We start from the raw sequence: 288,358 nt of genomic DNA, 5'->3' as shown, positions 1-288,358 counted from the left end.
GTGCTTAGTTTTGTTCTGAAGCCATATTGATTTTGAGACAGAATTTTGTTTTGTTCTAGGTAATTCATTATTCTATTTTTGATACATTTTTCAAATATTTTTGAGAGGTTTGAGACCAAGGAAATAGGTCTGTGGTTGTCTAATATGTACGTTTCTCCAGATTTGTGAATTGGTATTATGATAGAGGTTTTTAATTGTTCGGGAAAATGTCCCTCTTTTAAGGATATATTAAAAATATGTAGCAATGGAGTTAAAATGTAATGTTTTATTTTTTTTAGTGTGTTACCTGATAAACCATCAATTCCTGTAGAATTTGTTGATTTTAGACCGTCATGTGTTTATCAATTTCATCTGTTGTGATGGGTGAAAAATATTCTAAGCAGTTAATTGAATCGTTAGTTGAGTCTAAGTGTAAAGATAAGTCTACGGGTATTGTATTATCAATTTTACTAGAAGATTCAAGTACTTGATTTACTACATTTGTAAAAAAGTTGTTAAAGTTTTCTGCAATAGCCGATTTGTCAGTTATAATATTTTCATTTATTATAATCTCATTGACATCGGTTGATATTTTTTTTTTGTTCTTCATTTCGTTAATAATATTCCACGTTTTTTTGGTATCATTTTTTGCACTATCAATTTTTCATATTTCATTGCACGGTCATTTGTCAAGTGAATACAAATTTCACCACGTTTTTTAGCAAAACCTTTAATGTTTTAATGTGAAGTTGACATATAGATAGATGAAGGTATATCCAATCGATCATTTGTGGGTATGTTTATAGATTTACCATATTATTTTATTTATGTCATTCCTCAAAATATTAATATGGAAACATATAAAACTGCTTACTGCGGTTTAAAGCCAATGAATCCACCTAGATTTCACCGTGTATACCAAATTTTTAGATTTGAAAAATTTGACACACTATGACATGCAATCGCTCAAAATGATTTTGAAAACTTGCCATAGTATGCAAAAAATCGCTCGAGTGGATCATAAAAGAGAAACTAGAATAACACGTTAACTAAAGTATTAGGTAGATAATAACCGAAGTCCCTGCCATCCCCCGGGCTACGTAGTTTTTGTAAATCAGATGTACACATATTATTTTAAAATTTTGAATGTAAATAAGTAAAAGTGTGCTAAATTTCATCATGAATTATATACTTCTGCTTTAAGAGGAAGCTACAAGCTAAAATGTGTATATTCTTGGTGTTCCTTATTTTGAAGGTAATAGGCATTAAAATCGCTTGACAAACGGAGTCTAGAAACTTTCGATTTCAAGCACAAAACTGGTTTTTATTTATTTTGTAAATAATTTTATAAGAAAGCAAAAAATTTAATAAACTGAAACTATCACAGATAATCTTAGCTATCATGCTGTATTTTTTATAAGTTGTTTCATTTACGCGTTCACACATTCCTTTTGAAAAAAATATTATTTTAGTATTTTACATTTTTATTTTTTATTTAGTAATTTATTTTTTATTTGTATTCTTTTAAAGCGAAACGATAGGAAATACTTGAAATTATGTAAAGCTATTTTTTTGGTATTCATAATGTACACCCATTCGTTATAATAAGATTAATCAAAATAGTGATTTAGCATTAAGGGGTGCGAAAAGCGCAGGGGGGGTGTTTTTTATAAATCTCATGTATAGAATGACGTTTCCGCACGATTTGAGATTTTCATTGACCTTCCTATTGTTTTAAAGACCAAGTGAACTAAATTTCATAAATCTAGGAAGAAAACCGTAGATTTGTAAAAAAAACATCAAACTCTCTCCGGCCACAAACTCTTTTTTTTACATAAAAGGAATATATTATATTTCGTATCATGGATTCATACTGCAGATCAACACTCTAACAATAATTTTCACGTAAAAGTTCATTTTTCCTCATTCATCGCAAGTTAATGGCAGGGTGGAGGATTCTTTCGCTTTTTAGCAGTCGCTATCATTAATCAACCATTCTTTTTTAAGGCTGCGCGGGTACGGAAGCCTGTGAGCCTAGATTCAGATTACATAAGATTGGAGCCCGCTTTTCTCATTCGGTGAAATGTGAAAATGTTACCCCGGTGAATAGATTACACAATACAAATATTTTTTTAACTAGTTTTACCCCGCCATGCATTGCTGTGGCTCAGTCTGTCTATGCAGATAGAATAACAATAGCGCGTGTTGCTTTTACGTCCTACAGATGGCGCTGTTTATAAAAACATGTTTTTGCTTGTTATAGGTGACATATATAAAATATAGGTATATAAAAACACAAACATGTTTGAATGCGATGTTGTGTCAAAATTTCAAAGCAATCGGTGACGAAATTTAGGAGATTTAAGATTTTGACATATAACATATATTAACATTTTTATTTATATAAACATTTTAAGACCTCAATATACGATGGGGTTAATCATAATTGTTCTTCAAAAACCACACTTATTAAAAAAATATATTATTTTGAAATACCAGCCTTGAAAGAAAGGATGGTCAGTAAGTTTATTTAGCGGGAAATTAGACGGAAGACTTTACTCTGACATCCTGAGTGGTAACGTAGTTATGATTCATGGATTATATCGACTTTATCAATAGTTCATGGGTTCACATCTCGACATGTGCAAATAATATATATTAAAAATAAAACATAATAAAGATATATATGCCGCAAATTCTCAATATCGAGATATTCTCACTATCGCCCTAGCGATAGACCACTATTCAGAAACGAATCGTTGAAATAGCTTAAACTTTGTTGGGTGAAAATATCTGAATAGCCAGGCACTTCACACCTTCATCTTCCCTGTCTTCTTTCTTACAACTTCCTGCAGCCTCACAATATATCCCAAATGATAATTTTATGGTCTCACTGACTAGCAGGATAGCAGTTGGGTAGACACAGTCCAGTGCTGCTGGAACGGGGCAGTGAATATGACTTGGTAATTGGACTTTGCATTTGTTGCAAACATCGGACCAGTGTCCCTAATTAGCAAGCAATAGGAATGTCATCTCTCAATCCCTGCATTATCGACAGCTATATTTTTACCAGTGGCATCTATGAATAACCTCTTAAAATAATATTTAGCATTTTTAATTCCAACTGCTCCCAACCATCTGGCGCTAGTAAGACTATGGCATCCTCAATTTAGGTATGTTGTGAGGCTGAAAGTAGTGGCAAGGGGAAGGAGATGGAAAAGCGGACGGTGGAAAAGTACCTGGCTATTCAGATCTTGTCACCAAACACGGCCAAAGCCATTTCAAGCAACGTGTTAATTCTGAATGAAGTCCTTACACCAGGGCGATACTGATGAGGGCTACTTGAGAGCCTCTTCCCTCGACCATGAAGGCTGTCAAAATACAGGATACATTTATCATGTAACTTATGAATAAACTGAAATCGAAAAATAAAACAATATGAGGAGGGGGATATGAGAGAATAAATATCTGATCAAAAACTTTTTGACTGCTCCTTGCCGACTTTACTCCACGATTGAGCATGAGATTCTTTATCTCAGGGTCGTGGGTTTGAGACCCACGTTGAGCGCCACTAGCTTTATTTAAGTGAGCGTTGAGGCATCAAAGGCATCGGCTTGACGACGTGGTCAAATGAGATTTAAATAAGGTTACATTTATGGAATTAATTATTTCGTAACAATTTTTACCCAATAATTTTTCCATGTAATTATTTTTACTCTCGTTTTGACTAACTATTATGTTTATCCTATGCCATCTTTTAGGACGCTGTGTTGAGGGTTTCAAGAATATGAAGTAGTATAACTTCCGGAAAGGAAATGGCATGAGTGTGGGTAGGAGCCTTTTCAGGATTGACGGACTTATAAATCCATCCATCCCGCTGACGTAGAAGGCGATGTCACCAACGTGCTTATATCAAAAGTCTCATCTAGTGTATTTTAAATCGTTGTATTTAAGGACGTGTTGGGGAGGAGGGAGTTGTTAGGGGGAAGACGAAGAATCCTAAGTGCGCATTGAGAGTTATGACGGAAATACGTGAAAAAGCCTCCACCCCAGATGTAAGGTGGATTCACTGGGTTTCACAGTTCAGAGAATTAAATAAACTTACCGGTCGCGGGATATGAAAAAATATGAAAGGTGAAAATTTTTACGTAAATTTTTACATAAATTACATTTTGCGCATAACAAAGATTTTACCCAAATTATCATAATGTCAGTTCAGTTCATCAGACAAACCCAAAATTATTCTTAATGTGCTCTTTCAAATTCATATCTACATTCATATTTACACGACTAAAAGAAACATTTAGAACAGGGAATATTTTATTACTATATCGGACGTAGTGAGTCATATGTGTTATTGTGTCATTAAGATAATAAGTGCTCACGTTTTTATGATGACACATCTTTGATAAAATCACATGTGTATATATGACACTGTCATATACTCGTATATTCATATCACACCCAGCTGAGACCAATGCAATTAATTCGAATGATTTTTTTGGATTTTTTATGAAATAATGTCCTTTGTTTCACTCAGCAATCTTATGCATCCTGTGAGGACGTAAGGATGATCACCCGTATTACAATATTTACCCCTACAGAACACATGTGGGAAATGTACAATTTTGTCCCATATATAGAGAAGTGACATGTACATTGTACACGCAAGCATTCTTCATCCGACAGAAGTCGGGAAAAACAAAAAAAATTTATTGACTATTTTCCTACTGGTCCAACAAAGCTCAAGCTGCTTGTACACACTGGTCTCTAACTGAACAACTCTGGGATTAAGGTGAATTAAATGTGCCGGTTTCCTGTTGAATTTACATTATTTGTACGGGCTCCGCTTTTCCCATACAACAACATTTCACATTTAGCTCTTTTAAATTATGTGAATAATGATTACTGCTAAGACAGTCGGATTATTGCATCCCAAGTTGCGTTATGTTGTAAGACTGAAGGGATTCGGGAGATGGAGGAGATCGTATTTGCAAATGCTGTGGAAGGAGTGATCATGGATCTTGAATAATAGACCCATGTGGTAGGAATGAGGAAACACATAGGTCGGCAAATTGTTTTACAGCCGAGCTGTTGAACCCAACTTGTAGAAATGAACCGTTCTCTAGTGATAAATTTCAACCGTGTACACATGTTGGGTGTGCATGTTTCCCGACTATGCACTGGGGAGACGAAGATTGAAAAGTACCAGCTGGCTTTCAGATCTGATCACCAAACACGGCTCGTACCATTTCAAAGCAAAATTTGATTCTTAATGTTGATAATAAATCATCGTTTCTTTTTACCATTTTCTTCTACGCTCAAAAATTTCTCTGCGATGCTCTACCTGCATTACAAGCTGAAGTTTTCCAGTTTCCATTTTTCTTTCCTTGTTTTTATGTTTCTATTCTTCCGTGCAGCTTCTTGATTTTTAAAATATGGTTGTGTACTTGAACTCAGAGTTTCTTTTCCTGTCTTTTATCTCGTCTTAAATTGCTAAACTTACATTCGTGAAGTAGGAATTCTTAAATTTGCTCAAAATATTATTTTAAAAAGAGTGCTCGGCAAACAGGTGGCTTGAATTTTCGACTGGAATTTAGATAGACTGAGTTTGATTCCTTCAGCGAGTACCGATATTTTCTTTAATTAATTTAATTTTTGGGAAAGTTGACAGCTAATATTAAAATTAACGTATATTATTATATTAAAACAGTTCTAATATCGATAGTAAATTCTCAAAGTGTATCAATGAAGTGATTTATTTTAGTTACAAGATATGCTGTTTTGGAGAAGGGGCAGAGATAATATTAGGATAAGGGGACGATGGACGAAGTGGGAGCCCCCATGTCATATACTGACCCCCAGATTTCCATCTACCCCTCATAACTTTTTCCTTTCCACAACTGACTCATCTTCCTTTCTTTAAGAACCCTCCACACATCATCCTCGAATGTGACAAGAGGATTTTTTTTAATTCAGAAACTAACCGGTATTACCATTATGCGTTCATCTTTTTTAATGTGAAACCGCACAAGAGTCCCAACTGCTCCCAACCGTCTGGAGCCAGTGAGACTATGGCATCTTAAATTGGGATATGTTGTGAGGCTGAAGGTAGTTGGAAGGGAAGGAGATGGCAAGAGAAATGTGGGGAAGTATATGGCTATTCAGATCTAGTCACCGAACACTGCCAAAGCTATTTAAAGCAACGTTTCAATTCTGAATGGTTGTCTTACACCATGGCGATACTGAGAGTATCTTAAAACGTGACGCAAAAATACTATATATATTGTTTAAATGAGTAAATTGCAAAATCACACAAATTAAACAAATAAAATTTTCTTGGGAATCCGCGACCTCCGGTTTTCTAGTCAAGATATTTTATTTCATTAGCTTACCGCAGTTTGGTCTCCAAAAAGCGGCTTAAGTATTCTTTGAAATGTTAATTTATTTTCAAATACTTAAAGAGGTTTTTATCGGCAACTAACTTAAGCCTGAATACTTTATTCCACAAAAAGCTCGTTTTGTGTAAAATCGTACTTATAAAGGTCACCTAGTGTTTACAGCTTTCGATTGAATGTCAAGTTCACAAAAAAGACTTTATTGAAGCATTTTTTTGATCGTGTGAATATAAAAATAAGTTATCAATAGTGTTTTTAAAATAAATAGTAATATAAAATAAAGCAATATCGGATTCCAGCCATGTTATATTTTGATATGGTTCGCGATTGAGTGAACTGAAAAATCCTTTGAAATCTCAGAACTTTTTTCACGATCCTACGCAAATTCCATTTGTTTTTAAAATCAAATTCTTCTCACAAACCACAAATCTTTCTTGGAATTTTGATTTCAACTTTTATTATTTTATATTATAGAAACAAACAGTACATGCTTTACAGAGATGAAACAATATACAGGAATAAGATATTTCATGTTAAGCACTATGATATGTTTCCTTGTAATGTCTGCTAAGTGGTATGTTTATTCCTTAATTACCAGGTGACGTGTATCGTATATGGGTGTGTGTGTGTGTGTAACGTATGTGTGAGTATTTGTGTGTGTCTGTATTGAACAGTTTAAATTATTGACATGATGCTACGTTTGAATTTGGTCAGTGAATCCTAACAAATGTAAATGTTAGAGTTTTGACAAATATTATTTAGAGTATGAAGAGCTTGGTTAATTTTCTAATTAGATGCTGAATTTGTTTTATAATTAAGCGTGTGGAATAGCACTGTATGTCGTGTACGTCTCAAAGGTATGTTAAAATTAATAAGGTACAGTCGATGGTATTGTTTAAAATTCTGTGAATAAATATTGAGTCAGTTACTACTCGTCTTTGCTGCAAAGTTTCAAATGTATATTCAAATTTATTGTTGAATTTGGAGGTAACATTTTATAAATTCCGGAAAATTCAACAATACTATCTCTTAAGTACAGCGGCCTGGTCCCCTAAGTGTTGTGTAAATGGCAAACCAATTACACTTAGTACTCGTGTGCTGTATCACATGATGTCTACTATTATAGTAGAAATTTAAAAAGCAAATAAAAAAACTGTCCATCTAAAATTAGCACTAGCAAAAATAATGATCGTCCCAAGACATAAAAATATGTTTGTACTTGGTAACCGATCGAGGAATCCTTACATGTTAATTTACGGAAGCGTAATGGGTGCCATCCTACTTATTTTATTTCTAGCCTACAGGGTGTTAGATAATTTATTTTATTATTTAGTAATATTCTCCGTAAAACGATTATACACCAATATATTTTATTTATTTATTTTACGCCTATTAAGGCTTTTACCTACATATATAACAATATTTAAAAAATTATACTTGTAAATAGTGCAGGAAATGACTGTTTAAAACACATAAATAAAAATATTGTTGAATTTTATCCACACAGTATGTAGGTACAAAATATTTTTTTTGTTTCAGCAGACAAAATACTGTTAACGTGCAAAATACTGTAATACCATCAATTTAAATAGCTTTATCAAAATATTCCCCTACTTGATGAAAAAAACTTCAATAAGGTATGCTTATATAAAGAAATGATGATGTACTAATAGCACGGGCAAGCCACCCAATGAGGCCTACATTACTGGAAAACATAAATTGTAAAAAATAATGTACCAAATAAAATTTAAAAAAATATCAACAGCATCGGAGTATTTGTTTCCTAGCTGTTGAATCCGTCGCATAGGAGTGTGATATTGGGACGTTGATATAGAATTGCTACAATAATATGGTAGGTACTGTCTTGTATCCGACCTGCTTGGAGTATGAAAAGAGATAAATAAATCAGGGGTATCAAACATTGAATTAATGATTTTATACAAACAGGTTTAATCGGAAATGATTCTACGATCAGATAATTTTATTTAATTTAATGAACCAAGTACGTTGTCGTAATTTAAGTTTTCTCTAGGAATGCCCATTTTAAAATTTACATATGTTAAAAATTTATTTTTGATTCTTTCAATCGCAAGTAAATGAACCTCATAGTTTGGGGACCAAACCGTGTAATTGTATTCTACATGACTCCTTACTAGTGAAATGAATAATGTTTTAATGACGGAGAAGATCAAAAAAATGAGGTAAATGTAAGTATAAAAAGGTCAAAAGGAGTTTTAATATTTTGTGAGATGCGTCAAAAAATAGATGGTAAACTGTCTCGAGTGAAAATGTCGATAGTCAATGCATTATCGTTAAGCAAATGAGTCGCTCTGTTGATTAGCGTGGTCTGAGAGGTAGGAGTCCTCGCTAACGGAGCATAAAAAAGTTCACGAGATCTCCCACGAGTATTATAATTTAATCAGTTAACCTCTTTCAAAATTAGTGGATTAAGTATTGTTACAGAGATTAACTTTGAAAAAATGTTTAACTAAAATTATTTACCGATGGGTTTTGGGCGGGACTGGAGGTGTTTAAATAGTTATATTCGCAATCGAAATCAAAATTTGTTAAATGAATTTGGGCAAAGAAATGAGAGTATGCGGAATATATGACGCGAATGTGAACGGTAGAATAGGTCAGGGAAGCACGAGGAAGACACGATATAGTGAACCAAATTCTCGAGTCGGACCATTTCAAGAGTCAGAAGAACAGGTATATAAGCTAATGAAGCAAGTAGTGTGCGCCAAAACCAATTTTTTTGGCGGTCCTTCCTCTCTGTCTCTGTCTGATGATTAATTAGTTAGATAATATTCGATGATTATACTTGCCAAGTAAAATCAACAAAATATAAAGCACAATTGATAAACGAGGATCATCAAGAAAGTTACAAGAACTCCTTAGGCCGGGGGATTTTTTTGTTGTTAAGTTGTTGCACTTGGCGTATAAGAGGATCATAAAGGTCAGTTAATTTGATACCACGTGTTTGTCAACCATTTTGTTCAGTCACAGTAAATTCTTCCGACGGAGGGATCGTCGCGCGCTTCCGGCTCCTCCCGTTCGTGCAGATCCACGAGGTACATTCAAAACCATAGAAGAGGAATGCAGACCCGGTGAGTCAGCCTCCTGCATGACAATGCCAGGTCTCACACCGCGTGAGTTTCACAGGAGGTGCTGACATAGTTTGTGTGAGATATTGTCACCCACCCCCTTTTAACTAAACCAAATAATTTTTTGCTTGGGAAACGTTTTTCCAATGATTAAGAGGTCGAGGAGTTTATGAAACTAGCATACGAAAAACTCGTGCCCCGACACAGAAATGTCTAGATCTCTATAGTGCGTGATTTTGTTGAAAAATATTTTAATATATATTTGTAAAGTATCCTGTGAATTTCAATTAAATAAAGCATTTTCGATCCTACATAAATATTGTAACCTTACTATCAGGATGACCGTATATTTGCAGCCAATGATATACTAATTGTAATACTCTGTTGATACTCCAGGTTCGAAAGAACCAACAAATAGTGTCGCAAAACTGTGACTCCACTGTATAGGCTACTTGGATAAGCCATTTGTAACACACTCAAAGAACCAGTCCCAAAACTATGTCAACTGAAACTATGTAATATGGGAGTTATTTTTCTATGCATTCGCTAAACTTGATGGACAGTATTTCTCAATATTTTAAATCTGGGCTTCTGGAACATAAGATAAACCTAGACTGGAGTATGTGAGAAAAAGGACATAAACTTTGCCAGCTCAAAAATTATTCACTAGTAAAATGAATATTAAATTCACATAATGTTTCCCAAGTAAAATGAGGTTTAAATTCACAAAATGGTTCAATAGTAATATGAATGTTAAATTCAAAAAATAATCTATTAATAATATGAATGTTAAATTCATAAAATGATTCACTAGTGAGATGAATGTTAAATTCACAAAATGATGAACTAGTAATATGAATGTTAAATTCAAAAAATGACTCGCTAGTCATATGAATGATAAATTCACAAAATGATTCACTAGTGAGATGAATGTTAAATTCACAAAATGATTCACTAGAATATAAATAAATTTTAAATTTATGTAAAATTCAAATAATTCTTCGTCAATCCTTCCTGCCTGAGGTATTAACATCTTCTTTTTCTTACAACAATAATTCGGTCATGGTGACATTTAAGAATGGGTATATTGGGTAGGTAGGACCATTGCTGGATATAATACTGAGGTTTTCTTTTAATCACACCTACAGATTCCCATATGTACTGGGTGAACTCTAATAAAGCTTCAGAATATTTCTCCCACAAACAAGATGTTTAGAGTTGTAAAAATTTGAATATTGTTAACTTGAATATTGTTAAATTTATTATATGTAAATCAGTTGAAATTTGCCTACTGAATCACTATGGAATAAGAATATACTGACTGATAAAGGAAGTCAATAGTGTCAAACAGTGTTGTTAGTATAGTTCACATACACGGAGAAAACTTCCTGATAAAAATATTGCTAATTTATGAAAAATCTCTTAAAATTATTCGTATTCCTGTTATAAACGGGATTGTAGGCCATATAACCCGATAAACTTTAAGTAAACCACTAACGTCCGAACACGTTTTGTAACGATTTGAAACTACTCGCCCCGGTGTCAAGCGCTTGCAAGAACTGATTAACTTAAGAAGCGTGCAATTGTGAACACAGCGACGGCCAAGTACATAATCGTAGAGATCATAGATTTCGGGCAGTTCTAGGGAGATTGGACAGCGGTCAGGACGTGCATCACGGAACGGATTCCCGAGAGGTTTTGCGCCATTAAACACGTGAGCGATTGTCATCATGCTAATTTAGATTTCACAATATGGTTTACTTTAATAATAAATTTGTTCTTCATAAGATAATTGGGAAGAACTGGCGCCCTATGTAATCAAAGCAAGATTAATATTTGAGATGTGAAACTATAACCTTTTAATTTTTTAGTACCCACAGATTAGCATATTAGAATTGTAAATTCGCATCACTAGTCAGCTTTAGTTTAACGATCTGAACATGCCCTGATATTATTAGTATGTAGAGTCTCTTGCTATTTAACTTGATAATAATGTAATTTAATAGATGATAAAGTATTTTGATAAATAACCTCAATAAATTTTTTTCTTACCATTCACACAATCTGTATCATACGTATCCAGACCTCCAGAATATTTCAAGAGAATTCATATTTACGCCAAAAAACACAAAAGCACTTCAACCCCGAAACCGCTTGATACCGTGTCGCCGACACATTTGGAAATCTTTACATCAAAATAACTCAATCAAATGATGTATTATATGTGATTAATCAAGATAATTACATAGCAATATAATAACAGAACCTGAAACACATCTGAGAATAATCATCCACCACCTTCCTCGGACACACCAACCCACGAAGTGACCACCGCTAGGAAAGCTACTCAGTATTTACGTAGGACCCCCTCCACTACTCCCCGGATGGAATTCCATGATGGCCGCCGTTTCCAACCAATCACAGCCCAGCATATCACCTTGAATCCCTTATCAAAAACTGATAACAGATTCAGATGTGATTAATTGTGATATCATCAGACTGGATTTACGGGAAAAGGATGCAAGATATAACTACGAAATAAATACCAACCTCAAGAAATGATTATATACTAATACAATAACATGAATAATTATATCTAACTATATTTGTTACTCTTTGGGAAATGTTCAAACCAAAGATATTTAACCTCAAACCCAATATGAAAATTTGTATAATTATTTATAAAATAAATAAACGGGACTGCGGGAGATGGTTTTGGTAGACTGAACTGACTTGGTGGAAGGTATCATATTAAAATATAACTTTCCTCTCAACAAGATAATTGCAGAGAGGAAAAATACCTAACCACTTTACTCCTCACGAAAGAGGATAGAACGCCTCCGAGAGGGTTCGATTTGAAAACGTTCTATAAATAGAGAACCGAATTCCATACAAAGTCAGTTCAACAACTACCTCTGAAAGAGAATCCTCTCTCCTGAAGAAACCATCTCCAAGTCTCCAAAAGTCTCAAGAAATATTTTCAAGTGTTTTATTCAGTAGTAAATTCAGTTTTTGCCAGTATTAAATTCCTTTCGTCAGTTCAGATCTGGAATAAATTCTTCTCTGATCGTGGCATTAAACTCCACCACAAAGGCTCTACAAACATCTACCAAGACTGAAAACGCCTAAAAAGTGTACCCAGCTACCTTCGTATCTACAGTAATTGTACGGACAGTATATTGTTTCGTACATTTGGTCCTTCGAGCCGGATCTACACACGTCTTCAGTCTCATCCAAAGTAGAGATGCCGTCACTCCGCAGCGGCCGCAAAGCCTCAACATCATCTGAGACCAGCCGAAACCGAAACCAGCCTATCAACACTGGTCAAGAAGAACCTACTACTGAGAACCCCCAAGAGCCCGATACACCTTCTGAATCAACTGAAGACTCCCTCCAAATGCTACGCCGAGAAATGCGCATTCGGGAGGAACAACATTCTAAACAAATCGCAGAACTACAATCGGCCCTGAACGCAGCAACACGTCAAACTACTACCCAACCGATGCACAACTTAACCGCACCTGAAGCAACTTCAAATGTACCCCCGAGCCCTGCAGCTAACATCACCATATCAGGACAAGGATACCTAACTCACCACACAATGGAGTATCAGCCACAGCCATTCCTGACGAACCTGGACTCTCCGCTCTTCCCACCACCTCCTACAAATGATGAGAGGGCACGACATACTCAAGAATGGTTACGACAAGGCGCCGACCCACTGACTCAAATAGCGTCAATAATGGCAGACGCCATCCGCTCCACCAGATCCCAGGACACCCCTCGAACACTGGAAGATGACTCAAGGATGGCAGCACTCATCGCCAGACAGTCTTCGGCAAAGGATTTGCCCATATTTTCCGGGGACCCGCTCGAGTGGCGTACCTGGAAGGCGCAATATATGCAGTCTACTACCACCTGCCAAATGACCGCCAGCGAGAACCTCATCCGACTGCAACGCGCCCTCAAAGGCAAGGCTCGAGAGACCGTATCGCCCCTGCTGATGGATCCCTTTCAACTACCCGAAATCCTCTGCGTACTTGAGCAACGGTACGGCAATTCTGGAGCAATAGCCAAATTTATGCTCGAAAAAGTGAAAAAGCTGCCCTACCTTACACCTGACGTATCTCTGGAAGACCTGGCTGACTTCTCCGGGACCGTACAAAATTTGGTGGCCTCCCTCCGGATCCTGAAGACCGAGGGTTACCTCACCAACCCAACATTGCTGAGCGACATTACCGACAAGCTGCCAAACACTCTGCGTCTAGCCTGGCTGATGGAAGTTCGCGGACAGCGCACCCCTGCAACCATCACCCAACTCGCTGCCTTTATGAAGGAAATAACCAACGCAATACCAAACAGCGGGATGGTAGACCGTCCGAGGCCTCGCCCACGCCGAGACCAAGTCCATGCAGGATACCAAGGGCAAAACAACAACGCAGGAAAGACGCCATACACCCTCAAACGTAAGGCGATCACACCACCCAGCTATCCCGGGATGAACCAGAAACACCAAGTAACCACGAGCAGTTGTGTCCAGTGCAGCGGTGACCACCACATCAGAGAGTGCCGAGAGTTTGCAGCCAAAACCGTTCCCCTACGGTGGGAGACAGTTCGTGCAGCCAACTTGTGCAGGAAATGTTTGGAAAAACATCATTCTCGATTCTGCGAGGAAACAAAAGGGTGCAGCATAGAGGGTTGCTATTACCCACATCACACCCTGTTACACGGAGGCCCACAATCACCTCAAAATACCGTGAACCTGTGACGCCAGAACACAAACCAGACCGTCCTTCTGAAGATCATACCAGTCATACTCAGTGGACCAAGTCAAGACACATGTTCAACATTTGCGCTTCTCGACGAAGGATCGACCGTGACACTAGTCGACACCGATACAGCAGCACAAATCAGAGCATACGGCCCAGTTCACGGTCTACGAATCCACGGTGCTAAAGGGATGTGCACCTCTGACAAGCTATCCCAACGAGTGCGACTGACGATAAGAGGGGCTGGCCAAGGCGACACATATCAAATCACCGCCAACACGATAAGCAACCTCAACCTCCCTCAACAACAAATCAACGGAAGGCCCGTCATCCCGAAGATATTAATAGGACAAGATAACGCCCACCTGATTGTGTCACGAGAAGTGCAAGAAGACAATGATTCTACACGAATAATATCACGTACCGCACTAGGATGGATCGCCCATGGTGGCTCAAACCCAGGATACGAGCACCCAGCCACCACATTGGCACTTCAACGTGAGACGGCCTCAGACATACGATTGGAAGAACTGCTGAAAACAAATTTTACCGTCGACTCACTTGGCGTAACCGCAGCAACCCGAGTCAACACAAACATACAACGAGCAATGGCGCTCATGACTGCGACAACACGACCCCTGCCTACTGGAAGATGGGAAACTGGTTTAATATGGCGCAACCCAGAAGCCACCTTACCTGACAACCGACAGTGCGCGCTGAGACGACTAATTTCCCTGGAGAAGAAATTATCCATAGATGAAACCCTGAAAACAGCCTACACCGACAAGATTGATCAGCTGATATCCAAAGGCTATGCGAAAAAACTGTCAGATAGAGAAGCATCCACGCGTACACCCCGACAATGGTATCTGCCACACTTTGCAGTGACCAACCCCAATAAACCAGGGAAAATCAGAATGGTGTTCGACGCAGCCAGCCGATGCCGCGGGACTTCACTCAATGACCAGTTGCTCACAGGACCCGACCTGCTGTCATCTCTCCTGGGAAACATCATGCGCTTCCGGGAAGGAAACGTCGCCATTGCTGCTGACATCAGAGAGATGTTTCTACAAATAAAAATAAAACCAGAAGACCAACAGTCACAGCGATTCTTGTGGCGAACATCAACCAAGGACGAACCCGAAACTTATCAAATGACTTCAATGATGTTTGGCGCCACCTGTTCCCCAAGCAGCGCCCAGTTTGTCTTGAACAAGGTCGCTGAAAGATACCAGCACGAATACCCATCCGCCGCAGCAGCTGTTCGCACCAAGTTCTACATGGACGACTACTTGGATGCAGTAGACACTCACCAGGAAGCTGCTCAACTCACCCAAGATGTGAGTGCCCTCCTCGCGAAAGGAGGGTTCCATTTGACCAACTGGGCATCCAACAAACCAGCAGCTATCGCCAACTTTCCTGACGAAGATCGCACCAATACCACCATAGCCATCAGCAACGGGAGTCCAGAAACAGAACGAGTACTCGGACTAATCTGGGACCCATCCACTGATCACTTCCTATACTCATTTCACGAGGTGACTCCATCCGAAGCTACTACATTACCAACAAAACGACAATTGCTGTCAACAGTAATGAAGATTTTCGACCCCGTGGGCTTCATCGGCTGCCTGACCATCAGAACAAAAGTACTTTTGCAAGAAGTATGGCGATCAAACGTCGGCTGGGACGAGTCTATCACACCCGAACACGCGCAGAAGTGGACAAGCTGGTTGAACTTACTGCACACAAACAGCATATCAATCCCGAGACGTTGCCTCTACAACAAACAAAGCAACGTAACCCTACATCTCTTCTGTGACGCATCAGAACAAGCCTGCTGCGCCGTAGCCTACTTCACCGAAGACATAGAAGGGAAGATACAGACGACATTCCTTGCAAGTTTTTTTTTTTTTTTTTTTTTTTTTTTTTTTTTTTTTTATTGGTTTTCAAGTTACAATCCCGTTAAACTTCAATAAAGCAGTTTGTCAACAGGATGTTAATGATCAATTACATACATACACACATAATATTATTACTATAACCATACAATTAACACAACTAAATTAATATAAACTATCTCTATTTAGTAACCATTGTTTCAGCATATATCTCAATCTATTTGTGGAATCGCAATTTTTTATATTAATGGGTAACATGTTAAGCATTTTTGGCACGTTAAATTCTAGGGTTCGCCGTCCGTATTTATTATTATATTTTGGAACAAGCATTCCGTCATTCTTTGTAAACCTTGTATTATATTCATGTTGCACTTTCCTTTTATAATCAGACTCAGATATATGTTGGATCAATATTTTGTACCATAATAAGGCCTGCACCGGTAATATTGTTAAATTTCGATACAACAATGAAATGTTTCGTCTCTGTGAAAAAATATGTTTTTGAGCTAATAACTTCACCATAGAATTTTGTACTGATTGCAGGTGGTTTAAATTAGTTTTACAAGAGTGACCCCAAGTAGTTAAACCATACCGTAAAGTTGATTCTGCGAGTGATAGGTAAATAATTTTTAAAATATTCACCGGAACGAAACATTTTAGTTTGTATATCCTACCCACTATCGCTCTCAGCCGTTTGCAAGTTTTGTTTATTTGTGAATCCCACTTGAAATGACAATCAACAGTCACCCCCAAATAAACGTATTCATTTACCAGTTCAATACTTTCACACATACATGGCTGTAGAATGTTTTGATGAATACATATAAAGTTATGTGAAATTATTTTAGGCATGATCTGAAATGAAGCATGTGGAGACCGTATGTGCATCAATTTAGTTTTCTTGGTATTAATGATTAGACCTGCGTCATGTGACCATTTTATCAGGGACGTAAAGTCATGTTGCATATATTTAATCGCAATGGATAATTGTTCATCAGATATGACAAGAGCAGTGTCGTCAGCATATACAAAGTGTCTTACATATTTAAATAATTTTTTCATTATTGATACAAATATAATATAAAGGGTTGGACCCAAAATCGACCCCTGCGGGACTCCAGCACAGATTTTTTTTCTCCCACTCATTTTTTCTAATATTTTTACACATATATGTCTATTAGATAAATAATTTTTAAACAAATTAAGTAGGTTACCTCTAATTCCAATTGCTTCTAAGATTTTTAATAATTTTTGTGGGTCAATTGTATCAAACGCTTTGGAGTTATCTATGAATAGTACTAAAACATGTCTTTTATGGTTTAATTCATTATTAATATAATTTGAAAAATCCTGTAATAAATGCTCTGTGCTTTTTTTCTTTTGAAAGCCATATTGTTTTTGGTCTATAATGTCAAATTTTTCTAGGTATTTATTTAATTTTAAGGAAATATATTTTTCAAAAATTTTTTCAAGTGCAGGCATTATACTGATAGGTCGATAGTTTCCTATTTCTGAGTGCTTTCCTCCTTTGTATATAGGTCTAATAATAGCACATTTAAGATCATTTGGCAATTCAGCTTCTATAATAAGTCTATTAACTAAGTGCGTTATAATAGGTCCTAAAATATCTATATGTCTTTTTATGTCGTACATTCTTATGTTGTCCATTCCCAAGGATTTTGAATTTTTCATTTTCTTAACAATATTTTTTATCTCAGTGAGAGTTGCCTTTGGTAAATACATACTGTGAGGTAATTCTATTTGATTAACATTGGATGCCTTAAAATCACATCTGTGTAACATTTGGCTTATACTATCTGAGAAATAATTTACATATTGGTTTGTTACATTTTCCACCGTCTGTTCCTTTAACACATATCGTGAGATGACTTCATCACAATTACTTTTAGTTTTTCTTCCCAACAATTTATTTATTTCATCCCATGTTTGCTTAGTATTATTGAAACTACGTTTGAATTTATCTTTAAAATAACAATTTTTTCTTTTAGTAATTAATTTGTTGACATTATTTCGCATGTACCTGTATTCATTTTCATAAGTTTTATTACAAGGAGAATTTTTCCATCTTCGAAACAATAAATCCCTTTTTTTTATTAACTCTAAAATATCTGTAGTTATCCATTTTTTGATCGCATGTGGTCTTTTGGTTGGTTTTTCAAAAAATGACACAGTGCTTTTTTCATATAAATTAATGAAATTATTTTTAATTTGATGATACAAAAAGGTACTTTCTTGTTCATTGAGTAAAGAATTCCAATATATTTCTCGGATGTGATTATCAATATGTTTTTGGGACAAAATTGTTATCTTTTTCATGTTTTTTAATGGTTCTTTTTGCACATCATATTTAATATTAACGGCTGTCATATAGTGATCTGCTATGGAAATCTCGCATACACACGCTGATAGCGAGTCCATTTGTTTAAGCCCGTTACTGTACCTAACGTATATATGATCTATGCATGATTGTGTTATGCGCCCGCTAACAATTGCTTCACGCGTCACACCGTCTATGCATTTGATCAAATAATTGCTTGCAAGAATATTTTCATATGAGTTTACTACAGGATCATTAAAATTCATTAAGTTTATATTAGTGTCCCCAAAGAACAAAACATTGTCTCGAAGGCCTATGAAATCCGTCAGAATAGATTCAATTTCCCTGATAAAAGATAGTTTGTTAAGATTCGGTGGTCGATATATCGCTAATATACTCAAACTTTGTTTATTTGGAAGAGTAATTACACCAAAAACATTTTCAAAATAATTTGATTCTAGTGGTGATTGTTTAAATACCATACTGTTTCTTATATATAGCGATATGCCCCCACCTGATTTATTATTACGACAATAGTTGTAATTTGAATAGCCCGGAATCTCATACATATTAATTTGGTCAGCTTGTATATTTGTTTCGCTAATCATTAAAATATCTATACGCTCCCAACAATTTCTTAAATAAACATGCAAAACATCCCAATTCTTACATAATGATCTGATATTTACATGAATACAAATTAATTCCCCTACATCACTTTTTTTAATATTTATCCACTGTTGTAGATCGTTAGTTCTTAAAAAATCTACTTCATTATCTTCTTCTAGATAATTACTTAAAGCAATGTTTTATAAAATAATTAGTTCAAATTCTGTGCTATTAATATGATAATTTATTACAACCTCTCTGGTTACTGTACCTAAGTATTTATTTGAGTAATGATTGAAAGGTAGGTTTACATATGTAATTTTTATATTTATTTCAATTTGAATGCAGTTTGTAAGACATATTGGGTAATCTAAAATATTAACAATAATGAATTTCTTCAGAATGAGTACTGCAACACCTCTATTATTATTTTTGTTTATTGTCGTCTGAATATATTTAAAATAAGAGTGCTGCCGCTGATAAGCAATCGGCAGTGACTCATGATTTGTAAATGGCTTGTTTAACACTATGCCGTCAGGCTGAATATTTAAATTATTGATTTTAATTAAAATAGTTAATTTATTCTGCATTGTAATCAATTTTTTGTTTGGCAACTTTTAACATATAATTTCTAAACTTACATGCTATACTATTTGGTAGGTGATCCGTAGGGAAATTTTTTTGTTTCTTTTGATTAGAATCCCAGCAGTTGGCACATTTGGGGGGGCAGTCCAGAGATTTGCATTCCCGGTATTGGTGAGCTCCGGCGCAGTGCATACATCTTGGATCCTTTATTTTATCTAGGCATTTATGTGCAGTATGGCCAAATCTTAGACAATGGTAGCATTGCGTTAAAGGGTAGCAGTCTTCAACATATATCCTCAAGAATCCTAAGTTGACACGTTTTTTTCTTATAAGGTAATCTCTCATGTTTCCATTTGTTTCGACAATTATATTGTGGGACTTATTTCTTTTGTTGTCGGTGATAGCTTTCACCTGAAATATTTCAGGATTTTGATCTGTCATTATTTTAATGTCATCATTTTGGAGACTTAAGTCTGTTAAAAATTCTTCTTTTGTGTAATTTGTTTGTATTCCTTTGAATATTACACACGGTTTTTTTCTTTGTATTTCTTCTGCCGTAATGTCTTTTTTTGATATTTTGTTTATTTCATTTTTCAGTTTTCATTTTTAAGTAAATGCAAAGTCGCACCACTGAAACCTCTCTCCATTCCCCGCCTCGAATTGCAAGCTGGCCTCATTGCAGCAAGACTCGCCCAAACCATCCAGAAAGAGAGCACAGCCAATATCCGCCGCACATGTTTTTGGACAGACTCCACAACAGTACTATGCTGGTTACGCACTGACCCACGAGCCTACTCAACATTTGTGGCCAACCGACTAGGAGAGATTGACGAGCTGACCAGAATACCCGACTGGAGATGGGTACCTACGAAGCTCAATCCCGCTGACATCGGCACACGGGACCTCGAAGTATCCGACCTGACACCAGAAGGAAGATGGTTCACCGGTCCAACCTTCCTCACCCACTCAGAAGACAAATGGCCCAAAGAACGCGCACCCGCCCATAAACCTGATGACCTAACTCTGGAAGTCAAACCTGTCTACATCGGACTTATCACCGAACGAGGCGAAGCTCTACCAGCAGTTGAACGGTTCTCATCGTGGCACCGACTGATCCGCTCGACTGCCTGGGTTCTCCGTTTTATCAGACGATGCCGGATGGGCCCCAACAGAACCCCGGAGGGACCACTAATAGCTGAGAAAATAAAAGCAGCAGAACACAGATGGATCAGGAGGTCACAAGAAGACACGTTCAGTTCGGACCTACACACCATTCAAGAAAAGAAAGAGTTACCCGCCAGCAGCCGCCTCAACGCCCTGAACCCTTTCTTCGGACCTGACGGTATTCTCCGAATGGGCACACGTCTGCAGACCTTAGAGAAGGCTAAGAGAGTAGCCCGGACTCCTATCATCCTGGATGGCGACAACGCATACACCCGTCTCCTGATCAATCACTACCATAAGAAGGCAGACCACCCCAGCACGGAAAAAACAGTAGCAGAAATACGCAGCCATTTTTTTGTGCTCAGACTACGTACGACAAGCCGAAAGATTGCGCACGCCTGCCCCATGTGTTACATACGACGCAGTAAACCCAAACCACCCCAGATGGGCGTACTACCACCACCACGTCTGATACATCACATCCGCCCATTCACACATTGCGGGCTGGATTATTTCGGTCCTATGACCATAACAGTCGGCAGACACAGAGAAAAACGTTACGGAGCCATCTTCACCTGCCTCTCAACACGCGCCATCCACCTGGAATTAACCACTTCACTGTCAGCTGACTCCGCAATCATGGCCCTGCAAAGAATGACCGCACGGAGAGGACAACCAACTGCCATATACTCTGACAACGGCACAAACTTTCATGGAGCCGACGCTGAAATGAGAGACGCCCTGATGTCACTGAGCCAGGATACCAAGATGATCGACGCAGTAGCCACCCAAGGCATAGAGTGGCACTTCATACCACCAATGAGTCCCCACATGGGGGGAGCGTGGGAGAGATTAGTGAGGTCAGTTAAAAAGGCCTTAAACGCAACGCTTAAGGAAAGGACGCCTAAAGAAGAAACTCTACACACAGCCCTTGCGGAGGCCGAATTCATTGTGAACAACCGCCCACTAACCCATATATCGGTCGACCCACGAGACGAAGAACCCCTGACCCCCAACCACTTCTTACTGGGGTCAGCCGGGAAACGCCCTCAATTATCTTTCTACAAAAAAACAGAAGAAGAAGTATGCCTCCGCCGTCAGTGGCGTATTGGACAACAACTCGCAGACGCCTTTTGGAGAAGATGGCTGCGCGAGTACCTTCCCACTATGGCTGCCCGTCAAAAATGGCACCATCCGACTACACCAATTAGAAAAGACGACCTAGTAATCATCATGGATCCAGCACTACCCCGGAACAGCTGGCCACGAGGCCGTGTCATCGAAGCAATACCTGCAACCGATGGTCAAGTCCGAACTGTTCGGATCCAAACAAGCACTGGAATCTACATAAGACCGGCAGTAAAAGTCGCCGTCATCCTCCCTGCTCCCACAACACCGGACATTCCCTGCAATACCAACAAGTAGGAATCTACACAAGTGGCAGAACTCGTCTACATCAACATCCCAACTTCCTACTCCTGCAGGGGGCGTCAGACAACAACGCCGGCACTGAGCGAACCCTCACTGACACGGCAGTCTGGCCCGCACCCCCACGATGGCGCTGGCGCTGAGCTGGTGAAATCGACTCCAACTTCCTTCTCCTGCAGGGGGCGTCAGACAACAACGCCGGCACTGAGCGAACCCTCACTGACACGGCAGTCTGGCCCGCACCCCCACGATGGCGCTGGCGCTGAGCTGGCAAAATCGACTCCAACTTCCTACTCCCGCAGGGGGCGTCAGACAACAACGCCGGCACTGAGCGAACCCTCACTGACACGGCAGTCTGGCCCGCACCCCCACGATGGCGCTGGCGCTGAGCTGGCAAAATCGACTCCAACTTCCTACTCCCGCAGGGGGCGTCAGACAACAACGCCGGCACTGAGCGAACCCTCACTGACACGGCAGTCTGGCCCGCACCCCCACGATGGCGCTGGCGCTGAGCTGGCAAAATCGACTCCAACTTCCTACTCCTGCAGGGGGCGTCAGACAACAACGCCGGCACTGAGCGAACCCTCACTGACACGGCAGTCTGGCCCGCACCCCCACGATGGCGCTGGCGCTGAGCTGGCAAAATCGACTCCAACTTCCTACTCCCGCAGGGGGCGTCAGACAACAACGCCGGCACTGAGCGAACCCTCACTGACACGGCAGTCTGGCCCGCACCCCCACGATGGCGCTGGCGCTGAGCTGGCAAAATCGACTCCAACTTCCTACTCCCGCAGGGGGCGTCAGACAACAACGCCGGCACTGAGCGAACCCTCACTGACACGGCAGTCTGGCCCGCACCCCCACGATGGCGCTGGCGCTGAGCTGGCAAAATCGACTCCAACTTCCTACTCCCGCAGGGGGCGTCAGACAACAACGCCGGCACTGAGCGAACCCTCACTGACACGGCAGTCTGGCCCGCACCCCCACGATGGCGCTGGCGCTGAGCTGGCAAAATCGACTCCAACTTCCTACTCCCGCAGGGGGCGTCAGACAACAACGCCGGCACTGAGCGAACCCTCACTGACACGGCAGTCTGGCCCGCACCCCCACGATGGCGCTGGCGCTGAGCTGGCAAAATCGACTCCAACTTCCTACTCCTGCAGGGGGCGTCAGACAACAACGCCGGCACTGAGCGAACCCTCACTGACACGGCAGTCTGGCCCGCACCCCCACGATGGCGCTGGCGCTGAGCTGGCAAAATCGACTCCAACTTCCTACTCCCGCAGGGGGTGTCAGACAACAACGCCGGCACTGAGCGAACCCTCACTGACACGGCAGTCTGGCCCGCACCCCCACGATGGCGCTGGCGCTGAGCTGGCAAAATCGACTCCAACTTCCTACTCCTGCAGGGGGCGTCAGACAACAACGCCGGCACTGAGCGAACCCTCACTGACACGGCAGTCTGGCCCGCACCCCCACGATGGCGCTGGCGCTGAGCTGGCAAAATCGACTCCAACTTCCTACTCCCGCAGGGGGCGTCAGACAACAACGCCGGCACTGAGCGAACCCTCACTGACACGGCAGTCTGGCCCGCACCCCCACGATGGCGCTGGCGCTGAGCTGGCAAAATCGACTCCAACTTCCTACTCCTGCAGGGGGCGTCAGACAACAACGCCGGCACTGAGCGAACCCTCTCTGACACGGCAGTCTGGCCCGCACCCCCACGATGGCGCTGGCGCTGAGCTGGCAAAATCGACTCCAACTTCCTACTCCTGCTGGGGGCGCCAGACAACGCCTGCTCTGAGCGAACCCTCACTGACACGGCAGTCTGGACAGCACCCCCTCGATGGCGCCGGCACTGAGCGGTTATCCCTCACTGGCATGGCAAAATCGAATCCCACTCCCGCTGGAGGACTCCTGACGACACCGGCACTGAGCGGCTATCCCTCACTGACATGGCGAAGTCAGGACAACACCCCTTCCTGCTGACCCCGGATGGCGCTGACATGACTCCACACTGGCAAAATCTGGACAGCACCCCTTCCTTCATCCCTCGACCTCCAACCTGAGAAAACATCAAAAGAAGATACGTCTGATCAAATAGCTGAGTACAGGCGAGACTGTACGGGGGGAGTGTATCATACGTATCCAGACCTCCAGAATATTTCAAGAGAATTCATATTTACGCCAAAAAACACAAAAGCACTTCAACCCCGAAACCGCTTGATACCGTGTCGCCGACACATTTGGAAATCTTTACATCAAAATAACTCAATCAAATGATGTATTATATGTGATTAATCAAGATAATTACATAGCAATATAATAACAGAACCTGAAACACATCTGAGAATAATCATCCACCACCTCCCTCGGACACACCAACCCACGAAGTGACCACCGCTAGGAAAGCTACTCAGTATTTACGTAGGACCCCCTCCACTACTCCCCGGATGGAATTCCATGATGGCCGCCGTTTCCAACCAATCACAGCCCAGCATATCACCTTGACTCCCTTATCAAAAACTGATAACAGATTCAGATGTGATTAATTGTGATATCATCAGACTGGATTTACGGGAAAAGGATGCAAGATATAACTACGAAATAAATACCAACCTCAAGAAATGATTATATACTAATACAATAACATGAATAATTATATCTAACTATATTTGTTACTCTTTGGGAAATGTTCAAACCAAAGATATTTAACCTCAAACCCAATATGAAAATTTGTATAATTATTTATAAAATAAATAAACGGGACTGCGGGAGATGGTTTTGGTAGACTGAACTGACTTGGTGGAAGGTATCATATTAAAATATAACTTTCCTCTCAACAAGATAATTGCAGAGAGGAAAAATACCTAACCACTTTACTCCTCACGAAAGAGGATAGAACGCCTCCGAGAGGGTTCGATTTGAAAACGTTCTATAAATAGAGAACCGAATTCCATACAAAGTCAGTTCAACAACTACCTCTGAAAGAGAATCCTCTCTCCTGAAGAAACCATCTCCAAGTCTCCAAAAGTCTCAAGAAATATTTTCAAGTGTTTTATTCAGTAGTAAATTCAGTTTTTGCCAGTATTAAATTCCTTTCGTCAGTTCAGATCTGGAATAAATTCCTCTCTGATCGTGGCATTAAACTCCACCACAAAGGCTCTACAAACATCTACCAAGACTGAAAACGCCTAAAAAGTGTACCCAGCTACCTTCGTATCTACAGTAATTGTACGGACAGTATATTGTTTCGTACACAATCCTTTAATTTCAGATTCCCTTATTTAATATTGTGCAACACTTGAGATATATGCTTACACACTTTTCAGAAATTTCATACCAATAAATCTCGGTACAGTTTTCATAAAAGTTTCGTCATGATATATTATTCAGACCATCGCAAATTATAACGAATTTTAAACACTTTATTCAGTTCCAATTTTAACAGGATTACTAATAATTTGAAAAAATTTCCAAAATATCAGTAAGTTTTACTCATTTCCCCCATGTAAAAAACATTACAAAATTAAACGCCAATCAGTTTATTTTGAGTATTTATTATCATAAATTAACATATTATTATCAAACACTATTTTGAATATCTTAGTAAATCGCATTTTTAAGTTGATAAAGCTTATAAAGTTAAAAATATTACGTTAATGCGGTAAAATACAACATTTATTCACTTTAATCATTTGCAAGGTCGGTAAATATAAATTATTTATGCCTGAAACAAGGATTTATTTGAATCAATAATTTTAACGAAATTAATATGGCTGAATTGATTTACTAGTCTCCAAGGTTTATGTATCTGTTTGACACATAATGGCACATTTATAAAAGTAATTAATGTATTTGGTACATATGTATCTTTTGTGCCAAAAAATGTATATTTGATATATTATATTTGACTCCCTTCAACTCAAACCCTTTGGAATTTCTAAAACGTTTCATTTTTTTGTTATTAATTCCACTTGAAATCATTTAAATAATATATTTTGATCATCCTGTATGTTTGGGTAAAATGCCACACGAACACGTGTCAATCTTCTTGGGCCGATTTTATGTGCTTAAAATTCAACGTATTTGTCCTACAGGGTGGTCTTAAAATAATAAAGCAGAAGAAATGAAACGTGTTGTCCTTGATGTTGTTTCATGTTAAGTTTTTCAAAATCATGTACAAGGTGTCTGGGGATTAACTGCGGAAATTTTGTAGGTTCGTCGGTACCCGGCAGCTAATTGCCACTGATTGATACCGGATTACTTTACGTAATTTTTTTTAATAATAACTTTTTCTTTAATAAATAAATATTTCATTGATGTGTAAGTAAAATCTTCAAAAATTATTCTAATAAATTATTTATAAATATTTTTAGTTAAATTTTCATACGGCTAATTAAATACAAAACGTATTTCTAAATATATGGTTACTTTACATGTTTTATCATAAACACTGAGTAGTTATAAATAGAAATTGTCTTCATTTATTTAATTATTCAAAATATGCTTCTGAGATCACCACAATATTAATCCCTTAAGTTCTTAATGCTATTACTTCTCAAAATGATGCCTTATTCAGGTATCTTTTTTCATCCTTTGTAAATTATTAAGCACCCACCCTTGAAAAAATTGCAAGGGGCTGTCAGCAGAAAGATTGACGAATTATTAATGTACTTTGATGTATAAATCAAAGCTAACAAAATATTAAACGAGAATCTTTAACAGTGAAGTGTTTAATCGATAGACGATGATAATTGAAAAATCAGCAGGTGCATTGCTTGCATATTACATTTTTTTCAATCAACTTCCATAAAATAGTTCAGATAAATGATAAGGTACCTACCTATAAAATCAATTAAAATTATGACTTTGACCCTCAGGGAAATGGGGGGGATGAATTCAAACGTCCGTCACTTATCCCCAAATTCCTACAACCCCTCATACCTTTTTTCTTCCCATATCTTCTTCACCTTCCTTTCCTTTAAAAAAAACCCTCCACACAGCATCCCGAAAGATGTCATAGGCCTTAAGGGAAATTTTAAAGCTAATGTAAAAAAAAAAAATTATATGATAATTACACTTTTTGTAGTTGTTTTTTATGTGAATACAGCTCAAGAGTCCCAATTGCTCCCATCCTCCTGGAGCCAGTGAGACTATGGCATTCCCAATTGGGGTATATTGTGAGGGTGAAGGTAGTAGAGGGGAGGTGATCGGAAAGAGGAATGTGTAGGAGTACATGCGTTCAGATCTGGTCACCAAACACGGCTAAAGCCAGTTCAAGCAACGTTTCAATTCTGAATGGCGGTCTTACACCAGATTGATACTGAAAGTATCTTCCGCACTGGAACGTGACGCAAGTATACGATATATTATATTTAATGAAATAATTGTGAAATAACACAAATTCATTAAATAAAACACGGAGGCCAACAGGCAGAAAAACTTTATGAAAGTTTTATTAAAAATATCTAGTTTAAAAATATCTTCCTTTAGTTCCTTAGAGCAGGTAATCCGCATAACTTATATCGACCTGACAAGACATAATAACACTTTTAAATTAAAATTAAACAAAGCGCAGCGTTCAAGATATTGAAAAGTAATAATGATTCATATGTAACACAGAATATAGCCTCCCAGTCAACGAGGCTGGACTACACTGAAGCTAAAAAAATATTGAATGATTCATGTATTTCAACAAAACAATATTCAGAAATAATAATATAACCGATGTAAGTTATGGTGCAATTTGTCCTTGATTTATTCAGGTGTAGCTAATTTGTAGCTAGGTACCTAATTCTATATTTGAAATGTGTTTCTTAATTAAATTTCTTAGGATTGAACTTGAAAAGTCAGATATGTGATCAGACAGAATATGCAATTATTTTTGTGAATATTCAAAAAATTTGAAATATAAACGTGTTTCAACAACAGATTTCGAACATTTTTTGCCAGAATCATACCGGTATTTTCACACACACACTTCTTGATCAACGTGCAAAGGTTTTACATTTTTTACACCGGAGGTCCTGAGACCCCTGACACAGGATCTAAATACCTTTAGGGCCTATGTCATCTATGGGGATGGTGTGGAGGGTCTCTTTAGGATAAGAAAGAAGTTGAAGATCTGGGAAATAAAAAGGTATAATAATAATAACATAGCATTTATTTAGCGCAGTTTAGTGTCATTTCACTTCAAGTGCGCTTAACTATAACAAACTTAAAACGGTAATTTAGTATTAGTGGTCATGTTCTTAAAATTATTCCCACAGTGCACCTTACCAAATACAGATTTATTAGTATAACACTAAATATACAGTTTATACAAAGTGATGACAAAACTTAGAATAACAATAATGGCAGGAAAGGACAAAACAAGAATATTGAAATTAAAAACATAACATAAAACAGGAAGCAGTTTGTGCTCAGAAATGAGAATCTTTGGAGAAGACATTTTAAAAGGTATAAGGAGGCAACCGGAACCAAACAATCACTGGAAGTTTTAGAATATGGCTTATTATAGAATATCGAAAAAAAGTTAAGATTTATGAATGGTAATATTTTTTAAATAATTTTCTTTTTAAAGCCCGTTTAAATTCAGTAAATTCTGGAGATTAGAAAGAGCTGAGGGAAGTCTATTGAGGGGTGGGTAAGAATCTGGGAGTTAATGTATACAGGAGTGACGTATGAGTCCATCTCTCCCACTGCGGGGCTAGTCGATGGGTCGAGAGAGAGAGTCCGGCTGGAGGGGTCAAAAGGTCTCCCTCAACCAGTCTCTCCCGATCCAACCACCACGCAGAAGGTGGGCAAACGCATTCGCCGCACAGACCTAGACAAACCTCACCTCACGAACCCGGGCACTCCTGCTAAGTCACCAAAAGTAGCGAACCACTTTGGGTGACTAGACTATTGCTAGTTTCTGAAATCTTTATATCCAAAAAGAGTGTCTGTGACGTGCGGCTGGAATTTGATTTTTCGGGAATTAATAGTTTTATTCCGAGATCACGTTTCAAAGTAAAGGGAAAATAGCACCTGATTTTGAAAAACTCTGCTGAAAGACCAAGAAGCGATGAGGCTAGTTTTAGAGCTAGTATCTATTTTTATATATATAAAAACATGGTAATCAGGCAGGATCCACTAAATGAAAACACCTTTTTATTTTCCTTGCTTATTTAAAAGTGATCTTATAAGATAACTTTTCTTTACATTAACTCCTTGCAGGTGACCTAGGGGATAACAGTTTCCGTTCGGGCTTATATCATTTTTTATAATACTGTTTAGAGGGTTTTTTTCAAGGTTAGGGCTGAGAGGTAGCTCAAGGAAGGAACATTATGAAATGTGGTTAGAAATCTGGGGGTCAGAGTGTCCTGGAGTTAGGGACGTATGATTCCATCCCTCCTACTGCAGGGTAAGGCTATAGGTCATAAGAGTCCAACTGGAGAGATCGCAAGGATTCTCTCAACCATCATCTACCGATCTGGCACGCTACGCTGTTGGCAGGAAGACGCATCCAACGCCAATACCAAGAAAAACCCCGCACTATGAACCAGGGCACCGATTCACCGAATATGACGAACCTCTTGGAGTGACCTATGGCGGAGGTATTAATTGTCCAAAAAATGGTTCCGGGGAGGCGGTATCCATACCCGCATCCCAAATTGAAAGAATCTTAAAATTATGATTTTGTTATCCCTACGCTCACTTTCTATCTCTATCTATATAACTAAAAATGTAAATATTCATTTGTTCAAAATCTTTCATCTCAGAAAGTTCTTCACCAATTATTGCTTTGAAATTTTGACACAACATTGCATTCGAATACTTGTGTGTTATACGTGTTTATATACCGTTAGTATTTATATAGCATCTGTGATAGGTAAAAGCATGATTTTTTAAAACAGCGCCATCTGTTGGACATAAAAGCAACACGTGCAATTATTTCTATATTTGCACAGACAGACTGAGCCACAGCAAAGCGTGGCGCAGTACAGCTAGTGTTCGATAAAATTATAATATAATATTATCGTTGTAGTATTCCTAGAAAGAAACGTGTTGTGCCAACTTTAAAAGAAAACTCCACATCAATACAAAACCATTAGTCACTCATAGTTCGTACGGCTTCATACGCGAATTAAGGTTAAACAACAGCTACCTCCAATATTCCTCGTAGTTCTAGAAACTAGCTAGACAGAAACGACTTTGTTCAAGCCTTTATGTTCTGAGAATGTAATTAATCAACATGCGCGTATCGCACACGCGTTAAATAAGTTGGAAAACGATTTTCTACGTGTTTTTATGTTGACGTGGTGAAATAATACGTTACGCTTACCTTATATCAAAATACGACGAAAACATAAGTCAAGCCAAAAGAGACAAATTTTGTCTTGATAAAAGAGCTATGATAAAATTTATATTTTGTACAGATACAAATTACAAGCACCTACCCAAATCTACAGTTTTATTCGGAGGTTGATGAAATTTTGAACACTCTTTTCTTATGTATAATATACACTCATATACACACCTTAATAATGATAGCTACCGTTTATTTGTTTACTAAATTAATTTATTTTTTGGTCATTTAAATATTACAATAATATTATTTTCTATATCATGTGAAATATTACATTTAAAAGCCCACCTAAGCGCAAGCAAAATTCTAAGTTTGGTGATATCGCTTTCGGAGAATCTGGGAGAATGACTTGGAATAAACTCCCTCCCGAACTAATATCCAAAAACAATCTTAAAGAGTTCAGGTCTAAGCTAAAAAATTGCCTTTTTAAGTTGTCATACCCTTAAATTAAATATAATACCATTCCTGAGAGAAAGTACAATTATATCCAATTTTCCAATTATATCCGCTATATACATGGTCTGTTCAGCAGAATTCTTGCCTGAACAGACTATGCAATAATTACAATAGCGTATTATCGAAGGTTGATATTTTCAGTTGCGAACTTACAAAATACAAGAGGTTCATAAAAGAATATTTCTCTGATGGTTTGTGAATAATGTTTATGTCTCTATTGTTTATTTCTCTATTATGATTTGATTTGTATCTACAACCTCTCTCCGTGGCTTTAAATGTATTGTTTTGTAAATTTTTCTTTTTATATAATCTTTTGTTTTGTATAATTTTTTTAATTCATATTCCTTTCTCACAAATTTAATTTACTTATTCCATATTATGCTGTCTCAGCAGAGGTAAAGTCACAAGGAGGAAATCCATAATTGGTTTATTTTGCTATATAATACTTATGTACAAACTGATTAAATGTAAACTGTCGATTTCCCGAAAATGAATAAATAAAATTCGCTAATAAACAATTAGTTAGTGTTAATTAAGTGTTAACCTTAATTGACCTACCAGGTAAGTATGGAACTGTATATTATCTCTATATATAGCTAATAATAACAAAGATCATTGTAGACATGTAATATATATTTTTTTAGTACCCTTGAGGTGATTTTGCACAGAACGGCGCTATACAAATCATCCAAATATTATTATTATTAAAAAATTAAACACGTGAAATCTGCATACATTAAATTTTTAAAATCCTCTACATAAAGCCCGGGCAATGCCGGGACTTCAGCTAGTTCACAACAGGTAAAATAATATATGTCGTGAAGCGATTGTTTGAAGGAGTCGGGGATGCCCGAGGAAGACGTGTTACGAGTAACATTAAGTCGGGTCATGTCAATTAAAACCAAAAATTATAATGAATGAGACGATGTATGAATGTGAATGTAGCAAATAGTGTGTACCGGACAATGTTTTGTGGCGGTCCATCCTTCTTATCTATCCCTGTTGGGAACCGGCGTCTTGGTCAATTTGTTATATATTATATGATTACGGCAATAAGTCCGCCTTTGTATAAAACTCAAATCATCGTCGACCGTAAATACGCAAAACACTTCGTAAATTAATGTAAAAAAATCAATACTATTATTGAAGATTCAAACTCAACCCCTCCAAATTAAAACAATTTTTAACTGAAAGGGTTCAGAATTCTATGCAATATACATAAAATGGTATGTTTGAACGGTTAAATTCCTGCCAAATCCATCAATCCGGAATTTAATAATAAAATATTTTCATCAAATTGCCATAGAGATTAGAACTCCATTTTTCATCAGTAAAATAACAATTTTAAACGCTTCCATTTTTCTTTTCGAAAAAAAAATCATTGAAGTATTGGTTTGAGGTAATTTTTCAACTAAAGCTGAATTTCATGAATGATTTGGATATTAGTACATCTATTTTAAAATTTTAATTTTGTTTTCGTGCATGAAAAAATTCAAATTATGGAATCGGAAATTGACCCACATTCCGACATCTGAATCTTGGCAGATAAACTTGTTTTCGATGACAATGCATTCCGTTAATTTTTAGTAACAACCACGCTCGTACACGCGGACATATAAGTTCTAAATCAGATGACATTACGGCAGTTAGTATACTAAATATATTTCAGTTCTATCCGATCGGCAATTGGCGAGGTTGTTAGCACGGTTGAATCTAGTTCTTGGGAAGGAAGGTACAATCCTTATTCAAACCAAAAAAAAATTCATATATTTCCAAAAAAAAAAAAAAAATTTCCGATTTATTTTTTGAATAAGAGGTATGATGCCAAAGTAAATAATTCTTAAACAGTGTTCAATTTTGTGAATTTTATGTTTTACTGGGTTCCGTGATAACTCAACACAGTGACAATTCAACACACTTTTAAAAAGTGATATGAAGTCCTTAGAAACGACGAAATTTTTTTTTTTACCTAACCTAACCTACTTAACCCAGTTAATAAAGTTTTTGTTTTATCACTTTCCATGACTTTATATAACTTTTTAAAGATGTGATGAATTATCATTGTGATGATTTATCCGGTCACCGTATTATTATGTACATGATGTACTGTATTAAGTAAAAGTCATCAAGGTGTTTAATAAACCAAATAAATAAATGATGGTTAGTTTTTTTTTTTTTAATTTACCTCCACACAGGAGGACCTTAGAAAAATAATTTCTCTCGCCTGTATCATCTTTGGTGATGCTGTGTGGAGGGTATTTTTAAGGAAAGGAAGGAAGGGACATTCTAGGAAGAAAAAGAGTACGATACATGGGTAGGAATATGGGGTCAATGTGTACAGGAGTGACGAACGTACCTCACCCCATGAGCTCGGGCATCCCTGATAAGTCACCAAATGTAGCAAACCACTAGGAGTGACCTATAATTCAGGAGTTATTTATCCAATTAATGGTTCCCGGGGCGGCGGTACCTATACCGACCGCCCGAATTCAAACCCTGCACGTGCGCTCATAATGCTTTATTTATTGAAAAAAAAACAATAATTGTGTTAATTTCAACCACTTTTGTAAGTACTGATATAAATGATCTGTTGACTGTACCTTTTATTACATTCCGCTTGTATTTTACAATCACACTTAATTAAATTACGCTTACCTTTAAAACAATGCCATTGTTAAGTAGATTTTCAGATTGGAAATAATTAAAAATCCTGCTTTGATTCACTTAAAAACAATCTAATCAATCATCGAAATACTGCCCATACAATCAGGCCTAGACTACTACTTGTGTTACACAGTCAATATTGACTTAGCTGTGATATGATGTCAGTAATAATCGGGTTTCGAATTACAAAGAGTGTAATGTTATTAGGGTGAGTTACAAAAATACAATTTTTGTAATATGATGTTTTTTCTGATAACAATATCAATTTACAAATTTACAAACAGAAAGATGTTATTTTATTTAATTTATATTCGAACAATTTTTTTTATGATGGTTATAACCATCAATGTATATATCATTGAAGAATAGTATATTAATAATAAATGTAAACGAAACATGAAACAGAAAAATAAACAACTTTACCTAGTTTTGACCGCTAATTTTTTTTATCATTGAAGGAGAAGATAATACTAATAAATTTAAACTAAACGTGAAACAGAATAGGACACTGAAAGATAAAAATATAATGGTCACAACTAGGAATCGAACCCAGGATATCTTGTCTTAACGGGACAGGCGTCTTAACCAACTTGACTTGAAGATTTATTAGCATTATCTTCTCCTGAAATAATACATTAAATTTGTTCTTGTTACCTTTTTATTTTGTCTTGTTCCGTTTCATGTTTCGTTTAGATTTGTAAGTATTATCTTCTCCTTAAACGATTTTACAATAGATTACGTGGGGTGGTGTGCGCAAAAGATACAGCGTATGTGTCAGTTACGACCACTAGAGTTGATGTATAAGATGAAGCCCATAGCTAAGCTAAGCTTGTATGTATGGGGTGGTTTTATTTTATTGTTGTTATGTATTTATTAATATTTTGTCTTTATCAGTTTATATACATGAATTATAAAATCTTTTTTTTTCTTTTTCACATAAACTTCCTCTCCACACTATTTATAGTCTAGAAAGATTCAATGAATCGGTAAGGCCACATTTTTAATGCGTTAAACACATAATGTGTTTGTAATTAGATGATTAATTACCATTGACATAAATACAAAAACGCGTTATGTTCATACTAATTGATAAAAAATATGGCACGTTCCTATTTTTAAAATTAAATCGAATACCGAAACGCACGAGAAAATAATATCCACAACGAATTTGCGTGAATGAATGAAATGGATACAAATAACATCATACGTAGTAAAATGAATGGAACGTATTAGAAAGAGATAGCCATTCGAAGAATATGTGTGCGGGTGAAACGGCTACATTACTATATGCGCCCCACTTTCTCTCACCTCCTCGTGACACCAGTAGCTAGCTGCAGTGGCGAGCGTGTCTACGAGCAATTTGTATCGAAATCATGCTCAGACTGCTCGCCGCAAAAATGCTCGCCCGTCAGTGAGCCACTTTTACCCTTATTCTTGACTAACTAACGAGCGAGAAGATTAATAGAATACGGCGTACTGTCACTAAGTTTTCCTTCATACTCGTATGTGTTTCTGCGTTTGCTGTCTCACTTTATGTTATATGAAAATCAGTATGAATAATTTGTGTTTATTGAAATAATAGAATGAAGAATTGAATGGAAAGAAACTCCATCAGATTTGGTTTTTGCACATCTCAAAAGCACAGAAAGGAGCAAGAGAGCAACGTGTTTGTGGCAGCCGATGATAGCTTTTTTGACCGACTTATGTGCGATAATAAACGCAGTAAATCACCGGTTTGTCCACTTGACTTGACCCTGTTCATTGCAACCACGCGCGATGTCTCAGTAACCCATATTTTCTTTTAATTCATCTTAGTTAATTACAAACGTTAAAAAATTAAATTACAGCCAACAACTAGTGCATGGTCGGCAACCATCGAATAATTCAACACGATTGTCACATCACTTCCGCCATCATTATTCCTAAGAGGGTCGAGAACACGGCTCCTGTAGGCACTTTAAAGAATATCTGTGGTAACCCAGACAGGGTCTATAATGGGACACTTCAGACAGTGAAATGCGTAGCAAGCACGTCGTTTGCTCTTGGGTTGACGTGATAACGTTAATTTTGCCAAAGAAACGTTGGATTTAAGACGGGAGTTACCTGCAATCCCTACAGAAAGAAGAACACGTCCCAGCACCTTGATTTATTCAAAAGAATTGCTAAAAATATGATTCGAGAATTGAGGTCACATTTCTTTTTTTTTCTTGGAAGATATTTAACTAAATTTGTCTCAGCACTACATATTATATAAAACGTATGGCTCCTTATTCCTCTGTCCATAGGAATTAGCGCAGAAATGGTTTTGAAAACCATAAAAAGAAATTCATAAAATACATTATCTGGAATATTTTAATACTTAATTATTGGAGGATTAAGCTAAAAGATTATATAAGCGATTTTTAAACGAAAATTTCAAATAGAAAAATCAGAAAAAGATATTCAGGACCTTCGCCTTGTTGGGGCGCTCTTCTACCAACTGCGCTTATGGGAGCCTATTTCCTTCGATCATATTTAAATGTATTATACTTCGAATAAGAAATACCAACATTATATTTATTTTTCACAGCACATTTTTATTGGCTGCTAACTTTATGTATGATGGCAAGATTCAACTCGAACTAAATGTTATTTATTTAGTGCATTGTACAAATTTATCCCATTAGAGACAGATCAGAGCCCTTGCAAGGTGACGGTCCTGGTTTCAAATCCCAGATCAATTACATGCGACCGTATCTTTTTATGATTTTTCTTTTTCAAATTTCGTTTAAAAATTTCTAATATTATCTTCAATAATTGAATATTACAATTTGAGGTTTTAATCATTAATTTATTCCAAAAATAAAAATATGGAATTTATAGCTTAATCTTATTTTTTTTAATTCATAGGAATGAAAAATGACAACTAATCTCTCACCTTGTAAACAATTATTGCTAAACAAAACTGGAAAATAATTAAAAACATACACAACAAGCAACAAAAAACACAAACTTTGGACAAAAAAGCTTCCTGTACTATGTTACTAAACTCTGCAACAAAATCCCACTTCCATTAAAAACTTACAACAATAATCTAACGATTTAATCTCAAATGAATAGTTGGATACACAACATAGGGAGATCAGATAATATACCGACACCAAATACAGACTGAAACCGATACCACTCAACTGCACAAAAAAAACACCTTGTAATATATTATCCATACAACTAAATTTTAATCATATATAAATGAAATCTTCAGCATGGGAGATCGCAGTGAGGATATCATTATAGGCATTTGTTACAAAAACTTTTTATTATTATAATCATTATAACACTTCTCTGTTCACATTAATTAAACAAAATCATCATTATTCTTTAAAAATCGACATGTTTCGAGAACGATGTTCTCTTCGTGAGGACATACATTGTACTAAAACTGGAAAATAAATTGTAAAATAAATAACATAAACATAATCAATATATCAATGTTAAAAATGTTAACCTAATCGACTCATTTGTTTTTCACACTACAATTTCAGACCACTACACCACAGCTCTCTGTCTTAAAAACAAACCTCCCACTGATGCTAAAATTAAATATGTCCCTCGAACAAATTACAATAACTTGGTCGAAGACTTGCGATCAGAAAACTGGCAAAACGTTCTAGACCAAATTGATACTGACTCAGCAATGAATGAATTTATCACAAAATTACATTCATATATATCTAAACACACTAGTCACATACACATAACAAATAATCAAGTAAAACTCACACCTTGGATCTCCCCTGGCCTTGTCAAATCTATTCACAGAAGGAATCAATTACACGAAAAGGCGAAAAGATGTCCTGAAAATATTTTAGTACAAGCTCATTATAAAAAGTATAGGAATTTATGAAAACATTTAATTAAATCGACCAAAGAAAATTATTATAAAAAAATTATTTACGAAAATAACTGTACGCCAAAACGTCTGTGGGAAGCTTTTCGTAATATATCTAAAACAAAAATTAATAAATCTTCCGAAATTAAATCGTTGTACATTAATAATATAAACTGTTCGGACCCAAAAATTATGGCAAATTTTGCCAATAATTATTTCACATCAGTGGGAGTCACTCTTGCGAAAAAAATTCTTGATAAACTTAATACTACTGAAATTGATCTCGCTAAGTTTACTACCTCTAATTTCGGTCATAAAATAGACAATATAGAAACAACGACAAACGAAGTCATGAAAATAATTGACGATCTTAAGTCATCAAATGCTTGTGGTCCTGATAAAGTCTCATCAAATCTGTTAAAACTTATTAAATCCTCAATCGCAATACCGATCGCGTTCATTTCGAATCTAAGCTTTAAATCAGGAATATTCCCCAATCATTTAAAACATTCAGTAGTTATATTGCTTCACAAAAATGGTGACAAATCGCATGTACATAATTACCGGCCAGTTTCTTTACTAAATTCGGTCTCGAAAATTATTGAAAAAATTGTAAAAAATCGCCTTAGCACATATCTGGAAGATAATAACATTCTTTCTAATAGACAATACGGCTTCCGACCAGGTTTAAGCACAGAAAACGCTATCGCTAACCTGACAAAAATCATCTCTAATAATATCGATGGAGGAATTAAATCCACTGCACTATTCCTGGATCTAGCCAAAGCGTTCGACACAATATCACATAAAATTCTGTTGAAAAAACTACAGTGCGTTGGAATACAGGGTAAACTATTAAAGTGGATGGTTAGTTATTTAGAAAACAGAAGCCAAAGAGTGAACATTAATGATACTCTAAGCGATTCAGCAAATATTAAATTTGGTGTACCTCAGGGAAGTACTCTAGGGCCAATTTTGTTTGATATATATATTAATGAGCTATGTAACAGTTCCCTTGCCGACCACATTATTACCTTTGCAGATGATACGGTCTTGTTATTTGAAGGTAAAAACTGGAATGAAGTTCACAGTAAAGCAGAAGCTGGTATAAACAGTGTTGAACAATGGCTTGATAATAATCTACTCACACTCAACACGGAGAAAACAAAATTCATCCGCTTCAGTGCAACTCAAGCGGGACAACCGAAAGAAACACAAAACATTATTATACACCACTGCAATAACCCAACTACTTGTAATTGTAACACCCTAGAATGCGTAGATAGTATAAAATATCTAGGAATTATGATAGACAAATTTCTGAGATGGGACTTACATATAGACTCAATTTCCACAAAAGTCAGAAAACTTACTCATCTTTTCCTGGGCATTAGAAATATTCTCTGCATAAAAGATCTGAAATGTTTATATTATGCTCTGTGTAACTCATTACTTGAATATGCATCTTTGGGATGGGGCGGATGTACCAAAACAATACTGGATCCCTTAGCAAAAGCACAGAAATCACTATTAAGGGTCATCCTAAAAAAACCATTTAGGTACCCCAGTGATGTATTATTCGAAGATATACGAGTTCTTGATGTAAGGCAACTATACATAAAAAAAATTATATTACACACTCAAAAACAACGTCACCACTACCCTTCCATTGATCATTATCACGACACTAGACATTCAAGGAGGAATCCAGTTGTTCCACCTACTACTATGACATCCTTTGCCCAAAGACAATTCTATTACCTTGGTCCAAAATTATTCAACCTCTTACCCGATTTATGGAAATCGAAAAGCATAAGCATTCTGCGTAAATTAGTTTTTTATTGGCTTCTAGACTTAGGAAGAGTCGAAAGCGAACTTATGATGACCAACAGATAAACAAAAATGTTCTGTACTCACATTTATTCATTGTTATTGGCAGTTAAATAAAAAAATCCTACCATGCATCTGATTTATACAATGCGATTGATAATTTTTGTGATTTATAATGTTTATACAATATGTTTTCATGTACCTTGTTTATATTTTTCTTGATTATGTATATTATATTATATGTACCTTGATTATGTAAATTAATACACAGCACAGTAACAGCGATCAAATTAAGAAACCCACCTAATATTTTTCTTATATTGTAATTATAAATTGAATTAATCCAATATGTTATCATGTACCCTGTATACAGTGTTCCTTAATTGCATATTATTACATGTACCTTGATAAAATTTATTAGGTGTTTTCATAAAAAAAAACTAATATTCGGGTGTACAAATATGTCTGAAAAAGTTTTTATTTTGATTACTTTGATAAATATATATGTATATAGACTATATTACTAGCGTAACTATTAATGTTAAGTATGGAAATATAATTCATAACAGCAGCGTGTACAAATGTTAACTAAACCAGGCAATTTGGCTGTCCTAAAACGGGAAAATCTCCTAGTTGGACAGCCAAAGCTTCCTTAATATGTGTGTAATTATTTGTATCTAATAAATAAATAAATAAATAAATAAATAAAATAAAATAAATTTGTAAAAAAACAATTTATGTCCTGATGAAGAGAACATCGTTCTCGAAACATGTCGATTTTTATAAAATAAAGATTTTCGTGGTAAAAACAAGGTGTTTTGATTTATTTCATTAATACAATGTTGCCACAAAGTAAATTTGAAAAATTTTTGTATTATTTTAATTATCATATTAATTTAAGCTTAGCATAAAGAAAGATTTCGTTCGTTTCAAAGGATTAAAAATTTATTTTTTTAATTGTTTAGCATAAAACATAAAGAAAGATTTCGTTCGTTTCAAAGGATTAACAAATATATTTTTTTAATTGGTTAGCATAAAACTTCAATATTTCAGTAACATCTTTTTTAATTATAAAATAAAATCCTTCATCTTTTGTTTTATATATACAACACAACATACTATTACGTTTTTGTAAATTTTATTTCTCTTATTCCACATTTATCTCAATGACTAATTTATTTTTCGGAAACAAACAGATTTCCAATAAACCTCACAGTCATGCATTTAAACCAGATTATATAAAATACTTTTTGATTTTTCGATACACATCCCCAGAGTCCTACTTACCCCAAAATCCAATGAAATCACTTATATTGCTCCGCTCTATTTATTAAATTTAGTACTCCCTTCCCCTCCCCTTCCTTCCTCCTTCACCACCCGGAATGACCACGTAGGTTTGTTTGGAACGCCATAGAAAACCTCATAAATAACGTTGTTGTTTACTCTGAGATCGTTAAACCGGGATAGTATTATGGAGCTTTCCCACAGTGGAGGTTGCTTTCATATGCACTATAAAGTAGATATCGCAAGAGTCCCAACTGCTCCCAACCGTCTGGAGCCAGTTGAACTATGGCATTCCCAATAGGGTATTTGCACAACCATGAATATCGTTAAAAATGTGTAGAAGATTAAAAGTTTTTTTTTATTCTTGTCGTTTATTAAAAATGTAATATTTTAAATTTTCACGTGAAGAAAACATTTTTTGGGTATACAAAAATATAATAAAATAACTTTATTTTTAACACCACTTTATTGTATATACATTTTCAATATGTAAAACCAACCGGTTTCGGTTCACCCTGGTCCTTCATCAGGGTTATATAAAACATGACAATTTAAAATGTTTTTATATAACCCTGATGAAGGTCCAGGGTGAACCAAAACCGCTTGGTTTTATGTATTATTTTAATATCTTCATTCGTAATTATTGATTTTAAAAACGATATAAATCTGCACATTTGGAAATGGTTCCAATTGGCTACAACTTCAATATGACGTAGAAAACGCACATTGCCTGGTAAGACGGCTATCACCAACGTTGCCAGGCGTGACGTCAACTCTGTAATTTTTACCTATAAAACAACGAAACATGTCGCTTTGGCAGCAAATCGAAAACGGTACATCGTTATGGAAATTTTAATCGTCAACATAAAAAAATAACTAATTAATTTTTCGATAAATAAAAAAACAGTGAAAATACTGTATTGGGGTATATTGTGAGGCTGGAGGTGGTAGGAAATGGAAATAGAATGAATAGATGAAGGTTAAGAAATTCCTGTTTTAACAAATCTGGGCACCAAAAACTGCTAATGCCATTTCAAACAATTTTTAAAATCCATCACCTTGAAACGTTCCAAATATTCCAATATGTTATTTTTAATTGTAATTATAACTCTCCCATTTTTAAATATATCTATTTGAAATTCACTTCTGATTTCGGTAACGAATGCACGAATGAATGCAAACCTTGGAAGCGGTAATTAACCCACTACACATCATCCAATCAAGCTGAAACTCGACAGATAGACTCGATGTCAAATACAACGCATTTTATCAACGTTTAGTGGCATACACGCATAAACACAGTAAATGGGATGAAAGTTGGCGCAACTAAGTCGTGCCGTTCGAAGCGCAGGATCGTGGCGGAACGTCGAAACTCTTTCACCACGCAATGAAATAGATGTATTATAGTTTAGTATAGGTTTTAAACATACGACAACTATTTTTATTGTTTGTTTTTGGGGTGTTATGCCGTGTTGCGCTAACTCCTTCTTTAGCCGACGTTTCGGACAGCGAAGAAGGAATAAAGAAGGAATATATCCTAAAGAAGGAATTAGCGCAACACGGCATAACACCCCAAAAACAAACAATAAAAATGCTTTTGGCCGTGAGAATCTAAAAACTTACCATACGACAACTAGATCTAAAATTTTCGCTAATGCATTTCCTGTTCAAATATTTAAAAAAAAAACTCTCTTACAACACAACTACACCACCAGAACAATAACCAACGGTCACTACAAAGTACCTTCAATAAATACCACGTCAGCTCAAAGACAATTTTTCTTCCTAGCTCTTAAAATCTTTAACCTTATCCCTGAAAACCTAAAAACCGTGAGACAACCCCATTCCTTTAAAAAACAAATTACGAAATGGATCTTTACACGGAATACATAACAACTACAATACCCATTCATTCCACACTCTATCAATTTAATCACCTTTCAGACAAAACATAATAAATCCTTATTCCCTAACTTAGCGGTATAGTATGTACATAATTAATTAGTGTGATCTATTACTGATAATTTCTCAATTTTTTCATCTTACTATAATTCTGTTATTTATCCATCCTCTTCTTGCAACCCAAAATAGCTATACATCATTTTTCTTTTTTATATTATAGTAATGTATAGATTCTATGTCCGCAAACTGTAAAATTCACCCGCCATAACACAGGGTCATCCCTAGCATGGAGGGTGAAATATCACAAAAAACCAAATGTACTCTCTAAATTGTGTATCAATAAAAAATAAAAATAAATAGTTACTTGATTTTTTTGTTATTTAGTAAAGGCATCCACTCTAATTCGAAAATCTGCAGTTGTAACAATAAAAAGACAACCCAATTCCCGGAACTGTTCCCGATGCGAAGGACCGAGGCTCGGATTGTTCGGTTATACTGGAAATTTGGGCGGAAGGCTTCCAATAAGCTTTAATCACATTCAGTATCCTAGCATTTTCAATAAAGTATTGTTAAGTTCCTGCCTACATTACATACCTTTAAGACATTCTTGTAATAAACGAGAGTAGGGACGTACTTGACTTACTTTGACTTGTGATTACTGATATTATTTGGAGTAAAAAATTAAATGAATTTTTTTTTTCACACATCGTCACTGGCCACTTTGTAAAATTCCTATCGATTTATGTTATTTGTGAAAAAAAAAACATTAAAAATTTCACGAAAATTTCATTTAGAATTTTTACTCCAAATAATGTCAGAAATCACTGTTTAAAGTAAGTAAAATACGTCACTTAATACCCTGTATACTATATTGTTTTGTTTTTTTATTGAATCGAATGAAGCATAGAAAGGAAAACAGAACTGAGCGAAATAGTGACTCCACTGTATGAGTTGGTATTAGAAGGTGCTGATTGGATAAGCCTTTGCAACAAACTCGAAGGACCAGTCCCATAATTAAGTCATCTTTGATAGGGGACAATTAATTTCTAAGCATCCGCGAAATTTGATGGACAGTATTCCTCTGTATTTTAAATCTAGGCTTCTTGAACATAAGATAAGTCCAGATTTGAGTATAGGAGAAAAAAGACTCACCCGTCGCGGGGCTACAATATATGCCAGATAATTTACTAGTGATAATAATGTAAAATTAACAATTTTTTTCCTGTTTGAGGTATACTGCGAGTTTAAAAAGTAGGTTTTGACATTTTCTTCTTTTTAAAACTAGTATTTAGGTCATGGTGACATTTTAGGATGGGTACATTGGGTATGTAAGATAAATGCAGGATTTCATACTGAAGTTCCTATCCATCAAGTTTTTATAAGGCGAATGCATTCTTATCTACTCCCATATATACTGCGCAAACAAAAACTATAAGATTTGTATCTCTTATTTCATCTCTTTCATTGTTTTATTTTCATGTATATATTTATATGTCTCTGTATGTAATTATCTTTAGTTAATATAATAAGCCCCGATGAAGCTTGAGATAAGCGAAACCCACTTGGCTGTCATTGATAATTTTGAAATAAAAAGTGGTGTCTTACAAAGTGTGTTTTTTCAATTAACTATAAGATTAATTTATGTTTTTTACACTAAATTGAAATATTTACAGAGCTTAGTTTGTTAAATATCACCGCAAGGTGTTTTAAAACCCAAAAATCATGAATAAAATAATATATATTTTTAATTTTATTTCAAAGAAAATTTACATTGGTACATTTTGAATGTTATTTCGACCGCCATGATAGGGGTGTAGGGATGCCCCTGTGTTATGGCAGGTGAAGTTTACAGATTGAAGAATTTAATAATATTTATAATAGTTTGCTACAATTCCGATTCAGTTAATATTTTATGTGATAAATACTTAATTAAATATTGAGGAATGTAAGAAATGTGTGGAGGGAGATTAGGGGGTTGAAGTGTAGAATGTATGGGTTATGTAGTTGAAATGTATTTCAGATGTTAGGATCCATAGAGTTATTAGTGTTTTGAAAGTGGAGTGGAGTTTCTTTTTTTAGGATATCAGGGAGAAGATTGAAGGTTTTGGGAGCTAGATATGTAGGTGAATTGTTTTTGTGCTGATGTAGTATGTGGTTTAGGTACATTGTAGTGTCGTATGGTTATATTTCTGGTGGTATGGTTTTATTGTATTTGTTCAAAAAATGTTTTAGCATAAATTTTTAAGGGAGTTGACGTATATTTAAGACACTATACTCAATAACAAGTCGGATTTAGCAATATCTTGTCGGTCGCTTATTACTTTTTAATGGAGTTGACGTATATTTAAGACACTATACTCAATAAAAAGTCGGATTTAGCAGTATCTTGTCGGTCGCTTATTACTTTTTAATGGAGTTGACGTATATTTAAGACACTATACTCAATAACAAGTCGGATTTAGCAGTATCTTGTCGGTCGCTTATTACTTTTTAATGGAGTTGACGTACCTATATTTAAGACACTATACTCAATAACAAGTCGGATTTAGCAGTATCTTGTCGGTCGCTTATTACTTTTTAATGGAGTTGACGTATATTTAAGACACTATACTCAATAACAAGTCGGATTTAGCAGTATCTTGTCGGTCGCTTATTACTTTTTAATGGAGTTGACGTATATTTAAGACACTATACTCAATAACAAGTCGGATTTAGCAGTATCTTGTCGGTCGCTTATTACTTTTTAATGGAGTTGACGTATATTTAAGACACTATACTCAATAACAAGTCGGATTTAGCAGTATCTTGTCGGTCGCTTATTACTTTTTAATGGAGTTGACGTATATTTAAGACACTATACTCAATAACAAGTCGGATTTAGCAGTATCTTGTCGGTCGCTTATTACTTTTAAATGGAGTTGACGTATATTTAAGACACTATACTCAATAACAAGTCGGATTTAGCAGTATCTTGTCGGTCGCTTATTACTTTTTAATGGAGTTGACGTATATTTAAGACACTATACTCAATAACAAGTCGGATTTAGCAGTATCTTGTCGGTCGCTTATTACTTTTTAATGGAGTTGACGTATATTTAAGACACTATACTCAATAACAAGTCGGATTTAGCAGTATCTTGTCGGTCGCTTATTACTGTTATAAATACCCCAAATGATTATACCGTATGCTAATATGGATTGGAAGAAAGCATAGTATCCTGATTTAAATGTTGTAGGAGTAAGGATATTTCTGAGAGTTCGAAACACATAAGATAGCTTGCGAATGCTGGGAGTTTGTGCTGACTATGTGCTGATCCCAACGTATATGTTGATCAATCATTACTACCAGATATTTTATATTGGTGACTTGTGCCAAGTGTATTATTCACATTTTTAATGATAAACTAATGTTTATAAGATAGCGTAGGGAGTGTGGCGAACCCATCGCTCAGGGAGTGGAAACACGACCTGCAATAGCCATCCCAAGCTAAGGTGTGAGATACCGTGCTCAGGGCTGAATGACACTGGGGAACAGTGTCACGAACGGTTCCTCCGAGACACAAGGTCGCATCTCGGAGTATACAGACCTTACCCCAGCATTCGGGGCTCTGCTGGGGTGGACCTTTTATTTCCCTAGATACTCGTGGGACCAAATATGGACTGTAAAAACAAAAACCAAAACAACACTGACGAGGGACCTTTAAGGAACCTAGGGGGAGTGGAAGGAGGAGTTGAGGCCGCCTCGGTGGACTCATCCCTCTTGGGGCCTTTGAGGAACCAAGAGGAAGTGGAGAGGAGAGATGGGACCACCCTGGTGGACTCTTCCCTTGAGGGGCCCTCTGGGAACCATAAAGAAGGACCTCCGACGGACGCAACACGGCGGGATCCCCCAGGGGATCCAGACGTGGAAATGCAGGGACCATCAGGGGACCTGGAAAATAACTTCTTTAAGAACCCCCGACTCCAACTGGGGCCCTCGGGGAACCAGCGGAGAGGGGGGGACTTAAAGAAGAGACTCACTCCAACAACCACCGCTGAGGAAGACAAGGTAAAGTCCCTGTCAGACGATGTGAAAAAAATTCACATCAGTAAGAAACTCAGTGGGGCTGCGAGGAGAAAACTCAAAAGAGAGAAGCAGGGGCGGCAGGAAGGAAACCGGGAACAACCAGGGACTGTAAAAGTCCGCTGGGGACAACCAGGGACCTCGAAGGCCGGAACCAGGCAAGGCAAACCAGGGACAGACCGGAAGCTAACGGGGACCGCAGAAGGTAACCGGGAGCAACCTGGAACGCCCGGGGAAAAGAAGGCTGGGAAGAGGAGAAGAACCTCACCAGAACCTAAACCCTTGGGGCTTTCACCGGGAAATTCCAGGAAAAAGCCCCGAGGAATTCTCACCTCTGCTACCTATGCGGAAGCCGCTGGAAATAAAATTCGAGTGGCTGTTGTACATAGGAACAGAGAGGAAGAATTTACAAAAGAGCAGGAGGCCCTCGTGAGTGAGGCGGCCGCGGATCTGATTTTGAGCATCCCAAAGGGGCAGTTCAAACCCAGATTCGACGAATGCTTCACTCAGAGGGGCGTCCTGAAAATGACCTGCTCCGACAAGGAGTCAGAGACATGGCTGAGGGAGATGGTGCCGACCATACGGAAATGGCAGGGCTGCGACCTGGAGGTGGTGGGGTTGCAGGAACTGCCAAAGTACGTAAAGGTTATGGCAGTAATCCCCGAAAATGGAGCAGTAAGCACCGAGAGGTTGCTACAACTGCTGGAGAACCAGACTCCCCGGCTACACACAAAAAAATGGATCGTCCACGACTCGATCAGGGATAAGAACATGTATCGCCTGATCATGAGTGTGGACGAGGAAAGTGTGAAGGTGCTGAGGGAGATGGGGATGACGGCGCATGTCGGGATAAGGAAGGCCACTTTCACGGTGCGCTCTCCTAACACCGAGGAGCGTAAATAGGAGGAATGACTTAAGGATTAGGCAGTAATGGCTAAAAACTTACAGTTCATTCAAATAAACTTGCACCGCAGTCCGGCAGCGACTGCAGTGCTTAGCAGTAGAGTCACTCGGGACAGTGTGGACGTCGCGCTGATCCAAGAACCCTGGACTTATAGGGGGAAGGTCAGAGGACTAAACATGAACCAAGGTCTAATCTATTATAACGAGTCGGGGGACAGACCCAGGGCCTGTATTCTCATCAGAGGGATACCTGGCACACTGCTACCCGAACACTGCAGTAGGGACTTAGTGGCTGTGAAGCTACAGGTCACGCTGGACCAAAGAAGCAGGGAAGTAGTTGTGGCATCAGCATACATGCCCTATGACTCTGTGGAACCACCACCCTCAAGGGAAATAACGAGACTCGTCCAAGACTGCAGGGAGAAGGGTAGGGAACTGATACTCGGAGCAGATGCTAACTCGCACCACACTGTGTGGGGGAGTACGGACATCAACAAACGAGGACAGGACCTCCTGGAATACCTGATGACAGTGAACCTTGAGATTCTTAATAGAGGTAGGGAACCCACCTTCGTTATAAGTAACAGACAGGAGGTGATAGACCTGACCCTAGGAACATTAAGAGTCTCAGGATGGAGAGTATCGGACGAACCATCCCTGTCGGACCACCGACACATAGAATTTAAACTAGAGGGAGAAACAAGCAAAACGGGGACCGATACATATAGGAACCCAAAAGCAACTGACTGGACTAGATACTCGGAGGAACTAAATATAGGAATGACAAGATTCCCAGCTAAATACGGCTGCCCCGAAGAAATTGAGGACGCAGTAGAAGTACTGAGGGACTCAATGATAAGGGCATACGAAAATAGCTGCCCTCTGAAGACAAGTACCAGGGACAAAACACCGTGGTGGAGCAGAAGACTGCAGGAGCTACGGAAAATAGTAAGGCAAGCTTTCAACAAGGCCAAAAAGTCAGGAAACTGGGATGCCCACAAGCAATACCAGAAAGAGTACAAGGTGGCAATCCAGAAAGCCAAAACATGCTCCTGGGAGAAATACTGTGGGGAGGTGGAAACCATCCCACAGACTGCAAGAATCCAAAAAATTCTTGCAAAAGACCCAGGGGCAGCAAAAGGCCCATTCAAAAAAGCTGATGGAGGATATACCAACAGTTGGGAGGAGGAGTTGGAGGTACTGCTGGGGAAACATTTTCCCGGCTACAAAAAGTTAGAAGCAGATGATACCGGTCCACCACCAGCCCGAGTTACACGGGAAGGTAAGGACTGGGACACTGCGGCTAAAATAGTTACTCCCTCCAGAGTTAAATGGGCAATCAGAGGGTTTGACCCTTTTAAAAGCGCAGGAGAGGATGGAATCTTTCCGGCACTTCTACAGAGGGGCCTAGATACAATCCTACTTCCGGTGACGAAGATCCTGAGGGCATGCTGTGCCCTCGGATACATCCCCATACCATGGCGGAAGACAAGGGTAGTGTTCATACCCAAACCGGGGAGAGCTGACTACGACCAACCAGGTGCATTCCGCCCAATTAGCCTCACCTCATTTCTTCTGAAGACAATGGAGAGGCTAATGGACAGGCACATAAGGGACGGGGCACTGAAAGAGAAGCCCCTCCACGAGTTACAGTTTGCTTACCAAGCAGGTAAGTCAGTCGACGCGGCACTGCACAGGTTGGTGTACAAACTGGAGCAGGCACAAGCGACTGGGGAACTGGCGGTAGGGCTATTCCTGGATATAGAGGGAGCATTTAACTGCACCACTATTAAATCCATTGATGAAGCGGCAGAAAGACATGGACTCGACAAAACCACCAGAAGGTGGCTGAGGAACATGCTCTCAGGCCGGATACTTACGGTGACAAGGGGTGAGGTAAGCATCAAAGTGCTGGTGACACGAGGGTGTCCACAGGGAGGGGTCTTATCACCCTTGCTGTGGAGCCTGGTGGTGGACAACCTCATCCGGAAACTCAACAACAGGGGCCTATATACGCAAGGGTATGCGGATGACATTGCAACCATAATAAGGTGTTGGGATGCAGACACAACCCGAGGCCTTATACAGTCAACACTGGCAACAGTGGAAGAATGGTGTGAAGAAACAGGACTGTCAGTCAACCCAGACAAGACAGAACTAGTAATCTTTACGCGTAAAAGGAAACTAGAAGGATGGAGCAATCCAACCTTCTATGGAAAGGAATTAGAACCCTCTGACACGGTTAAGTACCTCGGAGTCATCATAGATGCCAAACTGAGCTGGAAAAACCAGGTGGAAACTGTAGGCAGAAAGGCCTGTGCTCTGATGTGGGCAACTAGGCGAATCTGCGGCAGAACGTGGGGTCTCAAACCTAAAATGATGCAATGGCTTTACACAGCCGTTGTAAAACCAAGGATCATGCACGCAGCCCTGGTCTGGTGGAGGAGAACAACACTGAAAACAGTGATGGTCACACTCAATCACATACAGGGACTTGCATGCAGAAGCATCACAGGAGCCATGAGAACCACTCCAATACTAGCCATGGGAGTGCTGCTGAACCTACCCCCACTAAACATAGAAATAGAGGGGGCGGCGATGGCGGCAGCCTACAGGTTACATTGCAATGGCCAATGGAGAGGAGAGTTGCCCAGAAACAGTCACACGGAGATAGGAATAAGACTGAGGGCAATTAGTCCGACGGCTGGGATGAAGCAGGACGGCAAACAAGCCGAATACTTCTTCGGACAGCTGTTTAAAGTGACGTACCCCACAAGGGAGGAATGGGACACGGTCCCAGGTCCAAACTCCAAACAGGAACTAATCTGGTTCACAGACGGGTCCAAGATGGAGGAAGGAACAGGGGCCGGGGTCTGTCTACAGGGATCTAAGAGGGAACTCAGTATACCTCTAGGAATGCACTGCACTGTGTTTCAAGCTGAGATGAAAGCCATCTTAGTCTGCGCACAGGAGAATATGAGTATCGGGTACAGAAATAAGAACATAAACATATGTTCTGATAGCCAGGCGGCCTTAATGGCACTGGAAAGTAACCGATGCGACTCCAGACTGGTGATGGAATGCAGGACTATCCTAATAGAACTGGCGACCATCAATAAAGTAACCCTGCTCTGGGTACCAGGACATAAAGGTATTGAGGGCAACGAGCGGGCTGATGAACTAGCAAGGAAAGGGGCGAAAGCACCACTTGTGGGATCTGAGCCGGCCGTAGGAGTAGCAGCTTGCCACACCAAACTACATATCAAGAGGTGGGTCAAATCCCAACACTGGAAGGAATGGAAGAAGGCACCCGGAATGAGGCAATCTAAAGTACTCATAAACGGACCGGACCCTAACCGAACCAGGCAACTACTCGATATGGACAGAAACTCACTGAGGGAACTGGTAGAACTATTAACGGGACACTGCCATCTCAGGAGACACATGCAACTGTTGGGAGTGGAAAACACCAACATCTGTAGGAAATGTGAAGAGGAGGAAGAGACTCCAATTCACCTATGGTGCCAATGCCCCGCTCTGCTGGGAATAAGGCTCAGATACCTGGGAAGACACAGTGTGGAACCAGAAGACATCGCCACATATCCAATGACAGCCCTGGTGAACTTCATAAAAGGGACCGGGTTACTGGCAAGGGAATGAGGTAAAAATGGGAGATAGTACAATGGGCCTATGGCCTAAGTGCTCGCGGGGAACGTAAGTAAACCGCCTCCGACTATAAAAAAAAAAAAAAAAAAAATGTTTATAAGAAATTTTTATGCATAGCACAAAGGATTACAAATTATTATAATCAATAATTATTTGCCTGAAATATTAGTAAGTTATTAGTTAGAGCAGCTGACCGGCAATCAGAAGGTTGCGAGTTCAATTTCCGTCGGCGGCATTTATTGTTTCTCAAGAGATTTTTACATTTTGTATTGGTATTTCAGGTGAATTGCATGCAATAATTTGTTTTTAAATTACCAACCAAAGCCGATAACTAAACGCCAAGGTTATCTGTGTTATTCATATTTCGATTTTGAAAAGATCAAAACCGTCGTAACGATCGTAACCAGGGCCGACTAGAATAAACACCTGGGCGCGCAAATGCCAAATTATAATGTCAAAAATATTTAACTTCACGAATAGTAATAATTGCCCCCGTTTACAAATAATCGTTGCGCGATGGCACTGACTTGATCACGTGACTCTTCAAAATCCTTCACGCGCTATGGTCTGTTCTGTATGTAGTTTTTATCATAACGCTTTGACGTCATACTATACCTATCGGAACGCCATTGCAGATTAATGTGAATAAATTAATGAATATTAAAATCGTATGACGCGTTTAGCACCCCAAATTAGGTTTTTTTAAGGAGAAAATCTGAATAATGTGCTTTGAAAACAATACTTGCAAATTAAACGATGACTATTGAAATATCAAACTGAAAAGTTAAATGGTATACCTCAATGTACTCTCTAAAGATACGAGTCTTAAGTTTCGCTTTGAAATCCGTTGAGTCGGTCTTAGGCCAGCGCCACACTTGACGGAAATTCCGTCGCGTAACTTCCGCGGGAGTCAATCCGTTACCATACGTTGCAGCCACACTGAATATTCAGTGGCGGATTATCAGTCGACTCTATTTTGCACTTCGATAATAAATCGTTCAGTGTCGAACATCCTGTGCGTGCGTCGTCACCGCGTGTTATCCGCCGAATGTGGCGCGATGCATACAAATACTTGGAATGCGACATTGCCGATCTTCCGCCGACGGAAGATCGGTGCGCGGAGGACGGAGCAGACCCGAGAGTCGGCGGTCCGCCACGGAGCGAGCGATCGTCCGCGACGGAACGACCGATCTTCCGCGTAGTGTGCCCGATATTTGTAATTTATATGCAATTACATGTATTGGCGTTCCGTCGCGAAAGATCCGTAAAGAATTTCCGTCAAGTGTGGCGCTGGCCTTAGAGTTGTAATTAAGTAAATTAGTTTAGTACATTGAGATACACAATGCCGTACAAAAACTCATTTGCTGTGAGGAAAACGGAAATCGTATAATTTACCCCATTCCAAAGATATTGATGAATATTTAAAAAGCATTTAGAACCAAGGAAATCATTATGCTGAGCATGGGTGCGAACATTCTTGTACCTGTGCAAAGTTTTTTTTAAAAAGGGTTTTCAAACTGGGAGACGGGTGTGGGTACCGCCGCCCCGGAAACCATTTATTAAATAACCAACACTTCTACCGTAAACTAAACTAGGTCGCCCAAAGAGGTTCGCAACGTAAGATTCATGGGGTTTATTGGATGAAGTTTGTTTGGGTTTTGGCGATAGATGCGTCTGACAACCAATTGCATGGCAGGCCGGATCGGCAGAGACTAGTTGAGGGAAGCATTTTAACCTCTCTAGCACCATTCTCTCAGAACATCGCCTTGCAACGCAGTAGGATGGATGGATTCATCCCATCATTCTTTCACTCCTGGACCTATTGACCTTCAGATTCCTACCCACCTCTTACACCCTTTTCTTTTCTTGAACAGACCCTCCGCACAACATCCCCAAAGACGACATAGGCCCTGATGGGTATTATTTTTCTCAGGGCAACCTGTGTGGATCTAATGTAAAAAAATAAAATATTAACAAGAGGTCTTTGGGGAACCTAGGGGGAGTGGAGAGGAGAGTTGAAGTTACATCGGTGGACTCTTATTTTGTGGGGCCTGATCCTTCAGATAATTTATAAGATCCTCGAGAGGTGGGAAAAGAGACATCTTCCCGGGACCTGCAATCAAACTCAAAAGATTGAGGAGGAATTGGAGACAATAGGCCAATGGTCCGAGTGCTTATGGAAACTGTCCGTATATCTTTAATTGCCTACTGTCCACACGCGTTCCATATATATAGTATATGTGTGTGTGTGTGTGTGTGTGTGTGTGTGTGAGGGTGTGTGTGTGTGTGTGTAGGTGTATCTGAGAGTATGTGTATGTGTTTATGGATGAATGTGTTTGTGTGTATGTATATATAAATAAAAATAATTTATATTATAATAATAAAACATCCTGGAATAAAAATTATTATTATTATTATATAAAGGTACATGTGTTTATTTATAAACATACCTTATTTTTAAACATCAATGTACAATAATCATAAAAAAATTAAAAAAAACCCAACTTACATTTATATAAGAACATTAAACAAATACACATAAATACTTGTATCACTTAATCATAACCACGTAAACACCTCAGCACAGGTTCTCCCAGTGAGGTGTTCACGAAACATATAACATTGCCCACAACAGTGTCACCTACTCAAACCTACCAAACATTAATATATTTAATTATATATTATTTACAAAATGTAGACACTGTAATGTATTTATAGAAATAAATAAATCATCTCATCTTTAATAAATGCACAAAAAAAACCACGTTGATTATAAATGGTGGTCTCTAACCGGAGACCACAATATAATATATCACTGTTGTGGTCATTAAGATTATTTTTAAATACATCTGTTTGAATTTAATTTTTGTTTTCGGTAATGAATTAATGGTAATTTTGGAAGCGGAAATTAACCCACTTCCCGATATCCGATCGAGCTGAAACTCAGCAGATAGATTCGTTTTCAATGACAATGAATTCTGTCGACTTGATGGCAATCACGTAAACACGCGGACATCTTTGAAATCGGATGACATTACAGCAGTTAATATACGAAATAAATGTCAGTCCTGGCCGATCGGCATTTGGCAAGATTGGTAGAGTTTTCCACTTCATTTATCGTTTTTGATAACAATGTATTCTATCAACTTTAGGTGGCAATCATGTACACACACGCGAAAGTATACTATTTCTTTGAAATCGGATTATATTAGAGCATATTCGATATATAATAAGCAGAGCATACAGGCTTCTCGGCTTCGTAATCAGAAACTCATATCCGTTTCGTAACACAAAAACACTGACGTTTTTATATAACACACTACTCCTGAGTGTACTGGAATCAAACTCGATCATCTGGGCTCCACATGAATTAACATACACTTTACGCATTGAAAGAGTCCATAATTTTTTTTTAAGGTTTTTATTCTCGCGGCTCTATGGACGTTACCCTTGGCTTTACCCATCGATTTATATATTAGACATGACCAATTACCACTCTCTAGAGACACGTAGAGGTATTGCTTTGCTTAAATATATTTTTCAACTAATAAACGGTCACTTATCTAATAATGAGATACTGGCCCAATTAAATTTTTTTGTACCAGAGTCAAACTCTCGAGGACGTCATCACAATCTTCTATATAGTAGAGGAAGCCACACTAATTTATTTATGAACTCACCTGTGGGGAGAGCTACGTGCTTTTTGAATGCGGTAGATAAAAAAATTGTTTTATTTTTTGTGTCCTATAGCGCATTTGCGAGATTTTTGGCATTGCATACACACTGCATAAATAGTACAATTATAACGTCTTAGGCTATATTACCTGTAATTGTTATAAATAAATGTACAAATTATATAAAAGTAAATATATCTGACTGTTCTACCTGATCGGCATTTGGCTTAGGTGTTAGCGCAGTTGATTTAAGTTCATAGAAACAAAGATACAATTATCAGTCAAACCATTTATTTTTTTCTTAAATTTCAAAAACTATTTAAAAAAGGAAGTTTTATTATATAAATACTTTGTTTTTTAATGGTTGATTTTTAATAAAGTGTATAACAATGATTTGCAGAATATAAAAACATTCGTTGTTGATTGATTCCGCATAAGTGAATTGAACGAATATGCATAATAACGCGAACCGCAATGTCATGTATTTTAGCAGTCGGCTACAACGTCTGCAACAGACAGTGTATTCTGCCTGATATTTGAATAATAATTATGGATGCATATTAATAATATCACCATACGAATAATTATTTGATTCAAGCATTACTTCTTTTTTGTATTTATTTCACATACCATTAATATGACTTTTTCTGATTTTTATATTTCAAATTTTCCTTTTAAAATCGTTAGTTTTATAATTACTATTACAATTTAAGGTTTTACTCGTAAAGTTAATCCATAAAAAAAGGAATATTTTAGCTTATTCTCAGAGTTTACAAAGGAAGGCGTTGTTTCATAGAATTTGAACAATTTATCAAATTCCAGCGTTTACTTGCGATTTCTGTGAATGTCCCATTCATGTTCTGTTATTATATCACTGTAGGCCAGTTACTTGACAAAACAAAAACAATGATAGAATTTGAAAAGAACATTTTACAGAACTTAAAAATTAAATTTGAAATTTGAAGAATTGTTCAAATTCTCTGAAACAAGCGGTCCTTAGTTTTATTTATACTATTGTGCAAAACTGGTATGCATTAATGGAGTGTATAATCTATGGAGTGGAGTGTTTTGTCTACTGATCTCGACATGCCCTACGGCACGGTGCTAATTCTTTGAAATATATTGGTGTAGTATTGAAATAAGGTATTTTTAAAAATTATTTTTAGCTGTGGGATAATCTTGAAGAAGTTATGAGGTTGATTAATGTTCGATGTTTTGTTTGTTATAATTAGTCTTCGGCAATAAGATAATTAATAATTAATAATAATAATTGAGATTTCTCTACATGAGGGAGTATGACTACTACGCGTGGCTCTATCCCACTGACTTTCTTTTGGGTATGCTCGGAATGAACTATCTACGGGTCAGGAGGGATGTGCGCATTGCTACATATTTCTTTAGACTGATTCGTGGATGGTTTGAAAACTCGGTCATCATGGAGAGCATTCATTTCTATGTTCCCGATGGTTATCTACGTCACCGACAACATAGACTATTCTATCTCCCGGCCTGCAGAACTAACTTGCCAATGGTCATGCCTGTGGGGAGAGCAATCTTGCTGTTGAACAGAATCAATTCGGATATCGACTTGTTTTGCATCAATGAAGTTTCCTTTAAAAGGTCAGTTTCAGTTACTGGTATAGTTGATATACACACTGGTAATATTAATCTAAGAATTCTTACTATAAAAAATATTAAAAACGCATTGAAATTAACAATTTTGTAATGTTTTTGAAATTAATAAACAAAATTGAATTGAATAAGTACGTGCAAAGGAGGGATGAAGAGTGAGTTATATAGGTTTTATCGAAATCACCGGGAACCATTTCAAAATAGTAAGTTCACTAACATTGGAGCACGGAGACCATCATCACCAAATCTGGCAGTAGATAGATTTATTTATCTGTAAAGCTAGGTATTTCCAAGATTTTTCTTTTTCCCTGCCTTTATTCCGGCGGTGGTCTTAAAAGTTTATTATGGTTTCCGTTTTATCTTGCGTGGTTTTCGAGATAAACAACTTAAGTAAACTTGTTGGCAAAATGAGTTGCCAAGTTATAAATAAGTCTGTTCTTTCACCTCATTTTCGAAAACATGTTCCTTCCTGTTTTTGTTTTCAAATTTGTTCACATTTTATCTCGATAGAACTCGATTGGATGAACATTAAGCGCTGTTATATTTTGAACTTTAGTCGTAAAAATTCTGCGAATGCATAATCCATTAGTAATAAATTTGTAGATAACTTAGTTGAACATAAAGCTTGCACTGTGAAACTGTTATTTCGAAAGTTTTTTCCAAACGTCCCTCATAAAGCTATCATACTCAAATCGGAGATTGAAATATTTTTTTAATTGCTACATTACAGAAATAAATCTTAATAAAAATGCAACAATGTTTATTCTATTAACAATATTTATTGTAAATATATAATGTAGTATAATGAATAATCAAATTGATCTATCGCTTAGTCCGATTCTAGATATAATTTCAGTTAACTGCTCTGTTCTTCCTGAAAATCCCGTAATCACCCCTTCCAATTTGTCCACCTCTCCCTCATACACCTAATTTTTTTTGTATAAATATGCCAATTTTATATTGTAGATTAGTTTTTAATATTCTGCTGATGAAGGAAGGGTTCTTCCGAAACCGATAGAGTTTATATTAAATTAAAGTGGTGAAAAACGAATTTATTAGTTTTTTATTGTAAATTATGAAGAGCCACAAAGTTGATGTTAGGTTAATTAAGTTAATTAACTTTTTTACGGGGGCTTTCGAACGTAAAAAATTGTTACCAGCTACGTATGAAGTTGTTAACAGCTTCAGATGATACATAAAAATAATTTGTAATTTTCTTTCTTTTCAGGTGCAGTGTTATTGAGAAGTGAAATAAACTAGTGATTAGCTTTAATTCTACATAATACATAATATCAAAATGTAGAAAACTTTATTATTTTAAACAAAAATTAAACCATAAAATTTAATAAAAATCTTACGTAGCTAAAATAATGCTAAATAACAATGACAAAACATTGGATTAAATTCTAAAAAGTCATTACCTAAATTCTTTCAACTGTTTAGTGTATATATTAATGAATAGTGTATATAACATGAATTAGTTATTTAACAACATCTGTAAAATAGAAGCAATTAATTTGCGAAACAAAATAAAAATTTGAAAAAAAATCTTGCAAGTGAAGTGTAATTAAAATTTTCAATAAAAATGGCGTGTCCCTTCCGTCGAGCCTCCTCTCAACAGCAGATGACCAATGGTACCCCCGGTGGTTCCAGGACCTCCATTTCCGGAAGGATCGAAGGCTTGCAGTCCCGGCAGAGCTCTTTTCATTTCGTGGGAGATGAACACGGGGAGGATTTGAACACGCTTAACCTCAAACATTTGAGTGCGGCGTTACAGATTCTAACGTGTCCAAAGGTAGGAGAAATTTAATTTGGGTACTTTCCTGTGTATTACTTAAACAGTAGTATTGATGTTTTCCGAAAGATTGCGCTAGTCGTTTTACGGAGATAGCCGAACAGTACCGAGTGCCTCCGAATGCTAAGCGGGCGGACACAGTTGGCTAATTTATGTAGCTTCGTTTTCGTGAATTATATGAATTACCTCAAGGGCGCTGTCTAACTGCAAACAGACTAGTCGCGCATAGTGCTACAGAAATTTCACACTTGTATCTTTATAAATATTTTGTTTTAATAGAACGGAGACGGCTTACATATAGTTCCCGTGAGCACTTAGGCCATAGGCCCATTGTGCTATCTCCCATTTTACCTCAATCCTTTAACAGTCACCCCGTCCTATTTATAAAGTTCACCAGGGTTGTCATTTGTGGGTTCCCAGGTTTCATCTCTCCTCTCCTTGATTCCTTGAAGGCCCTACAAGTGAAGAGAGCCTCATCTCTCCTCTCCATTCCCCTTTGGTTCCGAATCGTGATATTAAATATATCAGTATTGTACATTGAACTGCGTGTGTAATTGAGATCATTACATAACGTAAACCGTTTTTTTTTCAATGCGACTGGTGCAAAAGAAACAGTAAAAATAAACCAATGAATGAAATAATATATTGCTTTAGTAATGTAATATCGTTTTTTATATACGTTTAAGTGATGTGTCTGAAACAAGGAAGAATTGAAAAATGTACTTAAAAAATAATTTTAACAGTACAACGACATCTCAAAATAATAATTATTGAGTCTGAAAAAAGAAATTATGAATATTTGCACTAGTAAATAAATAGTAAATAAATTAATGACATCCGTCAGTGTGTTGCCTTTCTTCCATATTATCTAATGAAAAAAAATACTAGGGTACTGGGTAACTAATACAATGACCAGAAAACAATAAATCTTTTATAGAATATATAATTATTTTGCCTTTTTCTCAAAAAACGTGCCATTTTTGAAATTTAAAAAAATTTAATTAAGATTAAGGCACAGCAGTTGTCAATCCATGGCTTCCTGGAAGTCTAGCACCGACAATCGACGAAATCCAATGTCAACACAATTTTGACAAAATCCGTCATTTATGGTCAGTTAGCGATATTTATGAGCCACTGAATTATATATAAATAGAGTCTACATTCCTTGAAACATCTGTGTGAAATGTCGTTTCCTTGTGGGAATTAGGAATGAGGATGTGGCGGCTGTCGATGTCACCCGAATCCTTCCGACCGCGTAAGAACTTCATAAACGAGCCAAAGGTAACCGGCGGCCGAGCGCTCCCATGCAAATGCTCCACTAGTTTTTAACATAAATAAGTCAATTTAGACGACTAGCGATTATTGTAAAACCCTACATACAGTATTGCTTTTCCTATATTTTCCAGAACGGCTTGTTCAATATCGGAGGCCTGTGCCCAACGAGCGCTTGATGAGAATTTTTCCGACCGACTGTACATACATTTTAGCGCGGCCTCCATAGTACCACATTGGCATATTTTTGTTTTATTATTAACTGTTTATTATTTATCTGTTTTAATAATTTCGTTCGTTACGCCAAAATACTGGCTTATTAATTGACGGAGTTGAACTAGCAAAGCTCCTAGAACTGAAATAAATCATATACCCAGCGAGTTGCATCCGTTTGGGCCAGTGACGGTGTAGCAGTCATTTCCTGCCCGCTACAGAGCCTTAGCAACATTCAGTGCCCATCTCTAATTTACAGCTGCTAGCTATGGCAACTCTGCAACTATGGCAACTCGGCGACAACGAGGGACGGGCTCGCGGTCAGGACAAGCAGCTCGACAATTCAGTATTCAACTGGCTGCGCTTCTGGAACATCGCTTAGCAGGGAGGACACGAACCCCGCCATGAGCTGACAAAATTTACGAACGGTGATGACGCCGCAGTTTAATAATTTGCCTTTGGTCATCCTTCGTTCTGCATATAAATATAGCTTTGCCTACCGCATCGCTTGGCGCCCATTATTACTTATCACCAGAGTGGAAGATACTACCAGTATCGCCCTGGTGTAAGACCACCATTCAGAATTGAAACGTTGCTCCAAATGGCTTTAGCCGTGTTTAGTGACTAGATCTGAATAGCCAGGTACTTCCCCACCTTCCTCTTTCCCTTCTTCCCCACTTACCTTCAGCCTCACAACATCCCCCAATTGGGGATGCCATAGTCTCACTGGCTCCAGACGGGAGCAGTTGGGACTCTTGTGAGGTATTCACTATAAAAAAAAAAGGTTAGTTTTTACATTAAATGTCACCATCCTTCTTGTCGCTTTCAATGCAATTTTTAAATTACCAATCGTGCATACAACCTTCGGCTGTTGCACACGCCTGAGTTATTGGTCATTAATTAAAAGAGTTCTCATGTTAATTAAAAGATGTAGAAATAAATGTTGTATTATGGGATTCATTTTCTCCTTTCTTTTATTTAATACACTTTTGTTACATCCATTCCTGAGGTTTTCATGCCCTTCACCTTTATAATCACGTTTCAATACCGCCCAACGTGGCAATAACCTTCGTTTCAACGGTACGTTGGTATGGGCTTGCAGAAACAAAATTTGTTCATATAATAAGTTGTTTTAATTAACTCCCTTTTTATTGTCAAAAAGTAAATGCGGACTGTCGATGCATATTAAGGTTAGAATTTCAATTCAACATTGCCAAATTATTAATATTTTTACGCAACTGTATAACGTTTGTGGTTTCGGAATGTCTATTCATAGATAATAACTCTAGTGTTGCTGGCAAATGTCAAATTTTGATTTATTGATTTATGAATATCGGTCTAGGTATCAACAGCGCTACCGTGCTCGCTATAAAATTATAAAGGTAGTCAGTAGAAAGGAATACAAACACAATATTGTAACGGTGATTCAATCCAAAATTGTATTTGTACGACTTGAAAGAATAGAGTTTTTATGACGACAAAACTATCTATTAATATTCAAATTGCGACTGTACGGGCGCAAACAAACAATTCGTCTTGGTATTTTAAAGCATAGCTTTCGAGAAGTGTATTTTCATAAAATAATATGATTAACGCCTTCTTCAACGTAGATTATAACAAAAGGTTATGTTTACCATTAAACATATCGATGTCAGTGCTTAATCTATAAAATGTGTCACAGCTTCCTCTCATAAATACATTTAAAATTTATGCACGAATACATTCAAACGTGTCTTTTTTTTAAAAATATTTAGCCTGTATCTATGTGTGAATTCATTAGTTATCCTTCAAAAACGTATTTTGCTATTAATTAATAATCGTTATCTGTTGTCCTAGTTAGCGATTGTCGTAAAATACGAGTTACGATCAACACAAGTGAATAGGAGCGTTGCTATCACGCCATCATTCCGTAAACATGGTGCCAAGTTATAAAACAGTTATTCTGGAAAGTTTCACGTTAAATCATCGATAATGATGCCGTTAATCTTGAAAATGTCAGTTTACAGGAATTTACATTGAAGTAGGAGTGTAACTTACCATGTAATCTATCTATATTATATATACCAAAGGTCTCCGTGTGCGAGGGATAAAGCTCTCGACTAGAAAGCCAGAGTTTGCGGTTTTAAAAACTGGCGTGCGCATGTAAATTTCATTTAATTAATTTGTGTTATTTCAAGATTTTCTAATTAAAAAAAAATATAGAGTATATTTGCGGCACTCTCAAGAGTTGACACTCATTATCGCCCTGGTGTAAGACCCCTTTCAGCTTTGGCTGTGTTTACCGACCAGATCTGAATAGCCAGATACTTCCCAATCTCCTTCCCCTCCCCACTACCTTCAGCCTCACAACATACCCCAATTGGTAATGCCTTAGTCTCGCTTGCTTCAAATGGTTGTGAGCAGTTGGGACTCTTGTGCAGTTTCATATAAAAAATATATATATTTAAGTGCCCCGGATAGTTTGCTTTTGTTTTTTATATTCAAATCAGTTTTATTCCAAAATTGATTAAACTTTGCACACTTGACGTTGAAAACAAGAAGAATTTCTATTAAAAATAAAGTAGGCTTAGGCACCACTTAAAAGTACATATACCTATTATTTCATTATTATTTTAATACTATACTTATCAAACAACTTATCCAAATGTCCTAAAACGGGAATCCTCCTAGTTGGGCAGTCAAAACATTTCTTAAATAATGTATATAAATGTATAATCTTTTACTAAATAAAAAAAAAATCAAAAAATCGTCTGGTATCTATTTAATACTGTCTTAAATCTATTTAAAATTGTCTAAAACGCAAAGCCAGCAGTCTGCAATGGAGTGTTGATACCTAACCTGATACATAGCAGCGAGGCAAGGAACGGGGAGATTAGACACGAAATGAGAGTCAGGATTGAGAATGTAAAGCGAATGAATGAAGAAAGGAGTGTAACGAGAATATATGAAGCGAATGTGAATTGTAAAAGTCGGGGACGCCCAGTGAAGAGACAAAGAAGACAGAATAACATCAGGGTCATCAGGGAAACAATATACATTTAGATATAAGTAATTTTCAAGGTCATGCGGTATGGTGTCACTTTCTATAATTATTGCACCAATCCTCTCATAGATTACCCGTAGAAAAATTTTGTTCATGACAAAACTAATAATTTTACAGAAATATTTGACTTTTTTACATGTATATCTGTAGTAGCACGCCACAGGGATCACCCATAGCATTGACGGTACTACTGTAGTATCTTGTATCAACCTACTGGACCACGCGCTTCCTGGATGTACAACTTCTGGCTACCAGAAATATCTACGTAACGCGACTACATACTCGTAAATGCAGCGACGAGCGCGTCAATCAGTTAGTATTCTTACGAATTTTAACGCGCTAACCAAGATACCTTTCGCACCGCGAACACTTAAATATATTTACTGTTTTTGTTGTGAATTACTTGTGTGGTTTAAAATTAATCACGGCTGGTTTATCTCGTAAACAAAATAAACCTTTCATAAAAAGATTACATATTTTTATTCTCATCAACGCCGAACACATCCTCAACCTTCACAACGTATTTAATATAACAATTTCGTAAAATTTATCCACAAATTCTAAACAAACATTTGATCCACCAATCTATAAGCAAATTAAAATAATATTAGATTTCTATTCTTACGAAAAAATACGTAGAATCATTTTCCTTGGGATTTCATTGTTACTTGAAATTTAAGCCTCAAAGTAGTTATTTAAATTCTATCAAGGTTAATAAATTGCATTGTGCCTATTCTCTTTGTTCTAAAGTATTGTATTAGCCATATTTTTCAGTTTCTAGTAGGCTCATAAAATAAATTGTTGGAGGAAAATAGAATAGTGAAATGGCTGACTTTCCATTGTGTTTTTTTCCTTCAATTATTTAGAAAACTTGAACCTTACCCTATTTGCCATCAAATAATTTAATAAATGTATCAATATCAATCCAAGTTCTTGTATAGATAAAATACAGCGTCTAGGTTTTTTTTTAAAATTATAGTTCCAAAAAATATATATTTGTTATGCCGAAACGTTAATTATATGAAATTCGCTCCACAGAAAAAAACCCCGCTCTGAAAAAATGGTGCTATTGAATATAATTTGTAAAAGAGTAGAAATATTCTATTAATCTTTATAACCCTTTGACTTTTTTTGTATAGGTACCTATTTTACCAAATGTTCAAAATGTTATGTTCTGTCGTAAAATAATTAAAAAAAAATAATAATAACAGAAACTATGAAATTACAAAAAAAGGTTTGTAAAATATTATTTACTTATACTTATATTTTACTAATACCCAATTTTAACCGATAATTTATAACATGTTTCTCGTTAAATCTTTATGTTTTTAAGTTCCAAAAAAATATATGTTATTTTTGAAGAAAATATCTGTACATTTGTTATGCCGAACCGTAAATTATATGAAATTTCCTCAATAGAAAAAATTCGCAAAGTTATCTCCGAAAATTATATAAAATACGATTTGTTCTATTATTTAATATGTTATAGACATTAAAAAATTGTATTTTTAAATGCAACTAAAGCATTTATCTAAAAAAATTAGCTATATTTCAAAAAAGTAGTGTTTTTTTAAATATTTTCGATATTTACGCTTAGTTATTATCGTTTTTTTTTTTTAATATTAGCGCGCTCCCTCTAACATTCGTATTTACTTAACACTATTTCAAACCATCTTTGAACGCTTACTACGGGGCCCCAGCGTTTAAATCTTGAATCTAATATAATAATAATATACTTTATTACAGACATGATTTTTACACAATATTATTTACTATGTCTGTTTGGAACGTCTAGACCAATGTAAATATTTACACAAATCACACCGTCATTTGTACCACGAGGTACGGAGCTTTGGATCTATTTGCTGCAAAAAATAGAAGAGATTCCAATAGTGTTTGTACAATATATTTCAATTGTAATAATTCCGATAAAAGAATAGTCAACAAATTCTAATATTTTTTTTATTATCTACACATACAAAACGAATGTTTCTTTGTTTGTGTCTTATAGACTCAAAAACTACTGAACTGATTTCGCTGAAAAAAAAAATATTGGTGCCAGGTGTGTTTAGAGAGCGGTTTAAATTGATGAAGAAATCAGGGACACCCGAGGAAGACTAACTAACTTAACCCGCACTGGAATGAGAATGGAGTCGAATTTAGTCGAAATAATGTAATTTTTATCAATGAAAAATTGAATTTTTTTTTAAAAGAAAGACAAACATAACCGGGTTACAAATAACCTGACAATATTTGAAAATCTCCTACTACCACCACAGTAAGCTGAAAATTTTGCTTGTGTTGTGATGGAGGACTTAGCCAGCCGAGGAATTGAACACACTACGCCCGAGTGAGACCCAAGCGCGATGTCAACTCTGCCACCGTCCGGTCAAGATAAGATACTACGTGAAGCGAATGATAGAAACAGTTGGAGGTTGGTTGAAGGTGATAACACCAGAGGACGACATGATACGATCAACTGAAACAAACAAAAAAGTCTTTAAATTCTTTACAACGTTGTTATTTCCACACAGTTTTCAGGTAACCACACTAGAATGTACAAACACAAAACCTTATTCCAAGCCAATGATAATAGAATAATATCTTTGGATCAAACCATTCATAACCACGTCAGCTAGTTTTAAATTAAAAAGTCTATACTTGTACGACAGTATTGTCGATAACCTTACCAACACATGGACAAACTTGGTACTGTGATAGAAAAAAATGGAGTGATTTGATAGAACGATCAATATAGATCAATGTAAATCATGGTTACACTACATGTTTACTCATTATACTGAAACTAGCTGACGTGTACCTGCCGTTGTTCGTCGTTTCTCTGCTTTAAGTAAATATAATATTCATGTATTATACAGGGTTTTCCAATAAGAGGTGTTATTTTGAATACCCGCTATTTAGGTAGATGTTACTTTTAAAGCTGTCATTTTTTTGACATTTGCCAATTAAAAACTATGCCATTAATAAAAATGGAACGATACACGCTTCAACAACGCATTGAAATTATTAAAATTCACTTGAGTGAATCAAATGCAAATCATCTTGAGTGATGAGGCCAATTTCCACCTCGGTGGCTTCGTCAACGAGAAAAATTGTCGCATCTGGGGCTCGGAAAACCCAACAATTACTGTTGAAAAGCCTCTCTATTTTCAACGTGTGACTGTTTGGTGCGGTTAATGGTCATTGGACCTTACTTTTTCGAAAATGAGGCTGGAGCAACAGTTACGGTGAATGGATTGCGCTATCGAGAGATAATTAATGATTTTTTTATGGCCGGAATCGGATGGTATTGATCTGGACAACGTTAACAAGCAACCAAACCATTAATCTTTTACGATTGAATATCAAAATAACACCTCTTATTGGAAAACCGTGTATAGCTAAACCTTCAGGAAGGAATTCTATAAATGACGGTGAAAACCCTATCAAACCTCGTTGCTTAGTTTTGAAGAACAAGCGTACAAACAGACAGAAGCGGAGAGCTACATTAATTTAAATACTATTATTTAACAATATTGTTCTATCAATATATAATCTTTTGTGATATTTTTATTATTTTGTAAAATTATTAACTTCAACACAGGCCTGTCCTAGAGAGGTTAAAAATTCTATCGTAAAAAATATTCAATAAACATATTCAAACATCGACATATTTCAACAAAGTAATAAAAACATTGGTTCCCAGTTTATTCTATTCCAATGCTTATTACTGCATTCAATTTATTGAAGGTTCCACAGTTAGCGATTCTCTGTACATCTTTAGTGTCCATCTGAAAACGGTCGATTCTGTGGAATTTAATAGGATGGGCAGTGGAAAAGAAAAGCAATTTATGATTCTATTGGGCGTTGTTTGGATTTAACCCATCAAACCCTCGCTGGATAAGATTTTAAATCGTTTTTACTGTTTTGCTTTTTATGACCTTTATTCCAGGATAAAACGTGAATTCACAATGCGCCACTCTGCATACATTAAACACACGAACGGTGATTTGAATTACGCATTTATAGCATAATTTATTTCTGTACCATTCTTATCTTTTTTGTGCTAACATGAATTGTACACGAGGTCTGTTTAAAATAAGCTGTTATTTTTTGTACATTTATTTCAATTTAAATTTTCTTTTCTTGATTGAATAATTGTATGAATTAATTTAATGGAATATTGCAGTGGAAATAAACCCACTTTCTGACATCCGATTGAGCTTGAACTAGGCATACAGACTCATTGTCAATGACAATGCATTCTATCAACTTTTGGTAACACTAATGCACACACACGCTTTTTCTGAATTAAGATGACATTATATTTAAAACAATGTCGGTACTATCCAATTAGGATTTGGTTTAGGTGTTAGCGGTGTTGACTTCAGTAAACTTTTAAAAGTTCACAGCACTATAAGAGCCAGTCCCTGGGGAGGAAGGTTCAACCCTCAGCAAACTGTTTTTTCTTTCTTTGAAATTTCCGGCAACAAGATCGAAAATGAATGTAGATGTTTCAAAGTTTTAAAAAACTTTGTTATTTTCATCAAAATATATACGTTTTTTTACATAATAATGAATCAAAAACGGCTGTCGCGAAAACGACATTGATCTTTTGGTCAGCTCCAAAATTTTTTCTGTCGACAAACCAGTCAAGAGATCGGCTAGCATCGGTTGTACTTGTAACCATATGGGTACAGCCGACATGTTGTCTCTGTCATGCGGCGTTACTATATACCTGTGGGAATATATTAAACTACAAAACAATAACTTAGATTTACACTCTCGTCTATTAAAACTACAACCTATTATCAACAATACATGTGTTTATATTTTCTTTGAATGTTACTTAATTACTTCTTGCTCTACATCGGCAAAATTCAGTAATGCGCAAGGAAGGTAGAATTGGGAAGAGAAAAGAAAAAGAGGAAAGAAAAAAGAGATTCACTATTAAGAGTTTAAATTAATAAAAAAAACTTCTGATTTGTAAGGGTCAAGAATCCTGGGGCAGAAGATACAAATCAATGCTATATATATTATTGAGGGTTGTTTATTGGACAGCTGGGCAGCTTTTATTAGGGAAGTTTAACCATTTCATAGCGTGGGCCGTTAATGTTTTATTGTTCAGAGTTCAGGGTGTTTCCTATACGGAACTCGTACTTGAACGGTGATATACTATATAAGCACGGATGAAATTATTTCAAACGTACGTTTTAGTATCGGCTAAAAATGATAAATTGTAACGTTGGAGAACTTTATTGGATAGTGAAAATATCACTTTGGTGATGGCAAAGATACGGCAATATAAAAAATCTATGTTAATAAAGAACTGACGTTTTGGAGCGAATTGAGATTTTGTCACTATGACAACTATGTTAGGCAGTTATTTTTATTTTTTTTATTTTTTATTTATTTATTTATCAAAAGAAAGTACATATTACATATTGGATGCTTTGCCTGTCCAACTAGGAAAGTTTCCCGTTCTAGGACAGACAAATTGACATGTTTAGTTCATATTATTACTGAAATGTACATAATTACATAACAAAAACCAAAAAAAAGTTTAATTTTTCTCTGAAACTAAGTTGTGTAATAAAGAAAATGTATATAATAAATATAAGTACACATACATTGTTTTGTGAGAAGTAGAAAAAATTAATCTGGTTGCATATATTATAATCGGATTTACCGAATTAACCTGGTAACATAAAATATTAAAATTTACAGAGTATGAGGTAAGCGTTGTAACTAGAATGTGTAATAAATTATGTGCATGATTGTTTTCACTGAATTAAAACATGAATTCAGTACAAATTATATTATACGGCAATACGAATATTATACCGCGCTCATTTCTTGAACTACTGCTAAAATGTAAAAACAATAACTATATATATAGATAGAAATATAAACTATGAAACATAAACTATGAATATAAATACATAGTACCTGATTTAGTGCTACTTTGGTGAAATTGGTGCATTACTTCGTACGCCATATTGTGTTATGTATTTATTATAAATCATTACCGTAGTAGGTACCAAGTTTCACACAGAGTTAGTGTGCGACGTACAAATGTGATACGCTTTACAGTAGTGATGTACCTAATGAGCAGACAGGCTTCAGGGGAGCATAACCATAAATCTTAGGTTGAAAAACATCAGAAGTTTGGTGATTTTGTTTAACAGTTGATTTGGTGATTTTGTTTAACATCATTTATAGTTATTTAGATTGTTCATATCATCAATGACATTTTTTTATTTATTTTTTTATTTATCAACTTTCAAAAATACATTTTTTACAATTAAGTCCCGTTAAACTGATTGATATCAGTTTGTCAACGGGTTCTTTTAACAATTACTTCTTAAATACATATACAATTTTGACAAGTACATAAAATATACACATAATTACATTAGTACAAAAAAATTCTTTCACATAACCATTTTTTTAACATACATTTCCTTCTGTGAGTCAATTCACAGCTTTTTATTGAGTTTGGTAACATGTTATAAATTATTGGAACGAGGTATTCTAGAGTTTTTTGACCATATTTATTCAGGTATCTGGGAACTACAAGTCCATCGTTTGCAATTAGTCTTGTATTATGAACATGTGTCACTATTTTATTATGTTCAGATTGAGATGTATGCTGACTCGCAATTTTAAGCCACAATAAAGCACGAACAGATAATACATTTACAGAGTTGTATAGTAATGACTTTGGTACGTCATTTCTTTGTTCGTATTTAGTTCTGTTTAATAATAATTTTACCAAAGTGTTAAGATCTATGCCGGAATCATTTCCGGTATCATAATTTAATTGAATCATAAGTATGTGTTGGTTGTGTGTTGTATAGAAGTTGGTTCCCGAGTAATATATAATTAAATGCGATTCCAAATGTAGTTAAAATGGTAAATGTGCTTAGTATAAATAATATAGTACAAATGTTGTAGTTAGATGTAGTACTATTAATGAGATAGCAAGAAGTAAAAACAAAATGGTAGCAAGAATTGCTTGATATCAAATGAATTAGAAAACGGTAGTAAATTATACAAATATGAGTAATATATAATAATATAGTATAAATAATGTAATTAGATATAGTACTATGAAAGAGATAGCAAGAAGACAAAACAATAATAATAATAAAAATAAGGTAGCAGGAACTGCATAACATACATAACAAATGAATTCCAGAAGGGTAGGAAATGAAACAAATATGGAGAAATATAGAGCGAGACATAAATGCACGGGTCAAGACATACCTCGAAAGAATAGCCATTAATTCAAAATTATCAAAGCGCAGCCAATTTGCTTTCGTCTGAGATAACAATGGCATTAGTTCCCTCGTTTTTACGAAGATAAATTAGCCCCCGTTTAATCCAAAAAAAGCGATATTGTTTCTCCTTCGCCGCTGTTCGTGTCTTGTACCACAGCTGTTTACCGCGAAATGTTAGTTGTTCTGAAATGAAGATCGGCGAGCAGGAACCAGCTATACCGATGTTTGAGGTGTTCAATTTGTCTTCTGGATTCTGTTTGTTTTTGTTGAAAGTTTTTACGTCTGTTAACAGGTTTTCTCTTGCTATGTTCGTTTTGAATTTAACAATGATTTCTCTCGGATGACTCTTGTTGTTTTTTTTTGCTGCGCGATGAATGGCATCAATGTCCTTTGTATCAGTGGAGGACTTTGTTGTTTTGCAGATATTGAAAAAAACATCTTGCAGATTTTCTCCTTTGATTTCTGGGATGCCTCTTATTTCTATGTTGTTCGCTTTGAGTTCCCTTTCCTGCATGTCCACACATTTTTCCAAGACATAAATCCTAGCTTCCAGGGTTGAGTTCTTTTCAGTGAGTTCATCATTTTTTAGTTCGATGTCACGGATTCTAGCCATGAAATCCTCATATTGAGAACTCATAAATTGAATACTTTCAAGTATTTTGTTATTCTGATCTAGAATATCATTTTGTGTTTTTTTCCAGATTGGACGTCTTGTTCATGACTAGATCTTGAATATCTTTAAGATTTGTCGGTGTCTGAGCGGCGAGCGCTGAACTAATATCCGTAACTTTTTTAATCTGCTCCAAAGGCTCAGTATCACTGATTGTCTGCAACGGGCTAGCAGCGCCGGGCTTGGCTGAATTGCAATGCTTGCAAACTTGTTGAGATCGCCGTTCTTGATTAAGTCGACGATATGTGTTCTCAATAATACCTCCGCAAGCCAAATGAAATGCGCCTTTGCATGCGGCACACGTGAATTTTAACTCATCAGTACGTAGAGTTACTGAGCACACTCGGCAATGCATCTTGAATTAATGTTTATTTCGTACTACCCGCGTAAAAGCAAATTGTATTGTTTATAGTTTTGCTGATTTAATTCGGAAGGAACTTTAAATAACTCGGATATTATAAAAAATATTTTAGAACTTTGTAGTACGAACACGTAACACTCCGAGTAACTTTTAATTTGAGCGTTATAGTTTTTAAAATACACTTTACTACGGAGCAAGTTAATATGAACTATTCACAGGTATAGAATATTGTTGATCATGTTGATTATTGCGTGTTTTGCTACCTCCTTCATTAGCCAAGGTTTTGGACAACATTACAGTATCCATCATCAGGGCAGATGTGTAAAGATTGTGGTGAAGCGTGTGCTTATGTATGTAGATATGATACCGTGTTAATAAGTTCAATCCTCTAAGAGCTGGTATTACAGATTACTTTAACATGATTTTCTGCTTTTAATTTTGGTGTAGCCGTCAATTACTGAAAGCCAGTAAAGATTACTAAAGAAGGAGGTAGCGCAACAGATAATAACCCAAAAATAAGTCACTATAATACTTTTGGCCGTGATAATCTCAAAAGATATCTATAGTAGACAGATTTATTTTAAACTCTCAAAGAAAAAATATTAATATTTGTCTCTATTTTATTAGATTCTGATTTTTTTAATCAAATTTTCGTTTAAGAGTCGTTCCTAATATTGTCTTCAATGACTAAACATTCTTTTTGTTAGAATAAAACACAAATAACTTTGTTTACATCACTTTAATACATATAACCTCTGCATGTTTCATGAACAATGTTCACCTCATCAGGAGCAAGTACATATATGAATGAGGTGAACATTGTCCATAAAACATGTAGAGGTTATATATATTAAAGTGATTTAAACAAAGTTATTTGTGTTTTAATCTAATAAATAATGACATCACCAAGTTATAAGCTTTCAGAAGAAATTTTCTTCGAAAAAAATAAAATTCTATTTGTATTTAACTTTGTGAACTTTTATTAGGAGATGCTTATTTCAGTCCTAAAAAGCTGTTCTTTTTCTTTTTTTTCCACCGCAAATTATTTACGTAAATTTTTGAAAAGGATTGGCGAAATAATTCAAAGACTGGTTTTTTGTTGTTTTGACTTTTCAACCCCTGTTTAATATTCAAAAGTTTTTCCCGTCTTTCCGTCACGTTCGAGGCCTTAAAGATACCCGTGGGATTTGTAGCCTTAAATTTTCAATGCAAAGTACCTTTTGATAATAGAAAGGCGTCCGTACCGTGAATACCGTATGTACCATTTACTTGTCATCAGAAATACTGAATTAACTTGGGACCGCGAATTTAAATATTGATTTATTTTTGGTGTGCCGTCAGGAATCCGCAAATCTAAGATTAAATTTATTTCAGAAGAATAAAATAATTATTTACGTTTTAATTTTTTTTTAAATATTTATTTAGTCTTTATATATTTGAATGTTCTATTTTTTGGCAAAAACCAGGAAAACTATTTCTTCATCCTGTTGGGCAGCGTTGTGAGGCTGGTTAAGGTTAGGGCCTGGGAAAGGATTTACTAATGCGGATTTTGAAGAGGCCTGGATTATATGTAGGAGGAAAAAGATATTCCGGTAGCTCCTTTCGCATGCGAGCCGTCGTACAGAAATAAAAGTCGAAGAAACAGCCTGTTTTTATGAAGTCAACATCTACTGTGAAGAGGTGTTGTGTTTGTGTGCGTCGAGTTTTAATGTTGCTAGCTTTTTAGAGCAGGCTCAATTAAATAACTTGTAGAATAGACTCAGCATGACAACATTGCGTCTGTGGGGGCACTATTTCAATTTCAATGCCAGCAACCCGGGCATTTATTTTATTGTACTATTTATTTTACAGTACTATTTATTTTATTGTCCTTTTTATTTTATTGTACTATATATTTTATTATACTATACTAATTATTTCATTGTATTATTTATTTTATGGTACTATTTATTTAATTGTACTTTTTATTTTATTTTAATATTTATTTTGTTGTACTATTTATTTACATATATTCTATATCCGATCAGATTATTGGATCAATAAAATTGACTCTGAGCGGAAAAATCCACGACGTCTCTGGAACTCGGTCAAAACTATCATCGCTGGTAATACTGTTCCAACTGCTACAGAAATTACACCGCAGGCCTTCTCTAAGTTTTTCTGTGAAAAAATAGAAACCATACGCGCCTCCACATCTTCTGCCCCTCCGCCAAGATTTACAGCCAATTCCACAAGGATACTGTCATCTTTTGAACCTACAACGCTGGAAGAAGTAGGAAAGTTGATCCTTAGTTCGCCAAACAAACAATGTACTCTTGACCCTATCCCAACGTGGCTTCTCAAGAAATGTTGCAGCGTGTTATCCCCTTTCCTAGTTCACGTGTTTAATAAGTCCCTAAGCTCAGGTGACTTCCCGGAGCCACTTAAGTCTGCTGTAGTTACTCCAATTATTAAAAAACCACAGCTTGATGCTGACAACCTGGGTAATTATCGACCTGTATCAAATCTGCCTTTCGTAGCTAAACTCCTAGAAAAAATTGTGGCTTCTCAAATAATCTCCCACTTAAATCTGAATAAATTAATCACCAATCATCAATCTGCATATAGGAGGTTCCACTCAACAGAAACCGGATTACTTCGTGTCCTGTCAGATATAACCCTTGCCATAGAGTCAGGTAAGTTAGCACTTATTTCACTTTTGGATATGAGCGCTGCATTTGATACCATTGACCACGACTTTCTCATTAAGAGACTAGAAGTAACGTTTGGTTTACATTCTAACATCAAATATTGGCTAGAATCCTATCTATCCAATCGCTCGCAAGCAGTAAAGGTTGGAAATAAACAGTCCAACTTCACAAAACTCTCTTCAGAGGTACCCCAGGGATCCGTTTTGGGTCCACTTCTCTTCATTCTTTTTACAAATGACGTCGCAAAAATTATCGAGTCATTTGGTCTTTTATCTCACTGTTATGCTGACGATCAGCAAATATACTTTTACTGCTCACCAAATGAGATCGACTGCCTAAAAACTCGCACAGCTGAGTGTCTAGAAGCAATCAATCTCTGGATGTCCTCAAATAAACTTAAGCTAAATCCTTCAAAAACGGAGTTTCTCTGGGCAGCCACACGTAGACGCCAACATTTAATAGAAAACTCACCAATCGCTATTTCCGGCAACGACGTAACTGCTAAAACAACCGTCAAACTTCTGGGAGTTTATCTGGATTCAGACCTTTCTTTAAAAAGTCAGGTAAATAAGACCGTTAGCACGGGGTTCTTCTACCTTAGACAACTTAAGTCAGTTCGTAGGAACCTTTCAACAGAGGCAACTAAATTACTTGTGAACTCATATATAGTATCACGTCTTTACTATTGCAACGGCATTTATGCAAATCTTCCTAAATGCGAAACTGATAAACTACAATCAGTGTTCAACGCCGCAGCAAGGCTTATCACCGGGGTACCCAAGTTTTCGCACATTTCGGAGAACCTCCGAAATCTTCACTGGCTGAAGTGTCCTGAAAGGATCCAGTACAAGCTATGCTGGATGGTGTTTAAAGCTATCAACGAAATGGCGCCACCGTATATTACTGAGCTATGCATTCCGGAAAATACTGGTCTAAGGCAGTCAAGTCTTAGATCAGCGACATCATCTGCAATTGGAAGGTTGAAAGAGCCTAAGCGAAATCCGAATACTAAGTTTGGTGATCGTGCATTCGGAGTATCCGGCCCTAAGGCTTGGAATAAACTTCCTATGGAGTTGAGATGTATAACCAGCCCAACAGAATTTAGATCCAAACTAAAAACTCATTTTTTCAGACACTCATTTCCATAAATCCGTCATTCTATCCAAATATTTCTTTTTTTTTCATTTTTTTTATACTGTAATTGTTACATTACCTAGCGGTTCCGTTTATTCAATTTTTCTATTAACTTGCCTACCAATGGACAATGGACAATATCAGCGGGAACATAACAAGTCAATCGGTTTAATTGTTGGCAGATGAATCATCTAAATGCGTTTAAGATTGACGATTGATTTTATTCATTAATTTCATTCATTCAACATATATATCCAGCTAACAATAAAACACCCTAATATAATGGAACTTCCTTCTTCTTCTGGCGTTAGTAAGATTAGATTGTTAATATTAATTTTAGTTTTAAGTTGCTAAATATGTAAATACTCGTATATATGTCGTTAAGATAGTAGTTATAGGCCTTAGTCGTAAGTCACTAGATATAAGTCTTAGAGATAAGTCAGTAGTTCTAGTATTAACTATTTAAGAAATATATTTGTACAGCGCCCTTGAGGTGATTTCTCACGAAAACGGCGCTATATAAATTAGCCAAATATTATTATTATTATTATATCCGCCTCACCAGACAAAGTCCGTTCCGATGATGAAAATTTATATTTAGTATTATATTTAAGATATTCCTGGGTAGAGCGCATACAGTTATTGGATGAGAGTATGATAAGGAATAAATTAATTCTCCTATGGGCCTTACTAATAAATGAAAAAAAAGTCTTTTCATTAAATTTCTTAGTGTTAATCTTGACAAGTTAAGTCAGATTTCGTGATTTTTCAATGGTCTGCGCTTTTTAGCGAAACGCATTTTTTTTCAATCCTCAATGCTGTCCATTTAAAAAAAATTTAAATAAAAAATTATCTACTAACTTCTACAACTGTATATATATATACAGGGTGTATCGGCACTAACCCGACAAACTTTAACCAGCTATTCCTTAGCACATTTGGAGTAAAAAATGTTATGTACACTTTGCTGTCCGGTAACATTTTTTTTCTTTTAAAAACAAAAAATAAATAAAATTTCCACACTCCGCTACTGCCCACAGTATAGGGGTAAAATAATTGGCAACGCCGCGCTACTGTCATCTCTTTCACACATATTCTGTCTCAAGTCCCGTGTGGTTCCCGCCACCCCGTCTCGTATCAGTGGTCAGTGCTGTTTTGGGAGTTCGCATGTCATCAAGTTTCTAGTTTCGTTTTTGTTTTGTTATCTAAGTTTTTACTGTTGAAATATGCCCCTCAATTATCCACCTGCCGAGCAAGCAGATATTGTTTTTGTTTATGGATTTTGCAATGGAAATTCACGAGCAGCCGTAAGGGAGTATCGCATGAGGTTTCCTGGAAGACGCGTCCCACACCATGCTACCTTTGTCCAGGTTTGTACCCTATCAATTGTTTATTGAAACTATTTACATTCATTGATAATGCCAAAAAGCGCTTTTGAAATTTAAACTGGGAACATTAAAAACATAACAAGGGGCCACCAACTTTAAAAATGTAAATTGTACTTTAGGTGATTTGTGTTCAGTGGTCACTAAACGGCGTTTTAAAAAGTTAATTAATTTTAATCTCTAATAAATGCATCATTCACTGCAATTGAATTCACTCCCTTTCTCACCATGGGATTATTTAAATTACTTGAATTCAATTTCACCCCTGTGAATCCAAGATATCAACCGTACCTAGTTAAGAAAATTATAATTTAAAACACTTTGTTATACATTTTACTATAAAAAAATGAAATAAATGAAGAGAAAACGTAAGTTTTCTGATATGTGCCTAAAATAAGTGTTCTTTAAAAATAAAATGAGTGAAAAAGCCCGCGATTGTTTATTTGACATTATTACTGAGCTGAATAATAAAAGCAGTTGTTATTTGTTGTTTTGTTTCAGATGTATCAACAATTGCGTGACTGTGGCATCGGACGGATTGAAGGCGCCGGCGGAGGACACAACATCGTTCCTGTGGCAGTTGAGGAGAGAATCCTGAACTTAATTACCGAAGACCCCACGCTGTCCGTGCGTCGGGTCGCTCTGATGATAGGACACAGGGAACACATGGCGGTATGGAGAGTTCTGAAGAAGCACGGGCTCAAACCTTTTCACTATAGGCGCTGCCAAGGCCTCATGGAGAATGACCACTTTTCCAGAGTCGTGTACTGCAGAAGAATGCTGCATAATGTCATAAGAGATGCAGACTTCATGAAAAACATATTGTTTACCGACGAAGCACAGTTCACTAAAACAGGAGTGCTAAATGTGCACAACTTGCACCATTGGGCTGAACAAAACCCCAAGCTTGTTCGGGAGTCGTCGAGCCAGGACAGATTTTCCATCAACATGTGGGCAGGAATCCTGGGAAATCAAATACTCGGTCCAATCGAGTTGCCTCCCAGACTAAATGGACCGATGTATTTGGAGTTCTTACAAGTGCAACTGGGCGAGATTCTGGAAGATGTGAACCTCGAATTACTACGGAGAATGTGGTTCCAGCACGATGGAGCCCCACCACACTATTCGATTGCCGTGCGGAACTACTTGGATGTCGAGTTTCCTGGTCGTTGGATAGGCCGTGGAAGTCCGGCCATTGCTTGGCCACCAAGATCACCCGACCTGACCCCCCTGGATTACTACCTGTGGGGGGCTCTCAAGGAAAAAGTGTATGCTAAGCCAATAGCCTCAAGAGAGCAACTGCTCGAACGAGTGATGGAAGCCGCTGCAGAAATTAAAGCAAATCCTGCAAACTTAAATAATCAAAATATAACAAGACTACACGCTTGCATCGAAAATAATGGTAGTCACTTCGAACAAATGCTCCAATAAAAAAATTAACATAAACTACATGTCCGCATTTTCATTTATTATTTATTGGTAAAATTCTCACAATGTCATTCATTTACACATCAATATTACCTACATATCAATATTTAATAAAATCTGTAGAAGAGTATGCCCGTCGGTATTCAACAAGTTTTTCGACAAGTGTGTCGAAAAGCGTCTTCTCTCTTTCCTACACACTAAATATTAATGGTTAAAAATGAGACGACTGATGCTTGTAAGCGCGCCAATACGTAAAAACAACGAAACTCGAATAAGAATTGCCAGGTGGGTTTTTTAATCGCTTTAATCTGACTTTAAACAATAATTAAACACGTAAAAATTATTTAATATAATATTACAGTACAGTACTTTGAACCTTCGCAATAAATTTATTTGATTTTAAGTTTAGTTTGTAGAACTCCATTTCAATTTAGAGATTTTTTTTATTTTAACAGTCTTATTAAAAAATTTATAAAAACAGTGTGTTTATAAACAAGTTCTGCTAGTTGTAATTATTATTACGCGTGACAGCTGTTTCACCTTCTGACGGCATTATCAAACTTTGGTAAAGCCACTTACAGACGACGTAAGTGATAACTTTCTTTTTTTATTATTCTGGCTTTATTGATTTCCGAGTAAATTGTCGTAAATTATTATTTGCTAATCCCAATATTATTTGCTAATGCTAATAATTAAGTGAAATTTTAAACAATGCAATAATAGGATTATTGCATTGTTAATTTCACTTAATGTCGTTGGTATTTCCAACTGATGACTCAGGGGTTTATTTCCCTGAATAATTAAGTATTTTGGGGTCTAATTATTATGCATTTCATTACATCCGATAATTTAAACAATTTTTATGTTGAATTGGGGTAAGTTTTATGGCTAAGGGAAGGAGTGGAAGGTGAGGAAGTACCTGGATATTCAGATCTGGTCACCAAATACGGCTAGTCATTTCAAGCAACGTTTAAATTCTAAACCTGGATATTCAGATCTGGTCACCAAATACGGCTAGTCATTTCAAGCAACGTTTAAATTCTGAACCTGGATATTCAGATCTGGTCACCAAATACGGCTAGTCATTTCAAGTAACGTTTAAATTCTAAACCTGGATATTCAGATCTGGTCACCAAATACGGCTAGTCATTTCAAGCAACGTTTAAATTCTGAACCTGGATATTCAGATCTGGTCACCAAATACGGCTAGTCATTTCAAGCAACGTTTAAATTCTAAACCTGGATATTCAGATCTGGTCACCAAATACGGCTAGTCATTTCAAGCAACGTTTAAATTCTGAACCTGGATATTCAGATCTGGTCACCAAATACGGCTAGTCATTTCAAGCAACGTTTAAATTCTAAACCTGGATATTCAGATCTGGTCACCAAATACGGCTAGTCATTTCAAGCAACGTTTAAATTCTGAACCTGGATATTCAGATCTGGTCACCAAATACGGCTAGTCATTTCAAGCAACGTTTAAATTCTGAATTAATTAATCAATTACGAAAAAGCGTGGGGTTAAGAATATTTTTTTTAAATTATAGTTGTAATTTATTGTCGATTTTTTAAAAAAATTGCGATATTTTAAATAAAATTTAATAATTATTGTTTAAATAAATTAGCAATCTGGCAGCATTCATTTGCAGGTGGTCAATCCAATGCAGTCATGACGTTTGTGTGAGTGCTTTCCTTTGTCTCAGTGTGTTGCGCAGCAGTTTTATATGAACCGTTTTTTGATTCATCGGGATTGTTTTTAAAACTATACATTCTTTGTACCTTCAAATTAGTGGAAATAAACTTAAGTGTGTCAAGCTGCTCGTTATATTCCGGTAATTCTGGAAGGCTTTTAACATAAGCAATAATATTCATAAATCACATTCCGCGAAGTTGTAAATAACTAAATTTATTAAAAAATATACGTTGTAGGATAGCCTAGCAAGTAACATTTTGACAGAGCACTTACGGTGATTTAAAAAACAACGGCGCTGTTCAAATAATCCAATTATTATTATTGATAAGTACCTAAGTGAGGAAAATTGTTTTTAAAAGTGCTCAGAATTATTGGACTTCGATTATAAATTCAGGAAATCTACTAATTAGTTTCTTAGTTTCAAAATTAGACTATTTAATACGTGAAACGCGTAAGAGGTGAAACCAAAGCATTCCAGAGGTGAAACAATTTAGATACAAAAATAAAACTGATGTGTACAATACAAGAAGACAATCAGTGATTCGCATACGAAAAATGTGAATAATCATTATTGTTAAATAAAATATTTCTTTTCTGGTACTGGATTATGTAATACGGGCTTCGTTCGCAGCAACACGCGAGAGTTGCGATGTTGCTTTCAAATTTTGACAAAGGATAAAACAGTGGTGACATGTGGTGAAAATATGTTTAATTAATTTTTTATTAAAAAAAAACGTTACCGGACAGCAAAGTGCACATAACATTTTTTACTCCAAATGTGCTAAGGAATAGCTGGTTAAAGTTTGTCGGGTTAGTGCCGATACACCCTGTATATCATAATTAGTTTTAATAGTTAAAGTAATTATCAATTTTCATAAGTTTTAATTTTCCAATGCCCGCTAAAACCCCCGGCCCGCCACGCAGTAAGCAGGCGCATCCGCCGCTAAGACCTAGACAAACCTCACCCCATGAACCCGGGAACCCCTACTAACTCAACAAAGTTGCAAACCACTTGGGGTGACCTGTGTTTAGAGGTGTTGGTTATTCAATAAATGGTTCCGGGGCGGATATACACATACTCGTTTTCCAAATTGGTATATGCATAGCAGATCGTGGAATCCCCCCTGGCAGTAGTAACTTGTATCATTCTAGGTATGGACTATCTATCATTATTATGCCTAATTTTATGCACTGTTACTGCATGGGTCTGATTTTACTGTTAAAAGAATCATAAGGTCGCGTAAATGGTTTCAACAAAATGAAATACATCTGGTTAATGCCCAAATGGCGGTTAAATGGACTGGAAATGAAAATATAATGTGCATTAGATCGAGGTCAAATTACTCGGAATACGAGGAGAGATGGAAAAACCTTACATTTTGATGCCATTCGTTTCTTTTGATGATGTTCGTTTCTTGAAAAATTTCACCGCATAGATAACTCAAATTTATAGGTGTACACCTCCTTTACTTGCAATTAAGGTTAATTAATGTTTCCACAACTCTGCTAATTATTACCACATGACAGCATTGAATTTGTGGATGCAATTTACACGATTTAAAAGCCTTTTACGAGAATCGCCCATCAAAAGATGCACTGCAAAAGACGACAGTGTTACGAATAAGCAAATGATATGTGTGTTATAATAAAAATCTAATATCACTCGCATAGTTAGGTAGTTTTGTCTTCTTTCTTCCCAGTAAGGGAGAAGAAGGAAGGAAGGAACAAATGAAATGACATTGGAAAATGGAATGGTCACAAAACTGTATCAATATTAAACAGCATCCCTCATCCCTTTGATATACAATTTCTCATGAAAAAAGCTGTTCTTAAAAGTCAAAATTTCCTTTTTGCGTTTTATTTTTTAATGTTATTACTACATCAATGACATTATTATACCATGACTTTCCAAAATATCACGTCGGTATTTTATAGGAAACCTTTTAACCAGCTTCAGAAGATATTAACATTTAGGAACATTTGGTTAAGAAAGGTGCTTTCAAACTTCAGTAAACTTTGTCTAAACGAATTACGTTTGTAAGAGCTTTTATTTCATTGAACGTAAAGAAAGTTTAACATTATTCACAGTGAAGTGCGCATCCCATTCATGGTGTTATTAATTCCAGAAAACTTTGCTCCATTCATAAAATTTATTTTTGAACTTTAAACTTCTAAGTTGAAAGAGGACTGATGTAAAATGAGCGTAAACATTCAAGCAATTATTGTTAGAAGGTTCGTGCAGGTGAAAAATTGTTCAAAGAGATTAAGACGCTTTTAGTGTGTTTTATCAAAACTTTACGTGGAAGAAAACGAACCAAACAAAACATAAATATTATACAGTGTATGTTTCTAATTTACCGATTAAAATTAATAACAATAGTTAGCATTTTGGCAGCGCATCTTAGCCAATAATAAGTTAGGTATCAAACCAATTGTAATTTAACCAAATATCATAAAATATTAATAATATTTCCAACTCCAGTGAAATAGTGGCAATATCAACAAACTCAAAAAATATCAACACTAACTGCTAGCCGCCAGAGGCGCTAGTATAGCGTAATGACTTTGACATTCCTTTTAATGGCGGCAAATTGAATTTATTTAATACTTGGTGGCGGTATTTTTTGCGCTTTCTTATTTGTACTTTGATCAATATTGATAAAAAAAATATCCAAGAAAGTGTGTGCAGTTTACAGATGAAATAATTACATTCAATTAATACACTCAAAATCGTTTTCCGGACGCCGAAAACGTTGACAGGTTAGTTGGTAAAATAGGTAAAAAAGGTGCTCAAAGTAAATTACTGTATTAACTACACGAACGAGAGGTATATACATTTTATTTTTATATGTATCAAGAAGTCAATTCAGTTAATCAAACTCTTAAATTTTATAACACTAATTTATTTATTACCCTTTTAACGTGATCACGAACATAAATTGATTAAGATAACGTAAAAGGGTTTTTTCAAGACAACAATATCCAGTTCATGTCTGTATAACTCTATCAGAATTGTAAATTGAGTGAATAAAACAATACAATCTGATAAAAAGTGCTTTGAATTGTAACATGCGTGTTGACCAGAAAATCTCCACCTGTTGACAGAAAGGCAAAGAACCCAAAAAGCATCACTCTGATTTAGTTCGCATAATCCAACACACAGCTCAGGTTTTCAAATATTCGGCCAAATGGAGAAAAATGTTCCCTGCTCGACTTTGTTATTTTAAGATTTAAGATTTTTTAGATTTAAGCATGTGTGACTTTTTTTGAGTGGTTATTTGAAGGCAAAAGTTGTCAAACATCTCCCCTACAGTTTAGAAGAGCTGAAGAGGAATTATCGCGGAAAAATCTACCATACCCCTCGAAATATGCAGAAAAGCAGCCGAAAACTTTATAATAGGCTACATCAGTCGATTTCTGCTGAAGACTGCCATCTTGCTAAAGTGGTATCCAAAACATAATTAAAATAAATGAAATTATATACAAGTTGAAAGTCTCTATGTTTATTAGTTTTTTTATACCTCCTCAAAACCGGATCATTATTTCTGCCCCACCTTGTACAATGTTTAATAAACATAATATTATTCGAAAAGATATTATCTTGTTAACGCAACATGGGTAGCAAAATATATGAACATATCACATAAAAATATAATCTACCAATGTCCTCCAAATCACCAACAATATTTTTATAAACCAGGTGGAAATAAATAATTATAAGCAATAATTAGTCGCCTGAAATATCAATACAAATTGAAAATATCTCCCGAGTAAAAATAAATACCGCCAACGGGAATGAACCCATGCCTTCTGATATCCGGTCAGGGGCTCTGAAACCACTGAGCTATGGCAGCTTATTTCCAACCCAACAAATGATGGAAATAGTTCACACGTGTATTGACAATATATTGATATTGTTGAGTCGATTCTTTAATTGGTCACCTAGGGAACAAGAATTAAGTGTAATTAATTGTGGATGCAAGGTGCAGTGAGAATCTTCCTTCAAATAATGTTTAGTTTATAAAACCGACATGCAAAGGGGTTTTGCTATAGCTACTAATTTCCTTTATAAGAATAAAGATAAGAGCCATGAAAACTCAATCCGGCCCTTAAAAACTAGGGTGGTTTATGGCCCAAGCACTAAGGTGGGTGTAATGACAGGCATTCATTTAGAGATTTAAAACCAAATAAAAACAGGTAATATTGTAAGAGGATTATTGCCACATTGGGCGGTGTTGAAACAAAATTATAAAAGGTGTAGGGCATGAGTGCCTCAGGAATGTATGTAACAACAGTGTATTAAATAAAAGATAAGGGAAATGAATTCCATGACACAACATTTATTTCTACAACACTTCATTAACCTTTAAATAACATGAGAACTCTTTATTTAGTGACATTTATCTCAGGCGTGTGCTACATCCGAAGGATGAACGCACGATTGCTAATTTTAAATTTTGCATTGAAAGCGACAAGTGGGTGGCATTTATAATAAACTAACCTGAAGAATGTAATAACGGGCGCCAAGCGATGCGGTTATGCATAGCTGTTATTTAAATGAAGAGACAAGGATGACCAAAGGTAAAACCACAAAACGGTGTCGTCATCCTTGTTCGTAATCGTGTTCGCTCATGGAGTGGTTCTTGTCTTCCCCTAGTTTCACGACGTCCCGGAACCGCGGCCAGATAAATACTAAATTGTCGAGGTGCGCGTCTAGCTCGCGAGCCCCTTCCTTATTGTCCAGAGTTGCCATAGATGCGGAGTTGTAAATAGAGATGGGCAGTGAATAATGCTAATGCTCTGTAGCGGGCAGGAAATGACTGCTACAATGCCCCCTCAGCCAAAGGACTTATGGCTATAAGTCTGAGGTTCGCCTGACACCTCCTGACAAGTTTGATGCATCCTCCAGCAGCAGAAATGTATGGTGCGGATTAGGCGGGTAGTAGCGGCTTCGGCATTGCAGAGTTCCGAATCCAAATATTCCCTGAGGTTCGGTAAGGTCTGGAGCGGTTGAAACCCCGCATGGAGATGACGAGAGAAGAGAGCGGTCCGGATGTCTTTGGTTGACGTATTCTGGCGATGACGAGAGAAGAGTGTAGTCCAGATGACTTCAGTTGACGTAGTATAGCGAAGTTCCTTGAAGATTGAAGAAGTTTACACCTAACCAACCCTTGGTCACCGTTGAAATAAATAAAAGAAACATTGAGTAAAATGGCAAGCCCTTCTCGAAGAAATAATGTATATAAAAGAATCATTGTTCTAAACACAAAGATTTAATAGTAATAGCTTAAAACAATCTTAAAAAAGGTTGAGCAAAATTTGCAACAGAGTTGTGAATAGCTTAAATGAACAATGCCTAAATATATGACAAGTCAAAACCACCCAAAGTGTCTACGTGACAGTTAGAAATTATTTTAAAATTCCCTATGAAGTGATTTTATTTGTAATTAAATCTCCACGAAAAATGACAGAACAACATTCCAGTGAAAAATTGATAAAAGCATCCAGAAATTAAACCAAACTGAAGATCAGTAGGTAATAGTTAGCTCATCTCGACATAGATGGCAGTAATGTATTTAATGAACAATAATAAATCTTCTTGGAATTATTATAGAACAGTGTACCGATAGTTTGTAGAAATTATCTCGAAAATTAATATAATAAATAATTTCATTTTCATACACATATTCTTCCGTTACCAAGTGAACCAGTTGGTGGCTGAAGAATACCGATGAACAATTGACAGAACACCTGATTCATTCCATACTTTTCCGAGCTCTAGAAAAGCAGGGAAGGAAACAAATTACGAAGAAAATGAAAGGACATGCACTATGATTAAATATGTAAAACATAAAACCCATAAGAGAACCAACCACCATAAACCTGTGAATGTGATAATGGCTTACCGACTATTGATATTGAAATTTTCATAAAAAAATCAACAAAAATATCTTAATTGTAAGCCTGATGAGGGCTATCATGTGCTAAAGAGCCTAAGCCATTATAACCCCACAACAACTCTCCCAAATAAGTGCTGAAATGACAGCATCTAGATAGAAGGTATATTTCCTTCAACATACTGAAACACAACAGAGGAGCTAGTATTCTAATGTGTGAAAACAAAAGCACGAAGCTCATAAGCTTATGATAAGGTCATTCAACAAGACATGACAACTTAATAAGTAAGGTAGAGCGCAAAATAAGCACATCTTAATCAATGATACTGAGAAAATAGCGGTAAACAATAAACATAACGAAGAGAGCGGATCCTCATAAGAGAAATAGATGTGTATGACAATTTCCAGACAAAACACAATTAACAATAGATACGTAATAATCATTAGAAATGACGACATAGTAACATACAAAGCAGGTTGAAAGGCGGAATGGAATTCTCCAGGGAAAAGAAAACCATTACTCCCAATCAACAAGGTAACAAAAAGGAAATAAGTTTCCTATACCCACGTGATCAGTGTAGTAGGTACCAGAAACCCGTTCACTTTTTCCCTTTGTAAATAATAATAAAAACAATTAATTTTCTGCCCTAATTAAATCTTTAATATGGAATGTTCCAATAGGCTTTCCCTTCATATCTGCCAGTTTGTAAACGACGGCCGAGACCTTATCAATAATTTTGCTTCTTAAAAATTTTGGAGCAAGTTTAGCGGAGAAATGCTTAGAAGCATCGGACAACACGAAAGAGCGTCTCCAAACAATGTCACCAACTTTGAATTCCACATTCCTTCTACGAAGGTCATAGTGAACTTTATTCCGTTCGTAGGATTGACGTAAACACGTCCTAACTTGGCAGAAAATGTCATTAAGCTCAGAAACATCTTGAGCCCATGTGTCACGTTTCGAGAATGTTAAATCTTCCGAAGAAAAGTCAGGTGATTTGTAATCTTTGCCTGAAATAATGGCTTCCCTGCCAAAATTTAAAAAGAAAGGGGTGTAACCCGTTACCTCATGTACAGCAGTGTTAATAGCAAGCTCTATTTCAGGTAAATGATTTGCCCAAGTTCGATGATCCGTTCCCACGTACGAACTTAAGGCTGTAACTAAAACTCTGTTAATTCTCTCTACAGGATTATTCTGTGGATGATATCTACAGTTAAAAAACATGTGACGTACATGATATCTGTCAACTAAATGTTTCAATTCTTTCGAAATGTATTGGGGACCATTGTCTGCGATGATGCAATCCGGAACGCCAAATTTTAGGAAAATTTCATCCTCTATAATAGCAGAGACATTTTTCCCATTCGCACTTCTCAGCGGAAAATTTTTTGTAAATTTAGTGAAGAAATCAGCGACAACTAATAGATATTTATAACCTTTCTTGTAGGAGCTGGGAAGAGGTCCCAATAAATCTGTCGAGATAACCTGCCACGGACGCTGGACCAACTTAGGATCTCCCATAAGACCGGGTGCAGCCTGATTTGAACTTTTCTGTCCTAAACAAGTGTGACATTTAGATACAAATTTCCTTACGTCTGAGGACATTCTAGGCCAGTAAAATTTCAAACAAATCCTATTCAGAGTTTTCATAATCCCAAAATGGGCAGATGTAGGAGGTACGTGATGTAACGCAATCAACTCTTGTCTTTGATCCTTAGGAACAACTTCCTTCCAATCATTAGGCTTATGCAGGGCTTCCATACTCTGCACATGCTTATATAAAACTCCCTCTACAAGTTTCCACTTCGAAAATAACTCAGGTTTAGCTAAAACGTCACGACACATTTTATTGTACCACCGATCAGTACTAATAATGGGAGATTGAACAATAGATGAAATAACTAAAGGATCGCGAGATAAAGCATCTGGCACAACATTTTCCTTCCCTTTCCTGTGTTCAATAATAAAGTTAAATTGCTGCAATCTGACAGCCCACCGAGCTAATCTTCCAGAAGGTGATTTTAAGTTTACTAGCCACTTCAGACTATAATGATCCGTAATTACTTTTACAGGGATGGGTGACCCTTCAATGTAACCCCTGAATTTCTCCAAAGCAAAAATGAACGCATTAAGTTCTTTCTCAGTAGTAGAGTGGTTCCTTTCCTGAGCCGATAACAATCTACTAATGAAGGAGATAGGGTGTTCCCTGTTTTGTTCATCTAATTGAGAGAGTACTGCGCCTAAACCTTCGTTTGATGCATCACAAGAAATAGTAAACGGTTTATTAAAATCTGGGCATGCTAAAACCGGAGCCGCGACAAGAGTTTCCTTTAATTTAGAGAACGCCGCCTGCGCTTGATTATTCCAAGAAAATTTTTTACCAATGAACTCTTTTTTGGTTAAGTTGTGTAACGGAGCAGCAATAATAGAAAAATTTAAAATAAAACGCTTGTACCATGATATAATACCGATGAAACGTCTCAGACTCTTTTGTGAGGTAGGTACCGGAAAATCAACCACAGCCTTTACTTTGTCTGGGTCAGTTCTCAGACCATTACTATCTATGACATAACCGAGATATTTAAGCGATTCTCTACAGAATACTGACTTTTCAATGTTAATCGTGAGACCCGCCTCGAACAGTTTACGTTTTACAAGTTTAAGTAATGCTAAATGCTCTTCAAAAGTACTGGAAATTACAATAATATCGTCTAAATAAAAGAAAACTTTACCATCAAATTCTGGGCCAAAGATTTTACTCATGAGCCGCATCATTCTCGAACTGGCTCCATGAAGACCGAAAGGCATGGAAGTAAATTGAAAAAGACCCCTTTTAGGAATAGTAAAAGCCGTTTTTTCCCTTGAACTACGTTCTAGTGGAATTTGATAAAATGCATCTTTTAGATCAATAGTGGACAGAAAACGAGCTCCCCCCAAGCTGTCTAAAATATTTGAAATGTATGGTAACGGAAAAGCGTCCCTCTTAGAGATCGAATTAATTCGTCTGGAATCCAAGCAAAGGCGGTAAGTGCCATTTTTCTTTGGTACTAGTAAGATGGGACTGTTCCAAGCACTACTGCTCGGTTCAACGACACCCATCTCCAACATTCTATCAAGTTCCTTGTGTACAACCGGGAGCAGGTGAGGTGAAATCGGATAGTAACGCTGTTTTACAGGTATACTATTACCAGTGTCTATGACATGTTCCTCTAAATGTGTACGACCAAGTTTGTCCCCAGAAATTGAAATATAATCTTTAACTACATTATCAAGTAAATTTTGTTGATATTTGGATAAGTGATGTTTGTCCACAATACCTCTGACTTCAGAAGTAACCCGAGGAGCAGATTTTACTACCTTCGTATTCATAAACTTAGAAATATCCGGACAAATGTTAAAAGATTTCCAAAAATCAATACCGAGAATAACATCCGTCTTTATATCTGGCATGACAACAAAAATAAACTCTTTTACAACATTATTACATGTTATAGGAAGCAAGATTTTCAAGTTACAGCAAACGGAATGACCCGTCGCAGAGGTTAAAGAAAATGAATTATTGAGCTTAGCCAACCTGGCACCAAGTTTTAAAAGTTTTAAATGAAAATTATTACCGAGAATAGAAACATGTGAGCCTGAGTCCAACAGGCCAGAAAAAACAGTTCCGAGTGTAGAAAAGGATACGAAAGGACGGCCGTCCCTGTCAGCCTTCCCTCCGTAACCTGATGCTCCTAAATTTCTGTAAAAATTCCTGACTACCGAAAGCCATTCTTGCCACGCCGGATCGAGAGCAGTGATACTGGTGGAGACGTCTTCCGCCAGCGGCACAGCTAACGTCCGGCTCTCGCGTTTTTTGACCTAACGCAAGTGCAGTCAGGAGTCTTAACGCCTGGACATCCACAGCGGAAGCAATGAATCTCCTCCCTGGAATTCACGTTATAACGTTTGAAAGACATATTTTTATGAGAAGAATTCACATGCCTGAAAGAATTAGGTTTAGAAGGAGCATTTGTATTTGGTGGCGCCTTTACGCTGGCAGTTGAAGGGGTTTGAGGGGACTTTGAACCTTTCCTCTGGTCAGAACGACTGTCTGCCAATTCAATTAGTTTGCCCAATCTTTTTAGGGTAGTTATGTCCGGAATGGAGTTTAATGCAAGTTTCTGAATATATCTGGGAAGCATATTGCACTGGAGAATTTCCAAAATTTCTACATCAGGCAATTTCTTGTTTAATCTTTTATTTAGTATGAGAACATTAGTGATGAAGGTGCCAAGTGAATCATTAGGTGCTTGCATAGTTGACCTCAACTGTGCAAGGAGTCTACGGTCATAATCGAGAATTTCATATTCCTCCTTGAGGCCTACCACAAGGTCATCCCAGGATTCGAAAAGGGACAAATTGACCCTCAGCCAATCAAGGGCAATCCCATCAAAAAGTTCAAACGCGCCTAAAAAAAGATTGTGCTTACTTACAGAGCGAGACAGGGCGAGTTCTTCAACACGTTCCAGAAACTTCCTAATGCAAGTAGTGCCATCGTACTTGATATTCCATAAATGCAGTGGAACCAACGGAGATGTGGGAACAATAATGTCTGCAGCCTTGACGGAAGACATGGCGGATTCTTTTATTTGACTCCTTGTATCAGGCATTGTGACTAGATGTACCTCAAGATTAATTGGAAAAAAAAAGAACAACAAGGCAACATTAATCACGTCCGAAGACGGCAATAATAAAAAGTAAAATTCCCAAAAGAGGAAAAATGGGTGTAAAATTATTTGTACCTACACATCTAATGGACAAAAGTTCAGAAATGGACATACACCAATACTATAATTTCAGATGTGGGAATCTGGAACAACATTACAACAATAATAAAATAAAATATACGGGACACCCACCAGTCCCGCAGAGTATTCACGGCCAAAAATTAATTTTAAAATAATTATTGTATAATTATGGTTATATCAAAATATTATAAGAAATGCATAGCAAATATTATAAGAAATGCGGCCGGAACGTCGCGAAACAGAGAGACCCCCATGAGCCGACATAAGAATCACCTTCATCAAGCTAGTTAAAAAAAATGCCACCTGCAAAAATTATTGTCAACTCTCAATGCCAAAGAGACCGAAATAAGTAAAATTAAATGCCAATCGGGTTAAACCACGTGGTGCGCCATTGTAAGAAGGATTATTGCCACATTGGGCGGTGTTGAAACAAAATTATAAAAGGTGTAGGGCATGAGTGCCTCAGGAATGTATGTAACAACAGTGTATTAAATAAAAGATAAGGGAAATGAATTCCATGACACAACATTTATTTCTACAACACTTCATTAACCTTTAAATAACATGAGAACTCTTTATTTAGTGACATTTATCTCAGGCGTGTGCTACATCCGAAGGATGAACGCACGATTGCTAATTTTAAATTTTGCATTGAAAGCGACAAGTGGGTGGCATTTATAATAAACTAACCTGAAGAATGTAATAACGGGCGCCAAGCGATGCGGTTATGCATAGCTGTTATTTAAATGAAGAGACAAGGATGACCAAAGGTAAAACCACAAAACGGTGTCGTCATCCTTGTTCGTAATCGTGTTCGCTCATGGAGTGGTTCTTGTCTTCCCCTAGTTTCACGACGTTCCGGAACCGCGGCCAGATAAATACTAAATTGTCGAGGTGCGCGTCTAGCTCGCGAGCCCCTTCCTTGTTGTCCAGAGTTGCCATAGATGCGGAGTTGTAAATAGAGATGGGCAGTGAATAATGCTAATGCTCTGTAGCGGGCAGGAAATGACTGCTACAATATGACTGGTTGGTGTCGCTTTGGTTTTGGCTATAAAATTAACCGTATGTTCGCTCTATTTTAACTAACTAACCATCAGGCAAATTTCGTTCATTAGGCAGAGAGGACGGACCGCCAAATAACTCAGTCTTTGCACACACTCCTGGCCTCATTCAAATTTATACATCGTCTCATACATACTCTTCTTTTATTCTGACTCTTGACGTGGTCAGAATCAAGTATCTGATTCACTTGATCGTGTCATGTCCTCCTCGGGCGTCCCCAACTTCTGCTACTATTCACATTTGCGTTATATATTCTCCTTAAACGCCTTTTCTTCGCTCAATCGATCTATATGCTCAAATCATTTTAGCGTCCCTTTCTTAATCTTACTCATTACCCTTACATCAGCCTTGAATTGTTTGCGGATCTCCACATTTCTCACACGATCATACATGGTTTTACCACGCATATGACTTAAGGATTTCATTTCTACAGAATTCAGTCTATGAAGACGTCTGTATTTTAACTATGAAGAAGAAAAACTGTTTTCTTAAACATATAAACTGTGAATCTGTCGGTATAACTAAAATGTCAACAAACCAATATTTAGCTCACAATGTCAATACATTCTATCTTTTTGTAATTTATTTATTTATTAAGTCAAAAGAAAGATACATACTTCACTTTCTTAACTACAATATACGCATTTAATTCATTATATACAACATTTCAAATCGAGATACGCACAAAACTCCTTGCTCGGGCGTATCTGCAAATCTTATAATGCCTAAAGCGATATTGACATTTCCCACTGTACCCTTAAATCGTTTAAAATCAAATTAACCTTACTATGTACCTAAGTTAAAAATATTACTTCTGTATTGTTTAGTATTCTCTTTTTAATCATTTTTCACACACACTATGTACTTTATTACTTATAATTAATTTCTAGCTTTTATAAATACTATAAATTGAACTTAACTGGTTTAAATCATGTTCTATATTTTTTGTTCAATTATTTTTTTGTAAATCTGTATGTTTCCTAAATAAACTAAAATAAAAAAATTAACTATTGTTAAGTTATCGTTAAGGAAATTATATGTGTAAATATCCTGAGAGCCTATGTTTCTTTTAACACGTTCAGTCTTTGAATTTGTGTACGGTTTATTATTTTGTCTTCTGTAGTGTTTTATGTACTTGTTGTTATGTGATGTTTTCACAATTTTTATATTTGTGTTTATAAATCCAATTTGGATTTAGTGGATTAATAAGCATATGTCATATTTGTATAGTTTGTTTGATATTGAGCTGCGCATGCTTTGACAAATATGAAAAATGTAAAACGATACTATTTCATTTGAGCCAGCGTTTATAAGAATTAAATCTGCGGCAAAGTTCTGGCTTTGATTTCTGAATCAAAGCAAGTCAATTTCAAACAGGGGGTTCCTATATTCATACCCTTTTGTTAGCGGATCCTGTGATTTGACAACAAGGGATGTTTTGTGTCGCAGATAGAAAGCCTGATTATTAAATCCTTATTTTCCTTTCTCCCTGCATATTCCAGCCACCCTTCATAATGGTCCTTTAGCTTTAGCAAACCAGATCAAATAAATATATAAAATTGGTATATTTATGACAGGGTTAATTTTATAAAATACAATTACTACACAGTTAAACTATATATCATAACGTATAGTTCCTTTATAATTTATTGTCGGTTTGAAATCAATTTATTGACAGTTTATTTTTTTTCTTTAGCTATAGAATACGCTTCTTTTGGCTTCTATAGCTAGAGGCTTAAAGAAGTTCATAAAAAATCTAATTACTTTCTATTATTAACTTTTTACATATAAAAAAGCTTATTAGAATTTTTCTAAGAATTAAGTGTAAAATATTATGCCTTGTGAAACATCTTAAATTTTTTTATCAATTTTATAGAGTTTTTTGCATTATAATTGTTTATTCATTTAACACGATGAGGAAATAAATCATTCAAACCACTAAGTATTATTAAATGTTGCTTTGCACATCTGCCGGTTACGTTTTAAATGGAAATAATTATTTAGAGAATACCTGCGACTTCCTTAAAAGCCTATGCGGAATTATTAATTCGAGGGGGGTTTACGAGATACAGCCTCCCCCTGTGGTATTCGGATGTCATTGTAACGGCGCCTGTTTTTAATGAAAAACAAAGTGAAACCCGTACGCCCGCACCTGCTGAATTAATGCAAAAATCACACCGTTCATAAAATATAACCCCTAAATAATACCATGGGTTGTTTGCGTAAAAGGGTTGTAGGGAATTTGATTCCGTGGTTTATTTTAAAAGCATGTGATTTATAAACATTTTTGGTCAGCTGTTTTTACTGCTGATAGCGTTAACTCACGTTATTACTGGATGTCAGAATCTTTTGGCAAAATTAACCTCAAAGAGAATATGTGTACATCTAAAGTTAACTTAGATTTTTAACAAATATGCAAGATGAAGTGAAGAAAAAAACGCTGATTACTGACTGATTATCAACTATTTAAAGCATCTAATTCTTTAAATAGTTGATAATCAGGCAGTAATAAGCGTTTTTTTAAAATTATCAACTATTTAAAGGAACTTGTTCTTTAAATAGTTGATAGTTAGTCAGTAATCAGCGTTTTTTTTTTTTAATAATCAACTATTTAAAAAAACGCTGATTACTGACTGATAATCAACTATTTAAAGCATCTAATTTAATCTTTGAAGGCTCGACCATAACAACTGAAAATAAAAACCATTGAAGAAGAAGATAAAACTGATAATTCAAAATGAAACATGAAACAGAACAAGACACAAAAATAATTAAAAAAATATAACAGTCACAACTAAGAATCGAGTTTGATTTCTAGTTGTGACTGTTATCTTTTTATTTTTCTGTGTCTTGTTCTGTTTTATGTTTCGCTTAGATTTATTAGTATTATTTTCTTCTTCAATGATATATTACATTGATAGGTTTAACCTTCTTACGATCCAAAGTCTTCGACATAAAACTCTACTATGGAGCCAAAATGAGCATTTTAAAGTGGCATTAAAAATGCTATTTTTTAATGATGTGATTTAAAAAAATATATTGACTTAATTATCTTATCATCGCTCACTTAATGATGTTAACATTTGAAAATATCACTAAAAATATATTGACTTAATTATCTTATCGTGGCTCACTTAATGATGTTAACATTTGGAAGTATCACTAAAAATATATTGACTTAATTTTCTTATCGTGGCTCACTTAATGATGTTAACATTTGGAAGTATCACTAAAAATATATTGACTTAATTATCTTATCGTGGCTCGCTTAGTGATGGTAACATTTGGAAATATCACTAAAAATATATTGACTTAATTATCTTATCATCGCTCACTTAATGATGTTAACATTTGGAAATATCACTAAAAATATATTGACTTAATTATCTTATCGTGGCTCACTTAATGATGTTAACATTTGGAAATATCACTAAAAATATATTGACTTAATTATCTTGTCGTGGCTCACTTAATGATGTTAACATTTGGAAATATCACTAAAAATATATTGACTTAATTATCTTATCGTGGCTCACTTAATGATGTTAGCATTTGGAAATATCACTAAAAATATATTAACTTAATTATCTTATCGTGGCTCACTTAATGATGTTAACATTAGGAAACATCACTAAAAATATTATATATATTTTTTATTTTTATTTTTTTTATTTTTTATTTATTGAAACATATAAACAAGGTTACAATTTTTTTAACAATATAAACACCAATATATCAATCACTCTCCTAATAAAGCAGCTGCTTGTGTTTAGGAGAGGACAACAAAAATATTTTTACATTTGTTTAAATTAAACAAAAAATATTTGTAATAAAACAAAAAATAACACAAAAATAACAATAAAAGTAATAAAAATATAGGTTAGTTAATAAATGATTCAAAGAATTTAAAAGGCAAAAACATATTTCTAAACAATAAGTAAAGTTATGAGGTGGTACAAGAGTATTTTAATTTAATTTTTTTTTATATATTTTTCGTAGTTTTCTTCCGATCGTATATCAAGGGGTAATTTATTAAATAATTTTACACCCTTGAATATATAGTGATGTTGTGCTGTTGTGGTTCGTGCTAGTGGCACGGTTAGTCCTCCAACAGATATTATTCTTTTGCTAATATTCAATTGTGGTAAATTATTTTTACTAAAGAAATCTTGATGTATTTGTAGAAGTGCAATTTTGTCATAAATTTTTGTAAGTGGGGGAACCGGGAAATCTTGAAAAACATTTATAGTTGGGTGGTAATATGGCTTTTTTAAGATGATTTTTATTAGTATTTTTTGAATAGTTTCCAGTGGGAGTAGGGATGATTTATATGCACCCCCCCAAGCCACGATTCCATATTGTAGGACAGAGTGCGCCAATGCATAATAAATATCTTTTAGTATTTTTAATGATACAATATTTCTTAGTCTAAAAAATATATAGATTAGTTTTCTCATTCTGTCTACTGTGGAATTTATTTGACTTTTCCATTGAATGTTATTATCAATAATTATTCCAAGATATTATATTAATTGTGTTAGAAACATTTTACAATTAGTCAAATGATTTTAAATATTAGTCACTTCGGGTATTATCCTGTGTCTGGTGTGCTGCATATTAATAATCTCACTGATGCAAGGAAAACTGCTTGGCTGATAAAAGCAGGTAACTCTATATGTCTAAGACATATACTAAATAAAGGTTTACTCAGAACTATATACTTTGTTTTATGCCAATCACCAATATATTATGGCATTATAGGAGGGAGTGGAACTTATCAAAAACACACAAAACCGCTTTATATAGCACAAAAAATAATATTAAAAACATTTTTTTTAACAATAAACATATTCATCAGAACTTCTGTTTAAAGAATTCAGAAAATTAAATACATTATACTTCTATCATGCCACATTATAAATTAACAAAGATAATATTCAATAAAAATTTAAATTTTAAAAACAATAGACTACTCATATGCAAAACATTTGAGGGAGGAGGTAAGGGGTTAACAGGGATGGTAAACCATGATTTTATTACAATTAAATTGATTTTCCATCTTCAATCTAGTGTTTCGCAACTGAATTTCCAATTATTTGGTTATTACCAGCAGGCGTAATTACGTCGGTTTTATAGATTAATTTACAAATTGTTTGGGGAATACCTTAATTAAATGGTTCTCACCCAATTATTACAGTTGTCTGTGTCTATTGCTATTATTATTATAGTATCGGTAAACTGGGATTTCATTTGTATTTGTTATGTTACACTTTAAAAGGACATATATTTTACATTGGAGTAGGAAATGATATTGTAAATAATAAAATAATTATATTTCTTCATATGAAGCGGTTACTTTGTGATTTGACATTATAATTTAAAATTAAACAATAACTTTGTAAACATCACTTATAGGTAAATACTTAATGCCGACCGGGTTTCGCTACAACTGTAGCTTCATCAGGGCAGTATAATACTAAAAATCTCAAATTTAGATTAACATGTGTAGATATCACGGTAAGTGGACAGTCTGAGCTACATCCCTACCTCTTCCACTGTAGCTCAGACTGTCCACTTACCGTGATATCAACACATGTTAATCTAAATTTTAGATTGTTAGTATTATACTGCCCCGATGAAGCTACGGTTGTAGCGAAACCCGGTCGGCATTAAGTATTTACCTATAAGTGATGTTTACAAAGTTATTGTTTAATTTTTAAAAATAATTATATTTGTACCAGTCTGAAGATGGCTATAATAAGCTGAAACGGTAAATATAAAATAAATGAAATGGAAAAAAAGTTAAAAATTTTTCCAATATATCGTTATAATAGAATTGCACCACGAATTGTCAGTATCGAAAATAGAAATAACAAAATATTTAGTTTGATGTTCACGAAAACGTCATAAAAGCGTGCAGGCACAGAACTGTAGCGGTAGCTACTAGAAGTTTTGGGAACGTACATACATACAACCCGCATCGCCTTAGAACCTAATACTGAAACATCGTATGTATATACCTACTCGTGATTTGCTGATTTGCATTTGCACCCATATAGGGCGGCTACGTCAAGGTTCCTAAGACATTCAATAATTAGCAGCTACAGAGTCTTACAAGTGAGTACCCGGTACAAGCACTCGCCACTAACTGAATTCGGGCGGCCGCTTTGGCGCTCACCGCGTAGCCATGGGCCACGGACCTTCTCCGCCCGGCGTAGCCCGACCTTAAAGGAGAGGCTGCGAATAATCATTGGCTTCGCGTGATTCTGCCGTTTAGAAAAATGATTCTAACATTTAATAACTTGTCCACTAAAGTAGAAATTTTTCATTAAACGTTAAAATTATTTAACTATTGAAAATGTATGTTTTAAATCGATTTAAATAATTTTCTGGATGATTTTAATTGACTTAATCTATTTTAAAAGAGTCCCAACTGCTCCCAGCCATCTGGAGCCAGTGAGACTATGGCATCCCCAATCGGGGTTGTTGTGAGGCTGAAGGTAGTAGTGAGGGGAAGGATATAGGAAAGTGGAGGAGTACCTGGCTATTCAGATCTGGTCACCGGACACGGCCAAAGCCATTTCAAGCAACTTTTAAATTCTAAATGGTTGTCGTATACCATGGTGATACTATGGGTATCTTCCACTCACTTCACTTCCACCGTGCCAAAATTATAATATGTGAAATAACATAAATTCATCACATTAAATTTACTTGCGCACGCCGGGATTCGAACTTTGATTTGCTAGTCGAGAGCTTTACCGCTCGACCATGGAGGCCGTCACTGATATCTGAATAAAATAACGATGTACATTTTCAATAAAATAAATAAATAAGTCACTAAATATAATATATCTAATATTTCAACTTAATTTTCAGCTAGCGTAGGGAATATTTTTACAGGTTTTCTTTTGTGGAATCATTAAACCCTAATAAAATAGTTCAAAACTCGAACCTGCCTACCAGGTTCCAAAGTAAAGATACACATAAAGGAATTCTCAAAAATCTTCAAGGAGCAAGCAATTTGGGATGTGGGTTTGTGTACCGTCGCCCCGGCCTACGATCTCTCTAATTGTTCTCTCGACCCATCGCCTTGCACTGTAGCGGGAGGGATTCATATTTCAGTCACTTTTGGACAAACTGATCCCTAGATTCCTACCCAAGCCTCATACTTTTTCTATAAAATAAATAAATTAGTCTCTAAATATAATATCTAATATTTCAACTTAATTTTCAGCTAGCGTAGGGAATATTTTTACTTTTTTTCCTCGTGGAATCATTAATCCCTCTAATAGAATAGTGCAAAACTTGAACCTGCCTACCAGGTGCCATTTTAAAGATGAACGCAAAGGTCTTCCTAAAAATATTAACCAAGCAAGCAATTTGGGAGGTGGGTTTGTGTACCGTCGCCCCGGCCTACGATCTCTCCAATTATTCTCTCGACCCATCGCCATGCACTGCAGCGGGAGGGATTCATATTTCAGTCACTTTTGGACAAACTGATCCCTAGATTCCTACCCAAGCCTCATACCTTTTACCATTCCAGAACTTTCTCCCTTTCCTTTCCTTTAAAAATATCCTCCACACAGCATCGACAAAGACTACATAGACCCTGAGGGAAAATATTTTTCTCCCTTCGGTGTGAGGTTAATGTAAAAAAAAACATAACAAAAATATTACACTCAATAAGATTGAATTTATAAAAATCATGAAAATAATAATCCAAAAGTATGCTTTTGAAAGGTGTTTTTCGTTGAAATGTTCTTTGTCGTTTCGGAATTTTATTTACGTAATATTGTGTTGTCATGGCCCGCATTATATCCCTATCACGTTTCAACATGCCAAAGTCAAAATTCAAATTGAAGGTTACTAGGGAGTGAGTAAAGGCTTGTGAAGCACGTATACGTTTAGTGTTGACAACGTACGCATGTCATATAGCCTTTTTTATTCCCCAATTTCATAAACTAGCGGTGACTTTGCACATTAAAAAATACCCCTAAAAATAATTAATTAGTGTACGTTAATTAGTTATAATTACAATATTTGATAGCCCTGATATTATAATAATCTTCATTCACTTTCATGTTTTTACCATTAGATCAAAGTTCCCTAGTATTTATTAGTTTGATTGTACACCCTTTGTAACTATTATGCTATGTTAGTTGATGTTTTAATACGCCTCTATTGAAGCATATAGCTATACTAATTAAACATTTTAACAAAGCATTTTTTAATTAGGTTACTGCATTTTTCTTTCTTCTTTCAATTTTGTACTATGGCTGGATTATCATGATGTATGTAAATGCCACTTGTGCCGTTAATTCGAAATAAATAATATACCTACCATAGGTATTATTTTCAATGACATTTTATTAAAGGAAGATACAGATACGTTTTATTTGTATAAGAATTATAACTTAGTAATGACTACTCATGATCATGCTTAGATTATGTTTTGTAATTGTTTTCATGTCACAAGCTTGTTAATTGAGTGTTATCATTGCAAATAACCCGAAAAACTTAATTTTAAACTCATATTAAATTCGTCTACTAAAATGCTTAAACGTGCGTTTTTCAGGCTACAATTGAAAAAAATAGCCTACTCTGTGTTGGATTGCCCTGAATTACTTAAACGAATTCAATTAACAGCTTCTATCAAAAAAACGCATAAAACATACATCAACTCATTCACCGCATTTTACATTTTTAACACTTCATGCAGTGAATTTAACATATTAAACTCAGCACCTCACATCTTCTAACCTAAAATCAGTAAATATCATTCTCGCAATACATATAACTCTACACAGACTAGCTTCATCCCCTTCCCCTGCCTCTCCGATACCATACCTATAGGATATTGTATTTTGGTTTTATTTTATATCAACTAATAATTCAAAAGAAAAACATCGGTGAAAAACAATTATTAATTCAATTATCAATTTAAACTACCCTCAACCAGTACAAAATTCAATGGTAAAATTACTTAATGGGACGAAACATTTCATTGTTGTATCGGAATGTAAATATCTTGCCTGTGCAGACCTTACTATGGGACGCACTATTGATTCAGCGTAATATATCTGCATCTGAATGTAAGAGGAAAGTGCAACATGACCACAAGACTAAGTACACAAATAATGAAGGAATGCTACCAAGTAATATCAAGAATTATGAATTACTAAAGAGATTTTGACATTTTGAAAATATGGATCACTAACCACTGGAGCGATTGCTGTCATATATGTATGTACTTTGACCATATTATTTAAATAGTAAAATTACTCAAAATTTGAATATGAAAACATATAAAACTGTTTACTGCGGTTTAAATTCACCTTCATTTCGCCGTTTATCATACAATTTAAGGTTCTATAAATATGGCACGTTATGACGAGCGATCTCTTGAAAAGGTTTTGCAAAATGGCAAAATATGCCAAAAAATCACTCCAGTGGTTTGTAGAGATGCTTTATACAAGTCATCACTAGAGGATTTAGGATCACAGGGGCCCTTCTACAAAAACATAGTTTTGAGATAAACGCAAATAAAGATTGGAATGCTCATATGCCCAAATGTATGTCCAACTGATATTCCCAAATGTATCTCTTAAACGGCTGTATGTACGAGATAAAGCTTCGTATCACTGATAAATATGATTATGGCATTACCGATACCAAGCTCAAAATACCAGTTTTTGTATTTAGTTCCATGTGATCCTAAACCCCCGCAATATCAAATAATAGTTGTTATTCATTAGCATGTAGATTTAGTTAAAAACTCTGAAGGAAGAAATCTTAAACTTAATAATAGTGGCATATATGAATTAAAATGTGACCACACCGACTGCAACGCTACTTAAATCGTACAGACGGGAAAGGCTTTCTCAACTAGAATCAAAGAACATATATAAGATGTTATAATAAAAGCACTTTTCAAAATTCGCAGAACATCTCTTAGTGAATAATCACATCTCGCTTGACAACAATGAACTTAAACCCTTACATATAGAAAGAAAGGGCCTTAGATTAAATTTACTTGAACAGTTAGAAATCAATAAGAGAACCAATGACCCTAATATAACATTAATTAATAAAGTAAGGAAAATTATTTATTCCCCACTTCTAAGTATGTTCACAAAACCTCAAACTATATAACACATTTAAATAAATAAATAGCAACCACATCATTATTAAACAATTAAGATAACATTAATGTTGGGAAAACAGACATCAAAATACAATTATTTTATCAGTAAATCGGTTTAACCGGTAATAAATCATTTTAAATTGGGAGCGTGTATTAAATAAAAATAGAAATAAGTCGTCTTAACGTGGTGACAACCAAAGTTTTAAAATGGCTTTGAAGGCCAAAACAGCTATAACAATAACAAAAACGCAAACATTTTTGCTGAACTTAATAATAATATTAACAAATTTGATTTACAATGAATTTAAAAAAACAAAAACAAAAAAAGGAGATTCAATGTTACGTTTGATTATGTGTGTCAATAATAATAATCTGTATATTTATTAATAATTAGTAATAATATTATGTATATACGGTTAACGGGATACTTCGAAAAACACTTAATTAAAACTTAATGTAAGTGTAGGAACAATGAATTCTGTGTCGTTAGCGAAGAACGTAGTTTGTTGATCCCAATAAATATGTATATTCAAATATTACTATACAATGATATATAGTTTGCTTATACAATGACATCTTCATAAAAATAAATTTGTTAATGTCTATAAATATATTATTACGTAGATACTCTTGCCCTTTGTGATGTTTGGTTAAATTATTTCGCAGTTCCATTTTATAAATGACCCACCCCTTCTGAGCATGACAGTGCATTAATGTGTTAGATTTTGATTATCATAACTACACTATTTATCATTTTTCCCTAGTCATAAATAGTTAAATTTCGTATTTTCATCTTGTGATTAAAATTTTCAGAATAGGCGAAAAACCGCCCTAATAACTCGCCCTAATAGTTGTCTCCGTGGATAGTTATGTTAGAGGAAATTGTAAAGAGATTCGGTAGAAAATATTTTTATAGAAATGCTTCAAGAATGAATATTATATGGGACAATTTTTTCAGATATGATTAGCAATTAAACGATTTTATTTTATTTATGTTGGTAAATAAACAGTCACTGTTTAAATTGACTTTTGTTTTGCGTGTTCGTAAAATATTTTATGTCGGTAGCTATCGGAAAATGGCATGAAGTAAAAAAATAATAATAAATGTTTTATTCTCTTTTTTTTTGAAAAAAAATAGAAATAATGATTTCCTCCTTGGAATCTCCGATAGTGAGGGTTTCAATTACATATTATAAAAAAAATATTAGTATGGAAAATATGAAGTAATCTTAAATATATTGTTGTAGTGTTTTTACGGAAATAATTTTATTAATAATTATCAAGACATCCACAGCCACAATACTCGAAATAACAATAATATCCGCATTCCTCAAACACACACTAAAAAATATGGAATAAAATCTTTAAACTAAATTGCCTACACACTTTGTAATTCGCTTCCAGAAATGTACAAAACCATTGAGAAAAATAAGAAAACTCACAATGATGGTTTAAAGAAATATTTTTAAAATTGAAAATCAGTAAATCCATATTTTTATATTTTTGATTGTTCCTTTATTTGTTTATTCTTATTTTTTTTTTGTTCTACTTAACCTGTCTTTTAAAAAATTTTATGCAGTGTTGTATCTTTGATATTTTGATTCCAATGTAAAATTGTGTGTACTGACTTCTGCATGTATTCTTCTTTTGTATTCTGTTCCGACTTATGTATTGTAATTTCCTCCCGTCCTAAAATGAGTTTTGTAACTCATCGGGATTGCCCTAGCAAGAGATAAATAAAAAAAAAGTTTTTTGTGAAGTTCGGTTTCATTCTATATTTGATGTCAGTATATTTTCTATTTCTTATCAGAATATGTTTTGTTTCCAGCTTTTTTGATGTTATAATATGGTTGTGAGTTTTAAAAAAGAATGAGATTTTGTTGTGGAGTTAAATAATACCGTAGTACAGAAAGCTTTGTTGCCCAAATATTGTATTTGTGGTTGCTTGTTGGATACGTTATTTACCCTGAGATACAATGATTCTAATATGGGTGTTAGTTGTTATTTCTTGTACTTTCTATTTATGAATATAATGTTTTAGAATGGAGTTGTTTAATTGAAATGATTTTATGTTTGTTTAAGATTTCGTCAGTGATATTTCTCACACGAACGTTCAGAATGAATTGCATTATGGCTTTTTAGGTTTTTATTAGTTATTATAAGATATTGTCATTTCACTGCTTCATCCAATTGCTCCATCAATTGATTGATTATATTGTAATTTAATTTGAATTTACTAACCGCAAGGTGGTTTAATTTATTAATTTTATAAAGACCACCTCTTTATAGGCCTTCTAGCTTCCTTCTTGCACGAAGAAAAATGAATCTTGCTAATGTATAAAATATCTCTTCAAATTATTGATAATGCGGTTAAAAATGGGTTTGCAGGCCCTTAGCGAATGCGTTAATAGGTTTCTTGATAAATTTTTAGTAAAATACATTTTCATAAAAATCAAAATATTTTCGCATTTCGTCACTATATATTATTTATTATCTAGGAAATTGCTAATGCATGAACACGTGTTCCGATATATTAGGAATTTACTAAAAGTTCATCCGGAAACGGTGTGCAATCCCGTTTTTAACCAGATTACCTATAATTTGAAGAGATTCTTAATTCATTAGCAAAACATATTTTTCCTGCATGAAACTGAAGTCAAACTTCAGAAATTGGAAAATTAATAAATATTTAATTTTACAAATAAACTATTATAATTTAGCGACAAAAAGTTCTCATAATTGCGGTAATATAAAACAGAAGGCATTGCATGCTCTTCTCATGAAATATTATGTAAATAAAACAATTTTCGTTATTCGAATTTCTTAAGATATCAAGAAAAAAGAATGCAAACTTGCAAAGAGGAGTTCAAGGTGAAGAAATATGATTTATGAATACTTCCACAAAATTGTTAAAATTCAGGCTTCGCTGCGAAATGGCCCTATTTTCGTGGTTTTACCTAAAAAAATACGAAGCACGTTGTCGAAACACATCATTTTATTTGAATCTACATAGCTAAGCACTGTCAGGCCATAAGCGGCTTAGCGATCATTACACTTTGGGCTCATTTTCGTAGCTCCGTGAATGATAGCTTTAATACATTTTGACGAGAAATATTACTTTTGGACTTATCTTGCTTTTCGACGAAAGATACTTTGAGCTTTTTTGGCCAAATTATTCTTGAAATTTGTCAATCAATCGGAAAAACACCATAACAACCTTAAATAAATCCCTATAAAAGCAATGTACTAGTGTTTTAGGTCTACAAGGGAAATATAATAATTAAAGAACATGATTGAAAAATTAGTCTAGATTCCCATTAAAGTTAAACGTAACGTACAATGGCGTTAATTAAATAATTTTATGAAAATACACTTTTTGCAAGTTATGCTTTAAATATAAAGACAAATTATTTGTTTGCACGAGTAAATACCAATATGAATGTGAAAAAATAGTTAAGTCCGTAAAAAACTGAATTCTTTCAAGAAAGGCGTACAATATTGTATCGGTGATTTAAGTATTTTAACTTAAAATATTTTGCAGTGAAAACTAACAATGGGTTGGTCGTTTTTGTTCAGTGATCGAATGCACATTACTGATTTGGATAGAGAGGAAAGAGAAAGTTGAGAAGCATGTCCCATTTTTAGATATTTTCAATTGTGAATTTTAAAGATTTTTTTTGCAATAAAATAAAATAATTTTGCAATGTTGTCAGAGTTCGTTGATTCTAATTATTTTGAAATCGTCAAGTTAAATATAGAAGAACTGAAAATAATGATTGAAAAAAATCGTGGAAGGCAAAATTATCGTCCCAGACTTTTGTTTAGTTTAATGACATTGAAAACCACCTGAAACGTCATGAAAATCAATGAAAAAAGTATCCTTCTTCTCAAAGGTAAATAACAGTTTTTTCAAGTGCTCACGATTCAATCATTATTATTGGTAATATTTTCGTCCAAATCTCGTCCAAAGACGTAAGACACACATATCCAACTAAGGGTAAAGTAAAGTGTATGAAATCAGTAATGATATTAATAAATATTAATTAACAATATTTTCTGACATTTTCAAAAATGTGCAAATATTTCTTGATACTTGTTTACCCTTCTCTATGTCGCTCGCGCTCCTGAACGAAGTTTTTATTGGTGGTATTAACAATTTTCATTGATCATCTCGTAAACACTAGGGAAACAATATTTTTTAAATCCCATTGATCAATTAAGGAATACACAAAATATTTTGAAGATCAATCATGCGTAAATCGTAAAAAAATTCTCTAGGTGTTGAAAATGTCGCATTGAATACGGAGGATTGAGGTCACAGGAGCCTATCTACAAAAACATAATTTTAAGATACGAATATATGCAAATAAAGATTTGAAATATTGGCATGCTCATATGCCCAACTGTATGCCTAACTTTTATGCTCAACTGTACCTCTTAAATGGCTGTACTAAAAAGTATATTGTCTTTACAATGATAAATATGATCGTGTTACTTGTTTAACCCTTTCAGCCCCAGTGTTAATTAAAATTAACATGAATTTTGTGAATTTTTTTACCGTAACTGTAGCGCTTTAGAAAAGCCATGTTTTCGTTTTCTTATAGTTTGTAGTCTTTTCTGTGGCGCCTATTTTTTCCGCTCGGTTGAAATCCTTATTCCCGCCACAACAACGATAAATATTTTTACATCTGCTGATTGTGAGTTTCATCGAATTTCTGCCGTCATTGATTACTTAATTTAAGGTGAGATATCAATATTTTTTACTCGAATTATAAATATTTTAACGCATTGATGTGTTCTATAATGATAAAATCAGTTCAATTTACTGATCACAGTCATTTCCCAGAACATTGTAAATGAATCTCAATGTTCATTCAAATTAACACTGGTAGTGACGGACATGTTTTCGACTAGTATGGCGAATTTTCAAAGATTTATTATCCTAGATTATTTCTTTATTTATGAATGAATTTTAGTTAAAATGTTATTTGTTTGTACCTTAGTGATTATCACTACATTGTCAATGTGCATTTTTGACATGAAAAAGTTATTTGTATTACTTTTGTGTTATGTTTATTTTACGTTACTATGTAACGCCCCTCTGACGCCCAATGTTAATCCAAATTAACATAGAAAATTTTTAAAAAATAAAAAAAATTAAATGCCAAAAATTTTCCAATAATATTCTGAGGTATTATCAAGCATTACATATTTTATATGTGTGGAAACAATAATGCGGGTGTGAAGGGTTAACAGAATCCTATTCGTCCAAATTAAATATTTCAAATTTAAGTTATTTTATGCCACTAGTGGTATACCACAAGGAAGCCATCACGGTCCCATTCTATTCCTTAAATTATAAGTGGTTTCGACGATGTAGAATTTTGGCTTTTTGCGATGACATCAAATAATACAAAGAAATATCCAATATCAGCGACTGCTTAATTTTACAGTCAAACATCGATAAATCACACAAATGGTGTATCGCTAACAACTTATTCCTCAACGTTGATAAATGTAAGACATTAACATTTGGCCGAATCAAGGCCCCGGTATCATTTAACTATGCTATTGACTACAAAATCTAGGAAAAGTTAACGAAATTAGAGATCTTGGAGGTTAGATACTCAATTAAAATTTGTAAATCACTTACAACACACAGCTAATAATGACATGAACACACCAAATTTATAATCAGAACTACAAAAAACTTCTATTCATTGAAAGTTATAAAAATCGTATAATGTATGCAGTACGCAGCTTATCATAATAGAATTCAATTGTATGGTCGCTGTACTCTCAAATTCATATGAGAATTATTGAACGCGTGCAGCACAAATTTTTATGATTTATTAAGCTCAAACTTTACGTACCTATTCAACACATAAACAAAACATCCTCACTAAATAGGCTTAAAATATATTCCCTAGAAAATAGAAGAAAAATGACTGACTTTTCTGTTTAAAATTATATTTCCAAAATAGATCGTTGTGAACTCCTGCATTTCATCGAGTTTAAAGTACCAAATCGAGAAATCTATTTATTTATACTGGGTTTTTACAGACGATCTCACTTACGTGACAACAATCCAGTTATAAAAACTCAGTTAACATACAAATACACATACAAAGACACATTAATTTTCATATACCTAAATAAAAATTAAAATATTAAACAAATAAAATATAAAAATTCAAAATTAAAAATATATATGAAATGCAAATATTACAGAAAAGTAAGAGACGCAAGTGATACATAATAAAATCAGTGCAACATATTTTTTAACAATAGCAAATTTTTTTTCTGACTCCATATAAATTATCAACAAAAATATCTACTTCAGCACACTCAATCTTATTATACAGTCGACACATTTGGGTTAGAGGCCTAAAGTAGGCGATATTATTTTTGAAAATATTCAGGTGAAAAGAATAGTACTAACAAATTTATTCTACAACAATATTATTGTAACAAATATTATTATACAACAATAATTCCGGGTGTAACTACCACACACATGCACCTATTTTTTCGCCTTCATACAAATTAACCTCAAATATGGACATATTTAATATAAATTATCCAGTATATAAGACGTAACTGCATTATGTTTTATGTAGCATCAATAAAAAAAATGAAATCGATTTGTTTTCACTATAAGTACCTATGTGAAAATAATATAAATATACCGTCTGTAAGTGGCTTCAACACAGTTTTATAATGCCTTCACAGTTTGAAACATCTGTCATAATAATTACTCTACCGAACTTTATTAACCCATATCTTCCTAGTGATCGGTTATATGATCGGTTGATACTTTATTTTTTTATGTGAAATTGTGAACACATTCGTTGTTAATTTTTTTATATTGGTACACCTGAAACTATTAGTTGTCAAGCAGTATTTTTGACGTTTCACAATTCCCGCGTTTATTATTCCAATTTAAACTGTTTGTAAGGCAATTTTTCTTAAAAAATATGTCTTGTCGTAAAACGTAAGTAGTTTTGGTATATTATAATATAATTCTATTTATGTTTATGGTTTTATACTTAGAATAATGTTTTTCACAATATTGTAACATATTGAAATTATTATAAAATTGATTGTGGGTAGAAAAATTGGTATTTTATAAAGTGATCGATTTTTCGATCAGTAGGATGATATACCAGTGTGTTGTTATGCATTCATATGAAGGTTTTATTTAGATATTTTTGTTGTTTTTGTTACAGTTTGTCAGTAAATGAAATTATTTCACATCTGGAAGATGACACGAATATTTTATCGGCTGATATTTATATTACTCCACCAGATAATTATGATAAAAGTGACGAAGATAGTGGTGACGAGGAATCTACCCATATAAATAATTTGTCTAGGCAACTATTAGCAGAAGCTGAACTTAGGGCCACTGTTTCTACAGAAACTTGTATTGACGTGGAAGACAGTTTCTTGGACGATCACACTCTCCAACCTACGCCTAGTACATCATCAGCAAAACCACCTTCGCAGAAAAAAAAAAGTGTTCCAGTATCTAGACGTTGGAGGGCTATAGATATTCCAGATAAGCCTGAACAAGTGACCACAATACCCAGTTTCCTTGAAGATGTTGAAACACCAATAAAATTTTTCGAGTTGTTTTTTGATGAAGAGGTATTTGAGCTGTTGCGTTCAGAAACTGAAAAAAATGCCATTCAGAAAGGGAAACACAATTTTTGAGTTACTGTGACGGTTGCGTCTACGCAGTGTGGTGTACAACCTGTAGGAAAGGTCAAGCGTTTTTGTGACAAACAAAAAAAGGATGTTGATCAACCCAGGTGTTTTATAAATTATAATAAATATATGGGCGGCGTAGATCGCCTAGATCAAAATGTGGGGTGCTACCGAATTTCCATTAGGCTGAAGAGATGGTATTGGCAACTACTTATGTTCCCTCTCAATGCGTGTGTGAACAATGCCTTTCAATTATATAAAATATCCCCGGCATCGAAAAAGGGCAACAGTTGTCATGATCTATTATCATTTACCAGGTATATAGTTACGACATATTTTCTAATGAAAGAAGCCTCTAACACCTCCGTTGGGAAACTTTTGGTGCCTAGGTCATTACTGGTTGTTATAAAACGGGTTCCAGACTCTATAAGGCTAGATGGAAAGGCCCATCACACTGTCAACCAAATTAAATCTACCCGATGTGGATTATGTCATAAAAATACATTTATGAAATGTTCAACGTGCAATGTCGCTTTACATCAGAAATGTTCTGTCATTTTCCATTCAAAATACATTTCATAGATATACACAATTTCTTAATTAATTCCAAACAGTTTTAAAATATATAATTTTTATAAAAAAAAAATAAAGTATGGTATGTACACAGTTTTTTATTTCACAATAAGTAACATTCTTATGAATACAACCCACGTAGGTATATTCCTACTGATCGATTTATCGATCGGTTTCAAAACTCAGCAAATAAATGAAATTATTATTATTTTTTAATTGATTTTTTATGACATACATTATAAGGTGCTAAGACCAAATTTTCATCAAAATCGTACAAGTCTAGATATGCTTGGGATAATATGGGTTAAAAATAAATTGTTTTTTTTGTAAATAAAATAATAATTTTATTGAAATATATTAAAAAGAAAAACGAAAAAATGAATGGATTTCTACAAATTAAACTTAAAAACACTAAACATTTTATTTTTTATTTTTTGGAATAACTTTATTAAGTAAGCCCTCAAATTTTAATGTTTAATTATTGAAGACAATATTAGCGATTCTTAAAATAAAATCTGAAACATTTACGTGGTACGTGCCCGGCAAGGCAAGGGTCCTAGGTTCGAGTCCTAGATGTGACCGTATCCATTTCTGATTTTTCTGTTTCAGATTTTCGTTCAGAAATCGCTAATATTGTCTTCAATAATTTACATTTTATTATTATTTAGGAGCTTTGCATAGGTGCGATAATTTTTTGTTCGGATCATGTTATTGTAAATTACTTGAATCCGTACTATTATTTTACACTATTGCAAAGCCATCTACACTTTTAAAACTGTTTTTTTTCTATTTTTTAACTATGCACATTTAAGTGCAAAAAAATATGTACCATTTGTTATTTTAATTTTTCAAGTTTTTTTATTTTGTCATTGTTGTGATTTAAACATAAAAAACTCCTTCTGTCACTGAATTATGCAGTCAATCTTGTAAAATCTACATCATGTAAAAGCCCGGCAGGGCGTTTATAATTAATCAATATATATTATAAAAGTAAGTGTAATATGTGCATGCCGCTAAAACTCAGAAACGAGTCCCGGTGCGATCAAGAGAGTTATATGGTGTGGTAGCCCTCTACCCCCCATCTATGAAGAAGGTTCTCATTTTTACTTGAAGGGTGTGCTTTTGAAGTAGTAAGAGCTGGAAATTTTGCCTTCTAGAAATTTCTAGAACAGTCTAGAACATTCGAGAGTGTTCGAGAGCATTCCACAATATATTCTATATTTCAGAACATTCCGTGATGTTGTGGAATGTTCGGGAATAGTCTGAAACGTTCCCTGTGCGAAGCCGGGTACCCCAGCTAGTAAATAAATAAAATTACCAAAACCAAGCTTAACTCAAGACACCTATATTAGCTGGGCTCTTGTGATTCTAAGCCCCCGAACATGAGTTGAAATTCTTAAGAAAAAGCTCAACGTTCTAGTGTTTTTACTTCTTCATGTAGATATCTATTGTAGGTACAAATAGTTAAGATAGCGTAGAATTTTCTACCGGGTTATGAAATTTCTAATTTAAAAAAAAATATTTATAGGGTTTTCCAAGAAGAGGTGTTATTTTTCCCGTAAAAGATCAATGATTTCGTTGCCGAAGCCACCGAGGTGGAAATGGGCCTCATCACTCAAGATGATTTTTCGATGGAATTCCGGATCATTTTCACGCATTTCAATGACCCAATCAGCAAAAACACGACGGTGTTGATTCGGCCGCCTTGAGTTCTTGTGTTAACTGAACTTTATAAGCCTTCAGACACAAATTTTTATGCAAAATACGGTGTAATGACGTTTTTGGAATGCCTAATTCCAAAGAACGACGAGGATTGGACAAACCTGGATTTTCTTCAACACTTTCGGCTACAGCAGCAATATTCTCGGCTGTTCTTGAGCGACGTGGACGGGTTTTATTCTTCACATCACTAAGTTGTCCCAACAGCTTGAATTTTTACACCAATTTCTGTATTGCGCTCCGACAAGGTGCTTCACGACGACCCAAAAATGTTCGAGTTTTACGAACCGTCTCAGCCAAATTTTCACCATTTTTATATTGAATTTTAATAATTTCAATGCGTTGTTGAAGCGTGTATCGTTCCATTTTTATTAATAACGTAGTTTCTTCTTGTCAAATTTTAAAAAATGACACTTCCAAAAGTTACATCTACCGAAATAGCGGGCTATTCAAAATAACACCTCTTATTGGAAAACCCTTATATCAAAATGTACCATTAAATTTTGTCAATATCGGAGTATTTATTTAAAAATATTATGAGATATTAAACGAATACAATCGTAATTGAAAAACATACGTATGTTAAAAATAAATATTTGCCTACTAAGAAATCAAACGTATTTCTACATTATAATCTCAAATAGTTGCTTGTCATTCCTAAATAAATAAAATAAAAGTTTCTGTTATTCAATTACCCGAAATAAGAAAAATACATTGAAATTTCCTGAAATATAACAGAAAGGTTCTCTGTAAACTGAAATATTATTTATTTTAACGGGTCTTGTTCAAACTGCTCTGCAAATATAATTCTGAAACATTTAGACAAAGCTCTTCCACTTTCTGTAAATATTTAATATTGAATAATATAACTTTGGTTTCACAACAGACAGACATACAGCCATTGAATTCTTAATGAGTACTGAATACGTCTAGTGATTATCTCCTTAGAAATATGACTTTTTTTAAATTTAAGCCATTTGTACATCCAAGTGTATAAATGTCTAATTTATTATAACTTAAGTACAAGCATTATTATATTTTTTATTATTTATTAACACTACCCCACCACGCGTTGCTGTGGCTCAGTCTGTCTGTGCAGATAGAGAAACAATAGCGTGTGTTGCATTTAAATCCAACAGATGGTACTGTTTTTCTAAAAACGGATGTTCATCCAACAGATTACCCTGTTTTTTTTTTCAAAATAAACATCTATATCATAATAATATAGGGATATAAAAACACACGCAAATTAGAATGCAACGTTATGTAAAAATTACAAAGCAATTCTTGAAGAACTTTTGGATTTCAATTTAAGATTCTGAACAAATGAACATTTGCAGTTATTAATATGGCTCCTACAATCCGGCATGAATCTATCAATTGATGCAGTTATTAATATGGCTCCTACAATCCGGCATGAATCTATCAATTGATGCAGTTATTGATATGGCTCCTACAATCCGGCATGAATCTATCAATTGATGCAGACTTTATAGTTTACCGCAGCGCATAATAATATTGCATTCTTTTGAATAGTAAACTGTTTGTGTATTGGTTTACTTGTTTTTGCGTGTGCGTGTGAATTTCCTTGTTGTATATAAATTTGTTTGAAAAGTATTTTGTTAACAGGTTGTTTATTATTTGATGTATAAATATCATCGCGCTCAAGGTCAGCATCTGTTTCACTGAAACCCAATTTAGTTCTTTTAACATTTTAGTTACTTTTGAAAATCTATTTCGCCTAAGTATAATGTTTCTCACTGTTCTTTTTGACGAATTTACAACTTATTGTATTTTCTGTCATTACATAAGAAAATAATCGTAGATAAGTATTTAAAATATGGAGCAACAATGGAGTTGTATATGGTGATTGTAGTTTTCTGGAATTTTCCAAAAGAATTCTTCCCAAAAAAGACATTTTCTTCTTCTTCAAATTTCTTTTGTGTATACTCAGCATGCTTGTTAATGGTTGGTTTGGAATCTAATATAGGTAACAATTTTCTTTTGTGTATACTCACCATGCATGTTAAAGGTCAGTTTGGTATCTAATACAGCTCTTAACTATTCCATATGGGTAACAAATTTTTTGTGTGTTTACTCAGCATGCTTGTAAAAGGTTAGTTTGGTATCTAATTTATCCCTAAGTAGTTCATATAGGTAACAATTTTCTTTTGTATAACTCAGCATGTTTGTTAAAGGTTAGTTGGAATCTAATATAGCTACTTACTATTTCGTATGGGTAACATTTTAAGCATTTTTACCTTCATTTTTAATTTTGCTTTCGCTGCATATGTTCTTATGTCCAATTATTATACATTTTGTCTTTTTGTATTTTATTAAGCTTTTATTTAGTTTAACCATCGTGATACATTACTTTGTCCATTATTTAAAATATATATTTTTTTTTTTTTTAAAAGAAAGACAAACATTCAATTATATATAATCATTCTTCACCGATATCATTAACCCGATTACACAAATTGAAAAGAATGGTAATATTGCCAGTTTATATAGCATCTTTTCAATTCTGGGAATCGGAGAGGCAAATAAAATCTATCGATATCGATTTTCGCTATCTATAAATAATGTTTCGACAAATTTTACGGAAGATTAAAATTAATTATGTTGAGCACAGAGACACGCCCACAACAAAATTTTAGATCTGTGATTTTTTTTAACATTATCTCATGGCCTATGTCATCTTTGGGGATGCTGTCTGAAGTGTTTTTTTAAGTAAAGGAAGAAGAAGAAGTTCTGGGCAGGGAAAAAGCTACGAGGGGTGTATAGTAATCGGGGGTCAATGCGTCCAGGAGTAACGCATGAACCCATCCCTACAACTGCTGTGTCAAGCGTGGGGTCGAAAGAGTCCGGCTGAAGAGTTCAAAAGGTCTGACTCAACTGGCTACTCTCGATCCGAACCAAGCAGCTGGTTAGACCTGCAAAACTAACCTCACCCTGTGAACGCGGGTCTCTAAGTCACCAAAGTGAAACATTTGGGGTGATCTACTGCAGAGCTGTTGGTAATCCAATAAATGGTTCGCAGGACGGAGATATCCATACCCGCCTCCCAAAATCTATACTAATGTGCAAGAAAACTGTTGTCGCAGGTTACCTTAGCCTCTTGGGCTCCTATGCACCAGAAAGCCCAATGATATTGATAATTCGTTCAAGAAAGAATTTTGGTTTTATTAAAAATGATCGATTTCATCAGAAGAAGGAAAAAATGAACTTAAATGAAAAGCGTACGACGTTACACATCTTATGATTTTGGTAGAAACTTTGGTTTAGATTTAATGATCAGTGTATATAAAACCTTCACAACTTTCTAGATTTACTAAGTCATTGCAATAATGTTTATTATTCGTATTGAAACGACATAGCGAAAAAGATATTTTTGTAACAAAATTTGACAAGACGCTAAATAAATCTTTTTTCAATATTCCAATAAAAAAAGTTGCGAAACCGGATATTAACTGCTAATTACATTAAAAAATACTGTTTATTTAATTGCTTAGTTAAAATTGGACAAAACTTTAAAAAAATCATCATATTTTACAATTGTTTTTACCAAAAACTTTTAAGATCAAATATAACTGGAAACACAAATCCTTTTTTCTAGTCAATCGCTTCAGCGCCCAAAATTTAACCCCCAAATGGGTCTCAATATGTTTTCTTTTCCGAGGAACCAACCCTCGAGGGATGAATGGAGAAATATCTTATATGGGAATTTCTAACAATTCCAATTCCTTTCTGCCATTTCGTTCCATTCATGAAGAATGTCGAGAATCACTCAAAATGTAAAAAAGGCTATTTTTTGTAATGGGGAGAAATCTTAAAAATATTAGGGTGGGTCATTAATGGGTGTTTTTTAGATACAATATAGTAGGGTGGAATGATCTTATTTTTATTTTCAGAATTTCAAAATCCCTATAATAAATAATCGTTGGCTCTATGCTGTACAAGAAAAAAACCCAAAACTTAATTTACCATTGAATTTTTTTTGACATTTGTCACATGAGATCGGCTCGTTTCTACGACTTGTTCTAGAGTTCATCTGCACGGATATGGAACGATTTGCTCGCCTCTGTGTTTCCTCATTTCTACGACATGGGTTTCTTCAAGACTACTTATTTTCTCCCTAAAAAGACCCTCCACATATCAAACCAAAGATGACATAGGACCTGAAGGAAATTACTTTCTTCAGTGCCTCTTGTAAAAAAAAAAAAACGCGGTTTATTCCCTAAAAATCAATCAACGGAAGATTAGGAAGGAAAGATTTTTCTGACCCACCATTGTAGTCCTTGTAGTAATGTTTTATTCACAAGGAAGATGCTGAAATGAATATCTATACGTTCATGGTTCAAGCGGTAAGATTTTTAAACTAATGGAATTTGTCTTTTATCCCAAAGGTCTGAATCGGTTTGTTTCCTGTGACTTATGATATTCAAATAAAATATATTATATTTAATGGTTTGTACAATTTAGTTGCCACTCTTTGTTATTGCTAGGAGGTTTGTGTAGTGAACTCAACTGAATCAAGGATCCGAATGTATTTACATGAAAAGTAATTTTATGTTATTAAAAATAAAAGGAAAAAGTTTAGTATTTTGTAATTATTTCATAATAATAAAAGGTGACAAAACACTGGCCATTGTTTCCTTTTCAGCGCTTCTTGGATGGACGCCGCCCGGGGAACGACGTCCATGCGACAGGTTGAAAAAAGTTGGTTGTTAATACGTGTGATCATGCACAGGATTTGATCACAATTTGGATTCACTTCCTATCACATATCCGTCGATCTGATGATGGTGTTGGTGTTTAAATGAACATTTGGTTTAAATGAACAAAGTTGTTGTTTAAATTAAACATTTCGGGCGGATTGTAAATTTGAAGATTTATTCGCGGAACAGCAAAAGATTTGTTGAATCTGTAAGTTATCGAAAAATATTCCAACGCGCTAGTGTATTTAATGCCCACTGTTCACTTACTAGTTTTAAAAACGCTAGCGAATAATACGGATGCGAAGAAACGGGTAGCGAATTGTTAATGTATGAGATAAAAAAATGTTTCTTTGTTTGTAACCGATTTCGCTGAAAATTTTAATGTTTGTGCCAAAAGAGTTTAGAGAGTGGTTTAAATGAAAGACAAAGTCGAGGACGACCAAGACTTAAATAAGAAAAGACTTAACATATTTTCTCTGTACTGTACCTCAGCATAATTATGCTTGTCCTAATGAGGTTACAAATTCTAAATGTGAAAAAGACACAATGTAAAGATACAATAAACAATGAGGCACGGAGTCGAATAAATGTTGATATAATGTAATTTTTCAACAGTAACGATGTGGATTTCACAATATTTCATGAAATGAATGGTAAAAAACGTCGGGGGTGCTCGAGGGATGCTAGAATGACAAAATGAAGTCAGTTATCACCGCATACTATGGATACGTACACTCAATGATAAAATACGGAATAGTTTTTTGGGGAAACTCAGACTTTTTTAGGTTTGAGTTGCAGGAAATAAGAAAACAGTTCTTTACAATAATCACAGTCAGCGTCTTAATACTTTCTCTCAGGGAGTACAATACCAGAATACCGGTAAAGCCATGGACAGATGGCCTCTTATAGCCCGTCTATAGAAGGAAGTAGGTACAACCATAGCTAGATAGAAATAGAAATTGTAATAAAGAATAATAAATAAATAGATATTGTAATAAAGAAACAACTCGTTGAGTATTTGGAAAAACATCATATATTATGTGACGAACAATCAGGATTCCGTAATAATAACTCTTGTGAAGCTGCAATAAACATTGTGATTAATACATGAAAGAAAGAAACAGATAATAAAAAAATCACCATTGCAACATTCTTAGATTTTAAAAGAGCATTTGAAACGATAGAAAGGAAAAAACTTTTGGAAAAATTAGAAGATATAGGTCTTTCTGAAGTAGCTCTAAATCTTTTCAAAGAATATCTCCATGAAAGAAAACAGGTAACAAAAGTGGAAAGCTCAGAATCAGAACCGATAGAAAACAACCTCGGTGTTCCACAAGGGTCGGTATTAGGTCCAATTCTATTCATTATTTACATTAATGATATAATTAAAACCATAAAACATTGCAAAATTAGATTATTTGCAGACGATACATTAATCTATATTTCATGTGAAGAGTACATAGATGCAATCAATAAATTAAATGAAGACCTAAAAAATATAGCGAAATGGCTGAAATTAAACAAATTAAAACTGAATGTCAACAAAACAAAATATATGGAAATAGGCAACAAAACGCATAACACAGAGTTAAAATTGACAATTAATTGCGAAAAAATTGAAAAAGTAAATGAAGTTAAGTACCTGGGTGTGATACTAGATTCAAAACTAACTTTCGCAGCAAATTTTGAATATGTGCTTAAGAAGGTATCTAAAAAAGTCAATTTTCTTAGAAGATTAAGAAATAAACTAAATGGAAACACTACAGAGCTGATTTATAAAACTATAGTTGCTCCACATTTAGATTATTGCTCTACTATGTTGTATTTGGCCAATGAAGGAAACTTGAACAAGCTAGATGTTATACAGAATAGAGCTATGAGATGTATACTAGGAAAAGGAAAATACGCAAGCATAGATCAAATGAGAGAACAGCTAAATTGGATTTCTATAAAAAAGAGACTATTATTTAATGTGTTAATTTTTGTACATAAAATCATGAACAACCAAATGCCAAAATATTTTAAGGATGAAATTGTTTTTAATAGAGATGTTCATAATTACGAAACCAGAAATGTAAATAGGATAAGATTGCCACATTTGAAAAAAACAAAATCACAGAACTGCCTAGTGTACAAAGGACTAAAAATGTATCATGAAATGCCTGAAAGTCTGAAGAATGAAGGAAGAATGAATGTATTTAAAAAGAAATGTTATATTTATTGTAAAAATATGTAAAATTACAAAATGAAATATGATCTTGTTTATATTAGTTTATATTCAAATGTATAAACTAACTCAATAAATAATAAAAAATAAATAAAAAAAAGATTTGAAATTTATTACATAAAATTGAAATTTCTGATTGTATTATCGTTTTTACTTCCATTTCGTGTATACAAGCGCTTAGTATTACATTATCAAATTACTTAAGCATTTTATTATACGGAGCATAATATTCTAAGCAAGTAAATGGGACGGCCAATTTGTTCCGTTGGGATGGATTCATAATGCGCCTTCTCCCGAGAGAGGGAATTACTAAATGGAGATGTGATCCAAATGATCAAACCATTATAAGTGTAAAAGGCGGAATTAGCAAGGGATCTCATTAAATCTCTCGCTTTAGTATTAGAGCAACTGACCGTTTTCAGCTTATCCCAAATCTTTTACGTTTTGGTTTTTTAGAGTAAAAGAGACAGCCTGTTCAGGATTTTAATATGAAAAGTATATTTCTTATTTATTTAACAAACTTTTGGGGAAGGGAAAACATTCATTGGATAACCTCTGCCATTTAAAAATATTTTGTTAAATTATATTATAATATTTAATCTTTGATGTATGACATAAAACGAAAAAAATAGTTTCGCTTTTTGACCTCTAGGCCAGGGCAATTAGCGCCAAAAAGGGGGTCGCGATCGTAATTATTCCGGTAGTTCCAATTTTTTTGTATGTTTTATAAACCGACCCCGTGATGTAAAATCTGAGTTTCCGACCTTGGCGCACCTGTGCTCGCGCCGCCATTTTGAAAAACCGACCGAAATCGCGTCAAAATCTAGTTTTTCCCAAATATCTCATTTCCTTTGGAAATTTCGGCTAAATTATCTTAACAATTGTAATAGAACATACAATGACCAACAACTTTTGTGAAAACAATTTTCTTCTATCTCTTATAAGTACCGAGATAGAAAGTCTTAAATGTGCGTATATTTTTTAAAAAACAAGTTTGTGCAGTTGCACCTCTAATTTTGGCTCTGTGTATGTAATGCGTAAATGGAAACCACATGGTCGACGCAAACTCTTAATGTCTTCATGCATATGCAAAATATAGTTATTTGATATGACAATGTTTGTGAAGTCTTTTGATTGTTGTAACACCCATACAACAAAATACAGTCCGACTCAGAACAGGAATACCTAGTGAGAAGTATTATGACTAAACTACTTTATTTTGTATTTTTTTAAATAATCATTAATCTATCCATTTTCTATATAAATACTAATGTTTAATACTTTACTATAACAAACTTGAAAACGGTAATTTAGTATTAGTGGTCATGTTCTTAAAATTATTCCTACAGTGCGCCTTACCCCATACATGTCTAATAAATCTGTTCGTTTGTTCAAAGTCTTAAATCTCCGAAAGTTTTTTTGAACGATTGCTTTTGTTTTAACAAAACGTTGCATTCGAATACATGTGTGTTTTTTTACACCTGTGTTTTTTTACACTTGTAACAGGTAAAAACATGCTTTTTTGAATAATTAGCGCCATGTGTTGGACTTAAAAGAGACAGGCACTTTATTCTCTACCTGCACAAACAGACAGAGCCACAGCATTACGTGAGTACAGCTAGTAAAAAATCAAAATAAATAAAAATCAAAATAAATTTCCTAACCTAAATTTTCTTAGTTAAATTGCTTTCGTACTTAGAAAATTTGTTCTTTTATTACACGTGAACTCTATACTTTAGTGCCCAATTGTGTTTTCTGTAGGAATCCAATCGATTTTCTCGACAAACTACCAGATGTCGTTGTGTAAATGCCCCAATAAATACATATTCCCCAATATCCTGGCTTCGTAACCAGCACTGTAGCTTGAAACTATTCTCAAAGACACAACTCAGAGATACACACATCCATTAAATCAACAAGCCAATCGAAACAATTTATGAGATTCAATACATTTTATTTATTTATTATCTTACTAGAATAATCATCCACTTTTATTTATTTTTTCTTTATTAAGTGTTTTTATTGGTTTTTACAGTCTTTAGGTGTGTTGAACTTACAATACAAGATTTCTTAACTAACTAACTAACTAACCATCACGCTGTTTTCCGCAGGGGTAGGCGGAGAGGACGGTCTGCCAAACAACTCGGTCTTGACACACACTCCTTGCTTCATTCACATTCATTCCTCGCTCATACATACTTTTCTATTATTCTGACTATTGACGTGGCCCGACTCAAGCATCTGACCCACTTGATCGTGCCGTATCTTTTTCGGGCGTTCCCGACTACTGCTACCATTCACATTTGCATCGTATATTCTCCGTTCACTCCTTTCTTTTCTCATTCGCTCTACATTCCCAGACCATCCAAGCGTCCATTTCTTAATCTTACCCATTACGCTTATATCAGCCTTCCAGTCTTCGCGGATCTCCACATTTCTCACACGATCACACATGGCTTTTCATACATACGCCTCATGGATCTCATTTCTACAGCAATCAGTCTACTTTCATCCTTTATCTGCCAGTTCCATGCCTCACTGTGTAATGATCTGCCCTTTCTACTTCAACTTTTTCTTCTCTTCTTTCTACGATAAATTTTCTTTAAGTCCCATAGGTAACTTTTCCATAAGGCTTTGGTTATGTATATATCCGGGGTAGGAAGGTCCTCCCTGCCGTCTTTCAATCCCTTGCCTCTCTCTTTATTACACACCCCTTCAAGTGTGTACATCCTAGTTTGTCTACGTGACGTACGACCTTGAACGTACTCATTTCACGTGACGGATCAGTATAAAAAGGCTTCACCGAACGTTGTGTTGGTTTTTTTTGTTTCTCGGTTTAGAAACCTAGTTATCTATGTATGTGTGGTATCCCTTGGTTCTTTTGAGATAGAGTGAGTTGAATTCATTACCGCTGTGTTTTAAAGCCATCTCATAAACCTGATTTTTCTGAGTCGCCCGCTCTTCAAACTAGCTACGTGAGTCTACCTGTCATAGGATTATGTGAGTATAATAAAGTGTTAGATTTTATATATGTGATATACATATGATAAATTTATGGTGTTAGTTGTCGGCGCCATCCATGTATATATTTTGGGAGGGGAAGGAGAGGAAAGGAAATGAATTTTTTTCAAGCTAAGATTGACTCCTCCTCTTACCAAACAAAACTGATGGATGATAATTTGAGCAAGGCGATCGATATCTGCGTGTCTGGATATCACAACCGGCCGGGTCTCCCCTTGTTCCAAATCGGCAACCGTCACGCCAGAATAAAGAAAACCAGGTCTCATCACCAATTTCAGAATTGCCCCAATCTCATACACCTCCAGGATAACCTACTTTACTGAGTGTAGAAGGGGAAAGCCATGACATCCCTTGTCACGAATCTAGTCGCGAAAATGTGACACGTAAGGTCCTAAGTTACGTGCCACCTCTAGAAAACGTTGTAACTCCCACGTCGTCGGGGATTTACATCCCTTTCTAGGTCAATAACATAGATAACACACGACAATCTTGTCGACACTTAGCCTGCTTTTTAGCGATAGGTTGTGTGCCTACCCATTCAGCCAATTATCATGTGAGATATATGTAAGGTCTACTCGAAATGCCAAATTTAGGATGAGGACTGTCTGTATTTTAATATTTGGTTCCAGTATTTATTTTATGAGGTTACTAGCACCCTCGTGTATTAGGTATGGGTAACTTCTACTGGATACCTATCCTCTCAGGTAGGTATAAACGGATAATTGGTTTGATTTTTGCATTTAATTTAAAGAGGCTGCCTACCTCTCGAAAGGTACCTGTTGAGAAAAGTTGTTCGGTTGGTAGTTTTATCTCGGAGATTACCATCTCCCTCTTTCGACTTTAGATTTGTTTTTGTGCATCCCAATTCGTAACTTAGAAAGTCAAACAATAGATGAAAAGTATTAAATTAGAAAGTCAAATAACAGAAGAAAAGTATTCATTCTGTTTTGTCTGGTTGCATCCGATCGCTTTCTATTTGGGCGGTCATACGCTAGCAAAACTTCCCCTTTGACTGACTGTACCTGCGTCTTGTCCTATATATGAAAAGGTCATCGGCCCGTCTCCCTTTTCCAGCTGGTAGATAGTCCGATTGACACATTCCCTTTCGAAACATTATTTGGACGACAGGGGTTGTAAACTTGGATGCTGTATCCGTCCTTTAAAAGGGACTTCTGTTGTTTAATAAATAATATTAAAAAAACTCACCCTGCTAGTCACCTCCAAATCCTAGTGTGAAGCTTACCTGGTTACACACTATATAGCTAAATCAGTTTAATTTTCGGTCTCCTCCCTACCGGCATTCCATTACATTAATCATTTTCTCCTTTTAAGTCCTTGTAATTTGTTCCATTTTGGTCCCCTCCCTACGACTTTAAAAGGGTAATTAAATATTCCTGTAAATAAAATTGTACCTCCCTAATCTGTCAGGATTCGAACCCACAGTTAATGATATATTTGTTTCTCTGGTTTTCGGTCTCCGTGGATAAATGCCATCTCGCCAAATCAATGACCTAGCCCGATTAAACACTTCCCGCCTTTAAGTACGTTCACTCTGTTTTAAAAACGCAATCATTATTTTTATTATTTTCATGTTTTTAAGACAAGCAATCTAGTTCGAACTGTATACGAAATCACGTTTAAATCAACACAACTTTATAACACAATCGCGATTGCACAACACCTGGCGCCCCTGAGGTGGGTTTTTACAAAACGGCGCTCTACAAATTATCCAATTATTATTATTGTCATTATTATTTATTGTTTTCTCACTGAGTCCAACCACTTTCACTTCACACAAAAACCGTTCCAATAATATTTCACTTTAATTCAAAAACCAACAAAGCTTTCTAACGCCATCTGAATTCACTAATTCACTGCAATTTCAAACAACACTTCTCATTTGTATCGATTTCACGGAGCTGTCAACGTACTCAAGTTCAAAACCTCACTGACTGTACCTGCGCCCTGTCCCGTGTGAATGTGTTTACTCCAGGCCTGTCTGTCAATAAATCTTCCGACGTTGTCTAAACAAAAAAAATTTTTGAGCACGTTCGTTTATTATTTATCGTTTATTTCAAACCATCACAACTGCCATACATCAAGGTAGGTACCAGTACTCGATTGTCGACTGTTAGCTTCGCTTCTTTGGACAATTTTTTGTTAGCGCGAACTGCGTTCCGCCCTCCATTAATGGAGTTATCTTTTAGATTTCTTAATTTAACTATATTAACTTTTGGAAAGATGGGTGACTAAAAGAAAGATTTTTTAATAGGATAATTAAACATTTACACTGTTCTAGAAATTTCGTTCAATAATTATTTCTCCATCATGCTATTCTGCGCTGCAAAACAACTGTTCTGCAGTGTGATATCTTCAACAAGTCGCTGTGACTATGGCCGATGTGTAATGGTGATAAAAACGACGTTTCTTATTTCCATAAGGGTACTTTCTTAGAGTTTCAATTAGTGAAAGCGAATAGTTAGTGAGGTCATCTTGCAACAATATTGTTTAATTTTCTCGTTCGTTTGAATCATCTTTTAGTAATCGTCTTCTCAGGACTGTGAGAATTTCCAGGATTCTCCGCTTTAGCATAATATAACTAAGTGATATAGAAGAATCTAGAAGATTCTCAGAATTCTGCAAAGTGCAGCACATCCCCGTGCTGGGTCATTTGCGTTGGTTCCTTTACCTGGTTAATCTATTGTACGGTCTGACGTTGACTTCGCCCTCAGAACGCTTACTCCAGTCATTATCTTTAACAGTCTCTATCGTCCTGTATTTACGAAGCGAATAAATAAGATGTATGTTATGAGGCCACTTCACATCGAAAACTCTTGCAAATAAAAATCCCTTATAAACTCTGAATTTTAACTATGAAGAAGGCAATGTGGCAGAAACTCTGGAACAATGAGCTATTGCATCCAGAAAAAAACTTTTTTCATAGTGAAGATAGAGATCCATAGAGGCTACGGAAATTTTGAAATATACGTATTGAAGCATCAAATATTTTGCGTCATAATTTGCAAAAAATACAAAATCAGTGTCAACTTTACTGTTAAAAATAGTCGCATTACTCTATGCTTGCAGTAAATCAAAACACACATCGGCAGTAAAAACGAGTTTTATTGAAAACCGTCCTTGCTCCATGGCACTTACTTGATCACGTGACACTTCAAAACCCTTCGTGCTTCAAGGCCTGTATTGCGGTCGGCCTTGACTTGCAATCATCAGTTGATTGCAGTTTTTTTCTAGTATTTCTAAGTTCACAAAACTACTTTCAGTTAGCAAAAATACTTTCGTCGTGATCTAAGGAGTTTTGAAATACGCATTTATCTGTCAAAATTAAAAAAAACCCGTAAGTTAATCGTTTTTTTAAATATTTTTTCAATGGTTCTCAAACAATCAAAGAGTGTTTCAAATTAATATATAAATACTGAGATGAAATTAGTTGCTGTCTGCCGTATCTTCCCTTGTATAATGTGCCGGATAATAAAACCATCAATCTTATTAATATATACATTTTTTAGATGAGAAACAAATAATATCTCCATCATAAAATGAGAAATATTTGCGACAGTCCTAATTTATTAAAAATACTGGTTGGAACGTGTCTCGAAATAAGTCCAAGAGTCATTTATCAAATCTTTAATTCAGCCTTCGAGTATTTATCGTGAATTGTATATTTTATTTGTCAGTAAAAGTGGGCGCTAAATAGAACGCCAGCAGGCTGACGAAGTTAATTAACGGATAAGGATTACCATTATTTATGACAATGTATTTAATCCGTAAAATTGATGGCTTTCAGACGACTTGCATTTGTTTTACAGCGATATTCTAAATTCTAGAAGAAGCAGAGTTTTACAAGGGCTTATTAAAAAGCATTTTCGAGGCAAAAATACTATTCAAATGCATTTAAGAGGTAATGTGTTCTTTAATGTGATTATAAGCCACACAGACCATCAGGGAATAAATGATTCCCAATGAAAAAAAATGATGATTTAAAAAATCACTCTGCAGGCAGTGTAAAAAATTATCATCCAGCCACCAAATACATAAAACAGAGAACTCACCGAATATATCACTCGCATTGAGATTGGCAGCAATTCCTTATGCTCAAGGTTAATCTCCAAATTCGGAAGCGGACGGCAATCAGCACAATAAAACTTGCTTTCGCACCATGAAATAATGATCTGTCATGACAAGCTTTCAAGAGAGTAGAATTTAGAATAAAATTTGTATTAACACATTGTAATTCAAAAACTGTCACTTTTCTTGCGAAAAAAATATTTTAATCTTTTGGTCGTAAGTCGACCAAACAGGAATAGTGGTGCCCCCTTTTGTCAAACAACATAATTCAGATGAATCCAGCTGCTTGCACAGATGACTGAATTTCATCGTCACTTACCTGCAGAGCAAAATCTATACAATAACTTTTTTTTTTTTTTATTTAAAGAAAGCAAGACAAAAAAATACATACTACAGTAAATAATAAAAATAAAAATACAGAAAAAAAATAGAAAAGTTCCAATAAACTACTTTTCAGTAGTTTGTCGATGGCAACTTTTCACATAAAAAATATTTTAAAAAGATAAAAACTTATTTTACTTAATGACAACAGTGATAACAATAAAAATAACAATTTGTTTTAAAAATATAAAAACATATACACAACAGTGATAGTATCTACCTATAGTTTGTATTAGACTCTAATACAAACTATTTCTTTCAGCGAGCCAATTTTTCAACATAATATTTGTTTTTACATTTGTACATTTTTTTATTTCAGCAGGTAACATATTTAAGCACCTAGGTATCATGTAGTCCAGTGTTCTTTGTCCATATTTGTTTAAATGCTTAGGTACAATTAGTCCTTCATTTAACGTAAAACGATTATTGTAAGTGTGGTCCAGTCTATTTATGTATATAGGGCTATTCATATGCTGAAATATAATTTTATACCACAGAATTGATCTTACTGACAAAATTTTAAGATTCTGATAAAGGTATGGAACATTATGCCTTTGTTCGTATAAACTTTTATGAGCTAATAATTTAACTAGTGAATTTTGAACTGATTGAACATGGTTTATATTTGTTTTACATGAAAGCCCCCAAGCTGTGATTCCATACCTTATAATAGATTCAGCTAGTGATAAATAAATTATTCTAAGTGTACGTATTGGAACATAGAATTTTAATTTATATAATCTATTAACAATAGATCTCAGATGTTCACATACTTTATTTATTTGTAAGTCCCATTTGAAAAAACAATCAATAATAATACCTAAATATACATACTCTGTGACCAGCTCAATATTTTCACATGTACATATTGCAGGAATACCAACATGTAAGCAATTTGAAGTGTGTGTCTTTATTTCAGGTGTAATAATATTTGCCTTAGCATTGGGTGATCTAATATGTATCAATTTAGTTTTTTTGGGATTTATAATTAAACCAGAGTCGTGAGACCATTTCAAAAGTTCAATGTAATCTTTTTGTAATAGTTCAATACATAATTGCAAATCACTGCGAGAAATCACCAATGCAGTATCGTCCGCATATACAAAGTGTTTTACATGTTTAAAAATGTACTTTATAAAAGATACATAAATAATATATAAAATTGGTCCCAATATGGAACCTTGAGGAACGCCTGCTAATATTTTCCTTTGTTTACTTAAGGTGTTCAAAAGTTTTATTTTCATGCATCGGTTGTTCAAGTAATTTTCAAAGAGTTTTAGAAGTTTCCCTCTTATTCCTATGATTTCTAATATTTTCAATAATTTTTTATGATCAATAGTGTCAAATGCCTTGGAATAATCTATAAATAAGACTAATACATGATTTTTACTATTTAATTCATTATTTATTAGGCTGGCAAACTTCTGAATTAGCATTTCAGTGCCCTTTTTTTTCTGGAAGCCGTATTGATTTGTATCAATAATAGAAAAATCTTCTAAATATTTAATCAATTTCAGCTGAATGTATTTTTCAAGGATTTTTTCGAGTGATGGCAAAATACTAATCGGTCTATAATTACCCAATACAGTGTGATCACCGCCTTTGTAAATGGGTCGGATGATACTACATTTTAAGTCATCTGGAATTTTTGCCTCAAATAAGATTCTATTAACAAAATGGGTTATAATTGGACCTAAGGTAGATATGTGTTTTTTTATATCGCTCATTCTGATATTATCAATTCCAGGAGAAGAGTTTTTAAGTTGTCTGACAATGCTTTCTATATCAGAAATTTTGGCCCTTGGTAGGTACATAGTTTGAGGCATCTCCTCTGGTTCAAACCCAGTTGTCCTGTAATTACATTTATGTAACATATTGCAAACACTATCAGAGAAATAATTAACAAAATCATTATTTACATTTTCTTTGGTCTGATCTTTCATCAAATATTTGGAGGCAACTTGGTCACAATTATTTTTACATTTCTTTCCTAAAATTTGATTACACTCGTCCCATGTTTTTTTTGAATCTTGAAAAAGATTTTTGAATTTATCATTATAGTATGTGGTTTTTAATTTAAGTAACAATTTATTTAAAACATTTCGGTAACACTTATATTCTTTTTCATAGTATTTGTTTGTTGGAGCATTTTTCCAACGTTTATATAAATAATCTCTTTTTTTAATTTTATATAGTGCATCCGTAGATATCCAGTCATTTATGGCATGAGGTCTGCTTTTAGATTTTTTGCTAATTTCAATCGTGCTGTTTTTGTACAAGTCATCAAAATAATTTTTAATTTTTAAATATATAACAGAACATTCGGTTTCTTTTAGAAGCGATTTCCAATCATAATTACAAATATTTTTATCGATCAGTTTTTGCGAAAGAATTTTCACGTTATTAGAATCAGAAGATTTGAAATGATCTATTGAGTTATAGTGTATACTAACAGCCGTTGTATTGTGGTCTGCGATGTTATAGTCACACACGCACGCAGATATTGTACTGGATAATCCAGCTGGTAGCTTTCCACTTAAACGCACATAAAAATGATCGATACATGAGCGGTTTATTTTCTGAAGAACTATTACTTCCCTAGTAGCGACATCTATACATTTTTTTAAATAGTTATTAGTAAGGATATTTTCATAATTTATTATGATAGCATCATTTTTATTTAATAAATTTAAATTTATATCGCCGAAAAATATAACACTTTCATTTGATTTAATATTGTTATCAAACACAGAGGATATTTCTGACAAGAATGCTTGCTAATTTAAATTGACCAGAGATGTCTATTCTGTCCACTATTTTTAATTTTAATTTTCGAATTTTAAGTTAACTAATTTTAAGTCTACTGCTTCTCCAGTGATTGAGGAGAAATTTTGAAGAGAGATAGCAGTTTTAGAAAATAATTGATGAAACACAAAACATTTAAATAAAACGACCGAAATAAATTCGATCTAAAGTTAACATTAAGGCCACGATGAATATAACCATGTTTTGTAGAACACCTCAATGACATCTTTATATTTAATAAAGCGTAATACCACGCTCGTAATGCACTCACGCTGCTTTGCCAATAACGGAAGAAACATGAATGCGCAAGTTATTATTAACCCCGCGCTGAGGCCTACTTCAGCGAATTACTTTTAGTTTAACCCCTCCAGCGTTTGAGGGTCATATATAGCCGGGTGTCCATATTTTATAAAAGTATTTTAAAGTTTTTTTGTACCTATTATATCGGGGATTATTAAAAATAAAAGACTGTTGACTCAGACCTATGACGTTTATTGACACTGCGCACACTCGTTATAATCTCCCACGTGACGCATCAGGACTGCCAACATGGCCATACATAACATCCTTTCCTCCTTTATTTTTTTTTTATTTTCAAACAATTTACAATACCAAATAAAACTTAAACATAATCACTATGACTAAATCTGACAGGAGGTTTCACCAATCTGCCAGCCCTAGTTACTACATCAGTTTTCCCACTAGTGCTGGGTAAAGGCTCACTATCATTTTTATTTTCTTGACTTCCCAAGTCATACCATTTATCGGGATTTTCATAATTTGATTTTAACTTAATGCAACTTTTTTTTTATTTGGTTAACATGGACCTTTTTTACCTCTCCTCCGATTAAAAGAATTAAATACACCCATGAACTTAATTTTAACTTAATAGTTCCCTGAACCCATTTCATAGGACCTTTCAAATGTCTTAAGTATACCAATACATTACCATTTTCCTCATACTCTGTCAATGCATTTTTACTTGATTGCTTACTTTTATTTACATTATTTTCTTCTGTCAAAACATGAAGAGGTGTACGTGGCTCATACGAAAATATTTTAGCCATAGGAGACAAACCCGTGACAGAAGTAGGGGTGGAACGATAAGTATACAAACAATCTATTAGACGTTGAGCTGGTGACAAAAATTTAGAATTTTTTGAAAACATAAATTTAATTAAAATCTTTTTGAATGTTTGAACAGATCGTTCTGCTAATCCATTTGACTCGGGATTATATGGTGGAGAAAATAATAATTTAATAGATTTTTCTTTACAAAAAATAGAAAATTCTTTACATGAAAATGGAGGACCGTTATCACAAACAATAGTTTTCGGAAACGCAAATCTGGAAAAAACTTCACTTAATTTTGATAACAAATCCGAATATTTAGTATTTTTCATATAAAAACATTCTATCCACTTTGAATATGAATCACAAACTAACAAGTATTTGGAACCTTTTAAGTCAAAAAAATCCAAATCGACTCTTTCCCATGGACTTTCAGCAATAGGCCAATTATGACGCACATTTTTGTTAGCTTTTTGTACCGACTGACACATTTCACATCTAGAAATAATATCTTCAATATCTTGATTCATACCTAACCACCAAACATAAGAACGAGCAAGAATTTTTGATCTGACTATACCAGGATGACCATAATGTATTAAATTTAAGACTTTAGACTTAAGAAATTTTGGTATTACAATTCTGTCACCAAATAAAAGACATTTTCCCTTGACCGACAGTAAATTTCTGAACTTGAAATATTTTTTTAATTTCTGGACTTGACAAGTTTTCAATCCAACCGATTGAAACATACTTAATGACTTTAGATAACATTTCATCTTTTTAAGAATGACTTTCAACTTCTGAAAATGGAATTAAGGGTGTTGACATGTATACAAAATTACATTCCTCTACATTAAATTGTTGTTCACTTGGCAAACGTGACATCACATCAGCTTGAGGAATTTTCAGTCCATTTTTAAAAACTAATTTATAATTGTACGCGGACAATATTATAGACCATCTTATGAGACGTGATGCAGCTAAAACGGGGACTTTTTTATCGTTGGCAAATAAAGACAACAATGGAGCATGATCAGTATATATAGTAAAATGACGACCAATTAAATATTTATGAAATTTCTTGATTCCAAAAATAACAGCAAGGGCTTCCTTGTGCAATTGGCTATAATTTCTTTGAGCTGAATTTAACGTTGCAGACTCAAAAGCTATAGGAAATTCTTGATTCTTTACGACATGACTTAAGACACATCCGACACCGTATGCACTGGAGTCGACTGTAAGACACAATGGTTTTGACGGATCAAATAAAACTAACATAGTTTTATCTGACAAGAGAGACTTGCTATTTATAAATGTTTTTTCGCATTCATCAGACCAACACCATTCTACATTCTTTCTTAATAAATTATGGAATGGTTCTAGTACAGTAGGACATATAGGAATAAAATTCCTATAAAAATTCAACATTGACAAATACGATTTTAGTTGAGTAACATTTTCTGGACACCCAGTAGACTTAATTTTCTCAACTTTCGACAAAGACGGACTTTTGCCTTGACCTGACAAAGTGAAACCTAAAAATTCAAAAGAAGATACAAAAAATTCACTTTTTGACACATTAATTTTTATATTAAACTCATTTAACTTTGACAAAACTTTTTCTAAAGTATTACAACACTCCGTTTCATCTTTACCACCTACACAAATATCATCAATGTATGCAGCACAGTTTTTTATGCCTCCCAAGACTGTATCAATGACCATTTGAAATGTGGCAGGAGCCGATGACAACCCAAAAGGTAAACGATTGTAAACATATAAACCATTACATGTATTAATTGTAAGTAATTCTTTACTAGAATCTGACACAGACAACTGTAAATATGCATTTGTTAAGTCTAATTTACAAAATACTTGACAACCTGAAAATTTATTAAAAATATCCTCTGGACGTGGAATAGGATATTGATCAATTCTCAATTGTGGATCGACTGTAGATTTTAAATCTGCACATAAACGTATTTTTCCATTTTGTTTTGGTACACAAACTATTGGAGAAGACCAAGTACTATATTTAACTTTAGAAATTATGCCTTCGCTTTCAAGACGATCTAGCTCTTGGCATACTTCTGCACGCAGTGCATAAGGGACCTCATATGCTTTGTGGAAAACAGGATTTGAATTATTTTTTAAACTTAAATTTACCGAAAACTCTTTAATTGGTATGTCGTTATTCGTTTTAGAAATAGAATTTAAATATTTTTGTGATAATTTTTCGACAATGTTTGATTTATTTTTTCCACTGACAGACACTGAATTTACAGTATTATCATTACCAATATTTGACATAAAAGAATTTATAAATGTATTTTCCCAAGACGGATTCAAAACATTTATCCAATTCCTACCAAGAATAGCTTCAGACGATAGATTTTTAATAACTAATACTGGTAAATCCACGACCAATTTAGAATCATCTTTTACACTTACTTTTGCAATAAAAAATCCAAAACAATATAAATTTTGACTATTTGCTGTAAACAAACTACCATAGAACTGACTTAATTTACAAGTTTTGAAAAATTTTATGTACATTTTGTGACTTATCAAGGTCGATGAACTCCCTGTGTCAATCATGAAGGACATTTTCCTACCGTTTACAAACAAATCAATATTAGCTGTTTCAGACACGGACATATTTAAAACATTTATATTACCCACACATTTTACATGATTAATAACAATTGATTTTACACTAGAACAAAATTTTGACGTATGACCGTATGTATTACACTTGTAACATTTCCAATTCCTTGACGGACATGACTCTGGTTGATGACTGATAAAACACCTCTCGCATCTTTTTCTGGGATTTCCACGTGATGGAGATGAAAGACGACTTGATGATATTGAACTCCTTTGACCTTGTTGCGGACTAGTACTCCTTTGACGTGACGTTTTCGGCTTTACTTCGAAAACTCCCGATGAAAGATCTTCTTTGTGTAATATTTCTGCAGAACAACTTACTGTCTCCATATTCTTCACAATTTTTTTTGCTTTTTCGAAACTCAGCGATTCATCTTCAGACAGTAATCTTATAGTCATGGCTTCATTTTTCACACCGCGCACCAATTTATCCCTCAAGGCTTCATCCAGAAATGCTCCAAAATTACATGATATTGACAGACTTTTTATTTCTGAAATGTAATCATCAATTCCCTCGTTCGACTGTTGCTGACGATTATAAAATTTATATCTTTGGGCGATCGTACATTTTTTTTCTTCATATTTATTTTGAAGTGTTGTTACAATCTCGTTATAAGTTAAGTCTTCAATATTTTTCGGATGAACTGTTTCTTTTAAAATTTTATATTTTTCCGCACCAATAATCATACAAAGATATCCAATTTTCTCTTTGTCCGTAATATTAATTACTTTTAAATAAATTTGAACACGTTCTAAAAACATTCCGAAGGTTTCACAACTCGACTCGTATTGCGGCACTGGCAAAGTACTCGTAGACATGTTAAAATGATTGAAAAAAACAAAGACGAAATCACTGTTTTACACTGGACTTAATATTACTCGTTATTAATTTAACTTTTTCGATTATCCTCGTCGCCAATTATTATATCGGGGATTATTAAAAATAAAAGACTGTTGACTCAGACCTATGACGTTTATTGACACTGCGCACACTCGTTATAATCTCCCACGTGACGCATCAGGACTGCCAACATGGCCATACATAACAGTACCGTGCGGAAAAAATCAATGTTTATTTACGTTAGAAAGAAATATAATAATTATTTCCAATTTGTATTAAATATTAATACTGGAATCCATTAATAAAATCCTAAAAATAGTCAAAATGATTTTTTTCACTAAGATTAAAAAATATATTTTATAAAAATAATAATTATTATTATTTAAATAATTTTATATTTAACATTAAAACGTATTTTTAATTACATGAACGAGACAAAAGTGAAGGTACAATTTTCTTACTAATTCTCCAAAAAACAACGTGTTTTCGAAATATCGAGTTCTCTCAATTTTTTGTAAAAATTTAAGTAAAAATGTGGTGAGCGTTTTTGACAACATTTTTCATGTTTGATATTAAAATTTTATTATTTAGAAATACTTATATTTATTTTAAATGCATACAATTAATAATGCATATACTTTCATAGTTTCTTAAACAGTATTTGTTTTTATGGAATATTAAAAAATTATGTAGCATATTTGAAATACAGAGAAACATTACAAACTGTACAAAGGCCATGAAAGTATTGAAAGGTTAAATTTAACGCCCGCCACAAAAATTTTTAGAATTTTAATAATGAATCTCTTTTTTCAGTTAATAACAATACTATATACATGTATATAAATATATTTTTTTTATTTTTATTAGGTACAATATTTTTTACAATTCAGGTTTTCCAGTAATGTAGGCCTCACTGGGTGGCTTGCCCGTGCTGAGGCCTTCATTTTATAATATGAAATATAAACTACATAATACATTAAATGAGAAAAATTATACATTTAAAATTAAAAATACATAATAATATATTTAAAATTTAAAAAAATAGTACATTGAAAATAATCTTGTGTGTTTGTGAGTGATGTGTGTTTATATTGGTTTTGTGTGTTACGTGAAGGTTTTATTTGTATTTTAGACTATGAAATTTTGGTAATATTGTCTTTTTTGTTCTTTAATCCATTTCGTAATTTTGTTTGTGAATTTATTTTTATTTTCTTCAATTTTAATTTCAAGTTTTAAACTGTTGAAAGCTTTTATTGCATGGTATTGGTAGTGTCTTTGTCCAAAGCTTGAATTTATTGTCGGAGTTTTTATGTTTTCTTTGTACGCTTGTCTAACTGGTCTGTTAGTGTTATTTTGTGTATGTTGAAATTATTTTTTTTGTCAAAAATGTAGTTTAGTAGTGTTTTAACGTATAATTGGCGTATATCTAGTACGTCACAGCTGTTGAATATTTGGTCTGTATCAGTCAGTCTATGTTTTTTTAGTATTACCTTTAAGATCGTTTTCTGTGCGGTTTTTATGTAATTGATAGCCGAGTTTGTTGTTCCTCCCCAAGCAATAATTCCATATTCTATTATTGATTGGCAAAGTGCAAAATATATTGTTTTCAATTGTTTTATTTTATATATGTTTCTTATGTTTAGGAAAATGTGTATTGTTTTGAGAAGTTTATTTGTGATTTGTTTGATGTGAGGTATCCATCTAAGGTAATGGTCAATTACGATTCCTAGATACTTTATTTGTTCTGTTTTTTCTAGAGGAGGGCAATCGCAGATGTTGGTGTTTAAACATTCGTGTATTTTTATGGTGTTTGTGTTGTTTTGTATAAAATGTATTTTTTTAAATTTTTTTATTTTTATTATTATCTATCAATCGAATGCTTAACACAAAGACTTCGGTGGTGGGTAAAAAATGATCCAATCATTGGAAAATTCATTATTATGACGCCATAGATTTCATTGAGGTTAATATTATTTTATTTTCAATTTCATTAAATATTTACAAACAATTTGATGTAAAAATTAAGATGATCGAACAAGGTTCAAGTAATTGTTATTATAGGCTAGTTATATGTATAGATTGGATAGCACTTATATATGAATTATTGTGATAATTATACAATGGTTTCGAGCCATAATTTTGATCTAAATAGATTACACACCATTGGTAATGCATAAGCTAAGTTCGCTGATGTTTTTACGATACCTCTATTGAAGTATAAAGCTGTTTTAATTAAACATTATAGCAGTGCAGATTTCATTTCTTCAATTAACTTAGTACTAGTGTATATTATTTATAACTGACTATATGATCTGCTATGTTTTTTTTTCTCTTTATTCTTTTTATATGGTACTATGATTGTCAACAACTTGGACAATCATCGGAATAATGTGTCGCTCGCTTTAATGCAATCGAAACATTTGTTTGTAAAATTAACAATTCTTTACAGGAAACATTATGAAATATATGAGGAATTCAACAAGATCGTATACAAATTTCGCCAAACGCAACTTAATTTGTTTTAATAGACGGTTATATCTGTACTCATTAAGTTTATTTTTGACACACCGGAGTCAACGTGTTAAGGCGAAGCTTAATGCTAAATCACTATTTTGATTAATCTATATAATGAATTGGTGTACATTACGAAAACCAAAAAATATGCTTAAGATAAATTGAAGGTTTTCCTATCGTTTCGCTCGAGTAGAATACAAATAAAAAATATAAATGTAAACTACTAAAAAATATAATTTTTAAATAGAAATGTATGAACGCATAAAGGAAACAACTTTTAAAAAATACAGTATTATTATAGCTAAGATTATCTGTGACAGTTTCACTTGATTTATTTTTTTTGCTTTCTTATAAAAATTATTTAGAAAATAAACAAAAAAACAGTTTTGTGCTTGAAATCGAACGTTTCTAGACTCCGTTTGTCAAGCGATTTTAATGTCTATTACCTGCAGTATAAGGTAAACAAAGAATATTCAAATTTTTGGCTTGTAGCTTCCTCTTAATCGGTAGGTATGCCATTGCAGTTATTTTTCTTACATAATCCCTTTTTCATCCAATGAAGCAATACCAACCAGTATTACCTTTACATATATAATAACATGGAAAACCAAGAACTTCCTGTGAACTGAGAGACTAGAGACTATAGGGTAGATTTTATTACCAGAACGGCGTTAATGGCGTGATACGAATGGTTTCCGATTTTTTTATGTTCGCTTTTCTTCCGCATCGTTGAATTGCTTCGCATTTACATGGTCCAATTTTTACTTTTCCTCTTCTCCAATTCTGTTCTTCTTGTATTTCTCTAGATATCAGAAAAATATGCAAAATAAAAAAGTACTTTTAACTTGTTGAGTTAGTTGAAACGGTGAAATTTTTGTCGCAGAATATTGTACACGCTTGTGTAGATCACGAATAAAGAGGTGGAAAGAAGAAGGTTTTAGGATTACCTGGCTCCTCCGATCTGTCCACCAAATAAGACTTAATTTATAAATACGTTGCTGAAATCTAAGGTCTGTGAAAGTCCTGTTCAAGTGCTGTAATTTGAAATAATATTATAACTTGAATTTTAACTTTGAAATTTGATGAATTTTTAAAATTTTGCTAAGCAATCCGTCCTAAAATTTTACCACTCAATACTGAATATGTACTTTTTTCTACATTTCTCTATTTTTATTTTTTAAATGTCAATTAATAATATATAACGTAGGTATTTGCTCTACTGTTGTAACTAAAACAAATAGTCAACACAACCGTATTACTTGTACTGATTTCATGTAAAAGTCCACTATGTTGTAAGTTGTATGTATATAAATGTTGTCTTTCATCATTGCTATACTGATAGATACTTCAATGAACACGTGTTCCAACATCGCAATAAAACATTCTTGTTGTACGGAAAGTTGGTAAGGAAACTTATCAATTCATTCGTTTAATCCCGTTCTTAACCTTTAACTATGGACGTGAAAAAAAAATCACACTCCCATGGACGTCGGGTCACACAGACCCCTTCATAAAATTCTTCTAATTTTCAAACCTGGACCAATCTGACTTTAGCAAGGAGTTTATATGTATAAAGTATTTATAAATAAAAGATCGAGTAATAAAAATAATCAACTTTTATTCATATTTTAATAATTATCTCCAAATTTAACAAACCTAGTCAGTTTTCAGTCTTAATTGACTTGAGATCATATTAAGGCTCCTTAATTATAGTAGGTATTACAAAAATCAAAACCAATAATTTTTCATAGCTAATAAAAGAAACAGTAACAAAAAGTCATAAAAAAAACTTCTGAAAGAAATAAAATAAAAATTCTCACAAGGATCAAACTTATGTAAAATTACTGGCACTCAGAACATAGAGGCTTGGAACACTGAAGACAAACTGGCTTCTTGCAGTTAAAACAGGCATGGGTTGTCTTTCTAGAGAGCTTTGATGGGCAAAATCTACATCTTTTAGGATTTTAAGGACCAACTTCTTCAGCCTGTATTGCCGCTGGGGGGCACATCTGCACCTAATATATTTGTATGGAAATTATAGTCAACGGGTCTCTCAGGCCCTGATCAAATTTTAAATTATTATTACTCACGTAATAAGTGTCGGATGACGCGACCTTCTCCCTCCTTGGTCATAACACAACTAAAACTGAAGCTACTGAGACGCGCGGGGATGGCACCCGCGGGGAAGGTGTTTATTCCGAGAAATTGAAGAAGGGGTTGGGCCTCTGAGACCCGACGTCCATAGTTAAAGGTTAACCGAATTATGAATAATTTGTAGAGATTCTTGATAAATTAGTAATATTTTATATTATCAAAATAAATAGGTGCTACTGAGAAACTTAAGTAAACGTAAGCCTGAAAACCGAATTTTCTTGCATTTAAAAAATATATATTTAACTGCATAAGTTGTCTGGGTTCAAATTGCAACATTTTTCACCACCGTAATTAATATTTAAAGGTTAAAAATATACAAATACAAAATTATCAAGAAAAAACTCGAGAAAATTAAAAATATTTACACCACCTGACAAACTTGCTAACAAGTTTTTAAATTAGCTTAATACTTACGCGAACTCAAAACTTGGAAGTTTAAATGCAGTGCAAATAGCACTGCAGTTATGCGGGTTGCACAAATAAATAATCTAAAGCAATATTAGTTGGGAAGTGTTTTGGTGCAATGAAGTTTGTGGAGTTAACTTACGTTAGATTACAAAACTGCAATAATAACTTTTTGATGGAATAAGCTATGGCAATTTTGAGTGGTTGAAACCCTAGGATGAGGAGGGTTTAACTTTGAATAGTTGACGTTTGTCAAAATGACGAGCATCAAATGCAAACCTACCCGTACATTATGAATTCTTCTACCAAGAGTTTCGGGGTAGTTTGCAAACTGATTTTATTTAGCACAGGATACATTTGGAAAATTTGGACAGGAAAAAAATTGATAAATTAACTTACATATTTTGTGCAACTAAAGATTGAAAAAAAAGAAAAAAAAGAGACAGAATAACAAAAAAATAACGTAGATAAAGTTAGTTGATATTTGTTTACATTACCTAATTATAGTAATAAAATAAGAGATAAATATACTTAATAATAAATGATTAAAACATAACGATTGGTTTCATTCCATATTATAGTCACATATCCATATGTTGTAGAGCAAATTAAGAAACAAGAAAACAAATTGTAATCATTTGAAGCATCAAGCATTAACAAACATCATAATTTGAAGTTTTGTATTTTGTTTTTTTTTTTAGTTTTATTTTTGTTTTTGTTATATGGTGCTTCATACGTATTTTGTATGTGAAAGGACAAAAAAAAGGACATAAAATTGTTATGGTACACTTTTTTGGAGATGGTACACTAACATATGTACATAATTGGAGATAAATATGAAGAATTAATTAAAATTTAAAAAAAATGAACTGAATAATGTCTGTAGATGGTTAAAAATAAATGAGCTTAAATTAAGTACAAAAAAGACAAAATATATGATAATTGGACAATAAATACATGCATTGAAAGCAAAATTTCAATTGATGGTGAAATTATTGAAAACGTTACTGATGAAATACTTAGGACAGGTTGTGTCGGAGAATTTGAACAATTTCTCATATTTCAAAGTTAATTTTCAAGTTCTGTTAATTTTTCAGTTCTTTCAAGCCTATAATGGTATAATAACAAAACTTGTATAGGACTTTCACAGAATCCAAAAATGATCGTTGAAATTTGATGAATTGATCAAATTCTGATATATAACTTTTATAACTTTTTAAATATGTGATGATTTATCCGGTCACCTCGTGAAACAGGTGCTGACCTTGAGCGCGATAATATTTATACATAAAACAATAAACTACCTATTACCAAAATATTTAAAAATACAAAGACATTCACAGATATTAAACAAGAACGTTCAATTAAATTAGACTACCAAAAAAGGACAAAGACAATACACAAAATAGTTTACTATACAAAGGAATGCTATATTATAATGCGCTGCAGGAAACCATTAAGTTTGTACCAATTGATAGATTCAAATTGGATTGTGGGAACCATATAAATCTAAAGAATCTACTATTTAAGATAAATACTGCAGTACATACAACATGAGGAAATAAATATACATTATTGTTGTTTAGTAATGAGTATTTACATCATCCTATATTTTACTACATAAAATGAAAAGAATAGCAATCTAATTAAAAGCAGGAATTTAAAAAATGTTCGTAAAAAAGTCAAATGGTTAGCTTATTTAGGTACAATGACAACGTTACATTGGCTGTCAACTATGTAACGTTAGCTATCTTGATTTAATACGATTTTAAGCTATCTGATGAATTACTCCTAATGACTTCTGTGGCAGATTGACTCCTTAGCTCCGGACCAAGAAGTCACTGGATAATTTACTATTTTACATTACATACTTTTTAAAGTTTTCGTGAAGTGTAGTTATAATTCATCTTTGGTGATGCTGAATAAAGGAGAGAGAGTTCTGGGAAGGAATCAGGTACGAGGTTTTTAGGAATCTGGGGGTTAATGTAGCCAGAGTGAAGGACGTATGAATTCATTTCTCCCACTGCGGTGTAGGGTGAAGCCAGTTTGGGTCTTCCTCAACCAGTGTCTCCCGATTTGGCCACGCAGTTCGGCAGACGCATCCACCGCCAAGACCTAGTCAAACCCAACCCAGGCACTCCTGCTAAGTCACCAAACTTAGCGAACCACTTGGGGTGACATAAATCAGCGTATTCAAATATTATTATCATACATTGGACGATTACTACGAGTAGTTTTCGATACATATTTATTTCATTCATGATTTGATTTGATTTGATTTCATTCACGATCAGCGGTACTGCCAAGGTCTGGTATCCATGAGAGGATATTGTGTCAGCGCTCTATTAGCAGCAGACACATACCTGGATGGATGACGAGGTTGACACTCTTCCACTGCAGCAGCTGGCCCAGTTTCCTCCCCACCTAGCGCCCCTGAGGTGATATCTCAGAAAAGCGGCGCTATACAAATTGTCGAATAAATAAATAAATAAAATTTGTGGAACGATATTGACAAAAACACAACAATTCTCAGCCATTTCTATTTCCACGCCGGTCGGGAATACTTTATTTTAGTCCAATGAAAGGATATTGACATTTGCAACCTATAGTATCATTCTTTGTCTTTCGTTTAGTCAAATAAAAACAAAGTATCCCATTATTCTTAGAATGTCGATTGCTACTCAATTGATGACAGTGAAAAAAAACTCAGATGTCTTCTCTAAAGAATGCAAAGCCATTTAACATATATGTTAATCCCCCGCATACCCAATTTCTTATAACAAGTTACTAGTTAAATTTTTAAGAAAAAAAAAATATACTTACATGTTATTTTTGATGATAATGGCTGTTCATTTGTTATGCCGAAACATTTATTACACATAAACTTGAGATATTATTTATTTTCACCAAATTAATGAAAATAGTTTTTCGTATTCATAATAAGCATTTTCTTTATCGTTCTACATAAGTAAGATTAAACATTACATCAAAATGAAAAGAGTTCAAAAAACACATATTTTTACGACAAACGTCGAAAAATTGTAGAGAACTCGAAATTTTTAAAGCAAATTCCTTTTATTTAGGGAATCTGAAAAGAAAACTGTCACCTCAATTTTTATCTCGTTAATACAATAAAAAAATATTATTAAAATTCCCAGAGAATAACAAAAGTGAGATTTTGCATTCATTGTTAGCCCAGTGTAAACGTTGATACATAAAACATGTATGTTTTCAAACATTTTTAATTAAATTCATGCGGTAACAGTCAATTTACAAATCATACGCTGAATTAACTTCACTCTTCAAGACAGGAATTTCACAAGTCAGTCTGCTGAAATGCGACGTTGCCAGTTCTTTCGGAGCCCAGTTTACGATATTTTTCATTAGTACTAACTCGAATCTAAACTTTTACAGTGTTTATACAACGTTTAAAAAAAACGTTGAGTGTTAGAAAGGCTATCAGTATTTCAATCCCATCAATTGAAAATTTTCCTTCCAAATGGTAAAATAATAAACAAAAACGTTTTGGACAGCTATGTCCTAAAATAAATCTCTTATTTCCTATGGGTAACACGCGAGCTTTCGCCTAAGCTGCAAATTATACTGAGGTTTTATTTCCAGGCGAGTTGCTTGCTTCCATTCATCCTCCTCGCTTCCCAAAGGCCTAGATCATTTAAAAGACGATTGAGATATCATTATTAAAGTGGTATTTTTTGGCTTTATTACTGAGGTAATGGATTGGCTGAATAAATCACGCAGTCTTTAAGTCATATCAAAAATATATTGTTAATCAATTCTCAACTGACACTCGTACCTCTCGTCTGAACCAACATTACGTATTAATAATAATAATAATAACATGGCATTTATATAGCGCAGTTTAGTGTAATTTCACTTCAAGTGCGCAACTACTCGTAAAACAAACTTTAAAAAAAAAATGGTTATTCAGTATTAGTGGTTCTTAAAATTATTCCTACAGTGTGCCTTACCCAATACAAATCTAATATTATAACACTTAATACACTGTTTATACAAAGTGATGACAAAACTAAGAATAACAGGACAGGACAAAACAGGAATATTAAAGCTAAAACATAATATAAAACAGGAGGGAGTTTGTGCCACTTTAAAAAGGTACAGGAGACAACCGAAACCAAACAATTACTGGAAGTTTTAGAATATGGTTTATTATAAAATATTGAAAAGAAGTTAAAATTTATAAATGGTAAGATTTTTTAAATAATTTTGTTTTTAAAGCCCATTAAATTCAAAATTAAGCCACTGAGACCTAATTAAATTTGGCCATTTTTATCTATCTCATATTTCATAAGTATTATTACTAAAGTTGCTATACGCTGCCATCTTTGGAAAGATTGCAATGTTTTTATGTACAATCTTTCTGGCTTTGACACTTCAAGGGTTAAATCTAAATCTTTGCGAATGATAAATGGAGCGTTGCAATTGTCGTTATTTTGTATTAAAGTGTCCTTTTGTCCTTTCAAAATTGAAATTGATTATATCCAGAATTCAGATAAGTTATAAAGTACCTACCCACATCATTATAATATTTTAAATGAAAATTATTTTAATTGTAATTTTAAAAAGCTGCATCTGGCAACTGAATATAATATCAAGAATTCAAAAATAAATTGGTAATAACTTCGCGACTTGTTACTGCCAAAAGTTGGTAACTTACAAAAACATGTTTGGATTGAACTCAATTTTAAAGTTTGATCTTCATTATAAAGTATGGACAATAATGTTAACCTTAATTTTACAAAATTTGTTAGTGTTTTTTTTTAAACAAATATGCTTACTTAATACTTTATGATCAAGAAAAAAAAATTCACCATGAAATTATATTTATTTTAAATTATATTAAAATATTATATTTTAAAAATTATTATTTTTCCTTGATCGTTCTGCAGCAAATGTTATCCTTGTTCTGATGTGTTCTTTACATAAACTTTCAGCTTCACACATCCTACAATTATAACAACCCGTAATTTTTTTGGGACTTTTTAATAATAAATAACTATTTTTAAAATGTTCAATAATTTTTCAATAAACTTTGACAACGGTTTGAGTGTCGATGGTTTTGAAACAAAAGATGTTCATTTTCTTTCCACCCTCAATGCCGTACGTATCAATTATTAGTTTTACTACCCGGCTTTGCCCGAGACTTTTCGTTATTGAAAATTGCCGGAATCATCATTTCGAGAAATGAGATTGAAAAGCGCAACATTGTTTTGACTATACGTAGGTTCGATGTGAAAGCAAGTCTCAAAGCGTTCGAACATATATTTTTAAACACTCTTAATAAACAATAAATTTAGCAGCAGTAGTTATTTGTCTCAGTAGATTTCTACGCTATTTATTTATTTAAAAGTTTTCTTTATTTGGAACACCAAAATAACTTATGCTTTTATTTATTTTAATGTATTTATGTTGTCTTTCCCGAAATGAGTTTTGTAAACACACTGGGAATAATACATTATAAATTTTGTTATCATTTTGTAATGTATTATCTTGTAATAAGTAAATAAAAAAATATCAATTCTGTCTCATTTGCTTATTGATAGATAAAAATTGATTTTTTAAGGTTACATAATGTTGCGACCTGTAATAGTTTATTTAATAACCCTTAATTTGTTCAATATGGTGAACTTTCTGAAAAATCTTGTAAAACATGTTTATTATTTTTTTAATGTTTATCCATTCTCAAAAATTTTTCACTTTTGACTGTCATTCCGAAAGCAAAATGTCGGCTTGCCGTAGATCGTCTCATCGTAGCTAGATTTTTTGTTTGTTTTTAAATTAGTTATTTTCATTTATTGTACAGTAGAAACGAACAATTCATTGGTTACAGTGACGAAACAATTTACAAATATAAAACAGTTCAAGGTGGGCATTAATGATATGTTTCCTTGTAATATCTTATATATTATGTATATTTAATAATTAACGGGCGATGTGTGTATGTAGTGTATAGGTGTGTGTATATGTGTGAGTGTGCGCATTGAACAGATTATATCATTGACATGATGCTCCTTTTAAATTTAGGCAGTGAATCCAAAACAATGTCGATGTGAAAGTTTAGACTTATATTATTAAATGTACGAAAAGTACGGTAAATTGGTGAATTAGATGCTGCACTTGTTTTATAATTAAGCTTGTGGACGTCTCAAAGAGTTGTTAAATTTAAAAGATAAAACAGAAGATCTTTTCAAAATTATTGATTCATTCCCATTGTTTGAGAGCTTTGGTGTTTTAGGCACTTTCCATGTGTACGTTATAGCGACAATGAGTCATTATTACGATGTCGTAGCCGCATTTCAAAAACGCAATAAACATTATTACATTCCTAACATAACTTCCCGCAGAAAGTTTCGTGAGTGAAAGCTTGAGCCATTTATGTAAGCCCTCATTTATTAAGCCTGCCAAAGAGAAGCTGCCTGTTGGGGAATGAAATGCATTCAAACTTGGAGGCTTTATTGGAAAAATGTAGGCTCAAGAATTTTAATTAAAGATAAGTGCGGCATCGCGTTCTTTGCATTCACAGAGTTCCGGATCAGGATTCCTGCATAATGTATTCCAAGTGACAATGCGAGTGAGTTGCAATTTTAACTATTACTTTGCTTTACATGGTTTATATGGTTTATGCTGGTGGTTCTGTAAACAGTTACTGTTCAATAGACCTCACATTAAAAAAAATATTTTTTTTTATTCATTCGTGCCAACCAAATAGGGCGTTTTGATGTGATGGTGTATTATTAATTTTATAATGACGATTTATAATTTGTACGTATCATCGCTTGTTGATATATATGAATACATATTTTTTTAAAGCCATAATATTTATAACTGGAGTTTTTTTATTTTTTAAAACTTGCTTCTGGCAGGTAGGTACAATGATATTGATTATTCAAATTTTACAGTTCATAGTAGTTGAAACACTAAAAATAATTTATTGAGACTTTCATATTTTTTTACATGTATACATTTTTTTGATATTGTATTATTTTTTTGTTGATTAATTTTAAATAGAAAATTTCGACTCTCATGCGAACCCTGGTGGTATAAAACGGTGGTATCACACGGCCACCATCTTAAGCAGGAAATGAAACATACAAATGATACAAATGAAATGCTAAACGGTAGTGTTAAAGCAGGACTCAGGCTTAGTTAATAAGTTATTTGTATTTATTTATTATTCTGTTCTTAATAAATTGTCACGTCAAGTGATTGAGAACAATCCAACTAGCGTCTATTCTAGCTGAGATCTGAGATGAGAGCGACAGTTCAACTAAATTCAACGACTTATTTTTTTATTTCTTTTTATTTAGGAATCAAACAGTCGTACAGTAAAAAAATATAACAATAAACATTCATATGTTCTAGTCTAGACCAATTAAGTTCCATTGACTTATGTACAGGGTTTTTCAATAAGAGGTGTTATTTTGAACAGCCCGCTATTTCGGTAGATGTTACTTTTGAAGCTATCATATTTTGACATTTGACAAGTAGAAACTATACCATTAATAAAAATGGAACAATACACGCTTCAAAAACGCATTGAAATTACTAAAATTCACTTGAGTGAATCAAATTCAAATCATCTTGAGTGATGAGGCCCATTTCCATCTCGGTGGCTTCGTCAACAAGACAAATTGTCGCATCTGGGGCTCGGAAAACCCAAGAGTTATTGTTTAAAAGCCTCTCTATCTTCAAAGTGTGACTGTTTGGTGCGGTTTATGTTCCAGCGGAGTCATTGGACCTCACTCTTTTGAAAATGAGGTTTGAGCAACAGTTAAGGTGAATCGATTGCGCTATCGAGAGATGATTAATGATTTTTTTATGGCCAGAATTGGATGGTATTGATCTGGACAACTTTTACTTTCAACAAGAACCAACAACGAAACCATTGATCTTTTACGATTGAATATCAAAATAACACATCTTATTCGAACACCCTATACAATGATTTCTGTCTCACTCTAATACTGCTGAAGTCATATTAGCACTTCACTAATCCCACAAAAATACTGACTTAAAATAATTAATAGTATTTGTATAATATTTAAAAGTTGAATTTTTCAAAGGAAAGAAGAAAGACAAATAAGACAGAGTAGCCTTTTTTAGGCGCTATATAAATCATCCAATATTATAATTATTGTTTTTAAGACATTTATTTGTTCTTCTTCAGAAACCATATATACCCCAGTCAAATGTCACAAGTTTTTCAATTCATGGGTACTCTTATCGATGCGACGCTAGCAGATATCTGTCAAATGAAATGATTATCCGTCACTACAGTCCCACGTGAGTGCGGAGATCACGATGAATATTTAATTTCTAAATACTATAAAATAATGTTGCTATCCGCGTCTGTCTGTGCGCTTAGTTCTTCTAACATTTAGAGAATTTCTTCCGGAAGGTCAAAATATATGATACATGCATATTATATTTAAAGAAAGTAGAGAAAAGTCGATGTTTTATAATCTAGTCGAAAAATTATATTTTAGGGCACTTTATTGTTAACATCACTTTAAATGACTCTATATCACTTTTTAAGGTGTTTTGAATTTTCATTTTAATGAAATATCTAAGGATAACCCCCGACAACGCCGGGTCAATGACGGGCCGACAATGTCGCATCAGCGACGCCGAAAAATTTTATCTGTTCGCCTCTAGAATTTTATGACCAAGTAATACAAATAACAACAGATTACTGCAACATGGTAAAGATTTTGAATATTGTATATGTTGGTGGATACGGCACACAACGTTGCCAAGTAAATGTAACATATAAAATAAAATTGATCATTCGCTCCAGCTACAAAATAAAATTGAGTTTAATTTTTTGGAAATGGCTTTCGCGAGAAGAGTGCGGTTGCGAAAGTAATAAAAAGGTGGTTAAGAATCCGCAATCCGCAATAAAACTAGATAAACTTTTAGAGTGGCTCGTTTGGTGGACTTTTCTAATGCCTAGATTTCCAATCGAGACAGGAGCTTGTGAAACTGGCGTGACGATATTAGTTGCAAAGGAGTGAGGGAGGAACTTTTTGTAGGGGGTGGCGAAATGCGCAATCATCCACTACAGCTGGTAGATGAGTTGATAACGAAGACTCTCCTATTATTTTATAGTAAAAAGTTAGGAAAAATGAACACTGAAACAAGAATATTAATCATTTCCGTGAAGTATTCTATGATTGTTAAATTAATTAATTAACAGGAGTTCGGAGTTCAAGTCTCCGTCACTTCTTTTTTTTTTTGTTGTCTTTGTCTTTATCTTTTTAAAAATTCTTTAAAGATTTCAAATAATTTTTTCAATTATTAGATAACCAACAACTCTGCCATAGGTCATCCTAAGTGGTTCGCTACGTTTGGTGATTTAGCAGGGGTTCCTGGGTGCATCGGGTGAGGTAGGAACACTCCTGGCTAATAAGAACAAAATTTCAGCGAAATCGGATGGATATTACAGGAACGCATATGGAACAAACAAATAAACATTCTTTTTTATATATACATGCATATAGATTGTTGTGTAACAAACTATTACGTGCGTAAGGGTAACTGTAAAACGGGAGTTCAACCGCATTTGTGGTTAATAAGTTTTATCCTTAGAGAAGGAGGGTTATTCCGAAAACGGTCGACATTTGAAATACATTTAATTAATTTACACTAAACATATGTTTTACTTAATCGAATTTTGGTATACCAATACTGAACAGCTGTTAACAGCTCCACGGAATATAGTTACACGAAGGCATAGTATATAGTTACACACCTTAATAACTAAGCTAAGCATAATAATATCATTTTTCAATTTAAATTTTGAAATGAATATTTCCATCGTGTTTATAAATTAAATAATTTATAATTTACGTTCCAAAACCAGACTTCTCAAACTACCAGATAGAAGAATTTTAACTAATATTATATTTTTATTTTAAATTATTAAGTCTCTAATTGAAAACCCTGAATTATTGGCATTTATTAATATGAATGCACCTGCAAGACACACTAGAAGTAAATAACTTTTAAGAGGAAGCTACAAGCCAAAAATATGTATATTATTGGTATACCTTATATCGTAGGTAATAAGCATTAAAATCGCTTGACAAACGGAGTCTAGAAACGTTATATTTCAAGCACAAAACAGGTTTTTATTTATTTTTCAAATAATTTTATAAGAAGTCAAAAAAGTTAATCAAGTGAAACTGTCACAGATAATCTTAGCTATAATACCATATTTTTTTAAGTTGTTTGCTTTATGCGTTCATACATTTCTATTGAAAAAATATTTTTTTAGTAGTTTACATTTATATTTTTTATTGAGTAATTTATTTTTTATTTGTATTTTACTCAAGCGAAACGATAGGAAAATCTTCAATTTATCTAAAACATATTTTTTGGTATTCATAATGTACACCAATTCGCTATAAAGATTAATCAAAATATTGATTTGGCATTAAGCTTCGCCTTAAGTGTAGCTATGACCACAGTACTAACTACTCCATTTATTCACCAAATCTAAGAATTCATCACCGTGCAAACAAACGCTGTTAACTTATTGATATCTTTGGTTGATAATATTTTTGTGGGTTTCAAAAGGCAACTAATTTCAGACTTGTTTGCTCGTTATTAACTTTTGTCATATATTGTCTTTTTTAAAAAATCTTATTTTTATACTTTTCAACGATTACATCGCGCACTCCTTTTTAAATTTATTTTGTTTTTAACATACATATTAATTAGTATATGCATGTACGAACATACTTAATTTATACATCTATGCATTTACGTAAAGTGTAATAAATATTTCTTTATATTTAGAGATTCTCTCAGCGTCAGACTCTTCAATAAAGATAATTACAGAAGGCTTACTCTCTGCAAGACTACACGAGGAAAACTTTTCCCAAAGTTGTATTTAATTAGTACGGGTGGCTACGAGGTGTGTTTACTCCACGACGCTTTAATTTACGACCTGAAAGGTGCGAATTGTCTTGAAATGTCTTGAAACGGGGTGAAATGTTCCGGAATAGGGTAGATTTCAAACATATAACATCCCCAAATGGATGTCATTTGCACAGCCTGTGTCTTAACATCTAGGTATTACCTTGGAATATAATACATGATGTAAACTACCCTTGTGCTGCTTTGCGAGTAACTTGAGACGGCGGTGTTGATGAAATAGTGATGAAATAATTACGCCTCAAATGTCTAAATGAAATAATGAACACCAATTCGTATTACGGGCATCGTGTCACATTCAATTACATGTTATATTGTGCCTTCAACATCACTTTTATGAGCTTATAACAATGCAAACAGAATTTCTCGGCCTTATTAAAATATGCACCAGAAATTTTTGTTACACTGAGATTCATCAGTTCTGTAAAATATTTAAAATCAAATTTTCACGATTGATAGGACCAGGAAAATTGCAAGGCTAAAGTGAATACAATTATGAAACCGTAGAATAAAGAATAACACAAGAAGCGCCTTGTAGACGTGTTTTGCGATTGAAATATAAGTCAAATTTGGACTATTTTTCTATGCAAAACTGTGTTTCACTATGATCACGAAATGCAAATGGGATGACGATAAAAAATTGAAAGCAAGTGTAAGGGAGACAGAACGCGCGATAAATGATCTAGAACCAAAATGTACTAACTTAATGGCACAGGTGTTTCCATTATAATTTGTATGGAAGATACTTTTAGTTTTAACATAGAGTTAAAGCGGATGAATAAAGTTTATACGACATGCTAATGAATTATGTCGTACCTGGTTGTATTACACAGAGTCATTAATAAACTTAATTGACAGCCCTGCCATCGTCACCACTATTAAATTCCATGTACCGAATAGGAACACAAGACAAAATGTAACTATCTTCTGCGATTCGTACACAACCAGACACACTCACTAATCAATGGGATGCGTGATCTGGGCAACAAGTTTGGGGGTACTATTGATATATTTACCGACTCCATTTATAAAATTTTGCGTAATCTATACGAGCACTGTGTTGAATCCTACAAATTATAGTAGGGTTGTTATTGTAGTTTTAGTTATTTGTCTTATATGTAATATTGTTCTTGTTTCTATTTTATGTTTTGTTATAGTTACATGTTTTGCTAATATTGTTTCATATCGAATTTATCAGTTACATTTTATTTCATATTTTAAAAATATATTGTGTATAATTTTCGATAGCTTATTAGATATATGTTCTGTTCTTACAACCCATTTATAATACCAGTTGGTCGTAAAATCAAATATTTAAAAAAGAAGGAGACTTCGGGGATGCCACAGAGATTCTTGGTATAATCAGGTAAATTAAATCTGGGCAATCGGTATGTCAATAGACGAAATAAGAAATTGATTTTATATTCAAGTTTCGTCCAGAGAATCCACACAAAGCACGTGTGCCGTTCCCAACTACCAAATACAAAATAAAAAAGTCAAAAAGGACATATTTTCAATTAAATTATTCGGATTAACTACAATTAGTTAAAACCTCATTGTAACAATATACAATCAATGCGAATAGAATTAGACACCGAAAAAATACCTACTGATAAGGATCACTCCTGGGAATCAGGCCCAAATCCATTAGACTGGTATAACTTTGAAATCATTACAAAGATGTTATCCTAAAATAAAATATCAAAACAATGTACGTACATATTAGGAAGTAATATAGAAATATCAAAATAATTTGACATCTTCAGCAATCGAACCAACATTTTTTCACATCCAAAGTCAAATAACTTCACCAAATGAAAAAAAGCATTAAAGCCAGATTATATTGAAATATTGATGAACTAAATATATCATCAACGTCAGATAATGTTGGTTATTTCATGAGATGATAAAAATGTTCGAATTTAACAAGGTATCAGTAGGCTATCGCTTGGTGGCGTGTTGGTCTGGGAAAGTCAAAGTCTAAGGGATCTGGGTTCAAGACTCAGTTGCGACAGTTATCTTTAATTTATTTTTGGAGTCTTTTTAAATTTTAATATTTTTATTAATTTTGAATGTATTCTTATGTTTGAAAGAAGGGTAAATGAAGGTAACTTAATTGAAGGAGGATTGAACGCAGTTGGCGCTAACAAAAAAAATGCCCAAAGAAGCGAAGCTAGCAGTCCTCAATGTAGTTCTGATACCTAACCTGATGTGCGACTGTCAGGCATGGAACTGGCAGAGGAACGACGAAAGTAGACTGAATGCTGTTAAATGAGATCCCTGAGGCGTATGCGTGGTAAAACCATATATGGTAGTGTGAGAAATGTACATATCTGCGACGAATGCAATGTTGATGAAAGCGTAATTAGTAAGATTAAGAAATGGACTCTCAGACATGTAGAGCGAATGAAGGATTGTTAAGAGAATATCTGACGCAAATGTGAATCGTAGAAGAAGTCGGGGACACCCGAGGAAGACGTGTCATGATCAAGCGAATCAGATACTTGAGTCGAGCCAAGTCAAGAGTCAGAATAATAGAAGAGTATGTATGATTTTATGAATGAATATGAACGAGACAAAGAGTGTTTGACGGTCTGTCCCCTCTGCATACCTGATTGTTAGTGAGTTATATTTTTTTGTCGAACGAATAACCTGTATTATGTAACTAGGAGTGATTTTGCATATGTACTCTCAATACTTTGTTGTTTATCTCCATTTTTTCGAATGGTAAGAAAATTTATTTTCATATTCAAATAAATTGAGTTATTATTATTTGTTTTAATATAAAAACATATTTTTATTAAATGTACCTACAAAAGCAATCTCATGAATTTCATTAAACCTTTTTATTTTTTACAAAAGGTTTGTTTACTTATTCTAAGACGGTTCTTTGGTTTTCTTTTTTATTTGAAAAGTAAATTATAGGTCACATATATGTTTGGTACATGGATACTTGACTTTATACAGACGCGAAACAATACTGAAAATAAAATAATTATTGAATTGTTACTGTGTGGATTTATTGACGAGCTTACGCTTTCATTGTGCAAACCTATGAACCTAACCTAACCCAACACCTAACAGCATGCTTTTTCTGCCCATTTCTCCGATTCTATAGTCATCCAGAATGGTAAATTCTTTCTTATCACTCTGGTGAGAGACCATCATTAACAATTATGAAATTGTTTTTATTTGGGGAGGCAACTACGGGAACCGCTCACCACACCGGTAATAATTTATTCCGGACAGTTCTGCCATAGGTCACTCCAAGTGGTTTGTTATGTTTGATGACTTAACATGGGTGCCTGGTTTCATGGGGCGATATTTTCCGAGGTCTTGGTGGCGAATGCATCTGCATTTGGAGAGACTGGTTGTTGCGGACCTTTTTAACTCTCCAACAGGACTCAACCAACCCATCGTCTCGCATTAGGAATGGATTCACACGTCCGTCGTTCCTGGACACACTAAGACCCTAGATTCCTATCCACAACTCAAACCATTTTCGTTCCCAGAATTTCCTCTCCATCTCTCTCACAGGAAGCTAATTTCTCTTGTGCCTCCTACGCGGAGCTAATGTAATAAAAATTCTTATCTGTCACATTCCCTTCATTCTCAAACTTATCCCGATTGGTGATGCCCTAATGGCTTGACGGCCTCCGCGGTCGACTGGTAAGGCTCTCGACAGACAAGCTGGAGGACGCGAGTTCAAATCCCGACGTGCAAAAGTAATTTTTATTTGATTAATTTCTATTTTTTCCCCAATTGCTCATTTTAAAATAATTTGTAGTATATTTGTGACACGTTCAAGAGTGGAAGATACTCTCAATACCGCCCTGGTTTAAGACCACCATTACAAAATGAAGCGTTGTTCCAAATGTTTTTGGCCGTGTATCGTTTCCCCGTCCCCACTACCATCAGCCTCACAACATACCCCAATGTTGGGAGCAGTTGGGACTCTTGTGCGGTTTATCATATTTTTTTTTTAAATTTTATTTTATTAGAGAAACAAACAGTTTAAAATAGCATAATTACACTTTTAGATATTTTTACAAGTCATACTGTTTTAATTTATACTACACTTCCATTATAATCATTTGTTTGTGGATGGGAGAGAAGTGTACATTTGCCAAAAAATAATGTATCTTGGTTACAAAGAAAAAAATAATTATTAAATTATGAACCATACAAATTGTAATATTTGGAAAGAAAAAAAAAATTATGGAGGAAAAATAGAGTATTGTACGATAATTTGTGAAATTTTAAAGTGAGACCAGGGGAATACATTTTTTTGTTAATGATTTCCTTAAAATATTTTTTTTATATAGTTCAATATTTTTTTTTCATCATGAATGCTTCTGATTTCTTCTGGTAATTTATTAAAAAAATGTTTTTGTTGGTGGGTGTATAGTTATGCTGGTCAAAAGAAGTGTTTAGTTTAGGACATGCAAATTTATATTTAAGCCTGGTTCGATTTTCAGCTATGAATGAGTATTTATCTTTTTCTTTTATAATTTGAATAATTGAATTTTTTATAAATATGTTTTCAAATGTAGGAACTTTGAATTCTTCGAATACGCGGTCAGTGGGGAAGTCTAGGGGTTTTTTTCATATTATTTTTATGATGACTTTTTGAACAATTTCTATGGCGGTCAGGCTAGTTTAGTAAGCTGCTCCCCAACTTATAATGGCATATTGCAGAACAGACTGTAATAATTCATAATATATTGAGTACAAATTTTTCATTGATAAGAAATTTGTGATTCGTAAGAATATATAAATTAATTTCCTAATTTTCTTTATTGTATTGCAGATGTGATCTTTCCATTTTAGGTTTTTATCAGTGATTATTCCTACATATGTAATTTTATCAGCTATTTTCAGAAATGAGCATGTTTGTAGACAGTGGTTAGTGACGTTTTGTGTGAGAGAATAATCATGTAAGATTATTTGAAGATTTGGGGGTATGCTTTTAGTATTTATTTCTAAGGGGATAACATATGTATTATGGCTTCAGAAAGTCAGTAGCAGTTGGGATTCTAGTAGAATCGAAGTACCTACTCTTCTATTTGAGTACTATCCAAAAGTCAGAACTCTAGAGTTGCCAAAATCAAAGTTCCGACCATAAAACCTTTCATTGTTTTACGAACGACTTTTCCCGATCGAATTTGTTATGCAAATTTTTTATTCATCCAAATAAGAAATCTACCCCCGCAGATGAGAGAAGTTTAGAAGGAAATGTTTTCGTTATCTAGTTCATGGATAAGTAAGCATTGGCACACGTGGCTATGTGTAAACTGATAACTTTGATGTAAAAGAGTTAAAAATATTACTTACGGGCTTAAGGTTCTGTTGTTACATACTTTATAAATATTTCAGATTAGAAAATGTTTTAATTTTAAGAATTATTAGTACTGTTATCAGTAGACCTCCCGTCCAAAAAATAAAGTTTCCCAAATTCTTACAACTGTGGCTATGTGAAAACTGATAACTTTGATGTAAAAGAGTTAAAAATATTACTTACGGGCTTAAGGTTCTGTTTTTACATACTTTATAAATATTTCAGATTAGAAAATGTTTTAATTTTAAGAATTATTAGTACTGTTATCAGTAGACCTCCCGTCCAAAAAATAAAGTTTCCCAAATTCTTACAACTGCCAGTGAGATTATGGCATCACCATTTAGGGTAAGTTGTTAGGCTGAACGTAATCGGGAGGAGAAGGGGATGAAGGCTATTCAGATCTGACAACCAAACACGGCTAAAGCCATTTCAAGCAAAGTTTCAATGCTGAATGATGATCTTTCACCCGGGCGATATTGACAGTATCTTCCACTATGAAAAATCTGACAGAGAAAAACATCTCTCAAATATTTATAATATCAATAAATTTTATACTATCAATTAATTAATTCCATTTTCAATTTGTGTGATTTGGTTATCGCCTTTTTAATTGTTTGATATTTTTTATTTGTCATGTAAATGCAAAAAATATTTAACCACTGAAGAGAATATTATCGACTCTTAAAAAAAAAAGTGGGTGTGTCAAGCCTACGCAAGACAGAAGTGAAACTTCTAGTTTCAGCTGATGCTTGGCGTGGCGCAGTTCGCTGGTGTCTGAGAGAGAGGAAAGAAGAGAAGAGAGAGAACGTTCGTGAGCGGCTCCCCCACCTCAACAAGGTTTCACTTCAAAAATGCCACAGCCGAGAATCGAACCTCGCTTAACTGATTGAAAGCCAACCACGCTGAGCACCAACTGTAAGCAAAGCCGCATAAATTGATTATATTATGTAGGTTCTGAAAATATGAGAGCTTGTTATGTTTTATAATGTTACCTACATCACACCCAAAATATAATATATTTTTAAAAATAATGTACAATGTACAGAAATAGAATCCCACACAAGATCGCGTAGTGCGCTCTAGCGAACGGATATTTTATCAGAGGGAGATAGTTTTAATTTTTTTTTCTGTAAATTATTACATATTATCAAAATAAATAAATTAATTAAATAAATGTAATACAATTATCATAATATACGGATTAGATAATAATTTTAATCCAACACAATAACGCAAAGCGCGCTCTAGCGGAGTAATGTTTTATCACAGTGAGATAAGTGTTTTTATTATTTTGCAATATTATTTTCTTTTAAAAAATGTTCTGACCTACTAAAAAATAAGATATTGAATGAAAAAGGCGTTAAAAACAAAAAAATAATGTGCGATGGCCGAGAATCGAACTCGGATCAACTGCTTGGAAGGCAACTATGCTGACCATTACACCACCAACGCCAGTTGTCGGGATGAGCTAAGAAGCATTTATATGTTACTTCAAAACTTTGACTAGATCAAATGAACTTTAATCGGTGGTGGGGGTACCCGCATTTTCGTTTCGGTCATGAGTCGGTTTTACTCCGGTCCTCGAAATTGCATGACGCGCGTAAAGAAGTTTCACTTCAAAAATGAAACAGAAAAATATTCGGTCACATCTAGAAATTAAACCCAGGAGTTCAGCCTTCCCGGCGCTATGCTTTACCACTGAGCTAATCGGACCCTATCCCTTTCGGTCATATTTAACTGTATCATCCTTTGACTAAGAATTAGCAACATCGTCTTCATTTTATTAAGGCATATTTTATTGGCTTCTATCTTTTTGTGTGATTGAAAGATTCTTCCCAGGCCTAATGCAATTAAGGTAGTGTCTTAGATAAATATTTCCATTTTTTATTTTGATGTGCGATATCTATTGATTTTTGACAAGTCTAAGATCTAAACAAAATACGCAAAGATCAATATTTTCAAAATATATGAGTCTTTAAATGACCTTCGATATATCTTATATTTCAGCCATTGCAATTTTGCAATATGACTGTGGATAAATCTTTCCATTAAAAAAAGTTTCTATGCTCTGCAGCCTTGCAGACTGTAGAATTCTCCGGATAGAGCAGAAGAGAAAAAATTACGTTTCTAATGGCTTTCTCCATCCTCTTCCCCCACCCCCCATCGCCCACCCCTACCATAGCCAGCCATGAAAATTGAAGTGGAACTCACTCTTGGCCCTGCGCCAATAAACAGCCGCGGGGCGGTCGAATACTCGCGCAGCCACTGGCGATACAGAACGTAGATAGATATGGGATATTGCAGGGAGATATATCCGAGTTATGAAATTTATTTGTTTTAGATATTGCGTGTTTTTTGCTACAATTTAAGATTATTGATCAAATTATTTCGCTTTGATGGGCTTTGTTTGAATATATAATTACAACTTGACTAATCGTTGCCTAAGAACTGATCTAAGTACATATCTGTTTACTGATCGTTTGACAAAAATCTGGAGATTCGCTAAGAATGCAAGGCTGATGTAAGCTTTGTGAGTAAGATTAGTGTCATTGCATTCCCAAATGGAGTATGTTCAGATCTGGCCACTAAACTTGGCCAAAGCCGTTTAAAGCATAATTTTGTTTCTAAATCGTTGTATTTCAAATGCAAAATAATACAGGGATTTAAACCCGCGACGTGCAGATTCTCTTCTAAAAAATCAACCACGTCAATCTACCCTTTTTCATTCACTCTCGATTTTTTCAACATGTTTCCCAAATTGAGGCTGCAATAGTTTCATTGTCTTCGGGCAATTCGAACCTTGTGTGTTTTTTTACAAAAACTTAATTTTATTTCGCAGAAAAAGTAAAAATCAATGACATTAGCCTTTTTCTGGCCTGAGGCAGTATTTTTCCTTTAAAACCTTTTAAACAAAGCTTTACAAAGTTCAAAGAAAGTTCGCAAGCAAAAAGGATAATGTATTTCATTCTTTGTTCCAAATATTATTATTTTAAATGTGGTAAATGCTTATACGTTCGAATAAATTGATGAAAATATAGCTTGAAATGCAAATTCATTTCACTGCTTAAAATATGTGCATTTAGCAACCAGGAAAAAAAGTAATAATATTAATAATCAAAGAAAGCTTTACTTCAAACCATTTTTTTAGATAATGCTAATAGTAACAGGAGTACTTAAGAGTTATTTTCACGCTGCTGACAACGGTGACAGTCAAATAATAAAAAAAGTTACTTGTAAGTGCTTGATAACGCCGAAAATTCATTAAAATTAAGTGCATTGGTCAGCTGGAGGAAATGAGATAAGGTTTGATAGTGTCGTACGATATGATAGTATCCTATATGCAGTATTTAGATTAATGATATTAACTAGCGGTTAAAAACCCGTTCAGAGGGGTTTTTTGGTGCTAGGCCCTACGGGCGGCACTTGGTTAGGCTCCGCCCAGTTTAAATGACACTAACAACATTTAACCTATAATAACCCAACCTAACCTATCATTTTATTGTACATATAAGTACATGTCAGATTTAGATATTTGTTGGCTAATTTTACAATCCATGAAGCGTTTCTAGCTTCCGATTGTGTTTCTTTTTTTTTATTGGGTTGGCAGTGCCTACACTTCCTACAAACAGAAGCGTATTGTGCGTGAACTTGATATTGTTGTTCTGTCAAAATGGTGCGAAATTATTATTTACGTAAATAATATTAAATATCAATATTTTTAAAAATCGTAAATGCAAAGAGTTGTTGTTTTTTGTCGTTAAGTTGAATCAAATGTTTGTTTTCTTTTTAAATGTGTTAATACCAAACGGTAGTTTGGTAGTTTGGATAGATGAAATCGTACGTATTTGTTATTGATTATTTCAAATGACATTATTCGCTATTATGCCGCCAGAGGTGCGCTCTGCCGGCCAATAGAGAAACTACTCCAGCGGCCGGTAATGGAGAGATTGACATTTTCAAGGAACCTTAGATGAACCTATGCGGAATTTACCCTAAACATACGATTTGAATTCGACCAATCAGATAGCCCAAACCGTCCAGACGCTAGTGTAATAATACTATCAGATGATGATTTGATAATTTTATATAGCGCCGTTTTTGTGAAAAATCAATAATATGGATTTTATCAAAGATGTGTCATCGTAAAAAATGTGGGATCAACAAATATATGTTTATCACGTCCGATATAATGTTCAAACCATTTTTTTTCCTATATTGGCTGAAAAAAAATCATATTCAGGATGTTGAAACCAACTGACCCCAAAAGCTATCAATATTCTAGCAAATGTAAATATTGTAATAATATAAAACAACTTAAGTCAATTCAACTTAAAACAATTACCTTACGTAATTGTTGTTGACCGTAGCAGTCGGGTCTAAATTTTTTTTATATATATATATATATATTTATATTTGTAATTTCTAGTTCGCTTACATAAAATAAATTATCGCTGTGGAATCAAATGCCCCAATGCACTGAGCTTCCATTACAGCTAATTTTATGCACATCGCGTCAGTCCTTAGAGCGTAATGGCACTTAGCACATTCTGGCACACAGCTCTTAATGGCACATAACCTCACATGGCACATAGAATAATATCCCAAGTGTCACTGCTGTTGATGATGGCTATCACTTAATCAATTGAATGTCCAGTGCGTGTTCATAGTCACTTGGACATTTAATTTTAGATGAACAATGAATCGTGGGAATTTAATGTGGTTACATAATTTTTTTAATGAATGCGTTTTGAACTGTTATTCTGTTTGATATGAACTTGCGTTCTATTTTTTCAAAGCTCGTTTATAACAACCACTAATAAATTATTCATATTACATGGTTTCTCCACGTGATTTTTTAACTGCTGTAATCTATTTCTAGATTAATTGTTAAAAAAAAAAAACTAGGACCACATGGTAAGAACGGTCAAAGTAATTGGACTAAAAAAATAACATTACAATTTGTACATATATAACATTTATTTCGGCGCCAATCTCTCGAAAGGTTCTCACTTTTCAAGAATTTCTCTCAACACTTAGGCCTCAGGCATATTCTGTAAGAAGGTCAGCGTATTTCCGCTCTGCAATAAATGGACAAACTAATAACTAACTAACTAACCATCACGCCATTTCCCCGAAGGGGTAGGCAGAGAGGACGGAACGCTAAGAAACTCGGTCTTGGCACACACTTCTTGCCTCATTCACATTCATACATCGTCTCATACATACTCTTCTATTATTCTGACTCTCGACATGGCCCGACTCGAGTATCTGATTCACTTGATCGTGCTATGTCTTCCTCGGACGTCCCCGACTTCTGCTACCATTCGCATTTGCATCATATTTATTTATTCAAAAAACAGTTTTTAACATTAAAAAAATACCCTGCACATCTCACTAGGGCATTCCTGTATCAAGATGTGCAGCTTTACAATTACATAAATACATATATCCTCCTTACATTCCTCATCTTCGCTCATTCGCTCTACATGCCCAAACCATCTAAGCGTCCCTTTCTCAATCTTACTCATTACGCTTACATCAGCCTTGCACTCTTTGCGGATATCCACATTCCTCACACGATCAAACATGGTTTTACCACACATACGCCTCAGGGATCTCATTTCAACAGCATTCAATCTACTTTCATTCTTTCTCTCCCAGTTCCCACCAAAACCACTTTAGGCTCACCTTACGTTTTTTTCCAACTAACATCACTATAAAATAAAAGAAAATACACACATTTAATTATACAATTGTATTAAATATGCTTAATATTATTCTCAATTAATTTTTTTGTCGTTTCATATAACAGTAACAAATAAAATTTCATGAAATTTACACTGCAAAGAGAAGGCACATTTTATTTTTTTTTTTTTTTTACACATCTTCGGATCTACCGGATCTGCCCTGATGATGGACACTGCAACGCTGTCCGAAACTTCGGCTAAAGAAGGAGTTAGCGCAACACGGCATAACACCCCAAAAACAAACAACAACAAAAAAACACATTTTAATTGTTCTTTGGTGATCTTCAAGATTTGAATATAAGGCGTGGTCTTTTCTGACACCGATTAGATCATATTTCTCACTATGACAGGAAGGGAGACAAAAAAATCTATGAAACCAATATCAAATGTTCCCAAAATCGAACAAATTAGCCTGGGGGGTTAAGAAACTTTTAATAAATTTTCCAGAATTGGTAATTGTTTTTCGTAGAAAGGTTTTGGCAATTCCCCGAATTCTGATGGTATACTAAGAATTGTGTGTGCTTAAACTTTGTTGGAAATTTTGTAATAATTATTATTATATTGTTCTCTCGATAATCACATTTGAAAACTTTTTTCTATCCTCAAGAAGGCAACTTTGGGGTGGTAACAAAACTGTGAAAAGTGGTAGCAAAGCATGATAAAGTTTTCATCTTATTTCAGAAATTCATCTTATAATAGAAAATGAAATAATCCCAACAATCGTTTGATTTTTATCGTTTTAGCTGTTTTGTTTATGCTTGTTTTGTTGAGTGCATATTGTGACAGTTTGAGCTAAAAGACATCGATGGCTCGTGTGTAAATATACTTTAGAGGCTATTGACTTATCCGACAGGTTTCGAGAGTGTATAGGTTTTCCTTTCCATGTTCAGAATAGAGATCGGCTAGCATTTAGGTTTCTAGCAACAGATTGACCTTTTATACCATTATAGAAAGGACGTTGGCTTTTAGGCCATCCAATACATTCGTTTCTGATAAGAAAAGTTTGAGAATAGACAATAAGAAGAGACAGTTTTAGAATCGAGAACTTAGAGAATTGTTTTACTTATTTTTAGCTGCAGACAATGTTAGCAATTTTTTTCATGGAGTGAGATGTTTACTGTTTACTATTTTACATAAATTATTATGCCAATTCATCTCTGCTAATATAAGTTAAAAATTTTTTTGAGATACATAAATATTTTTAAAACATTTCCATATATGCAATAAATATATTTTCAATTTACCTACAGCAAAAAGAACCAAAACAAACCCCACTAACCTTATTTATCATCTCTTCGGGATCTTTTTCTTCGGATTTTTGACGCTCACACCCAATATTATTTAATTTCCTTCAAGTCAAATTGTAGGTACTTATCATCTCAAATTTTACGATCACTTAAATAGTTTACATTGATAGAGTAAGTGGTTTCACCTGACTTGAAGGTACTTAAAAAAATCACTTAGTATATATGATTTCCTGCCACCACATTTCTTAAATACTGTCAGCCGTTTATAGAATCTTTTTTAGTGTGAGGCTAAAAGATAAGTATGTAATCCATGTACTTTCGATCTTTTGAATTCAGACTTTTCACAGATAACAGAGGTCCTTAAGAGAAACCTTGTGATATTCTACAGAAACTTGGGTTGTGTGTGTTGAAAGGGTAAAATTTTCATAATTTTACTATAAAAATGTTAATTGTGAGGCACCTTGTATCTTTCCTTGAAACAACCTTAATATAATCGTGACGATGTTCAGTTCTTGAGGCTCGTGTTGGTCCATTAACACGCATTAATAAGGCGACTACTGACTAAACCACGTAGAAAACACGTATTGTTTGGACACGTGGCAAGCTGTTACTTTCGGCGTTTGGTTAAGTAAGTTAGGCTTTAATTAGCAAGTCACGTAGAGAAGCAAGGACCGTAAATCTCTATAGTTAGATACTCATGACAATACTGAGGGTGGGTATTCAATTAAAGAGGGCTAACAAATTTAACTCAACTTTTAAATTTTTCTACGATGTTGTTGGTATATTAAATAAAGTACGTAAGAACTTACTGGACATAGAGATTTGAATATAGGTTAGTAGCTACATGAAAAACTGCGTAGTGTCCCAAATCAGGTGTTGTGGGTTTAATTCTTCAGCTGGCTACAGTCTTACATCATTGCACAGCAACATTTTATGCTCATAATGATGGTAGAATGATATTTTCATATATTGTCATGTAATTTGTAGCCCAGAAATTTCTTCCATTCTTTAAAAAATATTCCGAATATCAAATAACCCAGACCTAATTTGATTTGTGGCTCAGCGTTCCAATATTGGATCTAAAAGTCTCAGGTGTGAATTTTAATATAATTTTATGTCGATTTGTAAAGAATTTTGGTATGAATGTTCGATTTCATAATTCGTTGTAATTTCCACTCCAATGAATAATTTGTCAAATCTTTTTCAAATTTGTAATAAAATTTAGCATACCTTTCAAATTTCAAAATCTATAATAGGTATATTGATTGAAGTTTTTGACAAATTGCTTAAATAAACAATTTCGAATTAGTTGTAGAACCTAGTAATCTGTCTGATAAAAAACTCAAATGAACTTGTAAATTTAACATAATACCCAAATTAAATTTAAAGCTGTAAATAGTTACGTTGACTTAAACATTTACAGCGAAATGCAGTGCTAGCATTTAAAATCAGTAAAGAATGCCATTTGCGAGATTTCAGTCGAGTACTAAAAACTACAAAATCTAATTTTGGTAAGTGTGGAGGTCAATAAATGATGATACGGGGTTATTCGAAATGATGTTCTCAGTTTCGTAACTCTTTACTTACGAAGTAATTTATATCTGAAAGAACCATCAATAAAGTTCACAAATACAGTTTATACATTTTCAGTATTACCCCCGTTGGCTGCACGGCAAACATGTGCACCCTTAGTAAAGAAAAACCACTTTGCATCCGTTAAACGGTGTTTTGTTACAAATTGTATAAATAATATGAAAGTTAAGATTCGAGCTGGTACTAATAAAAAAAACATTATCTCTGTTTTTAAAATTTGGCAACAATGTTTTTTGCATCTAGCAATGACTTCACACGTGCGCATTATGAAATTCTTTGAGGCCAACGGCAGTGTGGCCTTTTTCATACAAAACTTAAATTTGAAGTTTACGCCAAAACACCTAACCGAAAAACATAGTTATTTTTAAAATCAAAACGTGTAGTAAATATCTAATAGGGGATATGTGCTATTTGAATTATTTATATTTTAAATTAAAAAATATATTGCATTAAATAAAGCAATTTTTCATGATCATTATTTAAAAAGAAAACGTTGTTCTGTGTATTGTGTAAATATAATAAAATAAAATTATGAAAAAACATTTTCATAGGAGAAAATTCAAATTGCAAACGACTGATGTAAGTTGAAAAAAAAATGTCTTTATCAAACTAAAATTTCTACAAAAAGAAAACCATCTTTTGAAGATGTTTTATATTATTTTTCATTATGTTAAAATAGTAGGTAGGGTAAAGTTACTATTCGAAGAATTACAATGAACTCATAAAAAATTACAATTTTTTTATCTACAATTATCCAAAATTAAAATATTTAATGGCCTCTATTTAATAATTTAAAACACAAATAAATAAAATAGCACATTTGCGAACTAGGTATTTGCTACATTTTTTGATTAAAAAAATATTTTTTAGTTTTTTCGATAATTTCGTCCGGAATCCAAATTTAAGTTTTGCATGGAAAGGGCCACGTAGCCGTTCTCCGTAAGCTCGGAAACCGCGGTTCACAGCTGTTTTTTATGTATTCTTCAAAAATCGTATTTTGTTCATCAAATGGTCAACTCACAATTTGCGTAATTCAGCATATTTATAACTTATTTGTGTTATTTTTCGTCAGTTTTAGACAAGTAATTATTTAACAATATCATTTGTAAAATGTTTTGTCATAAAATTAGGTAAAACGGTTATGCCAGAATTCGAACTGAATTTTATGGTCCATATTTTACAAGAATTTCTTTAAAGTGATGCTTTTATTACATAAATGCCCAATGCACGTGTTGGTAAGAATGTATCAAAATAATTAACGTTTTAAAACGTTATTGATATCATAAGACTATGGAGGAGACAGATTTTTGCAAACGACAATTTTTTTTTAAATTTTGATTTCTCTGAAATTTTTCGACACTTTGATCAAAAATATTTGTGGTAAGCTATTTTATGTTTGAAATAAAAATATTGTACTTTTTAAGTATTAAAGTATATTTCGAATGCAAAAATCGTTTTTACGACACCTCCAAAATGGAGAAATATATAGAACATTCAAAATATCTTAGAAAAGTTTCGAAATTCAATGAAAAATTATTATTATTTTAAGTTTATATAACAGATAAACAACTCCATTTGACTGGATAAGTAATGTTTATGTTTTATGTATCTTTTCACGAACGAGATTTTATGTCAATTTCGATTTTAGGTTTCAAATAGTTAGGTTTTCACATACACGTACATTAATCAATTGAATAAATTTTTCACCACGTTATTTAGTAAGCCTACCTTTAATCTGTAGCTGAACTTAGTGAGTTCCACCCTGAAAGAAATGAAGACCTGACCCTTGAGCTCTAGCCCCTGAGATCTCTCAACCACATATCTTGTGACTTATTCTTGCGGAGATGGGGATGTGCATAAATGGTTTTAGGCGTAGACATGCAAATTGATAGACTTGCCCTGACAGAAAATTTAGGTTCAGGCAAACCACGTTCCATATTTGTGGCGCCAGAATACATTACGACATCAGTCATAATTTGACCGCCAAATAGCGCACATTGAAATAACCAGACCCTGCTCAGAAAAGCAAAGCTTGCTAAAGTAAGGCAATGGTTTGAAGCGCAGTCCATTGTGGGACATTTCTGATTGATTCTGTTGGACAGGATCTGTTCGTTTTCAACTGAACCGCCTTCAAATTGGGTTGGGTAGCGTATGTAAATGAGTGAGGTGGGTAAAATGTAGCACATTTGTAAAAACATCTAATTAAATAATGTAATAAAATATTCAATTTTGGAAACAATTCCAATCTTTTGTAAAAATTATCATTGTAAAAAGGACTAGTAATTCTACGCTCCCTCCCCGTTTCGCGCCCCTTAGTTAGTTGCCTTTTCCCTGAGGGGCTAGTCTATCAAATTTGATGTCTATGGTTTTAGGCGTCTAGACCAGATCTAAATAGTCAGGTTAATATATTTTAGCCTCATTAAATATCTCTAAGATATCACCGTTTTACCCCGTAAAGGTGGGATTTTTGTACAAAAAAGAAACATTGAAACAGTTTTTCGCAATAAAAACAACATGATTTAGTTGTAAGGTAATTTCAAAACAGTCGTATAAATGTTTCAAAGGAATGACAAATTTTCTTTCTTTTCCACAAATAATATTTTATTTAGAGTTATTTTAAGACAATACAACGATGTTCGCGTCAAAAGTGACAGTAAATCTTATAACTTGGAAACCAACAACTGCTACGTTACCTACTGAATAAATAATATAATAACATATTACATAGGTCTAAATTATTATACCTTCTGGCGTCCCCGGAGTGTTTGATGTCAAAAATATAATTTACTACCAAATTGACTGCCAACTTTTCCATTGTTTGGGAACAAAGATATGACCACCGAATAGATAACGTCTAGAAGTGTAATCTGTACCAATTTGAAAGAAAACTTAGGTTCTTTATTTACTTATAACTTAACAGTGTGTAACTTATGGAGACTAGGAAAAATAAATAAATTAATTGCAAGAACTTTCATGGACCGGCCAAATTGATAACCTTTTCGGGAAAGAACTTACATACTTTTTTACGTCACTTCAGCACCAGATGTCCAAATATCCAGAGCCATTGGGTCTATGGCATATCCAAAAGAGTATATTGTGAGGTTGAAGAATGTGGGGGGTGGGAAGGTGTCGGGAAGAGGAAGTGTATTGGAGAAGTGGAGCCTGCTAAAATATTGTAAATTCAACAGAACACTGGCACACATGAACACCTTGATCTCTGAGTTGTTTAGATAGTAGGAGGTAGTAGTAGGTAAGACAATTAAGAAAATAGTCAATAAAACGATGTTTTACTTTACTGTCAGATGAGGAATGACTGCTTGTACCGGTCACTTCTAGATTTATTGGAAAAAAATGTACTTTAAGAGTGTTGATCATACTCATCTCCTCACAGGATTGTTGAACAAAAGAAATTACTTTTAAAAGCCTCATAAGGCCGAAAACTCATTAAAAGTAATTGCATTGGTCTCAAATTGAGGAAACGAACAGGATTGATAGTGTGATATGATATGAGAGTATCATATGCACAGTGCACAGATGTTATAAGGATTTTATCAATTAATTTCATCATAAAAATGTGAGATTAGCATTGTAAAATCCAATAAAGGAAAGTTGCGAAGTACCTGGCTATTCAGATCTGGTCACTGGTGATCTTTCATCAGAAGATACTGAGATTACCCACCACTCTCGAATGTGTAGTGAAAATTTGTGTAAATAGTTATATAATGAAGAGCGTTTGTGGTTTTATATTTTTTTATAAAAAAATTCTACAGTTTTATTCCGAGATTGGTGAAATTTTGCACACTTCACCTTCATAATTAGAGAAACGTCATTTTCTACATGAGATTAAGTAAAACTACCACTATCACCTATTTCCAAGCTTAACGCAGATTTTTGATAGTTTTGATAAAATTTTTACCACTCATATATTCGGGCACACAGTCACGCCCATTGGATATCTCTATTTTTTCAGTTGATACGAATATTTTTGTAAAGTCATCAAAAATTATAATGAAATAACGCAACTCTAGTGAAATACGCTAATCATTGTTATTTATAATGAGGGAAGAAAAATATGATGACTCAAATATTCGGAACTGACTTCGCCTTGTCACAAGATTTATGGGAATTTGGTTTTGTTTGTCTTTTTACTCTGAAATGTTTCATGACTGTATTAATTAGGTGTTGTATTATTCGTTGCAAAAATGAATATTTAGAGGGTGACTGGTATTTTTTGCGAGCTCTGAAGGACGTAATAGAGGAGACATTTTTTTACATTAGCTCCACACAAGAAGCCCTGAGTAAAAAAATTCTCATCCCCAAAGATGCTGTGCGGAGGGTTTGTTTTTGGGAGTAGAAATATATAGGAAGGAATAAGGTGTGAGGAGTGTGTCCAGGAGTGACGGACTTATGAATCCTTCCCTCTCACTGCGGTACAAAGTGATGTGTTGATAGAGACCGCCAAGACCTAGACAATCCTCACCATATGAACTCGGGCGTCCCTGATAACTCACTAAACGTAGCGAAACACTTGGGATGACCTAAGACAGGGTTGATGATTATCCAATAAGTGCTTCCCGGAGTGGCGGTACCCGCCCCATTTCCGCCTCCTAAATTAGGTAGTGAAGAAAATTAAATTATACATGGAGCGAAATAAAGCTGATACTTTTGTTACGGTGTATGAAACGGTTACCAATATTTCAATAACTGAAACTGAAATATAAATTATATTACAAACATTAGCATGAAAACAAAAGAATTTTTGCTGAGATCCATTCAAAACTTTAATGTACTTCCTCTCGTGAAACTTTCATTTGTCTGATCAGTTCGTAGTCAATTTTTTTTTTTTATTTAATATATATAAGTGGGTACAGGATATAATGTGAGTACATAAAAAATATATTTATGTTTGCAATCTCACCAATGAAGAAACTGGTTCTTGTGCTTGGTGAGAGAGTTACAATAATTATAAGAAAAATAGAATATCATTAGTCTATAATTTCGTTATTTAGTCTCCTCACCATAAAAAACACAGTAGAAATGCTGAAAAAATTCAACGAAAGTTTGTAAGATTTATTAATTTTATGCTAAATATCCCTTTAGAACAAATTAACAGTGCGAGTTCCAGAAGTGCGAAGGACGGCATCTGGACAACATTATTTTTAGAAAATATTTTTTCAGATCAGTGTCTATAAATAAAGAATAAACAAAGATTTTTTTCATTTTTTTTTTGGTTTATCCAACTATTAAAATCCGTCTACCCTTTTTGGAAACCCTGTACTACACTGTATTTTTATTTGTATAACTGTTCAAATTTTGTATCTAACATTTCAATAAAAAATGCGCACTCAAAGATATTTTGTGGAATTCTTCTTAGGTATTACAAATAATAAAAAAAAAACATTTTGTCTTCCAGCATACATTTTTAAACCTGACTGACATTTCATATTAATTTAATTCTACTTCAACATTACAATGGGAAGAAAAATGATTCGCCGGTACGGTCTACAAATAATGGGTGTTTTTTTTTTTAATTCTGACTATATACGGGTAGTATTATATTATGTATTTAATGTAAATGAGAAATAAAGAATTACCACCAAAAATGTTGTCAAAAATTTCCCGCTGCATCCATTCCCCGGCGGGATTGATGAGGTCCAAAAGGCGACGCCTAAGGCCCTAGTCTGGCTCAATAAACTAGATGTTCCCTTGTGACCCCAACACCATCCGAAATAAAAAGAATATAAAAAGTATATTTTCAGTGAAAGATCTGGTTTAATAATTTGCAGTTATTGGTAATTAAATTAATTGTACAAATTCTAATTAACATTACTGCCAAATTTTATGCAAACGACTACGAACAAAAGGCAATTAAACCGCTATGGCTGACATTAATTGATTTCGGTGATTTGTGGTCGTGTTGGAGTTTGTGACAATTTATTGCAGTCAGTATAATTTGGCATTTGTTAGTGACGGTTTTGGGCTGTATCACTTACTGCTATGGGGAATAAAAAGTACTTACATAAAGTACCGTGAAATCGGTCTCAAAAATACACTCAATTGAAAAATTAAACTCACTAAAACAATTCATTCGCTAAGAAATATATATTCATTTAAAACAATATATTCGCAAAATAATATAATAATTTAAGACATGTATTCACTTCAACAATCTTAAAACAGTATAATATTCACTTAGCACAATTAATACTCATGCTCTTATAAGATAATCGAAGATTGAGGCTACACAGACGAGAATCGTCAAAAATTTGAAATTCTGCTACTCTTAGCAATTAAGTATTTTCCATTTTCTTATTTACATTCTCTAAATACCTTATATTGGAAAATTTATTAAGGACATATGTATGACCGGTCGGTGGCCGAGTTGACATCGCGTTTGGGTCCCAACCTGGCGTAATGTGTTCAATTCCTCGGCTGGCTAAGTCCTCCATCATAACACAAGCAACTTTTTCCGTTTACTGTGGTGGTAGTAGGAGATTTTAAAATATTGTCATGTTATACGTAACCTGGGAATATTTATATTTCTTTTTAAATAAACAAAAATGTCAAATAGGCGGTGTGATAAAACCGAAACCATAAGTTTTTTGATTGGCTAGTACGGCCGAGTGGTTAGCCTGAGAGAATGTAGGGTGGCTTTGATTTGTCTGTAAGAGTAAACAATTTAGTAGCCGCGATGTCGTGGGACGTAGAGCACAGTGATGTCATTCCCACCAAAATTTCGGTAGATCTACAGATTTTCGTAAAATTCTACCAACATTTGTGAATTTGTGAAAAACATTCGATTTTTTTGAAACCTACTCTTCAACACAGTTCGTTATTTAATGGCTGTGTTACGATTTTTTTCCCGGTAGCCTTATGTCCAGATATGAAAATATTCATAAACCTCCTCGCTCACCTGGTCTAAGCTCATGTGCCTTCTTTTTGTGGAGATATCTCAAATCCCGAGTTTAACAAGCCAGACTGCCATGAAGATCTCAAGACGAAAATCCAGGGGAAAATCGTTCGGATTCCACGTCAGATGTTAATTGACGCTACTACTAAGTTTTCGGGACCGGCTACAATCATGCATAAATGTATATAGCCAACATCTGAGCAACAGCGATCTTAAAAAAATATCTTAATTTACACTTTGTTTTGTCATAAACATAAATCTCAATTTACACTATGTTTTTCAAAAATAAAAATCTCAATTTACACTATGTTTTGTCATAAATATAAATCTCAATTTACATTATGTTTTTCAAAATTTAAAGTCTCAATTTACAATATGTTTTGTCGTAAATAAAAATTTCAATTTACTCAATATTTTGTCATAAATAAAAATCTCAATTTACACAAAGTTTTGTCATAAATAAAAATATTTTTTAAGAAAAACTGACCAAGTACATCTTATTAGAAAACAATGAAATTCCCGTGATGGACCCTGTTTTTCTGGTATCGATTCTAGAATTTCACCCAGTTAAAAATAATAACATGCGTAAAGTAGAATTTATATAGAGACACGTTGATTAAAAATATCGAGTTTTTTTCACCCCACAGTGAATTTTTTACAACCCCCTAGAGGTGTTATCATCCCGTAAATTATTTTAGTATTACTGTGTGTTCATTTCCTTCGGGGTTTTCACCGTGTACTTGTTTACAAGAAGTAAATACAGGTGCCGTACTGAAAGTAATTAGTGAAAATATGGAAAAAGTAGCGGAAAATATAACATGTAGTGTTGGGTTTTTCGCAGAAAAGGCGTCCTACAACGAATATTTAATTAATTTATTACGTGGGTAATTGAATTCGGTATCTAAATCAAGTAGGTTTTTTATTGAGAGAGATATTATTTGTCAACGAAGTTGAATAATTGTTTATGAAAGATAAATTAATCGGTGGTTTGTAAAAGTTTGATCGATATTTATATGAAAGAAAATCGATTACTCTAAATTTAGACACTTTTTTTTTGAAGACCTAGAGAGGGCAATTAAATTCGTTATCTGCTCAAAAATTTTGAGTTTGTATGTTTGATCAAGTTCACAAGGTTATAAGGCATAAAATATTAAAGCAAAACCATTGGTGCTTTGAAAATCACACTTGAGGTATATCGCCATCTGGATGTCTACTCTAACCACTGAGCTATCGAACTAACCCACACTAACCTCTCAACCTTTCAGTACATTTTTGAGAAGCGCTACATACTAAACAAACAAAAAACACTTCTTCTTTAAAATTTGCAGACAAAACTTTGCAGGTAAATTTTATCGAAAATACTCTTGCTCCCAACCGTCTAGAGTCAGTGAGTAAGTTGTAAGGCTAAATGTAGTGGGGAGGGGAATAAGATGGGGAAGATGAAGGTTTGGAAGTATCTGGCTATTCAGATCTGATCATCAAACACGGCCAAAGTGATTTCAAGTAACGTTTCAATTCTGAATTGTGGTCTTACACTAGGACGATAATGAGAGTATCTATACGTGTAGCAAATATACCATATATTATTATAAATGAATCAATTGTGAAATAACAAAAAATCATCAAATAAAATTTACTTGCGCACGCCGGTATCTGAACACGCGAATTCCGGATTGCTAGCCTTCACGAGAGGACCACAGAGGTTGTCTTTATGGTATAAAATGGAACAACAGTCTTATTTTGTAGTAATCCCAATTGCAAGTCGAGATCCTTACCCACAGACCACGGAGGCCGTCTAGAATTTTTCAATTTACCCTTTCTAGACTTAATTACAAAACACCTAAAATAAGGTAGAAAACAACTGCACTCGTTGTTCAGTTTTAACGTTGCTATTTAATACAAACTTGATGTACATTCTTGCGTGATGCGATCATGCAAGTCTTGTGATGAAAGGCTTCAATCAACAGTGAAAACAGATAAACCGTAGCTCCTACCTTACGGATTAAAAATATATCAATTATTTATAAAAACGGACATCCTAGCGACATTTGTTGAATTAAATTTGATCGAGTTCTGTTTGCGGTAGACATCTGTAAGAGTTGGACTTATATCGAGATTCTAGGACGTAAACACAGAGGTCGTTAAAATCGTATCGAATCAGGGAATTTCTTTTTTCTAGGCGTAAAAACAAACATTGAATTTGGACAACCAATTAGATTTAAATAAGGACTATAAAGTTTTGAGTGAACCAATCAGTAAACAAAAGGCGTGTGTCTACGAAAGACAAAGACCTTTGGACCCGACATTTAAAGAGATAATTAATTACCTTTTCATTCCCACAGAAAGAGGAGGTGAATAAACTGTAATATAAACATCGTACGTTCAAGGTTTTTAGAATGACAAACCCAAGGGAATGTTTTGAATAACGTGTACACTTGGGATAGCGAACCCTAGGAATCGAGTGTTTTGGAACCATTTACATGTCGAAAAACACACGCAAAATACAATGAAAATTATAAATGAATTGCTTATAAAAAAGGGGGAAAAAAACGAAGGAAAATCACTGGCAGGATTTTCAACTGTCGTGCGATTGCTTATGAGAGCCGGTGGCTGCAAAAATGGTGGTGAAAACCGTGCTAAAGAAAAATAAAAGTGTTGGAAACAATGGGAACAATCGTTATCAATTCTAAATGAAGCGGGGATATTGGTAAAATGATTGGGAATGAAAATTTCGCATAAAAAATTGACATTTTAGGAAGAGTGCAGCGACTGAACGAAGGAACAATTCAGAGATTTCGGGCTACTACAAAGTTGCTAGGAACATGATAATAGAGTACCAAAGGAAGGCAATAATACTAAACATATAGCGATAGATTTAATTCAGAAAAGTAGGCGTTTTAAATTATTATCAGGGTAGATATATCTTAGAGTTGCACGAGATTACAGAGGAAATGAGACGAGATAAAAGGTTGACGGTCTCTTGTGTATTTTAGGATATAAACAATCAAAATTCGAACATGGTTTCTGTTTACGTTAGAGTAATAAGCAATTAGGGAAGCGATTAAATTAACACAGGATATATGGGACTGTTTATATAAAACCAAAAAAAAGTAAATTGACAGGCAGACACATTTACTAGAATTGATGGCTGAGGTACACGAATTTCATAATAATGACTCCATATAAATCAAAAATTAGTGACTATTTTTGAGAGAACAACGGGTAACACCTTAATATTTAATTACTTTACAGTGGCGAACCGGTGAAAAGGGGCAAAAATGATGTTCATTTCAGGTCTAATGACATTAAGGTGGATAAAAATTTGAGATGTTTAGAATTACTGCCTTGTACGCTAAAACTGAGATAATGCATAAGGATATAAATGAAAACATTTAAGCTCTGTTCTCCAAGCTAAATTTAAATAGAAAGTTTGGTCTTGGAAGAAAGGACGCATACAGACCGACAGATTGGCTAGAACTGGAATATAGATGAAGATAACAGCATTATGAAACTAATTTCGGCTAAATGCGACAAAAATATAGTGATGGGAGGGTTTTCGCACATCATATGAGCGTGGAAACGAATTTAAAGTGCCATAATAACCAGAGGAAGGATAAAATAAAGGTAAACATTAATAAACATGATTGGATTGAGGGAATCCAGTGCGAACATGAACTTACCTGCTAAGACAGCAACAATAGTGACTGAATTATGAAACGCAATCCCGAAAAGAACAAAAATTAGAGGGAAAATTAAAGAATTAGATAAGAAACGTTGAATATGAAGTGTGCATAGGAAGTACTGTAATGGACTGGTTATATTCCCAGAAAAATAAACGAAATTAAGCACAGCTAGAAAAACACATTTAACCTTACGACGAACTCTATGAAAACAATTAAAGGATGCTGATCCAGCCCTGCAACTGCAGAGGACAAAGACAGGAAATTTGGGGGTGTCATCGAGATATGACTGTGTCGTCCAAATAAGTGACTAGATTTAAATAATCGAAATTAGTGGCAGATATGTTCAAATTTACGAGTTGATTGATGATCTAATTGCCTGAAGGATGAAATCGACTTAAGTCTTTTTGGTATTGAAGACAGTATAAAAGCGAGCGCACAGCAGTATTCGGGACAGTTTTTCGGGAGTTTTGTGGAGCTTGGAAGTGCTGAAGATACGGTTAAGCGTGTGTGTAATTAATCAAGTCCCTGGACTTAGAGAATTTTGTGAAAAGTAGAAGTACTAAATTCCGTGTTAAAATCTCAAAAAAAAAAATCCCATCAGTGTAATTTTAATAAGTTAGTTTTAATTTAACTAACCAATGAAAATAAAATAGAGTTTAAACTCAGTATTTGACAGTACGCCGGAGATTTGAAAAAGTGGTTTACGTGGCAGTACTACGTTCTTGGTAAATTAACAGTGGAATATTTCTAAGTGTTAAATTTTGAACAAGTCTAGTGACTTAGAAAAAAAAAACTCGCATTTAAAATCAGTGAAGTTTTAATAAGTCAGTTTTAATTTAATCAAACAGTGTTAATAAAAATAGAGTTTAAATTCAGTGATTTTCAATAGAAGTTAAAAGGTGTTAATCTAAAGTGAGCGTATTCGCGAATTGATATTTAAAAATAGATTATAATTTGGTATCAATTTTGTTTAAAAATATTAATAGTAAGCACTTACATCTTAGTTTAAAAAGAACACAATTTAGACAGTTCGAAAATAATTAATAATAAATACTCACACCTTTGTTCTAAAAGTAACAGTTCAAGAGAGCTTTAAGTAACTTTCTGTAGTTATCAAAAAATTAAAGGTCCAATTTTCATGGAGGCTTATGTGTTGTAGGGGAGGAATTTTCCATCCCTACGTAAACATATGCAAAGCCTTAGAAAAAAAAATATCGGTCATTGCCAAGAGAGAAGAAAATTTTACATTGTTTTAAACAAATAAAAGAATGGCAAAAAGTTTAAAATATCACAGTCTGTATCTTTCCCTTATTTATAACATGGCATTTACATAGCCCAGTTTAATGTTATTCCACTTCGAGTGAGCTTTACTATAAAAAACTTAAAAACGGTAATTTAGCAATAGTGGTCATGATCTTAAAATCATTCCCACAGCGCGCCTTACCCAATGCAGATCTAATAATATAACGTTAAATGTACAGTTTGTTGTGTAGAATGTAATATATAACTTTTACGCATAGTAGGTAGTAACCAAAATTACTATCCTCCTTATATTAGCTTAATATACTTGACATATCATTTTAGTATTTTACATATTTCTGTGCAAATATATAAGTTACCATTAATAATTGACTGAATAATTGGGATTTCTATAGCTGTTTATAAGCCCATAAGACAGAAAAATGCATGGCGTCGTCGTAAGACCAACTTGGTTACAGACGTTTTGTTTGGCATCTTGGTCTGTCAAGAGTTAAGTAGAGAATAAAACAACGATAGCATATCAAGCCAAAACAATAATTGCTGTATGAAATTCCCAAAATTTCTTTTCTGCGAGTTATAACCATTATTAACCCTTATCACTCCTTCATACCACACAGAGATGGAGTGTACTGAATGTACTTCCCATGATTCTTGGATACGTTAGCCTCGTGTATAATGGTCTTGCAGATTACTTGGCAATACAAGGAGCATCCATCCCTATTGTTACTTTCGTCAACTATAATCCCCTATCTGACATTTTTACTATCCTCAAAGATAGATCCTGTAATGTTTGGTCAGAGTATTGGTACATTGCTAGTCAATCCAAGGCAGCCTGCTATGCCTCAATACAAAGAATTAATTCCCCATTTCTCCAAATAATAAGTTTCCTCACTTATTCCAATGAAGAAATTCATGTACTTGACCACTCAGATTGTATATTCTGTGGTCTAGAAGTCGCAACCTTAGATTACATATTTTTTGGCTAAACAAATTTTATATCTTTTTTTCCATTATTTCTGTCTTTTGCCCTTCAAGGGTGTTCTTGGCCATCATTTAAAATTATGTAGAAATGAAAGGTGAATGTAGATATAAATTTTATTTAAATAGGCAAATTTCTAAAATTATAATGAAAATTGGAGACGAGTTCAGACTTAGAAGAGATGAGATGTTGAATGGAGGGGAGGCAATTTTATATAATGCTTGATTCTCTCTTCTGAGAGGATATTTGTTTAGAGAGTGACAATCAAAAATATGTGATCTAATGTTCCTACTTCTAGACCAGAGAATGTACAATCTGGGGAGTCAACGACGTAAATTTTAAAAAGGTGGTAAGAAACGGAACAATGTTTGATCCTCATTCGAATGAGTGAAGAATATCATATCTTATATCAATACTATCTAAAATTGACTCTCCTCAATTCAAAATCTCATCTCTCCTAAATCAGATTTCAACTCCAGTCTTCCATATAATGTACTTTTGAAATTTGCTTTTAAATTTTGAACAAAATCAATCCATAAATTCACCTTTCCTCTCTACACAATTTGAAATGGTCTAAAACTACTTTGATGGGTGAAAGCCAGAAACATTTGAAAAAAAAAACCCTGCGATTTAATTTCCGCCATAGTCTGGCCACATTGCATAATACAGCTTCAAGAGCTTCCGCTGAAGCAACGGACTAAAGCTTTTAGAATCCCACTGCATTATTGTTTGGTTGACACTGCAGTAAAATAGTAAGCTCAATTCTGTTGCAATTTCAAATGGTTTAAAACCACTTTTAACAAAGCAATTAGCAAAAGCTTTAGTGCGTGGCGATTTAAAGCGAGTTTGGCGATTATTCGTATAAAAACATTACCTCTGTGGCAGAATGTGAATTAATCTGTTACGGGTTGATATTTATTTATAAATTAAAATATATTTGAATAATTATAAATAAATAAACATTCTGGGCCGTTTAATTAAAATGTCAAACAAATCTAAAGAATATCACGTCACACCATGCCATGGTTCGTGTTCAGAGCAATAGGCAAAAGCAATGCAATGGGTCGCTTATGTACTCCATTAATGCACACCAGTTATGCACAACACTATTACACGTACACTGGAGTGGTGTGGTTTAATCAATTAACGACAGAGATAAGGTTAGAACCGGACTACAATAAATTCAAAAATAAAATAAACTTCACTACCTTAAATATTTTTGCGAATTAGAATGACGATGACATCTCACTTTATTACTTTCTATATTATTATTTAAGAAAACAAAAATCTCTTCACTTTATATGTTTTTATGATTTTTTTTCTTCTATTTTCATATATGTATGTGAAGCTACAAACCTTCCTTTTCCTCATCTTTGTTCATAACCAACTTTTTAAGCTTGACGACATTCTGCTCTTGACAATTTAAACTTTTATGCTTTGTAACTTCAATATCAAAAAACATCAACTCATAAAAATTGAGTTTTTTTACTACGAAAAATCTTTTTTTTTTATTGTTTGAATCTTCCTACCCAAGAAATGGAGAAGTTTACTCAACTTCTCCATTTTTGCCAAATACTGATCGGGTAGGACCGAGATTTATTTCGTATATTAACTGCTCTAAATTCATCCGATTTCATGGAAATGCTAGTATGTCCGCGTGTGTGTATGCGGTTGCCACAGAATGCATTGTCATCCACGACAAGTCTATCTGCCTAATTTCATGATGCCGGAAAGTGGGTTAATTTCCGTTTCCAAAATTTGCTTGCATTCATTTCCGAAAAAAAGTGAAATTTAAATAGATGTATTAATTAATAAAAAAGAAACACTTCGCTATTCACCAACTCAGCATGCATTATATTTTAGAGGTACGGAGAAAACTTTCTGATTAAAAATATTGATTAAGAAGACGAAAAAGTAAATTAATTAAATGAGTAAACTAGAATTGATGATGAGGACAATGAATAAATAAACAATTTATCTTAGTTACTCAAGATCAAAAATATTAACGAATTTAGAAAGATAAATTAATCATTAATAGGTTGACGGGCTAGCGGAAATATTTGAACTTACATCGGAACCAGGTACGTTATCAGTTTTTGGAAGGTGGAATGAAGAAGGCGCAGACCAGACACGAAGTTCTGAGATCGCGTTTTCGGGACATCAGGCTGTAAAGATTGGTATAAATTACCACATTAACCAAGATGGGCATAAAAATCTAAATTTATATCCAGAAAATCTGTTACCTCGTGAATAATAAAATTGACGCTACCATTTTTAGCTAACCGTGGCACATGATTTATTCAGAAATGTAATGGTATTTTCTAGTTGCGTTTTGATCATACGGATATTTCAATTGAAATATTGGGTATTCATTTATTTGGAGTTTTACGAAAGGAAATGGTTTTCGAACCCTTTGTTTCTTATTGTTATGAACTGTTATAATCTAATATTTACACTAGCACTAACTCAATCGCGAGTTATTTACCGTGTTTTAAGCTCGTTGGTGGTTGACTCGGAATATTACCGCTCCTGAGGAGACACATAAAACACAAGGATATTTGTAAGTAAAACGATCTCGTTTGCTATAAAATGCCCCTTCTGGAGGCTTATATGACTCTGCGCTTTTAGGAAAACTTTAATCTCTCTGTAGACGAAGTTGAAAGCTAATTTACTGATTCCAAATCAATTTCAGATAAACCAGATCTTTAAATATACCAAAAATTGTGAATAATTAAATTTACTTTACCTTTGGCATTGTTCTACTGCAGCCAAGACAAGGGAAATTGAAAACCTCTAAATTGAATTTTTCTTATGCAACTTTGGTTCTACGCGAGAGTGTATCAGCTATAACCAATCCCAAACGATCGTAAAACCCAAGCGAGCCGTTAAAGGGCTCCGAGAGCCGAACTGACCCGAATCTATAACCCCCTCCCTTATGAATATTAAATAAAAATTAACTGTCCGTTCATTGAGTTTTTTATGGTCTTCGGGGTGACATATTATGAAAATAGTGCTTTTAAAGCAGTATAGGTCAACTTCAAAACAAACCAATCAAAATAAAGAGAAAGTTCAATAATACGGATGTTTTTGACGAACTATAGAAATGTGAAGGTTGAAAAAACATGAGACAATCTTTTTAACACAGTGTAAAACACGGCAAAATCCAAATTATTGGAATAAAATTACATAAGCCAAGAATTTTTAACTAATCTAAAAAACAGCAACTCGCTCCGAAAAGAAATCTCAAAAACTTCGTAATAGCACTTTGTCAATGCATTATATACAATTATACAACCCTGATCCAATGTCATAGAGTAAAAACAGAAAACATTAAACAAGTACAAATAGGTAGATGTTGGCTGCAAACGTAATACTATACATAATATGGATCTACTAAAATACGCCATCTTCTCCGACACTATGTAACGCAATCAGAACTGCAAAACTTGTATTACACAGTTTGACCTACACAACCCCCACAACCTTCTCGTATTAAAATAACCTTCATAACCCACATATCCTGAGTAACCTATTCTGACCTACACAAACCTAACCTAACCAAAACACAATCTTACCAAACGAAGTTGTAAATGTAGGCTTCAGTACGGGTAAAGTTGTGTACATTTAATTTATAATTGAATACCATTGTTTCAAACAACTTTTATCACTAGCTATGATTTAAAATAATTTAACAGAAGAAGAATGGTTAATATAATTTATTTAATTAACAGAAAAATAACTTTGTTTGCATCACTTCATTTTAAAATACAATAAGCATGTTTCGTATTGAAAAAATAATGTAAACGGGTCAATAAAACTTTATTGAAAAATTATGACGTCTTCAGACGTTATGCATGGCTGTGTAAAGCGTCCTTGAAGTGATGATAGAATATAAGAAATGGTAGAATATTATGTTGTTATCGTTTTGACAGATTTTGAAAATGAAATGAAAAGTACAAAAATAAGAAATTTTAAAAGTTTTGCTTTATTTTTGGCTGTGCTTAGGGTGTATTTCACAATGTATTAAATAAAATGATGCGTTATAGTATTTGGGGCACGTTCCATGATATATACTTTCAGTATCGCCCTGGTAATAAAACATCATTCTGACGAGAACTGAATACCCAAGTACTCTCATCGCTATACTACTCACAACGGCACCATCCCCACCCTCCTCTACCCCATCTTCTCTCCCCCTCGGCTACCTATAGCCTCACAACATACCGCAATTAGGGATGTCATAGTCTTACTGGTCTTAGATGACTGGGGCTATTAAGACTCTTGTGAGGTACTCATACAAGTGAAATTTCAAATTGTTACATGAAATATTAGTCAGAAATTTTCATTAATTTTGAACCTGCCGTTCTGTGATAAATTATAAAATTCTTCCATTGAAGAAAAATAAAATTTTATTGCTGGGTGATAAAGGAGAAATATCTGTAAATTGTTTATAGATTTTCCTCTCTTTGACACCCCGTTGTACCATGTTCAGACTGGAATTTTTAATAACACAGTTTTCCGCCATGTCGCATCAGAATTCCATTTCTCACCTCGCGTTCCTGTGTCGTACAGTCAAAGGTTGCTATCAGATTCAGCCGTTGAGAGCTGGAAGCCGCTACTGCCGGTAACCGTATTATGTTCTACATTACACTTTCGGCCAAAGAACAAATAAACCGAAGATTTTGCTTGAACATTTTTAAATCATTAATTTATAGTTAACACAAAAACATAGGCTAAAATCCACGCCATTGCCTCTGAGATAAACAAGTTCATTAATTGTTTTATTTAGTAATTTAATTTGATTAGTAAAAAAATATTAAAAACAGTAAACTGAAACATATAATAATTGAATAAAATCTTCCGAGAAAAATAAATGCCGCCGACGGGAATTGAACCAGCAGCCTTCCGACTGAGGTTCGGCTCATTTCTTTTCTATTTGGAATTTCTGAAAGTCGCGGCTACTATTATTCAATCATAATAATAATAATAATTGTATGACTTGTATAGCGCCGTTTTTGTGCAAAATCACCTCAAGGGCACTGTACAAACTTATAATACATCTGTACAGTCATCTATGTTATTACTTAACTATTTATGTAGATAATATACAGTACAATACTTACCTGGTAGATCACTTGAGATTAACACTTAATTAACATTATATAATTGTTTATTAGCGAAATTTAGATACAGGATTTAGGACATAATTGGAAAATTGAATATAACTGGACTTTCTCTGAATTTAGATACAGGATTTAGGACGTAATTGGAAAATTGAATATAACTTGACTTTCTCTGAAGATAATCTTTTTAATAAGAGATATAAATAATGAACTCCAAATAATCGAGAATAGACCTTACTATCGAGACTTATTTTGAAGTGCAATAAATATAAATTAAAAAGAAATTGCGGAATTAGGTATAATAAATGTTTAACAAGGAATTTTTACAACGTTTTAAATTCTATGTACGAAGTTTTAAACAATTTACAATCATACCACTTTAGAAACATATTTAAATTACAAAAATGGCTTCCACTACACCGTACAAGACGGAAAGATTACATTAAACTTATGGAATAATAAAGTCGCGTGCTATACGCTGTCAGTGTAGACCGATACAGATTTAATATAGTTGTATAAAAGCCCATGTATTAGTATGTTCTCCCTCTAACACCTCGGCTTGCAACTAGTAAGCACGTATCGCTAATCTTTGTACTCGGTTGACATAAATTATCCAGAACAATATACTAATAGTGGTACAGTCTACAACCATAATACAGTAGTATAACATAATTAAAAAAATAACAACAAAAACACAGAATTTTCAACTGTTTAAAGGAATCTAAATGTGTTGTCTATAGATACAGCCTTTTGGCTTTAAACGATCAATAAATTCCATTAATTTATCGATAACATCATTTACTTTCATTTGTTTATTGTGACTAATTTTCAAGGAATTTTCAATTCACAATGGAACAATGTTGTAACTGCAAAAAAGAACACTTCACTAATGGTAGAACATACCAACTTAAAATTCAGCATTTTGCCAAGGCCAACTCCAAAAATACGCTGTTTGGCCATTTGTAAATTGTTTGTAAGGTATAAAAACGTAAAAGTCACAAATATGTTATCTGTCATGTCAGCATCAATTTTCTTCAAGGCTTTTCTGTGAAATATATGTGTGATCTGCTTGAATTTGGATTCCAATTTTGGCGTCGAGTATGCCAGTAAAAGACTGCCTTTAAACTTGAAATTGCACACTGAAAATGCTCAAATTTCGTGGCTTACGGTTCAAGCTATTATTTACTGTATTAGACAAACATATTTTAGAAAAAATAACCGAAATGGTTTAAGAGAAAGATTAAGAGTAATCATTACGAATAAACGTGGAGCGGGTACAGTTGAAAGAGAGAAAATTATACCTGAAAACTATAGTTTTTAAACAAATCGTCTCCAATTTAACTAAAACTTTACATAATACACTTTTAAAAAGCACCTCGAGACACATGTACCTTCAAAGAACATGTATGTACTTATACTTTACAAGCTTGAAAATATAATTTCAATGTTTCATTGAATTTTATATGCCTACAAAATGCTATTACAAATTCATATTTCCCTCACTCGAGTGTGAAAGCAAAGCGAGGCGTGAGTCCCCGTGTAAAATAAGGCTTAGCGAGGAAATCTTTCACCTGATTTCCTCAGGCCTTGAGGATCTGCCAATATTGGATATAATTTTATATAAAAATCTTTTGCGAAATTCTTCGAAGAAATTTAAAGTGGTTCCAAATACAATTGACGCTGGGGTGGATGAACAATGAAGAAATCAAATATGCATGAACAAATTTGACGAAATGTGATGAAATTACTTTCAGCCAACTTTAAAAGGTTTCTCAATACTCTAAGAAAAGTTATTTAAAATTATCATATTTTATAAATGTTTTTTTTTTTTGATGTTACAAAAGTAACAAAACTATGTGCGCTAACTTCAGAAGGTGACACATCATGATGGTAGAAGTAAAAAATATTTATCATTTTTGAAGTGAAACTTCTTTACGCGCGTCATGCAATTTCGAGGACCGGAGTAAAACCGACTCATGACCGAAACGAAAATGCGGGTACCCCCACCACCGATTAAAGTTCATTTGATCTAGTCAAAGTTTTGAAGTAACATATAAATGCTTCTTAGCTCATCCCGACAACTGGCGTTGGTGGTGTAATGGTCAGCATAGTTGCCTTCCAAGCAGTTGATCCGAGTTCGATTCTCGGCCATCGCACATTATTTTTTTGTTTTTAACGCCTTTTTCATTCAATATCTTATTTTTTAGTAGGTCAGAACATTTTTTAAAAGAAAATAATATTGCAAAATAATAAAAACACTTATCTCACTGTGATAAAACATTACTCCGCTAGAGCGCGCTTTGCGTTATTGTGTTGGATTAAAATTATTATCTAATCCGTATATTATGATAATTGTATTACATTTATTTAATTAATTTATTTATTTTGATAATATGTAATAATTTACAGAAAAAAAAATTAAAACTATCTCCCTCTGATAAAATATCCGTTCGCTAGAGCGCACTACGCGATCTTGTGTGGGATTCTATTTCTGTACATTGTACATTATTTTTAAAAATATATTATATTTTGGGTGTGATGTAGGTAACATTATAAAACATAACAAGCTCTCATATTTTCAGAACCTACATAATATAATCAATTTATGCGGCTTTGCTTACAGTTGGTGCTCAGCGTGGTTGGCTTTCAATCAGTTAAGCGAGGTTCGATTCTCGGCTGTGGCATTTTTGAAGTGAAACCTTGTTGAGGTGGGGGAGCCGCTCACGAACGTTCTCTCTCTTCTCTTCTTTCCTCTCTCTCAGACACCAGCGAACTGCGCCACGCCAAGCATCAGCTGAAACTAGAAGTTTCACTTCTGTCTTGCGTAGGCTTGACACACCCACTTTTTTTTTGAAATTCCAACGCCTCCCAGATGATTCCAATTGCCTCCCAGACGAAATTAAAAATGAAAAAAGTATAGGTACATTTAAAAAAATTGTTCAGTTTTATGCTCAATCAACAAAACAATGAAAGTGAATAATATCGGTGTGTAATATATTTATGTGTAATATATATGTTATTTCTAGTTAAATAAGTGAAAAATGTAATTTTCTTTTATCTAGAATAAAAATATTTAAAAAAAGAAGTAGTTTTTAAGTGAAAAATTTGAATTGTTTGTGTGAAAAAATAAAACTCTTCTAAGGTACAAAAATTTTAGGGGGAAAAATCATTAAAATTTCTAAGAAAGTTATTTATTTTTTTTACTTCTGTCATCATGTAGAATCGACTCCCAAAGTTAGAGCACTTTACCCCCGGATAACTTGTATACAGTTTCCTCAGAAATGCAGGTAGAGAGAAAGGTTTTAAGGTTGTTATTCTCGCGGCTCTATGGACGTTACCCTTGGCTTTACCTATCGATTTATATATTGGGCATGACCAATTACCACTCCCTAAAGACACGTAGAGGTATTGCTTTGCTTAAAAATTTTTTCCAACTAATAAACGGTCACTTATCTAATAATGAGATACTGGCTCAATTAAATTTTTTTTTGTACCAGAGTCTCACTCTCGAGGACGTCATCACAATCTTCTATATAGTAGAGCAAGCCGCACTCATTTATTTATGAACTCACCTGTGGGGAGAGCTACGTGCTTTTTGAATGCGGTAGATAAAAAAATAGATTTATTTTTTGTGTCCTATAGCGCATTTGCGAGATTTTTGGCATTGCATATACACTGCATAAATGGTACAATTATAACGTCTTAGGCTATATTACCTGTAATTGTTATAAATAAATGTACAAATTATATAAATAAATTGAATAGAGCTCCAAACAACAACAAACAGCGCCATTGAGGCGATTTAAAAAAAATGATCAAAATTATGAAGCGCGTAATCACAAAATTGAGGTCTCCTATTTTTAAGAAATACATAGAAACAATTATTTTTTAATAATTTTTACATCTTTTAAAGCCTGAACTAATGAACTAATCCATCTTTCTACATGAACACCAATTCGGTCGATGCATTTTTTTAAGCGCTGTGATAATTTTTGTATACGCATATCATACCAGCTCGCCGCCATGTTATTGAGGAAACGTTGAACCTCACAGTTCCCCTTGTCGTCGTTGTTGAAGCACGCTTGTGGTCTTCTGTGAGTATTCATCAACAGCACCCATCTTGGAGGACAATCGAGGCATACCATAATGTGAAAAATATAGGAAGGTGTGCCCAAGATGGATGGTGCTGCTGACTAATGCTCGCAAAAAACCCCTGAATCTATTAAATGGACTGCCAATTTTTGCTGGGTCCAGGTGTTTTTCAAATAGTTTGGGGATCCAGACGGGAGGAGGCTGTAAAATTCAGCAGTGTGGTGCGCTTATACATAAGTACTATTCTGCTGTGCTGACTCTGGACATGATCGCATTTACGTAGTTCATTCACGTGCCATGTACGAGTATACTTCGGGCTTCGTATATCTTGCTTGCACTCCTTTTTGCATTCATTCGCTGTACATATGCAAACAACCTAAGCGTCATTTTCTTAATTTTGCTCACTACGCTTACGTTAGCCTTGCATTCATTTCTGATCTCTATTTTTGTAAAACTTTGTTTTAAAGCATTTGCCTTTGTTATTTATTTATTTATTTATACGCCAATGGGCTTTTACATACATAGTTAGTAAAAAAATAATATTCTGAAGATTGCAAGTTCACAAAAGTAATAGTAAAAATACATATAACCATATCCATTTGACATATTATTACAGCAAGTAAATAGTACAAAAATAAGAATATTCCTACTCCTAAGTTATACAGACTTAAATTAGATAATAAAAAATGTAAAGTTTATATGTAAATGCTAGGTAGTGGCAGCAGTAACATTATCTCATGTCTTCCATTTTTTTAAATATTAAATTATACATAATACTCTGCCAGTATACTAGGAACCCGACGTTTTGGATAACTCACCCACTTAAACATCAATTAGAATTAGATGAATGAGTTTTGATATAAATAAGTATATGAATATAAGACAAAAAATATCTTTTGTTAAACAAAAATTTTATGCACAGCGTTTCAAAAAAAATAAATATTCTTATGAAAATGGAAAATATTAAACGCAATATTTTTATATATTTTAACATTATCATCATAGAGTTGTTTTAATTTACGTCCAAAACTTCTTCACAAATGAGATGCAACCTAATCTATTTATAGTATTGATTTTCACCCCTTCAAAGCTACTTTGATTCTAAAATAGAGTCTTATTTTATCATTTGAATGAATGCCTCTTATTTAGGGAAGGTTACCCTCTAAAGCTTTGCGGCCATAGGTTCCATTAGCGTATCGGAAGACCGTACCTAATATAGATAGGATCAAAGGCCAAGTATAGTGGTAGTGCGGCGTAATAATTTATTTGGTGGTCGGGGATGATTCGCGGTTTTAAGGCTTTCAATAAAGGGCTATGAATGAATGCGGTACAAATCAAAATCTAATTTCGTATTTGTTGCATAAAATTTTACTACTTAAAATGTTATTTGCTTTAAGAAATTTCTTAAGGAATTCATGCGTTAGTTATTTACTACAAAAATATGTTTTTTTAACACACATAAAAAATAGTTAATATTTCTTGATTTTGAGAAATTAATTTGCTGTGAAATATGAAAATTTATCCTATTTATTCAATAATACTATACGATGACGCTGTAGGTTGTGTCACCGTAATTGGGGCAGAGAAAATCGTTCTATCTTCTCTCTTGTTCTATCTTGTAATTCAGTAGGAATTGCGCTGCCTAACCAACGCAGAAAGTAATCGCAAGATTTCTGTACTTACCAGGTTTGATGATTCTTTCATATATTGATATTCAGTGGGCCCGCACTTGGAAAGAATGTTCTATGAATGAATGATTCACACGTCACTTTTAGACATGAACTAATGCACACACAATCGGCGATCACGTGCTGCAAATAATTATATTTAACGGCGGTATCGTTCGGTGGTTTAATATCTGTAGGTACACGGTACTTTCCAATATGTCATATTGGGATTAGTTTAGTAGATGACTAATTCACGTGTAGAGGAGATGGAAGTTGATCAATAACACATTTAAAATACTGTTCACGATAGAATTAATCGTTGCCTCAAACAGCGGACGATTAATGGATTTTACAGCGTTTTTCACTGCAGTAAATAACTCTTCGATCTTGAATCTTGAACGGTTGATTGCTTATTTCCCGATTTTTTTCCTAGCCGCTTTTGATTGTACATACAAAAATCAAGTGTGTAGCTTAAATTTCTGCTCTATGGTTGGCGGGAGCATAATAATGCTTCGTGGCGTATGTACAAAAAATGACAAACGTCGTAACGGAACAAATACCATTCTTCAAAATATTGATAATGAAACATACAAAACTGTATACTGTTATTTAAATACGATGAATTCACATAGATTTCACAGTTTATCCCATATTTGTAGGTTCTATAAATTTGGCACACTATGGCAAGCAATGGTTCAAAAAGTTTTTGCGTACTTGGCATAATATGCCAAAAATTGCTCTCTTTAATTAGAAAAAAAGTTTTTAAATCTGAGGAGGTCAATAAATTCTCCGAGCTCATAGGATCAATGTTCGACAATATACCGACGCAGCAGGATCAATAGGTGATGATAGACAGAAGGTTGCTACCTGGAGAAAGGATTTACGAAGATTGCTGACGGACTCATCCAGAGGCATTTAGGGCGATGCCATACGTAGTAATGCAAAATCATGTGTTTTTGGTTTGAAAATTTGGTTGCTTAGAAATGTTTCAGATGCTTTAAATAAATACCGCGAGTATAATACATCTTGGCCTTTGAAATAATCGAGTATTTTTTACATAAATCTTTTTATAAGCCCAGAAAAAAAATTTATAAGTCCTATGAAAACTGCTTTAAAGTTAAAAATTTCCTACTTACGAACCAATTTTCGGTTATGGTTTTATTGTATAATGTGGCAAATTAAGTTATTTATAAAATAATCGGAAAATATTTAAATATTTATGCCTGAACATACACAAAATAAAATAGAAGGCACTTTTTGGCCATGTTTTGTTCTTGTCTAAATCAAAAGAGATGGATGGTGTTAAGCGGGAATTTAAGCCTTATCCCCATCTACGTAAGGAGTGTTATTGATGGCGGCTCGATTCAAAATATTACGCGCCGTATGGCATTGCCTTTACTTTGAAATTGATTTGCTGACACAATCTTGGGGTTCACCAGCGGTCAATCCCATTAACTGCAGGACTAGAGCGTCAATATGTTACTGAAAATGTGATAATTTAGATTTCATTTACTAAATATAAGTACGTAATTATTTTTTATGTACTTTTCTTACGCGTGTAAGTAATTTCAATTACCATTTTAACCGTTCCTTTAAATATGCTTCAAGCGTTCAATATTTAAGCAAATGCTATTTTCATAATGTAGGATATGCTTCACCAAAGTTATAAAGGAATTATTTATTTAATAAATGCATAATACAATCTCCTCTTTACGGAGCGCCTGAGCGTAAAACCTTGCTTTGAAAATTATTTCTCGCAAAAGTTCAATTTAAAGGAATGAAAATCTAGTGGAATTTAATTTAAATTAAAAATAATTTGATAAAAGTAGATTCATTTACTGTGAAATAAGCGTAAAATATATTAATATTGTCGCGTGATTGTTTTGAGTGAAGTGTTTAAACCTTTTTCATTTTTTAATAATATTATCCCGTCTCAGTACTGCCGTAGCTGGTTGGAAAGTTGTTTCCCCATTTTTTTTAATATTATGTAGCTAAAATAAGTGTAAGGAGAACGCAGAAAATAGAAATTTTTACGTCTACCTGGCTTCAGATCAGGAGGAAAATTTTGCAAGTCAACCTTCGCACAAGTAACATTTACCCAGTATAAAGATGAGATTAGGAGTAATTTAAATGTCATAGAGTAATTCATAAACCACGAATGATCTAATGCCTTATTTTAAATAATAATGAAAAACACTTTTTTTTCCTAATTCGATTTTATACTCTGTCGTAAACAGAAATGTACTATTTATTTTTGAATTGTGAACAGAGCAGACCTCACGCCCAAATAAGTTTGTTTCTAATTTTCTCTCATTCTATAAATCAAAACCAAAACTTCATCTTAAGTCATAAGATTTGTGAGTAGGTACTTAAATACCCACCTACTTAATTATGAACCATACCTTTTGTTTTATTATTATATACAACTTTTTTTTCAAATAAAGAATTATATATTTTGTCTAAAGAAATGTCACTATCTAAATGTTATTTCTTATTTCACACTTTATTTAGGCAGGTAGGTACCACGACATTAAAAAAATGCGAAAAATAAAGTTCTTTGCATTACGCGACGGTCTCACATTTTACAAACGTTAAAACAGCCATAACGTACAGACAAATTTACAGAGAGACGAAATACGAAATATAGAGGCCGAATAAAATCAGGATTAATCTAAAAACAGTTTATTAAGATTCTTTTCTTAAGTTCTTTTAAGATTCTATTCAAGTTCTGTTGTGATTTTAGTTTTGTGAAGCAACTGCCAAAAATGATATAAAAATAAGACTTGAATAGAACCTCCACAGAACTTGCAAACATACTTTGAAATTTGATAAATTTTTCAAATTCCATGAAACAACCTCACCTCTAAGGGTGGGTTGTTATTATATCATTATAGGCTATTGTTCGACAGAACTGAAATAATAACAGAACTTAAAAAGGCTTTTACAGAACTTAAAAATCAACTTTGAAGTTTGAAGAATTCTTCAAATTCTCTGAAAAAAACTGGTCCCTAATGGTTTTCCGATACGAATTTTGAATTTCCAACACTTATAACAACATGTCATTTTAGTTAGGTATTAACCGTATTATTTTACGATTTCACGTTTAAACATTTGTGTGCCCAGACGTGAAAAAAATGCAAAAATTTCCACTTTTTTTACACGGAAACATTGTTTATTTTATTCGTGCACTCAAATCAATTCGCATTTCATATTGGAGTTTCGTTGTACAATAACGTATATTTCCACTGTAGGCTTACGTGGAAGTAATATTGTGAATAAATATGTCCTTTTGTAATAGGTCGAATGAATTACTGCGGTGTTTTCTGCAAAATTTATTATCATATGAATCTGAAGAAAATTCTCTATTCTATGTTACATTTTTATTGGTACATAAAATGAACGTAAATCATTTATGAGGGAATCTTAGCTACTAAGAAAAAGTCTTGTTTCATAGAATTTGAACAATTCATCAATTTTAACGTTAATTTTTGGGTTCCATGACAGTCCTATTCAAGTTCTGTTATTATATCATTATGGGCGAATTACTAGAGAGAGCTGAAATAATAACAGAACATGAAAATAACTTTCACAGAACTTGAAAATTAACTTAGAAATTTGAAGAATCGTTCAAATTCTCAGAAACAACCCGCCCTTAGTTTTTTCCGTGATTTTTAATTTTGATTTTCTTCGCGGATGTAACTAAACCAGAAATGTCGAACTTTTTTTTCAATGATGGTCAAAATTTAATTATGTAAAAACTGTATTATTTCTGAAAATATGATGCAAGCTATTTAAAAACCAACCAAATTGATCCCATAAAATTAAAAAATCTACCTTTCGATCCAAATAACTAATTGAAAATTTATGCAGGTTCTACAGTTGAATTTAAATAACTAAAGAAAGTAAATTAATAGATTTTGCAAATTTAAAGATATATCATTTTCCAATATTCTATTGATTTATTTATTTTAATAAGATACATTACATTATATGGAAGGAAGCATGTAATGTTTCACCTTTTTGGGTGTGAGAGTAATTTTAAATATTTCTTTTTTTTTTTTTTTTTTGTTTAAAACAATATAGAATTTTCTTCTCTCTTGGCTATGATCGATGTTTAAATTTTTTTTTTTCTAAGGCTTTGCATATGTGTTCGCAGGGATGGAAAATTCCTCCCCTACAACACATAAGCCTCCATGAAAATTGGACCCTCTTCTTTGATATCTACAGAAAGCTACTTAAAGCTCTCTTGTACTATATATCTTTATAGACATATGTACTTAACTAATTAATACGTTATTTACGATCTTGAACGCAAATATACCCGTATTTATATTGTAATTAAATTCCATCAAACGTTGTGTAATTTTTTTGATTTATGATATAGGATTTTAATTACTTTCATTTTTGTGGTAACCCCCTTGGTTCTGATCGAGGTGTTGAGTTCAAAGTTGAATTAGTCTTTCTATTGCAAACCTAGACTTAAATGAATTTTCTGAATGAGCTAACTTTCCTATTGTAATTATTCTGATTCCCTGCACCCTAACAAAATCGTAGTTAAACGCTGATAAAAGATATTATACATGTTTATTTGGACAGGTAATTTAATATAACTCAAATGGTTAATTGTTAGTAAATTTGATTTTGGTGAACTTTTGTGTCTGTGTGGTACCACTCCTTTATGATTCTGCTGCTATAAGGTACATGTAAAGATTGATTTAGTAGGTTAATGTAATTAGTTAATTGCATATTTGACGAACTCGGAATAGCCCATTTGCTGGCATAATTTGGCTCCAAATCCTCCTGCAAGTAAACGAGATGATCGTGAGTCAACAAGAAATTTGCACAATCCTTTGACACGGCTCTTTGATTGATACCTAAGTTATCTCGTCCCAAAAAGCCTTCCACGTCATCATGTGCAGCCTTCAAGTTTCCCCTCGGGTCTCGATACCCCCAAATTCCGACCCCTCCTTGGACTACAATTTACTTAGGGCGAACCGGTTTCGTCCTATATACAATCATATACTCACGGTTGGTGTGGACTTACGGGTCGTGAATCCTCATTCCACGTTTAAGAGAGAATGCGAGAGTGGTCTACCGACCTAAATGCAAGCTGTATGCAGGTCCGCATTCTCCAGTAAACAGTACATACGAATAAATATATGTATACATACAGTTTGGGAAAGGTTTATAACTCGCAATACGAGGCTATCTACCTCGCATCCCGAGCTCGGATCTCGCGCCAAGAACTCTGCGAAGCTCTAGGTCTGGTAACCGAATATATACGTAAGGATAAGGTTATACTAATAAATACTAGTAGAATAAGGTCATATTTGATAGTTTGTTTTGGAGAGCTATCGAACTCCAAGCTTTTGTTTGTTTGGTTTTGACGTTTTTATTTAAGAGAATCGCCATCTCTATTGGATTTGGTTAATGGTCTTGTTATAGGAGCGACCACTGCCTCCTATTGATGAACTGTATTTGTTTTAAATTTTACCTCCAGGGTTCAACATTAATTTTTGTTCATCCTATCCCGTGATTTTCCAATTGTTTCAAGTAGTTGATTGCCACATTAGAGAGTACTCGACCCTCAAATATCTCAGGCAACTGATGGGGTTTTGTATGAGCACCCAATCAATAATATTCAAATGTTTCGTATAATTATTCGATATAAATCTTCCTAACCCGTGATTTTTCAATTGTCGTTTGTGATTGATAGGTATTTGAGCGCACGCAGCTTCCAGCTGGTTCAGATAACTAATAAAAATCTATGCGACTATCTATTCAATGATATTTAAATGTTTCATGTAATATTTCGATATAAATCTGGCTAACCCGTGATTTTTCAATTGTCGTTTGTGATTGATAAGTATTTGTAAGCACGCAGCTTCCAGCTGTTTCAGGTAACTAATAAAATCCTTTGTGACTAACTAATTAATGGTATTTAAATGTTTTATGTAATTTTTTGATGTAAATCTGGCTAACCCGTGATTTTTCAATTGTCGTTTGTGATTGATAAGTATTTGTAAGCACGCAGCTTCCAGCTGTTTCAGGTAACCAATAAAAACTGTGCAATTATCTAATCAATGGTATTTAAATGTTTTATGTAATTTTTTGATGTAAATCTGGCTAACCCGTGATTTTTCAATTGTCGTTTGTGATTGATAAGTATTTGAGAACACGCATCTTCCAGCTGTTTCGGGTAATTAATAAAATCCTTTGTGACTAACTAATTATGGCCAAGGTCGTTTTCAAACTATGCGGTTGACCCAATTCTCCAGTGATCCTTTGTTTTGTAAACAAATAATATAAACATCTCCTGACACACTAACCTAAATGTGAGATTTGTTTATTTTAAAATTCCTTAGAAGTCATTTGTGCCTCTTTACTGATTCAGTTATGATACCGTTTATTGTGCATAGTTAATTTAAATATTTTTAATTCCTTTATTGAAGTTAAACTATTTATTTCATTTTCCGAATTTAGTAAATTTACTAGGTTAAATGAAGAATAAATATAAATATATATATATGTACACATATCTCGATTGTCAAAATACGTTAAATAAGATTACATATATTAATAAATAAATATAAGGTATATGATTCTACATGGTCTTGAATATTAATAAATACATATTTTCTTTTTCAATAATATAGATATGTCCTCGGGTAGGTATTAAAAATCGCTACCATTTCGATGTTTCGATTAATAAATAAAATACATATATATAATTACATTACTCATATATATATTCTTTATATACAATATTTTATTTTATATTTATAAATATATATACAAATATACAATATACATATATTAATGTGTAATTCTTTGTTTTGTTGTTTTAATTTAATATTCAATTGATATACTTCCACTTCACAGCCCTTCTGTGTCTCCTGGGACCTGAAAATTATTTATAAAAGGAAAACTCACCCACGTCAAGGTATTTCCGGTCGGGTAGTACACAACAACCTTGATGAAGAAATCCTACCTAATTAATTGTATTTTTCAACTAATTTCAAAATAAATCCTTTCGACTATTTATTCCTATTTAATATTTTATTCTCGCTTGAATCGTATAAATTAGCTGATATTTAATTTTTCTTCCGAACGAAATCCTAATCCAGAAAACCCGTTGATTTAATAACACCTTTCTAGTTTAGGCTTTTGAATGATAGCTGTTTCAAATTCTTTTTCGAAATGATAGACTGATGATTAAAATTCCGGTTAAAACGACAAACACTTTTAACACTGTCGCTATACGCACGATGGATTTTAATTGAACAATTTATTAATTCTAAATTTCTTTTTATATAAATTGATAAGAAAATTTATTCCGAATTGTGCAAACTTTTAATTAACTTCTTAATAAATTAAATTTTTTTCCTCTTACTATTAATTTTAGAACAAAGGTTTAAACGTTTATTATTATCGAATCCCTTTTTTTTGTTTTTGTGTTTCTTTTAACCTAAGATGAAGTATTTATTACTATTATTATTATTTTTTAACCAAATTGACGTTAAATTATAATCTATTTTTAAATATCAATACGCGATCACGTTCACTTTAGATTAACGATAACAAACTCTTAAATTTAATTTGAATGTTTTCACTTTGAATGAAATAATTATTTTTAAATTTTTAATTAATTCACAATTCACTTTTTGCACTTCACTTAACACTTTTAAGCACTGAGTTTAAATTATATTTATTTTCACTGTTTAACCAAATTAAACTGATTTAACAAAACTTCACTGGTGGGGTTTTCAGAATTTAAGAACTGAATTTAAGACTTTTTACAAAACTTTCTAAGTCCAGGTACTTGTTCAGAATTTAACACTTAGATTATTTCACTAGAATTTTACCAATAGACGTAGTACTGCCATGTAACAACTTTTCAAACCCTCGGCGCGACTGCCCTCCTGACTGATGAGTTCCATCTTTTATACCCCTCTCAGGTTCCAAAAGACGTATCTGAATGTCTCTTGATGCTTAATTCTATCTCCTATCAACTCGTAAATCCAAACACCCCTTCCATCAATATCGAATGTGCTCCCATAAGATGTTCTGCTTTCCGGCTCTGGGCGGTAGTTAGTTTTTATCTCACAAATCTAAGTCGATAGGGTCCGAATCGGGTAAGTCTGTGTTAATCGCCCAAGCTTCCTTTGTCCTGTGTTCATACAAAATGTAGTTAAATTCTCATGATTTTGTGTTCCTTTTTTTTCTCAATTTGCGATAGGTCCGTCCTCAATAATATATATATACATCTCAATTTTACGCATCTCGTGTGAAAAATACCTAAATCCATGTTGAAATCCCTACTATGCAGTTTAGAATTTCGATTTATCTAAATTCTACTCAATTTTATTGTCACCTATATGAGCTTTTCCATTTTCACCAGTACTTTCTCTCTTAATGCCGCAGATTTGAATTTTTCCTTATCTTTTGGATTTTCTTTTATCCGCGACGTTTTCTTGCACAATTTTCTTCTTTATTCTTATGTCATTTCTCATAACTCTTTAACTAGTTATTTTCCAAGTCGTATTTATTTATTTCACGGATAAATTTGAATTGTATCACTTTTCTCCACTTGGATTATTCTTTATCTCCGTTCTTTACCCTTTCTTTCATCTTTTCTCCACTTTTCCCGATGTGTGTGGTCTCCAGGAAAATTTCATACTTCATCTATTATTAATTAATATATAATTTTCCACACTTCTATGGGAGATATACCTAATTAGACTCTGGGATATCTGTCACTTTTATTGCCTGATCCAATCTCCGCCCCATCCTCCATCCCTCACTTACAAGATTTCACATAAATTATATGTCTGGACACCTGTTTACGTTTAAAATTTTTGTACCAGACTCGTAAATTTAGTTTAATTTCAAACCTATTAATTTTTATCTCTTTTGACTAATCTAAATACTTCATAAGACCAACGTTAAAGTTAATCGCTTTTCCAATCGTTTATTACCTTAACGTAAATAAAAATCATGTTCGGATTTCGATTGTTTACCCTTCAAAATATACATGAGACCGCCAACCTTTTGTCTTGTTTCGATCCCTCCGTAATATTGGGTAACTCTAATATATATCTAACCTAATAATCATGAAAATGTCTACTTTTCCTGAATCTAATCTATCGATATATGTTTAATTTTACTGTCTTCTTCTAATACTCAATTTTCATTTTCCTAGAACCTTCGTAGCAGTCCAAAATCCCTGTACTATCCTTCCATTCGATCGCCGCACTTTTCTAAAAGTGTATTTTTTTGCGAGATTTTTCATTCAAAATTGATTTACCAATATGTCCGTTTCATCTTAAATTGATAACGATTAATTTCCATTGTTTCCAACACTCACTCCTCTCTTTAGTACGATTTTTATCGAACATGACACCCTCCTGCTATCATAAATAATTGCACTACAGTTGAAATTCCGCCAGTAACTTTCCTTTGCTTTTCCCGTCCCTTTTTTATACTATCACGTTTATAAATTTTCCATTGCATTTTCGTGCGTGTGTTTTTCAATTTGTAAAATCTTCAAAGCACTCGATTTCAACGGTTCGCCATCACCTAAATGTCTCGGTTATTGTAAACATTTCCTAGAGTTTGTCGCCTTGAACGTCAGTGTTTATGCCATAGTGCGTTCACCTCTAATTTTTGTGGGAACGGAAATGCAATTAATTATCTTTTTTAATGTCGGGTCCAAGGTTCAATCCTTTGTCTTTCGTAGACACATCCCCCTTCGTTCACTGATTGGTTACTCAAAATTTTTATAGCTCTTTGTTTAGATCTATTGGTTGACAACCTTCATTGTTTATTTTTAGGCCTAGAAAAGGGGAAGCCCTGTCTAGTCCTAGACGATTTTACGACCTCTCTGCTTTCGTCTTAGAACCTCGATATAATTTCAACTATTACAGGAGCCTACCGCAAGCAAGCTGGATCAATTCTTTCTCCGCCAGATGTCGTTAGCATGTCCGTTTTCATAAATAATTTGCATATTTTCTTGCAGCTATGGTTTATCTGTTTTTCTCTCACTGTGATTTAAAGCCTTTCATCACAGTTCCCCCCTCTGAACTCAATTTGCTGTGGCTAACGTTGTATACTACTTTAGACATCGAAATTGTGTTCAAAATGTAGTCTAGCTTTTCTCCCCCCTTCGTTCTGTTATTCCCTATCTCTCTTTCCATTCTGTTATTTCCTTTCTCTACCTCACTCTATCATTCCCTATCTCTCTCTCCATTCTGTTATTTCCTTTCTCCCCCCCCCTCATTCTGTTATTCCCTATCTCTCTTTCCATTCTGTTATTTCCTTTCTCCCCCCCCTCATTCTGTTATTCCCTATCTCTCCTTCCATTCTGTCATTCCCTTTCTCCCCCCCCCTCATTCTGCTATTCCCTATCTCTCTTTCCATTCTGTTTGGATTGTTAACAACCTTGACTTTGAATCACATTGTATTTTCTATTTTCTTTTCGCGTAGATTTTATTTTATGGAATTTTCTCTAATTTTGATAAACTCAAAATTAATCTCTTTTTTTCTGGGAAAAAAAACACGCCCCTCGACTCGCGTGTTTAGGTGGTCCTCAACCTGGTTGGACTAAGACCTCCCTCACAATGATTCATATAAAGATTGTTTGCAATCTCGCGGTCTATTGACCAACTGAAGGGCGGGTGGTCTCTTGGTGTGCAAATAATCGTTTGTTTTGGTTTTGTAAGTATTATATTTTTGTGAAATGTATATCTTTGCACGACCTCACCCAATCCGACAATCAGTGGTATACATGTTTCATTTAAACTTTTCCAGCATTTTGTTTTTTTTTTTTTTTCTTTCTTATTCGCTAAAATTTTTTGTGTAATTTCTAATTGTCTTTTCATAGATCATTCAAACAAGTTGTTCTAGCCTAGGTGTTGTCCATCCTAATTTTTTTTTATTTCATAAATGTTCTTAACTAACCTCCAATTTTCTCATCGTTCCTGTTTCCTTTTAAATTTTTTTTTTTTTTTGAAAATTTTACCTAACCATATCGTAATTTCTAATGTTCCCTTTTTATCTTTACCTAATGTCTACTCTAAATCTATAGATAACCTTATTTCAAGTTTTCAAAAAAGTTCTAACTCTATGCATTGTCAATTTAAAATCTTGTTTTATAAAACGTACCCTATCCTATTTATAATATATATATATTTTTTTTTGTTCCTTTTGTGGGTATATAACTCCCATACGCTTTCCTTCTGTGTTCTTACTTATCTAACAAAAATTTTCCTACGCACTAACACACAATTTTTTTTTTTTTTCTAAACTAGAAAATCAATATTATCGAAAAATTTTTCTCTTACTCTATTAGTAAATTAGAATATGATTGTCGCTTATTAAGAAATTTGTTCACTCAACCTTAAAGACTTAAGGACGACCCGCCCCTCGCAAACAAACTGATAGTCTAATATTTTAGTAATTTTCTTTCTCCCTCCCTCCTTAAATTATATCGTATTCTAACATATTTTTATTTGTATTTCTCAATCGTTTGTTTATTTAAAGTTTCAAATATTTGTAAATTTCGCATTTTATTCGTTGATTTCCACTATCTCTAAACTCGGTTTTTGTTCCTTATTACATGTATAGTATTTCGCTAAATGAATTGCGCTATAATCTCCTTTTATTTCCCGAGTTACCGGATCAATTAGCGTATACGTGTTACTATAAACTTCTGACCCAATTACATAAGGTCCATCGTAAAGCAGATTGAATTTTTTTATTTCTTTTTTGAGTAGGTTTGATTGTGTAAATTTTTTCAACTTGACCAAGGTCCCAATCTCATAAGTTATTAATCTTTTGTTGAGATTATAGTATTTCTGTCGATTTGCAGCGCTTTTCTCTAAATTTTTCCGTGCTGCTAATCTTATTTCATTTATTGTTTTCGTAGATTTTCCGCAGCCTTGAGTATACCTGTCTAAACTATAAGTTGGTGATTTCCCAAAAGCTATTTCATTAGGTGAAAATCCTGTTGAACAGTGTATCGAATTATTGTAGGTTTGTTCTATTTCTTTAAGGAAAGCCGCCCACTTGGTATGTTTTTCGTGACAATAAATACGGAAAATTCTACCTAATTCTTTATTCACGCGCTCTGTTATGTTCGGTCCGGGATTTCGTATTGAAGTATGTACGATTCGTATGCCCATCCTATTTAAGTTGTTTTCCCATTTCTTCGATGTAAATTGGGATCCGTTGTCAGTTAACAAAGCATCTATTTGTATTGTTTTATTAAAATCCTCTACACAATTTAACACGGTCTTAGTACTTGCTATCCTCAATTTATATAATTTTACAAATCTACTGAATGAATCTTGGATCACGAAAATGAATTTAACCCCTCCTATTCCTCTCGGTAAAGGTCCGTATAAATCTGCCATAGCTAATTGTCCTACTTCTTTGGTAATTATGGATTTACTCGGCCCTACAGTTGGTCGAATTTCGCGCTTCGCCAGCTGACATAGGTGACACCCTCTCACTATGCGTTTTATATCTCGGTGCATGCCTGGCCAATAATACCTATCTCCCAAAGCTGTCCCTGTTTTAAAAACTCCTCCGTGTCCAATTTCTAAATGTATCATTTTTATTAGTTCTTCAGTCAACTCTTGTGGTACTGCTAACACCGTTTTGTTTAGTCCTGTTGTGTAATATAAAGTCTTGCCTATTTTTTTGTAGTTTTTCAAATACCTATTAACATCTTTTGTCGGCGGCCCAAATTTTCCCTTGCGCAAATATCCGGAAATTTCTCCCAAAAATGTGTCTTGTTTTTGTAGTTCAGTTATATTTTCTAAGTGTTTTCGAATCTGTTGTCTACCTTTCACTGCAAAAGCTGCTATCTCTGGGCACGTGTTTTTCTCCTCCTGTACATTTTTTGCATCACAAGAATAACGAGATAAAATATCAGGCCCTATATTTTCCTTCCCTTTGACGTACTCTACAGTGAAGTTAAATTGATTTAAATACAAAATGCACCGTGTTAGTCGGCCACTGTACATCTTCCAGCTCTTTAAAAATGTCAATGCTTGATGATCCGTCCTAATTATTAAGTGTACTCCTCTTAAATATGTCTCAAATTTATGTAAAGCATATATTATCGCCCATAACTCTTGTTCTGACGTGGTCCATTTCAACTCCGGTCCTCTTAAAGCTTTGCTAATAAATCCAATAACGTGGTGATTCCCTTCCTCATCCAACTGATATAATTCTCCTCCTATGGCGAACCCCGAACTATCTGTCTGTAAATAATAAGTACTATTTGGGTCATGATGATGTAGAATAACTGTCTCTAAAAATAATGTTTTCACCCTCTCGAATGCGCGCTGTTCTGAGTCACCCCATCGCCAGGTTCTATTTTTCTGAAGTAAATCGCACAAAACCCGTGTTGTTTCCCCATATTTATTCGCGAATCTACGGTAATAATTACAAAGTCCAAGAAAGGCTCTAACTTGTTTTATTTTCTTGGGTACCGGAAAATTTTTTATGGCGTCAATCTTTTCCGGATCCATTTGAACTCCCAAAGGCGTTATAATATGTCCTAACATACGTACTTCTGTGAATAAAAATTGACATTTTTCGAGTTTACAAGTCATGTTTGCTTCCTTTAACCTCTCAAGCACTGCGTTTACATGTTCAAAATGATCTTCTTGACTACCACACGTATATATTATTAAATCATCTAAGTAATTAGCGCAGAATTCCCTCACCCCTGGTCCTAGAATTTTGTCCATTCCTCTTGAAAAACTCCCTACTGATGTTTTTAACCCCTGCGGTAATACCTTGTATACGTAAGATTTTCCATTGTATACAAACCCAGTATACTTGCGACTTTCTGGACTGATAGGTATTTGAAAGTAAGCTGAATTTAGATCTATTGTGGTTATGAATTTTACACCATGAAAACGCTGTATAATTTCTGAAGTTAATGGTGGTTTTTCTACTTCCGCCTGCATTCTGGTGTTTAAGAATCTAGCATCTAAGAGTATCCTAACCGTCCCATCTTTTTTCAAGGTAAATGTTAGAGGACTAGAAAACTGCGTGGCCTCTCTACTGATGATTCCTAATGACTCCAATTCTCTAATTTTTTCATCAATCTTATCTCTGTAAGCAAATGGTACTGGGTAGGATCGCTTAACGAAAGGCGTCTCGTCCGTCATTCTTATTTCGTGAGTGTACAAAGTAGTTAGACCCGGTTTGTCTATAAATACATTCTTATGTTTAATTAAAATCTTTTCTAACCCTTCTTTTCCTTTTGAATCTAAATTTAACTCAGACACAAAGGTCGTTATTCTACGCTCGAGGCACGCCGTATTATTTATTTCAGGGTTTAATTCAATACTAATTATTTTTCCACTTGTGAAATTTTGATTTCTAACCTCCTGTTTAGGTTTCCTGTGAATTACGGATGAATTTACTAACTCTATTTCCTTCTTCCCATTTCCTGTTTTTATTTTTAACTTTCTGTTCTCTCCACATTTAAATTCAGCTGTATATTCGTCTAACCAGTTGATACCCAATATAATTGGCCTAATTAACTTTGGTATTATTAAACACGGCGTATTTATTATAACATCTCCAAATCGCAACGGTACTAGAACCAACCTAGATATTCTCTGACTTTTGTGTCCTATCGCTACTTTAATCTGTATAGTCGTTACAGGCATAATAGGATAAATTGTTTGATCATTTAAATAATTTTCATAAAACTCTTGAGAAACGCACGTGATTTGACTTCCGGTATCTATTAAACAGTGAACTTCCGTGTTATCTATCTGTGCTTTGGCTTCCGGTAATAACGGTAAAGTGCTACCCTTTTCTACTTCCTCATAATCTCTGTCTTCGAAAATGTTGTTGAACCCACTAATTTCCCTGCTTGTTTTCTCTTCATTCACTTTCAATTGATTCCATTCATCCGTTATTTGTTGTAAAGAATTGACACATACTTCCACATCTATTTCCGCTTCCGTTCTCGTTTCTTCCGCTCCATCCTTTCGTCTTCTCACATTCCTTTCTGCTTTTATTGGAACAGTCATCCCTTGTTCATTTCTTCCCAGTCCTTTCATTGGATTCCACCCCCATTTCATCATAATCTTCAATGCAGTGTTGTGTTTTGGTGCCGGCGTCCCTCTTCCTGTGTGAGTCGTATTCATGAGGGCTAATGAATCAACCCTCGGCCGTTTCCCGAATTGTTTGCGATGACTAGCTCCTTGCCGCTTGTAGTTATTGTAGAACCTCCCTTTGAAGATGTCGAAGTTTCGGCACACTTGCTGCAGCTAGCGCCTCCTTCCACACTCTCTATTGCGTGAATTCTCTTCTTTATAGCGTGGTAACGGTCACGGTATTTGTCCTTCTTGGCGAACTCCTCCCCACTCCTTTTCTTTGTATTCCGTTCTTCCGGTGTGCAAACCATTGTATCTAGTTTTCGAAGAAACTCAGCAGCGACAATCTCATCTCCTGACTGCCCTGAAAACCATAGCGATTGAACTTCTTTAGGGTAATGTCTCATAATTTCGTCAACTACGCTTAACGGTGCCTCTGTGATTTTTAATGCTTTCGCTAAATCCCAATAATTCGCGAAATGAGTGAGCATGGATATATCTCTCTTGGCATCATATACACCTTCTGCAAGACGACGGCGAACCTCATTCTTCTTTATGTCTCCCCAATAGGTAGCTAAAAAATCTCTTTCGAAATCCAACATTGTTTCCCATCGCTTGTTGTATAACTTGGCCCACGTTTTTGCTTCCCCTTTCAAATTCTCCCGCACGACAATTAATGGATCTGTACGTTTCACTTTTCTAGTGTATTCTTTTATATCTTCTAAGAAACTTATGGGGTTTTGATTTCCACCGGAAAATGAAGGTCGTTCTTGCTGCGGTAGCATTTCCACTACTTGGAGAACGTTTTTCGGCGCACTATCCTCTCCTGTCACCGCCACTGTTGTTGGTCTTCCTAATTGTTTCTCAAGTTCCTGCATTTTATCAACAAGCGGTGCTAAAGCTGCTTGAATTATTGTAGTAATATCTCCGATGTTCACTGCTGACGTCCCAGCTGTAGCATTTTCCTCGATTGCCGTCACTAAAGCTTCTGTTTGCCTCCCCATTCCACGTTTTCCCACCATTTTCTTAGCTCTTCCGAGTGTTACCGGCTTATGTATCTATTTTTTTTTCCTTACTAAGCGACAACCTTAATATTCCTATTTTAATTTTCTTAATTATTTATATATATGTTGCCTTTCTTATTCTTTATATCTTTTTTCAAATTTTCTCGTTTTTCTTTTTTTTTTTTTTTTTTTTTCTAGATTTTTCTTGTATTTCATCACCTGATTGTTCCTGTAAATTTTCAAGTTCATTTATGATTTTGAAATACCTAACATGATTTTTTTTTCATATACCTATCACGATGTTTCCTCGAAATAGGTATATATATACACATATATATATCCCATCATAAGCATTCGTCAACGACATTAAAATCTCGAGCCAACTCCGAATTGTTTATTTTTTTTCTTTGAAATTGAAACTCGAATTCTCAAATAACACTTTGTCTTTTCAAAACAACGTTTATTTGTTTGGCCTATACTTGAATTCTTTATCGAATCCATTGACTGGGTTCTCTGTGTCTTAAAATATGTTTTAATAGTCAACAACCTGATCCGAATGTCAACAAAATTATCATGAGTAAATCTTACGTTATTTCAACTTACCCGTTTAGATGGTAAATTATATTATGTAAGATTAATCTTACCTCACAAAACAAAACATCAAATGTTTCACCCTCATTAATGTCTCTGCCGATTATCGAGATTTGTGATCCTGACAACAAGTATCTACATTGGCGGCACGTAGCGCGACCATTTGAATCTAACACGTGGTCCTAATGATTAACTATGATGTAATACAATTACACTTTTCTATTTTGATATTATTGTTATTATAGATCTATCTATCACATGATATGGGTGTAATATTTCCGCTATTTATTATGTTACAACATGATCATAATAGATTACACCCCAACATATCAAAATAATTGTTTTTCTTTTGTTTTATAATGATATTGATGTTAATCAAAAAAATATATATATATTTTTTTTTGTTAATCAATTGATATTAATCAATTTTATATTTTCCGTAATCATTATTTTTGCAAAACCAATGATATCTAGTAAGGTACATTGGGTGTTGTAAAACATTAATCAATTTAATTTCTCTAAACCTTTCTATCCTCCTCATAATTCTGTCGAATGTCTAGCGATGAAATAATAATTTCTTTTCCTGACTTTGTGAATAATTTGTTAAGTACCACGGCCCGCCGCTGGTCGGATATAAGATAAACAATAATTGTTTACGTTAATACTTCACGATATCCAAATGCAATGTTTATGTTATATTTGTTCCAGCTATCTCGTTTTGTGTCATTGTTTATTTAATCTCGACGTTTGTTATTTAATTTTTTGTTCCTCGGAGTGATACGTATTATTCAACGATGTTTCCGACTTTTTAAAATCTCGATGTTTATCTTATCAATTTTTAGATGTTCTTTGATGTCCCAATAAGTTCGATGTTTTTTGGGTTTGTCTGTTTATTAAACTTGCTTTATATCAACATTCCGATTTGTTCGATGAACCCAAAACATAAACAATGTTTTTGTTTACGGAACGCATTCCTCTCGAGTGAATGACATCATTAACCTACTTCTTTCATATTGTTTATACTATCGTATGAAAGGTATTTTTATTGACTCTAAAGTTCACGGTCATTTGAATTAACACATTTTTATTTATAAGGACACTTTTTGCATTATAAGATTTATTCGTTAACACTTTCTTTTTGGATTTATTGTTTGTTTACGTTAATCTATTTATTTTTAAATTTCACTGTATATTTATGTAATGTCGCACTTTTCTGATAAAATTTTTTTTCTTTTTGTTAACTCTTTAATTAATTTCGTCCTATTTATTATTATTATTTTCTCCGTTTTTGCAATAGGTTGACCAATAACTTTGTTTTTTTTTTTTCTCTCAAAGACTTATAAAACCTGAACCTCCTGGACACGGCTGTCAGTTGTAATGTTTCACCTTTTTGGGTGTGAGAGTAATTTTAAATATTTCTTTTTTTTTTTTTTTTTTGTTTAAAACAATATAGAATTTTCTTCTCTCTTGGCTATGATCGATGTTTAAATTTTTTTTTTTCTAAGGCTTTGCATATGTGTTCGCAGGGATGGAAAATTCCTCCCCTACAACACATAAGCCTCCATGAAAATTGGACCCTCTTCTTTGATATCTACAGAAAGCTACTTAAAGCTCTCTTGTACTATATATCTTTATAGACATATGTACTTAACTAATTAATACGTTATTTACGATCTTGAACGCAAATATACCCGTATTTATATTGTAATTAAATTCCATCAAACGTTGTGTAATTTTTTTGATTTATGATATAGGATTTTAATTACTTTCATTTTTGTGGTAACCCCCTTGGTTCTGATCGAGGTGTTGAGTTCAAAGTTGAATTAGTCTTTCTATTGCAAACCTAGACTTAAATGAATTTTCTGAATGAGCTAACTTTCCTATTGTAATTATTCTGATTCCCTGCACCCTAACAAAATCGTAGTTAAACGCTGATAAAAGATATTATACATGTTTATTTGGACAGGTAATTTAATATAACTCAAATGGTTAATTGTTAGTAAATTTGATTTTGGTGAACTTTTGTGTCTGTGTGGTACCACTCCTTTATGATTCTGCTGCTATAAGGTACATGTAAAGATTGATTTAGTAGGTTAATGTAATTAGTTAATTGCATATTTGACGAACTCGGAATAGCCCATTTGCTGGCATAATTTGGCTCCAAATCCTCCTGCAAGTAAACGAGATGATCGTGAGTCAACAAGAAATTTGCACAATCCTTTGACACGGCTCTTTGATTGATACCTAAGTTATCTCGTCCCAAAAAGCCTTCCACGTCATCATGTGCAGCCTTCAAGTTTCCCCTCGGGTCTCGATACCCCCAAATTCCGACCCCTCCTTGGACTACAATTTACTTAGGGCGAACCGGTTTCGTCCTATATACAATCATATACTCACGGTTGGTGTGGACTTACGGGTCGTGAATCCTCATTCCACGTTTAAGAGAGAATGCGAGAGTGGTCTACCGACCTAAATGCAAGCTGTATGCAGGTCCGCATTCTCCAGTAAACAGTACATACGAATAAATATATGTATACATACAGTTTGGGAAAGGTTTATAACTCGCAATACGAGGCTATCTACCTCGCATCCCGAGCTCGGATCTCGCGCCAAGAACTCTGCGAAGCTCTAGGTCTGGTAACCGAATATATACGTAAGGATAAGGTTATACTAATAAATACTAGTAGAATAAGGTCATATTTGATAGTTTGTTTTGGAGAGCTATCGAACTCCAAGCTTTTGTTTGTTTGGTTTTGACGTTTTTATTTAAGAGAATCGCCATCTCTATTGGATTTGGTTAATGGTCTTGTTATAGGAGCGACCACTGCCTCCTATTGATGAACTGTATTTGTTTTAAATTTTACCTCCAGGGTTCAACATTAATTTTTGTTCATCCTATCCCGTGATTTTCCAATTGTTTCAAGTAGTTGATTGCCACATTAGAGAGTACTCGACCCTCAAATATCTCAGGCAACTGATGGGGTTTTGTATGAGCACCCAATCAATAATATTCAAATGTTTCGTATAATTATTCGATATAAATCTTCCTAACCCGTGATTTTTCAATTGTCGTTTGTGATTGATAGGTATTTGAGCGCACGCAGCTTCCAGCTGGTTCAGATAACTAATAAAAATCTATGCGACTATCTATTCAATGATATTTAAATGTTTCATGTAATATTTCGATATAAATCTGGCTAACCCGTGATTTTTCAATTGTCGTTTGTGATTGATAAGTATTTGTAAGCACGCAGCTTCCAGCTGTTTCAGGTAACTAATAAAATCCTTTGTGACTAACTAATTAATGGTATTTAAATGTTTTATGTAATTTTTTGATGTAAATCTGGCTAACCCGTGATTTTTCAATTGTCGTTTGTGATTGATAAGTATTTGTAAGCACGCAGCTTCCAGCTGTTTCAGGTAACCAATAAAAACTGTGCAATTATCTAATCAATGGTATTTAAATGTTTTATGTAATTTTTTGATGTAAATCTGGCTAACCCGTGATTTTTCAATTGTCGTTTGTGATTGATAAGTATTTGAGAACACGCATCTTCCAGCTGTTTCGGGTAATTAATAAAATCCTTTGTGACTAACTAATTATGGCCAAGGTCGTTTTCAAACTATGCGGTTGACCCAATTCTCCAGTGATCCTTTGTTTTGTAAACAAATAATATAAACATCTCCTGACACACTAACCTAAATGTGAGATTTGTTTATTTTAAAATTCCTTAGAAGTCATTTGTGCCTCTTTACTGATTCAGTTATGATACCGTTTATTGTGCATAGTTAATTTAAATATTTTTAATTCCTTTATTGAAGTTAAACTATTTATTTCATTTTCCGAATTTAGTAAATTTACTAGGTTAAATGAAGAATAAATATAAATATATATATATGTACACATATCTCGATTGTCAAAATACGTTAAATAAGATTACATATATTAATAAATAAATATAAGGTATATGATTCTACATGGTCTTGAATATTAATAAATACATATTTTCTTTTTCAATAATATAGATATGTCCTCGGGTAGGTATTAAAAATCGCTACCATTTCGATGTTTCGATTAATAAATAAAATACATATATATAATTACATTACTCATATATATATTCTTTATATACAATATTTTATTTTATATTTATAAATATATATACAAATATACAATATACATATATTAATGTGTAATTCTTTGTTTTGTTGTTTTAATTTAATATTCAATTGATATACTTCCACTTCACAGCCCTTCTGTGTCTCCTGGGACCTGAAAATTATTTATAAAAGGAAAACTCACCCACGTCAAGGTATTTCCGGTCGGGTAGTACACAACAACCTTGATGAAGAAATCCTACCTAATTAATTGTATTTTTCAACTAATTTCAAAATAAATCCTTTCGACTATTTATTCCTATTTAATATTTTATTCTCGCTTGAATCGTATAAATTAGCTGATATTTAATTTTTCTTCCGAACGAAATCCTAATCCAGAAAACCCGTTGATTTAATAACACCTTTCTAGTTTAGGCTTTTGAATGATAGCTGTTTCAAATTCTTTTTCGAAATGATAGACTGATGATTAAAATTCCGGTTAAAACGACAAACACTTTTAACACTGTCGCTATACGCACGATGGATTTTAATTGAACAATTTATTAATTCTAAATTTCTTTTTATATAAATTGATAAGAAAATTTATTCCGAATTGTGCAAACTTTTAATTAACTTCTTAATAAATTAAATTGTTTTCCTCTTACTATTAATTTTAGAACAAAGGTTTAAACGTTTATTATTATCGAATCCCTTTTTTTTGTTTTTGTGTTTCTTTTAACCTAAGATGAAGTATTTATTACTATTATTATTATTTTTTAACCAAATTGACGTTAAATTATAATCTATTTTTAAATATCAATACGCGATCACGTTCACTTTAGATTAACGATAACAAACTCTTAAATTTAATTTGAATGTTTTCACTTTGAATGAAATAATTATTTTTAAATTTTTAATTAATTCACAATTCACTTTTTGCACTTCACTTAACACTTTTAAGCACTGAGTTTAAATTATATTTATTTTCACTGTTTAACCAAATTAAACTGATTTAACAAAACTTCACTGGTGGGGTTTTCAGAATTTAAGAACTGAATTTAAGACTTTTTACAAAACTTTCTAAGTCCAGGTACTTGTTCAGAATTTAACACTTAGATTATTTCACTAGAATTTTACCAATAGACGTAGTACTGCCATGTAACAACTTTTCAAACCCTCGGCGCGACTGCCCTCCTGACTGATGAGTTCCATCTTTTATACCCCTCTCAGGTTCCAAAAGACGTATCTGAATGTCTCTTGATGCTTAATTCTATCTCCTATCAACTCGTAAATCCAAACACCCCTTCCATCAATATCGAATGTGCTCCCATAAGATGTTCTGCTTTCCGGCTCTGGGCGGTAGTTAGTTTTTATCTCACAAATCTAAGTCGATAGGGTCCGAATCGGGTAAGTCTGTGTTAATCGCCCAAGCTTCCTTTGTCCTGTGTTCATACAAAATGTAGTTAAATTCTCATGATTTTGTGTTCCTTTTTTTTCTCAATTTGCGATAGGTCCGTCCTCAATAATATATATATACATCTCAATTTTACGCATCTCGTGTGAAAAATACCTAAATCCATGTTGAAATCCCTACTATGCAGTTTAGAATTTCGATTTATCTAAATTCTACTCAATTTTATTGTCACCTATATGAGCTTTTCCATTTTCACCAGTACTTTCTCTCTTAATGCCGCAGATTTGAATTTTTCCTTATCTTTTGGATTTTCTTTTATCCGCGACGTTTTCTTGCACAATTTTCTTCTTTATTCTTATGTCATTTCTCATAACTCTTTAACTAGTTATTTTCCAAGTCGTATTTATTTATTTCACGGATAAATTTGAATTGTATCACTTTTCTCCACTTGGATTATTCTTTATCTCCGTTCTTTACCCTTTCTTTCATCTTTTCTCCACTTTTCCCGATGTGTGTGGTCTCCAGGAAAATTTCATACTTCATCTATTATTAATTAATATATAATTTTCCACACTTCTATGGGAGATATACCTAATTAGACTCTGGGATATCTGTCACTTTTATTGCCTGATCCAATCTCCGCCCCATCCTCCATCCCTCACTTACAAGATTTCACATAAATTATATGTCTGGACACCTGTTTACGTTTAAAATTTTTGTACCAGACTCGTAAATTTAGTTTAATTTCAAACCTATTAATTTTTATCTCTTTTGACTAATCTAAATACTTCATAAGACCAACGTTAAAGTTAATCGCTTTTCCAATCGTTTATTACCTTAACGTAAATAAAAATCATGTTCGGATTTCGATTGTTTACCCTTCAAAATATACATGAGACCGCCAACCTTTTGTCTTGTTTCGATCCCTCCGTAATATTGGGTAACTCTAATATATATCTAACCTAATAATCATGAAAATGTCTACTTTTCCTGAATCTAATCTATCGATATATGTTTAATTTTACTGTCTTCTTCTAATACTCAATTTTCATTTTCCTAGAACCTTCGTAGCAGTCCAAAATCCCTGTACTATCCTTCCATTCGATCGCCGCACTTTTCTAAAAGTGTATTTTTTTGCGAGATTTTTCATTCAAAATTGATTTACCAATATGTCCGTTTCATCTTAAATTGATAACGATTAATTTCCATTGTTTCCAACACTCACTCCTCTCTTTAGTACGATTTTTATCGAACATGACACCCTCCTGCTATCATAAATAATTGCACTACAGTTGAAATTCCGCCAGTAACTTTCCTTTGCTTTTCCCGTCCCTTTTTTATACTATCACGTTTATAAATTTTCCATTGCATTTTCGTGCGTGTGTTTTTCAATTTGTAAAATCTTCAAAGCACTCGATTTCAACGGTTCGCCATCACCTAAATGTCTCGGTTATTGTAAACATTTCCTAGAGTTTGTCGCCTTGAACGTCAGTGTTTATGCCATAGTGCGTTCACCTCTAATTTTTGTGGGAACGGAAATGCAATTAATTATCTTTTTTAATGTCGGGTCCAAGGTTCAATCCTTTGTCTTTCGTAGACACACCCCCCTTCGTTCACTGATTGGTTACTCAAAATTTTTATAGCTCTTTGTTTAGATCTATTGGTTGACAACCTTCATTGTTTATTTTTAGGCCTAGAAAAGGGGAAGCCCTGTCTAGTCCTAGACGATTTTACGACCTCTCTGCTTTCGTCTTAGAACCTCGATATAATTTCAACTATTACAGGAGCCTACCGCAAGCAAGCTGGATCAATTCTTTCTCCGCCAGATGTCGTTAGCATGTCCGTTTTCATAAATAATTTGCATATTTTCTTGCAGCTATGGTTTATCTGTTTTTCTCTCACTGTGATTTAAAGCCTTTCATCACAAGCATTTGACTGTCCAAACAGGAAGGTTTCCCGTTTTACAGACATATTAACAGGTTTCAAATAATCATACATATACACAATTACAATTACATAACAGTAACATTACAAAATACATAATAGTAACACAATTACATAATAATAACACTATCTTGTTGAATAATATGACAAGCAAATTGAGTAGGTAATACACTAATGGCGAATATAAGAAAAATAAAAAAAGGGTAAAAAATTTAAGAGAAAATAAGTAGGTATGTAAGATTGCATGTTTTAGTAATATTTCGGAATCAGTCCTGCCTAGATCTAATAACAATTTTATTATTTTTCGACTAAAAGATGACAATTCACACAGTTTCAGCTGTGAAGAGATTTTATTATATATTTCAGGACCGAGATATGAGAATAGTTTTTGATTAGCCGCTCTGTTGCTTGTTGGTACGGAAAGGTCATTTCATCCCTTCTGGTTTGATGTTTGTGTTCGGCTGTTTTCATTTTATTTTTATTTTTATGAACGTAGATTACTATTTTATAATACGTATAATACGTAACTATGATAAATCCAATCAAGGGAATGACAAAAACGCAATGTTCAAACTTTGGCGAAAATCCCCATTTACAAAAATGGCAAGGAGAAAATACAAATAATCTCATGCGAAAATAGAATTCTAAGAAAATAGACCTAGTAGGTTTCAAACAATTTTCTCTTTTGAACTATGTAATAACTTGAATGGGTTGACTTTGATAATAAGATAGTCTTCTAACCATTATAGAGGCAGCATCCCAAACGAAGTTGTTATTTTCCCGAGAGCAAATCTTGTTAGACAACTTACGATGCTCTCAGTTAGTCGTGGAACTTTAGCATTTCGGCAAGCTCTAACAAATTATCTTGTGAACTCAGCTATATTCTAATCAAAGTCATTACACGGATTATAACAATGTAGAGGAATACATCTCACGAACAGCTTAGGGTTGTATTCTAGATGACGTGCATCTACTTAGATATTTCGCTAATCAATCTTGTGGAATTATAATTTGTAGGAATGACGAAACGTAATAAAGATTAGCTTTTCGTACTCTTACTCGTAGGTATTGCCTAATGGATTTTGTCACATCTTCTTCCCTTGTCCATTGATTATATCGTATTTAATAAACAAAGTAGACCTTTTAAGATATAGGTTTATTTTTAGATAAAGGTCACTTTGTTAAAAAAAATCAAGTCTTAAAATTGAACACTGAGAATATTTATATTTAACTCCATGTATTTTCAATCGTAAGGGAAGAGAAAATAGCAATCGTAAAATCATGCAATGTGCATTTTTTATGTAGTGTCTTCTGCGTGCAAAGTCGTCTCTTCTCCAAGCTTCAACTCTCATAATACTGTGTTTATCTGAAATGACCTGGCAGATTAGTATCTTTTTCGTATATATTTGTAAATAATTAGATATAGCCTTGGAAGTCATATTTGTACAGCGCCCTTGAGATGATTTTTCTCAAAAAACGGGGCAAAATTATTACTATTATTATTGTCCTATTCGGGTTGGGACAAATCGCACTGGAATTGTAATTTTGCATGTGAAACCATGTTGTGGAACCATACCCGAAGCTTAAAACATACACCCATCATCCATTGCATTGGTGTCAAACTGGGTAATGCGCACCCTTTCACTCACTCGCGCTATTACAAAAACTACTTGAGGGAGAAAAGTACCAAAGCAGGTACCAAATAAATAATTATGCGCGGTTCGGTAAGTCAATCGTTCGTTCATGAATGAAGAGTTTTTTTTTTAGTAAAATTAACTATGTTTTCATCATTATTTAACAAAAAAACACGTTAAAAATATGCAAGCCATAAGAATAATTTTGACATAAATTTAATGAATTAATGGAAAAAATTGCAACAAAATCGTGAGGTAATTGCTTCACCCCTCATGGCAACTGTTTTGTTTCATATCATATTATTGTAGCACAGTGCCATAGAGCATAGTACTTTGGTACCTAGCCTCCTCAATCAACTTTTGATCGAGTGAAAATGCACACATTACCAATTGTGACACAAGTTGAGGACAATGACACAACATGAGAACGGGTCGCTTCTACGATTCGTTCTTAAGTTCAACAGCTCGGCTGTGGAACGAACTGCCGGCCTCTGTGTTTCCTCCCTCCTACAACATGGGACTCTTCAAGACCCATGTTCACTCCTTCCTCTCCACAAAAAGACCCTCCACACAGCATCCCCAAAGATGACATAGGCCCTGAGGGAAATTATTTTCTTCAGGGCCTCCTGTGTGGAGTAAATATAAAAAAAAAAAAAAAAAAAAAAAAAGTGCAGTGGATGCTGGATTTTTCGTAAGGAATGAATTACACATTTGAAAAAACGGTTTTAATCTGGCATGCCTAAAGAAGCGGCTTCCGTCCAGTGATGACCCTGCCACTCCTCTCACAACTCTGATATTACTTTCCCCAACTTTGCCTGTTGCAGTCTAATGCACGTCTTCCCTCTGGAACTGCTGCCAGTATTTTTTACGGAAGTCAGTATTATGGTATTCCGAATGTATGTCCATTACGTCCAAGCCACGTCATCTGCATCATTTTTAATGACGAGTAGTACGAGTTCAATTCTGATCATAGTGATATTTGTTGAATATTTCTTGGATAAATCCTTTGACGATCACCTATTTTGCTCTGGACTAACAGAAATAATATGCAATACATTTGCACCTCACAATGTTGCAAAAGAGTTTAGTTATGTCCACCTTTTCTTAATCCTTTTGACATCTTGCTTTTCCCATTCGCGAAGGCTCGCGCCCATTAAAGCCGATAGCTCTCTGTAAGTAGCCAATTCATCTCACGTGTGAGTGGTCTCTGTTTCTCTTCACTTGCTTTACATATTACAAATAATTAAGTGTTTACTTATTTAAAAATTTTATTAAAATAAAATTAACGTGGCTTAACCACAGTTTGAAAATGGCCTTGAGAGCCGAAACAGCTGTAACAATAACAAAAACCAAAAAATACTTGCAGAACTTAATAATTATATTATTAAATTTGATTTTAATTAAATTTTTAAAAAATTAAATGGAGTTCTACGAATGAAACACAAAAACAATAAATAAGTGTTTACTGTCCGAATCGGAAGATTTCCCGTTTTAGGGCAATGTGCTAAAATACTACATCCAGCATAATCCAAATTAAGTGTAGAGATTGTGATAGTTTACTCAAGAATATCATTGACCTACTGTATTTTTATCATACGAATACTTTATTAAATTATTTAGTTAATGTTTAAATACTTTAAACGGTACCTACATAGATCCTCATAATTTATTTGGCCATTTCAGTTCCAATGTGGAGTGTTTTACATTATCCGAATAAGTTGGAATAAATGAAGGATTTTTATAGATACGATCTAATTGGATTAAATACAAAGAAAATATTATGATAGCTTATAATTCAACTAAGGATAAGAAGAATATTCGTACCTTCAACTCTTTGTATTGCCTTGTTTGAAGGGGAAAACTCGCAAAAGAATTTCCTAATTTCTTGCGATACAAACTTTAATAAGTTGGTCATAAAGTTGAGTCGTGACGTTTATATCTCTCATGATAAGCTGGCTTCAGTTGTACTAACAAAATGGTTGCCCTTAATTCACAGATGATGATAAGATTAAATTGGTGCTCTTTTTTAATGTGACATAAAACAATGAAATAATTATATCCAAAAGGGATAAGTTCACAGGATTTTGCTATCACAACTAAACCCATATTACTCGTACGCTGGTTTAAGGGGGTGACAGATTACGCTTTGAGTTCAAAGCCGTCGTTTTATAACTCCAAATTGCTTGCCATATAATCCCATACAGACCTGCCATACCTGAAAAAATGATGTGTTATAAGTGTGGTCGTGGCGAAGATATGCGCCGTTATTTGATAGCCAGGCTATATTTCAAAAATATACGACCCCCTCCACTACCATAGGCAGGTCAGAACAATTTACTTAACGCCCTAATTACTCGGCTGTCATCTGTCAAAGTGACAGATCACATACAAAGAAATGATATTCCGCGGCAGTTCCTCAATTGATCTGACCATCTCCTCTTCTAAGGAAGATTATAGCGTAGTGTGTCACCCCAACGTATAATACGTATATTCCACGCCCAAATTATGCGCGTATAATATAGGATAATGTGTCCAAGGCTTGAATGTCATCTAAAAACTATAAAAAAATTAACAGGGATAAATTCAAAAAAATATCTTATTAGTGTGAATATGAATAATTAAAAAAGGGTCAAGGGTATCAAACAGTATTTATTTTTACGCCTAGAAAGGAATTATATAAAAGTGTTACAAGATGCAGTGTACATAGGAAAATATCACAAAGAAAATGATAAAGTAGGTACAAAATAGATCTATGAATAAACAAATATAAAACTGCGATTACAAGTATAGTGAGAATATAATGAAAATAATAATAATAATAAGACTAAATATGAAAAAAATGTTAGTAAAACGTTGGTAGAATCAAAAAATAAAGTGACATACAATAAATATAATCTCGAACAACACTTCATACAAGACAAACAACTAAAACTACATAACCAACGCTAAAATAATTTGTAGGATTCGACAAAGTGCTGGGATAGATTACGCTTAGTTGTATAAAAATATGAATAGACCCCCTAACCTGTTGCCTAGATGCCCTAGATCATGCATCTTATTGGTTAGTGAGTGTGTCCGATATTTGGTTGTGTATGTATTATAGAAGAATTTTACATTTTGTCTTATAACTAGTCGGTACATGGAATTTTATAGTGGTGACGATGGATGTCAATTAAGTATGTTTTTGGATTTGTGACGAATCTGGTTATGTTAATTTATATTGAATGGATGTTTTGTACGTGATGGGTTAACACAAGGTGTCCGGTAAACCTTTATTGATGGAAGACTTAAACTTCCTGGTTTATACTTCTGTGGTTTTTTTAAAGCTCTTATGCATAAAAAACGTGTTTTTATAATTTTTTGACCAAAGTTTCAGCTCCCGTGGAGTTATTTAATAAATATTCTAAAATGGTTTCAGATGTGCCATTTATATTTTTAGAAACAAAGAGTATTACTGTTATTTTTGTTACGGAGCGGATACAGTTTATATATGGTTCCCGTGAGCACTTAGGCCTTAGGCCCATTGTGCTATCTCTCATTTTACTTTATTCCTTTAACAGTCACCCGGTACCTTTTATAAGTTCACCAGTGTTCTCATTGTGTATGTGGTTATGTTTTCTGGTTCCACAATATGTCTTCCCAGGTCTCATTCCTCCTATACAATCCTTCATGGTTCCCTAAAAGTCCCACGAGGGAAGAGGGCCACATCTCTCGTCTCCTCTCCTCCTTGAATTGCACCCAAGACACCTGATTAGAAATCCGCCGCATTTGTAAACTCACCTACCAACCAGTCTGTGTAAGATAAAATGGTGCACATTCAATAGTAGAAGTCTTAGCTTGTAGAGGAATTGCACCCAAGACGATCAGAAATCTGACGTGCATTTGCAGGTTGAACACTTTATACACTCAGCCACTTTCAGCTGCTTAACGCAATATTTGCATGTTGTATCCATCTTATGTTTGGCTTGTGGCTGCAATAGGTTACAATACTGTGGGTAACTTGAAGATTTTTGAAGAATAACTAAAACTCTAGATTTAGCACTTTTTATACTCCAGAAAAGCACTCACTTTCGTATTTCAATGCATTTCTACGAATATTATCAGCTGGTATAAGAATTGTAGGATAAAGGTGGATGTTTTTAGAAGAAAATATAAGATTAATAGGGAGCGAAATGACAAACGTCAGATTTGTGATGATTCTGTTATATGTTTTGATTGTCTGATGTTTTTTTTGTCTGATATGCAAAACAATGCGTTAAAACAGGACTTCACTACGCTTAGTCAAATACGAATTATTAATTAATTAAAATCCTGGTATGCGCCCGAGATACATTATAATGCTTGCTAAATGACGCAATTATTTCAAATAAATTGACCATGGATTAACAGAATCGAATGATTTATTTGGATGATAAATGGAATCACCATTATTAACTGCAGTTTTCAAGCATTAACATAAATGAATAATGCATTACATTACTTATTAATGCGCTAATTAATACTCTGTGGTAATCAATATATGAACATTAAATTTAATTAACGTAATTTTCCTTTTGTTCCAGGTAAGCTTTTCGACTCCTTTCGATTATTGGTAAGTCAATATAATTTTCTTTTGTACGTACGTACAGAAGGTATTTTGTTTTTGTGATTTATTTTTGGGGTACTATGCCGTGTTGCGCTACCTTCTTCTTTAGCCAACGTTTCGGACAGCATTACAGTGTCCATCATCAGGGCAGATGTAGTGTATTTATTTATATTGTTTTAGTTTATTGGAGAAACTAAAACAATATAAATAAATACAGTTTATTGGGGAAACTAAAACAATATAAATAAATACATTACATCTGCCCTGTATACATATTTTTTATAAATATTTACATTTTACATATTTCTACGAACCAGTAAAGTCTCCATATAAAATTCACATTTAAAATTGAATTTAAAGATGTCATTTTAGATGTGTATTTTAAGATGTATTTTTATTTGTTTAAATATAAACAAATGGTTATTATTTATATTTAAATTGAAGTCAGGATTATTTCGGTGCAGAAATTTTGGGACTAACTACCACTTGTATTCCTCTTTGCTCAGAATACTAATGGAGGGAAACAATTATACCAAGTCATAGGAAATTTATCTATAAACAAATATCAAATGTTGTTAATGTAGCAAATCAGATATGCACAATAAATAATAATATATTTTTTTACCATAATGCAATATTATTTTTTATTTAATTTTAAAAGTAATAAAAAAAAAATTAAATGTTTTTTTTAAGGATTGTAACTTCCTTCCCAAAGACTGGTGGCAACTGCGCTACCGACCTTGCCAGATGCCGATCGGGTAGAACCGACATTTTTTTTTTTTTCTAACTTTATTTATTTTCATTTCTTTACATATATTATACATAATAATAGACAGTAAATAATAACATAATGTATATTACCAAATTGTATACACAAGAAATGAAAACCCACTAAGGCACTGCCTGAGTGTGGGTAATATAAAACCATTACTATATTTCAAGTACCTAAGTATAAAACATATAAGTAGAAAGAGTTTTTTTTTGTTTATAGTTATTATAAAAGTTTCTTACATAAACTGCTGTAATGTCATCCGATTTCAGATTTACACAAACATTGATAAAATGCATTGTCATCGACAACGAGTCTATCTGCCGGGTTTCAGCTCGATCGGATATCGAGAAGTAGGTTAATTTCCGCATCCCAGATTCGCTTTCATTCACGAGCAAAAACAAAAGAAAAATTCAAGCAGCCCTGTCTAAATTAATCTCTTTCTTTTCAAATCTATTTTGAACGCATTTTCTGAGACAACGCACACATATTTAAATTTAAAAACAAAAATTTATGAAATTTTTGCCACCAATTTAGAAAATTATTAAGTACTTAGAATTGAGTTAAAAAATTCGTTCTCGGAAATTTTTTGTGGAAATACAACTTTGTTACATCCATTGGAATTTATTTCATCATATAATTTTGTTTATAAATATTTTAAAAGTTAAATTAACTTTTAATCATAAAAAGTCGATAAGTTAACGATGTTCAGAAGGTAGACAAAGTTTTAATGATTTATCGATAAAAAAATTGTAGAAATAGCTTCCTGCTACTATATTGTAAAAAGCAAAGGCAATTTCGAATAAATTGTAACTGAAGAGCCTGTCACAATGAGGACTGACTTCCATTTTATTATGAATTTTCTTGATGGTGTTGAATTTGTTTGCCCGTTTGACGTTTGATGTGAAAAATTGCTGACAATTAGGCCATCTCGAAAATAACTCTTCAGACAAAAATAGCGGCCGCTTTATTTTATTCAAATTGTTTCAGATTCAGTTGTAGAACAGCTTAATGTTTGAAAATTTGGTTACTAGGCAAATTAATGACGAATTTTATTATTTATTTGAGTCCCGGCGTTGCCCGTGATTTACGTAGAGTAGACAGTAATTTAAATCAAAAATAGACAGTAATTTAAGGGTTCATAATATCAACAACAAGTATCAAACATCTGTTTTAAGGGGTGGGAAAAGGGGATGGGGTGGTTTATAGAATTTTCGTGTTGACTGTAACTTTTCTGTTAGTCTTGAAGGCCGGAAGAAATCTCACAATAAATCTATAGATTTGTAAATAATTAAATCCACGCCGCCCACCACAGACAATCTTATTTACATAAATAGAAGATAGATTTAATTATTTACAATCAACGTCCTTATGATCTATTAAATGATTTTTAAATATCTATTAAATGGATTTAGTGAATGATATAGAGAAAAAAGTCAAAGCGTGACTCACTTTTGAAGATCTACTGCAAAATACTATGTAAACACATGGAGAAAAATTAATTTTGCTAATTTATTAGGGACCTCTTTAATTATTGCCTATTCCGGTTAAAACCGGAATGCAGGCCTTGAATTAACGGAATTCCTCATACATTCAACAAATAAAGAATACATTATAATGATGTTTTTTATATTTAATTATTGTGATGTAATAAGTTGATTATTTAAGCGATAGATAGCGCTAGTCATAAAGCTTACTTCAGAGTCCAGCAGATGTCGCTAGAATGTAACAGATGCTTGTGAGGTTATAGTGACAGGGAACAAGCTTCTCAAACCAGAGAATTACCAACCCTCGGGTAATGAACAGTGTAGCTAATTCCAGACCTATTATTTAACGTAAATAAACACCATTATAAGTAGAACCTTTTACTTTTTAATGAATAGTTCCCAACTCTTAAATCTGCAAAGTAAGACAGATATAACAATTATCTTCTTGGGTAATTTCTTCTAAACTTAATAAACGTCAGTGCGTAATTCTGGCAATGTAATATTGGAAAGTGATATTCACGCTTTGTAATTTTGTCTTGTAACCGTCCGTTAAGAAAGGTAACTCTGTATGAAGGATTGCTCGTTTCCGGAAAGACCCGATGCTTTATTGTGTTCTATATAGACTCCAGACCAGATTACAGTTTTTGTACGAGGACAACAATTTATGCGGTTGTGGTTATTATATTTATAAAAATGTTATAATAATTCGCTAGAAGCAAGAAATTCGAAGAAATCAAGTAAAAATAGTATAAATCTGAACATTTTACACGACTGAACATTTTACACGACTTCTTCTTCTTTTTTCGTATGGTGGGGGGGTCAGAGGGGAACATCTAGGTCTGCGAGCCAGTCTAGGGCCTAATCCCGCCAGGGAATGAATGGAGCGAGCATTTGTTGACCACATATTCGGTGGTCTGCACCGCACCACATTCACACATCACCACCATTAAGGCACCATCTGTGCATCATGTGGGCACAGTGGCTATGGGAGCACCTTAACCTATTGATGGCGGAGCAGGTTTTGCGAGGCAATGAGAACTCAGGCTGTCTCTCGGTGGGATTCTGTATGAGATGGGCATTTCCCACGTTGGCCGTTTGCCACTTAAGTTTCCACCTATCTTCTGGGGTGAGAGGTAATCGGAGGAGCATCTCTTCTTCCACCCAGAAGGGCTTTCGGGACTTCAAGCGGCATGCCGGGTGGGAGACGACATCTTCATGCAAAGGTATTGCGCTTTTTTGCAGCTCCTTGTATTCCCTCAGTGTTAATCACTTGATGTTGAGCAATTTCTCACCTGATTTTTGGCCGGGTTATGTTTGCAAGTACGAGGAGCCAAGAGAGAGGAGTAGATTTTAAAGTCCCGCTGATTGTTTGCATTTACACGACTTCTTGTTAGATAAAAAATTATATAATATTTGCATTAGGAATGTAGCACCAAGAGCAGCAAGACAGGAAAAACCAATTTTTATCCCATAAATTACAACCATTTCATGAAATTACTAAAACAGATAGAAGGCCTGTTTCTGACATGACTTTTACTATTAAAATTTTTAATGATATTCTAGACAGACCTAATTTACTCAGCTTAATTACCTTCTAAATAGCAACTATTAGTTACTGGATCCAACATTCTTTCTAACTGTTACAACACTATAACAATCTCTTACTCACTCAACATTGAAGCTGTCATCTCAAAAACAGAATGTAAAGATCTTAACGTTTACCTTGATAGCAAACTTATATTTATTATTAGTATTAGTAAATAGGTCGGAAAATATTAGTTTTGTCCTACGTCTAAGTAAATAGGCGTACAAGTGTTACGTTATATTTCACATTAGTCAGAAGTACACTGGAATTTGCATCGTGAATTTGGAATCCACAATAAAAACTTTACATGGATAGTAAAGAACGTATTCAAAACAAATTTAACAATAATTTTAAACGTACATTTCAACACTCGCAGCAAAGGCGAGTAGTAGCTGATTTAACATTTATACGTAGAATTACAATAACATCGACTGTACTGAACTTCTGTCCCTTATTAATTTTAACATACCTTTCGGACGTCCACGACAGTTAGCGCTATTCCAAACGAATAATTACAAAACAAATGCAGCAGCTAATTCGCCAATTAACCGTGTTCTTCATTTATTCAATAATATTTGTCTCAACTTTAACATCAACATTGTCCAAATTTAAACGTGGTAACATGTCACACACACTCACACATACACACACACACCTATACACTACACACATCACCTGGTAATTACTGAATATACATACCATATACAAGACATTACATGGAAACATAATATCATAGGTACCCACCATGAAATATTTAATATCTGTAAAATGTTCATCGCGGTAGCCAATGTACTGTTTATTTCTATAATATAATAAATACTGTCCGGACTTATACCTGCTTCATACGAGACTTTTTTTCACACTGATCCACATATCGGGGCCTATACGATTTTTTTTGCTTTACACGATCATTATTTTCATACTCGATAGTTGACATTACATTATTATTATTATTATTTTTTTTTAAATTTTTATTCCAGATTCGGGGAGGGTGGTGCAATCCCACGAGCTCCATATTATACATAGAATATATATAAAGTAAATATAAAAAAAATATTGTAAGATAATACATACACAATAAACGAAAACAAAAGACCATAATAATAATGCAAAAAAACATAATGAGATTAAAGTTTTTTTTTTTAAAGAAAAAATATTTTAAAATATATATATTTTAAATATATATATATATATTTATCTATGACATCAGGATTTGGCTCCATCGCTTGTAAATAGGTCCCTGCCAGAAGTGCAGTGCTGCCATCACAAGACCGTTTTCGCTCGCGGCTAGTCGTGTTCGAAAGCTGGTGATCCGTTTTTTCATTAGTGCTCGGAATCCGGGAGCACCACACCCTTCTACAAACATCTCAGTGGCACTGCAGTACCAGGACAGCCCAAAAAGTATTTGGTAGGAATTGTTGTACTGTACTTCCATTCTTTTTAAAGATGCTTTGTTGAAGTTGGTCCACAGCTCCGAGGTATATAGGCTCGTGCAGTATGTGTTAAAAAGTTGCCTTTTTGCTTTCGGGCCACACTTGTTAAATCGTCGAGAAATCATATTTGCTCTGATGCACAGTGATCTTCTCTGTCGCTCAATATCCATATCATCATTGAGCTCCGCTGTTACGATGTGTCCTAAGTATTTGACCTCCGGTTTTTCATTTATTTTTGTGCCGTTAAGGCTGACGGGTAGTACTTTTCTAGGGCCTGCGCCCGTTTTAAATACTAGTAACCAGTGGCGGCCAGCTAATATGTGCTCCCGAGCGCCGAACAACCAACAAGATTTCCGACATGGCTAATCACAATACGAAACTCGGTTCGGTTATAATATCTCATTCAAAAGGTACCTACTTATTAAGCGCGCTTAACTTGCAGACCGACTTTGACTTGTGCCTATGTTCGTAGCAGTTCGTTTTCGATTGCGATCCAAAATTTAACTGCTTTGTCGCATATTCTGTGGAACAGTCGAAAGCGTGGGTCCATACCATTACATACTATTCTTTGCAAATAATACCATATCAAGAACGGCGTTCGGAGTTTTACCACCACATCAGAAGGAACGGTTTATTCAGTAGAAAGTTAAACTAAAACGCGTATGTTTGATATTATTGTCGATATCGTTGTTTCAATTTACCATCTGCTATTTTTCAGCGAATGTTACGCTTCTTCATACAGGATAAAACTTGTCATTAAGAGATGAGTGATGGTCAGATTACTTATTATCAGTTCAGTCAGTACTCGCCGTTGCCAGGCATTGTCTCTTGAATTTAAAACTTTTCTTACTCTGAGAAAGTTTTGAAGTTTAATTGCAGGTTATATCGATCTTGTATATCAATTATTAATAAGGCATATCAATTGCATGTTATACTAATTTATGATTACTTTTGTGTTTGTTCAACGTATAAATTAAGAATGAGTTTGAATGTGGAATACATTAAGAATAATAGGTCGAGTTTTGAAAACAAAGTGATAATAAAAAATGCCGGTCCACCTAAAACCTGAACTGATAATAAAATAAGAGTGCAAATCTGGATCGAAGAAGTTTACTCGATCATTTAACAAAACAATGTATAACAAAGCTTGTAGCTCTGTGCATGTGATCAATTGAATAGTTTATTTTGTTTTACGTGTTTAATTTACGATGTTGATTCAGTTTGGACAATCAGCGGTGTTACTGATGTAACTCACCTTTCTGAAAAAATCAAAAAACATAATTCTTATCATTTACATTTACAAAAAGTTTTGAGCTTAAAGGTTTTAGGAAAAGTTGACATCAGAATGCAATTGGATTCAGGCTACCGTGCCTAAGGTAAACACCATAATGAGCTATTTAATAAAAATCGATACAGGTCAAATTTCCCAGAACATGATTTCAATGTGACGCTTAAAACGTATGACTTCCTAAATAAAGTTCAGTACCTAAAAGGTAAACTCTGTGCAATTTACGCCCGCGACGATTTTTCAAAAGCTAACGGCGCTTTATCAATTTTACAACTTTTTTATAGTACTTGTTTATTAGAAGACTTTCCCGAGACTGTGAAATTACTAAAACTTTTGTGCACCATTCGTGACCTTTGGAATGACCTCAGTTGAAAGCTAAAGATGTTTCTCAACGTTAAAAAGAATAAAATCTTTTAACACGTTGAGCCAGGACAGACTGAACGCACTATCAGTGTTAAGCATTGATAGAGGTCTTTGCTAAACAAAATGAACAGAGAATAGAACTTCTTTATAAATAGGTATGTACCTTTATTTAATTTATTTTATGACTTAATGTTGTAATCCGGTGAGCCCCCACATATTTTGACCACCGGCCGCCACTGCTAGTAACACAGATTTAGTTGGGTTGTAGACCATGTTATGTTCAGCGGCATATTCTTCGCATATCTTTAATAGCTTTCTCAATGCTTTAATGCTTGGAGACAAAATAACCATGTCATCTGCGTACGCAATGTTATTTACGCAAATGTTTCCCAGGTAACAACCTACATTCGCCGAGGTGAGTTTATTGCTTAAATCATTCATATAGACTTTAAATAGAATTGGCGATAAGCTTCCCCCTTGCCGCATTTCGTATTCACTGGTACTGACATTTTATTTTTCCAGATAACTTGGTTCTCTTATTGATGATGCCAGATCGCCAGAATGTTAATTATTGAACTGGGTACATTCCTTTCTTTTAGTTTTTTCCAAAACAGTGCATGAGATACTCGGTCGAAAGCTTTATTTAGGTCTAGAAAGCAAGCATACACTGTTGTTTTTCTTGCCTTATAATATTCGATACTTTGTTTCCAACTGAATATTGCCATATCTGTTGACAATTTAAGTTTACAACCAAATTGGTTGTCGGACGTAAATAGTTTGGCTTCTATGTAAGTTTGTAAAACCCTTTCAAATATTCTGGATATTATTGTGGCTAGAGATATCGGCCTGTAGTTGGAAGCACTGGATATTTTTTCTTGTCTGGATTTAACTATCGGTACTATAATTGTACGTGAGAAGTTTCTTGGCATATGCATATGTTGAAGTATCTGTGTGAATAGCGTTGCTAGAAGCGTGTATATTTTTTCACCTGCATTTCTAACATGTTCAATGCTCAGGCAATCATAACCGGGCGATTTTCCAGCTTTCATTCGTTTTACAGCTGTTTTGACCATATCTTTCGTAACGATTATGTTTTCGTCCTCATCTTCGCATGGTTTTTCTAAGATGGTGGATTTGTTTCTTTCCGATATTTTTGAAAAGTTGGTTATGAAAATATAAGCAATCTTTTCTGCGTCCGATTCTCCTTCAATATGAGTGGATATCTGTGCTTTAGCTTTTAAAACGTTGCCTGTTTTTTGCTAAAATTCTTTAAAGTCTTTGTTCTCAATTGCACCTGATATTTTGTCCATTTTTATTTGTTCCGCTGTTTTTTGACATTTTCTTAATTCATATTTAAATTTTCTTCTCAGTATTTTTCTATTTTCTGCCAAGGGACCCGACCGGGGTTTTCCATTTTCAATCCATTTCATAAGTGCATTTCGTGATGCTTCATAATGAATCGATACATTGTCGTTCCATCCAGGAATATGTTTGGATGTGGTTCTATTATGTTTGCGCCCATTTTCAAATAAGTTTTTAGCGGCAGTACTTAGTGACTCTACAATCCTCCCATAAAGTTCGTCTATGGCATCTTTATGAAACTTATTTTTGCATCCTGACTTTTTACAGAGTTCGACCCCGCTGCTGCATTTAATTCGGTTTGTTAAAAATGATGCAGTTGCAGAATAGGACATGATCTGCGAAGTATTATGTGCTCTCCATTTTACTGGATCTAAAGCCATCGGGGAAATTTCCTTCGTTGCGGTTATACCTGTTGTTTCTAAACAAATTGACATGGGCCGGTGATCTATCCAGTCAACATCGTACTTTACCGAAATAGTTTTTGTCATCTTTTGAATTGTGGCCGTCCCTATACAGTGATCTAACCAGCTTGTTGTGTTATGTGCATCACTAACATATGTGTAAGAATTTTCAGGCATTTTTTCAATATCGATGCAGTGATATTTGTTTTCTTTGCAGAATGATAATAAATCTTTCCCAAATAATGTTCTTGGATCGGCATTAAAATCACCCATAATAAGGCAGTTCGTATATTGTTTATCTTCAATAAGTGAATGCAGGTTTGCCAGGCATCTTGAAAATTCGGGTATGTTATCATTGCAGAAAGTTGGCATGTAAACTGTGAGAATGCACAAAAATCCTTTATCCAGCTTTATTTCTATTCCCGATAACCTATTGTCATTGCAGTCGATAGCCTTGGCCCTTATTGCGCTCCACCACAATACGCCCGTCCCACCGTAAGGACGCCCTCTAAGTATGCCGGTAGATGTATCTATGGCAGATGTGCCCAAGCTTGAAAATTTTGGGTGTATTTCTGAAAGATAATTTATGTCAGTGGGTAATAGCCATGTTTCTTGTAATAAAATGACATCATATTCTTCACATATTCCGTGAATAAATTTCACTGTCCTTCTCACTGATCTGCAATTGATACTAATAATTTTAAGAGGATCCATTGTTTAGGTATTGTTTGAACTTTTGTCTGAGCTGTGATTTCTTTCTTTGTAGATTCGATACACTATTCCTTCGGGCCAAAAATCTTTTTCCATAAAAACACTGATTTTCTGCGCGAGGATTGTTATTTTAAATGTTTTGAACGGGGTCGGTTTGAATGGTTTGAGCCATTCTACGTCTATAAAAGATTGGTTCTTAGAAGTAACATAGTTTTTGAGGTCATCAGCACTCGTTTCTGTTGCAAATCTTGAGGCATAGATTGCCGTTCTTAGAGGAGCTGCCTTGATCATAGATATGGGCCCTGTTCCCTTGTGATTTTTATTAACTTTTCGTTTTTTCACCATTGTAAAACCTGTATTAGCGTTGTTTTGATAATTTCGAGATGTCTTTGTATCGGACCGCGGGCCGTTGTCTAACGGTTTCTGGGTTCCTACGTTTGATTTATTAGCTAGTGCATTAGAGTACGTCTTTTGTTTGGTGTGCGTACTAATACTGTCCTGCTCCGTGACCTTGAAATTGACCAAGGGCATTTCTTCGATACATTTAGGATTATAATTTTGATTATTGACATTTATTGATTTCAACTCGGTCCTCAAAAGGGTCATCTGCTCTCGTAGCTCATCTACATCATTTTGTTTGCACATTTGTGCCTTTATGGTAAAGAACTCAGTTTTTAAAGACACAATATCTTTTAAAAGTGAGGTTATGTCAACTGAATCAAAACAAAATAATATTATTTATTATATATTATATTTATTATTAAATATTTATTAAACATTATTTATTAAATACAAAAGAAAAAATATTTTGAGACGGTACTAAATCGTCAAAAAATAGCAACATCTTGAACATATATCACAAAGATGAAAGCATTTGTCACTGTCATTTGTGAGCTGTGACACATGCTGGGCCATTATCCAATAGATGTTTTTTTGTTTACCCGTTCGTCCTTAGGAAAATGGCCTACCTGATCACCGAATCTTAGAGATACGATATTTTTTCTAATATGTATGAAGTGAAACTACTAAAACAAAATTAAAACATTTAAATAATTAAAAAGTATTTTTCAATATGAAGTTAACACAAGTAGATATTCTTTATTCTATGATTTAAGAGTACATATGTAAAGTTCTTGTTTATTATCTCCTTAAAAAAATGTCAAAAAAACAAACGCACACGTACAATATTACAATACAGTAATACACATTCACAATCAGTAATAAACAAATATTGTAGTCTTTTAATATTATTACTGTATAATATATGGCAGATGTCAAATAATGTTCCCAAACTGTACGAAAATCGCTAATACCAACACACGTTCCTTTTTTCATCCTGATTAGACAAACTCGATGGAAAAGGTATCGTGTACAACGGGTATTAGACATTTAGATAATAATAATAACAAAGCAGTTTAGTGTCATTTCACTTCAAGTACGCTCTACTATAACGAACTTAAAAATAGTAATTTGGTTTCAGTGGTCATGTTCTTAAAATTATTCCTACAGGGCGCCTTACGCAATACAGATCTAAATATATAACACTAAATGTACAGTTTGTATAAAGCAATGACAAAATAAAGAGTAAAAATAACAGTGCTATTATAGCACAGGACAATACAAGAACATTAAAACTAAAACATTATATAAAACAGTAGGGAGTTTGTGCTCTGAAATGAGAATATTCCGAGTAGACATTTAAAAAAGGTACAATAAGGAGGCAACCAAAACCAAACAATTACCGGAAGTTTGAGAATATGGCTTATTATAAAACTTTGAAAAGAAGTTAAGATTTATGAATGGCAGGAAATTTTGAATAATTTTGTTTTTAAAGCCTGTTCAAATTCAGGCAGATTCTTGCTTGTACCTAGATTGCATGCAGTTTGCAAACCCTTTGGCAGAAATAGTAGGTCAATGGTAGGAAATCGTAGGAATTTAGTTATAAGAAGGATATAATAATGATACACTTCATAAATAAACTCTTATGTTACCATATTACTATTCCTATGTTTGTTTTAAACCCTATATGTATAATTTGAGAGTTATGTATAATTTAAATATCAAATTTTACTTCATGATTTCTGTTCGACTTAATTATTACGTGCGTATGTTATCGAGTGTTTGTAAAAGCCCGTACGGGCATATACTATTATAGACAAATATGTTTGAAACGCATTAATAATATTTATGTATGCAGCTAAAGCCATTGTGCATTCAAATAGTAAATTTCCCACATATCATGTAGATTCCAGGAATTATTATCTCCCAGCTGCTATCCCAGAACACAATTAAAATTGTTAATGATATGTGAATATCATACACGAATTAATTTATAACGTATGAGATACGTTGCTGTTTGCATTTGATTAATTACAATACGTTTTGAATTGTGCCTAGTTTGATATATTCAATTCAAGCCACACTGTACCCGGAATGTTAATGGTGTCCATTCGTGCTTATCGCCATTCTGAGCGGAAACAAGCTTTAATAAACCTGAAAACCCTTTTACGAATTTGGATTATCAGAATGTTATTCAGCGGAATATACTTTGAAAAAACTACCAACATAGCAATGGTTATTAGAGCTTTTGTATTGATGGGCATGCTTCAGAGCCCGTCGTTATGGAACTTTTGAAAACGATTGTTGGATACATGTGTTTATTTCAATGATCCTCGAACATTGCGTTCTAGTTCTTCTTCGTAGGCCTTGTGGCGTCAAACTCAAATATTAATTCCACACAGGGGACTCTGAGGAAAATAATTTAACACAGGATCTATGTCACTGTAAGCTTTAGGCGTGCGTTTGGCGTGTTTCCCGAATTTGTTCCCGGCGCCGAAGGGATCAATGACAGAATTACCATCTGACGCTTATGCTCTGAAGATTGCAATCTTAGATCCAAAATCTATGAAACGGACAGCTTATTTATGCACACCGTCGAGGAATAATTTTTAAGTATTTTAGGGCTCCCATTCAAGAGGTTGCTGTCAGATTCAACGATGGGGCGTAGAGCGAATGCGATTTATTCATTGTCAGCCGTTATTGTGTACTATCTGCGGTTCCTGATGTACCAGTACAGTACGCCCTGCTTCTGAGAGGATAGCTTGACTCTAGCATTGATTGAGACTTTTGGAAAAAGATCTCCTTATTTTTTTCCACTTTTTGCAATTATTTTTGGCGGCTCTCACCCATTTTTATTTATTTTTTAATCTTCATCCCATCTTGCATATAGTGACCTTTTCTCTCCCAGCTAAGGACGCCATTTGATGATATTCCAACAGCCATCTCTAAATTAAGCTTCGGGCTAACATAGCTCGAATTTAGGTCGATGATAATGTGGGTCATCTTAGACTTGTTCTTTATTATGTATTGGTTGCTCGGAGGGAAAATGCGAATAGTATTGAAATTCAATCATCAACAATAACTATACTTTTTAATATTAATATTCGTGCTGGAATCCTATTGTAACCGTTATCATAGGGATTTTTAGTGACCCTTCACCCTATCGAAGTCAACTTGGGGTACGATTCTCCAATTTGTAACCCACATTACAATATTCATGTGAAAGCAATTGAAATAATACAAAATAAATTCTTACGTTTTCTAAGTTTTAATATGGGTTGTAGCGGCAGTGGTTCTATAAATTGATAATTAAGAAATCAATTAATAAGACGGAAATGTACGTTGCAAGTACCTATCTAGAATAATAGCGAAGTCGGTTTGCGAATACAACCTGTATATAAAGCGGCAACATCGCGGTACTTAAGTCAGTCTTACAAGAGAGTCAGTTCCACTAAAGTGTACAGCTATCGTCCCATTAGGGCGTCGCCCGGCCTTAAAGGGAAGGTTTCAACTAGTTATCAGCTCCTCAGCCACAACGCCTTGGACTTGTGACAACTTACCTGGACACCGCATACTTCAAACTGGAGCACCAGGAAGACTCAACGTCTTCACCAGTGATGAACACCACCTGCAATTTATGTCTGTCTGAAAAAAAGCTGAGATGCCTTGAGAATATGCCATTTTTTGTATTCTCAAATATACTAAAAGCGACTGTAGAAATAAATTCTTAAGACAGATATGAATATATTATCTGCAGAGTTAAGGTCAAGGTACACACTTACAGACCGTAAGGACTTATTGAATTTCCAATATAAATTATTCAAATTCAAAAAAGTGTGTCTTAGTAAAATTACTTAATTTATAGAGTCTTTTTTGTAACAAATCGAAGAAACAAAAAAATGTCATTTAAAAATAATATACGTTCTAGAGTGGAAGATACTCTCAGTATCACCCTGCTGTATTTATTGTTTTCCTGTTGCTTGAAATGGCATTAGCCGTGTTTGATGGCCAGAACTAAAGAGCCAAGTGATTGGTATGCGGTATGCGGGCCCATTTCAACGCTTTTCCGTGGTCAGCTGTTTGTTTTCGGACTTCGGACCCTTCAAGATGTGCCCAGGAGATTGGTGAAGTCATCAAATCGGCGATGGATGGCTTCATACAATCGACTACTAAAGAAACTGGCGTGGGCTCAAAGCCGTGGTTCAGTCGACAATGCTCCGAAGCAGTTCGACGAAAAAACGCGGCTTACCGAGCCTACAACACATCTCGAACGCCCGAAAGCAGATCAGCATACAACAAATCGGCAAAGGAATGCAGATCAGCAAAAAGCTGGCTGCCTGCCCGCATGGCAGCAGAGCATTTTGGTCGCTTGCGGGCTCAATAGGTTGTAATGATCTCACCTTTCTACTTCAAACTTTTCCTTCTCTTCTTTCTACGATACATTTTTCTTAAGTCCCGTAGGTAACTTTTCCATAAGGCTTTGGTTATATATATATCCGGGGTAGGAAGGTCCTCCCTGCCGTCTTTTCTTTATTACACACCCCTTCAAGTGTGTACATCCTAGTTTGTCTACGTGACGTACGACCTTGAACGTACTCATTTCACGTGACGGTTCAGTATAAAAAGGCTTCACCGAACGTTGTGTTGGGTTTTTGTTTCTCGGTTTAGAAACCTAGTTATTTATGTTTTGTGTGGTATCCCTTGGTTCTTTTGAGATAGAGTGAGTTGAATCCATTACCGCTGTTTTTCAAAACCATTTTATAAACCTTATCTTCTAAGTCGCCTGCTCACCCCCCCCTAGCTACTCGATTCTACCTATCGTAGGGTAATGTGAATATAATAAAGTGTTAGATTTTATATATGTGATATACATACGATAAATTTATGGTGTTAGTTGTCGGCGCCATCCATGTATATATTTTGGGAGGGGAAGGAGAGGAAAGGAAATGAATTTTTTTCAAGTTAAGATTGGCTCCTCCGCTTACCAAACAAAACTGATGGATGATAATTTGAGCAAGGCGATCGATATCTGCGTGTCTGGATATCACAACCGGCCGGGTCTCCCCTTGTTCCAAATCGGCAACCTTCACGCCAGAATAAAGAAAACCAGGTCTCTTCACCAATTTCAGAATTGCCCCAATCTCAAACACCTCCAGGATAAACTACTTTACTGAGTGTAGAAGGGGAAAACCATAACATCCCTTTATCACGAATCTAGTCGCGGAAATGTGACACGCAAGGTCCTAAGTTACGTGCCACCTCCAGAAAACGTTGTAACTCCCACGCCGTCGGGGATTTACATCCCTTTCTAGGTCAATACACATATAACACACGACGATCTTGTCGACATTCTGCCTGCTTATTAACGATAGGTTGTGTGCCTACCCATTCAGCCAATTATCATGTGAGATATATGTAAGGTCTACTCGATATGCCAAATTTGGGATGAGGACTGTCTGTATTTTAATATTTGGTTCCAGTATTTATTTTATGAGGTTACTAGCATCCTCGTGTATTAGGTATGGGTAACTTCTACTGAATACCTATCCTCTCAGGTAAGGTATAAACGGATAATTGGTTTGATTTTTTGCATTTAATTTAAAGAGGCTGCCTACCTCTCGAAAGATACCTGTTGAGAAAAGTTGTTCGGTTGGTAGTTTTATTTCGGAGATTACCATCTCCCTCTTTCGACTTTAGATTTGTTTTTGTGCATCCCAATTCGTAACTTAGAAAGTCAAACAATAGATGAAAAGTATTAAATTAGAAAGTCAAATAACAGAAGAAAAGTTTTCATTTTGTTCCGTCTGGTCGCATCCGATCGCTTTCAATTTGGGACGGCATACGCTAGCAAAACTTCCCCTTTGACTGACTGTACTCCGCGCCTCTCGGCCTATATGTGAAAAGGTCGTTGACTCGTCTCTCGCTCACAGCTGATTGACAATGCGTCTAGCGTATCCCTTCTTATGGGAAGATTATTTGGGTTGCAGGCGTTGCAAACTCGGTTCCTGTACCTCGGTTGTATCCTATTATTAAAAGGGTCCTCTGAAATTTAATAAATAATATAAAAAAACTCACCCTGTTAGTCACCTCCAAATCCTCGTGTGAAACTTACCTGGTTACACTATATAGCTAAATTACTTTAATTTTCGACCTCCTCCCTACGCTTATAAAAGGGTAATTAAATATTCCTGTAAATAAAATTGTACCTCCCTAATCTGTTAGGATTCGAACCCACAGTTAATAATCTATTTGATTCTCTGGTTTTCGGTCTCCGTGGATAGAATGCCATCTCGCCAAATCAATAACTTAGCCCGATTAAACACTTCCTGCCTTTAAGTACATTCACTCTATTTTAAAACGCAATCAATATTTTTATTATTTTCATGTTTTTAAGACAAGCAATCTAGTTCGAACTGTATACGAAATCACGTTTAAATCAACACAACTTTATAACACAATCGCGATTGCACAACACCTGGCGCCCCTGAGGTGGGTTTTTACAAAACGGCGCTCTACAAATTATCCAATTATTATTATTGTCATTATTATTAATTGTTTTCCCACTGAGTCGAATCACTTTCACTTCACACAAACACCGGATCAATAGTCTTTCACTTTAATTCAATATTCCGCAATATTCTCTAATACCATTTGGATTCAATAATTAGCTGTAATTTCAAACAACACTTCTGATTTGTATCTATTTCTCGGGGCTGTCAATCCACCAAAGTTCAAAACTCGACTGTCCTCCGGTCTCTCCTTTCCCGTGGGAATCTGTTTACTCAAGGCCTGTCTGTCAATAAATCTTCCGTCGTTGTTTAAACAAAAAATTTTTAGAGCACGTTATTTTATTATTTATCGTTTATTTTTGTGGATGTCCAAAACATCACAAGGTCGAAATTTTTGCAAACCCAGTTTGCCACCTCTTACCAGACCTGACGGCTCACTAGCAAACACCGCCACCGAAAAGGCAAACCTATTAGGGAAAATGTTTGCGGAAAACTCGACCCTCAACGACGGAGGTGCTATTCCGCCGTCGGTTCCTCACTGCGGCTTCTATATGAAAAAGCTGAGGATCCGGCATCGGGATGTACTCCACATCATACGGGGGCTCGATGTTAACAAAGCTAGTGGACCTGATGGAATACCTGCCCTGGTATTGCAGAGGTGTGCTGCGGAAATAGTTCCAGTTTTGACAAAGCTCTTCAAAATGTCCCTGAAGTGTGGCACTGTGCCCTCTGGTTGGAAAAAAGCAGTCATTCACCCTATTCCCAAGAAAGGTGACCACTCCAACCCGGCCAACTACCGCCCCATAGCGATCACATCAGTTCTTTCCAAAGTGATGGAACGTGTGATCAACGACAAACTGCTCACATACCTCGAGAAGAACAAAATTATCAACGACCGTCAATACGGATTCCGGCGGAACCGCTCGTGAGGTGATCTTCTCGCGTATGTGCCTGCCTGGGCGGTGCCTGGAACGTCGACGCAAACGGTCGCACTAGACATATCCAAGGCCTTTGACCGGGTCTGGCACCGAGGACTTGTCAACAAATTACCTTCTTACGGACTTCCCGCATCCCTGTGTATGTGGATTGCTGACTTTTTAAGGGATAGGTCGATTCAGGCGCTTGCTGACTGTTTCACCTCTTCCTCGCACTCCATAAATGCTGGCGTCCCACAGGGATCGGTTTTCTCTCCGACTTTGTTTTTGTTGCACATCAATGACCTTTTGACATGTGCACCGATTCATTGTTACGCGGATGACAGTACAGTTCATGATAGCTTTTCGTTTGACAAGCCCCCAAAGGGCACACAAACTCCAACGGCTCGGAGGGCTTTGAAGCAGAGAATGGACGGTTATCTCGAGAGTATTTCCTCCTGGGGTAAAAATAATCTCGTCGAATTTAATGTTTCAAAGACCCAATCCTGTCTGATTACGTCTAAAAGGGATCCAAATGATAATCTAGTCTCCTTCAACGGAAGCAATCTTCCGAACAGGCCTTCCATTGATATGCCTGGTATAACTATAAGTGACCAGCTCAAGTATGGGGGCTCCACCGAAGCCAGAGTAAAGTTGGCCTCTCAGAAGCTGGGCGTACTGTACAGGGCCCGCAGATACTTTAATAATACACAACTGCTGACCCTGTACAAATCGCAAGTGCGCCCTACTGTCGAATTTGGCAGCCATCTCTGGTCCGGAGCCCCTAAATACCTGAAAAAAACCCTTGACTCTGTGCAAAAACGGGTGGTCCGTTTGATAGATTCCCCAATCCTAACAAACGGACTGCAATATTTAGAGCACAGGCGTCAGGTAGGTATGCTGTCCTTGTTCTATCGGTATTACAATGGAAGATGCTCTGAGGAACTAGCGTCATTGATCCCTTCGGCACCGGTGCGTAGTCGGGATACACGCCAAACGCGCGCCCAACATTTGTACACAGTTGACATTTGTAACATGAGAACGGGTCGCTTCTACGATTCGTTCTTAAGTTCAACAGCTCGGCTGTGGAACGAGCTGCCGGCCTCTGTGTTTCCTCCCTCCTACAACATGGGACTCTTCAAGACCCATGTTCACTCCTTCCTCTCCACAAAAAGACCCTCCACACAGCATCTTCAAAGATGACATAGGCCCTTAGGGAAATTATTTTCTTCAGGGCCTCCTGTGTGGAGTTAATATAAAAAAAAAAAAAATACCCATATACCTCTTCTGTATATCCTTCCCTTCCCCACTACTTTCAGCCTCACAACATACCACAATTGGAGAAGGCATATTTTCACTGGCTCCAGACGACCGGGAGCAGTTGAGACTCATGTGCAGTTTCACAATAAGAAAAGTCCGGTCTCCACCGACGCGGTGTCGAACCACCGGCTTTATCGACACAACCACTCCACCACCATTCATCTCCATTATTCATGGTTTCGACCATCGACCTGAAAGATTCACCGTCAACTACATTCACCACGTGGTGTCGATCTGTTTTTAATTTCAGTGTCAAACAATTTGTCGATTTTTTCAATTTGCGTTGGTATTCCAGGACGGACCGCCAAACATCTCGGTCGTGGCACAAACTCATTGCCTCATTCACATTAGTACATCGGTCATACATACTCTTCTGTTATCTTGTCATGGTCCTAATCGAGTATCTGTAACTTAATCGTGCTATGTCTTCATCGGGCGTCACCGACTTCTTCTACTATTCGCGTCATACATTCTCCTTAAACTCCTTTCTTCTTCTTTAATCGCTCTACATGCCAAAAAAATATAAACGTCCCTTTCTTAATTTAATCAGCTTTGCATTCTTTGAAAATCTCCATATTTCTCACATGATCGTTCATGGTTTTACATGAAATCTCATTTCTGCAGCATTCAGTCTCCTCCAACATTGTCCAACGCCAAAGCAAAAGGTTTACTTGAAAAAATTATACCCGCTCATGGCGCTGGATAACGTCGTGTAAAATTTGATATTCGCAAATTCACGTGTTTGCTTTTTCAACCCATTTTGCTTTGTCACCTCTCCCACCGTAGATAGGTATCTAGATGACACGGAAAATGGCTTTTTCATGTATTATCCCTCTAGTTATATATTTTATATAATATAATACTAGTGTCAACGTATTCAAATAAATTTTTAATGCTTCGTATTTGTTTTCAATTAATTTTTTCTTGGATTATCTTTTGGAAGTTGTTTTTCAAGTTTTTTTTCTTTACAGGTATTGGTTTAAATAATAATAGTACTTATAACTAGTAGGTGTGGCATTTAAATTCATTGAATGAATTTGTTTTTGACGTGTTTGGTGACCAGAACCAAAGAGCCTGGTACTCCTTCATCTTCCCACAACCTTAAGCTCCACTATATACCCCTATGGGGGGATGCAGAAGACTGTTTGTTGTCATTTTGAATAATTGGAGGAATTTTGGTAATGTTATTGTTAAGTTGACGGCCGGCATAGTCCAGTGGTAACGCATTGGACTGCCATTCCGAAGGTCGCGGGTTCGAACCCGGCGTGCGCAAATAAATTTTATTTGATTAATTTTTGTTATTTCACAATTAATTAATTAAAATAATATATAGTTTATTTGCGGCACGTTCCAGAGTCTAAAATACTACCAGTATCGCCCTGGTGTAAGACCACCATTCAGAATTGAAACGTTGCTCCAAATGGCTTTAGCCGTGTTTAGTGACTAGATCTGAATAGCCAGGTACTTCCCCTTTTTACTTTTAGGTACTCCCCTCTTTCCCTTCCTCACTTACCTTCAGCCTCACAACATCCCCCAATTGGGGATGCCATAGTGTCACTGGCTCCAGACGGGAGCAGTTGAGACTCTTGTGAGGTATTCACTATAAAAAAAATAAAGTTCTGTTTCGAAGTTGTTCTTTTTCAGTTTTAATTATTGTCAAGCTGTTTCGGCGTTCGAGACCATTACCATGGGACTACTTACTTACACATTGAGACGACTTACTTACATATTTTTATTTGCCTTTTCACATTTCACTTGAAAAATCATATAAAGTAGGGTACGGGTAAAAATCTTCTCAGATGGTTCTCATCTCACATTAAATATAGAAATCAAATTGTTGCCCCAAAACGTTACATATCACAGATAATAACCCCTTTCTTCGGGGGTACCTCAAGGTTCCCATTTGGGGACCCTACTCTTTACTTTGTATTTCAATGACATCAAGCAAGTCATCAGTCATTCTGATTATATTCTTTACGTTAACGATATGAAGATATAAAAATGCATAAGCTCAGTAGATTATTGTAAAAAAAAAACAAAACAAGTAAAATTAACGAAGAGTGCACAGAAAAACAATTATTTCTAAATATTTCTATGATGTTTCGAGTGAAATGTTAAATACGAAGTGTTCAGTAAAAATTGAGGAGAGGTAAATAAAATTATGTATACAAAACATCTCAATGCGGAATCATCATAGTTTGACAATTGCCTTTAATGCAGAAATAGCTATCACAATAAATAAATCCAAAATACTTGCTGACCTGAAGAATAACCTTATAAAATTTTGTAAAGGTACTTTGTGTGCTTGTTTTTTAAAGATGCCATAATTTCACTGGCTACGGTAAGTGGGGAGCAGTTTTGGGTCAATTATACGGTATTCAATTCAATATGTGTATGTCTACCCGAAATAACTTCAATCTTCCTTCACGTGAGAAAAGAGTGAACATGGGTCTTGAAGAGATCCACACAGAAGAACGGAGGAAACATTCCACAGCCCAGCCGTTGAACCCAAGAACGAGTTGTAGAATTAACCAATTTTCATATGACAAATGTCAACTGTGTACGTCAAAATAAATTAAGCTAGTTCCTCAGAGCATCTTCCGTTGAAGTACAGGTAAAATAAAGACATCAGTTTTCTTTCAAGTCGGTATAAATTACGTTTCTAATGATTATCGATTTAGCGGTCAAAATGATATTTCATAACAAACAAAATAACTTGGGCTATTTCGTTATTATTACCAAATTCACTGAAGGAAAACTGGAACACTAAAAGCGGTGAGTCATTATATTGTCTTTGAGCACACATAATCAATCATATTATAATGTATTTATTTTCATGATTCAAATGTCAACCGAGAATGGGATTGTGATGGACTCGCCCTGGGATAATTTTTTTTTATTAGTGATTTATTATGGTGGGAAAGAAATTTTCAGTTGATCTCACGACATAGGAAATTACCAGATGTTGGACAACTGATTTTAAAACAAGTGTTTAGATTTATTATGGTACTAGAGAAAAAAATAGGAACATGCACTGTATCGTCAGAGAACTCCGGGGTGGTGCTAAAATTCTCAGATTTAATCCAGTGCAGTAGTAATTGGTTTGCCAAGTGTAAGGGGCGGATAGAAAAAAAAAAACCTAACAAAATCAATAAGAAACAATTCAACTAGGTTGAGCAATGCTACTAAGTGACTTTCTAAGTATGAAATACGCCGTTAAATATAGTTACGTAATTTTCTAAGGATTTAGACGAATTATAATTATGAATAGCGAGGTAAATAACATTTTAACAGGACGAGTTTGGAATTTGCCTAATTAAATTAAAATCTCGCAAGAAGATTTAAAAATAAAACTATTACATCATAATTATTTAATACATCCTAGACCGTGTTGATAATAGTAAGCCGAGCTAAAATGCTGGTGGGCCGACACGCCACTGGACTGAGGGGAGTCATGTTTCATCCTTTGAACAAAGAATTGGACAGTTTACTTGAGAAGTAACAATTTATTGGTTTTGAAACGATTTAAATTAATGTGACGGGTTCTAGAGCTCATAATTAATGGGGTCTTTTAGTGCGTTTCTGCCCTTGGATACACGAAATTTCGAGAATTCAGGAGACATAAATTAGAAATCGCATATGGTGATTTGGGGGTTGGTTTGGGAAGCGGGTCTGGATTTGAAAGCGCGGGGAGACGGTCGAGACAGTTAGCGTTGAAGAACGGGAGAAGGAAGTCGATAGCCAGCATCGGTCAGCGTTGTAGTATAGTCAAGTCGATTAAAAGCTAGGGGATGCGTCAACAAAGAATTTATGATTTATGACACGAACACGGCTAAAGTCATTTAGTGTAGAAGGAGTGATTTTTCTAACAGCATGAGTAATTTACTGCATGTGACTGTGTTTGTTTTTTTATAATTATTTGGATTGTTGACACTAAGATGTATCGGTAAGTCTATTATAATCTAATTATTAACACTTATTTCCCTAATGTAAACCAAATAATCCAATTGTATTTTGAAGTAAGGGTATTTAACTTGAGTACTATAGGTACCCGTTAGCGAAGGAGGCCATAAATCACCTATTGCATTGAAGCGACCGGGTCTTGGATATTACAAAGAGGACGAAGAGCGGTTACCCTGAAACCGCTTTAGATCATTCAACAATAGACATTATTTATGAGTCAGACTATTTTATGCAATTTAAAATGATTTAAAAATTCTCCAGTAATAATATTTAACGATTAGGTTATACGGAATTCATAAAATATGTTTAATTAAATATAACTCATTCAAACATCACTCTCACTTAGCCATGTACAGCGAGTGCACCATTATTTCAACTATTAGGGCTACGTGTGTATATCTACGTACTCCTAATACCTACTTCCACGTTCGTTTTACGAACTTTGTGAAGGCTACGGTGTATTGTAGTTATTACAGGGGTTTCTCTGTTAGCATATAATTTTCATCCATTTTTGAATCGGGATAACACAGCGGATTGAAGCTAGCCGCCGAGAGAGTGCATCTGTCTGGCATTTCTATTCTGTCAAGTAGGATTTTCATTTTTCATAATGATGGCGGGGACGAAGTGTACGAATTTTCCGTAGGCTGTCCTATCTTATCTAAGCGACAAAAGCGAAGGGAACGAAATTTGTGATTGGCTTGCCTAATAGGGACTTTTGTGTTAGCAAAGTCGATAACCCTGGGTACCGAGATAACGTTTATTTTAGTATAGCAGCGCCGGCTTTTTCCCCTGCTATTGGTGTGGTTGAGTTATTCCCGTAAAGCATCGGTTTCTGTCGAAGGTGTTGGGGGACCAACCTGAGATAGTTACCCTGAATAGACCCCTGTTTCGAGTATTTTCAGCTGGTGAGAGGATGCTTTCACGGAGTTCCAATCGAAGGGAACGAAGATTGCTAATGGGCTTTCCTACTTGAGTTGGCTTTGGTAGACGAAGGAACGAAGCGGGTAATGGCTATGCTATTCTTGTCTGTTGTATGGGGAGGATTTTATCGCTGACAGAACGAAGGGATCGTGACGAATATGAAGTTGTTTCGGCGCTTTCTGACGTCCTTCCTGTCAAATTCAATAAGTACTTACCCCACTATAGGAGGAGAAGTCATCCAGAATTAGGTTGGAAATTGACTCCGACTGAAACCGTTTGAGCTGACGGAGATCGGATGATTTCAGATTCACGACCTGATGATTCCAGTATCCCTGATCCTTAGCGCCGGAAGTCGAAGATATCACTTTCTACCATTCTTTGATATTTGAAGCGAGCGGAGGGTGACAAACGATAGAGCGAGTGACCATGACTTTGAAGTGGGGTAAAATCTCCCGTCTCGGAAACACTCGTTATGTCGGATGGACGCCCCATTCAAATTAAATATTGACATGACTATTTTGAGTGTGGACGAAAGACTTGAAGTATGTTCTGTATTGTACATATGATAAATATGTGTCATTACCTCTACTGGAACGAGAAGCTGTATAGACTGGAGCCAGGAGCTATTTGGAGTGGCGTGACTGCAGAGGCAAAGTCGAACAAACTGAAGCTGGATCTAACTTATTTTTTACAAGCGCAAACCAGAGGGTGTTCACGGGACTCCCGAACTACTGACGTTGCTGATGCAAACCACTTCAGTATATGTTTATGTTCGAGGTTAGTAGAGTGGACTCCTAACTTTCGGCATGCTGGCGAAGCTTAACTCATCATCGATTTGGGGGAGGTTGACGCGACCTAAACCTCGCGCTACCCACGTGACCCAAATGGTTCCTGACACCAGGCTATCATGCCACCGGACCGGAGCAGCTCCTTATACCTAACGGTATAAGATGAATCTTCTTCAATCATCATCATCATCAACATCATCATTTACCAACAAGGACCCACATCCCACTTTCATCACCCTCCGGCAGGAGGCAAAACATGTCATTATTTCATCTGTCGCTGAGCGATATTCAATTCATTTCTGGAGGTGTTGGGATTGGACCATCAACTTGGCTGCTCTCGAGCTGGTCACGTTGATGGATGGGATTTGGACGGAGACCAATCGAAAGCGACACATGTTTTGTCTCTAGCTATTCCCAAAAATATCTACTCATAGAAATAACTCACAAAACTAACAGTCCATAGTCAAATAATTAACTTAGAATTTTGTGCATCTTGAATTGAATTGTCTATAGCGAATTTCATGTACTTGTAATTAATTGTCTCATTATATTAGCACATTATCGACTGCAGCAACCGGAAACGTTTGGGCGAGCAAACAAGGTAGGAAAAGGTAGTTAAAATCAGGGTAGTCGGTCATTGTCTTATTTTCAAACCATACAGAATGTAACACGCCTCATCTTAAAAGAACCAAAGTTACCACAACCAATTAAAAGGATCCTTCAATGAATTAATCACTGTCGAAACAAAAAATTACACAACGTGACATATTCATTCGTTAAGATTGAAGGGTTGATAAACCGCGAGAAGTTGCAAATCAAACGTAACAAAATATTAATTCGTTAAAAAGGTAGGGTAGAACGTTTAAAAACATTACAGGATGGTAGGCACGCGTTTGCCACGTTTTCGCTACGACTGAAGAGATCAAAACATTAGATTTATCAATAGAGTAGCTTGTAGTCAATTGGAATTGAAATTGATCTCTCAGCAATATTTTATACTTTTTTTGTGATATTTTCCTAAATTTCTTTGGAAATATAAAATATTTATTCAAATTGATAACTTACAAATGTTATTTTAAGAATAATATTCTCAAAAAACTCAAAATATTGGGTTATTTTGGGTATATTGGGAGATTTCTCCTTAAAATCCAAAGCCACGCATAATTTGACCATATTTATTATGTTAACCACTGCTTTTCAATACATCTGTTTATGTTAGTGGTAAATTACAATGTGTTTTTTTAATGGTCATAAAAAAAGTGTGCACAAGTATTTTATTTGTTTGTTCGCAATGATAAACAATTTCTTAGAAAATTTCTTCTGAAAGTAGGTTTTCACACTGTAGTGACATAATAATAATCAATAAAATTGTTAACGATTCTTTGTTGAATACTTTTCCACTTCCAATGACCGTGTTATTCTCCGGGTATCAATTCTCAAATGCAGGCAAAGTACTGCTCGAATGTACATTCATTGGTCGACATTTTTATTCTCGAGTCTCGTCAAAGGTACACACTAACATACGCCAAACGTCAAAGGTCATTCCACTCGAACAATGAGTGGGTCGAACCATTCGTTGTTCGAGTAAAATGATCAACTATGTATTCGTCTGCCGATTCGGATTTGTTCTTCAGCCTCGCCCTCTAACCTCTCCACTAAAGTTAATCTATTTAATTTAAGAATATGTATATCATTGGTATATTAATTTGCTAAATTATGCAGGCGAGGAATCAGCGAGTTTGCTACAAGGTAACATTGAATAAGGTCACTATGCCTAGTGTGTTGAGTAGGTACACTTAATTTGACCAGACTCAGAAATTTGCAACAGTCGAGTTATGAATTTACAATTTTGAAAAATAAGCACAGGTGGCTTATCCCACGTCGGTCCTCAAGTGTTTTTATTTTAAATATATTTAATAAAAAAGTGAAGGTACTTAATTTGTTCTAAGGGGATATTAAATTTAATAGTAATAAAGAGTAAAAACTTTCGCTGATTTCTTTCAACATTTCTGATGTGAGTTTTATGTTGAGGTGATCAAATAACTGAATTATACTCTATCTGGCTACGAAATAATGAGACAAATATTTTTTTACGTCAGGAAGTAAATTAAAGTTTTTAATGGTTTTCAAGCCAAAATCTTAATATTTGATAATTTATATGGTGTAACAATATTCTAGTTTTTCATCACATATAATTTCGAGGTATTTTTAGTTAGAATCTCCAGTTATATATGGTTTACCGCACAATTCAATAGAATTGGAGGTTTGTTTGGACATAAAATTATTGATTTACATTTGTGAATATTTAACTATAGATTGTTAGTAAAACACCAACTAAACAATTCATGTAAATTTGATTGAAGCTCTTGGCAATCATTAATATGGGTAATGTATTGGTATTTTTTTATGAAATTGGCAAAGAATATAATTTTTCGAAGAAAACTTCTTCTAACTGCTTTTCACTTTGTGATGGCATTATTTATTTTTTATTAAAACACAAATAACATTGTTTACATCACTTTATTTCGATACAAAATCTCAACATGTTTCATGAACCAAGTTCACTTCATCAGGAGCACAAGTATACTTGTGCTCCTGATGAAGTGAACTTGGTTCATGAAACATGTTGAGATTTTGTATCGAAATAAAGTGATGTAAACAATGTTATTTGTGTTTTAATAAAAAAAAAATATATATAAATTGAACGTTGTTGAAGCAGGATGTTATGTCGTTAATAAAGAGTAAAAATAGTACAGGACCTAAATGGCTACCTTGCGGTATATCGATAATAAAAAGTATGAAAGGTGTAAGACCTAAATGGCTACCTTGCGGTATGTCACTAGATTCAGTATCTAATAAAGAGTTTTTAACAAAGTATATTGACTCAACAAACTATGTTATAAATAAGTTATCTGGTATCCAACTTCGATTTTTAAGGTCCTTGGTTTCTTAAAACAATAAGATCTGATAAAGGTCACAATATGGAGAAATTTGAATTCAAATGGTTTGACGGTAATGATTGTGTAAATTTTTTTATTCTTCACTCATTCAGTCACTCATTCGCCTTTGTATCTAATAAACAATAAGTTCAACATTATGATCGCAGCACTTCCTGTTGACCTCATTTTTCAAAATGATTTGCACTCTCTCTCTTAATTTTTGTACTTACAAATTTGTCACTTATACTCATGTATTTACATTAATTAAATACCCAATTCGTATCGTTCGAGAGCAAGTGAGTGATTTTCTTATTCATGAACTCACTCCCCCATAATCCATTTGAACGAGATCATCATGCTCCACATCCACTATACTAAAGTACGTGACAATACCTAGCATTTATACACCTATGGCCCTTTATGTGGTGACGAACAATTTATATAAAATGTACAAAGTAAATATAAATACGAGTTATGCAGACGGAAATCGCATATGAATGACATTGGCATAATATGAACCCATTAATGCAATCAAAATCGAATAACTACTACAGGCACAGTTTCATTGTGTGCCAGTCTGCATAAAGAGGCTGTGCGTTTTCCAGTGTATACATTTAAGCTTCGGCTCACGAGGATGACAAAGCGTAAAACCTTGCGGAACCATACGTCATGATGCGATAAGTGTTGGCGGCCCTTGTTTCCACGACAACGGCACATATACGATAGGCAGGGTTGGTATTATCTAATTGGAAACGTATTTTAATGGAAGCAGGAATGGGAAAACGAATTGCGAGCCATTTTTTGCGCTGGGGAGGAGTTTTTTGCGAGACGAATTAACGAGGTGGTAATAAAAATCGTTGGGTGGAGTTAGAATTGTCATCTTGTACAACAGTCCTGTAGTTAGTAGGAATGTATATTTATCGGAGCAAATGATAACGATCGTATTTTGAATCAATGGTTATAAATAATCCCTTGAACGTTTTAAATTTTAAGTTCTTAAAAAAAATAATGTAATTTCTTAAATTACTCTCTATTCACGAGGTAAGTTGAAAGAGTAGTTTTATGAAATTTCAGTAGAAAAAAATAGCAAAATATGCTACGAAAATTATAAAAAACACTTTTTTAATATTATCGCGCTCCCTCTAATTTTTAATGATTATTATTTCTTCATTTCAAAGAAAATTTACACTGCATGATACATTTTGATTTCAACCACCAATCCCCTGACATATTGAAGATTATCATTATATACATTATAGTTAGTAAATTAGACAATTCGAATTTAGTTGTGACATGATATGTGATTTCAACATCCAATCCCCAGACAGATTGAAAATTATCATTATATACATAATAGTTAGTAAATTATGCAATTCCAATTTAATTCATATTTTATGTGTCAGATAATCAGTTGATAATTAATTAAACATTGATAAGTGTTATATTTCATGTATATGAATTGAGTCAAATGAGGAACGAGAGAGATTTGTGGAGGGAGATTAGAGGATACTGTATTTACATATCTCCGTCTCTAGCCATCTCAACTAAACTTCACGCCTTGAACATAATGATTTGATAGATAGTTTGTTCATAAACAAAATGTATGAACGTGGGAACGGATAACGCCAACAAACGCAGAATAATTGATATAGGGTGAAGCTTTGGAAGAAGTGTTTGAAATTAAATATTGCATATTAATATTATATAAGTTAAATTTTACTTCAAAACACAAACAAATCATAATTATCATCACATATTAATCATTCGCTTATTAGTAATCTAAACATAAATGAACAGATCAGAATACCCTGGCTCTCTCCCTTCTTTTTCCACAACACGTCTTCTTCTGTCCTACAAACTGGGTTAGCATATCTTAATATCATTTGGTTGGTGGAATCCTCATGCGGTGTCACATGAAAACCGTATGCTTTTAATTAAATAGCTCCGACTGTGCAGTAGAAATAAATAAATCATGAACCCGTGGCATCTTCCGTACCAGAGACATCCCTTCCGCAAGAAAGACCTGTCGTGGTTTTGCTTATTAAAGCAGAAAGGGGTAGGAACTTGTATGTATAACCAAAGAATTAATATCACTTTGGTGATAAAATCATTATTTTCAATTATTATTAAAAATACTAATGTTTAGAAGATAAGGTTTTTTTTGCATAGCATAAAGGACAGCATAATTATTATAAGCAATAATTATTAGCCTGAAACACCCACATACGAATTTAAAAAATGTTGCGAGAAAATGAATGAGTTTTTTTTTTATTTTTAATTTTACGTTTCTCAAAACATTTTTTTTCTTTATTGGATTAAATAGGTACAGTTATAATGTATACATATTACAAAGTCGTTTTTTTTTTAAATATCAGAAAGAGTAAAGTAACACACATTTTCTGTGAGCAAACGCTCGGAATTAGATTAGATTAGATTAGTTTCTATATATTAGTGCTTTGTCATTACAATATATCTGCATTATTTTATCAATTATTGCTTTATAGAATTTTCACGATAAAAAGGAAACAATTGTTAAATGAAAAATACCAGTACAAATTGAATAATTTGTCTAACCTGACCGACAGTCGGAAGGCTGCGGGTTCAATACCCGTCGGCGGCATTTATTTTTTCTATTTATATAGGTGTTTCAGGCTTATAACTATTGCTTAAAAATAATATGTTATTCTTTGTGCCATGCATAAAAAACCTTGTCTCCTAAATATTAGTATATAATTAAAAATATATACATATTTTTTCTATGTTATCATTCAAACCTGCTAAACTTCTCTTGTAGTTTTTCAGTGGTTACATATAAACTACATTTTATGTAATACTATTTATTTACGATGATGATAAATTAACAGAAAAATTAATGGGTTAAATTAACCGAATTAACTAACTAACTAATCATCACGCCGTTTTCTTTGTCTTGACACACACTTCTTGTCTCGTTCACGTGCATACATCGTAACGTACATACTCTTGTATTATTTTGATTCTTGACATGGACCAGATACTCGAGTATTTGATTCACATGATCGTGCAATGCCTTCCTCAGGCGTCCCCAACTTCTGCTACCATATAAATATAAATAGTAGTATAAGCACTATAAAACAACCAGGTGCAAATAAAGAATCACATTAATAGTTTCACAGACACAGGTAGGTAAATGAGGTGTTACTAAATTAAAAGTGGTATTCCAATTAGCAATACGAGGGCATCATTCACTATAGCAGTGCTCCGCAACTTTTTCTCACCTACGACACACCAAATTTCTTCCTAGAATTCCGCGGCACACCAAAAGCTAAAATATATAGATATTAAATTGATACACAAATTTTACAATAATTTCTTGTTTTTTATTTGAAAAGTATTCATACATACATATAAATATAACGCATTTATTTTTACGAAATACTAACAATTATTATAAAATAATAATAAATTAATGAGCGATTATTTGTTAAATTAACCTGCGCTTGTTTCAATGAACACAAAAGTTTTATATTCGGCTCGATTTTTGACAGCGCAACCCGAAGTTCTTGGTCAAGACCTTTTAAGCATGACCGCTTATCATTTTTAATTAATACAAGCGTTGAAAAACTTTGCTCACATAAATATGTCGTTGAAAATGGAAGTAGTGTTAAGAATGCTTTGGCGGAAATGTGAGGATATTCTTTTTTAACGTAAATCCAGAAAACATCTAACTGATCGTCGGAAAAGTGAAGTTTTAATGTCATGTCATTATTTAAATCTGTAAATTCCACTCAAATTTGCAGAGGCAGTGCTTCCGTATAATTTATTGCATTGGTTGCAAAAGGATTTCGAATCCAATCGTATTATTCCGTATTAATGGAATGAAAATATTGACCAAATTTCTGCTAAAGCATACTTAAATGTTGTTGGGCCAGATCCACAGTTTTCAATTGTACTAACCTTGTTGATTGATCCTTTGGGCTAACTTTGGTACTAACGCTTTCTGTCGAAGTTCGTTATTAAGTTCATTCAAATGCTCGAATATATCAGCCATGTATGTATGCAAGTTTGGCTATCCAGTAATTATCATCGAGGTGCTGATATAGTTTGGGCATATTTTGATTTAAAAGAAACTCACACACCTCGTGACGAAGCTCAAACAATCTAGCCAAAACTTTGCCTCGGGATAGCCAACGAATTTCAGTATAAAACAATAAGGATTCATATTCGGCTCCCATTTCTGCACAGAGTATTCCAAAGATTCGCGAGTTTAGGGCTCTTGATTTAATTGTGTTTACGATTTTAATGCATTCATTCATCGTGTTCAAATGTTCCTCCGCTAAATTTTTGACCATCAATGCTTCTCGATGTATGCAGCAGTGTGTAAATTGTAACGTTTGATTTTTTTGTTTTACACAAGAGACAAAACCCTTTTTATTACACGTCATTGCCGCAGCGCCATCCGTGCAAACAGCAATGCAATTGCACAAATCATCGGTTACTTGAAATAATCGGTAACTTGAAAAAATTCTTCACCGGTAGTTCACTCTGGAACCTCCTTACAAAATAAATAATGTTCTTTAATAAAGTCCTCGTCAACGAAAAGTGCAATAGCTATCAATTGTGCTTTATTTTTAATATCGGTTGTTTCGTTGATCTGAAGGGCAAAATTTTCAGCCAATAACAGTTTTCTAATCAGTGTTTCTAATATATTGTGAATACGTCTTTTAACAGTATCTGCAGACAATGAAAAATAGACAATATTATGAAAAATATTTTTTCATTGTGTATTAAATACATAATGAAATATTGTAAAATGTCAAATACATTGAATTTGACCGCGGCACACCTGTGTCCGGCTCGCGGCACACCAGTGTGTCACGGCACACCGGTTGCGGAGCACTGCACTATAGCATCAATATAAATCACCTGTATTTAATAGTCACTTTCTTAGAATATATTAGACTTTAGCAGGATAAATGGTATTATTTTTAATGGTTATTGGCAGTTTATTTAATATTTTTGGGTACTATATAGTTTAGGGTTCTTTCGCCGTTTCTTTATTGGTACATTTAAAAACTACCGAGCTTTCATTTTAAGTGTATCCTGTATTATGTTTGTTTGTTATGAATATTTATTTATATGTTTGCAAATTTTATTATACCTTGTAGGTTTAAATATTAAAAAAATACAGTTCAAAAATTACAGTTACATTGGTTTACAAAATAAGTTAAAAATAAAATTAAAACCTTCGTACATAATCATAAACTTTTCCTACATATATTCTATATACCTTACGAATACTGTCAACTGGGACTTCCTTTACGGCTTTTGATAGGTAATTATAAAGTTTTTTTATCCTGTTTCCCTTTACAAGGAATCAAATAATATAAGATAAATACAATAATATTTCTGTAACAGGTAAAACATTCAGAGACTTTTATGTTAATTTAATATTACTTATGTATACATTGGTATATTTATGGCACTATTCTTTTGGTACTCTCTCCTATCGGAGGATGGCTATAACCAAAAACATTTCAAAAACATACTGTAGTTACGATCAAATCATCAAATTCGTACTCGTTATATAAATTTTAGTCAAAGGTGCAGGATCTGATTTTGTCTGATCTGTCATCCGGCATCCCCTGGATTATCAGTTCGATAGTCTTGTATGATGATATTTCAATACCTTGTTAACATCACTGAGATATTTGAAATTTTTGACAAAATTTACAGACTCGTGAAAAATCGCACGATATTCTGAATTCTGGACATCAGTCCAACTTTTTTTTTTAATATTCCATTTATTCCAAATGCATTCCATTTATTCCAAAGTCTCTACGAATAATATTTTTATTTTGTAATTATATTTATTCAAAAAAAAAATTTACAATGTGTCATATACATATATATATATATATATATATATATTGTCCTCTTCCCGTATTATGTTGATCCAGTAAGAAGTTGTTAGACTAAGTTGATCCACCTTAAACACCATATAACTTGGCTATTATGGAATACATCTGAATGAATTGACAACAGTGGTACAATACTTATCAATGTTGCCAGTTTGCCAGAAAAACCATTTGATATACTGTTAGTAAAATTTTCAAAATTTGTATGGAAATCGGATGCATAATTTATGTTGATCTACCCAAATTGGCATACTTATGTTGATCTCATATATATTGATCTATTTCCGTAGTATGTTGATCTACCCAAATTGGCATACTTATGTATGTTGATCTCATATATATTGATCTATTCCCGTAGTATGTTGATCCAGGTAAGAAGTTATTAGACAAAGTTGATCTGTGTCCCTATATATGGTTTTACTAAATGAACCAATCAAGGGGCAATCGGTGGACAGTTCATCACAAGGTTTTATGTGATTCCGTAATCTTTTGTGATATTAAACTCAAAGTATTAGTCTCTAGAGTCGAATATCGCATGAAATGACTGTGAAATGGTACTGTTTCAAATCAAAATGACGTGTGTTGCTTGAATTGTTTATAAGAAATGTATGCGTATTTAGATCGAAACGAAAATTTCGCAAAAACAAATCCATAAAAAAATCATAACTTAGCAGGGGTACACGGGTTCATAGGGTGAGGTTTGTCTAGGTCCTGGCGGCGGATGCGTTTTCCCATCTACTGCGTGGCGGGCCGGATCGAAATAAACTGGTTGAGGGATACCTTTCGACCATAAAAATCCAAAATGGTGGCAAAAGGAATAATGTTATGTAGGAAATTTTGAACCTCTATCTTTTACCATCTCTCCTGATTACGCTTCGTGACTTAGTAGGGGAGGCCGGGTTTTTGGTTATAATGGGTAATTAATGGATGATTGGACGCGGTTGGAGCTAACTAAAAACTGTCCCAAGAAGCGAAGCTAGCAGTCCACAATGGAGTGCTGGTACCTACCCTAATATATGGAAATGAGGCATGGAATTTTTATTTTATTTTAAATACATAAACGGCTATACTGCCTTTTATAAATAATTATATAATAGAGTACAAAGTAAGAAAAATAATATTATTACATTATAGTAGTTTTAAACTTAAAAATAACATTCAATTATTTTACAACAAAAATAAAAAATAGAACAATGAGAAATATTATTATTTCATTTCAACATGTCCATATTGCGTATATAAAATTACATTATGGAAAAATAATTTTTGAGTGCATGTTTATATTGCGCTAATTTTAAGAAATAAATGTCGCCGATGTTGGCATGTTCATTTCCCAAAATGTGTAATCGACTGATTGGTGAGTAATAATGTGATAATGTATGTGTGTTATTATAGTAGAGTCAGTCTATTGTTAGCGCGACCAGGGCAATGAAATCGTATTAGTTCTATTAAATCAGGGTTATCCAGGACCGAGTGAATTATTTTATATAATATTAATAGATCACAATTTTTTCTGCGATCTGATAAATTTACGAGATTAGTACAGTTCAATAACAAATTATAGTCCACGGATTCTCTTGGAATACCTAATTTAAAATTAATATACCTAAGGTATCTATGCTGGACTTTTTCAATAGCTTGAATATGGATATTGTAATGTGGAGCCCAAATCGTAGAGTTATATTCCAAAATGCTTCTCACTAGCGTTATGTATAAAATGCGAATAGTATCAATGTTACAAAATTGTTTGGTTATTCTAATAATAAATCCTAAAATCTTCATTGATCTATTAATTAGTTATATGGCTAATAAATGTAAGTTTTGAGTTGAAAATAATACCTAGATCATTTATTGTTTCTACTGAGTTTAATATAATTTTGTCAAGATTGTATTCATAAATTGTCGGTTTCTTTATTTTATAAAATCTTATTATTTGACATTTACTAATGTTAAGTGCCAGTTTATTGCATATACCGCACATATGCCTCAGGGATCTCATTTCTACAGAATTCAGTCTACTTTCAGCCTTCTTCTGCCAGTTCCATGCCTCACTTCCATATATTAGGGTAGGTACCAGCACTCCATTGTGGAGTTTCGCTTCTTTGGACAGTTTTTTGTTATCTCCAGCCGCGTTCAATCATCCATTGATTACCCATTTTAAATAATTACCCATTATAATCAAGAACCCGGCCACCCCTACTAAGTCACGAAGCGTAATCAGGAGAGGTGGTAAGAAGTTCAAAATATACCATATAACATTATTCCTTTTGCCGCCATTTTACATTTTTATGGATAAAAGGTATCCCTCAACCAGTCTATTTCGATCCGGCCCGTCACGTAGTAGCTGAGCAAACGCAACAGTGTACCCCTGCTAAGTTATGATTTTTTTATGGATTTGATTTTTGCGAATGTTTCGAATAGCTCTAAAGATAATTCTTTTAAAATCATCTCATATTTAATTTATAAAACAATATGACCGGAAATCGGCTGAACTAAAAAAACAGCTACAAGGTGGTTACAAATACTATTATATTAAATCAATTTTGTCATTTAATTCCCAAACAATGTGTATTTATATTCATTTAAATTAAAATAGCAACTTCACATTAGAAAAGAGAGGACAACGAACAAATAAGTACATTGACTAAGTGTTACGGACGGACATGCACTTGAGCTTATAAAACTTGGGAGCTGTACTCACAGAAACTGGAGTTTAGTTGTAATACGGGGTCAATTGTACCGGTATAATCATCCCCCAAAAACATTAAAATAGAAACCATATAAACTACTAAATGCGGTTTAAAGCTAACGAATCCACCTAGATTTAATCAATAATCCCATATTTTTAGATTCCATAAGTACCCACTCTATTGTGTACCTAGAGGTAAAACTAAGATATTGCCTAATATTGGCAAAATATGGCAGAAATGGCTCCAGTGGATAAGTAATAAAACGTATTTTATAAGAACTTTTTAAAAAAAATTGTCTAAAGAAACAGATAAATTTTTAAAACAATTATGAATAAAGTACATTCTGGAATCGTTCATAAGTCGTTTTGAAATATTTCGTCGTGTTTAGTAATCAATAGTATCGCGGTGGCAAGACGAAGAATTCCATAGCCGTTGATTATCAAAGACAAAACAAATAAAATTATAATTATTATATGGGTTAAATGTATTATAATCAGGGTGTTGTCACATCCCGGCAACTTGTAATAATATTACTCTAAACTGCCGGGTTTAGCAGGTGCATTGTCTTAACAACGAAGTTTTGGTCTGATCACATTTTCAATACAGTATTATATTTTAACGAAAATAGTTTTCATACAGAGAATATATAAATAAACCTTTTTTGTGTATAAAAACATATCTGCTTTTAAGTTAAGATGTAGTGTGATATGATTTGTATTTTTTTTATGAAACACTTATATGAAGCATGAAGGAATTATCAAAATTTAAATAAAATATATTGAAGTGTTTTATCTTATCTTTTAGTTGGTATTACTATAAACTGCACGTGTTAGTTTTACTTCTGCCATTTGTGTGCTAAAAATACTTTATTCAACTTCTCGAAGCTAGCAGCTGTGGCTTTTTGTAGGAAATATGATATCTGATTATAATATTTCTGTTTTCATTTTTTACAAATAAAAACTTGTGTGAATACCGCACCAGAGTCATACAGTCCTAACTGCTCCCGTCTGGAGCCAGTGAGACTATGGCATCCTCAAAGGAGACCTCGAAGGAGATGACGAGGAGGAAGGTGGGAGAGTACCTAACTATTCAGATATGGTCACCAAACACTAATTGTAAAATAGTGCAAATTAATTTTAATAAAATTTATTTGAACCCGCGACCTTCGGATCGCTAGTCGAGAGCCACCTCAAGTAGTTTGATATGTTTGGTGACTTAGCAGGAGTGCCCGGGTTTATAGGGTGAGGTTTGTTCGGTTCTTGGCGGCAGATGCGCTTGCCTACCAAATGCGTGGTGGGCCGGATCGATTAATCCTCTTTCAACGCATCGCCTTGCAACGCAGTAGAAGAGTTGGATTCTTATGTTTATCACTCGAACACACTGACAGATTACTACCCACCCGTCATACCTATTTCCTTCCCAGAAGTCACTGTCCTTCCTTTCTTTCAAAATACCCCCAACACAGCATTCACAAAGATGACATTGGCCTTGAGAGTTACGATTTTCCTAAGGGCCTCCTGTGTGGAGACGATGTAAAAAAATACAAAAAAATAAACAACCATCTCGCTAAATCGTTGGCGGTGACTAATGGTAGGGGTATTGGTTATCTAATAAATGGTTCCCGGGGCGGCGGTACACATAATTGTAATAATTCTCGAGGGCTCTGATGTACAGACACTATGGCTCCTGTTGATTGACGAACATATACTAAAACATCGTTGGTTGGAATCGGTGCTTGAAATGACTTTAGCCATGTTTAATAAAAAACAAATTGGAATAAATTTATAGCAATTTTAATTTAAAATTTGAAAAATTAAATTCTCACCGATCTAATCGCCGCAATTTTAATAGGCACATATTATGGATATTACGCTTTGTTTCAACTTAATCATTACAAGAAACTTACGTCGGGAGAGATGGTAAAAGATAAATTAAAATAAAATTTGATTCAATCAATGTTCAAAATTTCTCTTTTAAAATGACCTAGACAAACCTCACCCCATGAACCCGGGCACCCCTGCTAAGTCACGAAACGTAGTAAATGATGCACTAAAGTAACATTTTTGTTTAATCAGGTTCAAAAGATTTTTTAGTATGGATTTGACGTTTGCGAAAGTTCCATTTCAATATAAATACGCGTGAGGCAGTCTATCCTCTTTAAGTACAAAGTCATTTTCATAGAATATGGATGTTCTAACAGAATCTAAAAAGTACCACAACGCGCGCGAAATACAAGTGACAACGCATGCAAGCCGTCAAGTTTGTCTGAAATATATGGATCAACAAAATAAATCGTGTAAAATGTATATGCAACCGAAAAATGGGCGTGGTTTACAGCTAAATCTCGATGACACAAGTTGATCTGTAGGGATTTACATATGTATGCCAGCTTGGGTAATGGATCAACATATCCGGGGTGGATCAACAAATGCAAACGGATCAACATATACCTGGCGTACCGTCGCTCGAGATCAACATAGTACGAGAGGGGATAAATATATATATATATATATATATATTTATCCCCTCTCGTACTATGTTGATCTCGCGCGACGGTACGCCAGGTATATGTTGATCCGTTTGCATTTGTTGATCCACTCCGGATATGTTGATCCATTACCCAAGCTGGCATACATATGTAAATCCCTACAGATCAACTTGTGTCATCGAGATTTTGCTGTAAGCCGCGCCCATTTTTCGGTGCCATATACATTTTACACGATTTATTTTGTTGATCTATATATTTCTGACAAACTTGACGGCTTGCATGCGTTGTAACTTAACCGCCAATTTCGCGCGCGCTGTCGTACTTTTTAGATCCTGTTAGTACATCCATATTCTATGAAAATGACTTTATATTTACAGAGGATAGACTGCCTCACGAGTATTTATATTGAAATGGAACTTTCGCAAACGTCAAATCCATGCTAAAAAAATCTTTTGAACTTGATTAAACAAAAATTGTAAATTTAATACATCATTTACTACGTTTCGTGACTTAGCAGGGGTGCTCGGGTTCAAAGGGTGAGGTTTGTCTAAGTCATTTTATAAGAGAAATTTTGAACATTGATTGAATAAAATTTTATTTTAATGTATCTTTTACCATCTCTCCCGACGTAAGTTTCTTGTAATGATTAAGTTGAAACAAAGCGTAATATCCATAATATGTGCCTATTAAAATTGCGGTGATTAGATTGGTGAGAATTAAATTTTTCAAATTTTAAATTGAAATTGCTGAAAAATTTATTCCAATTTGTTTTTTACTAAACATGGCTAAAGTCATTTCAAGCACCGATTCCAACCAACGATGTTTTAGTATATGTTCGTCAATCAACAGGAGCCATAATGTCTGTACATCAGAGCCCTCGAGAATTATTACAATTATGTGTACCGCCGCCCCGGGAGCCATTTATTAGATAACCAATACACCTACCATTAGTCACCGCCAACGATTTAGCGAGATAGTTGTTTATTTTTTGTATTTTTTTACATCGTCTCCACACAGGAGGCCCTAAGGAAAATCGTAACCCTCAAGGCCTATGTCATCTTTGTGAATGCTGTGTTGGGGGTATTTTGAAAGAAAGGAAGGTCAGTGAGTTCTGGGAAGGAAATAGGTATGGATGGGTGGGTAGTATTCTGGGGGTCAGTGTGTTCGAGTGATAAACATAAGATTCCAACTCTCCTACTGCGTTGCAAGGCGATGCGTTGAAAGAGGATTAATCGATCCGGCCCACCACGCATTTGGTAGGCAAGCGCATCCGCCGCCAAGAACCGAACAAACCTCACCCCATAAACCCGGGCACTCCTGCTAAGTCACCAAACATATCAAACTACTTGAGGTGGCTCTCGACTAGCAATCCGAAGGTCGCGGGTTCAAATAAATTTTATTAAAATTAATTTGCACTATTTTACAATTAGTGTTTGGTTATATCTGAATAGCCAGGTACTCTCCCACCTTCCTCCTCGTCATCTCCTTTGAGGTCTCCTTTGAGGATGCCATAGTCTCACTGGCTCCAGACGGAAGTTTTTGTAAGTCTCCATATTCAAATTCGGCGGTATGATTTTTTTATGTGACACCTATCACAAGAGCGCCCCTGTCTTTACACGTTAAATACATAGAAACTATGTCGCCAACCGGTTGGGCAGCGTTATGAGGCGGGTTAAGGTAGGGGCTGTTGGAATGAATTTATTAATGCTGGTCTTAAAGAGGCGCGAATTATATGGACGAGTAAAAACAGATGCTGATAGCTCGTTCCACATGCGAGCCGACTTACGGTAAAACGAGTCGGAGAAACGACCCGTTCATACATAGATAACATCAACTTTACTGTGAACCTGTGTTCCGCTCGAGTATCACGCACGTGCACGGTGCACCGGGGATCAATGCTGCTAGCTTCTTTTAACAGGCTCTTATAAAATACCTGTAGAATAGACACAGCATACGCACATTTCGTCATACATGATTTTACTGCACATATTTTTTTTTTTTTTTTTTATTTTTTTTTTTTTTTTTTAAAAAGAAAGACAAACATTCCCGGGTTACGAATAACCCAACAATGTTTGAAAATCTCCTACTACCACCACAGAAAGCCGAAAATGTTGCTTGTGTTGTGATGGAGGACTTAGCCAGCCGAGGAATCGAACACGCGACGCTCGGGTGAGACCCAAGCGCTATGCCCACTCAACCACTGACCGGTCAAATGCCTCAGGGATTTCATTTCTACAGTATTCTGTCTACTTTCAGCCTTCTTCTGCCAATTCCATGCCTCATTTCCATATATTAGGGTAGGTACCAGCACTACATTGTGGACTGCTAGCTTCGCTTCTTTGGACAGTTTTTAGTTAGCTCCAACCGCGTCCAATCATCCATTAATTACCCATTATAACCAAGAACCCGGCCTCCCCTACTAAGTCACGAAGCGTAATCAGGAGAGATGGTAAAAAATACAGGTTCAAAATTTCCTACATAACATTATTCCTTTTGCCGCCATTTTGGATTTTTATGGTCGAAAGGTATCCCTCAACCAGTTTCTTTCGATCCGGCCCGCCACGCAGTAGATGGGAAAACGCATCCGCCGCTAGGACTTAGACAAACCTCACCCTATGAACCCGTGTACCCCTGCTAAGTTATGATTTTTTTATGGATTTGTTTTTGCGAAATTTTCGTTTCAATCTAAATACGCATACATTTCTTATAAACAATTCAAGAAACACACGTCATTTTGATTTGAAACGGTACCATCTCACAGTCATTTCATGCGATATTCGACTCTAGAGACTAATACTTTGAGTTTAATATCACAAAAGATTACGGAATCACATAAAACCTTGTGATGAACTGTCCACCGATTGCCCCTTGATTGGTTCATTTAGTAAAACCATATATAGGGACACAGATCAACTTTGTCTAATAACTTCTTACCTGGATCAACATACTACGGGAATAGATCAATATATATGAGATCAACAAAATCTTTTGAACTTGATTAAACAAAAATGTAACTTTAATGCATCATTTACTACGTTTCGTGACTTAGCAGGGGTGCCCGGGTTCATGGGGTGAGATTTGTCTAAGTCATTTTATAAGAGAAATTTTGAACATTGATTGAATAAAATTTTATTTTAATGTAGATATCTTTTATCATTTCTCCCGACGTAAGTTTCTTGTAATGATTAAGTTGAACCAAAGCGTAATATCCATAATATGTGCCTATTAAAATTGCGGCGATTAGATTGGTGAGAATTAAATTTTTCAAATTTTAAATTATGATTGTTAAAAAATTTATTCTAATTTGTTTATTACTAAACATGGCTAAAGTCATTTCAAGCTACGATTCCAACCAACGATGTTTTAGTATATGTTCGTCAATCAACAGGAGCCATAATGTCTGTACATCAGAGCCCTCGAGAACTATTACAATTATGTGTACCGCCGCCCCGGGAACCATTTATTAGATAACCAACACCCCTACCATAGGTCACCGCCAACGTTTAGCGAGATTGTTGTTTATTTCTTATATTTTTTACATCATATCCACACAGGAGGCCCTGAGGAAAATCGTAACCCTCAGGGCCTATGTCATCTTTGTGAATGCTGTGCTGGGGGAATTTTGAAGGAAACGAAAGAGAGTGAGTTCTGGGAAGTAAATAGGTTTGATGGGTGGGTAGTAATCTGGGGTTCAGTGTGTTCGAGTGATATACATAAGAATCTAACTCTCCTACTGCGTTGCAAGGCGATGCGTTGAAAGAGGACTAATCGATCCGGCCCACCACGCAGTTATTAGGCAGGCGCATCCGCCGCCAAGCCCCTCACATACCTCACCCCATAAACTCGGGCACTCCTGATAAGTCACCAAACATATCAAACAACTTGGGGAGACCTATGGCAGAAGTGTGGGTTATCAAATAAATGGTTCCCGGGGCGGCGGTACACATACCCTCCTCCCAAATTGTGATAAACTTCTACTTTCAAATGTAAAACATAATTTAAAACGTACCTAAATGACGGCCTCCGTTATCGAGGGGTAAGGCTATCGACTAGCAATCCGAAGGTCGCGGGCTCAAATAAATTTTACTAAAATAAATTTGTACTATTTTACAATTAGTGTTTGGCAACCAGATCTGAATAGCCAGGTACTCTCCCAACTTTCTCCCCGTCATCTCCTTCGAGGTTCACAATATCTTCAGTCTCACAACAACCCCAATTGGGGATGCCATAGTCTCACTGGCTCCAGACGGTAGCAGTTGGGACTCTGGTGCGATATTGCACCAGATATACCATCAACTTATTTTACCGTACATATGCCTCAGGGATCTCATTTCTACAGTATTCAGTCTACTTTCAGCCTTCTTCTGCCAGTTCCATGCCTCACTTCCATATATTAGGGTAGGTACCAGCACTCCATTGTGGACTGCTAGCTTCGCTTCTTTGGACAGTTTTTTGTTAGCTCCAACCTCGTCCAATCATCCACTAATTACCCATTATAACCAAGAACCCGGCCACCCCTACTAAGTCACGAAGCGTAATCAGGAGAGATGGTAATAGATGCAAGTTCAAAATTTCCCATATAACATTATGCCTTTTGCCGCCATTTTGGATTTTGATGGTCAAAAGGTATCCCTCAACCAGTCTCTTTCGATCCGGCCCGCCACGCAGTAGGTATTTTTTATTGATTTGATTTTTGCGAAAGTTTCGTTTCAATCTGAATACGCATACATTTCTTATAAACAATTCAAGCAACATATATTAGGGTAGGTACCAGCACTCCATTGTGGACTGCTAGCTTCGCTTCTTTGGACAGTTTTTAGTTAGCTCCAACCGCGTCCAATCATCCATTAATTACCCATTATAACCATGAACCCGGCCTCCCCTACTAAGTCACGAAGCGTAATCAGGAGAGATGGTAAAAGATACAGGTTCAAAATTTCCTACATAACATTATTCCTTTTGCCGCCATTTTGGATTTTTATGGTCGAAAGGTATCCCTCAACCAGTTTCTTTCGATCCGGCCCGCCACGCAGTAGATGGGAAAACGCATCCGCCGCCAGGACCTAGACAAACCTCACCCTATGAACCCGTGTACCCCTGCTAAGTTATGATTTTTTATGGATTTGTTTTTGCGAAATTTTCGTTTCGATCTAAATACGCATACATTTCTTATAAACAATTCAAGCAACACACGTCATTTTGATTTGAAACGGTACCATTTCACAGTCATTTCATGCGATATTCGACTCTAGAGACTAATACTTTGAGTTCAATATCACAAAAGATTACGGAATCACATAAAACCTTGTGATGAACAGTCCACCGATTGCCCCTTGATTGGTTCATTTAGTAAAACCATATATAGGGACACAGATCAACTTTGTCTAATAACTTCTTACCTGGATCAACATACAACGGGAATAGATCAATATATATGAGATCAACATAAGTATGCCAATTTGGGTAGATCAACATACTACGGGAATAGATCAATATATATGAGATCAACATAAGTATGCCAATTTGGGTAGATCAACATAAATTATGCATCCGATTTCCATACAAATTTTGAAAATTTTACTAACAGTATATCAAATGGTTTTTCTGGCAAACTGGCAACATTGATAATTATTGTACCACTGTTGTCAATTTATTCAGATGTATTCCATAATAGCCAAGTTATATGGTGTTAAAGGTGGATCAACTTAGTCTAACAACTTCTTACTGGATCAACATAATACGGGAAGAGGACAATATATATATATATATATATATATATATATATATATATCACTAGTAATAAGATAAAAGATATTATGATATGATTAATATTTATTATTTTTCAATGTTCTCCCATAATAAGCAATTGCTTGTGTGTATGGGATGAGGTATTATTTGTTTAGTTTCTTAGATTTATTTTATACTGTAATATATTATATTATAATAAATTATAATATTTCAATTCCCCGGTTGAATAAATCTGTCATCACGGCACAATAAATATTTTCCGCTTAGTGTGATTATCAAGTTATTAGTAACCCGGGAATGTTTTCCTTTGCTCATCAGGATGTAAAAACCTCGCGTAAGTGAACGGAATAAGAAGTAGGTATTTTCTAATTCACAGATGCAATATATTCTAATACACAGGCATGCTGAGTCTGTTCTACAGATATTTCAATGGAGCTAGGAATTTTTAACCCCTATGCACCGGTGCACGTGTGCAAAGCTCGACGGACACGAGCGGAACACACGTTTACATTTGATGTTGACTTCATGAAAACGAAACGGAATATACGGAACGAGCTCTTCAAGACCAGCATTAATAGTCTCTTCCTACAGTCCTTAAATTAAAACTCCCGCCAACGTTTTTCAACCGGTTGGAGTTATAGTTCCTCTGTGTTTGGATTATACAAACGGGGGCGTTCTTGTGATGTGTCACATAAAAAGTCCCAGCGAGATGTAGCACGATAAAGTTACCCGGATACTTAAGTCTGGTCATGTCGATAATGTTCCGCTCCCCTTTTTGTGATGTAGGCACATCTTATCAGCCTCTATGTACTGCGCGCCTCTCCTATCTGCTTGAAACTACTTAGCGTTGAATTCATATGTAGTTGAAGATAAAATTATATGTAAAACGGCCGCATTGTACCGCTACAAAGCAAAAAAAAAGAAAATGCATAAGTTTGTTCTCATCCATGGAGTGTTTAGAGGAATTTGAATGGTAGAACAAATCAGGGACACCCCGTAAGGATGTTTTTTAATGGTGACTATACGGTATGCATTAGTGAGGGGTAGAAGAAGTTTAGGTCGCCCTCACTCAAGATTTTTAAAAACCCGACATAATATGCCAAAAATCACTCGAGTGGCTAACTGACAAACCTTTCAAAGGTACCATCATTGTATAACTATTTATAAAATTCAATGACCACAGTTCAAAGTCTCCGTTAAACATAATAACTTAAATTTTTTTAAATATTCTCACTATTGAAATCAAACCGTTATCTTTTCCTGTATACGTTAACGAAATTATAAAAGCGACCATATTTATGTGACAACAGAGAAAAGGTTCGACCGAATCGCACCCTTATTCGGATTCCCTTGACAACCCTTAACGCAAGATTAACCACGAACAAGAGAGTGTTAAAAATCTTAAATTCTCGATTTTAAAACTTCCCTTTCTCTGCGAGGGATTATACAAAAATTATTTTATTCACAAAGGAGTCAAAATCATATTTTCTAAATGCGAAGCTATAATTTTAAAAAAATAAAGAAAACTTTCTTATTTCTTCGTAGGTTTATATTTCACGTAAAAAATAATGTTACCAATTATTACTTTAAATGACTTCAACAACACATCGTCATAATCGTATGCGATATTTTAAAATTTACACATTTTCGAATACAAAACAAACACTCCAACAATAAAATACATATAGTTATTATTGAAGAAGTAGATAATACTAATAAATCAAAACGAAACAGAACAAGACACAGAAAATAAAATGGTAACGGTGAGATTCAAACCCAGGATCCCTGTCTTATCTGGTCATTGCCTCTTACCACTCGGCTATTGGGAACTCCTTGTGTATTGAAACGTATATAGTGTATCGGATAAATACATATAAATTATTAAGAATTTATTTGTAACCTAGATAGTGTCTCAGATACATTTACAAATTCTTTACAACGTAATCATTCAAAAATATGGGAAATTTTCGTTGAAGATAATATTTGTTCATTCTGAATTTGAAATATAAGATCGACAAAAATGGCTTCAAATAATAGGTTCCGATGGCCAAGTGGTTAGAGGCATTTTCTCGGTAAGACAGAAATCCTGAGTTCGATTTCCAGTTAATAATAATATATATCTTAAGAAGTTTCTATTTAATAAAGTTTGCATATTACAACTAAAAATGCATATTATGATGTATATCGTGCATTGATTTGTAACTTTTTTTTAAGGTTACAAAATGAACAGAAAAATACAAAAATAATGTGATGTAGGTAAAAATGAAAATAAAAGTGCAGTTAGATGCGGTTTCTCAAATACCGCCTCACTAGGCTAGCCTGTGTTGAGGCAGATTTTTTCAAGATACTTCCCAATACCTTTGAACATACCATAAAGCGAAGCTTAATGCTAAATCACTATTTTGATTAATCTTTATAACAAATTGGTTTACATTATGAATACAAAAAAAAAAATGTTTTAGATAAATTGAAGCTCTTCCTATCGTTTCGGTTGTGTAGAATACAAATAAAAAAATAAATTAACCTTTAAAAAATATAAATGTAAACTACTAAAATTTTTTTTTTTTCAATAGAAATGTATGAACGCGTAAAGGAAACAACTTTTAAAAAATACAGTATTATAGCTAATATTATCTGCGACAGTTTCACTTGATTAACTTTTTTGCTTTCTTACAAAATTATTTACAAAATAAATAAAAACCAGTTTTGTGCTTGAAATCGAACGTTTCTAGACTCCGTTTGTCAAGCGATTTTAATGTCTATTACCTACAATATAAGTTACACCAAGAATATACACATTTTTGGCTTTTAGCTTCCTCCTTAGATGTATTCGCTCAACACTGGTTATTTCATTAACTGCGAATTTTAGTTATTTATTTTTATTTATTTATTATTATTACATTTATTACATACAAGATATACAAATATAAAAGGAAGCTTTGACTGTCCAACTAGGAAGTTTCCCGTTTTAGGACAGTCAAATTGGCAGGTTGCGTGTACATAATTCCAGGTAGGTACATGTAAAATATAAAATAAAATTAAAATATAACATATAAATGTAAGAAAGAAAAATAGAAAGAAAATATTTTTAGGAAAATACAATTTAGCAGTAATAAACAATAAAATCCAGATAGGTACATGTAAAATATAAAATAAAAATATAATATATCAATGTAAGAAAGGAAAATTAAAAAATATTTTTTAGGTAAATACAAAATACAAAGTCGAGGAAATCAACTCAGACTACGTTTTTTAAGACTGTTACCTTTTTTATTTTCTGTCCCTTGTTCTGTTTCATGTTACGTTTAGATTTATTAGAATCATCTTCTTCTTCAATGATATATTACATTGGTAGATATATAATTCAAAAGTTATTCCAGTAAATTCCCATGTATTTATGTTTCGTGAAAAGCGTCTCTCAAGTTTCAAAAATAAAGTTTCATCCAGAGATTAAATAAGTTGGCTGGCGAAATAGGGTAGTTAAATTAAGTTTTAGTTTTATTTGGTATTACGCTCAGCCGGGTTTTCACATGAATTTCAAGAACAGAAAATACCTAGTGAGCTATCGAAATTATACACAATTTTTTAAAGCATGATATAATAGTACGCTTAACATAAAATAATATAGAAACAAGTACAATACTACGTATAAGACAAATCACTAAAACAACATTACCAACGCTTCTTTAATTTGTGGGATTCAACAATGTGCTGGTAAAGACTACGCTTTTCTTCTCTAAATAGTATAAAATAAAGTCGCTGTTCGTTTCTGTCTGTTTGTGCGATTAGTTCTTCTAAACTACACAAAGGATTTAGATAGGGTTTGAATGATCGTTTAGAATATTTTTTCTGAAAGGTTTATATATATAATAAATGCATATTATATTTAAAGAAAGTAGAGAAAATTCGATGTTTTGTAATCAAGTCATAAATATATTTTTGGGCACTTACATTGCTAACACTGGCTAAACCTTACGAGATACATCAAAATAACGTACTTCGGGATAGTATATCTTAAAAAGGCCTACAGAAAACTTAGTTGTAGTATATGTCTACCGCTTAAGAATAACCTCAAGCAACACCGGGTACAGTCAGCTAGTAATTCTATAAATGGAGTCAGTAAAAACATCAATAGTACCCTCAAACTTGTTGCCCAGATCATGCATCCTATTGGTTATTGAGTGTGTCTGATTGTTGGTTGTGTATGTATTGCAGAAGAATGTTACATTTGTTTAATTTATGTAAGAATTGTTTTCTTTTTTAATTTATTTTGGTTTATTTTTTTTGCTTCCTGAAAACCGCCCAATTTTATGTGTAAAGAGCACCATACGATTTTGAACCAGATGACTTCTCTCTCTCTCTCTCTCTCTCTCTCTTTCTCTGTATGCTTTGCAATGGCGCTGTGAACTGGGAGGAATGTCGTCAGGGGCATTTAAATGTGATAGTTTACCGATTTTTCCAAAATTATTTTTTATTTTACTAATAACTAAAACAATAATTTGCATGGATCTCTCCACCTGGTCTCTCGACCCATCGTCTTGCGATAATGATGCCAGATATGTGAGGGATTTATTCATACGTAAGGTTCCTACCTAACACTTATACCGTTAAGTTATCAGGTGTCTTCAATAAAAATCACTCCTTTAAATTTGTTTGTGTTTCATTTCATATAAAGTTTGATATATGCACTACAAAGAGGCTCGGTGATTCTAAGTTGTAAGAACCTTGCTTGGTCGGCGGTTGAAAATGAAAGAAGGCCATTTTAAAAATAATCTGTTTTGTTAAAAATATGACTTTAAGTTTTTCAAATAAAGACAAAAAGATTTTAACCTGTGACCTTGATAGAACTCTACCTTATCAACTGAAAAATTACCAGATTCAGTAAAGTGTAAAAAAATCAAAAACACTTAAGATTTATATCTACAGAGGGCAGTAGTAGCTAGTATTGACACATACTTTTTACCTTCCCAGAAATTCCTCTCCTTCCTTTCCTTAACTATCCCACACCCAAGTGGGGGAGTAGGTAGTTTAAATTATCCCCTCATTATATTAGTTTAAATACTTGATATATCATATCAGTATTTCTACGCAAATACATTAGTTACTATTAATAATTGGCTGAATAATTGGGATTTCTATAAATTCAAAAACCCATAAAACAGAAAAATGCATGAGATCGTCGGAAGACCCAAATGGTTACAGACGTTTTGTTTGGCATATTGGCCAGTCAGTTAAAATAGACCCACTACACATCAACCCCAAATATGACATACACCCTAAAATTATTTTTCCAAGTGCCACCTTTGTGGGGTCAATGTAAAAAAATATATATTCGTAATCGATAGTTAAGGCGATGCCATACGTAGTAATGCAAAATCATGTGTTTTTGGTTAGAAAATTTGGTCGCCTAGAAATGTTTCAAATACTTTAATTAAATACTACGCGTAGAATACATTCTGGCCTTTGAAAAAATCGAGTATTTTTTAGATAAGTCTTTTTATAAGCCCAGAAAAAAATAATGTAAAGGCCTATGAAAACTGCTTTAAAGTTCAAAGTCTCCTACTTACGAACCTATTTTCGGTTATGATTTTATTGTATGTATAATGTGGCAAATTAAGTTATTTAAAAAATGATCGAAAAAAATTAAATATTTATGACTGAACATCCACAAAATAAAATAAAAGGCACTTTTTGGCCATGTTTTTTTCTTGCATAAATCAAAACAGGCGGATGGTGTTAAGTGGGAATTTAAACCTTGTCGCCATCTACGTAAGGGTTGTTATTGATAGCGGCTCAATTTTATATATCACACGACGTAGTGCATCGCCTTAAAATATTTTACAATGAAGTTCACTTTTGTGATTCTATTGGAGCTATTTCCATAAAAGTTCTACAATTTATTATAGATCGATATTAATTTAACGAAAATATTTGTAATTTTTTTAACCGTCGTAATATCGTATTTTTTAATCTTCGCAAAAGTTTGGTTGGTTTTATTACCACCAATATAATAAAAATATTATAACATACATCGAAAAATGATTATTAATGAGATCCATTTATTGCTGTTTCTCATGAAAACTAATTAATTGAAAACAAATTAGTATGTTATTTATGTGCTTATTAAATCCGAGTGTTTGAACTTTTAGATGAATGAATTTCAATGATCGCTTTGTAAATAGATTCTAGCAATTCATTAATTAATTTACCGAGTTGAGTCCCAAATTCAGAATTGAAATATAATACGTACTTAGCAAAATTCATAATAATCTATGTACAGGGTTTTCCAATAAGAGGTGTTATTTTGAATAGCCCGTTATTTCGGTAGATGTTACTTTGAAAGCTGTAATTTTTTAACATTTGACAAGTAGAAACTACGTTTTTAACAAAAATGGAACAATACACGCTTCAACAACGCATTGAAATTATTAAAATTCACTTGAGTGAATCAAATGCAAATCATCTTGAGTGATGAGGCCCATTTCCACCTCGGTGGCTTCTTCAACAAACAAAATTGTCGTATCTGGGGCTCGAAAAACCGAAGAGTTATTGTTGACTGTTTGGTACGGTTTATGGTCCGGCGGAGTCATTGGACCTTACTTTTTTGAAAATAAGGCTGGAGCAACAGTTACGGTGAACGGAGGGCGCTATCGAGAGATGATTAATGATTTTTTATAGCAGGATTTGGATGGTTTTGATTTAGACAACGTTTACTTTCAACAAAATGGCGCTACGTGCCACACAAGCAACGAAACCATTGATCTTTTACGATTGAATATCAAAATAATACCTCTTATTGGAAAACCCTATATATTGTATATACATACATAGCCACTCAAGCGATTTTTTCGAATATCATGGCCAGTTTGCAAAACGTTTTGAACAATCGCTTACAACAATGTCCCAAATGAATACAACCTAACTCGAGCGATTTTTCGCATATTATGGCCAGTTTGCAAAACGTTTTGAGCGATCGCTTGCAACAATGTCCCAAATGCATAGAATCTAACTCGAGCAATGTTTGGCATATTATTGCCATTTTAAAAAACGTTTTGAGCGATCGCTTGCAACAATGTGCCAAATGCATAGAATGTAACTCGAGCGATTTTTAAATATATTCACATAAAAAAAGGATAGACGTCGGTGGACGCTGTGCAATATTCATAATTAATCCCTAGTTTACCCTTATTTATAAAAGGTTGAGAATCATTGCTTTAAACTTTATACTCAAACAATAACAAAATTCAACTTTGCTATTAAGGAGCTCTTCACCCTGCAAAAAACAATACTAACTAAGGTTTAATGCTCAGGCTACTCAACACTCACTAACCGACTACATATCACGAACCTGTTTTCTTTTAAATAAGCCACATTTCTACAGTAAACTTTTTTTGTAAATGATTTGTTTAATCTCGTTGCACGTTCTCGTAATATGTTTGTGAATATCCTTGTTGTATATAATTTTGTTTGAAAACTATTTTGGTAATAGGTTGCTTTTGATGATATGTATAAATATCATTGTGCTCAAGGTTTTTTTATGAATTGGACAAAGGATAACAAATTATTATAAGCAATTTTTACTCGCCTGAAATATCCATACAAATTGAAAATATCTCCTGAGTAAAAATAAATGCCGTGGACGTGAATTTTCTGATATACGGTCAGGTGCTCTGGAACACTGAGCTACGTCGGCTTATTTCCAACCCGCCAAATAATTCAATATATACAAGTTAATTTTCAGGCGAGTAATTAATGCTTAAAATAATTTATTATCCTTTGTGCTATGCATAAAAAAACCTTGTCTTATAAACATTAGTAATACGTGTATTAATTAAGGCGCTAAGTGCCCAAAAAATCGAAAATGATGTTTTTACAGAAATGTATTCTATGTACCGATGCCAATAACCCTAAATAGGATCCAAGTGCCTCAGGCAGTTCAAAAAAATACAATAAATTGATGAAGTCTGGCATCGCTGTAACTCCATTGGTATGTTATCTTTTAAAATGGTTTAAGTGCCACAACAGTGTTCATTGATATTTCATATAAAATGGCCGGCGATGGTGTGTTGACAGTCGCGAGCTTGCTTGTAAAACGCCATCAAAAAGGTAAAGGAAGTGTGCAAAATGCGAAAAAAAAACTAAAAACCAGTGGCCAAGAGTATTCCACACTAAATAATAAAGTCATTCCTGCCAAAAAACCACCAAATTCTGAGGTATGTGTATAATATTATTTTTCTGTACATTTTGTTAGTTTTGGTACTGACGCGCTAGTGATGTGCATGCCTGTCGTAATAATATTATTCATTCATATTGTAAATATTAATTTCGAATCCAATCATTTTGTAAACAGATAATTCTTTTAATTCTACTGTTTTTCTTATGTACTCGTAACTTTTAATTTATTATACCTACTTATTTCAAGGAAAATAATAATTAAGTTTTTTAGTGTCGTTATGTTTCATAAAGCCGTTTACAATGATATATTGGTCTTTCGTGATGTTGATAACAATAATATTAATAAAAAAATGCATTTAATGATATGACCTCCGAACTTTTATTAATCAAAATGTATGCTTTCACAAAGCATAATGGGGTTGGTCACACAAAGCTAATTGTAGATGTCGCCATCGGTGAAGAGTGTCAACCAAATGTTAAATACAAAATTATCTATACTTTTTCCATACATTTTGGTAGGTAGGTATTGTATTATTTTCTTAAACTGTTTATTATTTGCATTTTGTTTGGTAGAGCGGTACCTACTTTTGAAACACTGTATTCCTTTTAAAATATTTTTATAGGTTTTATGAAAAGTTTATATTCCTTTGTTTAATTTTCAAACACCGACACTTTTTATTATGTTTGAATCATTTAAATAAATATGTACTTGTACATCAGAATATTTGTTTATTAAATTAAACAAATTTGTTTTATTTATATGCACATCCCTATTCCCCATGTGAAGGTTGTGCACTTAGATCTGCCAGAGCCCCTGAGTTGGCACTTAGAGCCACTTAAATAAAATTCTTATTGTGGAGCTTCACCGTAACCGTCGCTGTTCGTTTTAAACTTTTATTTTGTAGAAATGCAAAATTAATTTATGCTTTTAAATTATGGAAGCCGTCGAGATTGTTCTATACTACTAAGTAACATTTTTACACAGGGTAGGCCACATATAATTTTATTAGACCAATCAGTATTTTGTTACAGCAAGCAGTTCTAAGTTTTTGGCACTTAGCGCTTTAATTAATACATGTATTCAGTTTATCATTAAAAAATAATACTATTTTCTCTTATCACAAAATAAAAAATTCTCCTAGGGACTGTTATTTATTTAATTAATTTATTTATGAAACAAGGTTCTCGAATCTTCCATCAGGTCTATTTCTAAAAACATTGTCAACCACTTAAACCATTAGCAACGTTCAATTTGCTTACTTGTCCCAAAATATGCACAACCCCCTTGAATACTCTGAAAGCCTCAGTTTCAAACAATATTAGCTGAATACATTATAAAACAACGCCTGCTGAAGGCTTTCAAGGAGTTGTAACGAAAGATTTCACAATAACTTAATAACGTATAAACCTGTTAAGGTTTCAGACTAGGGGATGGTCTGATGGAGGTATTGTTCCTGAGTGAAAAGTGATTTTTCACAATGCCCGAAGGTTGGGGTAGGAAAGCAATCAAATTGATTTCCCTGAAGATAGTTTACTCGCGTTGAAGTAGAAAAATTATTTTACGAATAACCAGAAACTCATTTATTTTGTAAGTTTTTTTTTGGTAAATTAGTTTTATAAGGTTTTACAGCAGTCACAAAATGGATTAACTGATGTAGATGGTGCAATGTGCAGAACCTAATCTACCATAATACGTTCCGCGTTAATATCAAAATAATATACCACATACATCAAATTAACAGTAAATAATACTACGGTTCTTGCTGAGGAAAATCGTTTGTTCATTTCCCTTGTATGTTTAATTGGAGAGTTGATGACAGTGTTTCATTTCACTGTGTGTGAAATTGCTGTTCCTGCATACATCTTTCACATGGAGATAATTGGGTTTCTCCATGGTTTTACCACACATAAGAGGTAAGGAAAGAGAAAATAAAAATAAAAATAAATATTTCTTATTTATTTTATTTTTTCAGAAAGAAATAAGAAAGAAACAAAAAAAAAATTGTTATTATTTCTTATTTCATTTCGATCGAGAAACTGGTTTAGGGAGACCCTTTGACCTCTCCAACTGTTCTCTCGAACCATCGCCTTACGACGCAGCGGGAGCAATATATTCACTCCTGGACATACTGATCCCTAGATTCCTACCAAACCTTCATACGTTTTACCTTCTCAGAACTTCCTCTCCTTCCTTTCCTTAATAAAGATCCTCCACACAGCATCCCAAAAGATAATATAGAATTTTTTTTCCTCAGTGCCCTCCTCCTGTATGGGTTTAATGTTAAAAAAAGAAAAAAGTTTAATCGGGGTAAATTTTGACATTGTTCTTATAAGAAGACCTCTTTTGTTTAGAATATTTCTTGATTTTTTTTGTTCTATTTAAATTGGTCCAGATTTGCTTTTTGATAATTTTATAAAATTTAGAAATATTTTCTTTTGTTGATTTGTCAATTTCACCGATTTAGTCATAAGATTACCGTGATAACGTGAGCATAGTTCACGAAATCTGTTGGTTGCATCTATAAAAACAATAAAAAGAGGTTGAATGAAGTGTTTGTCATTAAAAAAAATATAAATTATCAAATGTTAATGATGTAAGCCACCGTTATCTATTATTATACAGGCCGTGCTGTAGATAATTAACTGACAGATTTAAATTTTAATCAAAGGATCGAATACAATTTTTACCTATTAACATGTACATTCATAAGAAGATTAGAATATCCCTAAAATAATTTACACGGTATTAGAGAGAAGCGTTCTTTACTTCACAAGTAACAAAATTAAAGTCTTCAGTTGGCTTTCTCAATTGGTTTTTATTCAATTTACTTTCGAATTCGTTTAGGACACAAATTGTATTTTAAGTTATTTTATTGACGATGACATTGAGCTGAGACTGTGAAAATGATAATCTCGTAGTTCGTTCGTCTTTTAATGAAAAATCCAATTTACTATAAATTGAATATCGCCTCATTCCTCAAAAAAAAGTTTAAGTAAAGCCTTGCCAAAATCAATTAATCATTCATTGCTGGTTTTCTAAATTCCAATTTAAATCATCCAGTTTAAAAATCTTAATTTTATTTATTTATTTATTATTGATGATTCTTACGACAGCTCAATCTTATTATGGTCAATCGAATTAAACCCAACGAAATATGATGCTAATGTTCAGGACAATGAACTATGAATCAATAAGATCCTTATTTTTTAATGATAAACTAATATTCATAAGGCAAGGTTTTTTATGCATAGCACAAAGGATAACAAATTATTATAATCATTAATTACTCGCCTGAAAATTTACTTGCACATATTGAATTATTTGGCGGGTTGGGAATACTAAGCCGACGTAGCTCAGTGGTCCAGAGCACCTGACCGGACATCAGAAGGTGCGGGTTCAATTCCCGTCGGCGGCATTTATTTTTACTCAGAAGATATTTTTAATTTTTATGGATATTTTAGGCTACTAATTATTGCGTATAATAATTTTTTAATAAGATCCTACCTGCTCTCTCTTCAAGAACCTCGTTTGAGTGCGTTGGGGCATAATCGAACATTTTTTTGTGCTGCTTTTTTTAATTTTGTACCTTATGCCATACATTAATTTTGGACTTTCGAGAGATTATCCTTCTAATTTTAATCCTTTTTACAGTCCGTGTACTTTGTAAATACCTATTTTTACAATTTTTGTGGAAAGCCAAAAAATATTAAGTTAACTATTGTTTAGAAAATATTTGTATAGAACTATTCACAGGATATTTCTACCCATGTGAGTGGTACAAGAGTGGTTTATTTTTGGGGTGCTATGCCGAGTTGCGTTACCTCCTTCTTTAGACAACGTTCTGGACAGTATTACAGTGTCCATCATCAGGGCAAACATTAAAAAGCTTACACATCTGCCCAGATGCTGTACAAAACGTTGGCTAAACAAAGAGATACTTTTCTCTGAAGTTAAAATTCTAGTTCTGTTATTATTTGTTGTTTCACAAAACAAGTTTAATAACAGAACAACTTGAATGAGACACTCAAAGAACTGGAATATTAGTATTACTTTGATTTCAACGATTTTTTTAAATTCTGACACAACCCGTCCTTAGTCTTTCGAGGAATTCTCTGAAGAAAACAAAGAAGATGACCTCCTGGCAATAGAGCACAATTATAAATAAGAATCATTTGAAACGGTTTTAGCAAACACAAAAGTAAAGAATCTACGAAAAAGATAATGTAAATTAAATGAGAATGAAAGAAATTGATATTTAAAAATGTTGTATAAAAGCCCTGACAGAAAAGTTTAAGTCTTTTAACAACTCAAAGTCCTACTTAAGCTTTTCAATGTTACTTTTGATCAAATAACAGACATTCTCGAGCCTAATCTTATTTTATATTCAGTCTACATAAATCTTACAATATTCCACTTAGAGCTGTTTAATCTAAGATTAACCCCAATCTATACCTTTAGATCCGACTTGGTTACGGTGTCAAAAGGATTCTATCACTAATCCTTTCCTCTTAAATAAACTAATAGGAATAATTGTGAAGATAGAATTAATTACATCGCATCACAATTTTTAAATGATCCAGCTTGGATAATATTCAGATGGCGACAAGTTGAAAACGGTGAGACAATTAATGAAACATGTTATAAAGGCTGTATTTTCGGTAAAAAGGGTTCTTTCTTGCGGTTGGTTTGAAAAATACGGATTGCTCATCAACTTTTACAGTTCGGTGGGTGAACGGAAAAACATACCCCTTTTAAGGACATTTCAGCATTTGAGTCGCCAGCTTCAAGAGAAGAAATGTTTTTTTTAGTGGTATCAAGTTTAATTTTAGTTTTTTCTTACATAACAGATTATTTTATTTCATTAAAAAAAAGGATTTTATTTATAAACAAGTTCTGCTGCGTAATTATGATTACGCCTGACATCTGTGTCGCATTCCGAAGGCGCTGTCAAATGACAGTGAAGCCACATACAGGTTATCTATCTATTTATATTATTTCTACATAGGTGCTAATAATGAAAATCTATTGACAGTTTGTTTTTATTTTTAAAACCAGCGAATATTTTAACTTCGGAGAAAATTGTTCAGAATTATTAATGGTTACTGGCCTTTAATTGTTATATAATTGAAAACTTTAATAAAAATTTGACGAATCAGCATTTCCACACAATTACACTAATTTTATTATAGTCGATAATTGAAATCGGCTTAAGGCGATGCCATACGTAGTAATGCAAAATCATGTGTTTTTGGTTTGAAAATTTGGTCGCCTAGAAATATTTCAGATGCTTTAATTTAATTATTTCTGCGAATAGAATACATCTTGGTCTTTGAAATAATCGAGTATTTTTTAGATTAGTTTTTTTATAAGCCCAGAAAAAAATAATGTATAAGGCCTATGAAAACTGCTTTAAAGTTCAAAATCTCCTATTTTTATTTTATTTTATAGTGTGACAAATTAAGTTATTTATAAAATGATCGAAAAAAAAAATAATATTTATGCCTGAACATCCACAAAATAAAATAAAGGCACTTTTGGCCATGTTTTTTTCTTGCATAAATCAAAACAGGCGGATGGTGTTAAGAGGGAATTTAAACCTTATCGCCATCTACTTAAGGGTTATTATTGATATCGGCTCAATTTTAAATATTACACGACGTAGTGCATCGCCTTAAGCGTATTGTTAAGAAATGAGTTATAAGGAGGAATTAATGACGCGCTAAGTTAATGGAAGTAGTCAGGGACATTCCAGGAATATTTTTTTCTTCATTGCACAATTCAACTCAATTTGGAAGGCGGGTATGGGTACCGGCGCGCCGCGGCGCCTAGGAAACCATTTATTGGATAACCAACACTTCAGCCACGGGTCATTTAGTAAGGGTGCCCGGGTTCAGGGGGTGACATTTCTAGGCCTTGGAGGCGGACGCGTCTACCCACTTACTGCGTGGCGGGCCGGATCGAGAGAGACTGGTTAAGGGAGACTATTTGACTTCTCTCGATTTATTGCCTTGCTATTTAGTGGGAGGGATGGATTGATACGTCTTTCACTCCTGGACACCTTGAATCCAGATTTCTAACCACACTTCATTCCTTTTTCCTTCCATGAACGACCTCTTCTACCTTTCCTTGAAAATATCCTCCGCACAACATCCACAAATATGACATAAACACTGAGAAAAAATATTTTCAAGGCCTTATGTGTGGACCCAGAGTAAAAAAAAGTACTGTGTAACTCACATTATATTTTGCAATTTTACAAATCGCCACGTATTACTTTTTGAACTAAGTTTAAAGATTACAGTAGCCCTTCTGGGCGGAAGCAGAAAAGCCCCTCCGATTACCTATCACCTCTGAAGATAGGTGAAAATTTGTGTGGCAAACGGCCAACTTGGGAAATGCCCATCTCATACAGGACCCCACCAAGAGACAGGCTGGGTTCTCATTGCCTCGCAAAACCTGGTCCGCCATCTGTGCTGCCGCTGTGCTCACATGATGCACAGATGGGGCCTTAAAGAGTCGGCGATGTGTGAATGTGGTGCTGTGCAGACCACCGAATATGTGGTCAACGAATGTTCGCTCTATTCATTCCCTGGCGGGATTGATAAGTTCCAAATGGCGACGCCTGAGGCCCTAGACTGGCTCGCAGACCTAGATGTCCTCCTCTGCCCCCCCACCATACGAAAGAAGAAGAAGAATGATTACAGTACTTAAAGGAAGAATTTACGAAAAACATGTTTGTTTGAATCATATTTTATTCACGTTTAGTTATCATGAAATGATCGGTTCAAATTGACAGCATGTAAATCCCGAAACCTTTTCAATTCATTCCTTTCTTAGTGAAGAAAAATAAAGCGTCAGCAGAATTTATATCTCATGAATGTATCTACTTATAACTTGGGTAAACCTTTTCTATCGAACAAAAAATACGAATTCTTGCACTTTTCATGCAAATCAGCCTTCCTATAGAACTGGATTTACGTTGACAAATTATTAAATTGTATTTCTTATTTATAATAATGAGAATATTATTACAATTTTAACAACTCTCAAATGAAAACTGTAAAACAGAAAAGACAGGAAGAGATTCAGTCGCAACTAGGAATTGAACCCAAGACCTTTTCCTTGAGCTAATTCGACTATATCGGCTTAACTAATTTGTTACTATTAAATTATTGAAGTTAATATTAGCGATTCTTAAAAGAAAATTAGAAACAGAGAATTGATAATATTGTCTTCAATAATTAAATATATCAGTTTGAGGTTTTACTGATTAGTTAGTCCACCACAAAATCACAATTCTTACAAATATTACAACACCCCAGCTAAATTAAAATCAGTCAAAAGAAGGGTCAGACTTAGCCACGCAATATAACGTTGTCAACACTTACAAAATAATCCACATAAGAAAATGTGTGTGCGCTATAGACGTAAAAACTGCTGCAAGGGTTTCGCTGAAATTTTTCATTACTTCCACAACACAAGCAAACTCCTAGCGTGGAGAACATAAAACAATGTCGCTATCCGGGTCTATCTGTTTGTGCGTTTAGTTCTTCTAAACTATGCAACGGATTTCAATAGAATTGTCATTATCATTTAGATTTTTTTTTCGGAAGGTTTTTATATAGAATACATGTACATTATAGTTAAAAGAGTGGAGAAAAGTCGATATTTAATAATCAAGTCGTAACAAAAATATTTTCGGGCGCTTACATTGCTAACGCTTGCTAAAACTTATGAAAGACATCACAATAAAAATTGAACCCAACAAATTTGTAAATCCCCCAGCAACGCCGGGTATACGTCAGCTACTTTAAATTTTTTTTTTTATTTAATTTAATTTTAATTTATTTTAATTTTAATTTTAAATTTATTTTAATTTTAATTTTAATTTTAATTTTAATTTTAATTTTAATTTTAATTTTAATTTTAATTTAATTTAATTTATTTTAATTTTAATTTAATTTAATTTAATTTAATTTAATTTAATTTAATTTAATTTAATTTAATTTAATTTAATTTAATTTAATTTAATTTAATTTAATTTAATTTAATTTAATTTAATTTAATTTAATTTAATTTAATTTAATTTAATTTAATTTAATTTAATTTAATTTAATTTAATTTAATTTAATTTAATTTAATTTAATTTAATTTAATTTAATTTAATTTAATTTAATTTAATTTAATTTAATTTAATTTAATTTAATTTAATTTAATTTAATTTAATTTAATTTAATTTAATTTAATTTAATTTAATTTAATTTAATTTAATTTAATTTAATTTAATTTAATTTAATTTAATTTAATTTAATTTAATTTAATTTAATTTAATTTAATTTAATTTAATTTAATTTAATTTAATTTAATTTAATTTAATTTAATTTAATTTAATTTAATTTAATTTAATTTAATTTAATTTAATTTAATTTAATTTAATTTAATTTAATTTAATTTAATTTAATTTAATTTAATTTAATTTAATTTAATTTAATTTAATTTAATTTAATTTAATTTAATTTAATTTAATTTAATTTAATTTAATTTAATTTAATTTAATTTAATTTAATTTAATTTAATTTAATTTAATTTAATTTAATTTAATTTCATTTAATTTAATTTAATTTAATTTAATTTAATTTAATTTCATTTAATTTAATTTAATTTAATTTAATTTAATTTAATTTAATTTCATTTAATTTAATTTAATTTAATTTAATTTAATTTAATTTAATTTAATTTAATTTAATTTAATTTCATTTAATTTAATTTAATTTCATTTAATTTAATTTAATTTAATTTAATTTAATTTAATTTAATTTAATTTAATTTAATTTAATTTAATTTAATTTAATTTAATTTAATTTAATTTAATTTAATTTAATTTAATTTAATTTAATTTAATTTAATTTAATTTAATTTAATTTAATTTAATTTAATTTAATGTAATGTAATGTAATGTAATTTAATTTAATTTAATTTAATTTAATTTAATTTAATTTAATTTAATTTAATTTAATTTAATTTAATTTAATTTAATTTAATTTAATTTAATTTAATTTAATTTAATTTAATTTAATTTAATTTAATTTAATTTAATTTAATTTAATTTAATTTAATTTAATTTAATTTAATTTAATTTAATTTAATTTAATTTAATTTAATTTAATTTAATTTAATTTAATTTAATTTAATTTAATTTAATTTAATTTAATTTAATTTAATTTAATTTAATTTAATTTAATTTAATTTAATTTAATTTAATTTAATTTAATTTAATTTAATTTAATTTAATTTAATTTAATTTAATTTAATTTAATTTAATTTAATTTAATTTAATTTAATTTAATTTAATTTTAAAAAGAAAGACAAACATTCCTGGGTTACGAATAACCTGACAATATTTGAAAATCTCTTACTACCACCACAGTGGACGAAAAATTTTGCTCGTGTTATGATGGAGGACTTGGCCAGCCGAGGAATTGAACACACAACGCCTAGGTGGGACCCAAACGCGATGTCAACTCAGCCACCGACCGGCAATAAATGGCAATGTCTGTGTATGTTTGTTCAATAGACTCAAAAACTACTGGAATTTTTCAAAATTTGTTCATATTAGTGGCAGAAGTATTTAGAGAGTGATTTGAATCGTAGAAGAAGTATGGGACACCCGAGGAAGACATGGCATGATCAAATGAATTATATACTTATATGTAGTAAATTGTGGAATATGTGATGAAAATGCTTGTAGTGTGTAAGTAAAAAAATGCATATAGTAAGTGTGTTAGTAAAATGTATGACGTGGAAGTGAATTGATAAACAAGCAAACAAGCACTAATTTATATTGCAGAAGATAATTATGAGAAAGCAATCAAAAAGATAAATAGTGACTTAGAAACATTGTCAAAATGGCTCAAACTAAATAAATTAAAACTAAATGTAAATAAGACAAAATACATGCATATAGGCAGAACAAATACGCATGAGGATCCAAAGGTTTCTATAAATGGAGAAATCATAAAAAAAGTGGAAGAAATTAAATATCTAGGTGTTATTATAGACTCAAAATTGAACTTCTAAAAAAATGCATACTCAATTGAAAAAATTGCAAAAAAAATATCATTTCTTGGTAGAATCAGAAACAAAGTAAATAAAGAAACATGCCAGATAATATACAATACAATTATATCACCACACTTTAATTACTGTTCAAGTATTCTTTTTCTCTGCAATAAAGAGAAAATGAAAAAAATGCAAATACTGCAAAATAAAGCAATGCGAATAATACTTAAGCGCAACATATACACACGGATAAGAGACATGTTAAAGGAGCTGCATATTTTGACGGTGAAGCAAACTGTGTAGGTATTTGAATGTACTTATTATTATACATAAAATTAAATTAGGGATGATGTCTAAGGAACTGAAAAGAAAAATAAATTACAATAACGAGATACACGGACACGGGACGAGAAATTCTAAGCAAATTAGATTGCCAACAAGAAAAAAAACAAGCACCCAAAAATCTCTGATGTACCAGGCCGTTCAACTCTATAACAAAATCCCGAAGGAAATTGCTGTGATAGAAAATATTAATAAGTTCAAAAATGAATTAAGAAAATGTGTCTATCTCAATTATTAATGTTTCTTTTTTTGTGACTTTATTGAAATATTTAAAGAAAGATTATGTTTGCCAAACAATGTACATGTTTATATGTTTATAAAACTATTAGCACACACGAAGATGTGAGCTAACTTAAGATTAATAAATAAAATAAAATAAATCATTTTAAATTCTTTGTTTTTAGAGATTTTATGTAGACTAGAATTTATTCACTAATTAAAAATTTTATCCAAATCGTTCATAACCCCGAGTAACGTCGGGTACACGTCAGCTAGTAATAAATATATAATCCGTAACAAGTACTTCCATAAAATCATTGTATTATTCAAGATTAGATAGCAAAATCAAGGCATCGCTGCTAAATTATCATCTTAAGACAAACCTCATTAAAGCTGTAAGATTGGGGACTGGCTGCCTTCTGCCTACTAGGAGTTGAGAAGTTTGGAGGAGATGAGAAACTTGAACTGAGATAGGGGAATGGGGTACAAGTGATTGATGAGAAGAGATTGATATCGAGCAAACAGATGTCGATCAACTCGGCTCGGGTTTGTGTAATTTGGAATTCAAATGTTTATTTGGAATATTTGTGGAAGATCTCGTTTTAATAATATCTATGTTTGGATTTCATTAAAAAAAGTGTTTTATTAGTAGTTATTATCCGTCTTTTGCCGATATTTTGAAACAGTTTTAAATTCAACTGTTTTTTCTTTCTTTAACTATTTAATTAAAATAGAAACGTTACTTTAAACAGTATTTATTACCCGTGTTTAGTTATCAGATCTTAATTATTTCTTCTTCTAATTTCTTTCAGATATTAAAATCAAATTTATTTACTGTCACCTAGGAACGGTCTGAGCCTAGTGAGGTGAATAATACGAAAAAAAATATTTTTGTCTATCTTGGTTAATTAACTATAACAAAACAAATGAATAACATGGTCCAGAACGATTTCAAAGAATATTTTGGTTTTGATTTAATAAATGACAAAAAATCTAAAAATTTTTTTTTGGATGCGAAGTCTACTAAACATTTTACAGAAACGGTCTAATAAACTGTATTAGAAGGTTGCTTGAAGAAAAAACAGTTTTTGCACTCAGAATCACAAAAATCCCATAAATAATAAATTTAAATACTTTGTACCTGTCGTGGAGAAAATAAAAGACGAGGATGTTATAGCTGCGACAGTCTTCGTTTTTCATTTTTTCCCAGATTGTGGGCCACTCGACGAGGTGGTACTCCCTCAAGCTTGCAATGTAAAATAGACGACGCGGGAGCGGGTGGCCCTTAAATTTACGGCACACTGCTAAGCCGTGTTACGCTCTTTCCAACGCCCCGCTCTCCCGCGCCGTGGCTTCTTTGTCCCTGGGTACAACCAGTGCTGCCAGATGCATGGTTTTTTAGGTCATTTATACCTTCATTGTTTTTTGCCGGTCATCAAAAATGCGTATTTTTGAGTAAAATGCGATTGTGGTGGAAATTCCGAATTCAGGAGTGTAGTTCTTAAACTTCAGTACAGGTTCAAAATGTCTTTTTAACAATTTATCTTTGTCAATAAATAATATAGCGCCCTTGAGAAGATTTCTTATAAAAACGGCGCTACACAAGTTATCCAAATAAAAATAATATTTATTAAAAAAATGAATACGTAATTTAACCTTAATTAAATACCTACACTCAATATCATCATTTTAAAATTTTGAAAAAAAAAATATTCGAATTATGGGAGAATTTCTCTTCCATCATCCCATTCTTATATTTTTTTAAATTTTGTTTTTCCAATGTTTAGGTAAAATCATAAAATGATTAGATTTAATAAATAATCAATAAAAACACGGTGAGGTTACCCTCCAAAATATGTTATTTTATTCATTTATTAATTTATTTATAGTCGAATTTAGAGTTTGGAATCTCGAATAAAAAAGTTAAAAAGTTATTTCACGCCTGTCTTCCAATGTATGTATTTTTAGAGTATTTAATAAGAAATGATGTTGTAAGTCTTCTAGTGGGATATTTAATTTAAAATTTATAAAACTTAGAATTTTTTTTTGTATTCGCTCAATGTTGTGACTGTGAATTTTGTAAGAGGGAGACCAAACTACTGAGTTGTATTCAATTATGCTTCTAACTAGAGATATGTATAACAGTTTAATGGCTTGTATGGAGTTAAAGTTTTTAGTTGTTCTTAATACGAAGCCTGGTGTTTTCATGCCTTTGTTTACAATTCGGTGGATATGATTGGCGAAACTTAGTTTTTCATCCAAAATAATTCCGAGATCTCTCATTTCCGTGACTCTTTCTAAAGGTGTATTGTTAATGGAATATTCAAATAAAACAGGATTTTTATTTCTGCAGAAATTCAGGGTTTTGCATTTGTTTACATTTAAAAACAGATTATTTTGTACGCACCAATCTTTAAACTTATATCAATAAACAAGGATTTATATTTATACATATAATACGTTTTAAGAACATTGTTTATATCATGGTTTTTAACCTTTTAAACGTCTTTTTTTATTAATTAAAAATCAACATTGTTTCAAACAGGGTTTTTTCACAATTTATTTTCTTGTATGGTTTTTAACCTTTTAAACGTCTTTTTTTATTAATTAAAAATCAACATTGTTTCAAACAGGGTTTTTTCACAATTTATTTTCTTGTATGTTTTTTAACAAAAACGTATTTTTTAAACTCTTGAAAAGTGTTTTTTTTTATTTTTATTATTTTTATGATATGGCATCACTGGCTACAACAGCAGCCAGTCCATTGCAGGCTCAGCCAGTCCATTGCAGACTCAGCCTCTCAACGCACATTACATGGCGTCTGTATCTTATGTAACCTAACATAACCATTCCCGGGTTGATAGCCATTGTATTTAGACAGAGATTGATCCCACCCATAAAATCATAAGTAAAATTTACTCATCACCACTTAACGAAGTTCGTCATTAAAGTAGAAGTTTTGCAGGTCAACAGTGAGTCACTATGGGACTAATTCGGCTGGATATTAAAATTAAACAAAACACTAAAATGACACGAAAAGTTTTTTATTACGAGCACTCGGTATCGTTTACGTCCGGACAAACTAATTAGTAACGATATAAATAATTCATGGAGCGTAATTTCATTTGTGGGTCACAGAAATTTGTGTAGTTAATGGAAGATATACTTCGTACCGTGGTAGGCACGCTAAAATAGAATTTTAATAGCTGGCGAGGTTTTCAAAAGGTTGGTATAAAAATAATTAGCTTTGAAAGCTTGAAGAATGAAGAGATAATTAGGTCTAAATTAGAGTGAATCAAATGAAGTTTGCACCTGCGCTTGTGTTACAAAATAATTTGTTTAATGAATACAATATTATGATAAATCACGGAATACTTAATTATTGTAACATTTGTGAAGCTGAAAGAAAATCCCTTCAAAATCATTTACTGTCGATTTTCTTTATATTCTAATTTTAATTATTTGTTGATAAATCAGTCAACTGAAATTATCATTTTTGATGATGATGATGATGGTGGTGCAAATATTGTGTTTTTTGGAACTCGATTGCTGTTGCAAATTTTCGAAGTTCGTCTCTTGATATGTCAACTAACAGTTTTACAATTTAATGTAAATAATTACATATTGCATTAACCAGTGAAGTTTCCACATAAAATTCATGTTACATACAGAAAAAACATAAATAAATAGAAAAAACATAAAACACCTTAATGAAAATAACTGTGATATTTTACACACATTAGTGAAAATAACTGAGATATATCTTGCACACAGCAGGGGGAGAAGGAACCTAATTGACAATTTGGTTTAATTTTCTCCAATATTTATTTGGTAAACGGAACTAAGGACAAATGGAAAATATCGGCGTCTGAAAACATATTTTTGTATTTTGTTTATGACCGTCTGAAGTTAGTTTTTGAGTGTGGAATGTGGAATAGTTTGTTTGACCGCGTGTTTCGAACTGGACAATGGAAATGAAAATTTTCCAGAAGGTGGTCGTTGTCAACAGCGTTGTTAATAATTTTGAATACTTTTTTTTTGGTTGGATATATCTCTTACAATATTGATAGTTTGTAGAATGCTAATGAGTCTTTAAATTATTGGGGTGGTTGGAAAGATTTAAGGTCTAAGTGTTTCAGAACTTATTCCTTCTAACTTTTCAATAGTAACTTAATATTCGGAACTCCATATTACTGTTCCAAATTCTAATAGTAAGCGAACGAAAGACATATATAGTATTTTAATTACATGGGGTGATCTTAATGGCTTCGTCACTCTTATGATGAATCCTAGAATTTTGTAGGCCATTTCAGAGATGAAATTTATATGTGATCCAATTCCAAGCCTACTAATATCTTCTTGCAATTCTTAGCAGTCATTGATATTGGTGATTTTTTGTAAATTTTAGTAACATCTGCAAAAATTTGGAATTTTGAGTTTTTTAAACATTTCACCATCTTATTGATATATAAAATAAACAATAAAGGTATAAGATATGATACTGTGGAATTCCTAATGGTTTATAAGAAACGTGAAGAGAACCCCTTAGCTCTAACAGTTTGACTTCTTATAGTGATTTGTTTTTGGGGTATTATGCCGTATTGCGCTCCCTCCTTCTTTAGCCAACGTTTTGGACAGCATTACAGTGTCCACCATCAGGGCAGATGTGTAATTTTGGCGCAACACGGCATAATACCCCAAAAAAAAACACTATAATACTTTTGGCCGTGAAAATCTCAAATCAAACCTGTTTGACTTCTGTTTGTGACATACGCTTGATCCGTCTTTGAAGGTCCCCATTAATTCCGTTTTTTAACAGATTCTTTATAAGCATTTCAATATTAATTTGATCAAAGGCTTTAGAAAAATCCATGTAGATTGAGTCTATTTGATTTTTACAACCCATAGAATTTAATTTAACATTTGTGTATTATATACTACGAGTATGTATTTACTATTCAGGTTGGTCTCGACCTACCGTTTTATAAAAAAGCTGTGTTGATTTTTTTAATATGGTTTGTATATTGTCCAATAAATAAATTGCTTACATGTGATATGTAGAGTTATCAACACAAGTAAGTGATGGAATGAAATTAATATTTCTGCATAGTATAACTTCTCGGTAGCAGTGAAAAAGAACTAAGACAATTTTAATTAAATTTTAATTTAGACGGGTTCTTCACATTGTTTGAATTATAATAACCGATTACAAAATTATTGAAAGTTTGCTGGTCAAATTATCTTACCTAATAAAATGATTAATTACTATTCATATTTTCGGAGCGAGACATTTGATAAATTGACCCAGCCAAAGGAAGTTACTTGATAAAATTAGCTTCCATTGGAGACGTTACATGTCAATACTCTCCGTTTGCTCGTTATCTTGCGGAATGTTTTTAAATAAATAAGAATAAGATTAGTTGGTGTTTTGATTGTTATTTTTTTGTAAATTTAAAGCCGCACAAAAGTCCAAACGGATCTCAACCATCTGGAGTCAGTGAGACTATGGCCCCCCCATTTGGCGTGTGCTGTGAGGCTGAAGGTAGAGGGGAGGGAAAGGAGATAGGGAAGAGGAAGTACCTAAATGTTAAGATCCTGTCACCAAATACGGCCAATGCAATTTCAAGCCGCGTTTCAAATTTGAATGGTGGTTTAACACCAGGGCGATATTTCTATGCTAATTTTTATTTTAAATGATTATTTTGTGCAATAGTACAAACTAATCAAATAAAATATACTGATTTGAACCTGCGACCTCCAGATTGCTAGATGAGAGCCTTACCTCTTGACCACGGAGGCAGAAACAATATATAATATTTTAGGTCATTGACTAGATGACCTGAGAAAAAGGCCGCCACTGCCATCGTCGAAAGCAAAAAGCTAATGAAAAAGAAAAAAAAAAGTAATATGTAATCGGTATTGAGAATTTTCGCCCTGAAAATGTTAGCTAGGTGCGTATGCAAAAAGACAATCTTGTTGGCTCGTATCATTACCATGACCCTACGTTTTAATGACTGAATTTTACTACGTAATGAATGCGTTTTTATCGCCCTTTAGACACCCACAAGAATGCTAACAATGCCGATCTCTAAAGGACAGCTCTGTAGTATAATTATTTAAGACTCTGTTTTTTGTGGATATCATTTTGTGAAACACTTTAAATTTATAAATAACTAATTACACCAACTTCATCGGAGTTTTAAGTTTTCTTACTCAACAAACAATACAACGTTTGCCTTATTTTTGAATTGTGTAAGTAATATTTTGTTAACAAGTTTGAAATTTTGTGATGAAACAAAAATGTTTAACATTTCTCTATCACAAAGTTTTAATAAACATAGCTTTATGTACCTTGTGTATCATTTAAACAAGGCGAAGTAACTAGACATTGATTTACAAAACGCTTTTGTGTATTATTAATGACTCTTTCAGTGATTTTATATTAGCTCTACATAGGAGGCCTTGAATTAAATTTAAAACCATCTTTGAGGATGATGTGTGTACTGTGTAAGGAAGGGGAGAAATTTCTGGAAAGAGAAAATGTATGAGGGGTGGGTAGGAATCTGGAGGCTAGTGTCAAGGAGAAAGAGATGCATGAATCCTTCCCTCCCATTGCGGTCAAGAGCATCGTGCTGGAGAGGTCAAAGGGTCTTTCTCGAACAGTCTCTCCCGATTTGGCCCGCCACGCAGTAAGCAAACCTCTCCCATTAAACCCTGGCATCTCTGTCACCAAATTTAGTGAACCGTTTAAGGTGACCTATGTCAGAGGTTTTGGTTATCCAATAAATGGTTCCCGGAGCGACGGTACCCATTCCCGTATCCCAAATATATGATAAAAATAACATAAATGATGAAAATATTTTTTTTGACCTGAAAATTTCAGACAAAAAGCTAATGACGGTAATGCTTACCGTTTAAAAGAGTGTAATGCCACATTCAAGCAGATTGTATCATTCTATGTCCCTGGGGTTATTTTTTATTAAAAAAGAGCATTACAAATTATCTAATTGCAATGAAGATTGGTCGTTTTCATGATTTTATTGTATTTATAAATTTCACTCCACACACACCCTAAGATTTTCCGCAGGGCACATAATACTTTGCATAGGGTAGGTTTCTTGAAAAGAGGTATTATCTAGTAAGAGTATTTAAAAATTATTTTTATAATAAGTGTAAATTTAATGTAGAGGTTTTTGTGAACAGAAAAAAACTCGTTACAGTAAGATAAATGTTTTTTTCTAATATAAAACAAGTTATCTTATTAGCACGGCCGCCCTTTTTGGTCCAAAATACCCATTCATATCGACTTTTCAATTCATTACCTAGTTACCAAAACCTCCTTCCACTCTTTTGTCTTCTCATGAAAAAAAACATCCATTTCGCCTACGCCAAATTTTTTCAATCTTATTGATGTATAGACTTATTGACAAAACCCGTGATGTCTTGTCTGTTAGCTCGCCACAAGAGACAGTTTTACTTATTTGAATAATGAATTAAATTTTCACAATAGAGTCAAGAAGGTGAATTATATATTTTTTTAACACTTTGGAAAAAAATAGGAGGCTACCAGTGACGGACTTTTGTAGAAAGGATGCTGGACGAATAAAATGTACAAGTATATTATATCTTTTGTCAAATATACCAGCCCACGAACAAGATGCAATTATTGACAAAAATGGTAAATTAAATTAGCTCTATAAATCCTTCAATATCGACAACATCAATAATTGTAATTGTTATATATCCTAAATTAAATAAGTAATAAGAATATTAACAACCGGGTAGATTTAAGTATTTGAAATATACTTTAATATTTAAAAATTGCGATATTTAATTTCAAACATGAAAAAATCTTACATTTAAAATTTAAATTAAATATTTTTAGTTAAACGACGAAATATTTCACAGAATCCAAAATTCAAAAAAAAAATAACAATACTACCACCACATTAAGCGGAAATGTTGCTTGTGTTGTGATGGAGGACTTAGTCAGCCAAGGAATTGAACACGCTACGCTTAGGTGGGACCCAAACACGATGTTAACTCAGACACCGACCGGTAATTCCATAATTCGAATGTCAGTGCTGCAGTACCTACCGTTGCGCATACTCTTTGTGGTCATATGTTTTTTAGCCGGCTGCAAAAATCAAAGTTTTGACTTCATGTATTATTTTATAGCTCTAATTAATATGATACATTTGTAAAAGTCATGAAATTTGGATGTAGGCACAGACATATGAATATATAGACTAGAAATTAAAGATGAGGGGTAAAATCAACTGTTGAAGAACGAAG

General features: G+C 34.1%; 1 protein-coding gene across 1 annotated transcript; it reads right to left on the bottom strand.

The window, feature by feature from the left end:
* Positions 1-200,823: 200,823 nt before the first annotated feature.
* On the bottom strand, positions 200,824-209,287 carry LOC149409136 (uncharacterized). Its single transcript, XM_089650112.1, has 2 exons — positions 208,913-209,287; positions 200,824-203,315 (listed from the first exon to the last, which is right to left on the bottom strand). The coding sequence occupies exon 2, from the start codon at positions 203,102-203,104 to the stop codon at positions 202,139-202,141; it is 966 nt and encodes a 321-aa protein (XP_089506238.1). The 5' UTR covers positions 203,105-203,315; positions 208,913-209,287; the 3' UTR covers positions 200,824-202,138.
* Between the last annotated feature and the right edge of the window lie 79,071 nt (positions 209,288-288,358).

The sequence above is a fragment of the Hesperophylax consimilis genome, unplaced genomic scaffold (assembly GCF_061612785.1).
Source record: "Hesperophylax consimilis isolate HC1 unplaced genomic scaffold, BYU_Hcon_1.0 scaffold_35, whole genome shotgun sequence".
Taxonomy (NCBI): Eukaryota; Metazoa; Arthropoda; class Insecta; order Trichoptera; family Limnephilidae; genus Hesperophylax; species Hesperophylax consimilis.
This window is presented reverse-complemented; position numbering and strand designations above follow the sequence as displayed.

What these genes read in the sequence shown, in the direction of transcription:
- LOC149409136 (XM_089650112.1), bottom strand. Translation starts at nt 203,104, where the DNA reads ATGGTGGGAAAACGTGGAATGGGGAGGCAAACAGAAGCTTTAGTGACG.